The 288358-nt window shown below is 40.8% G+C and overlaps 2 protein-coding genes across 11 annotated transcripts; both read right to left on the reverse strand.

Annotated features, from left to right (window-relative positions):
* Nucleotides 1-288: 288 nt before the first annotated feature.
* On the reverse strand, nucleotides 289-36232 carry LOC140486298 (uncharacterized). 2 transcript variants are annotated; one of them, XM_072585245.1, is made up of 13 exons: nucleotides 35805-36232; nucleotides 34707-35113; nucleotides 33214-33447; nucleotides 29308-29379; nucleotides 25828-25887; nucleotides 21841-22107; nucleotides 19672-19775; nucleotides 14628-15609; nucleotides 13093-13362; nucleotides 9778-10155; nucleotides 7591-7758; nucleotides 4659-4906; nucleotides 289-3605 (listed from the first exon to the last, which is right to left on the reverse strand). In XM_072585245.1, exons 2-13 carry the CDS (start codon nucleotides 35044-35046, stop codon nucleotides 3456-3458), a joined length of 3273 nt encoding a protein of 1090 aa, XP_072441346.1. In that variant the 5' UTR covers nucleotides 35047-35113; nucleotides 35805-36232; the 3' UTR covers nucleotides 289-3455. The 2 variants fall into 2 exon arrangements, with proteins under 2 accessions (XP_072441346.1, XP_072441347.1); XM_072585246.1 differs by having other exon boundaries at nucleotides 33214-33444; nucleotides 35805-36231.
* Nucleotides 36233-65341: 29109 nt separating this feature from the next.
* Nucleotides 65342-226529, reverse strand: hao2 (hydroxyacid oxidase 2 (long chain)). 9 transcript variants are annotated; one of them, XM_072585251.1, is made up of 9 exons: nucleotides 101274-101370; nucleotides 93650-93728; nucleotides 90992-91144; nucleotides 88990-89141; nucleotides 87649-87932; nucleotides 85651-85869; nucleotides 83909-84067; nucleotides 71974-72043; nucleotides 65342-65562 (listed from the first exon to the last, which is right to left on the reverse strand). In XM_072585251.1, the coding sequence occupies exons 3-9, from the start codon at nucleotides 91120-91122 to the stop codon at nucleotides 65507-65509; spliced, it is 1071 nt and encodes a 356-aa protein (XP_072441352.1). In that variant the 5' UTR covers nucleotides 91123-91144; nucleotides 93650-93728; nucleotides 101274-101370; the 3' UTR covers nucleotides 65342-65506. The 9 variants fall into 9 exon arrangements, with proteins under 9 accessions (XP_072441352.1, XP_072441359.1, XP_072441354.1 ...); XM_072585258.1 differs by lacking the exons at nucleotides 93650-93728; nucleotides 101274-101370 and adding an exon at nucleotides 226510-226529; XM_072585253.1 differs by lacking the exons at nucleotides 93650-93728; nucleotides 101274-101370 and adding an exon at nucleotides 221545-221567.
* Nucleotides 226530-288358: the final 61829 nt, after the last annotated feature.

The following is a 288358-nucleotide window of genomic DNA, read 5'->3' on the forward strand; positions in this document are numbered from 1 at the left end:
CCTCCTTTAGCTTATCTCTCCACGCTTCAGGCTCACTGCCTTTATTCCTGATGAAGGGCTTTTGCCCGAAACGTCGATTTTATTGCTCTTCAGATGCTGCCTGAACTGCTGTGCTCTGCCAGCACCATTAATCCAGACCTAGGCTTGGTTGAATGTCATTTCAGCATTTTTCAATTATTTAGTTCGGAGAAGCTTATTTCCTGTCAATCAATTTTGCATGCTGATCCAAAATGAGTAACAGAGTGAACAATAATGAAACACATTATTGATAATTAGTCTTTACTGCAAAATTAAAAATGAAGTAGGAAGGAATTGTCAAAATAATCACAACATTAAATTAAAAAAAGTGTGCAAGTGTACATTGATATCAAACACAAATATATAAAGTTTCAGTATTACTGGATTTCACGAAATGCTGCTTGCCTGAAGTCATTTTAATAGAAGAATAAAACCTTCAGTAAATAGGTGCATCTTCATGTCTTTCATATTCTTGTACATCATTATGGAAATATATTTCATAAAAAAAGTTTAAAACCATCAGATTGATTTGGAAGGTGCTGTCGAAGACCCTTGGTGAATCACTGCAGTGCATCTTGTAGATAGTACACACTGCTGCGACTGAGTGCCAGTGGTGGAGGGAGTGCATGTTTGTAGATGTGGTGCCAATCAAGCGGGTTGCTTTGTCCTGGATGGTGTCACGTTTCTTGAGTGTTGTCGGAGCAGCACCCATCCAGGCAAGTGGGGAGTATTCCATCACAATGCTGGCTTTTGCCTTGTAGATAGTGGACAGACTTTGGGGTGTCAGGAGGCGAGTTACTTGCCGCAGTAGCCCTAGTCACTGACCTGCTCTTAGTAGCTACTGTGTTTATGTGGTGAGCCCAGCTGAGTTTCTGGTCAATGGTAACCCCAAAGATGTTGACAGTTGGGGATTCAGTGATAGTAATACAGTTGAATGTCAAGGGACGGTGGTTATTGGTGATGGTCATTATCTGGCATTTGTGCAGCATGAATGTTACTTGACAGTTGTTAACCCAAGCTTGGATATTGTCCAGATCTTGTTGCATTTGAGCAGGGACTACTTCAGTATCTGAGGAGTTGTGAATGGTGCTGAACACTCTGCAATCATTAGTGAACATCCCCACTTCTGATCTTCTAACAGAAGGTAGGTTATTGATAAAGCAGCTGAAGATTGTTGAGTGTAGGATACTACCCTGAGGGACTCCTGCAGAGTTGTCCTGAAGATGAGATGACTGACACTCCACAACCATAACCATCTTCCTTTATGCCAGACTCGAACCAGCGGAGAATTTCCTCCCAATACCCATTGATTCCAGTTAGCCAGGGCTCCTTAATGCCATACTCGATCAAATGCGGCCTTGATGTCAAGGGCTGTCACTCTCACCTCAATTTTGGAATTCAGCTCTTTTGTCCACGTTTGAACTAAGGCTGTAACAAGATCAGGAGCTGAGTGACCCTGGCAAAACCCAAACTGGCCATTACTGAGCAGTTTGTTGGTGGTGAACAGGTGCTGCTTGATAGCACTGTTGATGACCCCTTCCATCACTTTACTGATGGAGAGTAGACTGACTGGGCAGTAATTAGCCAGGTTGGATTTGGCCGGTTTTTTTGTACAGGACATACCTGGGCAATTTTTCACATCGTCGGGTAGAGGCCAGTGTTATAACTGCAATGCGGTTTGGCTAGGGGAGCGAGCGGTTCTGGAGCACACATACTGTTGCCAGAATGTTGGCAGGGCCCACTGCCTTTGCAATATCCAGTGCCTCCAGCCATTTCTTGATAGCACGTGGAGTGAAGCTGGAGACTGGTATCTGTGATGCTGGGGACCACTAGAGGAGCCTGAGATGGGTCATCCACTCTGCACTTCTAACTGAAGATTGTTGTGAATGCATTAGCCTTCCCTTTTGCATGGATATGCTGGGCTCCTCCATCATTGAGGATGGGTATATGTGTAGAGCCTCACCTTTCAGTGAGTTGTTTAATTGTCCACCACCATTCACGACTGGATGTGGAAGGACTGCAGAGCTTAGATCTGATCCGTTGGTTGTGGGATCGCTTAGCTCTGTCAATCACTTGCTGTTTATGCCGTTTGGCATGCAAGTAGTCCTGTTTTGGTAGCTTCACCAGGTTGACACCTCATTTTTAGGTATGCCTGATGCTGCTCCTGGCATGCACTCTCCATTGAACCAGGGTTGATTCCCTGGCTTGATGGTAATGGTGGAGTGGGACATATGCTAGGCCATGAGGTTGCAGATTGTGCTGGGGTACAGTTCCTGTTACTGTTGATGGCCCACAGTGCTTCATGGATGCCCAGTCTTGAGCTGCCAGATCAGTTCGAAGTCTGTCCCAGTTAGCACGCAACATGGAGGTTATTCTCAATGTGAAGGCGGGACTTCGCCTCCACAAGGACAGTGTAGTGGTTGCTTTTACTATAAAGTCATGGACAGATGCTCCTGCAGCCAGCAGATTAAGAAGGAGGAGGTCAAGTATGTTTTTTCCTCTTGTTGGTTCCTTCACCACCTGCCGCAGACCCAGTCTCACAGTTATATCCTTTAGGACCCGATCAGCTCGATCAGTAATGCTGCTGCTGAACCAGTCTTGGCGATGGACATTGAAATCTCCCAGAGAACATTTTGCACCCTTGCCACCCTCAGTGCTTCCTCCAAGTGTCGTTCAACCTGGAGGAGTACTGATTCATCAGCTGAAGGAGGACTGTACATGGTAATTAGTAAGAGGTTTCCTTGCCCATGTTTAACCTGAAGCCATGAGAGTTCATGGGGTCCAGAATCAATGTCAAGCACTCCCAGGGCAACTCCTTCCCAACTGTATTGCACTGTGCTGCCACCTCTGCTGGGTCTATTGCGCTGGTGGCTCAGGACATATCTAGGGATGATAATGGTGGTGTCTAGGGTGTTATCTGCAAGGTATGATTCCATAAGAATAACTATGTCAGGCTGTTTGACTAGTCTGCGAGACAGCTCTCCCAGTTTCGGCATTAGTCGCCAGATGTTGGTGAGGTTGATTTTGCATGATTGACAGGGCTATTTATGTTTTTGCCGTTGTCTTTTCCAGTTCCAAAGTCAATGCCAGGTGGTCTGTCCGGTTTCATTTCTTTGGTGTGACTTTCTAGCGATTGATACAACTGAGTGGCTTGCTAGGCCATTTCAGAGGGCAGTTCAGAGTCAACCACATTGCTGTGACTCTGGAGCCAAATGTAGGCCAGACCAGGTAAGGATGGCAAATTTTCTTCCCTAAAAGACATGAAAGTGATCCAGATGGGTTTTTCCGACAATTGGCAGTGGTTTCATGGGCATCAGTCAACTCTTAATTCCAGATTTTTAAAATTGAATTCAAATTCCACCACCTGCTGTGGCGTGATTCGAACCCAGGTCCCCAGAACATTTTTGTTGGTTTCTGGATGAATAGTCAGGCGATGATCAAACAGTATTATCGTCTCCCCCATAAGGGCTCCCAGGGCAACTCCCTCCCGCCTGTACATCACTGTGCTGCCACCTCTGTTGGGTCTGTCCTGCTGGTGGAAAATCCATTTCTTCTGTGGAAAATCTGAGATTTAATTCAGTTTGAATCTGCAATAGAGTGAAAAAATGATTTGACAATCTGCCACGTATATGAGGAGTGTTTGAAATTCTACAATGAGACCCAAGGGCATCCCCAGTTTTAACAATAGAATACAACAGTGCATTTGATCATTTTGGCTGTGCAGTTCTCCTGAAAGATTTTCAACACAAATTCATTGCCAGATGCAATCTTGCTGTTGATTATGTTCTATCAGCATTATTGGTTATTTTTATTCTCAACAGAACGTTTCAGGTAATTACCCTTAGATTTTTCTTAGCTCAGTTAAAACAATTCATTATTCTTTGATTGTTATTACTTGTGACAGATGTGAAACCAAGAGGTGTTGAGTGCAATTTATGATGCTCACGTGATTGAATCTGATCTTTTTAGTGGATGCTTGAGCATAGTAATGTTTCTGCAGCAGCTGTGACATGAAATGGTCTTTTATTTTGTTAGTTACGTGAAGAGAACACATTCTGAGAGAATTGTTACTTCAGCTTTAGATTGTGGTTTTATGTATAGCGAAGAAACGTTTAGTAACTGATAGGTCAATTTAGGTTTGGTCGTCAATGTAGACGATCCATGGAAATTGAATATAAGTAAAAGATTCATATCAAGTTGTATTATAACTAGAGCAAAACAGCAAATTCTAAGACTGTGTGAATGCAAAATGTCTATATTGAGGTATTTTTTCCACAGAAATAAAATAGTTGCGGCTTTACTGTTTTGAAGCATCACTTCACACTGCTTGGTTCAGCTTTGAATCAGAAATATAAAGAAATTGAAATAGAAACTGATTTGGAAAATTAGGATAATTGCTGAAGGCTATGTTCTGCTGGATCTGAACAATTGATCTGTACTTTTCTTAAGCAAAGAGTTGACTATTTGAAAATTTGTTTGCTTTGATCTTGACTCACTGAAGTCCTAATTCTGCAGTATACACTTGTCATGGTCAATACAACATTCAGTACCTGTCTTTCAAAGGATTTATGATAACAGTGCAGTAAATAACCACAGTTAGAAAACTGCTCAGTGAAGTTAACTTCTATTGCCTGACTTACCTTTCTAGTCATTTCACTGAAAGGATCCTTGTTGCAGAAAACGGCAAGGAACATTCTGCAGGTAACTTCACCTTTGTTAAGCAGTATTTTCAGCAATTCCCGGTTTCTTTCTTGGTAAGTTGTTTTCGATGCAATGTTATCTACTTCCTCTTTATTTAGATACTTCTCAAAAAGCTTATCTACTACAGGCTTGTGAACACCTTCTCCCATTTTCTGTACAAATTGACTGAAGTTCTTATGTATCCAATCTGTTGAGAAACAAATGAGAATATATATGACAAGTGAATATCAAATTCAAACAGAAAACATGAATACTTATGTGGAGACTGCTAAGTTCTGTGTTCAGTTCTTTGTTCAGAAGAAGGCACTGGTTAGGACATATTTCAGTTTACTTGCAACAGAATAAATATGTCACTCAATGAAGGGTAGGCAAGGAAAAGGGAATATTCAATTTTTGGTGTAAGCAAATAAAGAGAGAGTAATAATTGTTAAATTTTGCTGCAAGCCTGTTTCAAGGTTATTTTGGTGGAAAATAAAATCAAAACAATCTGGAAATCAGAGTGAAATCTTCCCATCCCCTGAACTACATGGGCAATGGTGGGGGGAGTCATCAAGTGAGATGAACAGCAAGAAGATCCCCAAGGTCTAGAGCAAAGAATGGCCATTGACACTAGTCATGATGTGGAGGTACTGGTGTTGGACTGGGGATGACAAAGTTCAAAAATCACACAACACCAAGTTATAGTCCAACAGGTTTATTTGGAAGTACAAGATTTCAGAGTGTTGCTCCTTCATCAGGTAGCTATTGGGGCAGGATCATAGGACACAGAATTTATTGTAAAAGATCAAAGTGTCATGCACCTGATGCGATGTATTGAATAAACCTAGATTGCTGTTAAGTCACTTAGAATGGGAATGTAGGTTTCGATTCATTAATATGTAAATCCCAGAACTTTTTTCAAGTCACATTCCTGAGATAACTTAAGTTTAGGAAAAAAAAAGTGACATCTCAGTTCAGACAATACATTAACAGTGGAAGGTTAGAGTCTGTCTGTATTCCAATCTTGAGTCAGACTAGTTCTATTTCCAAAGTAAATTTTTGAACAAAATTGAATGTATCTGCAAATACAAATCTGTGAAAGCAAATTCACCCCATAGACTCATATCTTTGTGTGCGTGTGTGTGAGGGAGAGAGGGAATGAGAGAGAGAGTGTGTGTGTGCGCGCACGCGTGTGACAGTATATGCCTGTGACAGGGTGTGTGTGAGTGGAGATATGTGTGTGTCTGAGAAAGAGAGTGTGTATAAGAGAGGGTCTTTTTGAGTGTGAGTGTAACCATGTTCAAGAGTGTGTGTTTTTGTGTGCTTGTGTGAGTGTATAAGAGTGAGAGTATATAGTGTAGTGGGGTCACCTGTAGTGTGACATGAATACAAGGTCCAAGTTGAGGCCATCCTCAAACGGTACTGGACTTGACAATCAGCCTCTGCTTGGCCACTCTGCATTGTTGCATATCCCAAAGTCCACCTTGGAGGATGGTCACCCAAAGATCGGAGGCTGAATGTCCCTGACTGCTGAAGTATTCCCTGCCTGGGAGGGAACATCCCTGTCTGGTGATTGTTGCACTGTGTCCATTCATCAACTTGACTTCAAAAGATGCCACCTATCCCAAGAATTGGGAAAAGGGTCTGGGAAAAATGCCCAGTCCTTCCACTGGCAGCAACCAGGAGAATATGCTGAGCAGTGGGGGCAATACAGGGACATGGTGCATGAGTAATTAGGTGAATTTGGAAAGATAACATGAGAAAACCTGCTCAGGCTCAGAGAGAGAGAACCACCCACCTCCTCATGAAACTCACCCAAAATGACACTTATAATTGCTGGTAAAGTAAGTTGTCATTTGATTTCTTTGTGCACTTGGAGCTTTGTTAGTAAATGGGTTGGATTTACTGCTGTTAGCTTGGCCGAAAGAATGAATGGAATATGTTCCAATCTGTGGAGATCTATCACACAGACCTTCACCAAAAGAGCAGGGACAGGTTTAAATTAAGAAATCAAAGCTAGGGAAAGTATTTCTGTTCCAAATAGACCCCTTCTGAAGAAAACAGGAGTACTCTGCTGAGATATTGCTTCATTTTTCTAAAGTATCTACCATTTCCCCACATCTCACCTGAACAGCCTTAGTTCTGCACAAGAAATCCTGTGTAAAGACGGTGTTCTTGCTTTATCACATTTTTTGCATTTTTCTACATCAACATATATTTTAATTTACAACTTTGAGGGGATTATAGGAGCAGAGTTCATGTGCATGATTCTCTGAAGGTGGCCAGGCAAGTTAAAACAGTTGATAAGTGGACTGATGGGATCTTTGGGTTTATAAATTGAAGCAGAGAGAGTATAAAAGCAAGGAAATGATCTGCACCTCTGCAAGTTATTGGAGTATTGTGTTCAGTTCTGGGCAGCTTGTTGAAGGCAGGATGTTAAAGCCTTAGAAGGTTCAAAGGAGATTTATTAGAATGATACCAGGAATTTAGATTACAAAGAAAGATGGGAAAGATTGGACTTATTCTCCTTACAGCAGAGTGGATGAACAGATGACTTTACTGAGATGATGAAAATTATGAACAATTTTGACAGGGTAAAGAAGGACGACCTGTTTCTAATAGTTGGTAAGTCAGTAACTGGGGGTCACAATTTCAAGACTGTCAACAAGAGAGCTAGGAATGATATGAGGAGAAACTTCTTTACTCAGAGTTGTTAGGATGTGGAATGCACTGTTTGGGTGGGTGGTGAAGGCAGATTGATTTCACCTGATTGAGGTCCTGTTGACTTCCTCCAATCACCAAAATTATGTCTGAGGCAGGAAGGATCGTAGATGGTCACTTGAAGTCAAATAATCAGATCAAATTTAATGCAGGAAACAGATCTTTTTTTACCTCTGCTGTGTTGGCCTTGCCGATTTGAAACTTTTGCTTTTCCTCGTTTACGTTGTTCGCTTCTTAATGCAAGAAGTTCCTTTTCACATTCTAAGTAGTGTTGATAGCTTTTAAAGTACAGCGTGCTCATGGACTCTTCCAACCTTAGCTCTTTTGCACTTTTCCAATCTGTGAAACAAAAATACCAACTGCATTTGGAACAGAAGTCTTCAGATTTGTTGTGTAGTATGAAATAGAAATGGTTTCAAAACATTATGCAATGTTGATGGAATATAGGAGCAAATTATAATTTGACAATATGACATGATAATCCTAGGCATTTGCTATCACACCCAAGCACTGAAAAATACTAATTGAAATTTGCTGCTTTTACATCTGCTATGATCCCAGAGCAGAGTAGCCAGTTTGATTACAATCTGGTTAGGACAAGCAACTTTCTTTTTTAAGTAGATGTAGTTCAGAAATTTCAACTTCTTCCTAACAGAATAAAGCCTTCAGACTCAACCATAAACAGTACTATGTCATGAAAAGTAAAAACACTGACAATATCAATCTCATACTTTAATATTCCAAATTCTCATGAAACAAACAAATTAACCAGCTATGGTAAACACAAATGACCTACACATTAAATTACTAGTATGACCAACGTTAGGAGCTCACCCAGCCATCTGTAATTACCATGAGTCACAAAAGTCTTGTTAACATTTGAACTTCCTCTAAAGGGATTTCACTTTTCACTCTCAAAGACTCTACTTCCTAACTCCCTCCAATGTCACTCTACATCAGAGTGCCTGAAAACTTGCCAGCTCCTCGTGGTTCAATCTTGTCTTCCACAGCATCTCAACACCCACTCCTTCCAGCTGCACCTCAACCTCACTAAGCCCTACTTACATGGAGCTTGTGTGCAGGACCAATTCACTGCCTGGAGCCTCTTCGTCAGTTCCTCTGCCAGAGGTTACCTTCTGCTGGTCTCACCTGAAGATATCTCTTGCTTCATGTTTTCGAAGTCTAGGAATATTTCCCCTGAGCATTACTGGTTATGGTCAATCTCCTGCCTATTTCCTGACAAATAAGTGGCAGAACAATAGTGGCACTCAAGTAAATCAAAGAGAAATGATGGCAGGACCTAACTGGAGGGAAAAGGTGGGGGAATGGCACATGGTGAATTGGTTATTTTGTGGGGCACTCCTCTTCCTGGTTGCAATAAGCAAGTGAAAAGGAACGTGAAAAATACCAATCCATTCTGGCTCCTCTTCCAGCTAGACTGATGCAACAGGCAGGTCACAATCACTGCTCAATTAGTAGTTGGGTCCATTGTTTTTATTGGTATTTCCTTCTCCACTGAACAGATTGTAGCAATAACCCTGCCTGTCACTGACGGATACGCCTATGCCCAGTGAAGACAATCTTCAAGAGAGAATCGAGGCATTGCCCCTTAAAAGTCAATAATTCTTCAAATCCTGTTCACCGTCTACAAGTGCACAAGTCAGGAGTGTGATGGAATGCTCTCCACATGCCTGGATGGGTTCCATTCAAGAGACAACTTGACAGCATCCAAGACCAGCCCATTTGTCTGGCACCTCATCCACCAACTTAAAACATTCACTCTCCCCACTACCAAAGCACAGTATCAGCGCAATGTACAATCTACAAGATGCACTCCAAGAACTCATGTTCCTGCAACAGTGCTTTGCAAGCTTGTGACCTCTAATGGCTAGAAAGACCAAAGGCAGCATATATATGGGAACATCAAACTTGCAAATTCCCCTCCAAGTACTTGCTATCCTGACTGTGAACTACCATTCCTTCACTGTTGCTGGGTCAAAGTCCACAAGCTCCCTTCTTAACACCCCAAGACTTAAGATATCACACCAGCATCTTCTCCAGGATGGGCAATAAATACTGGCCTAGCCAGTGGCACCCCCCGTCCATACATGAATAAATCAAGTTGACTTCTACGTTATTCAGCACCTCTTTTAAATGCTGCAGAGAATGGTTTTCTATCTCGTTCCTTTCTGCTATTGCCTACAGCTGATATATATTTTTTCTGTTAAACATGCGATTATTAATATTAACTGTAACAAGTTAATATATTCTGTTATTATTCATATATTAGAAAAAATCTCCCTGAAAGTGTACCTTTCACATTTCATAATCAGTGACTCAAATATACAAAAGACCTACCTTGACATTTCACAAAGACCAGTTTAATAATCCAGAACAGATGATGTATGCTTATTATAAGTTTCTCTACAAAATCCTCAGACATGGTGGTGTCATCTACTGCTGTTAAATCTTGAAGATGCTGGATATCCCTTATGGCACTTTCTGGAATTCCATGTTGAGCTTTTTCAAACATTTCACAAGCATCCAGCTTTGGGATTTCATTATAGTCCCTGGGCTGATTTTCTGTGTCCAGCATGCACTGGATAACACAGCACTGAAAGATCTCTCCTACATTATCAAAGACACAGCTCCTGCTCTCTGTGGAACTGTGTAGTTTTATCAGCAATTCACACAAGTTGTTTATCAACTCTCTTCCTTTGGAAAAGAAGTGAGCCGCTGTAATAGAACAGAATAGAAATATAGTCAGTTGGCAAGACAGGCTACTCAATTATTTCAAACCTATTTTCAATGGTAGTTAGACCATAAGACATAGGAGTGGAAGTAAGGCCATTCGGCCCATCAAGTCCACTCTGTCATTCAATCATGGCTGATGGGCATTTCAACGCCACTTACCTGAACTCTCCCGGAATCCCTTAATTCCTTGCGAGATTAAGAATTTATCAATCTCTGCCTTGAAGATATTTAATGTCCTGGCCTCCACTGCACTCCATGGCAATGAATTCCACAGGCCCACCACTCTCTGGCTGAAGAAATGTCTCCTCATTTCCATTTTAAATTGATCTCTAATTCTAAAGCTCTCCCCACAGGTTCTAGTATCCCCACGTGACAGAAACAACTTCCCAGCGTCCACCCTTTCCAAGCCATGCATTATTGTGTAAGCTTATATTACATCTCCCTTCAACCTTCTAAACTCTAAAGAATACAATCCCAGGATCCTCAGCCTTTCATCGTATGTTAGGCCTACCATTCCAAGGATCATCCATGTGAATCTCTGCTGGACACGCTCCAGTGCCAGTATGTCCTTCCTGAGGGGAGGGGCCCAAAACTGGACACAGTATTCTAAATGGGGCCTAACCAGAGCTTTATAAAGTTTCAGTAGCGCATCACTGCTTTTACATTCCAACCCTCTTGATATAAATGACAAAATTACATTTGCTTTCTTAACCATGGACTCAACCCGCAAATCAACCTTTACAGAATCCTGGTCTAGCACTCCCAGATCCCTTTGTACTTTGGCTTTAGGCATCTCCTCACCATTTAGAAAGTAGCCCGTCCCTGTATTCTTTTTTCCGAAGTGCAAGACCTCACATTTGCTTACATTGAATTTCATCAGTTCATTATAATGATCAGACTTACTTTTTAAAATGATACTAATGGACCTGGAAGACTATCCAGTCCTGCCCAGTTTGCAAAGGATTTAGGAATAGGAGTAGGCTGTGTGGCCACTCAAGTCTGGCCTACCAATCCATAGGATCATGGCTGATCTGATTCTGGTTTCAACTCCATTGTCCTGTCTACCACCTCGAACCCTTGACTCCCACGTGTATCAAAATACTAACTTGCTTCAAATAAACTGAGTGACCAAGTGTCCATTCCTTCTTTGGAAGGAAGTTCCACAGATCAACAACCCATATTGAAATAAAAACCCTTATCTTAAAAGGGAGACGTATTCTTTTCAACTGGTGTCTCCTCGTTCCAACCTTCTTGGAACTGCATGTAATCCAATTAGTTCCATTTGCAAATAAGGACACCAAAACAGATGTGTCTCACTAACTGCCTGCATAGATAAAGCAAAAGTTTCCTACCTTTATCTTCATTCCCCCTGCATGAACACAAATATTCCATTTGACTCCTTAGCCACTTGGGGTACCTGCACACCAATCTTTAGTAACTCATGTACTGGGATACTGAAATCACACATTGTGATCTTGATTTATTCAAACACCATTCTGCCCTTCTATTCTTTTTGCCAAAGTGGACTAATTCACATTTCCCCACACTAAACTCCATCTGCAACACCTCTGGCCACTTATTTAGCCTATCTATCTCTCTTTATAAACTCTTTTTACCTCCTCTTAACAACTTACTGTCCTAGCTATTTTGATGTCATCAGCAAATTTAACTACCATACATTCTGTTCCTTTAATCCAACAATCGAGCCTGTTTTAATACCTGAATCTAGAACATACCTGCACAATGTTGCTGCACTTTGTTGTTCATGTAACTGTTTCTTAACTAATTCCTCGCTTATAGCCCCACCTCTCTTCCTTGAAGTTCATTCCAAAAATGGGCAATTTTCTAAATATGGAAGAATTACCAGCTATCAGCCATAAGATCTTCACGGTTTGAAAACTTGTCCCCTTGTCCCTTCATTCCTGATGAAGGGCTCTTGCCCGGAACGTCGATTCTCCTGCTCCTTGGATGCTGCCTGACCTGCTGTGCTTTTCCAGCAACACACTCTCGACTCTGATCTCCATCATCTGCAGTACTCACTTTTCCCTTGTTTTACTCCCACAGTTAACATAGTATTCTGGATTAGCCTAGTTTCAAAACATTCAAAGTTTTGGTAGGAGTTTTTAAAACCATGTCTAGTCTGCACAGAGCAGACACTTGTGGGAGAGGAGAGGGCACAGATTTAAAACAAATAGCAAAAGAATGCAAAAGCAGTAAAAGAAAAAGAAACATTTTTACACAGCAAGTGTTGAAATTTGGAAACATTCCCCCTGACAGTGTGGTGAGGGGAGATTCAATCAAAGCATTCAGAAGAGAATTAGACTGTCGTTTGAAAGTAAGAATGTGCAGGGTTATAGGGAAACAGTGGGGGAATGGGACAAAAATGAATTGCTTATTTCAGGTAAACATGATGGGATGAATGATGTTCTTCTGTGCTATAACAGTTCGGTGAATTTTCTGTAGTGACAAGTCTCAAATGAAAGGACAATGAGGCAGGGGGGCTGAATTTATGTGGCTGTACTCTTTGCTCCCGTCACATCCCATTGCATGAACAAGCTCAATTATACATTAATTATCTTTTTTTAAAAAAGGTGGGGCTGATTTCATCGCCAGCCTCCTTACGGTTTTATAAGGAATTTTATAAGGGCTTAGTGGATTAACCACCTGCCATATTTTACGTGAACCCTTCCACAAAAATTGAAAACACAACCAGCTCAAGCAGGACGCAAAACCCAGCCCCAGTATGGATTTCTGGGATTTGAATCTCCATCTTCCTGACCATACAATCAATCCATTAGGCAACCAAGTTTTAATTCCTCCCCATGGGCCAGTGCCAATGATGATGATTCTTTAATAAGGTGGATAGACGTACTCCATTAGAAATTGTAATACTTGCACATTAAAATATCAAATATTTACTTGGTACAAGTTCAAGCTTTTGTCTGCATATCTCCTCTGCGTTAGTGCCATGGAATCGGTGGAGTTCTGCCAAAGCTTTTATCAGCATTCTTTCTTCAATCCTATCCACCATATTTTCCGGTGTTGTATCAAATCTGATGTCAATTAACTGCTCTCTGAAGAAAATGTCATTTTGTGTTTCTGGCTGATCTTCCATGAAGATCTTCACTGCATTCACCACCTCCATGTTTTCCCTTATCCTCTGCCTAACCTGAAGAAAAAGTTCAATTGCTAAAAACAGAAATAAACAAATGCAAATCAATCATAAGACAAATAGACAGAGTATGTGATTTATTTTGTAGGCTTTTTTGTTTCCCACATCCTATTTCTTTTCATTAAAGATTTTATTTTTATTTAAGAATAGCAACATTTCCAAGCTTCTGCCTTGTTTTTCTGACTCCAACCTGGACAATAAGAATTAAAAGGCAAAGTGACTTTCCTGTCACACCCAACATTCAAACATGGTGATGTGGCAGGCCGAGGGAGGGTGGGATTGTGGATCTTAACCTTATACGATAGGTGGATGGTGTTTGAACAGCCTGATTTATATCTCTCCTCATTTTTTCATTTCTGTCAACGTTTGTTTCGATCTGGGTATATACACAGAGATCACATAACAGAACCACAGAAAATCGCTGGAGAAACTCAGTTTCTGAGGAAGAGTGTCACCAGATTTGCAATAACTCCCAACAGATGCTGCCAGGCCTGCTGAGTTTCTCCAACAATTTCTGTTCTTGTTTCAGATCGCCAGCATTTGCAATTCTTTGTTTTGTTATATCAGATAAGGGAAGCTTGGTTAGTTTTGCTCCTCTCTGTCCAATCAGTGTTGCCTCACATCTTCATGCCAGAGATGATCTCATTTAGTACAAATCTCAAATCAAATACGGGATCAGTGCTGCTTCAGTACTGTATCAGATTATGCAGAAAAGACTGGTCTTCAACATGTAGCTCAATTCACTTTACTATCAAGGAATATGTCAGCATCAGTTCATCAGATATGCAACAGAGTCAATGCAGGGGATTGTTGAAAGTTAAGTCTGCTAATTGGAAGAGAAAACCAAAGGACAATTTAATATCAGTTGAAATGGAACCATTGGAAATTACTGGAGACATCATTGCATAGGATTGCAAACAATGGGGAGACAACGCAACAACGAGTGAGAAACTGAGGTAATAAGCTAGGGCTGATGTCTCTGCAAAGTAGAAGTTTGGATGGGATATTCTGCTAACAATATCATAGAGGGTAGTGACATTGTTTCTGGTTGGATGACGTGTGTGGGGATTAAATCAAAGTAAAAAGCAGATTCCATTCTTCCACTGACTTCCTTCGTCTGGATACATAATTTAATACTTTTTTAGAATGACAAATGTATTTGAGTGACCCTAAATTTAAGAAATGACTGAATGCATTCAAATAATACTTAATTCACAATTTCTCTGATGTCATTACTGATGAATGATGTGATACAGATTGCATTAATTTAAACTGTTCTCACCTTTGTACGGTTTACCATCCACAAACAGACACAGTGTAGGGTAGGACCTTTGCATATACTCCACGATAGTGCCAGCTTTATACAGAAAATCATCATGTTCAAACTCATTCCTATTCACCAGCAGTACTCTGTCATTTTTCAGTTCCAGATATATTTTGTATTCTGCATGCTTTTTCTTTTCAAGTTGAACAAAATTAACATCGAGGGATTCAATGTAGGGCCATTCCTTTTGAAACATGGGTATCAGTTCATTAAAAACATCTTTCCGGAAGTATGTCATAACTTGGTTCTCATAAAAACACAGAAATACCTCTCTCTGTTTACGCTTGAACCAAAGATGATAATCCTTGGATTCTGGATTGACCTGCACAACCAAATTTAGGCATTTCATAATGTCAATCAACTCATCCTTAAGCTTTAGTGCTTCTTCTGGCCAAATATATTGCAGGAGATTTTCTGAAAATTTTCCAGTGTTGACTAATTTCATCCACTCACGGTGAATTGGAAATGGTGCAGTTTGTATATTTGGTTGTGGGAGACAGTTGACTGGAATCATCGCTGCCATAAGGTCAATAAGCCATTGAGGATCCAAGACCAAGATTGGATCTGAATAGTAAGCAAATTTCATGCAGTTCAAGACCTGTAGTGCAGCCTGTACTTGATGCATTTTCTCAGCATTGTTCACCTCTATTCCTTGGGGACTGCCCATTATTTTGTACCATGGTAAATACAGATCTGAACACAGCAGATATTTCTCAGTACAGTGGAGAATATGGTAGTACAATTTTGCATAATATAAAACAATGTTGTCTTCAAACGCTACTTGTCTGGAAAGTTTGTCAATGGTTGAACGTAACTCACTGTATCCAGCTCCCTGGTCATGATCAACAGAATTGTCAACAATGAATTTCTGATCGTGAAGTACACCAACTGGGAAATGTTCATGAAGATAACTATAAATGGCATTCAAAGTCTCCTCAGCCTAAAGATAGAAATGAGAAAATCAGAATATTTAAATTATCTTAAATAAAATGAAAAACAACATAAGAATGAGGAATGAACAATGTTATGGTATTAATTGCAGTCAGATTCCATTTTTTAAAAAAGGACTGGATTTACTTAACTTTACAACCTGAAGAAGGGCTTATGCCCGAAACGTCGATTCTCCTGTTCCTTGGATGCTGCCTGACCTGCTGCGCTTTTCAAGCATCAAATTTTCAGCTGAGAAATAGGCCATGTACCCAATTTACTCAATTCCAGACCAACAGCAATGAAACTTACTCTTAACTGCTCGCGTTAATTATAACCACATCTCATGTGGTAAAGAATGAAAAAAAAAGTATTTTGGAAACTTGAGGTGAAATTACCTGTCCATTGTACTTAGTGAAGTCTAAGTTGACATACAAAGCTTACTCTCTAGGAAAAAGGAAGCAGACAAATCAGCTTCATTCCCTCACAGTTCATGTGAGCTAACAGTGAGTCTAAAAATGTATACAATGCACTCAATTGGGACTGGGAAAGCCATGGTGAGGTGCAATAGAAACTGAAAAGAGAATAAATGTCACAGTTGGGCGATACGATAATTCACAAAATAATTCAAAATGCCGCTCGGGGTTTTCATACCAGTTTCAAATTAGTGCAGTTAAGGAGCCCCAGAAATAGTATAGATTCTAACAAACTCACCAAAGTTGGATTTTAGGTTTATTTGAGAAGGAGATTCTTAGAATGACTGCAAAGGGTTCTGATCAAAAACGAGACACTTTCTTGAATATTGATTCGACTGCTCTATGTCTTGCATAACCAAGTGGAACATGCACAGGATGTACTCTGCCATTTCTGCTAGAATATTTAAAGACTTAAAGACCTGATTTGCCTTGTGTCATAACTGTTCTTATTCCAGCAATATTTCAGATGTTAACGGCTAGAATTTTCTATCTGCACAAAAGTAATTAACATTGCAAGCACAAATTAAATTATGTATTTTACATGGTTCTATGAATGACCAAGCCTTTATCAAAGCAATATTCAAGTCATTGGTAAAATATTCAATGTTGCAGTTTCACCCTTCTTTCTTTCCTCTAATCCTCATCTCCTTTATTAATCAAAATTCTGTCTAATTCAGCCTTGAAAACATTTCATAATCCAACCTTCATCCATTATAAGGAAGAGAACTCCAAAGGTTAAGATTTTCTGAGACACAGAAATCCTCCAAATTAAAATTTTGCTCCCAGCATTCTGTCAAGTCCAAATCAGAACCTTAAATCTTCATCTTTCCTAATAAGACAACACTTCTATCCCAGGTATCTATGAACCATGTCTGAACTGCTTCCATTGTAAGTATATTACTACTTAAAAATTGTACACAGTACTCCAGTTACAATTTTAGTAGCTTTGGGCAGCTATATTGAAACTTCCCTCTTTGACACTATTCCTCTTTTAATAAAGTCCAAAATTTCATTTCCCTTCCCAATCACTTGCTGTACCTACACGCTTTTTTCTTTGAGATTCAAGTACTAGGACAACATGATCACTTTGTACCACAGACTTCTGTAGTCTCTCTCTATTTAATAATATCTTGCATTTGCAATCTTCCTGCCAAAGTGAACAAGTTCAAATTCTCCCACACTTTAATCCAACTGCCAAAACATTTGCCTTTTTGACCTCTTCACAATTTCCATTCCTACTCATCTTTGTGCCTTGAGCAAAGTTAGTAACCATACACTTGGTTCCTCCATCAAACTCATTGCTACAGACTGAACATGGTTGAGAATAGAACACCACACCCTGCAGCATTCAACTTGTTACATTTTAGCAATCCAAAAATAGCTCATTAGTCCAAATCTCCGCATCCTGTTAGCTGACCAATGCATTATCCTTGCTAACGTGATAATCCCAACGACATGAGCTTTTATCTGTCAAATGAAATGTTAATACACACTTTGTTGAATGACTTTAGGAAATCCAAGTGTATCACATTTACAGGTGCTCCTTTATCAACCCCGTATCAAAGACAGAAGCATAATTTTCTTTTCACATCAATATATTTATTCTGTTAGACCGCATTAAGACTTCATAAGTATCCTGCCATTACCTCCCTAATAATGGACTGAAGTATTTTCCCTATGATAGATTTCAGGCAAAGTGACTTATAGATTCCTGGTTTGTCTCTCTTCATTCTTGAATAGAAGTGTTTAATTTTCCATATCAGCTTTTCAAAAATCCAGAATTTTCTGGAATTTTGAAAGATTACAGCCAATGCATCCACTTTTTTTTGTAGCCACTTCGGTTAAGATCATAACATTCAAGGCTAGGCTCTTGTGGTGCAGGGATAGTGTCCCTGCCAGAAGAGGGGGTGGAGGCTGGTACAATTTCAACATTTTAAAAGGTATCTGGATGGGTACATGACTAGGAAGGATTGAGGGATATGGGCCAAATATTGGCAAAACAGAATAGATAAGTTTGGGATATCTGATCAGTATGGATGAGTTGGACTGAAGGGTCTGTTTCTATGCTGCACAACTTGATGGTGAAGCATTTTGGCCAGGGTGGCTATAAACAAGACCAGGCAGCAGGCTGTGCATGGGGTCATCTCTACCACCTGCCTGACCCTCTTTCACAGTTACGTTTGAGGCTGCGTGTCATTGAAGAGGGAGCACATGGTGTCTGCCAATGTTCTTGATGTTTTTACAGACAGATGGACACCACAGGGGATGGAGAGCTTTACTTCCCCATCCAACTCCATTTTGATTTAGTCCCCTCCTTCTTTCCCTACTCTCCTCCTTCAATTTTCTGAGGTCAGCATTGCCCTTAACAGGCTCTGCTTGTTAATATACCATTGGCCACATAGATGTTGGTGGAAAGAAGATATATATACTGAAGTCTATTCACAACAATGTCTTTTTTTCCTGTCTCACTATATATAAAAATACAAAATCAAGAAAAAAAAACATACAAATATAAAAACCACAGGTGACTGAGAAACAACAAAAAGGGAGATTTACCTGCAAGAACAAAAAAGCAGACTCAGGAACAAAAAAAGATAACTAGGGAAGGAGGCCCTCTTGTGGCATAGAGGTAGAGCCCCTGGATTGAGAGACTCTGGTTCAATCCCACCTGCCCCAGAGGTGTATAATAACATCTCTGAACAAGTTGATCAGAACAATAGGTTAATAAAAGAAGAACATTCAAGGCTATGGGCCTAATGTCTAATGAAGGTGGCATTAACTTATTTTGCGAAGGTCTGCTATTTAAATTGCTCACTTAAGAGCTTCAATTGGTGGCAGGGGTTTAACTGGGGTAGAGGTAGGGTAGGAAGGTGCTGGGTCCCAAACCCAATTACATATCTTCACCATCAAACCAACCAGATTTAGAAAGGGTAGTAAATACTACCCGCTATCTCTCCTTCCACAATCAATTTCCTCTTCATCTCATGAATTGATATCAAAAGAAGAAAGCATGCAACATGAAGGGGCATTCAAGCTCATTCTTTACACAGACCATAAGCAGAATCTAATGATGCACTAACCAATCCGTCACCAATGACCAGGCCAATCTGGAGTTGGGGACTGTGTGATTGGACAGGAGGTTGTGGAAAGGAAACCTGGCTTCCCACCTATTAAATATGTGGCAGGAGGGCTTGTGGGCAGCCTTTCCTTCCAAAGGGCAATTGAGATCTTGATGTAGTTACGCAAGGGCCTCATGCCTCATTCAGCTCTCTCCAGAGATCCACGTGCAATTCCTGGTGAAGGCCCCACTGCAGTACTGTCAGTGGTCACTGCACCTGGTGACAGTACCAATGTTGCATTCTGATTGACCAAAATCTCACCCACAGAAGCTAGCAGTCAATCAGGGATGTAGTTGGATGAGAGGCCCAACAATGCTCAGGTAAAGAGCTGATTGATATTGAGTGACATTGGGCCTCCTGGAGAAAAACATCTAATCTATCTGATGGAGAAGGCCCCTGTCGCCATATTAAATCCAAGAGAATGCGTGTGTAAGGCCTAAGGAATTCAATTCAACATGGAACAGAAAAACGAACACTTACATTTTTGCAGGCATTGGCAAATGTCCCAACTAGAATAACTTGGTGGGTTGTCTTATTAGCTTTGCAGAGAGAGGAAATACAGCCGATCCAGTAGTCGAGGTATTCTAAAATTGGATGCATTGTACAGTTCAATTAATAAAAAGAGCAGTTTTCAGTGCAATAATGTTAATGTTAATGAAGCCATCCCATAATTTCTGATGATGATACAAGTGAGTACTTGAAGTTTGATAATCTTCTTCAGTTTTAATATTACCTTCAAATACAACATTATTTGGTATAATCTAACTCTTATTATTGGAAATTTTGGATTTAAATGATTAGGTTATAATCAGACCTTGGTATTATTAATAATGGAAATAATAATATTCTGATAGGAGATTCGTTTCTCTGCTAGTTTTAAACAAGGAACATGTACATTTTTCATTAGTTCACGCTCCTCTTAAAAATAGTGAAGGTTTTTCATCTCAATTCAGTAAACCATATGCTGACTGGCTGGTGTTTCTAGCTTGTCCCTGGTTGCCTTTGAACTGAGTGGCTTGCTAGGCCATTTCAGAGGGCAGTTGACAGTCACTCACATTGCTGTGGATCTGGAGTCACACGTAGGCCAGACTAGGTGAGGACAGCAGATTTCCTTCCCTGAAGGACGTTAGTGAGCCAGATGGGTTTTTTTGACAATTGACAATGGTTTCACGGTTAACAGTAAGCTCATAATTACAGATTAAATTCAAATTGCACCTTCTACCATGGCAGAATTTGAGCTCAGGTCCCCAGAATTTGGCTGAGTTTCTGGATCAATAGTTTAGTGATAATAACACTGTGCCATTGCCTCCCCACAACGTTCAAAACAAGTTCATAACAAAAATATTAATAAAATATTAATTATATGTTAACCCTGTGGTTTTGCTAACGGTTAGAAGTGGGAAATAAAACATCATTTGACGGTGTTCCTTGCAATGAGCTGAGGGATAATGGCAGCACCACCTCTGGAGAAAGCGAAGACAACAGTGCCTTTGCTATTATGGAGTTATTAATTTACTTTAATGGATTAGGGACATGAAGATTTTCCATTTTCCATTTATTTGCAGACATTGAGAAAAGATTGTTTCGTTCATGCCTTCGCCTGATTTGATTACACAAAGTAGAGCCAACTATTTACTGAACAGACGCATGGGCCATGGATTCCCCCTGACATCTCCTGATCTACTACTTTAACCTTTGGTGATAATCCCATTTACAAGCAGAACGGGGTTCCACTAAAACTAGGCGGACGTGGGTACTGCATACGCTGATGTGCTTTTTCAGAGTGGTGCTGGAAAAGCACATCAGGTCAGGCAGAAGCCAAGGAAAAGGAAAAAAAACCCAAAAAAAAACACCGATGTTTCGGGCAAAAGTCCTTCATCAGGAATGAGGTGGGAAGCGTCGGGGGTGGAGAAGCAAATGGGAGGGGAGTGGGGTTGGTGAGAAGGTAGCTGAGAGTGCAATAGGTGGTTGGAGGTGGGGGTAAAAGGGGAAAGGTTGGAGAGGAGGGTGGAGCGGATAGGTGGGAAGGAAGATGGACAGGTGGAACAGGTAGTGAGCATGGTGTTGAGCTGGAAGGTTGGAACGGCGGTAAGATGGGGGGAGGGGAAATGAGGAAACTGGTGAAGTCCACATTGATACTATGGGGTTGAAGGGTCCTGAGACAGAAGATGATACGCTCTTCCTCCAGGCGTCGGGTGGTGAGGGAGTGGCGGTGAGGGAGTGGCGGTGGGGGAGGCCCTGTCCCACCTGTCAATCTTCCTTCCCACCTATCACCTTCATCCCCCCGACCTCCATCCACCTATTTCACTCTCAGCTAACTTCTCCCCAGCCCCAAGATTCTCCCTCCACTAAAACTAGCTGACAAAATGAGAGGAGTGCCTTATGTCAGAAAATGTTTAACAACCACAAGAACCCATTTCTCATTCCAAATAAACAAACTCCTTGAAAAGGTTAATCCTCAGCGTTTAAAAGCAAATTACAGATTATTTGAAGAAGGGAAATAGTTAATTTCTGTTCTTCATCAAGATAATATTTTTGTAAAACGTGGAACGCAAACAATTGAAAACATTGCACATTGTCATTGGTAATGATCTAGTTTGTTAGATCAGATGTTCAAAACAATTACAGGCGTATGTCACTTTAATGTACCTTTCACAGTAAATCCACAGGTATCTGTTATTTTCTGTCCTCTAAGCAGCCTCTCTTTTGTTGGTACTGTGTCATTTAATCCCAGAGTTAGGTTGATGACCAACAAGTAGACAGCATTGTTAGGTAAAAAGGGCATGTGCATCTGTTGATACTCCACATGTCCTCCAAAGTCATAGTATCTAAATATTGAGAACTCTTCAGGCACTTGGGTGGGTTCTTTCACTTTCAGCAGTATCTGCTGGGCAAAGTTTTCATTCACAACAGCACCTACCACAAAGAAATGTCTGCAGTTATTTTTTTTTTTGAAACAGTCTTCCATGCTGGAGATCTTGGAAAATGAACTTAATGGGAAGCAAAAGCAAAATACTGTAGATGCCAGAAATCAAATCAATTTCAATAGAAACTAATGGAAAGTACTCACCCAGTCAGATAACAACTGTTCACATATCTATAATGTATGTTTTTATTAAAGGGTAATAGCACAGATTTTGTTAGAACTTAGGCTTGATTTGGCTTTTATACACCAGATTTCCTGTCATATTATGGTTGAAAACTTTGCCGAACCACCTATTTTAGTGAGTTAATTTTAAAATTAAAAAACTGCACCCTTGCAAATCTTCCAAATTGAGGAAACTTTTTAAAAGGCAATAACTCAACCAAATTTTGAAAGTCAGCTGTTACTGAAGAACAAAATAAGGCGCAAAAATCAGTTTGAAACCAAAATATGATAGATGCTGGAAACCTGAAATAAAAACCAGAAGATGCTGGAAATATTCAGAAAGTCAAGCAGACTCTGGACATTTAACAGGATCTTAAGGAAATTACAGGGGTCATGGCAACATGTCTTAGAACCATATGGCATGCCCCATGAAGTTGCTTTTCGAAAAGGCCTACTGCATCTTGTGGCACTCAGGCACTTGCCAAAATTTTCCCCAGAAACAAAGATATTAGTTGTGAAAGTCCTCTCCACCAGCAATCAGAGATCAGGCCCCATCTTACACTCAGCAGCGCCAGTGGGCCAGCAGTGGTTGCAGCTGGTATAGCATCTACCCATGGCCTTGGATGGAGCAGGAACCCTGGCTCAAACGGTGATGGCAGAAAAGGGTCGGAAATAACTCCACAGAGGCCACTATCGCATCACCCTTTACTTACACGTGCAAAGTACTTGACACTGGTCTGGCTTCCTCTGAGCCAGCTCTCCCAAATGAACAGAACCTCTGACACTCCTGTTTGTGTCTGTCAGCCAGGGCTCCCTGATTAGACCAGGTTAACAGCCCCAATCAGGGAACTCCTATTTTATGAGGTCCAAATGGCTGTCTTTGTCATGATCACAACAGGGTCCAAGGATAGAGGTTGAGGAGATTGATGGGAGGGGGCAGGAGTGGGGGTCAGCAGCAACAAACAAATTGTTCTTAGTGGCGATCTTTCTGATCCTGGGTCCTTATCTTTCATGGACCCTTCAAGAAAACATGACAGGGTTTACTTGCAGGGAGCAGGGCAAAGTGAGGTGCTGACTCTCTATTGGATGAATTCCTGTTCTCTGTCAGGTTAAGTGCACATCAGTTGCCCATTTAAATGCCTGAGTTAGCAGCGGATGAAGAAATATCATCTCTGGGTCTTTCCACCCACAGGCATGGAGGCAAAAAAGTGGTGGGGTCCTTACCCACCATCTTCCCACAAGTTAATTGCATGCAAGGTCCCCTAAACACCACAGGGGAAGTCACTAAAATCCACTCAAAGCTTCAGATTGTGATAGACTGACCTAGTGAAAAATTATTTCTATTTCTTATTATGGATATGTTTAATCATATTCAAATACATAATACAAACTTGTATTATAAACAAGATCAGCCTTTGTTTCCCATCTCTAATTACCCTTTAGATTGGCACTCCAGGCCAGTTCAGATCGCTGTAGGTATGGAAACACATGTAGGCCAGGCAGGTCCGGGTGGTAGATTTCTCTCCATAAAGGGCATTAGGAAACCTACAGAATGTTAAAGAACTTTCGAGATAGGATGCAATTTGCTAGGACCATGGGGTCAAGGATTGTTTTTTTTGAGGAAATTGCTCGTGACCACAGATTTGAAGTTGAAGTGAATTGCATGGACAGAGAGAAAGGAATATACACCTTGAAGTAAAGTATCTTACAAGGAGGATGCACGCACCGGGTAGCCCTGCCCTTCCCATCCCCACCGAAGAAGTAGTATAGCTGCCCTCAATTTCCACGACAAAAATTCATTCCAGGAGGCCAGAGGATTGTTAAAACATCACCTTTACCAATACAGAAACCATCAAAGAGATAGGGTCAAACTATTTGGGTTCATCAAATTCTCCAAAGTCCATGGAGCTCTCATTGCTTTAAGGGCTGACAGAACATCAACATCAGCAAGACAGCATTCTATCTCCTCAAAGGCCAGCTCGTGCTTGACAAGCATTTGAGCACTTTGCACATCAACACATGAGATGCACAAAGCTACCATGATGCATCCATCCTCCAATGTTTATCCCTTCCTGATTTCTTCACGGAAGAGAATCAGAAGATGGAAGATGGGGAAAAAAAAAATTGTAGCTGCAAGAGCTGCTCCTTTTTTGAGGTATTTTAGGTGTTGAAGGTGATTTCCTCAAATTCCAGGAGTAGCAATTGCTATTTTATATGCTGTTGCATTGTTTTGAAACTTTGGGAGAAAAAAAAAATCAAAACAATGGCGTTTTTAAAAGGGAGAAAGAAAGACAAAAGGCGCATGGTCAGTGAGGGAGAGAAAGAAACTAACCTACGCTGCTAACTGACACAGCAGTGAATATGCACAGTTACTGTCTTTGCTGTTTGAGTTCACATATCTCTGGACATTGGAGTGTGTCTAGGAAAAATTAGCAAACAGCGAAATTCACAGCTGACCTTGGATAAAATCATGAGGGGCATGGATACGATAAGTAGATAAGGTCTTTTCCCTGGATTGGGGGGGGGGGGGGGGGGGGGGGGAGTCCAGAACTAGATGGCATAGATTTAGGGTGGTGGGGGTGGAGATAAAAAAGGACTGAAGGGGCAACTTTATTGTGCAGAGGGTGGTGCATGTATGGAATGAGCTGCCAGAGGAAATGGTGAAGGCTGGTACAATTACAGCATTTAAAAGGCAAGTGGAAGAGTATATGAATAGGGAGGGTTGAGGGGGATATGGGCCAAATACTGGCAAATGGGACTAGATTAGGTTGGGATATCTGGTCAGCATAGACGAGTTGGACCGAAGGGTCTGTTTCCATGCTGTACATCTCTAAGACTCTATTACTATGACTCATGCATAGCTTATGGGTGATAAAGTACCACTGCTCCTGCTGCAAACCCCACACCCTTCCAAGGTTACCATAGCACTGATTCCAAGTAGTCCCAGTACAGTTTAAAAACCCTCCGGAGAATATGAATCGCATTTCTATATAGCTTGGTGGCACTTACCATTAGAAAAGTGTGCAATCTGCCTTTGGATTTCTTCCAGGCTGGCTTGGAGGCCTGAATCAGGGAGTTGTGGGTCTTTTCCCTCTCACTTAGTGCCATGCCAGCTGGTGTCATAGTTTAAATGTGAATTCATCATGAGGAATATTGGAGTAATACAGTGAAGTTATTGGAGAGTGAGATGAGAGCAGCGAATGTGATTGTTTCATTACAGAATATGTCCTCAGTCTATTGTTGAAGAATGCAGGCAGAATTGTATTTTGTTTTACAGGATGCACAATGTTTACCTGCTAATACAAGTGAATATGCAAATATACAGATGCAGGAAAATCACATGCAATTTCCACCACAGGCAATTGATGGGTGCACAAATCTTTAAAATAAAGTGATGTAACTAATTTTGAGAATATCAGCCTTTAGTTTTGATGAGTAAAGCATTTCAGGAGTGTATTTCAGGTAGTCCAGCTTGAGGTTTGCGATTTTACTCGTGTATTACAGAACATTGCACAGATTTTGTTTTAGAAACATGTCCGCTAACATACCTTCATCGAAACACTTTTGTTCTCCTCCTGAACAAGTATCACTCTGCTCGGTTTGTGTTCCTAGATGTTAAGAAATAGCCTGTGACTCAAAGCACATTCCACCTTTTTATTTTCATACAATATGCTACAGATGTTTTTAAATCTAAAAAGGCAACTAGAGCAAAGGAACACCATCCATTGCAAGCTCCCACAAAGTGCCCCTCCCCCCACCCAAATCAGAGTTGGATCAATATCATTGTTCCTGCAATGGTGTAGCGTTAAAACCCTCAAACTCCCTTCCTAATAGCACAGCACTGTGGGTGTACCTGCACTGTATGAACTGCAGTGGTTCCAGAGGCAGCTCATCACTTTCACAAGGCCAGTTAGAGATGGGCAATAAATGCTGGCCTTGAGAGTGAAGGTCACTTCTAAGGAACAAATACTGTCTCTTGTACACATGAGGACATATGGACAAAAGGCTCTTTTCTCTGACAATAGACCAGTGTTGGGTCTTTGCTCACTGAACATTTTGTGCTGAAGGTGCAATGCACATTATATTGCACAACTTACACAGCATAACAATATTAAAACTGCAGAAATCTACTTTTCTTCTCACATTTCTCCCCCTCAATTTATTTAATTATCACCATTTCCAATCCTTTTACCTTGCCATATCTGATTTTGTTGCTTTAGGGGATGTGAGCATTGCTAGCTGGGTCCATGCTTACTGCCCATCCCCAGCTGCACTTGAAAAGATGCTGGTGAGCTGCTTTCTTGAGCACTACAGTCCATTTTGTGGAGGCACACCCACCATGTCACGGGGAGTGAGTTCCAGCATTTTGACCCACTAACTATAAACAAATAGCAAAATATTTCTACTTCAGGATAGTTAGTAGCTTGGAGGGGAACTGCAGCTGGTGGTGTGGCCATTTATCTGTTGCCCTTGTCCTGGTAGATGATAATAGTCCTGGGTTTGGAAGGTCCTGCCTAAAGAGACTTGGTGAACTTCTGCACTACATTTTATAGACTGCACATACCGTTGCTGTTGTGCACTGGATTTGTTTCTAAAGGTTTGAGACCAATCAGAAATAACTGTTTGTTAATTTTTTTTTTTTGCACACTTCTTGCACATTCCTTTTCTTATTGGATTTAGTCGGATACAATGAAGATTTAAGTTGAAACATTAAGTAATGTGTAAAATTAACAAGATTGAAGGGATTCTCAGTCATAACAATTGCCTTTTTTCATTATGAGCACATCTGAATAGTTCAAAATCTTACAGAATATTAATAGTCTATGTTCAATAAACTAACCATGTGCAAGGCATAGCTTAGGATTTGTTCTGTGCTATTTTGTGCTTCGCAAGCTGTAATATAAACTGGAAAAGCTGGAAAGATTAGCATCTGTGGAGAAAGTAAGTTGGGTTCTGTGATTCTTTGTCTTGAACAAGATCCAGATTCTCAATTACATTGAGAATGATGTGGAGAATGCAAGGGTTAAAACAGCTCAAGCTGGTTTTCTCTGTATCTTCTATTGGCCTTCTTGGCTCTAAGATTGTATTTTGGAGAGATAGTGGGAAAATTCCCAAAGGCAAAGTTTGATGCAAACTGAGATTTAGTTTTTGAAGACAGTTTTTTGGTATAAATAGTCTTGCTCACTGTATCTCGACAGAGAGACACAGAGAGGGAGACAGAGAGACACAGAGAGGGAGACAGAGAGAGAGAGAGGGGGGGGGGGGGGGGGGAGAGAGAGACACAAGAGTTTGAATCATTTACCTGTTTAAGACATATTTTACTTCAGCAATCTGACTTTGAGTGTGACATTTGTCCCACAACAGGAAAGCTTGAGGTTTTAAATGAATTATGAGGCATCGATGAATTATGAGGCATAGCTGATGTACTGATGCATCAAATAATAGACTAAGGAGTCAAATATTATAGTACACTTAAAGTCTCTGGGATCCACCACCCAATACACTTCAGAATGTCAGGAAAAAGAAATACATGTGCATTACAAACTATGGACAACAACTGTAACCTCCATTTGCTGTCAATCTCTTGATTTGTTTAACTTCGGCAATAATGCTTCCTCAGTGATACTGATGTCAAAAACTGGACTGATCTGAATTGCCATTTGGGCAGTGAGTGTTGTATTACTTCAGTTTTATACTGAGTATGTTCTTTAGAACATAGAAATGTTTGTAACTTATCTCAATGGTCAAATAAGTCAGCTTTTTTCTACTGTTAACAGTTTATGTTTTATCATTGTATGTGTACATCATGTGGAAATGTCCTGTTTCAGTATGTTTTGTAAAGACAATTGGTGTCATATAAAAATGACATTTAAATTCTTATTCTACTAATCTCTTCAGTAAGAGGATGAAATAGACAGCTAGAAGATTTTTTAAAAAGTGCAAAAGTCACATCCTTTCCTTTCCTTATTTTTGCACAATGGATTAAAAGATACCAGAAGGTACTGGTTTAAACTAAGGAAAGAGTGCAAAGAGATAGCTGTAGTTTTTAAAATCATGTTTACTTGTGTGCATTATGAGCTGTACACAAACTTGCATTTTTCCGAGCATAGAAGGGCAAAAGCACATGTGATATAGGTTCTGAACTAAGGGGAACCATTGCTTGATGACAACATCTTGATTGGCTGCTGACAAGATGATTATGGTTTAGGTAGGAGTAGTGGAACCATTTAGTCTACAAGACAGCATCAGAAATCACTGTGTATTTCTTTCTTGTACTGAGGTACTAGAATGTCTCCATTAATAGTTAACTGCCTTGCAGTCTCCTCGCTGAAAATTCCCTGCTGGAGGAGGAATAAGTTTTAAAGACAGCGGAAGGTCAAATCTTCGAGCAGCAAATGAAAGATAGCATTGAAATCCAAACAAGTTTGTCTTGTTGGCAAAGTACTTAAAAGGAACAGAAGGAAAGCAACTCATCAACTCTGTAGCCCAGACTGGTGCTATTGAACTGTGTTTACCTGATTTTTTTTTTGACTCTTAATATCCATGTCGATCTGTCTGTTTGTGAAGGAAGAATTTAAGAAGGGCTAGAGTTTAAGTTTTAGAGAATTAAGTTAGCAATTCATATTTCCTAATTACCACAGGTTAAAGAAAATTCATTACAAACAAATTGTCATGTTAAGTACAGAAACCTGGTGAATGTTTTCTTTTAACCAGAGTTCATTAGTAAGATAAATTGGGATTTCAGATAGTTACCTAATTCTTTTTAGATTTGTAATGACTGAGAATAGAGCTTGATTTCCAGTGCACTGCCACAGTGAGCCACGGCGAGCCACGGCAAGACAATCAGTAAAAAGTTAGTTAGAAAGTCAGAACAGGGCTGCAAACAATTTAAATTTTATTTCAGGCTCAAACTGCTTTAGGGAAAGACCTTAAACAGCATAATCAGTAACAGAATGCATTTATTTCCCATTAAAAATCACTTTTTAAATAGTTTTTTAGTAAAAGACAATGCATATATGTTTACTTACCTTCAAGGGGCTGTTTGTCAGAATTTAAAACACAGGATGCAACTGCAGTCGTTAGGTCATCACTTGGATTATCTTTACATGTAAGAAAGGACATGTTTGGAAAATGATTAATGTTTAGAATGTCACATTGAATGTGTAATCTCTGAACAAACCAAATAATCTAAGTTCAGACATTGGCTGCATTGTTTATATCTGAAAGAAGCAACGTTACATGAAGTCATACTAAATTATGTGAAATTAGAACTCTTCATAAAAAAAAAGGAGAAAAAAAACTATAATGCTGGAAATCAAAATTTGGAACGGACAATGTTTGAAAATGCACAGCAGGTCAAGTACATCAGGAAAGAAAAAAAAAAGATGTGCTTATGTTTCAAATATAAGGCCATCTGGGATTACACACTGGTGTCCCTACTAGACAGCTTTCCATCATTATCTTCTTTTTTACTTCAAAATTGAATACCTATCAGTCAAATTTGGATGGCCAATGGTCAGTTCTCTACCACACTTGCTGACGATAAGCTCACTGGTGTGAGAGAAGCAATCTGTAAATGGATAGTTAGGAGAGTACATGAATGCAGTGATAGCATCACAAAGGGCTGCATTTAGGCAAGGCCAGGTTTGGGAGCTCTCTTTAGCCAAGGCCAGGATCAGGATATCTCTGCGGGGAGGTGCAGGTGGCAGGCGGCAGGCTGCAAGAATTATGGGTGAGAGGAGACTGCAAGATGGGTCTGGGGAGAATAAGAGGCTGCCCATTGCTTTGAGGAGGAAAAGGAGACTGCAGGAGGTTACAGAGTGTGGGAGTTGCAAGGTGTGGGAGCTCTTGAATGCTGGTGTGGTCTAGGGAAAACACACCTGTAAGAACCATCCTTGGGTGCAGTAATTTTGGCTTAGGTGTTATGAGCTGGAGTGGAAGTGGGTACTGCAGATGCTGGAGATTAGAGCCAAAATTAGAGTGGTGCTGGAAAAGCACAGCAGGTCAGGCAGCATCCGAGGAGCAGGAAAAATCAACATTTCAAGCAAAAGCCCTTCATTAGGAATGAAGCTGGACGTTGAGTCCTAGACACTGACACCTAAGGAAAGGGGAAAGTTACCTGGATATTTTGCACCAGGAAATGGTCAAGCCTCTTAGGATAGGGTCTTCTGATTTGATCCATGATTGGTGACAGGATAGTGCAGCTGCAGCTGAGATGAGTAAGGCTCCCCAATAGGCAGGAGCCTGAACCTTTACAGTCAACCTAGAGGTTTGAGGTTTTTTCAGCTTATTTGAATGAGTAGGTGCTGCAGGATGGATGAGCAAACTGACCTATGGCAAGATAGGCAGAGAAAAAAGCAATATAGCAATAGTAGGGGCCAGTAGGGTGAAGGGAATCGATACCTTTGACTGTAGCAAAGAGCAAAAATCCAGAGGGGGGTGTTGTTTTCCCCATACCGTGGTGGCTCAGTGGTTAGCACTGCTGCCTCAGTGTCAGGGACCCAGGTTCAATCCCTGCCTCGGGCAACAATCTGTGTTGAGTTTACATTTTCTCCCCGTGTCTGCGTGGGTTTCCTCTGGGTCCTCCGGTTTCCTCCCAAAATCCAAAGATGTGCAGGCCAAGTGAATTGGTCATGCTAATTTTCCTATAGTGTTAGGTGCATTAGTCAGGGGTAAATATAGGGTTGGGGAATGGGTTTGGGTGGGTTACTCTTCGGAGGGTCAGTGTGGACTTGTTGGGCTGAAGGGCCTGTTTCCACACTGTAGGGAATCTAATACCATACCAGGTCTGCTCAGACCTGAAGAAGAACTGTGATAGAGAAGGGGGGGATCCAGTCATTGTTGGCACCAATGACATTGATAGAACAAGGAAAGAGGTTCTGCAAAAATCACTGAGGAGATAGGTATGAAGCAGAATCTCAAACATAATTTCTGGATTATCACCCGAGCCATGTGAAAATTGGCATCGAGCAAATTAGATTAGAGAAATGAATATATGGCTCAAAGTCAAGTGTGGGAGAAGTGGCTTCCAGTTTGTGGGGTTCAAACAATAGAACAGGGGAAGGTCAGGACTATACCACTGGAATGGTCTACTCCTAAACTATGCTGGAGTCTTTGTTCCAGTGAGCCTTAGAACTAGACAAAGAATTTTAAATACAACAGCCGGGGCAGGAGATCCAAGTTGGACAAATGTGGAGAGCGAGAGCGAGAGAAATTAATATGGGTACTGAAAAACGAACATATCAACAGATAAGACTAGAGGTTACAAAAAAAAAGTGACAAAAGTAAACATTTGGTTGACTTCATCCTCGGGCAACAGCAGAAGTGGCTAGTGAGATATTTGATGTGTAACTTCCAGAGTTCTTTAGACTCAGGGAAGGTTGCATTATATGGGAAATCTAATTAGGATGGTGTCGTGGCTCAGTGGTTAGCACTGCTGCCTCACAGCACCAGGGATCTGTGTTTGATTTCACCTTTGGATGACTGTCTGTGTGGAGTTTGCACCGGGTTCTCTGGGCTCCTCCCATAGTCCAAAGATGTGCAGGTTAGGTGTTTTGGCCATGGGTATGCAGGGTTACAGGGATAAGGTAGGTTTGGGTGCAATGCTGTTTGGAGGGTCAGGATGGGCTGAAAGGCCTGCTTCCACAATGTAGAAATTCTATGATTCAGTGAATGTAGCTCTCTTACCCAAAAGGGCATCGGTAATGGTGAGATGGCACCAAGTAGAGAGGACTTTTGTTCTTGCGACAGCTCAGCGAAGGGGACTCATGACCATGGTCCATGATAGAGCCCTTAACAAGAAGGACTGTAAAGGTGAAGACTCCTTTACTTCTTCCTTTTTCTGCCTTTACATTCTATGTTTTGGTTTATTTTTCTGTGATTAAGATAGCGTCAGAGAACAGTGACACTATGCAACACATTTCACTATATTTTGCAGCAAGATACACGTGACAATAAATAAATCAAATCAGGAAAGACAGAAAGCAGGAAACTACATGTTTCCCCAGGGAAAATATTAGAAACCATGATTAAAGGTGTTATAGCAAGACACTTCAAAACATTCAAAATAATCAGGCAGAATTAACATGATTTGTGAAAGGGAATTCAAGCTTAAACAATTCATTAGAGTTCTGTGAAGAAGTAATATGTGCTTTGGATTAAGGGGTACCAGTGGATGAACTGTACTTAGATTTCCAGAAAGCATTTGATGAGGTGACATATCAAAAGGCTCTGGTGGAAAATAAAATCAGGGTTCACTGATGGTCTTTCTGCAGTTAGTAAGATGTCAGAGGTGGTAGGAATGCTAGATACATTCTGCCTCCCACATTTCCTCACTATTTCACAGACATAGCCCCTCTTCCTCCCAACCTGCCCATCTTGTGACAAGGTGTCAGCAAGTTAATATGGAAATGAAGAAGAATGCCTTCTCTCAAGGATTTTGGAATTAATTACTTCAAAGGCAGTGGAGCTTGAATCGCTGAATGTTTTAAATAGGTAGTTAACTATAGGGAAGCCAATGGTTCAGAGAAACAAGTGGGGAAGTAGATTTGAGGTCACGGTCAGATCAGCTATATGTTTACTGCATGATACAGCAGGATCAAGGAACCCCAGCTGGTTAACAGACCAATAACCAGGTTGAGCAAGTCATATTTCCCTATGCTTACAGTGATACTGTTGCCCAAGAGAAAGATCTCATCCATAGAGTTAACTCAAGAGGGGGAATAACACTGCATTGAATCACCACAAAAAGAAAACAGCATACAACTTTCACACATGTTCTTAACATAATAGTTTCTACCCACTTGTTATAGTGCTGTGTAGAAAACAACTAGATTATTTATCAAATTACCATGTTGCAATACCCAATATTTCACTTTGGTTCAGTCTGACTAGTGAGGGAATTCAAACCTGTGATAGACTGAATAATTACTTACCTAACTTTCTCTCCCAGTTTTTAATATCTATTTGTCCAATCCGTATTCCATCAGTTATGGGCTCATCCTCCTGAAATGATTCATTCAGTAATCTGCGCAGCAGAGTTGTTTTCCCAGCACTCCTGTAGCCACATACGGTCAATGTCCTGACATGAAACGGGACGTTTCCTTGCTGAAATACATCCTTAAGCTTTTTCTTGATTTCATCAGCTGCATCTTCATTTTGAATTTCTGCTGATGAATAAAGACATATATCAGGCTCAGTAATCAACAAACATGAGTTATTCGTAAAGTTGATGCTATTTAATACTCAAAACAGGGGGTTTACCAAGTGCTTTAATATGTCCCTGAAGAAGCAATGGTTCACATTGTGAACCATGCTTAAAAGAATATGAAGCAGTTAAAGATTTTGAGCTTACTGACCCACATACTTTTGTCATAACCATTAGGAACAATGATGTGGAGGTGCTAGTGTTGGACTGGGGTAGACAAGGTCAGAAGTCACCTGACATCAGGTTACAGTCCAGCAAGTTTATTTGAAATCACAAGCTTTCAGAACGCTGCTCCTACATCAGGTGGTGTGAGGAATAAGGCAAAACAAGGCTATTGAAGCAGGCAAGTTACATCAGGTATTATCCTGTGCTGCAGTTTCTATGGAACCATATTTGGGGCAGAACCTCAGTCCCACAGCAGGGGAGTTTCCCTCAGACCTTACATTGGATGGTTTGCCAGTGAAGTGGCATTGAGATACTGAGAGGTGCCTAGCACCACATTCAATGTGAATTAGCCAGCAATGCCAAAGTTCCAGGAGTGAATAAAGTAAGCCCTGTAGGATGCCGCATGGGCATCTACCTCGGAAATCTGAATTATCACATGGACCTTCAATAAATTGGGCAGCATTGTAGCTCAGTGGTTAGCACTGCTGCCTCACAGCACCAGGGGCCTGGGTTCGGTTCCTGCCTCAGGCAACTGTGTGTGGAATTTGCACATTATCCCTGTGTCTGCGTGGGATTCCTCCGGGTGTTCTGGTTTCCTCCCACAGTCCAAAGATGTGCAGGTCAGGTGAACTGGCCATGCTAAATTGCCCATAGTGTTAGGCACATTAGTCAGGGGCATATATAGGGCAGGGGAATGGGTCTGGGTGGGTTACTCTTTGAAGGGTCGGTGTGGACTTGTTGGGCCGAAGGGCCTGTTTCCATACTGTAGGGAATCTAAATTGTTGAGATTCAAGAATTTTTTATCTGTGCGTTCTCGGTTTCTAGAAAGACCCCTTCCTATAGCGGCTTTTGCCCGAAACATTGATTGCGAAGCTCCTTGGATGCTGCCTGAACTGCTGTGCTCTTCCAGCACCACTAATCCAGAATCCCTTCCTATAGCAGACCAACTTCAGAAAGCATTTCAAAAAAAATGTTTCAATCCTGGCTTTCTCAGCATTTTTATTGCAGAGTTTTAATTGATAGAAGTGTAACAAGGCATGAAGGCAAAATACTCACCGACTCCTGGCTCTGTTGCAGTAAGTTCACCCTGGCAGCTACTGTCAATGACATTGTCTGACACGTCATCATCACTTTCATGCCCACCATTGAACAATTCAGTGACATTTGCTTTTTGCACAAATTGTTTTGTTAACTCTTCCAGTCTATGCTTTCCAATTATTTCTAGTTTCCTTCCTAGAGGTTTTGACTGAAACTTGTCATCAACTTTGTATTCGCTGTCATTTGATGCATCATTCTCTGGTTGCATGGAGTGCTGCAAATCTTGAACTACCCTTTCGAAGCTTTGTTTCCCCAGTTTCTCCAGACTTTTTCCTGCACGTTTAAAAATCCTGTCCATTTTGTTTTAAAGTCAGTGGCAGTACAAAGTCAAGGATGATGTCTGTTTCGTTAAACAGATGGATAATCTGAAACAAATAGATAAATATACATCCATAAGGTTAGAAAATTATTAATGCCATCTGAACTGTCTGTACTAGTGATTGATTTTCAGTTTCATAAGCAAGGCCAACTAAACATTAAGGGGCTTTGGATACATCTTACATTTATAAGTGAATGTTAGTTGAAGGTTTCCTGGACAAAGTCCTGATAAATTTCATTTGAGCTAGCAGTGAGGAAGGCAGATGGTATGTTGGCTTTTATAGTGAGAAGATTTGAATACAAGAGCAGGGATGTCTTATTGCAATTTTACAGGGCCCTGGGAACACTACACTTGGAATACTGTGTGTAGTTTTGGTCTTATTATCTGAGGAAGGATGTTCTGGCAATGGGGGGGGGGGGGGGGCAACAACGCTTTATCCGACTGATTCAATGCATGGCTGACGTATGAAAACACACTAAAATTGGTTAAATTTCACACCCTTATGGGGGCAATCCGTCTCCAGCAGATAACTACAACTTGAACGTAGTTCAAGTATTCAGCTTCCCCCCCCATTCCCTTCTGATTGCTTTGTCTATCTCTGTCGCTCTGCTCGGTACAAATGCCTCGTAATCCACGCACATTAAAATAACAGTCGAATTACACACAAGCTTTAAGGAATAATATGCTGTGAACAGCCGAAACATTCAGGTTCAAGCCGAATAATGAACAACACTTACTGAGAATTCAGTAGTGAAAGTGCAACTCGGTCAGAATCCCCGACGCTTCTCTCACACACACCGATGATTGCAGAGACATTACTGGCAAAGAGGGAAAGCTTGCTCAATTTTATTTTGTGGGTACACTCCCAGCCGCAAGCATCTTATGTGCTTGGTCCTTTCGTTTCTCCTTTCCGTCCAACCAATGGTAAGGCTTGAGTTTTTTTTGGAGAGGGCGGGGTGCATTCTGAGGTCATTCGGGAAAAGCCGTAAAACGATGCAATCTGGAAATTTTCAGCGTCTGGGAATTTTGTTTCATCAAGATATGCATCGGTCCCGGGGAAATCCCGGAACTGGAGCTCACATTTCAGCACCTGCTGCTGTGCCGCCGTGGAGAGAGAGCTGAAAGATGTGCCCAAAGGGCGATCATTTTTTTTTTCACGATCTCTTTGACGAGTTCCAAAAGTATCGAAACTGGGGAGGGTGAGGCATTGGTGGGGGCTGGGGAAGTGCTTGATAGGCAAGCCCCAGCCAGTTTTGGAATCATTTCACTCCGGGAGTTGTGTGACTCTCAGGGATGGGATTGCCCGCCACTCATGTCTGGGAGCAAGCCTCCTGCAATAGGGCCAATCACAATGGATGTGACCGACACACTCAAATTTCCAATCCCCAGAAAGATTCCCACCCCTCATCATCTTTGACTCTTGCCCCTTCCCCTTCCTACCTCGTTCCTTTGCTTTTATCCTTCCTGTTCACTTCCTCCTTCTCTCCAGTTGAACAGAAACTTATAGATTTCTGTGTACAATGTTCTTTGGAAGGTGCAGTTTATTAATGGTGAGTTTTGACAATCTCATTATTCCTCTCATGCAAAACCAAGTGTTACAAGTATGGGCTGGGGATACTTCCCATTTGTTCACCATCTCAAGGGTAGTTCAGTATGGACAGCAAATGCTGGCCCAGACAGCTGTGAAAGAATTTGTAAGATCCTGTGATGTACCAGTTGAACCTCTCTCAGAGCCTGCAAGGACTCTCTTACCTGTTTTGTTTGGGTTCCAGAGACCAAGTTACTTCTTAAATCTCTAGTGGAACTCAAATATTCCTCAGCTTTCATTCCCAGGTCCTCCTGCTTCCCAATGTTCCAGGTGTCTGCCTGTGGCACACTTGTGGGCATTCTGCTGAATGGTGAAAGTGCCACGATGGTCTAGACCAGGTGGGATCCCAGTTGCAGAGACGGCTGAGTCAGGTTCCTCCCAGCATGCTGCTTTCAGTCTGGCTCGGACCAGAAGAAATTCAAAAAGATGCATTTTTGGTCAGGGTCGGGTGGGAGGGGGAGTGTGGGGGGTGGGGGGAGAGAGTGGGGGAACATCATAAGAAAGGAGATGAACAAATTACTCTTTAAAAACAAAATAAGATACTGGACTTCTTTATTTCCCTTCACAATCCTCTCTGAAGTCAGGCATGCTTGTACCAGGAATGGCAGTGGATGAGGCAGCAAGTCCACATTCCTTCTCCACTCTGACTGCCACTTATTGACCGAGTTGCTGCCCCAGCCCCAAGGTCTATATTTGTGGAATGACTCAAATCTTCACCAAAGTCTTAAGTGGGTTCACTTTTGAGCTTCATGGCGATGCGACCTCTTTAAACTGCACAGCCTCCTGACATTTTCTTCTCTCTTGAGCACCTCACCTTGTTGCAGCTCCATGCGTCTCATTCAAATCTTCATTCTGTACTATCCACCTAAATACCATACTTAGATTCTTCATTGCCTCCTTCCCTCAGTATCTACTATTTCTCATGCTTAGTAAGTCCAACCTCCAACTTCTTTAAGCCTACCTCCTCTGTTTGAGTTCACTTCTTTTCTATCCTTTAAGTAGTTCCTTTTCATAAGCCTCCCATCACAACCAACCCCTTGAACTTGCCATTTCACACGGCCTCTATATTTCAGTCACTTGAATCTTGGCAAAGACTTTCTCTGCACATTGTCATGTCCCTCTTCGCTCTTACTTTCATCTCCCTCCAAATCCCACTTCCTATTCTGTCAGTCCCGGAACAAAAACTCTCCCTCAACTCACTTTCAACTTGGCAATTATTTAGCCTTAGGCCCTCCTTTCATCATGATACTTCTACAGTTACGTATCTACTCAATCCCCACTCTCAGCCCTGCACTTGATGTCTTTCTTCCCATTAATACCATTACCCTGATGGGAGCCCCAGGTTCACTTCTTAAACTACAAGGAACCCAACCTTCTGTATTTATGGGCAGAATTGGTTCAGTCGTTCATCATCAGTCTTCACTGTTCATGTGGACCCCCATTAGGTCCTGCTGTCCTCTGTCAAAATTGTTCATTACACCAGGATTATTTTGGTGTGTGTGGATAACCCTGGCTTCTCTTTTTTTTAAATGTGGTACATGAAAATAGTTTGATTTAAAAATGGAATGATTTGGCAGCATGGTGGCTCAGTGGTTGGCACGGCTGCCTCACAGCATTAGCGGCCCAGATTCGATTCCACCCTCGAGTGATTGTCTCTTTAGAGTTCCTCTCACAGACCAAAGATATGCAGGTTAGGTGGATTGGCTATGATAAAATTGCCCGGAGTATCCAGGGATGTGCAGGCTAGGTGGATTAGCCATGGGAAATGTAAGTTACGGGGATAGGGTGGAAGGCTGGGTTTGGGTCTGTGGGATGCTCTTTGGAGGATCGGTGTGGACTTGATTGGCTGAATGGCCTCTTTCCATACTGTGAGGATTCTATGAAAATGGTGAAGGCATCTATTCTCATATACTGACATCAGAACCTGTGAGTCTGGCAACTTCCAAGCTTACAAAGGTATTTATCTAAATATTCCCCATTACAATGAAAGAAAAGGTGCAGCCAACATTTTTTGTCATCTAAACCAAAGCCATTAGTGTCACTTGATTTCAAAGTACATTTTGAAAATTCCTGTTCCTCAAAAGTGATATCCAATATCATTTTTTGTGAGCCAAAAACAAAAGGCTGGACTGTATTTATACTTTCCTTCAACAACAAAAAATTCTTTTTGTTCTCTACATCTTTGCCTTTAACAATGATGATACTTTTTGTATCCAACAAAAACGTACACCATATTGGAATGAAAAGACATAAATCCGTTGAGCCTTTTTTCGAGAATACAAGGATGCAAGTTATTTTTAGCGATCACATTTAATATATTTAAATTGCATTGCTCAACTTTGGCCCAAAGACAACTCTTCTCACTTTTCTCAGAATCTGGAATAAAAATAAACAGAAAGTGCTTGAGAACCTCAACAGACCTGGCATCATCTGTGGAGTCCTAAAGAAGAGTCATATAGGAGTTGAGACAATAACTCCATTTCTCCCTCCATGGATGCTGGCATTCCTGCTGAGTTTCTCCAGCTCTTTGTTTTTAGACTCAGTTCTAGGATTGCTTGTGTGAATGTGCTTCAGCATCTTCCTTCTAACCTCTTTAGGGCAATGATCCTAATCCCTTTGTGAAGAAATTATAGCACTTTTTTTTGTTTGCCAACTACAGTAACAGATGTGTGCTTTATACTTCCAGACCATGCTTTTGTCACAACTTCCTGTCGCTCTTGAAATTTGCATCTCATTGCATAATCCACATGATCTGAGCAAGGCACTTTCTTTTCAACTGTGATGTGGTGTTGGACTGGGGTGGACAAAGTTAAAAGTCAGCAGGTCAGGCAGCATCCGAGGAGCAGGAAAATTGACGTTTCGGGCAAAAGCCCTTTATCAGGAATGGCTTTTTGCCGGAAACATCAATTTTCCTGCTCCTCGGATGCTGCCTGACCTGATTTGCTTTTCCAGCACCAGTCTGATCTAAACTCTGGTTTCCAGCATCTGTAGTCCTTACTTTTGCCAAGTTAAAAATCATACAACGCAAGGTTATAGTCCAACAGGATTATTTAGAAGTACTAGTTTTCGGAATGCTGCTCCTTCATCAGCTACCTGGTATATATCCCTTTATCCGAGCTTCCAAAAACCAAAAAGCTCCGAAAACCAAAGGTTTTCATGGAGCATGCAGCATCAGTCATGTCTGCATAACATCACGGGGTTTTCTTGGCAGGCGAAGGCCACACCCACTCGACCCACGTGGTGGCATGGCCTAGCACTCGGAGGCGTCAGTTGTGTATTGTATTTACTGTGCTAAATTGTTTAATTTTAGAATGAAAATGTCAAAAAGAGGTGCAGGTACATCTACAAGCTAGAAAATATAAAGAACTGAACACTAAAGGCGAATGTAAATATTCAGAAGGTTGGTTGCAGAAATTCAAGATGTGTAATGGTGTGAAGTACCTGAAAATCTGTGGCGAAAAGGCTTCTGCTGACCATGAAGCAGCTGAAAATTATGTTGGTGAATTTGCTAAGCTGATATCTGACAAAAGCCTTCGTCCTGAACAAATGTACAATGCTGATGAAACAGCTCTCTACTGGCGCTATGTCCCGAGAAAAACATTAGCAACAGCTAATCAGAGAGCACCAACAGGTTTTGGCACCAACACACTCTTGGGTGTGTCAATGGTGCTGGCACACACAAAGTGAAATTGGCAGTGATTGGGAAAAGCAAACATGTGAGTTGTCTTAAAGGTGTACGCAATTTGCCTGTGCATTATTATGCAAACAAGAAAGCATGGGTAACCAGAGAATTTTTTTCTGATTGGTTCAGTAAACACTTCATAGCAGTGGCACGAGCTCATTGCAGACAAGCTGGACTGGAAGAAAAGTGTAAAATGTTATTGTTCCTGGACAACTGCTCCACACATCCCCTTACTGAACAGCTTGTGAAAAGTCATGTTTTTGGCATTTACTTGCCCCCGAATGTGACATTTTGGTATTACAGCCCTGTGAACAAGGAATTTCACACTCCATGAAGAGCAAGTATAAAGACTATTTTTTAAACAATATGCTCGCTGCAGTCAACAGAGAGGTAGGAATTCAAGACTTCCTGAAAGAGTTTAGTCTTAAGGATGCCATTTACACAGTTGCTAATGCTTGGAATTACATTGATAAAGCAACATTAACAAATGCTTGGCACAGACTCTGACCTATTTCTTATAAATGATTAGATTCCCTTCAGTGTAGAAACAGGCCCTTCGGCCCAACAAGTCCACACCGACCCTCCAAAGAGTAACCCACCCAGACGCATTTCCCCCTGAATGATGCACCTAACACTATGGGTAATTTAGCATGGCCAATTCATCTAGCCTGCACATCTTTGGACTGTGGGAGGAAGCCCACACAGACATGGGGAGAATGGGCAAACGCCACACAGACAGGTGCCTGAGGCTGGAATTGAACCTGGGCCCCTGGTGCTATGAGGCAGCAGTGCTAGCCACTGTGCCACACTGTAGGTGAAGAGTTTGAAGGATTTCATGTCACTGGAGAGAAAAAGATGATAGCAAGCCTTGTTACTTACGCACAAAACTTATCGAACGAAAGTGTAAATAAATTACATGAAGCTGACAGCGAAGAAATACTGAACATTGACAATGATGTACCTGTCGTGCATTCCTTGAGTGATGGATACATTGCTGAAATGATTTTAAATACGGGTTCCTGTACAGATAAGTGAGAGGATAGTAGTGATGATGATGATGATGACTTAGTGAACACAGTTGAAAAAGTCCCCTTTGACGATATGGTGAAAATGTGTGATCAGTTAATTGCTGGCCTTGAACAATGTTCATTTACAAGTGAGCAAGAGATTATGGCAATTTACTCAATTAAAGAGAGATAGCTTAGACAGAAACCTATGTTAATGAGACATATGACACTTGAAGAAGCCTTTAAACCCATCGCCTGCCATAGTACTGAAGCTGTGTGTGTTTAAGTTTTACCAAATGTTTTTATTGTAATGTTTTTTATGGAATTAAAATGTTTTGAATATTTTTTGGTCGATGTATTTCATTTATCAGTACACTACTCCATAAATAAAGTGTGGTAGTACTTCCAGTCTTCATTTATCCTACTTAGTGTGAGTATTCATACATTTTTGCTGCAGTACAATATTTATGTTTGATTATTGGCTGCTGCCCTGCCCCCTACAGGGGACATTACATTAGTTCCAAAAACCGTAAAATTCCGATTTTCGCAAAGCAGCTGGTCCTGAACATTTCAGATAAAGGGATACATACCTGTACTTCCAAATAAACCTGTTGGACTAGAACCTGGTGTTGTGTGATTTTTTAGCTTTTTTAAATGAAACAGTTTGACTATGATTCCTATGCCAAGTACTGGAAAGTGGCAGTAGTGTAGATTTAGTGTCATTTTGATGATACAGGCTTGATGTGCTGATGGACCTGTTCTGTGCTTTATGATTCTACAACATTCAAAACAGTGATGGAATCTGACAGTCAGATGAATTCCAGGCCCCAACCTGCTTGCTTCAGCTGTGTCATTCTTGTGCTATTTTTAAATGGAGGTGATCTGTCTGAGCAGGAAGCCTTCAGAAGGTGGGTGCTGCCTGTTGCTACAGACAAGTGCAGCCATGTTGAGGACTGCTGCTGTCTTACTGATTAAAGGAAATAACTCTTCAGATGGCTAGGAGGCTGAATGTGGCTGCATTAAGGAAATGGTTAGGAGCAGCGTTATTGCTGGTGTTAGTTGGTCTAGGTATTTGAAGAAATATCAATTGCAAAGAAAACCGCTTGGGCCCTGTGATGAATCAGGTTGCTGTGCAATGATGTGTACAAGACTGTTTGGGCTTGCTTTGCTTAACGTTGAGTACCAGGGTGCTGAATGAACAGACCACTTTAAGAAGCTACTTCCGAAATGGTGACTGCATTCCTCTGCCCACCAATTCAAACTGCCCCCCCCGACTATCCCTTTGAAAAAATGTAAGACCTTTTCAGAGGTGTCAGGATCCTCAGAGTACCTACCCCCAGGGCTGTGATTTCAAATTCGGACCTGAACCAAGTCTTGACCTCCCTGTCCTTTAAACATCCAGTTCAGTGTGTCTGTTGCATTGATGACTCTCAGAGTATGTTACATTGTTCCTCCTTGTTGAATCTACCTTATCGTCAACATCTTCCTTCAGTGGAGTGCACCTCCCAGTAGCGTGCTGGTGATGTCAAGTCTCTGCAAACAAAATAACATCCTAAGTGCAGCAGGTAGAAGCAATTTTAAAAAGATGTTTTGAAATGGCCTGTGGTAGGAATATATTGTCACTTTCTCTCTCTGAAACAGGTACTGGTTAAAATACTCACAAACAAAGACAATACTCAGGCATTCTTTCTCATTTGGTGCATGGTCTCAATCAGTTTGTATGAATGCATTGGATATAAGCTCAAACAGGCTGTTCTTGTTGAATGAGAGTTGCTCCAAGTCCTGTTTTACTCACTTATACAGCAAGACTACTTCATTGCTGACATCATATTCCTTCAGCACTGGCATTGTCCACATTAATTGCGATGATGCAAATGAAAGCTGCTTCTAGTTCCATGTCCTGATTCCATTGAAGTCCTTTCAAGTGAGCTTGGGTAGACATTCACATTCTGTTGACAGATAGGGCAAGAACTTGGCTAGATTGTTCATGAATCATTGAGCTGCTTTCACATGTGTTGGTTGCTGCATATCTACTACAGCTCACACCTTATCAGTATCACAGCAAAGTCCTGTCACTGTCTGTACACAATTTATAAACTTCAGTCATCTTCAACAGCAGCCTTTTCCATTTTCAGGCTCATTTGGCAAGTTTACCACTTTCCAATAATGATTTGTGATGTTTTTTTATCATGTCTCTGCATCCATTGACCAGCAGATTGTCCACAATCACTTCCACTCTTGGTAAAGCATGAGCTATCTCATACTGCTTTGATTGGCACTTTTCCTGAGTGCAGAAATGTCTTATTGCATGCTCACCTATCAGTAATATGGTCAGAAAACTACGAGCTACTCTCGCTAGTACCCTTCCTTAGCATCGAGGCAGTAAAGACTTTTGTCTTGCTATTGAGTCGGTATCTCTTCAATGATTAATGTGGTGTAGTGAGATCTCGTTAATTCTTAATTGAACTCCTTTTGGCGCATACACCCTCTCAGCTTTCCATGTATCTATCATAATTACCATGCTGATAGTTATTACTTTCTTGATATCTCATCTTTTCCAGCTCTGCTTTCACTCAGCCCTTTCAGGCTGGACCTGAGCAGTTGGAACTCTCCTTAAAAGATGGCAAGTTGGTCTCATACCCTCATCTACTTCCAAATGAAATTCACCAAAAAGGAATCCAAGACCTGCAAGAACATCTGTATGATTTGTTATGGACCAGGCCAGACCCCCTCAAAATATTTTGAGAAGGTATTCTGGACCATAACCTTTTCATACTTTAAAGGCAGATGCGAAGTGGGTGTCCCAGGTGTAATGTAGGTGGTCAAACCACTTGGCTTGAAGCAAAACAGACCTTATCTAAACATTACAGTTGAAACACAAACAAAAGAAAGCAGAATTTAGAGTAACTTGACGATTGGAAAACTTAACTGACCTGATACAGTACCTACGGGCCAACCACTGTATCCGAGGGTCTGGTTTCCATGGTTTCAGTTACCTTCAGTTTACTGTGGCCCAAAAATATTGCAGGAACGTTCCAGAACCAGGGACTGGGCCTGCCAGGGAGGTAAATTTCCCATTGAAATGAGTGGATTCATGACTATCCATGGTTTCGTGCTTCCGTGGTAGGTCTTGGAACATATCCCATGTGGGTGTGCAGGTTTACTGTATTACTAATTAACTGTTCCAATACAGTAACATCCCATTAACCCACCTTTGAGCTAAATTAAGGTAAGTTCAAACACAGATTCTTATGGCAGGAGGGAACAATGTCCAGAGAGAGATTTCAGAAGCAAGTCAGAGGAATTATTTTCTGGAGATTGCAACTTCCCCGAACTCTAACGTCTTGTGACTGCTCCAGAACTAGAAAAAATCTAAACTGAGAGAACTGGCCGCTCCCCTTCCATTATTAAACTAGACTGTTCACCACCTCTGCCTTTATGACCTGTCTTCAAAAAAACAAGGAAAAAATTGCCTTTTTAAAGTGACAGTATTTGTTTGCATTGGTTTGCATCTGTGACTTCGGATGTTATGCAAAACACTGTAAATCTCGCTTAGCGTTATCAGTCGAGGCTTTTGACTAGTTTCAGCACAGATGAGGGCACTTTACTTTGTGTCAAATCTCTGGAACTGAAGTTCAGCGGCATTCTTTAACCCTGACACCCCCACACCAAACCCCCAAGATCATCCAGAACACTGTACCTCATATCAGAACTCAAACCAAGTCCAGTTTACAGACATCATCCTTGTTTTCAAATATCTCCAAGGCCCTGCTGCTCCCTATCTCTGTAACCATCTACATCCCCGCAACACTCCAAGATCTCCGGACTCCTCAATTTCTGGCCTCTTTCCCATCTTCACTCCACCATTGGCAACTGTGCCTTCAACTCGCTGCATCCAAAATTCTGGAATTTCTTTCCTAAATCTTCCTGCTTCTCCACCTTTAAAATCCTCCTTCAAACCTATCCCTCTGACCATGCTTGTAGTCATCTGATCTAATATTCCCATAAGAGTCTCGGTGTGAAAAGTCTGATTGAGAATGCTTCTGAGAAGTGCCTTGGCTTTTTTTTTTGGCTCTGTTAAAGGTGTCATACAAACGTATGTTATTGTTATTCAAAGAAGCTGAAGGAACCAAGAATAGAATGTTGCTGACAGATGTATTTAGTTCACATGTTAGGAACTGAGTACTCTGCTGAATGGAAAATTGCTGAGTTCAGTGTCAGCTGATCTGAAAAATGGAAGCAGAGAGGAAATCTGAATGCAAACTTCAGGCAATGTGAAACATAGAAAGTCACTCATAGCATGTATCTGATTTAATATGTGATGGCTTTGGAAACATAGCTCTTCTGATGTCGAGGAGCTGAGAATTTGAATGACAGTCAAGAAAGGAATCAGAACAAGATAATTAGGATGTAACAGTTATTTATTTTTAATCCATTCAATTTAAATGCATTCATCTGCATGACATTTTATGAATAATAAGTTTAATTGTTTGTACATGATTTTGTCTGTAGAGCATATTCCATTACATTGAACATTAAGCAACCGATTTCAGTTATTTATCTACCAGGCCCCACATTCTTCTTTTTGTTTGCTTTTCAAGAATGAAGTATTTTGCAAGGAACATTTTATTATATCATCAATAGAAGTTGACTCTATCTCAGTTGAAATGTAGATCAGATTGACTGTGACTATATGGTAAATATAATCGGTCATGTTCATCAAATATTCCTTTGTCTACTCTACGAATACAGGTTTTAATCTGATTGTTTTAAATGACTGTGTATTTGTTTCATAAAATAAAACAAAATCAGCAAACAATCACGATAACACATTAGGTATTGCTGGCAATAGGTTTCAGGTTATAAATGAATCTGCAAAACAAGCAAACTTTATGTTAGTGGACTTACACTGCATGAGACATTACTATATTAATATCCTTTAAGTAAATATCTTATGAATTATTGCTTCGCCCTGCTTCATTGATCCAGCACAGCAGGTAATGAAGGATGAAAGAACTCTGGACACCCCCCTCTGGTGGTCTGTCCTGGAGCCTGCATGACTGTGTGAAGTAGTTTTATTCAACAATGAAGCAGCATTCAGTAGACAGGACAAAGCGATCCCCCAGTCAGTGCCACATCCAGTCATGAATGGAGATGGACAATTAAACAACCATTAAACCATCACTGTCAATGATGGGATGGTCCACACAAAAGACAAGGCTGAAACATTTGCATCCATCTTTAACTAGAAGTGCCAAGTAAATGATCAACCTCTTTCTGATGCTCCACTGTCATAGATGCCAGTTTTCTGTGATGGTTTATCAAGAAATGTCTGGAGGCAATGGATACCAGAAAGGCTATGAGCCTTCACAAAAGTTTGGCTGCAACACTGGAGACTTGTTCTTCAGAACTAGCCATACCCCTGGCCAAGTTACAACACTTGCATTACCTGAAAATGTGGAAACTTGCCCAGGTATGTCTCCTGTACACACACCTAGGACAAATCCATTTCAATCAATTACCACCCTGTCCTTCTGCTCTTAATCATCTTGCAAAAGAATGATGTTTAGTTTGGGTACTGCCAGGACTATTCGGCTCTTGACCTCTTTATAGCTAGAAATGAGCTCACTTCCAGAGGTGAGGTGGAAGTGATTGTCTTTAACATCATTAACAGCATTTGACTAAATGTAGTATCAAAGAGCCTTAGAAAAGCTAGAGTTAGAGGGAATGATGAGAAAATTCTCCACTGATTGGAGCCACACATACATTAAGGCAAATGGCTGTGTTGTTGGAGGCCAATCAAAGAACATCATTGTCGGTGTACCTCAGGGTAGTATCCTAGGCCCAACCATCTTCAGCGGCTTCATCAAAGACTTTCCCTCCATCATAAAGTCAGATTGGGAATATTCACTGATGACTGCACAAAGTTTAACACCATTTTCGACTCCAGTTACTGAAGTAGTGCATGCATATGCAGAAAGATTATGCAACATTCCTTGATGAAGTAATATTTACATCACAGAAGTTCCAGGCAAAAACCATCCTCAACAAGAAAGAATGTACCTTTGCCCCTTGATATTCAATGGCATTTCAATTGCTGAATCCTCTTCTATAAACACACTGGGAGTTACCATTGATCAGATTTGAACTGAAGCACTCACATAAATACAGTGGCTACCAGAACAGTCAGAGAGTAGGAATTCTGCTGTGAGCAATTCGCTTGCTCACTCCTCAAAGCAGTCCACAATCAACAAGACGTAAGTCAGGTGTGTTACAGAATACTCCCCACTTGCTTGGATGAGTCCACCTACAACAACATTCAGGATACTTGACACCATCCAGCACAAAGCAGTCTGCTTGATTGACACCACATCCAACAACATCAACATTCCATCCCTTCACCACTGAAGTATAGGGCCAGCAGTGATTGTAATGAGGTCAGCCATGTGGACATCAGAGAATCTGGGTTCCCTGATTGGGGTTGTTAATCAGGTACAAGCAGAGAGCCCTGGCTGACAGATATAAACAGGCACATCAGACATCCTCACACTCTGGGAGCTAGCTCTGAGGATGCTGGATCAGTGTCAAGAAATCTCCACATGTAAATAAAGGGTGACTTGGTGATGGGATATTGGACTCTGTGGAGCTATATTCGGTATACAAGATGCAGAGCAATAATTCTCCAAGCCTCCTTAATGAGCACTTTCTAAACCCACAGTTCCGACTGCTTAGAATGACAAAGTCAACAAATATAGGGGAACACCATCACCCCAAAGTCCCACTCCAAGCTAATCACCTCCTCATTTGGAAGTATATTGCTGTTCCTTCGCTGTTAATATCCTGGAACTTCTTTCCTAACAGCATTGTAGGTGGACCTGCCCTCTATGGACTGTAGTGGTTCAAAAGGAAGCCTACCAGCACCATCTTCTCCAGGGCAGTTAGGGTGGGGCAAGAAATACTGCTGAGCTAGCTTGCTGAATCTGTTTGCAAGTTTTAGAGGTAATTGCTTGCATGAGTGACTACTTACTTGTTGTCTTAGGTTGCAAGTTCATAACTCCCTAAAACTGGCAAACACATGTGGATAAGGTGGTAAAGAAGGCATATGACATGCTTGCCTTTATCGGTTGGGGCACTGAGTATAAAAGTCAGCAAGTCATGTTGCTGCTGCATAAAACTTTAATTTGGCCACAATTGGAGTATGGTGTGCACTTCTGGTTGTCACACTATAGGAAAGATGTGGAGACTTTGGAGAGTATATTAGCTATAAGGAGAGGTTGGACAAACTTGGTTGTTTCCACTAGAGCATTGAAAGCTGAGGGGATGACCTGATAGGGGTATATAAAATAGGAGAGGCGCGTATAAGGTGGATAGTCGGAGTCTCTCTCCCAGGGTAAAAATGTCAAATACTAGGGAGCAAAAGATTAAAGTTGGAGGGGAAAGTTTAAAGGCGGAGTGTGAAGAGTGGCACAGTGGTTAGCACTGCTCTCTTACAGCACCAGAGATCGGGGTTCAATTCCCGCCTCAGGTGACTCTCTGTGTGGAGTTTGCACATTCTTCCCGTGTCTGTGTGGGTTTCCTCCCACAGTCCAAAAATGTGCAGGTTAGGTGAATTGGCCATGCTAAATTGCCCGTAGTGTTAGGTGTAGGGGAATGGGTTGCTCTTTGGTGGGTCAGTGTGGATTTGTTGGGCCGAAGGGCCTGTTTCCACACTGAAAGTAATCTAATCTAGATGTTTTACACAGAGGGTGGGAAGTGCCTGCAATGTGCCATGCTGCCAATGGTGTTGATAGAAATAAATACAATAGCAATGTTGAAGAGACAGACAGACTTGTGAACAGGCAGAGAGTAGAGGGATAAGACTACGTGCAGGCAGATGGGAATCGTTCAAGTGGCATTATGGTTGGTGCAGCCATTGTCGGCTGAAGGACCTGTTCCTGTGCTCTACTGTTCTATGTTCTATGATACAGAAACTGGTTGTAGTACTCAGAATTTATAATGACAAGAGGAACACTTGTATTTGAACCGGGTGTGTTATTATGCCCACTTGTTGAAATACTGGACTCTATGACAGTATGGATGGCTCAGTGGTTAGACTGCTGCCTCACAGCGCCAGGAACCCAGGTTTGGTTCCAGCCTCGGGCTACTGTCTGTGTGGAGTTTGCACATTCTCCCTGTGTCTGTGTGGGTGTCGTCTGGATGCTCTGGTTTCCTCCCACAATCCAAAGTCGTGTAGGTCAGGTGAACTGGTCATGCTAAATTGCCCAGAGATTCCAAACTAAGTGGATTAGCCATAGGAAGTGCAGGGTTACAGGGATAGGGTGGAATGCTCTCCAGAAGGTTGGTTGTAAACTCTATGAGTCAAACGGCCTGCTTCCACAATGTAGGGGATCCTATGATTCTATTCAATCCTAGCATTCTGTACATAGCTGAAAACCTCCAGTGCCTTCATTGTGGTTCTGTTTAATTGCCTCAGATATACTTGCTTCAAAGAGTTAAAAGGAAAACAAGTGGCCAAAGGATTGGGAGAGCTAGAACTAGCATAAGAAATGATAAGGAATTATTTAAGTTCGAAAGAAGAGCGAATGCAATATTTACGAATGTGACCTATACAGGAATGTAGTTTTAAATACCCAGCATGCCCATATATTGTATGCTTACTAATGTCTGCTTTATATTGTCTTCTACTGTGATCTGCTGGTGTACAAATTGACTTGCAAATGTACTCAGCAATGGATCCCGTTCGCAATCTGGGGCTGCCTGTACATCATTGAGGTTTACAGAACATGCATGTGACCACAGAGTCTGACAAATGAAGTTGGTGAACTTCAGGCAGAGAGATCAAGAGAAATATGATGATGCAGGAATAACTGAGACCTGCTTCCAAACAGGGTAGAACCAAATGCTAAACATTCCTAAAACAAAGCACAGAACTGAGGATGTTGGGAAGCTGGAACAAAAAAACCAAATTCTTGGAGAAATTCAGTAGGTCCAGCAGCATCTGTGGAGAGAGAAATAGACCCTTCTTCGGAACAGATGCTGTGAGACCTACTGAGTCTCTCCAACAGTTGCCATTTTTGTTCTAAATGTTCCTATTTTCTGAAAGTCAGGGAAAAAAAGAAAGGAAAGAAAGAAAGGGCTGTATTGAATCTAAAGAATATTGGAGTTCTGGAGAGAACATAATCTCGAGAAGCCATGAACAAAATCCTTTTGGTTGCAGCTAAGGAAAATAACTGTATATTCTAACTGGCACCAACTAATGGGCATGGTGTTCAGGAACAGACCTTTAAGGAAATTAAAGAGACTTGTAAAAATAAAGTAGTTATAATGTGGACTTTAATTATGCTAATAAAAACTGGGTTAGCGTAACAAGCAAGTCCAGAGTGGTGAGTACATTCCTCTCTCTCTCACTGCTGGGGTTGTTAAAACAGAGTTTTGAATTTTTGAAAAGGTGCTATTTCTCCCAGTTCCCTCTGAACTGTAACATGAATTAAAACTGAAGGGTAAACCAGATGGATCTCCTACTGGTCATTAAAATTAAAGGTGTTAGTTTGTGGAAACTCACTCAAATGGAATATAATGCTTATTTCAAAGGCAGAATTCCATCCTGAATTCCATGACATTTACATGTATACTACACATGCAAGAAAACAAAATGACATAGTGTAAGGAGAGATAGGTTTGTTTAAACAAATCTATGTTCTTTGATGAAGAAATTATTTGTTAAACTGGTGATTCTGCTGGAGCTAGGTTCAGGAGATCTCCCTGTTTTTAAAAGATTATATAAGATAATCAGAGGGTTAGATAGGATGGACAGGGAGAGCCTTTTTCCGAGTATGGTGACGGCGAGCACGAGGGGGCATAGCTTTAAATTGAGGGGTGATAGATATAGGACAAATGTCAGAGGTAGTTTCTTTACTCAGAGTAGTAAGGGTATGGAATGCTTTGCCTGCAACAGTAGTAGATTCGCCAACTTTAAGTGCATTTAAGTCGTCATTGGACAAGCATATGGACGTACATGGAATAGTGTAGGTTAGATGGGCTTCAGACTGGTTTGGCTGGTCGGCGCAACATCGAGGGCCGACTGGCCTGTACTGCGCTGTAATGTTCTATGTTCTATGTTAGTTTACAGTTGGTTTCCTTTTAGAGCTCTTCACTTTTTATAGAACCAGGCACCACTTGCAGAATGAGTTTCAGAGTTAAGCCTTTTTTTCTAGCAAAATGTGAGATTGAGAGATATTGTCATGTGGGGCCATTTGAAGGCCTCATTGTGAGCTAAGTATTCCAGATGATGAATTTTGCTGTACAATAAATTATTGCTTGGGCAGCCTTTCCAAGTGTCACAGTCAGTCTCACTCATTAAATAGTCATTTTATATATTCCTGGGACTTTACCTACCTTTAGATAACTGTCATGGCCATTTTAATGTATCCCAGCTCATTTTTTAACTGCTTGTCTCTCAATTCCAAAGTCCAAGACATTTAAGTGAATTAATGAGGTAAAGATTAACTGTTCATATTTTCTACCATCATGATAATAGCAATATTAGAACCAGCAGAGAGGAACAAGAGTTTCTGAAGTTAATTCAGGAAAAATTTCCAGACCAAGCATTTCTTTCCAATGAAGAAGGAGGCATTGTCTGTTTTGGTTCTGGGATTTGTAGTGGGTCAAGCATACAAAGTGTCAGTGTGGGAACATTTGGGAGACAGCGATTATAATATCCAAGATTTAGTTTAGCTATAAAAAAGCAAAATGAGCAATCAAGAGTAAAAGTTCTCAAATGAGGGAAAGCTAATTTCAGTTGGATGAAAAGTGATTTGGTCCAAGTATATTGGAATCAAAGTATAACGACAGCTTTTAAATAAGAGATGGCTTGGTACAATCAAAGTAAATGTACACAAGGGAGAAAAGTAGGACTAAAAGTCACAAGATCAATTTGATGGGAGATAGACGGATGTGATAGCCTAGTAGTATCTTTGCTAGACTAAATCTAGAGACCTAGGTGATGTTCTGGGGACCTGGGTTCAAATCCTGCCATGGCAGCTGTGGAATTTAAATTCAATGAAAAAGTCTAATGATAACTATGAAATCATTGATGATTGTCAGGAAGAAAACATCTCATTCACTGATGTCCTTTAGGGAAGGAGACTGTCATCTTTACCTGACCTGGCTTACATGAGACTCTAGACCCACAGCATTATGGTTGACTCTTAACTGCCCTCTGGGTAATAAGGGATGAGCCTTGCCATAGATGCCCATATCCTGTGAATGAATAATTTTTAAAAAGCAGAAAAAGGGTGAATGTGATGAATATTATGTTGCCAAGAGAAGTGGCATCTCGGCTAATATAGAAAGTTCAGAGGGAAATTGAGAAAGAAGGAAAAGGTGTGAGAGAAGATTGACAGTGAACATAAAAAGTAACCCAAAAATATTGCAGTGACATGTAAGTAGTGAAAAGGTGGTAAAAGAAGGACAAAGCCAGTCAGAGCCCAATAAAAGGCATACATGAGTGCTGAGATATGCAAGATATATTAAATACATACCCTGCATTTGGTTCTCGTAAGTAAGAAGATGCTGCCAAACATGTTGAAAAAGAGATTTTTCAGAATCTAGATGGGATAAAACGTGACCAAGAGGTGGTTCAAAAAAGCTGGCTGTTTTTAAAATTATCTTAGATACAGGGTTGCTGCCTGAGGACCCAAAAATTGCAAAATAAATACCTTTGTTCAGACAATTAAATGATGCAAGGATAAACCAGAAACTATAGGCAGTCAGTTTAACTCCAGTGTTGGGAAGGCTTTCAGAAACAATAATCCAGGGCAAAATTAACAGTTAGAAAGAACAACCCAATTTTGTTAAAGGCAAACTCACCTGAACCTTCTAAAAGACAGCCTGACGACTGACTTAAGTTGCTAATACACTTGCCAAACTGAGGAAAATCTGACAGGTGCATACATGTAATACTAGGGTGGGATGTTTAAACTGCTGGATTGCTGCATGATTCTCTAGCATAGTGGGATCAGATGGCCAGAACCAGGGTGACTGGGCTCTTTGCACTTGTGCTTGGTTTTATACATGAGCAGCTGGAAAGCCAACTGAGGAGCCCAGCTTAAAGTAAATCAGCTAATGTGTCAAGGCACTGAAGCACCCACAGTGACCTTTGTACACAGCGGTCACCCCTGAAAACATTCACAAACACCTAACAATTTCCATAATGCCCTGACAATATTCACCACCCCCGGCAATATTTAACTTCTCTCCTAACAATATCCATCACCTCCTGACAATATCTACCACCTCCTGACAATTTCCACTATTCCTGGTAATATCCATCACTTCCTGACAATATCCACGACTTCTGACAATTTCCATTATTCCTGGTAATATCCATCACTTCCTGACAAGATCCACCACCTCCTGATAATATGCACCAGGCCCTGACAATATTCATCCTTCTCCTGACAATGCTCCTATATCTTATGAGATAGTGAACAGAATTAGGCCATTTATTCCATCAAGTCTGATCCACCATTCAATCATGGCTGATATATATTTCTCAACCCCATTCTCCTGCCTTCCCCCCCATAACCGTTGGTCCCCTTAATCAAGAAAGTATCTAGCTCTGTTTTAAATATACTCAGTGACTTGACCTCCACAGCCTTCTTTGGCAATGAGTTCTACAGATTCACCACCCTCTGGCTGAAAAAAATCCTCTTCATCTCAGTTCTAAAGGGTTGTCCCATCACTCCGAGGCTGTGCCTCAGGTCTCCTTCTCATGGAAACATTTTCTCCATTCTATCTAAGCCTCTCAGTATACTGTAATTTCAATCAGATTCTACCTTCATCCATTTAAACTCAATTAAATATAGATACAGAGCCCTTAACCACTCCTATAATGATACTTTTTTTTTCAGAATCTCTGCAGTGTGGAAACAGGCCCTTCGGCCCAACATACGTCCACACAGACCCTCTGAAGAGTAACCCTCCCAGACCCATTTCCCCTACCCTACAATCCAGAACACTATGGGCAATTTAGCATGGCCAATTCACCTAACCTTCACATCTTTAGACTGTGGGAGGAAGTTGGAGCATCCAGAGAAAACCCATGCAGGCATGGGAGAATGTGCAAACTCCACGCAGTCACCCGAGGCTGGAATCGGACCCGGATCCCTAGCACTGTGAGGCAGCAGTGCAAACCACTGAGCCATCACTGAGCTGCCCTTACTCTTTTGTCCCTGGGATCATTCTTGTAAACCTCTTCTGGACACCCATCAATGGAAGGTGATTATTATCAGGGAATGAGTATTGTCGGGGGTGAGGATTGTCAGGAAGTGATTATTGTCAGGGAGTGAGTATTGTTAGTGTGTGAGTATTGTTGGGGGATGAGTATTGTCAGGGAGTGACTATTGTCGGGAATGAGTATTGTTAGTGTGTGAGTATTATCAGGGAATGAGTATTGTCAGGGAGTGAGTATTGTCAGGGGCTGAGTATTGTTGGGGACTGAGTACTTTCGGGGAGTGAGAATTGTCGAGGGGTGAGTATTGTCGGGGTCAGTATTGTCAGGGGTGAGTATTGTCGGGGGGAGAGTATTGTCGGGGAGTGAGTATTGTCGGGGAGTGAGTATTGTCGGGGAGTGAGTATTGTCGGGGAGTGAGTATTGTCGGGGAGTGAGTATTGTCAGAGAGTGAGTATTGTCGGGGAGTGAGTATTGTCGGGGAGTGAGTATTGTCAGAGAGTGAGTATTGTCGGGGAGTGAGTATTGTCGGGGAGTGAGTATTATCAGGGTGTGAGTATTGTCAGGGAGTGAGTATTGTCAGGGAATGAGTATTGTCAGGGAATGAGTATTGTCAGGGAGTGAGTATTGTCAGGGGATGAGTGTTGTTGGGGACTGAGTACTTTCGGGGAGTGAGTATTGTCAGGGGGTATGCATTGTCAGGGAGCATGTATTGTTGAGGACTGAGTATTGTCTGGGACTAAATATTTTCAGGGACTGAGTACTGTTGGGGTGTGAGTACTGTCGGGGGGCGAGTACTGTTGAGGGTGAGTATTGTCAAGGTGAGTATTGTCAGGGTGTGAGTATTGTCGGATAGTGAGTATTGTCGGGTTGTGAGCATTGTCGTGGAATGAGTATTGTCAGAGGATGAGTATTGTTGGGGGTGAGGATTGTAAGGGAGTGAGTATTGTCGGGGTGTGGGTATTGTCTGAGGGTGAGTATTGTCAGGGAGTGAGAATTGTTGGGGAGTGAGTATTGTCGGGGGGTGAGTATTATCGGGGAGGTGAATATTGTCAGGGGGTGAGTATTGTCAGGGAGTGAATATTGTCACTTGTGAGTAATGTCGGGGCAGGAGTATTGTCGGTTGTGAGTATTGTCCGGGGTGAGTATTGTTAGGGGATGAGTATTGTCAGTGTATGAGTATTGTCAGGGGGTGTGTATTGTCAGGGAGTGAGTATTGTCGGGATGTGTGTATTGTCAGGGAGTGAGTATTGTCGCTTGAGAGTATTGTCGGGGCAGGAGTATTGTCAGTTGTGAGTATTGTCGGGGGTGAGTATTGTCAGGGGATGAGCATTGTAAGTGTGTGAGTATTGTCGGTTGTGAGTATTGTCAGGGGGTGTATATTGTCAGGGAGTGAATATTGTCGGGTACTGCGTATTGTCAGGGACTAAGTATTGTCGAGGACTGAGTACTGTCGGGGAGTGAGTACTGTCGGGGGTGAGTATTGTCAGGGGTGAGTATTGTCAGGGGTGAGTATTGTCAGAGTGTGAGTATTGTCGGGTCGTGAGTATTGTCGGGTTGTGCGCATTATCGGGGAATGAGTATTGTCAGAGGGTGAGTATTGTCGGGGAGTGAGTATTTTCAGGGAGTGAGTATTATCGGGGGGGGGGGTGAGTACAGGATACTGATTAAGAATGATCAGCCATGATCATATTGAATGGTGGTGCAGGCTCAAAGGGCAGAATGGCCTACTCCTGCACCTATTGTCTATTGTCTATTCTCAGGGTGAGTATTGTTGGGGTGTGGGTATTGTCAGAGAGTGAGTATTGTCGGTGGTTGAGTATTGTCTGGGAGTGAGTATTGCCAGATGGTGAGTATTGTCGGTGAGGTGAATATTGTTGGGGAGTGAGTATTGTCGGGGTGTGGGTATTGTCAGAGGGTGAGTATTGGCGGGGGTTAAGTATTGTCGGGGGGTGAGTATTGTCGGAGAGTGAGTATTGTCGGGGAGGTGAATGTTGTTGAGGAGGTGAATATTGTCAGAAGATTAGTATTGTTGAAAGGGTGAGTATTGTCAGGAGGTGAATATTGTCGGGGAGTGAGTATTGTCGGGGGGTGAGCATTGTCTGGGAGTGAATATTGTCAGGAGTGAGTATTCTCAGGGTGTGAATATTGTCGGGGGGTGAAGATTGTCAGGGTGTGAGTATTGTTGGGAGGTGAGGATTGTCAGGGTGTGAGTATTGTTGGGAGGTGAGGATTGTCAGGGTGTGAGTATTGTTGGGAGGTGAGGATTGTCAGGGTGTGAGTATTGTTGGGAGGTGAGGATTGTCAGGGTGTGAGTATTGTTGGGAGGTGAGTATTGTTAGGTGGTGAGTATTGTCGGGGAGTGAGTATTGTTGGGGTGTGAGTATTGTTGGGGTGTAGAAGAGTGAATATTATTGGTGGGTATGAGTATTGTTGAGGGGGGTGAGTACTGTCAGGTGTATGTATTGTTGGGGGGTGACTTTTGTTGGGGGTGAGTATTGTTACGAAGTGAATATTGTTGGAGGTGAGTATTGTCGGGAAGTTGTACTGTCGGGGAGTGACTATAGTCGGGGCGGTGAGTATTGTCGGGAAGTGAGTATTATCGGGGGGTTAGTATTTATTGTCGGAGGGTGAGTATTGTCAGGGTGATGAATATTGTCGGGGAGTGAGTATTGTCAAAGGGTGAGTATTGTTGAGTGGTGAGTATTATCAGGGGTGTGAATGTTGTCAGGTGTGACTATTGGTGAGGGTGACTATTGTCTGGGAGTGAGTATTATATGGGGTGTGTATTGTCGGGGAGTAAGTATTGTCAGGGTGTGAGTATTGTCAGTGCGAGTATTGTCGGGGGAGTGAGTATTGTTGGGGTTGATTATTATCAGGGTGCATGCATTGTTGGGGGGGTGACTTGTTGGGGGTAAGTATTGTTAGGAGGTGAGTATTGTCAGGGAGTGAGTACTGTCGAGGAGTGAGTATTGTTGGGGAGTGAGTTTGTCGGGGACTGAGTATTGTCAGGGAGTGAGCTTGTCAGGGAGGTGAATATAGTCGGGGGCTGAATATTGTCAGGGGTTGAGTATTGTCGGGGGGTGAGCATTGTCGGGGAATGAGTATTGCCAGGGGGTGAGTATTGTCGGGGACTGAATATTGTTGAGGGTGAGTATTGTCAGGGAGTGTGTATTGTTGGGGGTGAGTATTGTCGGGGGTGAGAATTGTTGGCGAGTTAGCATTGTCAGGTTTGAGTATCGTCAGGGAGTGAGTATTGTTAGGATGATGAAGGGAGTGAGCACTGTCAAGGGTTCATGGAGCATTAGCATTATTAGGGATAGTTGAGATGCAGGAGGCTGTGCTGTTTTACATGTTGACTGACTTATTTAAAAACTGTGTAAGCCAGTGAATTGATGACAGTTCTTGTGTCTTCAGTTCATGATGAATAAGGGACCTGGCTTTCTCCAGACTTGATTCTTGCCATTTGGTTTTCTGAATCCTGACTTGGAACAATACCACTGCGTCGAAATCCTGAAACTGTCTTTCTGTCAGCATTGTGGGGTTTACCTACACCGCAAAAAATTGCAATGGGTCAAGACAGCAGATCAAGGGCAATTAGGGATGGGCATAGTGATGCTAACATCTTGTCAATGAATAAAAGAATTTATGGTGAAATCTAGGTGCTAGCTCTTAGGAAGGTCACAAAGACTTCAGGGAAGGTCCGAAAAAGATTCCTTCAAAAGATTTCAGGAGTTGAGGGATGGCAAAGAATGTTGAAACTGGTGTTCTACTTACAGCAGAGGAGACTTGACAAAGACATTTAAAGTCATGAAGGATTTAAATAGAGTAAATACAGAGGTGTTTTCAATGACTGAAAAGTTAATACCAGAGGGCATTTCTTTCAACCATTTAACATATAGGGAGCTCTGATGTTTATTATTAATTTTGCAAACTTTAGTTTTCATTGTAACAATACATTAGAGAGATGGAGTTCTCGCAATCCCTTTATTTACATTCTTTGATAACTGTTTTTCAATGAAGCAGCAAATTCCACTTGAAGTTATGATTTAATAAAAATAACCAGAGGGCATAGATTTAAACATGACTGGCAGAAGAACCATATGTTCTGGATTAGTGGTGCTGGAAGAGCACAGCAGTTCAGGCAGCATCCGTGGAGCAGCAAAATCGACGTTTCGGGCAAAAGCCCTTTTTTAAATTCCTGATGAAGGGCTTTTGCCCTTTTATTTATTCCTGATGAAGGGCTTTTGCCCGAAATGTCGATTTTACTGCTCCTCGGATGCTGCCTGAACTGCTGTGCTCTTCTAGCACCACTAATCCAGAATCTGGTTTCCAGCGTGTGCAGTCATTGTTTTTAGCTAGAAGAACCATATGTGACAGGAGAAAAAAAGACATTTATTTTGCAACAAAGTTGTTAGGATTTGGGAATGCAATCATATGGATATAGATTCACTGGTAGCCTTGAAAAGAGAATTGCATAATGACTTGACGGACAAAAATAATGCAGGAATCCAGTGGGACAGCAGGTAAATGGGACGAAGAGGATTGTTTTTCATTAAAAGCTGGTGCAGACTGAATAGACAGAATGGGCTCCTTCTTTGCTATCCCATGGTGTCAAGATATAAGTTTTCCACAATGTATACATTGTGGTGGTGGGTTCTTGTAGTGCACTGGTAGTATCTACACCTCAGAGTTCTGAAGAAGATATCTGAAGAGGCAGTGGAGGTGTTAGTAGTGATCTTTCAGGTATCACTGGAGTCAGGGACGGTCCTGGAGGACTGGAAAATCACTAATGTAACCCCCCTGTTTAAAAAGGGAGTAAGGCAGAAGGTGGCAAATTATAGGATGATTAGCCTGACCTTAGTCATTGGTAAGATTTTGGAGTCCATTGTGAAGGATGAGATTTTTGAATACTTGGAAGTGCATGGCAAAATAGGGCAAAGTCAAAATGGTTTCATTAAGGGGAGGTCATGCCTGATAAATCTATTATAATTCTTTGTAGAGGTAATGAGCAGGTTAGACCAAGCGGAGCCATGTATGTTGGCTACTTCAACTTCCAGAAGGCCTTTGACAAGATGCCGCACAGGAGGCTACTGAGTAAGGTAAGGGCCCATGGTGTTAGAGTTAAGGTACTAGCATGGATAAAAGTTTGTCTGTCTGGCAAAAAGCAGGAAGTAGGGATAAAAAGTTTCTTCTCAGGATGGCAGCCGGTGACACCTGGTGTTCTGCAAGGCTCAGTGTTGGGACCACAACTTTCCATTTTATACATTAATGATCCGGATGAAGGAATTGAGGGCATTCTGGCTACATTTGTAGATGATACAAAGATAGGTGGAGGGACAGGTAATATTGAGGAGGTGGGGAAGTTGCAGAAGGATTTAGATAGGTTGGGAGAATGGGCAAACAAATGGCAGATGGAGTACAATGTGGGAAAGTGTGAGGTCATGCACTTGGGTAGGAAGATTAGTAGATGGACTATTTACTAACTGGGGAGAAAAATTCAGAAATCTGAATTGCAAAGGGTCTTGGGAATTCTAGTCCAGGATTCCCTCAAGATAAAGTCGCAGGTTGAGTTGGTAGTTAGGAAGGCAAATACAATGATGGCATTTATTTTGAGAGGACTTGAATATAAAAGCAAGGATGTACTTCTCACGCTCTGTAAGGCTCTGGTCAGGCCACACTTAGAATATCGTGAGCAATTTTAGGCGCCATATCTCAGCAAGGACATACTGGCCCTGGAGCGGGTCCAGACGAGTTTCACAAAAATGATACCAGAAATGAAAGGCTTAATGTATGAGGAACGTTTGAGGACTCTGGGTCTATACGTGATAGAGTTTAGAAGGATGAGGGGGGGATTTAATTGAAACTTACAGAATACTGAACGTCCTGGACAGAGTGGATGTTGGGAAGATGTTTCCATTAGCAGGAGAGACTAGGACCCAATGGCACAGCCTTAGAGTAAAGGGAAGACCCTTTAGAACAGAGATGAGGAGAAACTACTTCAGCCAGAGAGTGGTGAGCCTATGGAATTCGCTGCCAAAGAAGGCTGTGGAGGTCAGGTCATTGAGGAGATTGAGGACAGAGATAGATAAGTTATTGATTGTCAAGGGGATTAGACGTTACAGGGAGAAAGTGGGAGAATAGAGTTGAGAAACCTATTGGCCACGATTGAATGGTGGAGTAGATTTGGTGGGCTGAATGGATTTCTGCTCCTATGGTCTTCTGAAGTCTATTTCTGCCCCAGGAGGCTTGCATTCAAATCCATCTGCTCCAGTGGTGTGTCATGACAACTCTGATCATTTTAAAAATATTTGTGATCAGCAGGGTGATTGGCTATTTAACTGGAACGATCAAAATATCTGATTCTTTAAGGGGAATGTTTTAGTGCCTTTGAGATGGTAGTTCCTATTTAGGCGAACAACTTGCAAAAGGTACTGGAGGACTGATCTGTAAAACTGTTTGCATTCTTCTTCCTCATTTGTTGAATAGATATGGTTTACAGTTGAACCCCCAGAGCTAAGAATAAAGGTGAGACAAACAAGCAATATTATGGAACAAATCAGATGGCAACCTCAGTCTGAATCTCTGCAATTAAATACTGAAATCAGAAGCTGTTGCTCCCCCAACCCCACCCCCACCCCTGGCTGCATAATGACAAAACTTCAAGGATGTACTCGATATTAAAATCCATGGTAAGGGACATGAAGTTGCAGCATTTACCCACTTACTGCACTATTAAACACAACAGAAGGATAATTTGATGTAATTGTCACATCAAGAGTAAGTATTTTCACGTGCCATATCTTCTACCTCACTGAAAACAACTGAAAAATCACCCAAATACCGCATGCTATTGTAGTGGAGTCATTTACAATTCCATCCACCACTCCACCCCCACCCCACCCCACCCCACCCCACCCCAGGTGTAGAGCCCACAGGCTTAGAGCAAGCTGCAGATCCATTGAGAGGGAACCGATAACCTGGCTGGGAGATTTGCTGGTTCTACTCGGGAGTCTTTAAATTGATTGGGGGATCCTAAGTACGAGTGAGAATAGAAAGACAGACGAAGATGATTCTGAAGTTAAAGAGAAGTTAATTAGACAAGGGAGGCAAGAGCATATCTGATAACAAGGTAACTGTGACAAATTAAGCTCCATTTATTTCAATGTAAAGGGTACAAAATTGGCTTGATGGTGGGAGACAGCGAGTGGTGGTGGAAGGTGGATTATCGGTCTGGAGGCCTGTGACGAGCGGTGTTCCACAGAGATCGGTGCTGGGCCCACTATTGTTTGAGATTTATATAAACTGTTTGGATGAGTATTTAGGAGGCACGATTAGTCAGTTTGCCAATGACACCAAAATTGTTGGTAGTTGACAGTGAAGAAGGTTATCTAAGATAACAGAGGGATCTTGAAACTTTAGCCCATGGGCTGAGATAGAAGAAGTTGATTTGGATACATGTGAGGTACTGCCTTTTGGTAAAACAACAAGGGCAGGACTTATACAGTTAATGGTTGGGCCCTAGGAAGTGTTTTAGAACAGACACACCTAGGGGTGCGGATACATAGTTCTTTGAAAGCTGCATCACAGGTAGACAGGATCATTAAAAAGGCATTTAGCACACTTGCTTTCATTGCTCAGACCATTGAGTATAGGAGTAGGGACGTTATGCAGGACTTTGGTGAGACCTCTTCTGGAGTTCTCTGTGCAGTTATGGTTGCCCTGCTATAGGAATAATATTATTAAACTGGAGAGTGTTCAGAAAAGATTTACCAGGATGTTGCCTGGCTGGAGGATTTGAGTTATAAGGAGAAGCTGGATAGACTGGGGCATCTTTCACTGGAGCATTGGAGGTTGAGGGGTGAACATATAAAGGTTTATAAAATCATGAGGGGCATAGATAAGGTGACTAGCAAAGGTCTTTTCCATAGAGTGGGGGAATTCAAAACTTGAGGGCATATTTTTAAGGTGAGAGGAGAAAGATTTATAAGGACCTGAGGAGCAACTTTTTCACACACAGGGTGCTGTGTATGTGGAATGAACTGCCAGAGGAAGTGGTAAATGGAGGTACAGTTACAACATTTAAAGACATTTGGATAGGGAACATGAATAGGAAAGGTTTAGAGTGATATGAGCCAAATGCAGGCAAGAGGATCTGGCTTAGTTAGGGAAACTTGGTTGGCATGGATGAGATTTCTGTACTGTATGACTATATGGCTCTATATATGCGATATTATGGGAATATTTAATTTTGCGCTACTGTTTGTCACCAGCATATGGCGCTAATGTTCTTTACAAATGTGTCTTGTCCCACAGTACATCAAGTTTGCATCTCAAGTATACCATTAAACTGATTTTTTTTATCGATTGATTAATTACAGAATATTACAAAATGAAAAAATACTGCTCCAGTGACAAAGCAGACTCATTGCAAACACATCATTTCAGCTGACCAGCAACTGCTGCTTCAGTAAACATAATTTGAAGATAACCTTGAATAAACTTCAGATGTAGAAATTTTTAAAATGAATCTATGGATAATGGTAATTCAAAAAGCAACATGATTCTTTATCTTAAGTAAAATGTTTGAAAATTTAGCATCCATAGCTTATTAAAGTCGGACTTCTCTAAATGACAGTTTGTTTCTTTAATGCTAGATCTGGCTTTCTCCATTTAATAGAATTGAGAAAAGTGTAGGCTGTATTTTTCCTTCTCAAAATCCTGCAGTCCTATAAACTCTGTCCTCCCCAAATGGCACTGGTTCCATTTGCCCTATTGATCTGATTCATAAAATCCCTCAGTTCAACTGCTCCCAGCTTTTCACATACTTCAGTGATCCTTCACTTTGAGCTCCTCCATCCTCAGTCCCCTCTCAGGCTCCTCTTTATAACTCAGCCTCTCCATGTAATATCTGTGCACAATGCTTCGGCAACATTGGTCTTTCCTCAGCAACTCCCTACATAAATGATTCTACTTTGTCACCTTATCCTGCTTTCAAAAGCCTTTGCTAATAACCTAGTCTGTGTCTACTTGGTTAACTTCATTTGAACGAGCTTCTATTTCCTTTATTACTTTCTGGCAGTGACCACATTTCTTCTATTCAGTTAACTGCTCAGAGACATTTTCCTTACATAAACCATGCTATAGAAATGCAATTTGTCTTAAAGCTATTTTTGACATTACTATACTTAGCCAGGTAAGAAGTTGCACAGAATTTATTTAACATTCTGAGCTAAAGTTAATGTCATATTAAACCACTTAGCAACTGCATAAGTGGCTGAGTCTTAAGAACTTAACTAAAGTTGCATAGTGAGGTTCAATATGCTCAAATATATTTAACCCAAAAAACAGTTTATTATAACATTCAGAAATTCTAATTACCTTTATTCCTTACTTGTGTTGTGTTCTGTAAATGTAACTTCCAAAAATTGGAAGGAGATCTATCTGAATTACTGTCTGAGAAGTTTTAATTTCCAATATTATTGTGATTTTAAAAACAAGTATTAACAGTTTTGAAATAGATATAGCATTGTAAATATCAGGATAGCTTTTCCTAGTAAATTATTTCCTTCTGATCACACATTTTGTTATTCAGTCCAAACCATTTGGCAAAATACATAATAATTGTAATGACTGCTATGGTTACAAACTCAACTGATAAAGCTCACCAATGTGTTTACGCATTTAATTACAGTTTTGAGTGCATTACAAGATGTAATGCAAATTGGGGATGTTAATTATATTAAACATTCAACCTTTTCCTTTCAAGTTCATGATCTTGTCAGAACCTCTAGATCATATTTTTCTCAGTCTCAATTATCAGGGGAATTATTTCATTGCTTGCTCCCAAGATGCATTGAAAATATAGCGTATTCCTTGTCATTTTATATTTTAAGTCATAATCTTTGGAAATTTGAAGAAATCACATTAAAAGGTGAATACTGGATTCCAGAGTTGAAAATATATTATTCTGAAAGACACTGCTACCTAATCTTCCACTAAAGGAACTTTACATCTCCCCTAGCTGGGCTGAAATCAAACTCAAGTAATAAAGCTGAAAAGGTAATGAGAAGTAACTCCCATATGCATCACCAAACAACTGGTTCCATCATTCAGCTTTGGGCTTTGAGCAGAATATAACTGACAAAACGTATCTAAGCTTCACACAGTGGCTGTGCTCCAGTAAAAACAATAACTCACATTTGTAATACACTCATGACACAAAATAAAGTCCCAAATCACTTAATAGTCATATTAAGTACTGGTAGGAAAAAGGATATTGTGCCAAAGAAGGCGAGGTTTGAAGCGATGACCAAAGATTCGCTTAAACATATGATTTTTTTTTAAAGGGAGAGGTAGAAGGGTTTGCGAAAAGAACATTTACCAATGCAAAGCTTAAAAATGTGTTGCTGGAAAAGCACAGCAGGTCAGGCAGCATCAAAGGAGCAGGAGAATCGACGTTTCAGGCATAAGCCCTTCTTCAGGAAAGGCCTTCTTCCTGAAGAAGGGCTTATGCCCGAAACGTCGATTCTCCTGTTCCTTTGATGCTGCCTGACCTGCTGCGCTTTTCCAGCAACACATTTTCAGCTCTGATCTCCAGCATCTGCAGTCCTCACTTTCTCCTAGTTGATTTACCAATGCAAGGCTAACAGCAGTGTCAATGCTGCAGTTTAAGTGATCAAGTAAAGAACATTTATACATGTCAAAAAGAAGAGAATTAATTCATCCAACAGGCATACTTCAAGACTTATATTACGAAATAGAAGTTATTCACAATATTCTGATTTGTTTATTTGCCTTGGTTACAGTGTTTTTCAACTAGGTCCAAATTTGTCCACAATGATCTGTTCTTTTGAGATATATTGATCTTCCAGCAAATGTGTCCCAAGCTCAGATGTGCAGTACCATTTCATTTCTCTTAAGGAATCATTCTAAAGCTTGGAAAATTGAACGAGGTTCCTGTTGATCTCAGAAATATTTCTGCAACCTGAATTGGAGACAAGACATTGATGATGTTAAATAAAACTCATGTGAATTAAACTGCTGCTATCACATGCTATGCAATAATTTTAAAAACGCTTCTGTCTTACACAACATCAAACAATTCCTGGCTGATTTGAGAACAGAACTTTGAATGGAAAATGTCCTACAAGTGGCACTATTCAGTGTTGGCCCACAGCATGAAAGATGTTCCTCTGTTTCACAGAATCTACAACCCAGGGAGCAGTCTCAGAATAAGGGGTAGACCACTTAGGCCTGAGATGAAAAGGAATTTCATCACCCAAAGGCTGGTGAAACTTTGGAATTCTGAATCCCAGAGGGCAGTATAGGCCCTGTTATGTTCAATCCAGACAGTGAAACATTTCTAGATCGTTTCTTTTTATTCACTCACGGGACAAGGGCATCTCTGGTTTGGCCAGCATTTACTGCCTATCCCTAACGGCTCGAGAGCAGTTATGAGTCAACCACTTTGCTGGAGGTCTGTAGTCACATGTAGGCCATACCAGGTAAGAATGACAGATTTCCTTCCCTAAAGGACATTAATCACCCAGATGGATTTTTCCAACAATCAACATTTGACCCTTAATTCCAGATTTTGTTTTATTGAATACAAATTGTACCATGTGCCAGGGCAGGATTTGGACCCAGGTCCCCAGATCATGAGCTGTGCTTCTGGATTAATAGTCTAGCGGTAATACCACTAGGCCATTGCTTCCCCACATAGCAAAGGTATTTAAGGGGTATGAGGATAGTACAGGCTACTGGCCTTGAGATTGAAGATCAGCCATGACCTAATTGAACAACAGAGCAGCTATAGATGCTAAATTGTCTAGTCCTGCTCCTATCTTTCTAACTAGTGTTGGAAAGTGCACTTCAGAATGCAATCATCTGAAGACATGTTATGCAGATCATTTCAAATTTTATGCATGATAGTTTATTGCAAATGACAAACTTGCAAGCTTTATTGGGCAACACATAGAAGATTTGAAAAATTGTTATGCAATATATTACTATCCAAGGTGTTAATAAAGTTCATGTGCAGCTTTATCTTTAATAAATCTGGATATATGCATGATTGAAGCAAATATACCATCATTCATAAGGATTTTTTGCTGTCAATTTATTAAGAAATAATCATGAAATCACTCAGCAGAAATTGGAGAATTTTTGTCAATAAGTTAGAAAAACTGATTAACCAACGTATTGCAAAACATGGGGTTATATTGATGCCTGGCAATTTAGATTGCATTGTGTTAAAACTGCATGAATTCTGCTTTCATATGCTATTTAACTTCTTGCTTCTATTGAGTTTGTACCCAAAATGATTATGGTTTAAGTTTGTACACAGACTTTATAAAAGTTCAGGAGACTAAATATACTCACAATACTACTTTTGTTAAGAGCAAAACACCCACCATTTAGTTGCATGGAATCAAAGATGCATGTGCACCTGTACTTTATTATTTTCTGTCTAAGGTGCAAGTGAGGATTAAATATCATCTGTTTTGTTCAGACCTCATCAATATATTTTGTGTATTTATGCAAGTTCATTTTTTTTCCTCTATCATGCCTTTGTCTCCAAGCAACCAGAACAAGTGTCAGCAAGATTATGAGTATTGATTCAATCTCTCATCAACTCTGTATGTTTTGCCTGCTGTTTGATTATATTCTTCACTAACATTTGACATTTCACTGCTTATTTTGACTTCTATTTCTTTTGTCACCCAGGTAGCTCCTGAATACATTATAGCCGAGAATGTTTAGTGTCTATTCTTACCGACATTTAAGCCAGATCTCCATTATGGCCATTTTGTCATCACCCTATGTGACATCTTGTGCCTGAGGCCATCAACCGTATTCGTCTCTGTCCTCAGGTTATCATACATGTATTCCAACAGCATATCTGCTTTGCTTGTTTCCTCTAATTTAAGTATTATGATTGCGATGGACAAGATGGGCCAAATATTGTGCTGTACCATTTCTGTGGTTCTATCTACACAATTCTTCATTCTATTGCCTGTAGTACTTCATTTTTTGAGTTTTCTCCCCTCATTGCTGCAACATCCTGGTTCCCAGTCAAATTAGTCATTAGCCTCTGCATTATTTGACAGTCACAAGAGAACGACATACAGCTTTTATGACACTACAGCTGGTCACCTCAATTCAAAACCCCCTTATAGCAGAACACAGATTCCGAGAGACACACAATATTGTCCAGTCAACTGATGGTTGCTGAGGTAATGGTTCCATTTTTTGGACTGTTTAGAAAAAAATTGTTCTCTTCATTTCAGGAAAATCTTCAATATTATCATCATTTACTGAATGCAATCCAGAATGATAGTGTAGTCTTTATAATATTGGACCAGCAATCTATAAAACTGGAGTTTTTATAGATTAATTCAATTCAAATACCATCACTGGGGAATTTAAAAACAGTTAATTAAATATAATCACAGAATCCCTACAGTGTGGAAGCAGGCCATTCAGCTCATTGAGTTCACACTGAGTATCCGAAGATTATCCTACTCAGATCCAACACCTACCCTATCCTATCTCTGTAAACATGCATATCCCATGGCTAATCCACCTAGCCTGGACAACCCTGGACACTTTATGGGCAATTTAACATGGCCAATCCACCTAACCTGCCCATCTTTGGACTGTGGGAGGAAACCCATGCAGACACAAGGAGACACCGCACCACCCAAACTAACACAGTTGGTGGAGATTGTGAAATGAGCTGTATGGCGTTCTCTTGTGACTATCAGCAATGAGCTTCACTTTCCAAGAACGTTGGGAGAGGACCTAGCAACTTCCTCAAATGTACAAAAATGCTACAAGATAGTTTAGTAAGAATAAAACTGTACTAACCACCTAGCATCAACCAAGGTATCAGATTCAACTCTGCAAAGTCCACCTCATCAACATCTGGGGCTTCTGCTAAGATTGGCAGAAGTGTCTAATAAACTAGTCAAGCAACAGCCTGACTAAGTAACAATCACTGAGTCATAGCTCTCACCCAATATCTTGGACTCCTCAGTCACCAGTCCTCTAGCTAGATTCTGTCACAGATGTGGCGGGACAATGGTTTAGAGTCAGGAGGGAGAGGCCCTGGAAGTCCCCAACATCAGCTCCAAAATGCTCATGACAGCAGCTCAAACATCGTCAAGGAAACCACCGACTGATAGCCACTTAACACCCTTCTCAGCTGACGAATCATGCATTTCATGTTGCACATTGTTTAGAGATTGATGGTACAGACACGAAATGCACTCTGGTAGAAAACATTAAATCTCCACCAATTAGAATGACTTGGCATCACTATCAATAAACAAGCTGACCAAATCCTGAGGGCCATATCTGTCAGGCTGACTCCACAGCAATTGGTGACTGAATCAAGATAAGGCAAAAGTGTACTTCACCACAATACCTATCATAGAAGCATTTGTCCATGATAGTATTGGGTGGAGTGACCACCACACAATCCTTATGAGACTGGGCCCTCAACTTTTTATAATTAGTATCAAGGATTTATATGAGGGCTGTGTAGACAAAGTAAATAAATTCACATATGACACAAAGATAGGTAGGGAGGTACTTTGTGAAGAAGATGTTAGAAGTTTGCAGAAGGATGTTGATAGGTTATGTGAGTGGCCAAAATCTGGCCTTGATGGAGTATAATGTGGTAAAATGTGAAGCTGCTCATTTTTTGCAGGGAGAATGAAAAAGTGGAGTACTACTTAAATAGAGAGCAGCTGCAGAATTCCAAGGTGCAGAGGTATCCAAGCGTTCTGGTGCAGGAGCTGCAAGAAGTTACTATGCTGGTACAATGCATCAGCAAGATGGGTAAATGGGACAAACTATTCTTTGTTGTGAGGGGAACTGAACATAAAAGTAAGGATGTTATGCTTCAGATATACAGGGCAAAGGCATATTGATTATAGAGTGCACTGTTTAATAGGTCTCCCTATTAAAAGAAGGACATAAATACATTGTAGGTGGCCCAGAGGAGGTTTACTAAGTTAACATCCAGATGAGTGGGTTTTCCTAACAGGTAGGATAGGCTGGACTGCCTCGCACAGAAGACTGAGAGTTGCTTAATTTAAGTTTATAAGATCCTGAATGGACTTGGCAAGATGGATATGGAAAGGATGTGCGTGTTAATCCAGAAGTAGAAGGCAGTGCTTCAAACATTGGAGCTCATTCTTTTAGCACCGAGATGGGAAACATGTTTATCTGAAGGTTTTATGACTTTGGAACTCCATGTTTCAGGAAATGGTGAAAGTGGGATCATTTTTTAAAGGCAGAGATAGATAAATCCTGTCAGGCAATGGAATCAAAGGTTTTCTGGGGTAAGTGGGATCACGGAATTCAGAACTCCAACAAATGTTATTGAATGGTCGAGCAGGTTCAAGAGGCCACCTGGTCTACTCCTCATATTTTGTCTTTTGTATGACTTGCATCTTCACATTGAGGACCTCCACAATTGTCTTGGGTGATACAACACTGTGCTAATTGAGATAGATCCAAGACAGAGCTAGCAGATTAAAACTGGACATACATGAGGATATGTGGGACCATCAGTAGCAACAAGGTTATATTTCAATGCAACGTTTGAACTCACAGCTCAACATATTTCTCCCTCGAACATTACCTTCACGCTAGAGGACCAACCCCAGTTTAATGAGGCAGAGTGAATCAAAACATCTGACATATATGAAAATGATGTGTTAACATGGTGAAGTTATGACACAAACCAGCTTGCATATTAAACAGCAGAAGCAACATGCTATAAAATGCCAAGGGACTCTTTCTCCCCACCAACACAACCAACATATTAGCTCCACATTCTGATATCTGGCCATATCCAGGATAATTAAATGCTTTAGAGGAATTGAACACTTCAGAAACTTCCCAACCTCAAGTCTGGGTAAACTCTACATGTGAATGCAAAAATAAGGCAGAATCTTCAGTCAGAATTGACAAATGGATGATCTATTTCAGCATACTTCTAAAGTTCTCACTATCACAGAGGCTAGTCAATTCATAAAATTTGGCCAAGACATGAGGAGAACCATCATTTCATTTGCATGTATTGATAGCATAGACGTGATTAGGTCCAACTGATCCATTCTCATGCTAATGTGCTGAAAGAGCTCCTGCCACCTTTCTTTATCGAACCCTGTCAACATATCCTTCTATTCCTTTCTTATGGACTTACAGAGCTTAGCCGTAATTATACCTTTGCTTTCTCCTCAACTATTCCATATGTTCTACATTCTCACTACTGTCTGAGTAAAGAGACTTCGCCTGATCTTTATTTTTATTTTATTGGCAAATCTATATTTATTAGGCCCTGGGTTTGGAGTCTCCACAGGAATAATTTAAGTATATTTCACACTGGTGAAGAATGAATTGAAACTGCAATGTGCAGTAATACTACAGCATGTTCAGAAAAATGCAACATAAATGAATGTTAACCAATGCACATATATTAAAGTCAGTTGCACTTTTTACTTGAGCTTCCCAGAGTGTAATCCATCCCTAATTCAACTTCAGTAATGCATAAAAGACAACCTTCTACATAGAGCAATGACCTTGCAAAGTAGATAACCTTCATATGTTTGAATGAACTGACATCCTAATGGGCCAGAATTTCATTTAGACGGGCAGACTCCTGCCTGAGCAAACTTGGGAAAACTCCCCAGTTCTGTGCACTGGTAAACTGCAGGATTTCAACCTGTTAAACTGTAGAATGATCCCTGTGCGTCATCACAGCCTAGGTTCTGTGCCTCAACTCTTTAGATTCATGTAGGTATGGTACAACTCCACAGGAAGAGAAAATACACCAAATCAGACAAACTGACTCACTACCTGTAAAATTATTAGTAGTGTGGTTTGGAGTCCATGTTTGTATGCATGTCAAGAGAGTGCCTCAGGATATTCCATATGTTATCTGAAAGATAGTACATCACTCATTCTGTAGTTCACTGAATCTCAAGTCTACATCATGAACTCAAGTCTTTGGGGTAGGAACTGAGTTTCTAACTCAGCAGTGACACCAGCCAAACTCACATCTTTGTGAGGATGGGAAGATATTTATAGTATTGGATAGCAATTTTTTAAAGCAACTTATTTGGACACCTTATGATAAACCTCCAGGACAGGTGGAACTTGAACCCAGACCTCCTGTCTAGACTATAACTACAGACAGTACAACAGTGCCACAAGAGTCCTCGTAGGATGGGATACACTAAGGTTATGTGTCCTATTGATCTTTAACAGTCACTCAAGAGAGCAAAAGCGATGTATTCTTCAGCCTGAGCTATATTTCAAGCCACGTTCCACAATGTGTAAACTTGCACTGCTGCAGTCAGCAAAGACTAAATGTACTTACCAGCCAAGGCCATTGATAAACGAAATTCATCATTCAAAATCTGCAAAATTTCTTTGACTCCCTCTTCTCCCTAAAAGTAAAGTAATACATTAATGTTTACAAATTGATTTCCATCAAAATTCTGTAATTCAAGAATATTAAATCTCCCAGCTGTGTAAGTAAATAATGTTGGGTGTACAACAAAAGACTTAATGCATAGACACTATATTATTTGCCTGTTTCAATATATTTAAAGAAATCCTGATGTTGAACAGCACAATATTAGAGTCACCCAAGTAATCCTCGACTCTTTGTAACATCAGTGCTGGTCAAAACAAGCAACAAGATAAATTCAATAGAAATTTTGTGTGCTGCACAATAACACAACAACTTGCTGAAATTCTGCAGCATATTTGGGATTGGCATAGCATTCATATATTATGGCAGTCTACTCCTTCAGTTCCAAGAGATTACTTCAGTCCCCTCAGTTTGTTATTATCTAGGTTAGCACAATTTGAGTCATAGAGTTATACAGCCAGTTCACGCCAACCATGTTCCCATACTGAACGAGTCTCACCTGCTGCATTTGGTCCATACCCCTCCAAACCTTTCCTTGTCATGAATCAGGGGGAATGATATTCAGTGACGGGAAGTTATGGCAGGGCAACTGAAAGTTTATGATCTCAGTTCTCTGAGGTTTTGGCATGGGCAAGAAATCCATTGAAGACAGGATCACTGAAAAGATCAGCTTTCTTGTCAATGAGCGTCATAAGGGTTAGTGCTTGGTGGGCCATGAAAAACTGAGATTAATTGTTCCCTCTAAATTGACACCGACACAAAAGATTTTTACTTCAGTACAAGATCCCAACACCAACTTTAGATCAAGAGAATGTTCCAGGGCAGCATCCACACATTAATGCTGCTGCTGCTGTGAGGATTCAGGTCTATGCTTCCCCTCAATTCAACTTGGTCCTGCCTGGTCAGCAGAGATCATATGCGGAGCAAGTCTGCTTGAAGGGTTCACCACAAGAGTCCTCTGGCCACGTTTTTGACATCGCCTCCACGTGTTGGCGACAAACATTCTTGCATATGTGGCAGTGATGTGGGTGTTGAGGTACCTAGACTTCCTGAGCTACGGTGATGGTAAGGCTCCCAGGTCTGTCATGGTGGGGTGGCCTGATGGGGCCCCTCAAGTTCCAGGTGCCAATACAACTTGAAGATGAGTGGAAAGCATCCTTGTGGGATTTCTTATTTTACTTTAAAATGCGGGCTGGTCAGTTCACACCGATTGCCGAAAGGAGACAGAAGGGCATGACACTGGTGCAGCGGCAAGGGAGTTTGAAGGTAATTTGAGTCCAGACTCTGGTGTGTAGGCACAGACGTGACATGGTCTGTGTCTGGTTGTCTGCTCCTGCACAAAGCTTACTGAATTACTTCCATTCCTTCAGTGTGGACGGTAGTTGATAAAAGTTAGGTGTGATGGTTCATTAACAGCCAATCTCACGCTCTTCCCAACTCTCGGGTCAATTTAGGGATTTGTTTGTTAAAACCAGTGGTCCATTTCACCTCTAAGATCTGTTTGTTCCTCCTCTTCTTGGTGTGACATAACTGACAGGTAAAGTCACTGTAATCCCTCTCTCTCACTAAGAAGACATAACTAGTGCTTGACTTTAGCTTTAAACATGCCCCAGGTGAGGGGTTGAAAAGGTGGGACCTTTATAGCAACTGCAGTATGAGAATTCAGAAAATGATATTTTTTCAAAAATTTATGCATGGGAGTTGGCGTTGCTGACTCCCAGCAACATTTTGCCCGTGTCTAGTTGCCTCTTCAGAAGGAGATGGTGAGCTGTCTAGGTTGAACCACTGCAGTCCAAATGCTGTAAGTGACCCACAATGTCCTGATGGAGGGAATTTCAGGAGTTTGATTCAGTGATGCTAAACAGCGATACATTTCCAAGTGAGGATGGTGAGTGGCTTGGAGGGGAATTTGCAGGTGGTGATGTTCCCATGTATCTGCTGCCCTTGACCTTCTAGATGGAAGTGGTCAAGGATTTGTAAGGTGCTTTCAAGGGTTATTTGGTGAATTTTTGGAGTGCATCTTGTAGCTTGGTTGCCTCACAGCACCAGGGACGTGGGTTTGATTCCAGTCTCGGTTGACTGTGTGGAGTTTGCATGTTGCCCAGTGTCTGCGTGGGTTTCCTCCAGGTGCTCCAGTTTCCTGCCACAGTCCAAAGATGTGTAGGTTAGATGAATTAGCCAAGGTTAATTGCCCATAGTGTTCAGGAATGTGTAGGTGAGGTGTATTAGTCAGAGGAAATATAGAGTAGGGGAATGGGTCTGGATGAGATACTCTTCAGAGGGTTGGTGTGGAGTTGTTGGGCCAAATGGTCTGTTTCCATACAGTAGGGATTCCATGATTCCAATTTATCCCAAATGTCGTTTAAAGATAACTGTACCTGCATCCACTATTTTCTCTGGCAGTTTATTCCACATACAAACCACTATCTGTAAAAACATTGCCCCTCATGTCCTTTTTAAACCTCTCTCCTCTCACCTTAAAAATATGCTCTCTAGGTTTGAATTCCCTGACCTTAAGGGAAAGACCTTTGTTGTTCACCTTATCTATGCCTCTCATGATTTTATAAACCTATAAGGTCACCCCTCAACGCCCTACACTCCAGTGAAAAATGTCCCAGCCTATCTAGACTCTCCTTATAACTCAAACCCTCCAGTTCGAGCAACATCCTGATAAATCTTTTCTGAACCCACTCCAGTTTAAAAAAGATCATTTCTCTAGCAGGGCAACTAGAACTGCACACAGGACCCCAGAAGCAGCCTCAACGACATCCTGTACAACATGACGTTCCAGCTCCTACACTTGAAGGTCTGAGCAATGAAGGCAAGCATGCTAAATGCCCTCTTACGCACCCTGTCTACCTGTGATGCAAATTTCAAAGAATTATGTATCTGAGTCCCTAGGTCTCTGTTCTACAACACTATCCAGGGAGAAAATTATGACTGTAGACACTAGAGATCAGAGTCGAAAAGTGTGGCGCTGAAAAAGCATAACAGGTCAGCTAGCATCGGAGGAGCAGGAGAATTGATGGGCATAAGCCCTTCATCAGGAATGCGGTGGGGACCGGGGGCAGGGGCTGAGAGGTAAATAGAAGGGGACTGGGGCTGGGGGGAAGGTAGCTGGGAAAGCAATAGGTAGATGCAGGTGGGGTGTGATGGTGATAGGTCAGAGTGAAGGATGGGAAGGAAGATGGACAGGGGAACAGTTCAAGAGAGTGATGCCAAGTTTGAGGATTGTTTCTTGGGTGAGATGGGGGGGAAGGGAGATAAAGAAACTGGTGAAATCGACATTGTGCTGTTTGGGGGTTGGAGGGTCCCAAGGCAGAAGATAAGACATTCTTCCTTCAGATGTCAGGAGGCCCAGGACTGACATGTCCTGGGCGGAGTGGGAGGGGAAGTTGAAGTGGTCGGCCACGCGGTGGCGGGGTTGTTTAGCATGTGTGTTCTCTGAAATGTTCCGCAAGTTGGCATCCTGTCTCCCCAGTGTAGAGGAGACCACATCGAGAGTGACATACACAGCAGATGAGGTGTTTGGATGTGCATCAACATTGATTTCACCAGTTTCCTCATCTCCCCTCCCCCCACCTTATTCCAGATGGAACCCTCTTGAATTGTCCTACCTGTCCATCTTCCTTCCCATCTATCTTCTCCACCGCCCACTCCGACCTATCACCCTTACCCCCCACCTGCATATACCTATTGCATTCCCAGCTACATTCCCCCTAGCCCCACACCCCCCACCTATTTATCTCTCAGCCCCCTTCCCCTCCCCACATTCCTGATGAAGGGCTTATGCCCAAAACTTCAATTCTCCTGCTCCTCGGATGCTGCCTGACCTGCTGTGCTTTTCCAGCACCACACTTTCCAACAGTACCCAGGGGACCTACTTTTAATTGTTTAAGTCCTGTTCTTGTTTGTATGACCAAATGCAATACCTTGCATTATCCAAATTAAAATCCATCTGCCATTCCTTAGCCCATTGACCCAATTTATTTAATGCAGATTGGTAAAATCTTATTTTTTTCAATATACAAATAAAACTGCTGGCTGATATCTTATTTTTTTCAATATACAAATAAAACTGCTGGTTGATATTTGACGCCATCAAAGAATCATCCTGTCTTACATTCAATAGATTATGTTTCTACAGTTCTGTTTATTCACAAATCTGTAACATACTCATCTTGTCTCTAGGTGTTTTCATATAGACATGCTGATCGCTGACTCAGAATCCCAGACAATTGGACTTCAACCTGTCTGCACTGTATGATCTTTTTCAGGACCCAATTTTCCTATTATTGTAGCTCTCAAGGTTATAGGTGTATGGAAACCTCCCAACATATCAAGGAGAAGTCACAGGGAAGGCTATTTATCTAAGGAAGGGGATTTCTACCAATTTACTGCAGAAGGAGGTCAGGAGAAACACTGCAGAAATATCAGGAATTTTAATTAGCTAGAAAATTCCATGGGCAAAACAATAGCCAACAGAGTTCATGAGATACATTTCTGCCCAGACATTATCTGTTTCACCTCAGAGGAAGAACAGTCAAAGGTTGACCATCATTTGTCTAATCACTTTGAAAATATCCATTGTCTCTTTTGTCTAATTACTTTCATAGAAGCTTGGAATTATCCAACAAGGCTGGGCCCTAAATTATTATGGTATTTTAGCAGGAAGGTTGTGCTGGCTCCTCGGCCTGTATTGAGTACTGCAGTTCCTATAGTGACTGCTAGGTGTGTCCTCACCAGCAGGTGGCAGTGGCTTTGGAGAGCCTAAGATTCACTGGGATTTCTTTGGGGGATGTTTGGAAGGTTTATGGATGTGGAATGAGGAGATATGTGAATGAAAGTCCCAAAGGGTCAAAGGCTGCTCTCTCACTAAAGAGAGATGACTGATGGTGAATTTAGCCTGAGGGTAACTAAAAGTGAGGTTGAGAAAGTGAAGTTTTCAGCTCTAGTTAGTTGTGTTGACTGGTTTGTGAGACCAAAGTGAGCTTTTACTCTGAGATTCTGCCTTCTGGACCTAGACTCTCCCACAAGGAGAAACAATCTCCCTGGACCTACCCTGTCAAGTATCTTAATCATCTTGTATGTTTAACAAGGTCTCATCTTAATCATCTAAACTCGAACAAATATGAGCCTAACCTACTCAATCTCTCCTCAAGAGATCAATCTTTTGGACCCTCTCTGTACTGCCTCCAACGCAAGTATTTCTTTCCTTAAATGAGGAGACTGTTCACAGTATTCACAGTAAGTGTAATCTAAGTAGCATCTTGTGTAGTTTTACCCCTCCATTTTGATACACCATTCTCTTTGAAATAAAGGCAAACAATCCATTCACCTTCCCTATTACCAACTGAACTTGGACACTAGCTTTTTGTGATTCATGCACAAGCTCCCCAAATCCCATTGTGCTGCAACTTTGTGCAGTTTTCCCCCATTTAAATAACTTTCAGTTCTTCTATTCTTTCTGCAAAGTGCGTAACTTCACATTTTGCTACGTTGTAATTCATCTGCTAAGTCTGTGCCCAGTTTCTGTATCTCTCTGCAGACTCACTGCCAATGTTCCCTTTAAGCTATACGGCTGTTTGCCAATTGGTATATAGACACATTGCCTTCTGGTTCTGGAAGCCATTGCTGCACATGGACTCACAGTGTGGCAGGAAAAAATTCAGATGGAAAAAAGCTCACTACGTGCCTTGCCACCTATTCATGTGTCATCAGCAAAGTTGATGATAGGACATTCACTCTCATCCAAGATTTGGAGATGCCGATGTTGGACTGGGATGTACAAAGTTAAAAATCTCACAACACCAGATTATAGTCCAACAGGTTTATTTGGAAGCACTAGCTTTTGGAACACTGCTCCTTCATCAGGTGGTTGTGGAATGTAAGGTCGTAGGACACAGAATTTTTAGCGAAAGTATGATGTAACTGAAATTATATATTGAAAAAGACGTGGATTATTTGGTAAGTCTCTCATATTTTAAAATTGGGCATGTTGGTTTCAGTTCCTTCATATGTATATTCCAGAACTTTCTTAAAATTATATTCTCAAGTGAACTTCAACAATAGGAGCCAAGTTGGCCCAGATAATGCCCTGTTTGAGACACTCTGTGCCACAATGGTCAGATTGATTCTAATCTAAAAAAGGGATTTACAGAATTTTACAAGGATTTAAGCAGTTTTTGAGCAAAATAAAAGGTAATTCTGCAAGTACAAATTCACTCTGCAAACGTATATGTGTGTGTGTGTGTGCATGTGGGTATGTGTGCACGGGGTGGGGGGGTATGCGTGCCGGTGAGAGTGAGTGTGTATGTGTGAGTATAAAGGGGTATAAGTCTGTGAGAGGATGCTTGTGTGAGTGTGGGAGAATATATGTGAGCATATGAGAAAGAGCTTGTGTATGAGAGAGGGTCTGTGTGACTGTATGGATCTGTAGGAGTGTGTATGTGTCAATAAGAGTGTCTGTTTTTGTCTGTGTGTGTGTGTAGAGCAGTGGGGTCACCTGTAGTGTGACATGAACCCAAGGTCCCAGTTGAGGCCATCCCCATGGACATTGAACTTGGCTGTCAGCCTCTGCTCAGCCACTTTGCCTGTCCCAAAGTCCACCTTGGAGGATGGTCACCCGAAGGTCTGAGGTTAAATGTCCTGGAACGCTGTAATGTTCTCCAACTGGGAGGGAACACTCCTGTCTGTTGATTGTTGTGCAGTGTTCATTGATCCATTGCCATAGCCTCTGCTCAGTCCTCACCAATGCACCATGCCTCAGGGCATCCTTGCCTACAGCATATGATATGGACTACACTGGCCGAGTCACACGGGTACCTGCCACTTGCATGATATGTGGGCACCATGCACGTGGCAGATACTCATGTGACTCCACCAACATTATCTGTATCATATGCTGTTGGCAAGGATGCCCTGAGGCATGGTGCATTGGTGAGGACCGAGCAGAGGCTATGGCAATGGATCAATGAACACTGCACAACAATCAACAGACAGGAGTGCTCCCTCCCAGTCTGAGAACATTACAGCATTCCAGGACATTCAACCTTGGACCTTTGGGTGACCGTCCTCCAAGGTGAACTTCAGGATAGGCAACAACGCAATGTGGCCAAGCAGAGGCTGATAGCTAAGTTCAGTACCCATGGGGATCGCCTCAACCAGGACCTTGGGTTCATGTCACACTACAGGTGACTCCACTGCTCTACACACACACACAGACCCTCTCTCATACGCTCATATACACTCCCACATTCACACAAGCATCTTCTCACAGACTTATACCCCTTTAGACTCACACTCATACACATACAAACACACTCTCAGACACTCATACCCCCCCTACACACACAACACACAGCCACATACACGCACACACATGTATAAGTTTGTGGGATGAATTTGTACTTGCAGGATTACATTTTATTTTGCTCAAAAACTGCATGAATCCATGTAAGATTCTGTAAATCCCTTTTTTAGATTCGAATCAGTTGGAACGTTGGGCACAGACAGCCTCACACAGGGCACCTCACACCTTTTCAGTGGATTATCTGGGCCAACAAGGCACCTATTGTTAAAGTTCACTTGAGAATCTAACTTTTGAAAAAGTTTTGCGACTTACATATGAAAGAACTGAAACCAACATGCCTATTCTAAATGATGAGAGACTTAACAAAAAATCCAGGTATTTTTCAATATATAATTTCAGTTACATCCCACTATATAGTTTTGCTATAAATTCTGTGTCGTACGACCTTATATTCCACAACCACCTGATGAAGGAGCAGTGTTCCAAAAGCTAGTGCTTCCAAATAAACCTGTTGGACTATAACCTGGTTGTTGTGTGATTTTTAACACTGTCATCCAAGTCATGAATATATATTGTAAATAGTTGTGGACACAGCATTGATCCTTGTGGCACTCCATTAATTGCAGGTTGCCGTCTTAAAAATGTCCTTTTCTTTATATTCTAATGGTTAGCCAAGCCTTTATCTATGTTAATATACTACCCCAACACAATGGGTTCTTAGCTTTTTAAGTACATTTATGTGCAGTACCTTATCAAGCACTTTCTGGAAATCTACATCGACTGGTTCCCCTTTATATATCCTGCCTCGTACCTCCCGAATGAACTGTAATACATTTTTCAGGCAACATTTACCCATCCTGAAGTCATGTTGACACTGTTATATTTTGCTACGTATTTCTAAAGTCTTGCTGTCTGATCCTGTCTAATATATGCTAGCATTTTCTCAATGACAAATGTTAAACTAACTTGCCTACGGTTGCCTGATTTATTTTGTCTCCTTCACTTTTTGAATAATGGTGTTAGTTTGTCAGCTTTCCAATCCTCTAGAGCTATACAGGTGGCACAGTGGCTCAGTGGTTAGCACTGCTGCCTCACAGCACCAGGGACCTGGGTTTTATTCCCACCTTGGGTGACTGTCTGCCTGTCTGTGTGGAGTTTGCAAATTCTCCCTGTGTCTGCGTGGGTTTCCTCTGGGTGGTCTGGTTTCCTCCCACAATCCAAAGATGTGCAGGTCAGATGAATTGGCCATGCTAAATTGCCCACAGTGTTAGGTGCATTAGTCAAGGGTAAATATAGGGTAGGGGAATAGGTCTGGGTGGGTTAGTCTTCAAAGGGTCGTTGTGGACTTGTTGGACTCGTGGGCCTGTTTCCACACTGTAAGACATCTAATCTAACCTTTTCCCAAATCTAAGGATTCCGGAAGTTTACTTCCAGTGCATCCTATAGCTACTTCTTTTAAAATTCTTCGATGCAACCCATCAAGTCCAGGGGACCTATCAAGATTCTGGCCTGTACAAAAACTGAAAGAACTGTGGATGCTGTAAATCAGAAACAAAGACAGAAGTCTCTGGAAAAGCTCAACAGTTCTGGCAGCATCTGTGAAGAGAAATCAGTGTTAGTGTTTTGGGTTCAGTGACCCTTCCGCAGAACAGATGGTAGCTGGGAATATGTCAGTTTATCTGCAGAAGATAGGGTCAGAGGAAGGAGTAAGGAGTAAGTGATAGGTGGGGATAGAGCCCAAAGAGAAAAAAAACAATTGGACGGACAAAGGAGTGGTATTGATCTGGCTGCGAGTGAATGGCTGTTAATGGAGACTGTTAGTAGCTAACAATAGGTACTGTATAATGCCAGACTACCCGAATCTGATGCTCTATGCCAGTTTTGGAATTTCCAATTTGCAGGCTCTAGCCCCCTCCTCTTTACCATGGACATGCAATCCCCCACCAGGATGGGCTCAGGGCTCTCTGTTTCTTCCCGGAACAAGGGCGTGAACTGTCCCCATCCATCACCACCCTCCTCCATTTGGCCGAGCTCGTCTTCACCCTCAACAACTTCTCTTTTAACTCCTCTCATTTTCTTCAGGTCAAAGGGATGGCCATGGGTACCTGAATGGGCCCCAGTTATGCCTGTCTCTTTGTGGGGTATGTGCGACATTCCTTGCTCCGGTCCTATTCTGGCCCCCACCCACAACTTTTTCCCAGATATATGAGTGATATCATTGGTGCTGCTTCCCTCTCTCGTCTGGAATTGGGAAGGTTTATCGATTTCACTTTCAATTTCCGATCCACCCTCACTTTCACCTGGTCCATCTCTGACTCCTCCCTTCCTCGACATCTCTGTTTCCATTTCTGGGGATAGACTGAGCACTAATATCCAATATAAACGCACCCACTCCCACAGTTATCTGGACTATACATCCTCGCATCCTGCTTCCTGTGAAGACTCCGTTCCATTCTCCTAGTTCCTCCATCTCTGTTGCATATGTTCCGAAGAAGCCAACTTCAACAAGGGAGCCTCCAAAATGTCCACCTTCTTCTTCAATTGAGGACTCCCCCAGCACCATTGTTGACAGGGGTCTCAACCGGGTTTGATCCATCTCCCGAAATTCTGCCCTCTTCCCCTCTCCCACAACAGTGATAGGGTTCCCCTTGTCCTTACCTACTATCCCACCAGCATCCACATTCAGAACATCATCAGCTGCCATTTCCACCACCTTCATCTAGATGCAACCATCAGACACACATTTCCCTCCCCTCACTTGTCCACCTTTCGCAGGGACTGTTCCCTCCGGGACACCCAGGTTCACTCTTCCTTTACTCCCAAAATCCCCCCACAACCCCACGGCATCTTCTCCTGGAATCGCCAAATGTGTAACGTCTGCCCATTTACCGCCTTCATCCTCAGTATCCAAGAGCCCAAACACATACCTTCCAGGTGAAGCAGTGCTTTACCTGCACATCACACAATCACCGTCACAATGGGGTCTCTTCTACATTGGAGAAACAAAGTGTAGACTGGTTGATGCCTTCGCTGAACACCTACATTCTGCCCACAAAAAAGACCCTGTGCTTCCAGTTGCCTGCCACTTTAACACATCACCCTGTTCTCTGGCCAACATCTCTGTCTCAGGCTTGCTGCAGTGCTCCAGCCAAGCTCAGCACAAGCTGGAAGAACAACGTGTCATTTTCCACTAGGGGACCCTGCAGCTCTCTGGACTCAATATTGAGTTCAATAATTTTAAGGACTGAACCCTCCCACGCCCTGGACCCCAACCCCACAACCAGGCCTTGTTACCACATAGGTAAAAACAAGGACTGCAGATGCTGGAAACCAGTGTCTAGATTAGAGTGGTGCTGGAAAAGCACTGCAGGTCAGGCAGCATCCAAAGAGCAAGGAAATTGATGTTTCGGGCATTAGCAGCTATTCACCCTCCCAGCAAGATTGTTATCCACTCCATTGTCCAACTGTCTTCTCTCTCTTTGGGCTCTATCCCCACCCTTCATTTACTCCTTACCCCCTTCCCCCAACCTATCTTCTGCATATAAACCAACATTTTCTGAGCTATCATCTGTTGTGAGGAATGGTCAAAGAACCCGAAATATTAACACTGATTTCTCTCCACAGATGCTGCCAAACCTGCTGAGGTTTTTGCAGCAATTTCTGTTTTTCTTTCCAAACTGTATAATTCCTCTCATAATTATTTCAAACAATAGTTATTGTGTTTACTTCACCCCCAATTCCCCTCCACCTCTCTTCCCCCAACCCTAGCCCCTTGATTACTTGGTATTTTTGGAAAGATACTAATGTTGTGTACCATGACGACTGATGTCACGATATTTATTCAACTCCTCTGCCATTTCCTGGTTCCCATTATTTCTCCCATTATTGCTCTCTAAGGGGCCTCTCTTTTCCTGTTACTATTTCAAAAAGTGCTCACTATCCATTTTTATATAACTTGTTAGTTTGCCCTCACAGGTTATTTTCCCACTTAGTTTTTTTCTGGTCATCTTTTGCTGGCTTTAAAAATTCCCAATCATCAGATTTACCACTAATCTTTGCCTCATTTAATGCCTTTTTGCTTTAATTTGATGCTATCTTCAGCTATCCTTAATTTTGCTATGATCTCATTGAAAGGCAGAACAGAATTGATGGGCAGATGGTGTACTTCTATGCCTATGTTTTATGATCTTATACCAATCTCTGAGGAATTAATGTTAAATTTCATTCTTATCTCACAGTCACTGCCTTCCCCATGTTGCTCAACACTATTCATTTTATTTTAAGTAAGTAGTATCTTCTAAATACAAGTTGCTGTAATTGAATAGGGTACACTGAGGAAAGGGTGTATTCATTAAAAAGGATGCTGTTAATCATTTTATAATTGAAACATAAGTTTGATTACATATTTATATGGGGTTTTGGCTAAGGAAGAAGAAAATTCTCCTCCATCCTATTAGTTCCTCAGTGCTAAAACCCACTTTATTTCCAACAGACAACTGATACTTCTCTCTGGCGAGAAGCAATGGAAACAGAAGTTGATAATTGGCAAATGCATCAATTAGTTACCTTGTAGACAAGACCCCAAACCACAGGCCGACCAATGAAAACACACTTGGCTCCAATAGCTAAAGCCTTGAGCACATCACTTCCTGTACGGATTCCGCCATCCAAATAAACCTCAATTCTTCCTTGGACTGTATCCACAATTTCTGATAGGGCATCTATCTGCAAATGTTAAACAGGTGTTACTCACTGTCTTTCATTATGTCGTTTGGAAGTAACAGCAATAACTGAGAACCTAACAGAGAAATTTGCTGATTATTAGTTACGATGTGATGAATTTTCAGTTGGATTGAATAATTTCAATATCTCATCCAGCATGATATAATCACAGCTTGATTGTGGAGAACTCAGTCTTTCTTGAAAGGATTACATATTTTCATTGTTTGGCCCAAGAAATCTTGATTAAAAGTTTTCCACACATCCACCAATTTTACCTTAAGCAATTCCCTACAGTGCATCCCTGTAACAAAGTGTCCAGTGCATAGAATAATTTGACAAAATTCCATTTCTTTTTAATTATTCATTCATGGGATGAAAGGATAAGTGAGCTGCTTTCTTGAACGATTGTAATCAACACTGTGTAGAAATATCTACAGTGATTTCAGTTAAGGAGTTCTAGGATTTTGACTTAACAGCAGTGAAGGAATAATGGTATAGTTCCAAGTCAGAATTGTGTATGACCTGGAGGAGAACTTGCAAGTGATGGTTTTTCCATATATCTATTCAAGTGGCAGAGATTGTGGATCCGGCCTCTGTAAGTTGCTGCAGTGTATCTCATAGACAGTACACACTGAAGCTACTGTGTGCCAGTAATGGAGGGGGTGAATGTTCAAGGCGGTCGGGATGTCAATCAAATGGACTGCTTTGTAATGGTTGGCAAAAAGTTTCTTCAGCATTGTTGCAATTGCATTAATTCAGGAGCATGGAGAATATTCCATCAACTGTAGATGTAGATGCTGGACTTTGTTTAGGGAGTCAGGAGATGAGTTACCCTGTGTGCAACCCTGTGGTCTACTTAAGTTTGTGGTCAATAGTAAATACCAGGGGCATTCAGTGATAATAATGCTTTTGGATGTCAAAGATGAAATGTTAGAATCTTTCATTGGAAATGGTCATTTCCTAGCACCTAAGTGTTAGAAATGATATTTGCCATTCATCAGCCCTAGCCTGAATGTGGTCCAGGTCTTTTTGCATGTGGTTATAGATTCTTTGGTTGTGAATGGTACTGATACTGTGTAATCGTCAGCAAGAATTCCCACTTCTGACCCTATGATATGCTGAAGGTCGTTAATAAAGCAGATTAAGGTGGTTGAGTCCAAGGTAAAACTCTAAGAAATGTATGCAGTGATGGCTTAGTTAAGAAATCTGACTACCGACTACTACAGTCATCTTACTTAATCTAACCTGACACATCAGTTTCCAAAGAAAGTTTTGGAGTTTTTTTCACTCAACATTCTTTGCATAAAACATGAATTTAATGTACTGCCTGATGAAAAATGGCATTGTTTGAAGAAGAATTATGAATTATATTTGGTATCCTGGCCAAAATTACTGCCTCAATTAACACTACCAGTGGCAGATTAACAAGTCATTCATCTTATTTACTGTTCGTAGGGACATCTGTGAAAATTGGCAGCTGTGTTTGCCATGCAATAACAGTAACACTGCTTCAAGGTGAATATTTAGTCATGGGTTAACGAAGGAAAGTAAGATAAAATGTTTCTGAGAGAGATAAATGGACTGACCGTAGCTGGGCCTCCATCAAGCTGCCTGCCTCCATGGTTTGACACTATGATACCTTGGACACCATGTTCCACTGCCAGTTCTGCATCTTCCTTGGTTAGAATGCCCTTAATAATTATAGGCAGGCGAGTTAATGACTGAAGCCAGCAGATATCTTTCCAACAGATTGACGGATCCAGAGAATTGGCTGGTACTCCATACAGCTCTACTTCACTATGATCCTGTTTGTACATAAGAATAGTTATATTTCAGTAGTGAGAATCAGTGAGAAACACAACTTAAAGATTGTAAGAGCAGTGTAATTCACCCAGATACTTTCAATCCTTTTGGCTCAATTTTATCTCAATTGGGATTGATGACCTAGGTGTCTATCAATGGTTTCTTAACTCGATGCACAGATAACTTTTCAGTATCAGCTACGTGGCAAAAAGCAAATAGTTTATACCCATGCAAATAACTGAGTTTAAGATTATTGGTTTGAAGCAAGAATTTTGCCTAACCAAAACTTAAATAGAAATAATTATCTAATAATTTTTGTGACTTAGTAAGCAAACATAGAACATAAGAATATAAGAAATAGGAGCAGAAATAAGCCATCTGACTTTTTAACATGCTCCACCATTCAATGGCTGATCTGTTCATGGACTCAGCTTCACTTACCCGCCCACACATCATAATTTAATTCCTTTGCTGTTCAAAAATTTATCTTTGCCTCAAGAACATTCAGTGGGGTAATCTCAACTTCTTCACTGGGCAGGGAATTCCATAGATTCACAACCCTTTGGGTGAAGAAATTCCTCCTCAACTCAGTCCTAAATCGGCTCCCTCTTATTTTGAGGCAATGCCCCTAGTTCTAGTTTCACCTGCCATTGGAAACAACCTCCCTGCTTCTATTTTATATGTTTCTATAAGATTGCCTTTCATTTTCTAAATTCTAAAGAGTTTACACCCAGTCTACCCAATTTCTCCTCATAAGCCAACCCTCTCAACTCCAGAATCAACCTAGTGACCCTAGTTCTTCTCTAACATGGTGGTTGCGTTCTTGTATAACCCCACATTATGGAAAGATCGCACTTTAGAAACAGTGTTTAAAGTTTTGGTAATGTTATCACATTACAGCCAACACATTTGAATGTCTGTGCTTTAGAAACAGTGTCCTCAATCCGTCAATCGTATAACAGCTAATTCGTTAATGAAACAAGTGTTATAGCAGAACAACTTTAACTTGCACGATAACAATGGTATATGTCATGTTACTAAAGAGCAATCAGTGGAAGCTTGTAGTTCACTCAGTGCTTTGTGCCTGTCAATATTGGGTCTAGAAACTGGTTCATGGCTGAACGGAAGAGGTTTGAAATGGATGATGTAAATGCCTAACGAGTCTGGTAAGAGGACACTGCCAAATTATTTGCAAATTTTAATGATCTGTGAGAACCAGTTGCAGCCCAGAAGCAGTTTTCTGGTTAAATATTCTTGGTGGAGTGGGGTAAAGAAAATACAGAGAGGCTAACCAATTTAGTATGCAATCCCCTTCTGGTATGGACTGATAGTGTGCTTTGGTGCTCTCCTAAAAAGTGAATGCCACGCAATCAAACTTTAACCTTTTGATTTTCAAGTATTCCAGTATATGTAATTTGGAGCAAAGGTGAGATGATGTGGAAACAACATAGCTGTGGAACACAGGAAGAACATTTCTTTTCACTTCTATTAACAGGTTTATTCATAATTTATCGCTCCTCTCCTGGAAGTGTCTTTTGTCAAGATATGCTTCGTATGGATCATGTCGTATCTAAACACAAGTTCTAACGTTATCATTCATTTCAACCAGCCCTGGTCTTGCCTTCAACAAGATTTACCTATGGGTTTTACCTGACAGCAGTGTAGAGGGGTGAACCCAGTCATCTTGCCATTCTATACCCAGCAACACTGAAGTCAATAGGCATAACCTGGCCGGGATCACTTAACTTCATAGTGCACCTTTAAAATGAGAAATGTCATACCTCAAAAATGCCATCAAAGTTTTTTACTTTGAGGTGAGGTGGTAGCTTAAAGTTGTTCCTGATATCATTTCTCCGTTTGCCAGTATAAGGGACATCCACAGTTAGAACAATGGCCTTGTACCCGTGTGCTTCCACGCGATGGACTAGCTGCTCTGAGAGTTTACGGTTGCGATAGACATAAAGCTGAAACCATCGAAATCCATTAGGTGCTGCGGCTGAAATCTCTTCCACAGAACAGGTGGAGTATGTGCTTGCAATGTAACATGTGTTCATGGCTTCAGCAGCTACAAGACAACACATAGACTGATCAAAATCCACATTGTTAATTGTTGAGCTTGTAAACTATAAGATTTTCATGTTCTTTGACTTTGAAGGAGTTTCATTAGATTTCTGTCATTTAAATTCTTGGATCTAGGTTCAGTTTAGGAGCTTCTGGCTCTGAGGCAAGGATCATCACTGCCTCCGACCCAAAAGCTCCCAGTTTGAATCCTGCACTGGGATTTGATGGTCCTAGAGATGAGGTCACAACCTGAGCAAACTGGGGATTGCCAACCTGTAAATGCTTCTAGTATGTCTACAGTAGACGTTAAGAGCAGCAGTTTCCTGTTATCTAGAACCATTTGTTAGCTTGCAGTGAAATAACCTCTTGAAGGTAAAAGATTCTAAGACCAGCTTTTTTACCATAGGCTGACATGACAAGTATCTTCCTCACTTTGAGGATCTGCTGATGATGGTGAGATTCATTTTCAGCCCAAGGGGAAAAATGTAAAATTTTTCCTTCCTTGAATTTTCAAAGTATTTTTCATTAGATGTTAATTTAGCCATTTTGTCTCAACAATTGTGCCCACATGACTGCATCAGGCTTAAATATGCTAAATATTTACATTTTTCTACTTTATCTTATTATCACAGGACGTAATGATTTTACTTACATCTGCTAGACATTTGCATTGGTCTAATATTATGTATCATCAAAATAGGACACAGTTATAATAGCATACCTCCATTAATAACAATGGTGATTGCATTATTCTTACATTTACTCCTGTCTTCACACTCCTTCAGCTTAGACATTAAAATAATGGTACTGGAAAATGGTCTCCAAAAAGTTTGGTTATAAAATTTCCTGCTCTGGGATCAGAAAGCCACAAACATTGGAAATATTTTGATCTTGGTTATGTATTTGTTCATTAATACTTGCAAGTCGTTAAAGGGACTCGTGTTCAAAACTCATATTGATTGCATTTCATCACAAGGCTGTGTTAACATGTCTTTATGTACATCACTGCAACCATATGAATACAGTTATGTTTTGAAAAGAAAATGTCTCTTATGAAGTACCACGGGCTGTACTCATCTCCCCATCATGCCATGCCATGCAGTGGAAAGCAGTAGGTGCGATTCCTATGGGAAAACTGATCTCCATTCCCTGGATGGTTACCCTTGTATCTGTTACGGAGACATCCCTTAGCATTCGCGGACGCAGGCGGATCCTGCAAAATTAGCAGAAAACCTGAAATTACGTTAAACTCTAATGGCTATGTAATCTATGTCATATAACATCTGCCTTAGCATAAATGGTGTTACTGTGCGACCTGAATGTGAGGTATTGTTGGGGGAGAAGGCAGAAAGGAAAAGGGAGAGGAAGAATGAAAACTCACAACAGCGCCATCACAATTTCTGTTCCATTTAAAACAGACTCTATTACAAGCCCCGGTGGGATTTTCCAAACAGGCTTTTGCTCAGGCAATAGAGATGAACCTCCACTCTAACTAAATTTATCTTTGCTATAATACTATGAGTGAATAAACAACTCAAAGAAGAAAAATGGCAGAACAGCCACTTGATATTTATGTAGCGTCTTTAAAGTAATGAAATGTTTCACAGGAGACTATGAAGTAAAAACTGAACACTGAGCCACAAATGGTGTTGTTAGTGCAAGGTTATCAAAGAGGGAGGAAAGAATAGTAGTGAAGCAGAGAGCTCTTTGGAAGCTCCAGGACCCAGCAGCTGATGACAAGGCCACCAATAACAGAGCCATTAAAATGAGAGGTGAGAATGAGATGAATAGAGCTATGCTGTAGAGTTGTATGGCTGTGGGTGACCTCAGTAATAGGGAGGTGAGAGGCCAGGGACAGGCTTAAAAATGGAGATTAGAATCTGAATATTGTTGTGTTGCTTTACTGGGACCCAATATGTATCAGCGAGTACAGGGTAATGGGTGAACTACACTTGCTGCAGAAATATGTAATTTTAGTGCTGTCATGGAAGAGGGCCAGAATTGTGGTATTAGTTTTTAGAGCTACAGAGCAAGGGACAAGTGCAGATTTAATTTCTCAGAATTTAGTTCCCATTCTAAAAGGACTAAATGGTAAAGAATCATGTAGAGGATGCAGGGTGTTTGTACATGCATCTGTATTGTGCCTGCGTATGTGTGTGCATGGAGACACCTACTGGTCAGTTGTGTCTTTGTTATTATCTGTGAACAAACTAACTGGGTAGACTAAAGATAATGCATAAATGAACAAATTACATAGGAGTAGTACACCTTGGATTCTTTCTTATATGACACAATTGCCAATCTAACTTATAATAACTAGACTGGTTACCCTTGATAGTACAAGAATAAAGACTTAAAGAAATAGTTTTAGATTCACTGGGACAGAGAAGGTTAATGGGCATTTATTATAAGTTTTCAAAATAAGTTGTAATCTATGAAGACACTGGTGTCATCTCACTCTTGATGACAGATCAGAGGCTAATTTAGGGAGGAGAACAAAGAAGTGCAACAGTTTTTGGATGATCCTCCATAACATAATGGTCAGAGAAAAAAAGTAATCAATTTTGTTTTCCCTGGATTGATCACCTTCAGAAGTATCTTTACTATGCTCAGCTGAGCTTAACTGGGTATGAGGGATCTATAGCATGGGAACTCCTACAGACCTGGCCCCTTAAGTTTGATTGGCATAGAGAGTTGTCTGTCTTCTCAAATTGGTTCTTTCCAGGAGCTTGACTTCATTTGAATTGGTTTTTGTCCAAATTCCTCACCCACACAGAAAGTAAAACTGCTACAATGCAGCCTCCTTGACTCTAAAAAGTTCATATCCTAAGATTTCAAACTCTTTCAGAAATATAACAGGACTTGCATTATATTCTACAGTTAAATATTCTTTGCTGAATGGAAATTCAGAAGCAACTAATCAACATAATGCATATTTAACAAGACGGAGAATATATAACTGGGTCTCATAAACCATCTGGAACTTTCTTTCTTATCATGTTTCAACAATATGTGACTCTGCAATTCAGCTGATTTGGGTCTTATTTAGTATTTGACACAAACCTTTTATAAGCCATCAGATTGTCATCTCTAGTACAGCATTCATCTGCCCCAGCAGCGTAGTAATCCCAGGTGGTTTTGGGTAAATGTTCCTTAGCATACACCTCAAAGTCAGACAGACATACCAAAGACATCTCTGGGTCACACAAAGAAGATCTGAAACAATAATGGGTGCATGGAAATTTTAACAGGAATTTCAATCTCAAACATTATCACAGCAAGAAAAGACAACAAAGGGACCAAAAGATTATGTGTACACCAGGCAGTGAGGAAATGTAGTCCTAACTTAAAAGTGCCAAGAGTCCTGAATGGATTAAGAAGGTATTGCTTTTAAGTCAAAAATCACAAACCAAGTATTCCTATTATCCAGTCAGTTCTGTAAAATGTCATACTCGACTCAAAACATCAACTCTGTTTCCCTTTCCACAGATGCTGCTAGATCTGCCGAGTTTCTCAAGCATTTCTGTGTTGCTTTTAGATTTCCAGCATCCACAGTGTTTTGCTTTTATTCCTATAATTTGTTCTGTTTGTATTATGAGGAAGATTCTGACATTTTTTATAGCAATTAAAAAGTTTACCCTTTTTAGAGCACTATAAAATGCTAATGTCTTTAAAACTGTTTGATATTCCAAACAATCTGTGAGCTCTTGATTGATCCATTTCTTTTCAGGTTATGCATCAATAAATGTATTTTAATTAGTAGTTACTCTCTCTCTCAGCTCTTCCCAACCCAATTGTGGCTAACAGGGAGATCTGAAACTGTAACATTAGAGGGAAACCATCACTTCTCAGTCTCTCTTCAAGTCCCACATCATCCTGATATAGACTGGTATCAGCATTTCTTCATAGGTGCTATGTCACAAATCTGGAACTTCCTTTGTAAAACGTGACTAATGGCTTGATACCATTCCAGTTGACCTACAACTAAGGATAGTGAAGACAACTAGAGATGGGCAATAAATGAGATCATGTCAATGTTGAACAAACTATAAAAGTTCAAAATCTTGTAGATCCAACACATTGAGGAATTGTTCAGAGCTTTGAGTAATATATTAAAACAATTGTGCTAGTTCTAGAACCTTGGATGAGAAAGGACACTGCAACTGAAAAATTGGTACATGTCTGACTGATGTCATTTACCACAGCTAAATGACCTGGATATTGTGGACAGTAGTGATAGAATGGCACTTACTGTTCACCTCAATCATCAATTAGGATGGGCAAGCTCAATGAAGACATGTATCAGTCTCTTTCAACTCCACTATTTACAGGGGTGCTGAGATAATGAGACTTGAATAATGGCAGAGGCTTGTTGAAGCCAAAACCTCCACAGCAGAGGATCAGCAGGGTAGGGATGCACTTTTTAAATGTTGCGTCATTGGTCGTTTCGCAGCAGGCAGAAAGGACACTGGAGAATGCTGCTCCTCCAGGTGCAAGGAAGAAGGTAGCCATTGAAAACAAGTCTACATGTGTCAAAGTAACAATGAATGTCAACAGAGAAATATGTTGCCATTCTTCTAGATACAGGGGAGAGACAGCAGCATTGGTCATTCAAGTAGAAACTCCTCACTCTGCTTTCCCAAGCCTGTTGGCTATCACTCCTCATACCAGCACACTTTGCAGATGCATACATCTCCATGCCTCACATCCCCATTTGGCCAGTTACATATTGTCACTTATCCTCACCTCATTGCAAAGGCCTACTCATCCTTTACAGTGATCCTCTCACACTTCTAAACTCCAGCAGAAGTAAGGCCAGTCTGTCCAAGCTTTCCTCATAGGGCAACCCACTCACTCCAAGTATCAACCTAGTAAACCTCCTCTGAACTGTCCTCCACCCAAATAAAGGGATCAGAACTGCACATTGTAAACTTCCTGCCAAACTACAATGTCACATTTTCCCACATTATATTCATACCTCAGACTTTTGCCGACTAAGTCCACTCACCTGTCTATATCTATCTGCATCATTCTTATGTCCTCCTCACAACATACTCTCCTAAATTTCTTTACACTATCTTTATATTTAGCCACCGCGCTTTCACTCCCCCCCCCTCCCAGTCCAAGTCATTATTCTTTATTCATTCATGGGATTTGGGCCATCAATGGCTCGGCCAGCAGTTATTGCCCATTTCTAGTTGTCTTGAGAAGGTGGAGACTTGCAGGTGGTGGTATTCCAATATATCTGCTGTCCTTGTCCTTCTTTAGACATAGCCATGGGTTTGGAAGGGGCTGTCTAAGGAGCCTTGGTGAATTTCTGTAGTGTATCTTGTAGTTGATACACACTGCTGGTACTGATGCGACGGTGGTGGAGGGAGTGAGTGTTTATTATAAGTGTGATGCCAATCAAGTGTGCTACTTTGTCTTTAATTGTGTCAAGTTTTTTGAGTTTTGTTGGAGCTGCACAGATCCAAGCAAATAAGTATTCCATCAGACTGCTGACTTGGGCCTTGAGATAGCAGACAGGCTTTGGAGAGTCAGGAGGTGAGTCACTTGCTGCAAAATCTCTGCCCTCTGACCTGCTCTTATAAGTACTGTATTTATATGGCTAGTCCAGTTCAATTTCTGATCACTGTTGATAGTGATGGATTCAGTGATGTCAATGCCATTAAATGTCAACAAGTGATGATTAGATTTTGTCTTGTTTGAGCTGGTCATTACCTGTTACTTGACTATTGATATAAAGTGTAAAATGTTCAGGCTCCAACATAGATCCCTGTAGAATCCTTCTTGTCACATCCTGCCAAAATGAAAGTCCCAATTATACATATCTATTTTCTGCTAGCCAACCAATTTTCTATCCATGCTGGTATATTGTTGCCTAACATCAACACCTTCTATTTTATGCAATGACCTTATATGTGGCACCTTGTCAAAGGTCTTCTGGAAATCCAAGCACAGATGTAAGGGTTCCCTTCTATAAACAGTTTCTGTCACTCCTTTGGAGTACTTCAGTAAATAGGTTAAATGTGATTTCCTTTCCGGATAACCATGCTAATTCTTCCCGACTGCCTTGACTTTTTTGAAGTGCTCAACTATAAACCCTTAATGATCAAATCTAACTCCTTCCTGATGGCAGACGTCAAGCTAACTGACCTATAGTTTCCAGTTTTCTGCTTTCGACCATTCTTAAAGAGCAGTGCTATGTATGCTATTTTCCAGTTTGATGGAGCCTTTCTGGAATCTAGCAAATTTTGGGAAATTAGCACTAATGCATTTACTACCTTATTAACTATCTCCTTTAAGACCTAGGATGAATTCCATCAAATTGTGGGGACTTGTCAGATCATAGACTTATTTAGCACTGTTTTCTAATGATTATAACCAATTACTCTCTCCTTTCCAGCTCCTGATTTACAGCTATTACTAGAATAATGTTTTAACCATCTAGAGTGAAGATAGAGGCGATTTTTTTAATTTATTCATTTCATGCACCATTTCCTTATTATTTGCTAATAACTTTCCACTCTCATTCACTAGAGAAACCAACACTCCCTCAATTATTATTTTCCTTTATAAATACCTGTTGTTGGATAAGGCTGAACATAACAGGAACTGCTCAGAGACTTTACAATAGTTGTTAAGTGAGTGGATTTACACTGAGTCATTTAGATCTGCTAAGAGCTAAGATTGCAGGAACTCCGTAACTGCTATCTCTAAATCTGATGAAGGAGTGGTGCTCTGAAAGCTAGTATTTTCAAATTAACTCATTGGACTATAACCTGGTGTGGAGTGACTTTTGACCTCTACCAAATAAGGCATGCATTTGGACAAAATATTCATGTTTTGCCCTTTCAAATTTATGAAAGCTATGTGCACTCACATATCAAGACTTTAGTTTGTTTTTTTTTGTTAACCTTGGAACATTTAGTTTTGACTGTTGGTACATTTTTAGGCTCATTTGTTCTGTTTGTTCCAGCATCCCCATACCCTCATTTCCCATACTATTGTTCCCACCACTAATGCTTAGGTCAAAGTCGTCCCTACTTCCCTAATTACATGGCTTCCTGGAATGCAGGTTCCAGCACAGTACAACTGCAGCCTATCCCAATGTAAAGAGTCATAGAGATGTACAGCATGGAAACAGACCCTTCAGTCCAACCTGTCCATGCCGACCAGATATCCCAACCCAATCTAGTCCCACCTGCCAGCACCTGGCCCATATCCCTCCAAACCCTTTATTCAGACACCCATCCAAATGCCTCTTAAATGTTGCAATTGTACCAGCCTCCACCACTTCCTCTGGCAGGTCGTTCCATCCACATACCACTTGCTGTGTGAAAAGGTTGCCCCTTAGGTCTCTTTTATATCTTTCCCCTCTCATCCTAAACCTATGCCCTCTAGTTCTGGACTCCCCCAACCCCAGGGAAAAGACTTTGCCTCTTTACCCTATCCATGCCCCTCATCATTTTGTAAACCTCTATGAGGTCACCCCTCAACTTCCGACGCTCCAGGGAAAACAGCCCCAGCCTATTCAGCCTCTCCCTAAAGCTCAAATCCTCCAACCATGGCAACATCCTTGTAAATCTTTTCTGAACTCTTTCAAGTTTCACAACATCTTTCCGATAGGAAGGAGACCAGAATTGCACGCAATATTCTAACAGTGGCCTAACCAATGTCTTGTATAGCCACAACATGACCTCCCAACTCCTGTACTCAATACTCTGACCAATAAAGGAAAGGATACCAAATGCCTTCTTCACTAACCTATCTACCTGCAACTCCACTTTCAAGGAGCTATGAACCTGAACTCCAAGGTCTCTTTGTTCAGTAACACTCCCCAGGACTTTACCATTAAGTGTATAAGTCCTGCTAAGATTTGCTTTCCCAAAATGCAGCACCTCGCAGTTGTCTGAATTAAATTCCATCTGCCACTTCTCAGCCCATTGGCCCATCTGGTCAAGATCCTGTTGTAATCTGAGGTAACCCCCTTCGCTGTCCATTACACCTCCAATTTTGGTGTCATCTGCAAACTTACTAACTGTACCTCTTATGCTCGCATCCAAATCATTTATGTAAATGCCAAAAAGTAGAGGACCCAGCACCGATCCTTGTGGCACTCCACTGGTCACAGGCCTCCAGTCTGAAAAACAACCCTCCACCACCACCCTCTGTCTTCTACCTTTGAGACAGTTCTGTATCCACATGGCTTGTTCCCCCTGTGTTCCGTGAGATATAACCTTGCTCACTGTTCTCCCACGGGGAACCTTATTGAACGCCTTACTGAAGTCCATATAGATCACATCTACTGCTCTGCCCTCATCAATCCTCTCTGTTACTTCTTCAAAAAACTCAATCAAGTTTGTGAGACATGATTTCCCATGCACAAAGCCATGTTGACTATCCCTAATCAGTCCTTGCCTTTCCAAATACATGTACATCCTGTCCTTCAGGATTCCCTCCAATAACTTGCCCACCACTGACGTCAGGCTCACTGGTCTATAGTTCCCTGGCTTGTCCTTACCAACCTTCTTAAACAGTGGCACCACGTTAGCCAACCTCCAGTCTTCCGGCACCTCACCTGTGACAATCGATGATACAAATATCTCAGCAAGGGGCCCAGCAATCATTTCCCTAGCTTCCCACAGAGTCCTAGGGTACACCTGATCAGGTCCTGGGGATTTATCCACCTTTATGCATTTCAAGACATCCAGCACTTCCTCCTCTGTAATATGGACACTTTGCAAGGTGTCACCATCTATTTCCCTACAGTTTATATCTTCCATATCATTCTCTTATGGTTCCCACTTTCCACATACTAATGTCAATGCCTCATGCACCAGAGTCCACTTCACTCACATTGGTCTTTGTGGCTCGCATTCATTTTGCTAATCTTCTGTGCCATCTGCCAGTTGGCATATGGCTCAACGTTTATTACCCCTAAGGTTTCGTTTTTCAATTTCGTGCCCTGCAACTCAGTCCTTTTCTTACCTATGTTGTTGCTATGTACATTCCTCCCATTCCCACTCCATGTTTCTGTCCAACCCTGAGCAGATGTCCTGAATCCTGGCACTGTATAGGCTTTCTAGACTTGCACTCTGACTGCACAGAACAGTGTCAATTCCATCTCTACCCTTATGAATACCATCTTCTGTTATTTGTTAAAAATAATACCAGCCAAGAGGATCAGAGCAGTCAGAGCTAAGATCGAATTAATCCAAGTCCATCTTCACAGGGCTTTCATTTTGTAGGAGTCACAGAAAAAGGAAGATAAAAGATCTGTTTTTTAAAATCCTTTCATGAGATGTGGGCATCACTGGTAGGTCCAGCATGTATTACCCATCCTGAAATTTCTCTTGATCTGACTGGCTTGCTCAACCATTTCAGGGGTCAGTAAAGAGTTAACTATGTTGCTGTGGATCTGGAGTCATAGGTAGACCAGACCAGGTAAATACAGTAGATTTCCCTCTCTACAGGACATTGATGGATTTCCACAATGCCAGTATTTCCCGATCAATTACACAATGACATTCACTTGGATGTTTAACATAGTGTTACATTATCCGTTTAGTTAACTGGACAGTTCACTTTACCACTTCATTGTCCAAATGTACCATCTTTTGCTTGCCATCTACCAAGTGGTCTATGCCTTGTAAGGGATGGTAAGAATTAAAGCTTCTGGTTTGGGCCAGTGGCTGAGCTATATGAAGAGGGAGAGATGAGGCCAGTGGGTACATAACTGGTGTGACAGATTAACTGGCTACATTGGACATCCTGACAGCTTAGTGTATGGCCATAAGGTGTCCATGTCACGTTAGGTTCATCCTCCTGTCAAAGGCAATATTAAAATCTGGCCATGTCTACACTCACTTGCAAGTGGAAAAGATTCCATGGAACAATTTTGCAATAAAAGTTGAGGAGATTCACCTGGTGTCCTCACCGACATTGATTCCTCAATGAACATCATCAAAAAAGACATGTTTTCTGGTCATTATAACTGTTTTTAGGATATTGCTGTGCACAATCTGGCTCTAGACTGCTATTTACTTAATTGATTTTGAAGCACGTTTGGACATCCTGAAGTTATGAAAGGCCCAATATAAATACACTGCATTGTTTTTGCAAAGGAATACTTTCTTCCACCCAGACTCCAGTCCTCGATACTGTTAGAAAAGATGGAGCTGACCACGAGCATTCTGGAAACATTGGCTGATGAATAATGAAGAGCTGCCCCTGACTCCCCTCCTCTCAAAATACCTGAATCACATTTTCAACATCCCAATGATCTATTCTATTACAATTCTGGTGCTTAAGGGCTTCTGTTGTACTCTTCTGTCAGTATTTGGGTTCCACACAAGTATCATCAGCCATATCTTCAGAGAGCATCCTTTATCTCCAAGGAGACTGGCTCTGCTTTCAGGTGTGAATATCTCTGGGAGTTCTGACGAGAGCAGGGTGAAAACATTCCAAAAGCTCCTGGGAATTATGCACTGATGCATGATGGTCATTTACTGGTCGCACCTTCTGCTGAACATCGATATGATAGAATCTCTTTTTGATAATGACTGGAGGTGTCTTGATTGTTTTATGTGTGTAGTCAGTAACTCCCGAGATCTGTGGGAGAGTAACAAATCTGAGCACTAGTCATTCACACTGGATTCATAGGTATGTGATGCGCAGATTTATTGGCTCTGGCAAATGTGGCATCAGTCTCCACTGAGAGGTACCGATGGGCATTAAACTGCTACATTCTACAAATATCACCAGCAGGTCTATGGAAGGAACTAGGGACAAAGAAATCACAGGCTCTGGTGAGCTTAACCACCATTGGCAATGCATGCCCACCTGGTTCACTTGGAAAGAGGCCACCTTCCAGGACGTTGCAAATCTCTGTATCCATCTGACAGGAAGTTCTGAGCCTCATGTGGCTTTGGTGCTCAGTTATGTCCAAGAAACTGAAAATCTGTAAATCCCGAGTTGGGGTTTTGGTCTCTTGCAGTTTAGAGCTCCAATGTCATTACCTCTGTCCTCTGAATAGCAACCTGACTGTTTTCTGGACAGCAAATCATGTCTCAAGTATTCTTATGCAGTTTGACAATATTTAGATCATACAATTTATATTATCATAAGGCTCCAGCAAACACTGAAAGTCTCTCTGTCGCAAACATAGTGGGTGACACGGTGGCTCAGTTGTTAGCATTGTTGCCTCATAGCGCCAGAGACACGGGTTCAGTTCCAGCCTTGGGTGACTGTGTGGAGTTTGCAGTGGGAGAATGTGTGCACTTCCTCCGGGTGATTAGATTAGATTAGACAGTATGGAAACAGTCCCTTCAGCCCAACTCCGAAGAGTAACCCAGTCTGACCCATTTCCCCTATATTTACCCCGACTAATGCACCTAACACTATGGGCAATTTAGCATGGCCAATTCACCTGACCAGCACATCTTTGGATTGTGGGAGGAAACCGGAGCACTCGGAGGAAACTCACGCAGACACAGGGAGAACGTGCAAACTCCACACAGACAATTGCCCAAGGTGGGAATTGAACCCAGGTCCCTGGCGCTGTGAGGCAGCAGTGATAACAACTGAGCCACCGTGTCGCCCCAGGTGGTCCGGTTTCCTCCCACAATTCAAAAAGATGTGCAGGTTAGGTGAATTGGTCATGCTAAATTTCCCATAGTATAGGTTATTAGTCAGAGTTAAATATAGGGTAGAGGGATGGGTTACTCTTCGGAGGGTTAGTGTGGACTTGTTGTGCCAAAGGGCCTGTTTCCACACTGTAGGGATTCTAATTCTAATGATCCGACAAAAGTTATGAAGTTCTCCAAAGTCCAGATTGCCAGCCAACTACATTAACTCAATCGATAATTCAATGGATTTTTGCAAACCAAAACCACTTCAGCTAACTGGCTATTTAATTAACAACAAGGGTCACATTTTCAAGTTAATACATAAATTGTGCCACTTGTGATCCTCTTATGCAAATTCCAACTTTATCTTTAGTCACACAAAACTGTGTTCAAGGCACACTAGTTAATAAAATATAATCCTGTTGGTAAATTGATAACTACTTATGAGATCTCTAGTATCCACTGATTAACTGTTACACCAGCAATTAAGCAATGATACTGTTAACACTTTACTCCACTCAATTTGGTAGAATTTTTTAATATATTTGACCATTTCGTCTGTGGTTTGATGGTCAACAGTGTGTGAAAAAGAGCTAATTCTCTTTTTGGTCTAATATTGGCCACCGATCGAAATAACAGGCATTCACAATTTTAAATTGACTAATTTATTCCAACATAAACTTGAAAACACAAGTGAAAGAAAAATAGAAAACCACAATGTACTTACAATAAAGTTCACTTCACATATCTCTGATCACTCAGTTGACACGTGATCTGCAGTTGCTAAGGGAATGCAATCATGTGTCATCTTAAGGTCAAAATTCCTCAGCTACAAAAATGTTGCTGTGGTGAATTTCCAGTTTGACAAAGCTGCAATTTCTGATATAATCGAGGAGAAAGAACCATCATTCTTTGTTCCGACTCTTAACTGCCACCTGAGGAGTGTTAAGTGGAAAGTCCTCCCAGCCAAACTCATACAGAAATGTTTAGGTGACAGGACTATAGGAAGAGAAACTCCATACATAGCATCCCTTCTATCGGTTGAGCATCATGTAAGATTGAACCTCGCTTGGATCAAAATTATATTTAAGATCCATCAGAGGGTTTTGGCTTGATTCATTAATTTCGCACGTCATGATTCTAATTGGCCTTCTTACAATTGAGGTTAGGCAGGTCTTTGTCAATAACATTTCCTGGCCATTGGCACTGTCTTGGAGGAAGAACCTGTTCCCCTCTGGTACAAATGTAATAAAAATACTGCTAAAATGTGCAGCGAAATTGTTGGACCGTGAAGTGGATAAATTTCTTTCTCTCGATATCTGATTAGTATGTTTAAATGATGAGAAAGAAAAACTTTCTTAGCTCTTCAAACAGCCTGACACATGCTACATTCTGTGCGAAAATCCTATTTTAAACAGGAATGAGTGTCACTTCAAGTGACTCATACTTAGTAGGTCTGTTAATGTTATTATGACTACTTTTGAGGAAAAAAAGCGAAATGCAAACACAATGAATAAAATAAAACAAAAGTGAACAATCCTTTTCTCATTGCAAATGCAGCGAGTTTCTTTCCTGTAAAAATGTATATTTGTAAATAATCATGTATCATTGATTCTGACTGTTAACAAAGAAGTTTCTGCACCCATTGAACATTTATTCACTCTCCAAAATGCAATAAATTTGGTTTCAAATGAGAACTTTAGCCACAATCTGACCTGATGGCGAAAATTCCAATCTCTGTTGCTCTTCTTGCCTGTTCATGAGATTTCCACTGTACAGATGGAGGAAGTGGCAGAATTCAGCAAGCTAAGCACTATCCTCTTATCATTTGCAAATCTTTCTGTAAAACAGGAAGAATAGAGAGCACAGGACATTCCTTAGGTCCTAGTGCCAGTCTGGGACTGAAACTGCTTTGTTTGCATTTATGCTGAATTTACTGAGTCTGTTCTCAACAGCAAAACATAACAATTGAATAGTAACACTTTAAACATGTAATGAAAACATTAATGGTGTGCAATTAGAATTTCTTGAACAAGTTAATCGTCTAGTTAAGATGATTTTAAGTGACACTTGGATCAGCAAGCTTTATTTGCATGTTCCTTCCCACTTGCAGTGTGGCTGCATTATTTTAGAATACAGTGAATCAATTAAAAATCAGTTTGCATTTCTGAGTGTGTTCCATAAGATTTAAGGGGTTGAACCATAATTCCCGAAAGGATCGAGATCGTGACCTTCAGTTTCCTACTGCCTCTCACATCCCACTCTTCCTATCATTACACAGCCTGCTCTCCTTGTGTCACTTAGATTCTAGGCGATGTCCCCTCACATGTCTCATTCAATCTCTCCTGGTCTCATTATCCAACTCTGCCCCTCTCCGTTCAGTCAGTATTGACCAACTACATTGGGGAATGTTTCCCAGTATCTCTGATTCCCATAACCATTGAACTAAAGGACAAGAAGGGCTTTCACGCCTGAAGCCAAGTCTCTTCTGGAGCTCAGAGACCTTATATGGCACTTTGTCCCCAGGCTATGTGCTGCTCACCTTTAGATATTGCGCCCACTCCAATCTGCTGGAACCCATTGTTTCTCCAATCACAGATTCTCTCTCTCTCCCACATTCTTGACTCTGCCTTTCATACACACTCCCTCTTCCCTGCTCTGTCTTCTTCCATCATATTTCCTCTCTCCCAAACAGAGGTGCACGTTCTCCTGCTCTTTTTTTTTGCACTAGAGTTTGATGCTTATCTCCAATTCTGCTTGCGTTCATAGCTGTGATCAACCAGTTTACTTCAATCCTTATACAAGATTGCTATGGAGCAGAAGGGAATAGTAACAAAGAATAGAAAAGCAAAATAAAGAATGAAGTTCTTCTTGGATAGTCATGTGCAACAGGAAGTATAAACCTGATCAAGCAGGCTATATCCAGACAGGTAGAATTAGAACCAATCAACAGCATTGATTAAGATCGATGATGAGACACTGGAAAATGTGGACAGTTCAGAGTCACAGATTTGTTACACACAGAGGGAAGCCATTCTCTCTGTTGTGTCTGCAGTGGCTCTCTGAAGGAGCAGTTAGAGTAAGTCTCCACCTTCTTTCTGTATTCTGTGATCTGCACCTCAAAGATGGTGAAATTCATCATCACCTCGAATGTGCCAGCTCAGCTTCAACAAAGAGAATATTCAAGGACCCAGATCTCAAAGCCAAGATTAAAGTCATGTTTTAGCAGGCATTTATGATTCTTGTGCTCCTACATACTACAGGGATTTGGATGACCCATACATAGCACAGAAACATCACACGTGGTGCCTTCACAAAATCTCCAAATCCAATGCAAAAATCTAGTCTAACAGCAGCATCCTCTTGCAAGCCAGCTTTCCAGTATTGAGGCACTAATCACTCACACCTAGTTCCTCCAGGGACAACCTTGTTGTTTGCACACTTGACACCATACTCTCAAATAAACTGTTCTGATGAAGAGTGACTGAACTCAACGAGGAGAAAGTGAGGACTGCAGATGCTGGAGATCAGAGCTGAAAATGTGTTGCTGGAAAAGCACAGCAGGTCAGGCAGCATCCAAGGAACAGGACATCAGAGCTGAAAATGTGTTGCTGGAAAAGCGCAGCAGGTCAGGCAGCATCCAAGGAACAGGACAATCGACGTTTCAGGCATAAGTCCTTCTTCAGGAATGAGGAAAGTGTGTCCAGCAGGCTAAGATAAAAGGTAGGGAGGAGGGACTTGGGGGAGGGGCATTGGAAATGCGATAGGTGGAAGGAGGTCAAGGTGAGGGTGATAGGCCGGAGTGGGGTGGGGGCGGAGAGGTCAGGAAGAAGATTGCAGGTTAGGAAGGCGGTGCTGAATTCGAGGGATTTGACTGAGACAAGGTGGGGGGAGGGGAAATGAGGAAACTGGAGAAATCTGAGTTCATCCCTTGTGGCTGGAGGGTTCCTAGGCGGAAGATGAGGCGCTCTTCCTCCAACCGTCGTGTTGCTATGGTCTGGCGATGGAGGAGTCCAAGGACCTGCATGTCCTTGGTGGAGTGGGAGGGGGAGTTGAAGTGTTGAGCTACGGGGTGGTTGGGTTGGTTGGTCCAGGTGTCCCAGAGGTGTTCTCTGAAACGTTCCGCAAGTAGGCGGCCACATCGGGTGCAGCGGATGCAATAGATGATGTGTGTGGAGGTGCAGGTGAATTTGTGGTGGTAATGGAAGTATCCCTTTGGGCCTTGGAGGGAAGTAAGGGGGGGGAGGTGTGGGCGCAAGTTGCTTTCTCCCCACAGATGTTGTGAGACCTCCTGAGTTTTCCAGCCATCTCTTTGTCACAAACAAACTATTCTGCTTGGAACTCAATCATGGAAGGCATTTCCCAGGAAGGTAACAGAAATGTTATTTGCAAAAAAAAAACTTCTTTTTGCCTTTACAAAAATATAAAGTTACTAAAAAGAACCAGTATGATTAAAAAAACGCAAATTACAATATAACTACTGTCTACTAACTACTAACCTACCCTATAAAACAAAACCACACACTATGCAAAACAACACCAATAAATAAGTAAATAACTGAAAAAAAAACAAAAGAACACACAAGAACACAAAGTAACAATGTTCGACGCAAAGCTCCCAAACAGTAGCGTTGTATATATCCCCGTATTCGCTCAGGAGACCCCCTTCCAGGGCCCAGAGCTCAGCAAACTTAACCATCCTGGTTAAACGAATGCCATAGTTAAAGTAACAGACAAATCTGTATCCAAATAACTCAAAAGGGGCTGTCATGTCTTGTAAGAAAAAGGTCTATTGTGTGGTACACCATATTTGTGAAAAAATCTAAAGGAATCTGCTCCATAATTAATTTCCGCCACCCCAGTAAGCCCAGTGGGTTCTCAGACACCCATTCATCAGAATATTCTTCCACGCACAGTAAGTAAGAATATTGAATAGTTTCTTCCCATGCCCGTCTAAAGATGATAAAATCGGTAGATCTAGAAGGAGAGATGTCGGGTCCACTTCAATTTCAGTCCTCAATACCCTCTCTATCTCTCCCGCCACAGCGTTCCAATAAATACAGAAGCATGTCCAGAAGCAATGGGTAACAGTAGCTACACTTACTTTACATTTGGGGCACATTGAAGATGCCCCTTTTTTAAGCTTTGCCAGATGGTCCGGTGCCAAATGAACCCTATGCAGAACTTTTAACTGCATAGCGTATGTCCTATTACAGATTGAGATCATTCGCACATTCTCCCATATGTCCTCCCATGTTTCAGAAGAGGTCTCCACTCCCAACTGATCAAAAATTTGAAGGGATGCAACAGGTAACAGTAGACATTTAAGATGTCATATTCCTCCCCAAGTATCAGGGCCTTAAGTATCACAAACTGTCCTTGCTCATCTTTCACCTGCTCCAATAATGTGAACGGAAGATTTTTCTGGATAAGTATTGCCACTCCCCTACTTTTGGAAGTAAAGGATGAAAAGAATACCCGGTCATAACCCCTCTGTTGTAACTTTAGGTGTTCCCCATCATCAAGATGGGTTTCCTGCAACAGGGCAATATCAACTTCTTCCATCTTAAGGCTAGAAAGCACTTTTTTCTTTTGACAAGCGAATGACTTCCCTTGATGTTCTATGTGCACCATTTAACAAGACAATTAGCCATATCCCCTTTCAGAGACTCTTGAACCCCCAGGAGGGAGAACTCTACTTGCAATGCGCCAAGCACAAGTAAATGAAGACTCATAAAGTTGTAAAACTGTGTTTACAAAAACTACTCTAACGTAACTACAATGACTATTGCTACCAAAAAGCTACAAAGAAAACCAACTGTAAATCCTTGAACATGAGACTCTCACCCCCTGCCCATAGGGGGCACTCATTCGACCCATTTCCCCCCCTTCACAGTTCCTTCAAGCCCAGATTGGGCCCCAGCCTTAAGCAAAAATAAATAAGTAAACAAGGAGATGATACTTAAATCAACAAAAGAAGACAAAGTCAGGATAAGCACTCTGCCTATCCCGGCTCTATGTCACCCCCAATTATGACTGAAAGACAGAAAGAACAAACGAAAAAGGGAAAGCAACAAAGAGCACCCATTAAATTTCCCATGATCAAATCCAGTTATAAAAAATATAATAGGAACAACATATTCCAAGGTTCTTTTCCCCTTAAAAAAATTACTAGGGAGAGAGGGAAATAAAAGGGAAAATACAGGGAAAGAAGGAAAGAGAACAAACATTGACCATATTCTTCAGATCAGTCAGTCTATTTTAGATAATCCACAAAATTCTTGGCTTTATCCGCCGAGTCAAGCACCGAATCCTCATGGCTGAAACAGAGCACCACTGGGTACCTCATGGAGTACTGGATGCCCAGGTTCCTCACCCTCTTCTTAACTTCACCAAAAGACTTCATCTTTTGGACTACAGCTGCTGAGAAATCTTGGAAGAACATCATTTTGACCCTTTGTGCAGCAGCTCCTGTGGATTTTTCCCCAGTGATCTGGAGGCTTCTATCGCACTTTGCTTTTCTTTGTATGTGTGGAAGTGTATTAGGACTGGGCAGGAGCGCTGTACCAGCCTGGAACAGCGCACCACCACCCAATAGGCTCTTGCAATGTGCAGCCGGCTGAACTCGATTTGAAGGCCCAGGAACTGTGGCAGCCAGTTTTCAAAGAAGCTGACTGGCTGCCCACCTTCCTGACCCTCCATGAGCCTGACAATCTGCAGATTCATCCTCCGACCTTGATTTTTGAGGTCGTCAACCTGATCTCACAAGGCCCGCACTTGCGGCTCCAAGGCCTGAATTTGCTTGGATGAGGACTCAGTCGCTTCCGAGGCCGTGGTTCGACCCTCCACCTCCTCCATACACGCCCAGAGGTCCTAGAGTTCCCATTCATGCTTTTGCAGCATGAACGTGAATCTGGGCACGAATCTCCTCAAATGCAGCCTCAGCCTTCGCGGTAAGTCTCGCCATTGCCACCACCAATTCCTGCGGACACGCAAAGTCCCTGGGGTTTCAGGAGAGGCCGCTGCTCCAGCCTCTGGTGTCCCCAGTGCTGTAGGGGAGTGTTTTCCCTGCTGCTGTTTGCTCACTCCCTTTCCCTTTGGCATCCTTCCCACTCCAAAATGTGAACAACTATGTGTTCTCAAAGTTTTAAATGACCAATTCTCTCATAGAAGTTAGCCAGGGATGGCAAAAAACACCAATATGTCTTGGCTGTTAGGCAGAGCTGCCCATGGCAGTTCTAATGAATTGCCCATCATCTTGCTGAGTCCAACAGAAATGTTTTTGGGATTTCCTCAAAACATTTGAGAAGGAATCAAAAATAAGCACCAACTCATTAGAGACTCTGGCTTGTGACTGACCAAAACGAAGAAGGCTAAGTCAGGAAGGGAGTGAACAGTTTGAGAAAGTTGATCAGGAATGTGCAGAGGTTAAGTTCAGTTGCTGGTGGGAGCACACAAACCTTCAACCAACCCCATTTACCCAACCTCCTCCAATTGACCAACATTTAGCAGACTCTCAATGTTGCATTATGGATTGCACAGCCATCTAAAAACCATCTGAATCAGAGTGGAAGCAAGTCAGTTCCAGGCACTGTCTAAGATGGATAGTTGGAATTCAAGAAAATAAGGAAAAGGTTGAAGAATAGGTTCTCTGTTGCGCCTATATGGAGTTCAATTTGGGACCACTCTTGTCTTTTTGGTACCGATTATTTGCACTTTAGGCTTTGAGATAACAATGTTAACCTTACTGTGGCAGAGCAATTGGAATCACGGTTCCAAAAACCTGCAATGAGGCATAGATAAAAAGGGAGGATAGGTGATAGCTGAACTTCAAGGTAGGAAAAGAGGAAGCAATACATTTTAATTCAAGAATGAGTAAAGGCAATAAACCTTAAACAGTGAGATTTTAATTGAAATGGAAGAGTAGAAGGACTTTGCCCAACTACACAAGACATTTAATTATTCTTAAATAGGCTGTGATAAACTGGATCAAATCTTCCGTGCCCACCTGGAGCTATTCGAAAACTGGATGGAGGAAATGTATTGAGTGGGGGCCAGAAGATCAGGTTGTTGACGGCGAGTTAAAGTTTTCCTTTAGTTCTCAGAAAATTTCAGGCAGTCTGGGTTTCCCAATTGTTATGGTCTGGAACCTCCTTGCATTCATTAGGAGATACGTTCATGACCGTAATCTTATTAGGCAAAAGTGGGAAACGTGGTCACAAACCTGACGATATGAGGTATGTACCTGACAGCACAAGCTTTCTCCTCCAAGTACCGGCAAATACAACATCCTCCCTGACTTGGTTCCTTCATTTCATTTTTGAAATCCACCTATTCACAAATCTTATGACACACATATTTGGAGTTGTGTAGGTGTACCATATTTGGAGTACTCTGTGCACTTCTGGTCGCCTTGCTATAGAAAGGGTGTTATTAAACTAGAAAGAGTGCAGAAAAGATTTACTAGGAAGCTACCTATATTGGAAGGTTTGAGTTAACAGGAAAGGCTGGATAGGCTCTGACATGTTTCCCTGGAGTGTAGGAGACTGAGGCGTAACTTTATAAAATCAACAGAGGCATATATAAGGTAGATAGTCAACAGTTTTTCCTGATTGTAGGGGAATCTAAAACTAAAGGGCATAGGTTTAATGTGAGAGGTGAGAGATACAAAATGGTCCAGAGGGTGGTGACTGTCTGGATTAGGCTGCTAGAGGTAGTGGTGGAGGTAATATAATTTTTCATTTAAGAAACATTTGGACAGGTACATGGACGGGATCAATATAGAGGGATATGGACCAAACACAGACAAATGGGACTAGATTAATCATGAAAACTGGACAGCATGAACAATTTGGGCCGAAGGTCCTGTTTCCATGCTGTAAACTTCTATGACTCAGTGATTCTAGGTGGGATTTCAATGCATAACATCTGACCCTGAGATAGGGACACTATCACAACCAATTGCTTGGCTCCTTTGTAATCAAGCAATTTGTTTCTACAAATTCTTCCAGTGTAAGACGTCAGCATATTAACCCGCTCTTAGCCGCAGGTGGTCTTGCTTGTAGTTGTTAAACGCTCACAATATAAGGGGCAAAGCTTTCCCATGTCAACCAGATCATGGATGTCTCAATTATACGCCGTCTTGTTTGTTGCAGCTCTCAGCATAAAAGGTGAAGGCTGACCACGGGAGGCAGCCAGACTGACTGATGCCGGTAAACTTGACCACGGCATGCAAGCAGGGCTCAACTGCAATGCAGCCAAAAATGAAAAGATGTTCCACTTCAAAAAAAAAAGATCTACTTAAAGGGAGGCTCAGTCAAAGAGAGAGCTCAGCAGGCAATGTTCACAAAGAAAAGTTGCACTGGGTGAAAAGGAAGGAAAGGGAATGGGACTGAAAGACTGTGTTTGATCGGGTAATGGAAAGATACTGGGAAATGATGGAAGGAAACTGGGAAGCAGAAAGAAGTCATAATGATAGGGTCAAGGGGGAGAAGGAAGGATAGAAACTAGGGTGGACATCATAGGATGGTAATTCTGATGAAGAGTCACCTAGACTCAAAACATTAGCTTGCTGCCTCTCCCTGAATGCTGCCTAACCCTCTGTGATTTCCAACATTTTTAGTTTTCAATACAGATTCCAGCATCTCCAGTAATTTGTTCCCACAGGATAATTGTTCAATACGCAGTGGAGGGAGAATGAGTAAGTGACTGAATAAGGATGATAGAATATAAGGGAGAAGCCAGTCATGGGAATCAGTAAGACTGAAGGACTATCAATGGAGAGGAGGTAGTGGCAGTGTCTGCAGGGTATTTCCGTCACTTTACCAGGCTGTTCATGAAAAAAATGGCTACAAAATTAAACGCATGTGCAAGTCAGTACGTCTGTCTTTCTGAGGTAAGAGAGCACTTATTTCTTGTATTCAAGAAATATCTGAAAGTAGGAGTCTAATGATGACCATGAAATTGTTGCTGATTGTCCGAAAAATCTACCTAGTTCACTAATGTCCTTTAGGGTAGGAAGCTGCCATCCTTACTTCATCTGGCCTACATATGACTCCAGACCCACAGCAATGTAGTTGACACTTAATGGCCCCCTGAGCAATTAGGGATGGATAATAAATGCTCACGAAGTCAATAGTACCCAGATTCCATGAACAAATTTTAAAAAATCTCAAATTCAGAAATGGCACAGCCTTAAACAATTACAAATGTTAAGTCAGTAAAATTCAAAACAAGGAATATGCAAACCTGATTAGCTAAATTTTCAAATTAATGACACAGTAGTTTAAGGATAGCATTATTAGATTTATGTTTAAAAAGAAAATCAAATGTTCACAAAAAATCAAGAGAATTTTAAACAGTTCTCATTGCCAGGTAAAGTTTAGTATAATGCTTACATTTATACTTACAATACAATTAAATCATAATTGATTTCTGAAATCGGTCTAGCAAACAGCCAGAAAACTGAGCATTGATCTAGGTACTGGAAAAAAGCAAGTGCACACCCTTCCCAATTGATCTACAAACTTGTCCCTAATAGCGTCGGGAAATTTGTACTAAAATAATCCAAGCTGTTCCAAAGACTAGATAAGCCATATTGTCATGCCTACTGAATCCTATCTCACCAACCAATATCAAGCCTCCTCCATTATCATCCTCTTGTATATGTGCTGTCCCACCAGCAGGTCAGACACACTGGAGCCATCAGCCAATTGGTATATACTCAGGTGGGAGGGGCCCTGAAAGTCCTCAACATTAACTCTGGAATTTGTGGACAAGGAAATCTGCTGAGTACGATCTATTGCCCTCCTCCAGCTGATGAATCAATGGTCTCCCATGTTAAACACCACTTGGAAGAAGCACCACTAGTAGCAAGGACATAGCATGTACTGAGAGTGGAACTTCAATCTTTTGACAGTTGGTTTTCACATACGGCATTAAAGTGCCATGACTGACGGGGCTGCCTGACTCCTGAAGGATATATCTGCAAGGCTGGGTCTATTGCACGCAGTGAGAGAATCATAACATGGAAACACTTGGTGTCACTTGTCTTCACTAATCATCTAACAGATACATCTATTCATGAAAGTATTTGTAGGAGTGACGACTCTATAATCCTTTCTGAAACCATGTCTTGACTTCCATGGAGGACATTCTTCATTGTATTGTGTTGCACTCTCACTGTGTCAAGGGGATCGATTTAGGATAGTACTAAAGCTCCACATCCTTGAGGTGTGTGGGCTATCAGCAACAGCAGCTTTGTATTCAATCACCAATTTGTAATCACATGGCCAGAATATCCTTCACTCAGCTACTGTCATAAATTCAGGGATCAACACTGGGTCAAACAGGACAGCATGGCAGGAGCACCTGAAAATGAGGTACCAAACTGGTGATGTTACAATACAGGACTATATGTTGTCATATGGTAGAAGTGGCATTCTACAGACAGGGTTATGAAGTTGCATACCAATGAATCAGATCAAAGTTTTGCTGTTATGCCATATCCAGTCATTTAATAGTTGTGGCTAATTAAATAACGGATGATAAATCTCCAGAAATATCATGATCCTTAACAATGGGTGGAGCCCAGCACCTAAGTGCTAAATACAAGGCTAAAGCATTTATACACATTTTCAGTGAATTGTTTGAAGTGTATGATTTATCTTGGCCTCCTCCACTTTCATAAATGCCAGTCTTCCAATAATTTAATGCATTTTATGTTATATTAAGAATTGGCGCAAGGTGCTGGATACAGAAAGGTAACAGGGAACAACCTTATGCCGGCAGCAGCATTTTAGTCTTGTGTTCCAGAAAGAGTTGCATCCCTATCCAAGTTACACATGGACATTGATCAGACAATGTAGAAAGTATTCTGAGTATATCCTGCCCACTAAAAGCAGCACAAATCAAATCTGGCCAATTACCTATCACTTAATTAGTCTGCATACAGTCATCAGCCAAGGTTGACAGTGCTATGAAGCAGTACTTAATTGGAAACAACCTGCTCATTTATGTTCAGTATGGCTTCAGCCAGTGCCCTTCAACTTAACTGGTGCAGACAAGGATACATTACTCTATTTTTGGGTGAGGTGTGAATGACCTAAAGGCAGATTTGCCTAAATGTGGGAGCAAGGAATGCCAGCTTAATTGAAGTCAACAGAAAACTCTCTGCTGGCTTGAGGCAAACCTATCACAAAGGAAGATGTTCTCTCCAAAATGGGCTTTGGGGAGGGAATCTGTAATTGGATCAGACACCAACATTGTCAGTGCAGTCTCCATCAATGGGTGGGAATCAGATAGCTTCCCTGGAGTCAGGCAGGGCTGCCCTCTCTCTTCTGCCTTGTTTGTGTGCTGCATAGAGCCATTTGCAGAGTCCGTCAGGAAGGATGCGAGCCGGGGTGGGGGGGGTGACTATTCCTGGCAGCGGGGGCCTGCAGGTTAAGGCCTCCCTGTACATGGGTGATGTCGCTGTTTTCTGCTCGGATCTGCTGTCCGTGCACAGACTCTTGTGCATATGTGACCAGTTCGAACGGACCTTGGAGCCAAGGTCGACCGAGGCAAGAGCGAGGCCATGCTCTTCGGGAACTGGGTCGCCCAATCCTTCATCCCCTCACCATCAGGACTGACCACCAGAAGGTGCTGGGTATTTGGTTCAGAAGAGCTGGGGCGTGCGCCAAATCTTGGGGAGAGTGTGTCAAAAAAGTGAGGCAGAAACTGGGCAGAATGAAGCTACGGTCACTCTCCATAGCGGGTAAAAACCTGGTCACCAAGTGTGAGGCACTTTCAGTGTTGTTATATGTGGCACAGGTCTGGCCTATTCCCAGAACCTGTGCCGGCGCAGTCACCCGGGCCATCTTCCATTTTATATGGATATCAAAGATGGGCCGCGTCCAAAGGGACACAATGTATAAAGATCTGGGCAACGGGGGAGAAAACATACCCAATGCCACCCTCACCCTGATGGCCACCTTTGTGTGTGGCTGCATCAAGCTGTGCGTGGATCCCCGGTACGCAAACACAAAGTGTCACTATTTACTGAGGTTCTACCCGTCCCTGGTGTTGCGAAGGATAAGCCTGGCCTCGCTGCCGCGGAACGCTCCGAGTAGTTGGACCGTTCCGTATCACCTGTCCTTCGTGGAGAAATTTATGAAGAAAAACACCTTTGACCACAAGTCCATCAGGATGTGGTTAGCACGTAGTGTCCTTGAGACCCTTCGGGAAAAGGAGAGGGCGGATCCTGTCGAGCGGTTCCCTGAGCAGACTGTCAAAACCATTTGGTAGAACGCCTCATCGCTAGAACTTTCCAACAAGCACCAAGACATGGCTTGGCTGGTGGTGAGAAAGGCTCTGCCTGTGAGATCCTTTATGCACACCCGGACTCTCAGCCACACCGCCCGCTGCCCTCGAAGCGGCTGTGGGGGGGACAAGACTGTCACACACCTCCTTCTGGAAAGGATGTTTGGAAACGAATGCAGTGGTGTTTGCTGAGGTTTGTCCCAAGCAGCTCCGTGACGTGGGACTCCGTGCTCTACGGTCTGTTCCCCGGACGCACACCGAGACAAACATCAACTATGCCTGGAGGATCATCAACTCGGTGAAAGACGCTCTTTGGTCTGTCCAAAACCTGTTGATCTTCCAGCTGAAGGAGCTGACCCCGACTGAGTGTTGCAGACTGGCACATTCCAAGTCCAGGACTATGTGTTGAGGGACGCGCTGAAGTTTGGGGCAGCGGCCTCCAAAGCGTGGTGGGGAAAGACCACCGTGTAACATCTGCCTGCCTAAGAACAGGGGGCCCATGCAGTAAGTGGGCTTTGCTGACGCCTCAGCCAAATATATGAATGGTAAACATAGACTTATATATATGAATAATTACTCGATCTCTGTATGCAAAGATGTTGACGTATGTATGGCATGACCAATTGTACAGATCATCAAAATATTTTTTATGAATAAAGTATATTTTTGAAATTAAAAAAAAATCACAAAGGAAGATGGCTGTGATTGTTGGAGGCCAATCATCTCAGCCTATTTACATTGTCGCGGGTTTAGCCCCATTTCCAACCCCTTCAATGTTGAAACAGTCCATCTTGCAAACAACAAAATCTGGACAACAATCGGACTTGAGCTGATAAGTCTCAAATGGCATTTGAGGCACACATGTGCCAAGCAATGACCATTCCAAGAAGAGAGAATCTAACAATTATCCCTTGACATTCAGTGGTGTTACCATCACTAAATCTGCCACCAACAATATCCTAGGGTTACTATTGATCAGAAACTGAACTGGATCAATCATATTACTCTGTGATTAAAGAGCAGGTAAGATGCTCAGATATCGGAAGTGTTAACTCTCCTCTTGACTCCCCAGTGTATGTTCACCATCTATAAGGCACAAGCGTGGAGTGTATTACAATGCTCCCCATTTGCCTGGATGCATGCAGCTCCAACAACAGTCAAGAAATTCAATATCATCTGGAACAAAGCAGCCCACTTGGTCAGCATCCCATCTACCACCTGAAATATTTATGCCCTGGATCAGCCGTATAGAGCGGTAACAGTGTATCCCACTCGCCATGCGTCCTTCAGCAAAGCCTTTAACATTTGCAACCTTTATCACTTAGATGGGTTCTACCTGCAAGTCCCCCTCCATGTGACAAGTCGTTCTGACTTAGAATTATATTGCTGTCGCTTGGTCAAAATCTTGGAACTCGTATCAAAACAGAACTGTTGGTGGACCTACACCAAATAGATTCCAGCAGGTCAAGAAGGCAGTTCACTGCTACCTTATCAAGGGCATTTAGAGGTTAGCATTGAATGCTGGTCTTATCAGCAATGCTTGCATGCCAAGTATGAATAATAAAACACAGTGTTTTCTCATATCTCTCTGGACATGATTATAAACAGAAAATTGCAATATCGCCAAAGCCACAGCTGCTGCTGAGAGCCCACAGCACATCGATGAAGACAGATGTGACAGTCACTACATTCACAGCATGGTCTCGCCACAATCATCAAATGAATGGTCAATTAATCTGTTTTTGGATGGTTAAAGTGATGAATGTTGGCCAGAACACTGGGACAACACTATTGAAAGGAGGTGGTGCACAGTTCTAAGTGTCACCTTCAGGATGACATTGTGAACTATATCTGTCAGGCAGAGGTAAAACATCCAGTGAAGCTTTTTGAAGAAGTGCAGTGAAGTGCTTTTAATGAACTGGCATCATTTATCTCACAACCATATCAACAAAATGCATTAGCTGTAAGAATTGATTCGAAAAAATAGCAACAAGATACAGAAGACGATTGTCCTGCAGAACTGACTAGTCCTACCAGCTGCCTCTATTAAAGCATGGCACACTAGCCTCTTTTAAAGCTGTGAGTAGTACTTTCAACCTGGGTTGCGATAGTCACTGAAACGTTCCTTCAAAACAGAGAGAAGTAAGTGGAAAAACCTAGCCAATGGACTACCATAGTGTTCAGTGCTAGCTTTGATGCTGTCCAACATATATATAATGAATTGTCAACAATAATGTCTCACAAGTTCAGCTGTACCATTGTGCTACCCATGCTCCAATCTCCCTGGGCCAAATCTTTAATGAAGATATTTTGAAGTTGACAGGCTACTGCAGTACATGGCATCTCACACTGAATCCCTCGAAAACCATATCCATCGTATTCCAGCTTCACAGTACTAAAACATAATTGCAGATCCACATAGATGGTCAGAAATTAAAGTGTGATACCAACCCACCATTGACTCTAAAAGCACTTTGTCCTTTCAGGACATATGAAGATAACAGCAACAAAAGTCAAAGATTGAAACACCGTATTACACAAGTTTGCTGAATCCATATGGAGCAATGCCTCCACAACACTCCAGACCTCAATACTAGTTCCATCTTACCTCAATGCTCTACTGAACACCCTTTTCTTGGCTTCCTGTTCTTGTAAGCATCGCACCTCCACACCTTATGGGTGGCACATTGGTTCAGTGGTTAGCACTTCTGCCTCACTGCACCAGGGGCCAGAGTTCAATGCCAGCCTTGGGAGATTGTGTGGAGTTTGCACATTCTACCTGTCACTACGTGGGTTTTCTCTGGGTGCTCCAGTTTCCTCCCATAGTCAAAAAATGCACAGGTTCGATGGATTAGCCATACTAAATTGTCCAAAGAGTCCAGGGATGTGCAGGCTAAATCACGGGAAATGCAGAGTTATAGGTATGTCTGGAACTGGGTGGGATGCTCTTTGGAGGGTTGGGTGGATCCAATGGGCCAAATGGCTTGCTCCCATTCTATATTGTCCTGTGATTAAAAAGCAGTTCAGATGCTTGAAAATCTGCGATGTGTAAGACTTGGATTTAAGAGCAATACCTGAGCAATGCCTCCAACAATATCATTTGGCTAAGTTGATTGGGCTCCGACAATCATAGCTATCTTACTTTGTGTTAGGTATGACTCCGACCAGCACAGAGTTTTCTGTGACTTATGGAGATTTAGAACAACACAAAAATACTGAACGTCCCCACTACGCACTGTGTAGTGGATCAGTTACCTTAAATGCAGCAAATGATTGCTTGGCTTCAGAGCTTGCATTTGAATTAAAATTAAAATCTGGTGATTTATTTTATTTACTTTTTGTGGCACCTATAGTTTGTAAATTGATTGCAGCTAAATGCTGCTAGAACTGATGAGTAATTCAAATATTCTTGTTTTTACTTAAAAGCCACTTAATTGGTTACAAATTACTTTGCACATCCTTTCTTTGAATCCATTAACTGGAAATAGTACCAGAATCATTTTCAAAATTGTTTAGACTTAAGTTTGTGAAATATGCAAATATAGCTCATGATGCATACTTCAGCTCAACATAAATATAGAGAATGGTGGAGAAATTCAACATGTCTGGTAGCCTCTGTGGAGTTAGAAACAGAGCTAACATTGACTCTTGCGGCCACTTTGAATCTCATATTGAACTTGGAATATTAACTCTATTTCTTGATCCAAAATTCCTGTCAGACCTGCTGAGTTTCTCCAGCGTTTTATTTTAGATCTCCACATTTGCAATATGTTTGAGAACTTCAATACAAGCAGTTTATTGAAATTTTGTCTACAGAGATGATTTGGCCTTCAATACAATTGCATCACCAAGAGCTCACAACAGTAATGTCTACATACTCCAGAGCATTAAGTTAACACAGAGAGGTTTATAGCAAGGTTATTTGCAAGGTTTAATTTCATTGAAATCAAAGTCCAAAATATGAGCGAAAATATAAAGCTTAAAATTGACGAGCACTTATAAGATTTGGTGGCATAATGGCAGATGAAATTTAAGATACAACACCATAAATGTAATAATAAAAATTAGCTTTAACTTGATGTGCTATAAAACATTACCAAAACAAAAGCGAGCTAGATTTATCTTTGTTGAATATCTTTCCAACCTGCTGAGTGCTACACACTGTACCATGATCAGTCAAGTGATGTCAGAAATATTTTCGCTCACAAGATGTCTACCATGCTGTGGAGATATTATACAGGTTATATCATTCTGACAAATTTTTAACTTTCACTTTATATTGGGTTGTTATGAATTAGATATTCTGACATTTGCTTGCTTATCAAATGCACATTACTTTGTGAAATGTCCCAGATTTATTAACAATGTAATTCGATTAATTCTAATTTTACGGATATTCCATTCCATTCAATCATAACTCCATTTAAAATAAGGATAAGATAAATTTTGTCATTGGTTTGAATCAAGAGGTTAAAAATGCATACATTTCACTGCTGAATTCAAACAGTGACTCTAATCCCAAAGTGACTACAACATTTGAACTCAAACACAATCAAAACTATCAATGTTTGAATCTTCAACACACACCAGAAATAAATAACAAGCAAGGAATAAAATGATCCAAACATTACGTGACATCTGTTTGCGTGAGTAGCAATTGTTGCTGCATGGTGACCCAACCTTGGCTTTCAACATACAAGCCGTCCACATCAGGACATGAAGCTACTGTGAAACTAAAAAAAGGGGGCGGAGGCATACCTATCAATTCATTTGTGCTGTTGTTGCCAAGGGTGGAGGTGAATCTATAGGGATATAAATCAATCCTACCTTCAATCTCCAAGTCCTAATTTTCTGGTGTTTTGAAGCTGTTCTGTTTTCCTTTATTTCTTTGTTAAGAATAGCATAAATCAGCAGCATCATTCTATTCCACTGTACTAAAAAGCGAAAAGGATGCAAACACACAGACTGTCACCTAACCAGCTTAGGGTTCATGTAATACAAAAAAAAAACGATCAGGGATTAACTCTCTGTGCAAAGCAAAACAGTGCGAACCTTTGTGTTCCAGAGGCATTGGTTGCCAGAATAGTGCTGAGCCTGTGCCATCAAGGGAAGTAATCCCATCCTTTTGATTACTGACTATTGTTGAATCTTGCTGGACAGCTAACCACTGCTGTTCTGTCATGCAACTGTGTTGTGTGGAATGATTAGCACTATTATCTGTCACAGGATTTCTTTCTTTGTTTCTTTCCTATGGATTTTTAAAAAAATTTCTTACAATCCATCTCCCTTCCCTGTTCTCCCATAACCCAACATCCCTCCACACGCATGTTATCATTTTAGATCAAGCTAAAAAAATTGGTTCATGGATATCACGAGGGAAGCAGTAAACTATCCACAAACCATAAAACCCACTTTATAAGGTCAAAAGGGATCCCGTTCCTGACAGATTTTCCTTCTTTTGTGCGGGTTCTGTTTCACATGATGAACCTGTTATTTTTTAAAATATACACTTGTATGCCAGTGCAAGTCTAGTTGAAATGTAAGGACATCACAATAAAAGGGAATTTGTGTTGCAGACGTTTCGTCCCCTGTCTAGGTGACATCCTCAGTGCTTGGGAGCCTCCTGTGAAGCGCTTCTGTGAACCACCAATCAGGAATGGACCCGAACCATAGAACAGGCCGTCACCATAGGACAGAACAGGACCACACACTGCAAAAAAAAATGGCACTCAAAGAAAAAATGGTCAAACTAACACATAACAGAGAGGACACCACAACACATTCCTGGGTTAGAAACCGCTCACAGACACGGAAGGAACAATACTGGTCAAGGGACTCAACTACAACCACAGGGACGCCAAGACAGCAGACCTCCTAGCAGCACTAGAATGCACACTCAGGAACAATGAACTAACAGAAGAGACACAACAGTGAGACAAAGTATCGTACCTCTGATAACAAGGAAAAGACATAACCTCAACACCAAGGAGAGGGAAGCACTAAAATCACTAAGAAACGATCAGAACATAATCATACTACCAGCAGACAAAGGCAGAATGACGGTCATCCTGGACAAAGCAGACTACATCAAAAAAGCGCAACAACTACTTGCAGATACCAACACCTACCAAAAGAGGGAGTTTGACCCCACCCCACAGCTCACCAATAGGATAAACAACAGACTGAGGAACCTATAAAAAAATGGACAGATAACCAGGTTTGACCTACAAAGAATGAAACCTGAAAGCAACAACACCCCCAGATTCTATGGACTACCTAAAGTGCACAAACCAGACATCCCACTCAGACCCATTGTATAATACCAGGGACACCATCACACAAACTGGCTAAAGAACTACAGCAGAAACTGAAATACCTGATCAGCGGATCCAGACACTCTATACAATCAACACAGGAATTCTTGGACATCATCAGAAATATACACATAGATAACGAAGAAACCATGGTCTCATTCGATGTAATGGCACTGTTCATCGCTATCGACAAAACCCTAGCCAGAGAAACAATAGCCAACCTGTTGGACATACAGAACAGACGACAGGACGTTGAACTTATGAACGAAGACGGCATACTCAAACTACTGGACTTGTGCCTCACAACACACTTCACATTCAACTACCAAATATATGAACAAATCAACGGCACACCCATGGGCTCACCCATCTCTGGACTTGTAGCAGAAGCGGTAATGCAAAGATTAGAACAAACAGTCTTACCGCAAATTCAACCCAAACTCTGGGTCAGATATGTGGATGACACCTTTGTAATCATTAAAATGCAGAAATAGAGAACACACACCAGATCATCAACGCCACACTCACAGGAATCCTATTCACTAGAGAGGAAGAAAAGGACAACCAACTTCCATTCCTCGACGTGATGGTACAGAGAACACCAAACAGAGAATTCACCACAAAGGTTTACAGGAAAGCCACTCACACAGACCAAGTCCTGAACTACGAAAGCAACCACCCCAACACACACAAAAGAAGTTGCATCAAGACACTATTCAAAAGGGCCACAACACACTGCAGTACACCAGAAATGCAAAAAGAGGAAGAAGAACACCTATACAATGTATTCGCCAAAAACAGATACCCCCGCAATTTCATCAACAGATGCCTAAGGGAAAGACAACGGAACGAGAACACACCACAACCCAGAGGACTAGCCACACTACCATACATCAAGAACATTTCCGAACTGACAGCCAGACTACTGCGACCACTTGGACTCATAACAGCACACAAACCAACAGCCACGCTCAGACAACAACTCACCAGAACAAAGGACCCGATACCCAGCATGAGCAAAACCAATGTAGTGTACAAAATCACATGCAAGGACTGTACAAAACACTACATAGGACAAACAGGAAGACAGCTAACGATCCGCATCCATGAACACCAACTAACCATGAAACAACACGACCAGCTATCCTTAGTAGCCACACATGCAGATGACAAGCAACATGAATTCGACTGGGACAACACTACTATTATAGGACAAGCCAAACAGAGAACAGCCAGGGAATTCCTAGAGGCATGGCACTCATCCACAGATTCAATCAATAAGCACATCGATCTGGACCCAATATACTGACCACTGCAACGGACAGCTGGAACTAACAACCGGAAGTGACAGATTCAAATCACTACAAATGGTGGAGGAAAGATCACAGAAGCGCTTCACAGGAGTCTCCCAAGCACTGAGGATGTCACCTAGACAGGGGACGAAACGTCTGCAACACAAATTCCCAGCTCGGTGAACAGAACCACAACAACGAGCACCCGAGCTACAAATCTTCTCACAAACTTTGAACAATAAAAGGGAGTTAAAAAGCTGTGCATACCCACTTTCATTGGCAGGCTTCATGTGTTTATGTCTTTGACATTTTTTTTATATTCAGTAATGGGACATGAGTGTCACTGGCTGGCCAGCATTTATTACCCAGCTCTGGCTGTCCTTGAGAAAATGGCGGTGAGCTACTTTCTTGAACTGCTGTGGGTTGACCAACAAGGCCATTAGGGAGGGAATTCCAGGATGTTGACCCAGCAACAGTGCAGGAACAGTCATATATTCCAAGTCAGGACGGTGAGTGGCTTGTAGTGAAACTTGCAGGTGGTGGTGTTCCCATGTATCTGCTGTTCTTGACCTTCTAGATCGAAATGGTCGTGGGTTCGGAAGACACTGTCTCAGGCTCTTTGGTGAATATCTGCTGTGCATCTCGTGTATCAGTAGTGGATGTGGTGCCAATCAAGCTGCTGCTTTGTCCTGAATGGTGTTAAGCTTCTTGAGTGTTGTTGGAGCTGCACCCCTCCAGATAAGTGGGAAGTATTCCATCACACTCCTGACATGTGCCTTGTAGATAGTGGACAGGCTTTAGGGAGTCAGGAGGTGAATAACTTTCACATTATTCCTAGCCTCTGACCTGCTCTTTTAGCTTCTATATTCACAGGACACAAAGGAGTATAGCACAGGATCAGGCCCTTCAGCCCATCATGTCTGTGCCGACCATAATGCCATTCTAAATAATCCCATCTGCCTACACATGATCCATATCCCTCTACTCCCCGCCTGTTCATGCGTCTGTCTAAATGTCTCTACAATGTTGTGATTGGATCTGCTTCCACCAGCTCCGTTCATATTTCCTTTCTTTAAGACTGTATCTCATGTATGTGGGACCTTGAGTGAGTTTTAATATCTAAAAATCTGACCAAATCAGTGCAATTTCCAAATGGCTAACAGTTTTATTTTAGCTCATCTGGAAGGTGGAGACTGAGGTGGATCATCTATTTAGCACTCCTGGCTGAAAATTGCTGTGAGTGCTTTAGCTTTATCTTTTGCGCCGATGTGTTGGGCTCTTCCATCATTGAGGATTGAGATATTTGTAGAGCCTCCTTTTTCAGTGAGTTGTTTAATTGTCCACCACCATTCATGACTGGTGGGACTGCAAAGCTTAGATCTAATTGATCAGTTATGAGATTGCTTACCTCTGTGTTTGCTGTTTGGCATGCAAGTGTCCTGTTTGGTAACTTCACCAGGCTGACACCTCATTTTCAGGTATGCCTGGTGCTGCTCCTGGCATACCCTCCTGCACTCTCTTTTGATCTAGGCTGAATCACCTGATGAAGGAACAGCGCGCTGCAAGCTTGTGATTTCAAATAAACCTGTTGAATTATAACTTGGTGTCATGTGACTTCTGACCTTGCTCAATTTAAAACGAGCTGAAACAGAACTGATCTGACAAAGAGTTGAACTTGGCTTCATTCTAACTCCTGAAATGCATTTGAGTACAATTGTGTAAACATTAATGAATAGAAGTACATATGTAGTATGACTGTTCTAATGCTGCGTTGTGCACATCCCAAATAGAGCAACCTACTGTGATTTAATACAGCATCAAGCTTCTGTGGCTGTGAGCACCTTGCAAGGGAACGATCACACAGGACCTCGAGTTCAAAATCAAACAACTGTGCGGTAGCAGGAAGCATGCTCTGCACCCTTGTGCTCTACCCGCCCCTTGATCTTGCTCTTCTCCAGCTTCCATCTCCCTGTTCTCCTGTTCACCCCTTGCTTTTTTAAAAAATGTCTTCATGGGATGTGGCCATCACTGACAAGGCCAGTATTTATTTCCCATCATTAATTGCCCTTGACCTATTGGACTTCCTGGTGCCAGTTCAGAGGATATTTAAGAGTCTGTGTGCCTGGGGTCAAATGGAGGCCAGACCAGGTTAGAATGACAGGTTTCCTTCCTTACAGGGTATTTGTGAGCAAGGTGGGCTTTTACAACAATCGACAGTAGTTGCAAAGTCACCATTAGGCTGGCTTTCACTTCCAGTTAATTTTTTTTAAAATCGAATCTTGGGCGAGGTTCAATCTCATGTTCTGAGAGCATTAACCTAGTTTCTGGACTATTAGTCTCATGACATTACTACAAGGCCAGAGCGTCTCCTGTTGATCCTAACTTCTCCATGTTCCTATTCTATCCATGTCACTGCTCCCCCAAGTCTGTGTTCCTACTCCCCCAGTTACCCTTCCCATGGTGGTCTTCTCCTCCACGCTCCTGCTGTCACTGTGTTCCTGCTATCCCCAGACTTCTGATCTCCCCATGCTCCGCTCACCCCCTACTTTGCTGTGCCATGGTTTTGCTGTGCCATGGTCATACTCCTAATCTCTCCAGATATCAGCCCACTCCAGGTTCTTGTTGTCCTGAAGCCCTGCTCTCTTAAGACTTCCATTTATCAAGTCTCAAAACCCTCCTTGATGTGGTTTCTCCTTGCTCCTGCTCTCCACTTGATTGATTGTTCTTTCTTCTTGCTGACTCTACCTCTCTCTGTCTCTGGACACCTATATGCTTTGTGCTCCTCTTATTACCATACCTGCGCCAAGGATAGATGATTATACAGTGGGAAGACTCCATTCCACTGATATCTTTAAGGAAGTATCTCTATTCTTATAATATTATTGCAATACTTTGCATATAGCACCTACATATCATGAGTATTACATAGTCTTATTATGTACACGGTGTGACCCATAATTATTCATTGACTTTCGATAAAAGTGTTTGAGAACAATTGATCCCATAACTTTCCAACACCAGGTGCTAAGCAGGTGAAGGTTGAGTTGGGGAGCACCGTGGATGCATAGCAGCTCAATCTCTCAAATGCTTACTGACCCCAGCTATGACCCAGTTTGATAACTGGAACATTTCTGAAATCTGCTGATTCAGGGAGATATTGTGCTGACACCTAAACTTACTCAACAGGGAACAAGTTTCTGTTCATTTTCTAGATTACAAGCCTGTATGGTAGATTAGAGAAAATTTCTGTTTTAAAAATTAGTACTAATTGTTGGCTCATTTTAAATACATTGCAAATATTGATTGATGCAGAAAATATTTTGAACATTTGATACATAAACATTCATGTCCTATCCGTATAGAAATGATATAAAACGTAAGGGGTGTTACTTAATAAATTAGTTTATTTTTTTCTTTGATGATTAGAATTTTGAGAGTCAGTAAAGGACACAGAAAGTAAGGTTTGTGCAGGGACATGAGCAATTTCAGTTGCTGTAACTAATCAGTCCTGAAGTTTCAGACACCATGGAGTGCCTTGCTGTCTGAAATACACATGTATATTGGACATTTATTAACATTACACAAATATAGTGCTTCCTGACCCTTTGGAGAAAGGTTGCCTATCTTTGAGATTCCAGGATGATTTATACATAATGGCTAACTGATGAACCATTATGAACCTTTGTGACTACATGTCAAAGTTCATTACAACATGAGCATCAAGTAAAAATAAAATTGCTTTAGCTCTCAAAGCAAACAAAGTTTAACACAAAGGTATTTCATTGTCTAATCCTTTTCCATTTTCAGTAAATCCACTTGTCCATGAAATAATCTAAGCGTGGAAGTTACACTGTATAACATTAAGCTTGACATCTTTGTATCACTATTTCAATGGGGAAAAAAAATGTGTTTTGTCTGAAAAGTCTGCATTCTTAGCTAGCAATGTAATTTCCATGAAAGAAAGTTTGAAATAGGTTGATTTGAGACATGGCCTTTGGCAGCAATACTCCAGAGCACACTGTTTTATTATCAATTCTAGAATTCCGTATTCTCCCATGGGATGTGGGCATCACCAATGCAACCTTCATTTGTTGTCCATTTCAAATTGTCCTTGAGCTGAGTGGCTTGCTAGGTCATTTCAGAGGATAATTAAGTGTAATTAAAAGGAGAAATGTTGATGTGGAGTCCCACATAGGCCTATCTGGATATGTATCGCAGATTTCCTTCCCAAAAGGGTGTTAATGAACCAGTTAAATTTTTGCAACAATTGCTTTATGATCAAGGCTAACTTTAGGTTCCCCATTTATTATTTGAATTCAGATTTCTCCAGTTACTGTGGTGGGATTTGCATTCATTACTGTAGCATTCTAGGGTCTCTGAACTACAACGTCAAGGACATTACCACTATACTACCACAGAACAAGTGGACAATAAACAGCGTTGCTAGGAGCTGTAAACATGACTGTCAACCTCTGTGAGTTTTGCTTATTTCGAGCAGTTCACTAGCCACTATTCTATAAGAGAGGTCACTGAGAGAAGCAGGCAGAATCAGCATGTGGTCTGACCAGGACATGGTGCTGAGTATCATTGACTACATGCATCTCATTGGCAGGTTCTATGTGGAAATTCAGAGATGTACTCTAAAGGGCTTTCACTCTCTAAATCTGCTCTGCACCCATACCCAGTGCACTATGCATGTCAATGTCCATTGTCCTAATAGCAGTCCATTAATCCAAATCACTTCATCCTTTGGGGTGCCATGACAAGCCAGGTGCTTCATTTGGGTGACAAGGCTGTCCACTGCCCATGTAGCTCATGACTCATGTACATAGCCCAAACACCCATAGACAGCATTCATGCAATTAGAGTTTTATGCTACCACACAAAATATCATTATTTGAACCACTGGATACTTAGACAATGTATTCATGACCTGGACCATGATGGAAGAACCCTACAATTCTCTTCAGAGTACATGTAATGATTCATGAGGTGTCCTGCACTTTGCACAACTTCACCTTCCTGAGGGTTCAGGCTTTGCGTACATGATTTGCAGCTGAGGGTGAGGAGGTAGATCAAGTCTCCTGAGTAGGAAGAAAAACTGAATAGAAATAGCTGTAGAAATGGAAGGGACAAAGCAACAGACACACCCTTCTCCTCTATAGCTGTCGCTGTGTAGTGGTGATGCCGCTTGTTATCCAGAGTCCTTGACTAATGTTTTGAATAACTACATGCCTGGGTTGTTTGTTCCAATGATTTGTTTTTAATCAAACCTAGGAAGAACTTTTATGCCATTTAACTGAACTGTATGATCACCACAAACAGACAATTTGATTACAAATCTGGCTAGGAATGAATCTACCAAATCAAAAGTGATTTATCTGGGCACACTGTGGGACAAGGCCATTTAGAGAAATGAAAGTAGGAGTTACTTGGATTTTCCTGCATTTAAGTCAAAATGTGAAGTTTTGTGTTATGCTAGCATGAATGGAACCCAATACATGTTTTTTTTCCAAACTTCAGCACTGTTATTGAATGAAGACAGAAAATTTGAATAGATGTATAAGTGTCAGAGTGCCTTTGAAAACCTGATGACTTGTGCTAACTGCACTAATTTTAACAGTGCTGAATTATGAAAAGTTGTTTAAATTGGCTGTTGATGTCAATGACATTGGTTTGGAGGAGTATGTTACTGCAAAGTTAGAACTCACACAACACAAGGTTATAGTCCAACAGGTTTATTTGGAAGCACTAGCTTTTGAAGCGCTGCTCCTTCATCAGGTGATTGTGGTTATGTTACTGCAAGGCTGGGATCAAACAGCTGTTTGCAAAGGAACTGCCCACATGTCTGTAAAAATGCTCAGCCATTGAAAAAGAGATATTAAATCTTCTGGGAGCTGTAGCTCATTTTTAAATCAGATTGTCAACAATTGAGAGAAACTGATATTTACGTGAAAGCAATATTTTGATTTTGTTGGATACATTTTGGAACCATGTGTCTTGAAAAAAGAATGTTACTGTAGAAACTTTATTGAAATCACTTATGAATGAGATTAAATTCTGTGGTGCCCACTGGCATTAGCTAAGATCTGATTGCAATGTAATCCATTATATGTTTAATGTCAACATGTTACTACAATTAATGTGACATATGAATGGAGCTAACTTTTTTTTAATTAGGTAATAGAAATGACTCTTAAAGATACATTTCCATTCTTCTTTCGGAGAGGTGTGATGTAAGGTGATTTTTGCATATATTCTAATACCAGCCATTTTAGAAATTGGACTTGGAACTAGTGGCATGTGGTTTTGGCAGTTTAAGATTAACTTGAGGGTATTTTTGGAGCCATGACATTTACATACAAATTGTATGTGAGGGGGATTTCCTGGTGTGGTAATGGAAATTTTCTTTGGGAGAGTTTTACAAGGTAAAAAATTAAACAAATAAGACCATTCATTTACTTTAAATGAGAAGGATCAGAAATTTATTCTTACGTGGACAAACAACCATAGATGGAAGATCTTTTGGTTTCACTTCACCAAGGTCTTGGTGAAACTTGCATGTGTGAAACAGTTCCTAATGAAGAATGGAAATGGTTTAGAACTGCTACAAAATAATTTACCTGAGCACAAGGAGTTTAATTTGAAAGATCCAGATTAGCAATTATCTAAAGGCTTATTTGAAGCTGAGAAAATCTAACCTCAGTTACATGAATAATCAAGGTAGAGGCTATTGAACTCTCAAGACAGGGAAGTGAACACAACTGTTGTCAAATCTATAGATGTTATAGACAATAATTCAACAATCATTTGATCACACATTTATTATCTAGGAAAGAATTCCATATTTGTTTTAACAGCCAAGGAAGTAATTTGAAAATACCAATAACGTTTTCATTATGTTCATGTAACACAAAATGTAATATTTAATTTATTAGATTCAGAAAAAAATATAGTTAGTCAGTAGATGTTAACATTTCCTTTTCACGCGAGACAATCTTTTCCCTACTTTCTCCCTATTTTCTTCTTGCTTCCCCTTTCGTTTTGCCTTCATATTTTAACTCAGACCATTTTTAGAGGCTTGCACATTACACTCAGCTTTCAGGTTGGAAACAAAGCTAGACAATTTACTCTAGTTTTTTAGCTAGTGTATAATACCTACAGAAGTCGTTTATAGAGCCTTCTGGCAGCAAGGAACCAGCAGTTAGCCTGGAAAGCTGTGGAAGCAACTGAGGATCTGCCATAACCAATACAAAGAGCTGAAACAACACGGATCCATTAAGAAAGGTGGATAGTCATGTAAGCAAAAGATTCTCAGCCCCAAGAATAGCTGGACCACTGAGAAAAATAATTGTGGAGGACTGTAATATGTATTTGTTTTAGTCTCTAGAGTAGTTACTGCAACTTCAATATTTTGTAAGAAAAAGGAATTCTCATGAAGAAGATAAAAAAACTGAGTTTATAACAAGTATTTATCAGCTAAAGCTGTAATTTAGTGGTGCTTGTTTTGTTTATTGCTCTTTATATACAATTAAGTTTGTTTTGCTTAAAAATGTGAAATCTTCTGGGATGGTTTTGCTGAATCCTCAGATTTCTTCTGAATATTAATAGTTCCCAGTAGCATTGTAATATCACTATAAAAGGCATATAGCATTCGTAAATAGAGGTATGGAGTGTAAAAACTAGGGCATTATGCTGAGCTCTATGTAAAGCATTCTATATGCTTTAACTGCAAATCAAATTATGTTCAGATCTCGGTGCCAAACTTTAGAATAGATGTCAAAATATTCTTTGAATAGAATATCATAGAATCTCTACAGTAGGGAAATAGGCCATTTGGCCCAACAAGTCCAAACCAACCCTCTGAAGATTAACCCATCCAGACCCATTGCCCTACCACTCTACATTTACTCCTGACTAATGCACCTCACCCACACATCCCAGAACAATTTCGGCAATTTAGCATGACCAATCACTAAACCTGCACATCTTTGGATTGTGGGAGGAAACTGGAGCACCTGGAGGAAACCCACTCAGTCACGGGGAGAATGTGCAAACTGCACACAGACAGTCACCTGAAGGTGGAATCTTAGAGAGGATTGTCATGAAATTATAATATAAGGACTTTTAAACTTTAATCCCATCAATTGATGTAATAGCTGTTTTTTTCATTTGAATGAAAACACCTTTAAGTAAGTCAGAACAGTCTATTCTAAAACGATTGCAGAAGTCACCTACCCACTAATATGGCCAAGCTCAAGAGAATTCCAAAGTGATTTGTATTAATGAGTTGAAACCGGCAACAGATATTTTGCCTGCAGGTTTGGCTAGAGGAAAAAGAAATCTGATTGAAACCCATTATGAGAAAAAGGTGCTGAAATACCCCTACCTGCTTTGATAGCATCTTAATAACTTTCACAATAGGTGACTGAAACATCTCCATTAACATGGACAATTCCAGCAGTGTGGTCTTTAGTCAGCTATCAGATGGCTGAAACCTCCCACTTGTGATAAGTTATGGTTGTAAGCTTGTCAATTTGTTAAAGAAGGGATTAATATCAAAAAGGCCTGCAGGTTGGGATAATAATACAGCAGCTCTCTCTCTCTCAATAGTTTTTTTTTCAAGCTCAGATTCTATCTCTTTTACAAGTTGGAATACATTACGGAGAAAGTGAATTTAAAAATAAATGGAACATTCCCACCCTGGAAGATGGCAGAATGCAGTTTAAAGCAGTCCAGAAGGATAATTAGTTTGTACTGTTGCAATCTGACTGGAAACTCAAAACTACCCAAAGGAACCTCAGAACATATAATTACATTCTTCTGAATTTTATTTTTTCCCAATTCCACCCCCACCCCCAATCTGTTTGCTTGCATGCTAATGTGTATGTGTTTGCCACAGGATCTTAGACAGGTCAAACCTTTTAGTAATGTTTAGACTTGTAACTGAATTTTTTTTAAATAATAAAATCAATTCTTTACTTGCTAACTCTGGTTACCTGGCTGGCTTACTTCTTTATTGCGTTACACATGGTCAAGTACAAATTGAATCTAAAGAGCACATATTTTTAAAAATTCACTTTTGAATGGAATTGAATTAACTTTATTGTCACGTGTATTCAAATGAACTACAGTGAAACATTTATAAGTCGTCACTTACAGCGCCATCTTCTGTACAAACATACTAGGTACAGCTTGTTCAGTTACAGATTAGTTACAGCATAACACATCTTAGGTATAGAGTACCACAATACAATCCTTAGTTACAAGATAGAGAAAAGAAGAAAAAAAAGTTACATTACAACTATATACAGTACAACCATAGGTCAGAAAGACAAGAAGCAAGTTAAATAGACAAATATCACAGTCTCTCATTAAGGTCATTTATCTCAAGAGGGTTGGAATATAAAAGCACCGTTGTGCTACTGAGACTTTATAAAGCTCTGGTTAGGCCCCATTTGGAGTACTGTGTCCAGTTTTGGTCCCCACACCTCAGGAAGGACATACTGGCACTGGAGCGTGTCCAGCAGAGATTCACACGGATGATCCCTGGAACGGTAGGTCTAACATACGAGGAACGGCTGAGGATCCTGGGATTGTATTCATTGGAGTTTAGAAGGTTAAGGGGAGATCTAATAGAAACTTACAAGATAATACATGGCTTGGAAAGGGTGGACGCTAGGAAATTGTTTCCGTTAGGTGAGGAGACTAGGACCCGTGGACACAGCCTTAGAATTAGAGGGGGTAAATTCAGAACAGAAATGCGGAGACATTTCTTCAGCCAGAGAGTGGTGGGCCTGTGGAATTCATTGCCGCGGAGTGCAGTGGAGGCCGGGACGCTAAATGTCTTCAAGGCAGAGATTGATAAATTCTTGATGTCACAAGGAATTAAGGGCTACGGGGAGAATGCGGGTAAGTGGAGTTGAAATGCCCATCAGCCATGATTGAATGGCAGAATGGACTCGATGGGCCGAATGGCCTTACTTCTACTCCTAGGTCTTATGGTCTTATAGGTCTCCCTGCAGCAGACCAGAGCAGGGATCTGACCACTGGCTGCTGCCACGCTACACACTAGGACACTCCCACCACTACTTTACCAACTTCACGACTGATAAGAAAAAAATATTCACCTCACTGGACTTAGCTAGGTTGAAGATTGAAACTAATCAAATGGCACAGGGTATGACTTCGGTCACTTGGAGAAGGGATGATTAGGGGGAATTTAATAGAGGAGTTCAAAATCTTGAAGGGTTTTATAAAGTGGTTAAGGAGCAATTGATTGAATATGACAGAAGGAATGATAATGACAGGGAACAGATTGAAGGTAATTGTCAAAAGAAATTGAAGCACCATGAGGAAACAAATATGATGTGGAATGCACTGTCTCTGAAAGGATGGTACTAGCAGATTCAATAACAAATTTTAAAAGGAAATTGATAAATGTATGAAAAAAAAAGTTGTAGATCTATGGGGAAAAGACAGGGCAATGAAACTAAATGGTTAGCCATTCCAATGGCAGGCATACAGTGATGACTGACCTCCATCTGTACTGTATCATATATGGTTCCAGAATAAACAGAGGTTCAGCGCTTCTTGAAAAGGAAGGAACATCTTGAAGTAAAGTTGAGTGAGAAACCAGTAAAATTCTCTTCCCAGTTCAGGAAGATCAAAAATGAGCAAAGTTGATTTAAGTTAAGAAAATCCTATTTGTTTTGCTACAAATCAGAAGGTAATGGGTTTTGTGTTCCCTTTCAAACTTGAAGCTGGTATTTAAGTGCTACATTGAGGAAGTGCTGGACAATCAGAGATAGTACCTTTCAAAAGAGACATGATCTGCCCTTTCAGGTGTCTTGGCCTATGGTAACCCGTCCAAGCAACATTTTACAAAAATACCTAAATTGCTTTATTTCTGTTTTCTGATCTTGCTATGCATTTCTTATATCACAGCATTTCTGCTTCAAAAATAGGACAATCTTTGGCTGTTAAATACTTTGGACCATTGTAAGATCATGGAAGGTTCATATATATGGCAAGTTGGTCTGTTTATCAGTTTATCAACTGTTCTTTGTCTGTCTATTCTGTGCTTGTATCTATAATTGGACTATTAGCATTGAATAGAAAACAAACTCAATATTCTGCACATCCTAAACCAGCATTACATTTTCCAAGTCAGATTACAAACTGGCATTAAAAATTTCTCTGCAAAGAAATATTCTAAACCATACAATTAAAATAAATTGTTGCAATTCTGCATACTAATAAAAGCAAATCAAAATCAGCATCTTTAGGAACACTCATTCCTACAACACCCATCAAGCCAAATGGAGGGATAATAATGCTATTAAACATTAAGGATGATGGTTAGATTCTCTCCTGTTTGATTAGATGTTTGCTAAGATTGCTTATTTCACCATGCAAATAAATTTAAATATTTGTTATTCTCCATCCACATATTCAGCAAAAATCACTCCATCAAGTATGAACTTGGGACTAGGTTATTAATTTCAGAGAAAACAACATCTATAAACCTGAATATAGTTGAGTCTTATGATAATATTCCACACTGATGTACACTGTACACAGGACTGTGCCTTTGGAAGACCATTTCAGCTATTACAATTAATTTAAAAACATTTATTTCGTTATGTACAGTAGCACCTCGACTTACGAACTTAATCCGTTCCGGGACCCAGTTCACGAACTGAATCACTTTTCCCATTGTTCGGATATTTCCGGCGTCTTTTCTCTTTGTTGTCTCTTGGAGGTTGGTGATGTCACAAGAAGACGATCCAGAGAAACTTGTTTTTTCTTTGTTGCAGAATTTTCCAAAAATGAGACATCACATTGTCATTTAAAATGTTCACTGCCCTGTTGGTCACAGTTTTGTTAGGGTGATGCCTCTCAACAAAAGCCTGCACTTCACTCCATTTGCTACAAATGTCTTTGATTTGAACACTTGATACATCTTCCCTCTCTTCTTCCTCCTCTCCAGAATGCTCCTGCTGCATAATCTTCACCTGCTCCTGTTGCAATTCAACAAGATCTTCTATGCTGAGTTTTTGTTTGTGGTCCTCCACCAGCTCCACCACATCATCCTCATTGACCTCCAAGCCGATATTTTGGCCTAGGGTCATAATCTCGTTCACTACATTTACTGATGTCTCCTCCTCAAAACCCTCGAAGTCTCTCTCAGGTTCACAATCTGGCCAAAGTTTCCTCCAGGCCGACTGCAACGTACAGAAAGAGACCTCATTCCATGCCTTATCAATAAGGCTTATGCAGTGGAGGATATTGAAGTGGTCCTTCCATCACTGACCAAGGGTCAAATCTGTGGCGTTGGTGACCTGGAAACACCTGGCGAGTACAGCCTTCGAATATAATTTTTTGAAATTTGCAATGACATTCTGGTCCATGGATTGGATGAGAGGAGTGGCGTTGGGAGGAAGGAACTTTACTTTTATGAAGTTGTATTCAATGTCAAAGTCTTCTTCCAAATTTGGAGGATGGGCAGGAGCATTGTCCATTTCTAGAAGACGCTTAAGCGGCAAATTATTTGTTTCAAAATATTTCTTGACAGCTGGTGCAAAAACTTCCGTCAACCATTCCATAAAAATCATTCGCGTGACCCAAGCCTTGCTATTCACCCTCCACATTACCGGGAGTTTAGCCTTCAACACATTATTGCGTTTAAAAATGCGAGGATTTTCAGAGTGGTAAACTAATAGAGGCTTAATCTTGCAATCCCCACTTGCATTCGTGCACAATAAAAGCATTAACCTTCATTGGTTTGTGGCCTAATAGTGCCTTCTCCTCTTTGGTTATGTAGGTCTTTTGGGCACTTTTTTCCAGAAAAGTCCAGTTTCATCACAGTTAAAAACTTGATATGAGACATGACCTTCATCTTCGACAAACTTATTGAATTCCTTCACAAAGTCCTCCGCTGCCTTTTTGTCCGAACTAGCCGCTTCTCCATGCCTTATTACACTATGGATTCCAGTTCGTCGACGAAATTTATCAAACCAGCCTCTGCTGGCTTTAAATTCTTCAACCCTAGCAGTACTTGTACTCGGCGGTGTCGCCAACAAATCACGGTGTCGCCAACAAATCTCGTCAACACTATCTCCAGCAAGCTCTTTTTGATTTATCCAAACTAATAATAATTTTTCAACATCGTCTAACAATTTAGGCCTTTGCTTCATTAAAATAGTCACTCCTTTAGCCACATCAGCTGCCTTTAGTGTCTGTTTGTTCTTTAGGATAGTACAGATAGTCGATTTTGCCATGTCATACTGCATAGCGAGATCAGATACGCGAGCACCATTCTCGTGTTTAGCTATTATTTCCTTCTTTGTTTCTACAGTAATATGTTTAGGCTTCTTAACACCACTATCACTACCACTTTTCACTTTCTTGGGAGCCATAATGAGGTCTAATTTAATGCAAAAAACAAAAAAAAGTGTAAGAATGCTTGGACGTTGGATGTTCACAGCGCGCACGCCAAAGACAAACTGAATGAGATCACGTGAGGCCCGAGAGCTTTTGCATTCAAAGCGCGTGTAGAAAAGCAGAACAATGACAATGAAACCACGGGCTTTTTGCGATCGTACCTTCGTTCGTACCTTGAACTTCGTACGCACTTTGAAGCAAAATTTTACTTACAATCCTGTTCGTAAACCGATTTGTTCGTGAACGGGGTCGTTCGTATGTCGAGGCGCTACTGTACATAGAAACTGTCTCTCCACCTCTGGACAAAAGTCACAGTATGCAAGTGCTTTCTGTATGTAGGAACTATAATCAGAATTGTTTTAACATTCTGCACATTCTAAATAGCCTGACATATTCCCAGTATCTCCTGTCTAAATGTTGGGAAGATGGGGTTAGTCACCTTAAGGAAAACAATGTAGATGGTACATTATTGTATGCAGCAATACAGATCATATGCAAGCATGTTAATAACATGGCAGAAACAGAAATCTGGTGATAAATGTATTGAAATGTAATGGTCCCAATAAAACATCTAACTTTATTGATTTCCTTATATCATTTCATCTAGTAGGTTATTCCACATGTTGATTTTAAGACCCTGCCTCCCCCAACCCCTCACCTACATACCTGGAGTGTCAGGGGACAGAATGTTCCTTCCTTTACTTATTGGCACATTCCCAGCTGCATTTGTGCACTCCTACAGTGATCATTACCCTTCAAAGTAGTTATAAGGGAAATAGAACCAATTAGAAACCTTAACCAATAGAAAGACACCTTATTAGTGTAGTGCAAAATGCTATATTTGTGTACAGTTCTTGATCCTGAATGACATTGGCATGCGCACACCTATACTGATTTCAGGATTCTTTGATCTTACTTTTCCTAACGCTACATCTAGGTTTGCGATTTTTGAGAAGATTTGTAGCTCAGGTTGAGGTTCAGGTTGTAAGTTTGCTCGCTAAGCTGGCAGGTTTGTTTGCAGATGTTTCATCACCATGCTAGGCAACATCATCAGTGAGCCTCTGGTGCTGGTGTTCTGTCCCGCTTTCTATCTGTGTGTCTTGAGGCCAAAGAAACACTGACCACACTACTAAATGAACCAAGGACATGAACACCAGACAGCACCAACTCCATCAGCAAGGACAACATCCTCAAACTAGTAGACCTGTGCCTCACTACCTAATTCAGCTTCAATAACAAGGCCTACAAACAAATCAATGGAACACCCATGGGATCACTAATATCAGGCCTTTTAGCAAGAAGCAGTATTGCAGAGACTTGAATGAATAGTCCTCCCCATGGTCCAACCAAAAATTTGGGTCCACTATGTGCATGGCACCTTTGTCATCACAAAACAGAGCAAATTAGATGTACAACCTCGCCAACAACATCCATACCGGCAGAAATTTCTTAATGAGGAGGAGACCAACAACAGACTCCCCTTCCTAGATGTCACAGTGGAACAAACAGCTAATGGAGAACTTCAGACCAGCATCTACAGGAAAGCAACACACACAGAACAGATACTTAACTACAGGAGCAATAATCCCAACACCCACAAATGGAGCTGCATCAGGATATTGTTTAAATCGGCCACAACACACTGCAGCACCCATGAATTATGAGCGGCAGAAGAAAAATACCTATACAGCATATTCAAGAAGAACAGGTATCCAATAAACACAGTCTGCCGATTCTTAAACAACAAGCCCAAAAGAGTAGACACAATATGCCCAGAAACTCTAGCCACATTACCATACATCAAAGACATCTTGGAGATGACTACCAGACTACTCCAACCCCTGGGCATCATGGTAAAAACCTACCAACATACTGAAACAGCTGCTGATGAACCTAAAGGACCCTGTAAGCAACAAGCAGCAAAACGAATGTCATTTATAAACTACAATGCATGAACTGTAACAAACACTACATTGGACAGACAGGCTGAAAACTAGCCACCAAGATATACAAATGCTAACTAGCCACCAAAAGACATGACTCACTGTCACTAGTATCCTTACACACAGACAAAGAAGGACACCACTTCGACTGAGACAACATATCCATCCTAGGGCAGGCTAAACAGAGACATGCACAGGAATTCCTAGAGGTCTGGCATTCAAACCGAAACTCCATCAATAAACACATTGATTTGGACCCTATTTATCAACCTCTGAGAAACATAACTAGAAATTATATCACTCACCTTAAGATACCAAGACACGTAAATAGAAAGAGGGACAGAGCACCAGTGCATTACCGGAGGCTCACTGATGATATCACCAGCATGGTAACGAAAGATCCGAAAACAAACCTGCCACCTCAGCGAGCAAACTTACAACCTGAACTACTACCTCGCTGCCACATCAACAATCTGTGCTGTGTACGAGGAAGTTAGCTAACAACTTTGCCTCAGATGACTTTGATGGATGTATGTTAGTGGATGAGGGCTGACAGGGCTTCAGACTGCTGGGGGTCTCCTGCAGTGATCCCGCTCATTTTGTTTTCATCTGCACAGACCTCTGAGATACATCAATGGCAGCATCTCTGGGAACAGTCAATGCTGATCATTGTGCATGGAGCAGCTGTGTAGGCACACAGCTGGATAGGGAATGGGATCGGCAGTCTGCAGAAAAATGTAAAAGATTTATTAATGTTGCGAACTACCTCTCCTACTCAAGATCTTTTTCGGACATTTCTGCTTCATGTGCAGCTGGAAGTGGCAGGGTGGAAGCTGTCTCACTACAGTGGGTAAACACCTCCATTCTCCTGTCTGCTCTTCATCTAGCTCCACTGCCTGCACCTTCTAGTGGGCCAGGAGCCTTACTTCAGGCAAACCCACCTTTGCCTGGGCACATTCATGCTTATTGTGCACATTATTCCCCTGCAGACACAGACAGGCATTTCAAGACATTAGCATGGGTTGGTGATACGTGGTCATTTTCCCTGCATTCATAGATGCATATCCCCAGAGCTGTAAATGTTTCTTTTTATGTTACTACCAATCAGAATGTGGTATGTGGAATCGGAGCAGCTAAGGATTCTGAATCAAGAATGTTTCTGTTTGGTCAGAGTTCAAATAGGTGAAAGACAATAAGGCATTGTATGCACCGTATGACAAAGTGATCTCTTCTGACTGAAGCTACCCACTCAGGTCGTGTTTGACCCATGCAACTCTTTAGCGATCTACCAGATCTCTAGGTTCCTCGAGGTGAGATGAAGAGTCGGTGTGTGACTGCTGCGTGTGTGATCACTGAGGGTTGGAATTCCACTTTTGTTTTACCTGTGAACCCTGTCATATGGATGATTGCCAGTAGCACAACATTGGTAGCACCAGTTAACTGGGAATAATTGAGTCAATACAAGGCATCAGTTGGAGATGCCAGGCACTTAGTCTTGTACGTGTCAGTTCACTGCAAATGGCAACCGTACAATGCTTCATGTTGCTGTGAGTGTGAGTTGACATTCAGTAGACAGTGGCGCATGTCCTGCACCAGATCACTCATTCTGCTGCAGCATTGGAGCCACTCATAGGTACCGACTTCTGCACAGAACTCAGTTCCGGCTGCTTTTCTCAGTTCAGATGGCCTCCTGTTGCCATCTCTCAGACACCTGAGTCTGCTGGAGCATGTTTAGGAATGTGTGACAAGATCATGGAGCCACTTTCTGTCAGGTTTCAGTTCACCGCCTGGGACAGGCGGGTTGCATGCTGCTGCCAGCTTGCACACTGTGACATCTGAGCACTTTGGAAATACGGTACCTGGAAATTGGGATCCAGGAGCTAGAGGCAGGTTTCAGAGTTTCCTCTGCCCATAAGATTTTGTGTTCTCCTCAGGCACGTATATCCAAGGAAAGGAGAGGAATGTATTTGCATGAGATAGCCCAATCTACATCTGAGCAGAAGCGCTTCCCTCTTTTCAGTCTCCTGTCAGGCTTAGTCTCCAGAGCACAATGTTCCCCTAGAGTATCCAGACAGCCAGATTCAAGTGACTGCTAAATGGAAACCGTTTCTAGAATCATGAAGCTCTAACTATAGCATCACCAATTGATCATCAACTTTCTGAGATCTTCCTCATAAAAAAAAACAACATTTCGGGCAAAAGCCCTTCATCAGGAATATTCCTGAAGGGCTTTTGCCCAAAACATTGATTTTCCTGCTCCTCGGATGCTGCCTGACCTGCTGTGCTTTTCCAGCACCACTCTAATCTAGACTCTGGTTTCCAGCATCTGCAGTCCTTGTTTTTATCTAGTTGTTCAGGTGCCACTGACAGTATTGTGTACCACACTTACTGGTGAAGAAATGCTGGCAAATAAGAGCAGTTCCGAGGAATTTTCTGATCTACTTTCTCACATTTAATGAGAGAATGCAGATCAGATTATTCTTCCACTGACCAATTACCTGCAATATTACCTCTTTCGCAGTACATCATTAAGACATTGGAATTGGATATTAGCACTCCAATGTATTTTTTGTCATGTGTATTGCAGCAAAAATGCAGTGGAAAAATTTGACTGGCCACCAGAAAGAGCAGACGTGCTCTTCCCAAGCCTTTATGTTTATTGGTTTTAGTAAATATTTACAACCCTCCCCACATGCAATTATGCTGTGCACCTTTCTTGTCTACGTGTCTTAGGCTTTAAATCTTGCCCAGTTTCAGGCAGGAAACAACGCAATTATTTTCAATGAGAATATATTGTAAGATTGGTGGGACCAGTATTTTCCAGCTTGCTGGGTTTTTATCTCTCACACCCTTCCCGTCTCCCAATTAAAATAGTGGCCATTGTCTCAGTGGATGAATACTAAATGGGCGTACGAAAAGTTAATTCCATGATTGCAACTGTCTGAATTCCTACTTGGGAGTATTCTTGATTTCCAAGTTGAGTATTGCAGGAAAGTTTAGTTTTGAATGAATGCTGGCTTTATAAAAATGGTTTAAGGAAACTGCTGAGTTCTGTTTAAATGGTTCCATCTTTTCTAAATGGGCAAATCATGTAGACAGCGATGCACCAACAGAGTCCACATCAGAGTAGACAAAGTGCCAAATCTCAGTCTCCAATTACTTAGATCATTTTGGCAGCTGGAACCAATGATGTGTTCTGTTACTAATTCATTTTTGCAGCTCCTTTGGGATTTCAGAGAAATCAATTAATATAATACTATAAACATGTATTACAAGAGCGTTTGCAGAGATGCATTTCACAATACTTTTATTTATTTTCTTTCCAATAAATGTCGTGTGACAAAAAAGCCTCTTCAACTCAAGTAATTGAGACACAATATTATATTAGTATCAATAGACATTCCAGAGGTATAGCTTTTTATAATCCTTCAAAGCAATGAGAAATTTCATCATTCTCTATTATTCCAATCTACCTATCTCATCCAGAAAGTCAAGCTTTTTTTTTGAAAAGTCAGAGCCTTTATCCTTTTTTTTGTTGTTGTTTTTGTTTTTACTTCTTGCTGGGAAACATTAAGCAAAGATGAATGGAGTTTGGCCTGTGACATATTCAGCAATGTTTCAAATTGGCTGAGTGATAGGTAAACAAAGAGAAATGGTCAATGGATATTTTTTGGGCTGGAGGAAGGTTCGTAGTATTGGGATCAGTTTCAGGATCCTTACTTTTCATTAATGATCTAGACCATGATGCACTGGGGACAACTTCAAGGTTTTCAGATAACACTAAACTTGCCAGAATTGAAAACTGTGAGAAGGAAGTATGGAACTCCAAAAGGACATTGACAAATTGGTGGAGTGGGCAGATGGATGACAGATCTAAGAAGAAAGGGCATAAGCTTAAAATGGTTTAGAGAGGATCTGACCTTCAGAGAATCATTGCAGAGAATGAGGTGATGCACTTTGGTCAGAAGAACGTTTAAGTAAAATATTAAAGGGGTACAGTTCTAAAGGGGGTACAGAGGAGACAGACCTGGATGCATATGTAAATATATCATTGAAGGTGGCAGGAGAACAGTTAGTAAGGCAGACAGTGTTCTCAGCTTTATTAATAGAGGCACAGAGAACAAGAGCAAACAAGTGATGTTGAACTTGTACAATACACTTGTTGGACCTCAGCTGGATTATTGTGCACAGTCATGGTCTGACATTATAGAAAAGATGTGAAAGTGTTGGATAGAATGTAGAAATGATTTACAAGAATGGTCCCAGGAATGAGGAACTTTAGCTGTGAGGATTGAAGGAGTTGGGCTGTTCTCCTTGGAGAGAAGAAGGCTGAGAGGAGATCTGATTGTGGTTTTCAAAATCATGAGTGGACTGGGCAAAATAGATAAGGAGAAGCAGTTCCTTCTCATAAAAGGAAAGAAAATCAATGGGCATAGATTTGAAGTGATATGCAAATGTAGTAAGTATGAAGCAACCTTTTACACATAATACATATGTAGAACACAAAATGCACTGCCTGGAAATGTACTGGAGGCAGGTTTAATTGAGGCATTCAAGAGGGCATTGCAAGATGATTTGGATAGAAATGGGATCTGGGTAAAGGCAGCAGATTGACATGAGATAATAGAGCCCAAATAGGAATGATGGGCTGAATGGTCTCTTTCTGCATTGCAGTAGTTCTGTGATTATCTGATCCCTGAATCTATTGGATTTGTAATATTTCCTACAGTTCATTTTTAGCCCATTACTTGTTTGATAATGAAAAACCATTAAATATGGCCCCAAAGCCAAATTTGGTGCTGTTAGATTTTCTTAGACCTAACTATTCCTTTATTTTTAAAAAACTGCATCAGATTGATGATAAATTTTCTGTTTGAAGCCAAAGACTTGTATAATAATTTACCATATTGGGAGATGGAAAGCTCACCTGCTAGCTAGACAGCTTGGAACTAGACTCAGAAACACAGACTGAACTATATTGCAACAGCTGCTTTTGAACATAAGGGTAGAGAGTAGGAAAAATTCATTTGTGGTAACAAGAGATGGAACTGTCTGTCACTCATGGAAGACAACATTCACTAAAAAAAAGCCATTTGGGGAAATAGCCATTCATACAAAACTCAAAGATATATATGCATTCTGCTTTTGCTAAGAATACCAACTCAACTATTAATACTGTTGGATGGAGTTTAAAATTCAACATCTCAAAGACTTTAAAACATTTTTAACTGTAGAAACTTATGCTTCCCTACGTATATGAGACACTGTCCCTTTAAACTTATTACCTGTGTTTATGTGGTATTTAAAGTTGCACTTCTGTTAATTTTGTTTCTCAGGATTGGCAACAAGATAATTCCTCTTTCTTTTACTCAAGTAATTGACTCATTCATTTTCTAGTGAATTATGTGATAGCTGTGTACTGAAAAGAAGTAAAAACTTTTGTTGCAACTGACTGAAAGTGGTTTAAAAAGAGAAGAGTTAATATCCCCTCTTCATCTGGTTGCACCAAGAAGTTAAACTGAAACCTTTATTATTGATATTTAAATGGTGTATCAGAGTGATACTCTTACAGGGTTGTACGAGCAGCAATTTTTATTTCAAGAGATGATTTGCAGTTTACTTTCCCTGAGCAGTTTCTCCCATGCCAATGTTACCATGTAGCTTATTGATTCTGTACAGTGCTATGCAGGTGAATGGCCATAGAAGGACCATTCATTGGCCCAAAGATCAAGAATGGGCCATTGGGAAGGGTAGGTGACATGAATGTGCATGTGGACTATAAGGAGTCATGGCGTTCAGTGGAGACACATGAGTTGGCACTGAGTTAAAATGGCAGAGGCATGGCAGCATGAACCTTTCAAAAGGCTCCCAAATCTTGATTATACTTTACAAATGCTCTAAGGGACTGTGAGCCTTGGGTCATCCAGCAGTTGGCTCAATTCCATGGAATTTGCAAGGGCCAGGAGATGTCTAATTTCACAATAAAGCCACCAGACTGGGGGCACAGAGGGCCCGCATGTGCCCTGTTTCCTTTGCCCATGTTAGGCAAAAATAGAGATACTGGGAAGAGTGCTGGAGGGGGTAGGCATTTCAAGAATTGGATCCCACTCAGCATTTTTAAATGGTGCCTGAGTCATTCTGACTCATCAAATATCTGGGATCCTTCTTTCAAGTGAAGAGAAAAGATCCTCTGGTTTATATTAGATTAGATTACTTACAGTGTGGAAACAGGCCCTTCAGCCCAACAAGTCCACAGCGACCCGCCGAAGCGCAACCCATCCATACCCCTACATTTACCCCTTAGCTAACACTATGGGCAATTTAGCATGGCCAATTCACCTGACCTGCACATTTTTGGACTGTGGGAGGAAACCGGAGCACCCGGAGGAAACCCACACAGACACAGGGAGAATGTGGAAACTCCACACAGTCAGGCGCCTGAGGCAGGAATTGAACCCAGGTCTCTGGCGCTGTGAGGCAGCAGTGCTAACCACTGTGCCACTGTGCCGCCCATCAAGGGTTTAATTTTGAAGAAGAACAGAATGTTATCCCTGGTATGCCAGCCAACATTTAACTATGAACCAGCATGGTGGCTCAGTGGTTAGCAGTGCTGTCTCACAGCACCAGGGTCTCAGGCTCGATTCTAGCCTCAGGCAACTGTCCGTGTGGAGTTTTCACATTCTCCCTGTGTCTGCATGGGTTTCTTCCGGATGCTCCGGTTTCCTCCCACAGTCCAAAGATTTGCAGGTCAGGTGAATTGGCCATGCTAAATTGCCCAGAGTGCTAGGTGCATTAGTCAGAGGGAGATGGATCTGGTTGGGTTATTCTTCAAAGGGTCAGTGTGGACTGGTTGGGCTGAAGGGCCTGTTTCCACACTGTAGGGAATCTAAAAAAAACTGATCCTCTGGCCATTATCTCAGTGCTGCTTGTTGGAGCTTGTCAAATCTGCTGCTGAGTTTCTGCATTACAAAAGTCGCTTCACTCCACAAGTACTGTCGTGGCTGTAAGGTGCTTTGGGACTTCCTGATACCATAAAGGGTGCTGTATAAATGCAAGTCTTTCTTTTGCTTTTAACGGACTGTAACATATTAGAGAAAGAAATATTTGGTTCTGAATCCAGTCCTATGTCTGGCAAAGCATTCTCCATGTGAATTATATGGGTCTGCAAACTTTGGCATTCCTCCAATGTGCACAACCAGAAAAGAGACATTTTCTTCAATTAATAAATAATGTACATGAGGCAGTGTTACCTTTACATTCATAAAGAGAAAGGAGTTCCTTTCACTAAATTAATAGAAGCTCTGTTTAATTTATCCATAATTGCCCTGTTGTTCCATTTATTGCATGGAAATATTTTATAGCACATCATATAAAGCCTGCATCCATTAGAATAGTTTAAGATTTAAGGTAGGTTCTGATCAATGATCATGCTCAAGATGAGAATTTATTTTTTGTTTTTAGATACAAATTAATCCAAGTACCCTCAAAAAGGGTACCTAGTGGATATTACAGCATAACAGTTGTGTTGCTGGATCCACAGATCTGAACAAGTAACCTGGAGATATGACTATCAATTGTCCCATGGTGTTAGGGAGATGAATTCAATTAATTAAGTAAATCTGGAATTAAAAGCTAGTCTCATCTGGTTCATTCATGTTCTTTAGAGAAGGAAATTGGTCATCCTTTCTCAGTCTGGCCTACATTGTATCTCCACACCAACAGCAATATAATTGGCTCTTAATTTCTCTCTAAAAGGCCTAGAACGTGCATACAGTCATAAGACCATGAGAAATACAAATAGGATTAGGCTGTTTGACCCCTGAAGCCTACTCTGCCATTCAGCAGGATTATGACTGATCTCACATTCCTTCTGTCCACTTTCCTGCCCTTTCCCCATAACTCTTGATTCACATCCTGATCAAGAATGTACCTCAGCTTTAAATCCACACAAGGACTCTGCTTCCACAGAGTTCCAAAGACTCAAACCCTGAGAAAAGAAATTCCTCCTCATCCCAGTCTTATATTGGTGCCCCTTTAATTCTGTGACTATACCTTCTGGTCCTAGACTCTCCCATGAGGGGAAACATCCTCTTCGCATTTGCCCTGTCATACCCCTTAAGAATCATACTTCAATGAAATGACCTCTCATTCTTCCTAATTCCAATGAGTAGAGTCCAAATCTGTTTAATCTTTGCTCATAAAATAATCTTTTCATACCAGGGATTATCCTAATCAACGTTCTCTGAACCCCTTTCAATGAAATATATCTTTCCTTAAATAAGGCGATACAACCTGCTCATAGCACTTTAGGTCTGGTCTCACCAGTACTTTTTACACTTGTAGCAAGACTTCCCTACTTATATACTCCAACCTCCTTGAAATAAGGGCCAACATTCCATTAGCTTTCCTGATTACCTGCTACAGGTGTGTGCCAGCTTTCTGTATTTTATGCACAAGTACCCCCCAAGTCTCTTTGTGTTGAGGCTTTCTGCAATATTTCTACATTAAAATACTATTCTGTCTTTTGGTTCTCCCTTCCAAAATGAAAAACTTCGCATTTTCCCACAATATACTCCATTTGCCAACATCTGCCCTTAATTCCCTTACTTCAATTAAATCATTTAATTATATTCAAGACAGCTTACAATTATCTTCTCATGGACAATTTGCAATGGCAATAAATATTGGCCTTGTCAGTGAAGTTCATATTCTGCTAATGAATAAAAAGGAATTATCGCTTTACAAATGTACAAAGCATCAGAATTTTCTGTCAAAATAGTAGTGAGGCCAATAGCTTTCAACATTATTTTTGCATAAGTGGTAGAGCAATTCAGGCTAGAAAAAGATTTGCAGCTAAGTATTAACATCTAAAAGTTGTAGCCTGACTACTTATGCTCTCCTGTTAACTTTGAAAAAAATAATATTCCCCTACCTCTTCACAAATGACATGGATTGCAAGTCATGAAGTTGTTGGGTTAGAATTTTCTGAACCTAATTCTTGCAGCAAGAAGAGGGCCATTTACAGGTTGGAAATCCGAGTCGTGAAGGAACAGGCTTTACTAAGGGTCTTTCTAAAACAATGGAATGAGTATGCTAGTGAATCAGTGATGGGAGACAGGATAATGCATCCATTCCATCAAAGAAAGGATTTCTTATTTAATAGACCCTTGTTTGGTGACATAGACTTACTTGTACTTGGATATTTGAGACTGCAGTAACAAGGGCAATGGAAGGAAACCAGGGAAGTCTATAATGATGCCCACGCTCTAAGGATGAAGGAAAAAAAAGGTTTCCTCCGAAAAATTGAATTGAATTGAATTGAACTGAATTTATTGTCACATGTACCAAGGCACAGTGAAAAGCTTTGTCTTGCAAGCAATACAGGCAGATCACAGAGTAAATAATAGGTAAACAGTGGCAAAAACAAAAACACAGGTACAGGAGAATCTTAAGGCTTGTGAGTCCTTTCAGTATTCTAACAATAGTAGCGTAGAAACTGTTGTGAAACCAGCTGATGTGTGTGTTCAGGCTTCTGTACCTTCTCCCCAATGATAGAGGTTGTAGAAAAAACATTGCCAAGGTGGGATGGATCTTTAAGAATGTTGGCGGTCTTTCCTTGACAGTGGATGGATACTATAGATGGAAGGTTGCCCTTTATGATTGTCTGGGCCGAGTTCACCACTCTCTATAACTGTCTCCGATCTTGAATGGTACAGTTGCCATACCAGGTTGTGATATATCCAGATAGAATGCTATCGGTGGTGTACCTATAAAAGTTGGCAAGGGTATTTGCCGTCTTTCCAAATTTCCTCAGCTGCCTGAGGAAGAAGAGACGTTGTTGGGCCTTTGTAACCAGTGCGTCCACATGAAGAGTCCAAGAAAGTTCGTTGTGGATGACCACTCCCAGGAGCTTGACACTCTCCACTCGTTCCACCTCTGTGCTGTTAATATGTAGGGGGCATGAGTAACATCCCGCCGAAAGTTAATAATGAGTTCCTTGGTTTTGCTGGCATTGAGAGCTAGGTTGCTGTCAGTGCATCATTTTTCCAGGTCTTCCAACTTCAATCCGTAGTCTGTTTTGTCGCCATCTTAGATTCAACTGACTATGGTGGTGTCATCAGCAAACTTGTAAATGGCATTAGTCTGGAATTTGGTGATACAGTCATGGGTATACAGTGAGGACAGTAGGGGACTGAAAATGCACCCCTGGGGGGGAGTTCAGTGTTGAGTGTTAGTGAGGATGAAATATTGTCCCCAGTCTTCACTGATTGTGACCTGTGGGTCAGGAAACTGAGGATCCAGTTGCAGAGAGTGGGGCTTAGTCCGAGATCACTAAGTTTGGTAATCAGTCTCAAGGGGATAATAGTATTGAAAGCTGAACTGTAGTCAATGAATAGGATTCTTACGTAGCTGTTCTTGGTGTCAAGATGTTCTAGGGAGGAGTGAAAGGCAAATTATATAGCAGCTGATGTGGATCTTGTTGGCCAGATAGGCAAATTGGAGTGGGTCAAGAGTAATGGGGAGGCTGAAGTTGATTAATGTCATGACCAGCCTTTCAAAGCACTTCATGACCATCGAAGATAGGGCTGCTGGGCGGTAGTCTTTAAGACATGCTGCATGAGTCTTCTTAGGCACAGGGATGATGTTGGCCTTTTTGAAACAGGGAGGGACAGTGGCCTGCTGCAGAGAGAGGTTGAAGATGTCCGAGAAGACCTCTGCCAGTTGATCTGCGCATGCTCTGAGTGCACAGCCTGGTACTCCATCTGGACCCATCGCTTTCCTTGGATTAACACAAAGGATAACTGACCTGACCTCTGATGCAGTGACTGTTGGGATAGGTTCATCAGAACTTGTCAGGACAGGTGCTATCTCTCCTTCAAAATTCTGCCCAAAGCAAGCATAGAAGGCGTTGGGACGATCTGGGAGGGAGACATCATCATCTGCTACCTTGCACTGTCTCTTTTTAGAACCTGTGATGTCATTCAGTCCTTGCCATAGTCGCTGTAAAATGTGTTCTTCCTCCTCCTCTCTATACAAACAGTTGTGGAGACTCTGAGCTCTTTTGTTTCCCACCTTACAGAAAAACCCCACACAAACTGGAGAGGCAAAGATCCAGTGGTCATGCAAAACAATCAAATTTATACAAGCGTGATATTTCATATACAGTGCACTGTCACCTGTCCCATCAAAGTGCCTTCAGTCGGGTCTTTTCTTTCTCTCCTTACCACTACATCTGTCCCAGATTCTGTAGCTGGGGTGGATGGAGCTTGCTGTCCTGAGTCTACAGGATCCAGCTCTCCATGGCATAAGCCAACCTGTCCACAGAGGGAGCCAGACCGTCGGGATACCTGATTCCCACTCTTGCAGCCTCTGGGCAGCGAGGGACATTGCATCCCATATATCCATTTGTTTTTCCTGCTCCTCCCTGTGTATATGGACTAAATCAGAAGGCAGCTCACCATCACCTTTTAAAAGGCAATTAAGGATGTGCAATGAATGCTGGCCCAGCCGGAAAATACCGACAGCCTGAAAAATAATTCCTTTTCCTAAAACAAAACTGAATTATTGTGTCAATGTACCACCTATGAACAACTTAATTTTAAATGACTGAAAATAAAATAAACTGCTGCTAGCTATTTTGGGGTATAGTAGTCAGTTTATTTGCCAATTAAAAAATAAACTTATATTCAAAATCTTTTTACTGCACCTATCCTTGCACACAAAAGATTGAGCTTATTTTTTCAGCCCTCCTTGAGGGCCTGCAAATGAGTACAATTAACAGAACCTGCCAATGGTGATTAATTCACCCTGGGAGAGTAGCCAATTTTGTGGAGCCTGATTTGAGCCTGATATTTTTAAAACTGGTGCAAGTAGTGACAGGAACTTAATGTGCTCCAAATATAATTTGTGATTATAATTTAATTATTTCAAACTCTATCCCGACTTTTCTAATTATTGTAACTTTTCTAATTATTGTAACTGAGAGTGTATACAATTATTTGCACTGTGAAGTCTTTATAAGGGGTGCTGTAGGATTTATTTAATTTTTCTTAAAGGACAGTTGATCTGATCTAAACCAGTTTTGTCCTATTGTCAGAAATTAAAAGTACCATCTCTTCATATTTGTAATGCCCAACAAATAATTACTGAAAAGAAACATTTTCAACAGCAAAGACTGAAGATTGCCTTGACTTTTATAGTGCCTTTTTTTCAACTGTTCCCTTCGCATTAAGTACACACAATCTCCATTATTTTCACCATATTGTAAGGTGTTAGCCTTGAAAAAACGGGTCACTGAAAACGGACAGGGAGGGTGATTTGCTTCAAACTTAATTCAAGGCAAACATTTTGGGCTAAGTTTTGCTATAGAAGACACATTTAAGCCCAATGTTTCAGCATGGAAATCCTACATTCACTTCATTTTCCCTTTTACGATCCATTACATTCTTAAATCACTTAGCTAGTTTAATTGTTGCCAAAAGATGAAAGTCAGACTGTCTTTTTGCCAGATGCTTTGCTTCTTATTGTTTTGGAAAAATAGAGTAACTGCAACATTGTCTGATTGGCTGACCAATTTAGAAGTTTTTGCATCATTGCTGTTCCTCAATATCCATGCATATTATTAATATATTGAGAGCATAAGTGCCATCTGTTGGTTCCATATGCTATTACAGTGATTATTTCAGAAATTCCCCAACAATTTTAAATTGACTGACCCAGTAAAAATGGGGCAGTAGAGATCCTAAAGGGATTGATGCCCCCAATTTCATTCAGATTCCAACAACTATCATATTTCCTGGAGTTTTCTACTGAGTCTGAGTAGATTAGATTAGATTACTTACAGTGTGGAAACAGGCCCTTCGGCCCAACAAGTCCACACCGCCCCACCGAAGCGCAACCCACCCAGACCCATTCCCCTACATTTACCCCTTCACCTAACACTAAGGGCAATTTAGCGCGGCCAATTCACCTAACCTGCACATTTTTGGATTGTGGGAGGAAACTGGAGCACCCGGAGGAAACCCACGCAGACACGGGGAGAATGTGCAAACTCCACACAGAGAGTCGGCTGAGGCGGGAGTCATCCAGGCGATGCTTGAAAGGGGCAGGAACCTCATTGTTGTAGCATTAATCTCTGGAGTGATGCAGCTTTCAGGGACCTTTGGTCAGACTGTACCAATGCATACACTGCTGAGATTGAATAAAAGGTGAAGTAGCAATTGCCTCAGAAGGACAGTATGAAATTTCTGGTAATTTGGAACGGGGGGCTCAATTGAAACCAACAAGAATACTGTGAATGGAACAGTTACAGAGTGGTCAAATGGTGATTGTCATGCTGCTATTACCCTGCCTCAACTAGTCCAAACCTCACAGTTTTTAATGGTTTCTGACTTGAATTCCTCTTGCCAAAATGTTACTGTGATATTGCAATGTATTAGCGGAGCTGCCAGTAATGGCATCTTGGTGAAAAGTTCTTGGGTTTGATTTTAAATTTTGCGACAGTGTGCTGGTGATTGATAATTCTGACTGCAAGGCAACTCCACTCTCTTCTAACTGTGTAGATAAGCTGCAGGGGGACAACAGAGAACACAAAAGAATGAAAATGCAGGATGGACCCAGGGAAACGTGGTAAGATGTAACTTTGGACAAGGGATTTAAGTGTTGTGATTTCTAGATGGCAATGTCCAGGACAAAACAATCTCTTTGACTGGCATCTTATCCACAAATATTCACTCTGTCCAACATTATTCAGTTGTAGCAGTGTGTACCATCTACATGATACACTGCAGAAATTCACCAAAGCTCTTTAGATAGTGCCTTCCAAATCCCCAATGATAACCACCTAGGAGGACAAAAGCAGCAATTACCCACCATCTGCAAGTTCCTTTCCAAGCCATTTACCATTGAGACCTGAAAATTTATTGCTGTTCCTACAGTATTCTTGGGTCAAAATCTTGGAACTCCCTCCCTCAGGGTATCATGTGTCTACTTACATCTATTGGACTGCAGCAGTACAAGAAGGCAGCTCACCATCTCAAGGGTGAGCAGAAAAGGGAAATAAATACTGGCCCAGCCAGTGATGCCCACAGCCTGTGAGCAAATAGGACAAAAGTCAAAGGTTATATTTGTGAAACCCAATGGAGTAATTCTGCTCGACTGAAGAAATCGATAGAAGCTTACCTTTGTTGGACTTAGATCTCATCAGTGCTGCATGGAAAGGATCAGAATGTGGACGGTGTGAACTCCAAGCAATTCTCATTCAAAATGGCAACTGAGGTCCTCTTTACTCAGAAGACCGTTATTCCCAGATGAAAAGTGGCTTGTTGGCTGGAACAGTGAGGTGTTCCAGGAGTAGGCCTGTTTCCAAAGTAGAACCAATCACATTGTCAGTGTTAGCAGAACATCAAAGCTGTCCATCCCATTTGAGGTCTTTAGTAATCTGCTTACAGCTGAAGAATGTGCAAGTTGAACCCTTGTGCTGTCTTGGCCATATATTTCCAAGAACAATATATGTGGACAGCCAGATAACATGCTAGCTTGGAACCTAAATGGCTTTAAATGATTGTGCATCTACCAAAAATTAAAATAATCTAATAAAGGGAATGACACATTATCTTTTTGTCAATTAAATGAGGAATCATCTCACTCAGTAAGATATGAATTTCAAGAAGGGAAATCAGGTCCCACCAAATGTAACAGGCATCATCCACACTCCAGTATGTGACAAAACAAGAGTGGTCCTTCTCATAGGAAGATAGGCTAAAGTATTGCCTGTTCGGCTGCGAGCACATGTGATGATTAGTAAAACTGAACTATTTGTATCTGCTTAAGCCAGAATTTACACAGTTTCTATGTTCAAAGATGTTTTTTATTACACAGCTAGTTTTGATTATCCAGTTCAAAGAAGCCTGGCCTGGCAGTAAGCATTTTAACTGTCCCTGATTAGATGACATTTTTTTTCCATAGTTTAAGAAAGAAAACTGTATGCATATATGCATGAAATTAAAAGGGCGATCTGATTTTAGGCAAATTAGGGAACATAAGGACTGTTTTTTGCAAATTGCTAAAAGTATAGAATTTTTTGTTGTTGAGAAATCTAAGATTCCTTTGTACAGAGACAGCATATGCTTTTGCCAAAATCTGATCTGAGTGGCTATGCTGTGAGGAGGTATAAAGATGTGTTGACAGATTTATTAGGTAAAGCAGGACTTTTTTGACAGCCAATACAGTTATCGGAGATGGGCATCAAGTTTACCTGCCTGTTTATAATTCAGTGTGGAATGGGGCTCAAGGCAAGTGATTATTAATTCCTCGATACATCATTACTTTGGAGAAAAATCTACACTCAGCAAGAAAAGTGTGTAATTGGCATTTAAGGTTTAACAAGCTGTCACGTGCAATCTAGAGCAGGGATCTGAGATGTGGTGTGGTGCACAGAGAATTTATTGGCAGGTTGCGGGTAAAATTATTGGAGTCAGATTGCATTGCTGCTGAAAGAAGCAACAACATTAAAACATGTCTTTGTTTTTGCCATGCAGTCAGTCATTAATGTATTTTTTTTCACTCTGTAGGAAGATATTTATTTGGAATTGTTTTACAAAATAATTTCCATGTGGGCAAGTGCTTGTGTTTTTCTTTCCTATTCTATGTACAGTATTATCTTTGAGCCAAAAGCTAAGGCAGTCTGGCCTTTGGTCTTCTTCATTAGCCTCTCAATGCTGTTACATAACCAAGCCACATGAGTTAAATATATGACAACGTTTCTGCAATAAAATGGATTGTGCACTGTCTGTTGAGGGAGCAGACTGGGTGAGCTAACTGGAACTGTTTGGTATATACAGTTTGTTTGTCATCCAATGAAGATACAATGTCATAGAGTCATAGAGATGGACAGCACAGAAGCAGACCCTTTGGTCCAGCTCATCCATGCCGATCAGATATCCTAAATTAATCCAGTATTTGGACCATCTCCCTCTCAACCCTTCCTATTCATATACCCCAGCCAGATGACTTTTAAATGTTGTAATTGTACCAGCCTCCACCATTTCCTCTGGAAGCTCCATACATGCCCCTTAGGTCCCTTTTTCCCCCCTCTACCCTACACCTATGCCCTCCAAATCTGGACTCCACTCCACCTCTGGGAAAAGACATTATTCTTTTACCCTATCCATGCCCCTCATGATTTTATAAATCTCTATAAGGTCACCCCTCAGCCAACAATGCTCCAGGGAAAACAGCCCCAGCCTATTTAGCCTCATTCCATTGCTTAAATCCTCCAACCCTGGCAACATCCTTGTAAATCTTTTCTGAATCCTTTCAAGTTTCACCACATCTTTCTGTAAGGAGGGGGAGCAGAATTGCACACAGTATTCCAAAAATGGCTTAACCAATGTCCTATACAGCTGCAACTGACCTCCCAAATCTTATATTCAGTGCTCTGACCAATAAAGGAAAACATACCAAATGCCTTCTTCATTAGCCTATCTACCTGCTACTCCACTTCCAAGGAACTATGAGCCTGTACTCCAAGACACCATTTCCTATGCACAAAGCCATGTTGACTAACCTTAATCAGTCCTTGCCTTTCCAAATACAAGTACATCCTGTCCCTCAGGATTCCCTCCAACAACTTGCCCAGGACTAATGTCAGGCTCACCAGTCTATAGTTCCTTGGCTTTTCCTCACCACCTTTCTTAAACAGTGGTACCACATTAGCCAACCTCCAGTCTTCTAACAGGGTAAAAATAATGACTGCAGATGCTGGAAACCAGATTCTGGATTAGTGGTGTGGAAGAGCACAGCAGTTCAGGCAGCATCCAAGGAGCAGTAAAATCGATGTTTTGGGCAAAAGCCCTTCATCAGGAATCTCCAGTCTTCCAACACCTCTATGACTACTGATGATACAAATATCTCAGCAAGGGGCCCAGCAGAGACTTCTCTAGCTTCCCACAGAGTTCTAGGGTACACCTGATCAGGTCCTGGGGATTTATCCACTTTTATGCATTTCAAGACATCCAGCACCTCCTCCTCTAAAATATGGACATTTTTCAAGATGTCAACATCTATTTCCCCACATTCTATATCTTCCATGTCCTTCTCCATGTGTGGGATCAACGTGAGCAATGTCAATAAATCTTGAATGAATGATTTTCTTGTCACATATTTTTTGCAGTGAGAAAAAGGGTAAAATACAGTGCAAAACTTTTCCATTTATGCCAGGATCCAGTGCCATTTTGAATAATTTAAGAAGAAGCAAATAAAAGAAAAGGAGAACTTAAAGAGAGTCCATCAGTTCGGAGCCAGCTCATCACTATCAACGACATCTGCACTTCCATCCCGCCTCCACTGCCTCACCATTGTCTACACCAGAGCCAACCAATGTCAAAGCCACCAATCCTTCGGTGCCAGATTTCACCACTAGGCCAATTCTCCTCTCACACCACCATGCCACTGCCAGTGCCAGACTCACCAATGCCAAAGTCACATCTCTCACCACTGGGCCCACCTTGATGACAATATGGTGCTCTTTCGCCACCACCAGACCCAACCAACAACAAAGTCACCAATCCTCAGGCACCATCTTTTGTCACTGGGCCAATCTTGCTGATATCACCTCCACCAAAGTAGCAGCTGCCAAATTTGATGCCAGATCCAGTGGTCACCTGGAAATTAAGTAAGAGCTCACTCTCATCTGCACTAGGCCCACTCTCCTCTTCACTGGGCCCACTCTCGTCTTCGCTGGGCCCAATGTCCTCCACAATGGGCCCACTCTTCCATGCTGTACCCATTGTCTTCTTCACTAGGCCCGCTCTCCCCCACATTGGGCCCACTCTCTCCTTCGCTGGGTCCACTGTCCTCCATGCTGGGCCCACTCAAGGTCCACGCTGGGCTCTCTCTGCCATCGATGCCACTTGAGCTCATAAAGTAAAGAAAAATAGAAAAAAAAGAACAGGAAAAGAGAAAAGGAGAAAAGAAAAGTGATCGGAGCAGACGAGCTCTGACTCCGGCACCCTACTCCGCCACCATGCTGTCTTTTGAGACTCTTGGCTTTAAAACTCCTCCAGCCATAAAGCTTGAACTCAGCCTTTCCTTAAAGTTAAAGCACTCAACCACATGTCCTTGAGCACAATTTTTGTTCATCCTCTTTTATTTGTTCTTTTATATTTGGGCTTTTTTTATTTTCTTTCACTTTCTCTTCATTAACTGCTTCAATAGCTCTTGATGCAAACTTTTAAATAATCCAGTCATTGAGACATATTGTCGGCCTTGGGATTTTTAAAAAAAGGCTATGCATGTATCAATTGAAGAAAAATAAAGTAAAACAGACTCTAGTGTTGTTGTAAGTGGATCGGGGGATAATGTATTCTTCTTTTAAGGAAATCGATTGTTCAGCCTAAGTCAGGCTGTACCATAATAATTATAGTAGACTTGATTAGTTAACTCCTTTGCTGATGATTTACAATTGGGTTCTTTTGCAATAAAACTTCATACATCAAAACAAGAATTCAAATATACTAATTATTTGGCAGCTGATTTTACCGAAAGAAAATGATTTCCTTGAATCTTCTTTTATTCCATGAATCATAAACACTGGTCATCTGAAATATTAATTCTGAACAAATGCTGTGAGAAAACGTGGCAGTAAAGGTTTTCATTGTATTGAAGAATGAATTGTTAGATGATAAGTTTATGTTTCTGTATCCCCACATGATGAACTATCATTTTCAACTGCACTATAAGTTAGGTAGTACAAGAGACTACAAAAAGAAAAGGGAGGGTAAGACTCTGGTATAGCTCAATCTCATTAGATTCCTATCTTCCAACTTTGACCATGTCACCCACACAGATGGCAATGAGAATAATGAAGACGGGAGAAAAATTGGATCAATGTATTAAAAGTCTTTAAGCAATCTCTAGTCTCGGTAATCATTTAATTAAAAACTACTTTCTAATGCAGAATGTGGCATAAATCTACCATATGTAGCTATCAACTGACTTCATGTCACATTACATGATCTCCTGGTTGTGTTGGGCAAGGGCATGAAGTGAGAATCTTGATTCTATTTTCCAGTTTAATGAAAATCATCTCTAATATGCGTATGGTGAACTGAGAGACAAAACCAAGCAACATTCTTGTTGCTGAACATCATTGAGACATGTATAATCAAGGGAAAGACCTGCAATGAGTCAAATTACTTTACAGTAATGGGTGTGATATTATTATGTATCAGATTGACAAAGAAACGCTCTGCCAAATAATTGTTTTTTTAATAAATACACTTAGTTTCAAAATGTTTCAAAACAGAGATGATCAGGCAATCTCATGGGGCAGGGCAGATTATTGGAGACTTGGCGAATGAGTTGCTTTTTCTACAGATCTGTTTGGAAAAGTGAAGAAAATACTGCCCATATGTGATTCTCAATGATGATCAAATCCCAACCTATGTCACAATGCTGCAAATATTGTGCTATTTGTAACTGAAGGGGCAACACTTTAACTCGCTGTTGTCATCCAAACATGTATAAATGTTCTTCAATTTTCGAAGTTCCTGACAGGCCACCTCTTTCTACTTCCTCATTCACTTTCTCCTTTCAAGATTAGAATGACAATGTGTCTCTTTTGTCATGAGTCTTGGTTCAGTAGTTCCTCCGAACTAAAATTTTATAAGCTGAATGTGATTTTCAGTCACCTTTTGGATTTTAAATGTTACAAATGTTAGAAATGCACTTTGGTACCTTTACATTGCAAAAAGAAACAGAATAGTTAATGTTATAGGTACGGGCTTTTCAGAACTGCTCAGAATAAAGGTCTTTAACATGAAAAGTTAACATAACAAGTTTGAATGTCTTTCTGGCATTTTCTGGGTCTACCTAAGTTAATATTTTCCAAATGTGGTACAGTTCCATACATCTTGCTGAAATATAGCATGTTTTGAGGACTTGAAAAAACAAATAACTGCACCACTTTATGCCTGTATATTAGATAACAAGACAACGTGGTGTAAAAGGGAATAACTTGTACTAAGAATAATTGTTCGTGAGTTAGACTGTGCTGATGACTAGTGATTACAAAATCTTGGAGAATTTGAACTGGGGTGATAATGCGTGAACTATAGATTTCCCTTAGTGTAATGAATACTGCAACAAACCTGGTTCAGCAAGCAGTAATTAAAGAATCATTATAGTTTCCCCTGTGAAGTTGTTGAGACAGTTTTTGAACCCGGTTTATCAATTATCACAATTGTTACACCAGAGATCTTTCGTGGACTAAAACAGATTTTAAATAATCACAAGTACTGGCCTACAATGATGAATTGACAACCTGACCACAGATTGACGTAAGTCCATAATTACAATTTTATGTAAGAACTTTAAAACCATGCAATTAAGTCAGAGTGAGAAAACTCACATCTCCTGTTTTAATTTACATCTGTGTGATAATTTTATGTAATGGGAGATGAAAGACGTATCTGCCACTTAACCAGCTTGGAAAGAAAATGCATCCAGACTTGGGAAGATAGTCACAAACCACACTTCAATTGCTACCTTTGAACAGCAAAATAGAGAGAAGGAATTATGAATTCATCACCACAGCACCTGGAAGCCTCTTTGCCTCTGTCTCTTTCTCTCCTCATTGTCTCTGGAGAAAGTAACCAGTTAAAAGCACTACATTGGGAGAAAATGGAAGAATATAAAATATTTAAATTGCATGACCTTTATTCTCCTTCTCTGTGCTGGTCAAGCCATAAGCCATAAGCCATAAATAGCAGAGCAGACTCAATGGGTTGAATGGCCTACTCCTGCTCCTATCTGTTGTGGTCTCGTGATCAATGCCAGGAATTTTTATTTTATTAGGGAATGATTTGGTTAGTAGCAAATTATACCCCTAAAACAGAAAAGGGCAGCACAGCAAGGGCTTTAGCAGCAAACAACACAGAGGCCAGACACTGGAAGGTGTCAGAAGCATCCCCAAGTGCAGTAATATTTATGACATTTAGAATGACTCAGGCAGAGTCACTTGACTTAAACTAGCAGAAAGCAACAGAAAGGTTAGGAATCAATAGAAGTTTGGAAACTCTATAGGGGGCAGTAAAACCAATGAGGTTTGATGTACCTCAGGACAGGGCATTTTACTTAAACAGAGAAGAGTTTCTTACTTAGTTGGTTACATAATAAGGGCTGTCAATTTTAATTTAGGGGTTGCTTAATATGTATTTTTTTCTACTAAAGCATTTTGATAGGTCACATGAAATGAGAGAGGTCAAAAAAACAAGGTTTACAATTAGGTGGAGCATAAGAGTGATGACAAAGGAGGTGGTAAGAGAAAAGTTATACGAACAAGTGCATCTTAAGGTTGTGTGAATTGTTTCAGCCAAATAGCAGAGAAAGAAAGAACTATGGAATATTTAGTCAACATAACTAAAAACGTCCCAAGGCAGTTCTTACAAATGTTATTAAAAAAGACACATTGAGCAGAATCTCCCAACCCCTGACTAGCATGGGCAAAGGCTAATCAGATGGGAAGGTATTGTGAGATTGGCAGAAATTATATTTGTGATATTGAGAAAAAGAAGTCTGAATCTTATGGCTTTTGGCTCAAAAAAGTCCAACAATGTATTGAATTCGTTGGAGGAATTCTCACTGTGAGGCCAAATGAGTTATCTTACCAACTCATTGCATTAATTGACATTCCTGCCCCTATTTATCACATCAATTTCTGCCCTATCTTATCTTGTGCTTCTCCTGGAACCAACTCACCACCTGCCACATATCCTGGGCACCCAATAATACCTGAGATGTCTGCTTCAGGTGCTCTGGAGGTCTTCATGGTGCCTGCTGTCTTGATGACTCACAAGTTGCTGCCTCATTTCAATGTCAGGAATGAGACAAGGAGCACCCTCCAACCGTGGTTGATGACTCCTTTATGGAACCCACTGACTGAAGTGGAATACAGTCACAATGCAGCCTACTTTTCCAACAGAACAATGGCAACAGTTGATAGAACTCCTCAAGGTGAGGTTCGGATGCTTGAGTCACTCTGGCAGAGTCTTGCAATTCACTGGCAGGACTGACCTGGTAAAGCTAGCAGTCAGTGAAGAGCTGGAATGGTGAATGAGTACTGGAGTACAGTCTTGGAATCCAGGGGAGCAAGAGGGTGATCAATTAGAGCACGAGCAGTTGTCGAGGTAGTCCAGGATGGATCTATTTTTGAGAGGGAGTTTCAAGGCCAGATTGGCAAAAGTGAAGAATTGTGTTATTAAATTCAGGGGTGTAGTTACTGAGAAATTTTATTAGATCAGTCTTTGGTATTCGATGTGAACTGTGGGGTATTCAATCTTAATTACCATGTTTACCACATATTAATTGTGGGTGTTAAAAGTATGTTGTCCATGAATTCCAAATTGTATTATTGTTCCAACCAGCAAAATAAAGTCCTTTTATTTGTAAGTGCCCTGGATCTCACACTTTGTCTACTCAAAATGCAGAAGGTTTCTGGTCCCTAGCCAAAGCATAATATAAATTTGGCAGTTTGATCTGGGATCATAATACAATATTCAGGACTTCAACAGTGCACCCTGCAGAGAAGTATAGAATCACTGACAGACACCTTTTGAATTTCAGAACACTTACAGTTTGATATGATTACTACTGCAAATTCTGGATATATATGCATTCTGCATATGGATATAATTAACCATCCAGGTGTGGCCGGAAACCACATAAATTACTGCTGGAATTCAATTTAGAGGTATATATTAAATTTTTCCATGAATTTCAGTTGATAAATAAAATAGCACGTAACTTGTACATCACACTACTGGTGATGTGGCGCTACAGATTCCAAATATTTGAAATGCTGTAAATGACTGTAAGGCTGAAATTGATCATCCTTAATCAAAAATACAAACCATTGGAAAATACACAGTACCCAGACAAATAACCCAATGGCTTCATGAAATGGATTTGCCTTCTATAGTTACATATATGATGATAGTTACATATATGATGACGGATGTAAAGTAGCAGAAAAAGTGGCGGAGACCTAATGTGATTGACACACATTTGCATTGCCTGAGCCTTCCCTTGAAGGGGGACACATTAGAGTCAACTTTTGACTATAAATTTTACCTCTGCTACACTATTGTATAGAAATGAAGTATATGGATTCATTGGCACTTCCTCCCAATGTTTCCTGTAGAAATGCTGATTGACTGCATATTGGGAATGGTGTCCACAAATAGGAGACTTGAGATCACAAACACTTCTACAGTCCTTTACTGAACCTTACAGGATGAAGCAGAGAGTGGAATCTCGAGACTGTAATGAATTTCCTTTAGATGGTTTGGCTCCTGAAGTCAACAATAATTCCTCCCACAGCAAAACTTGAATTAAAGCTTATCATAGAGTAAGCTTAATGCTGGATTACTCCTTCCCATTCCATGTTCCTGTTTACTTACATTTCACAAAGTGAAAACCTCAGGGTCAACCTACAGAAAGTGTTCATCACCGTATACAAGAAACCCAGAGCAATACCATACCATTATGACCTCTTTTCATCCTATCTTAAACATTGTTGTTAGCACATGTTCTGTCATTTACTTATGTTACTACAAAAGGCAAATTTATTTCACGTAGCCATCGGGTTACTTGTCACTAGATTTCTTGAACAGTTTTGTTCTTGCAGCAAAGAAATATCTGCTGTAGATCAGATAAATGAACCTTGAATGTTTGCTCAAAATAACAATTATGAGCAGTTTACTTACTTTTGACACATCAAGGGCTCTCTGACTGCATCGTAAATCTTGTTATTTAATGACTTTTATTGTCATGTTGCAGAAATATTCTATCCCTCTCTGTCATTTATCTACTGTGTGTGAACAGAAGATAACACTTTATTTGCAATTAACAGCCTGTAATGATAATTTTTTAATGACAATAATTATAACAATTGCAATCTAAGGTCAAAAAACCAAGTGTCAAAAATAGAAACAAAAAGGTGCACTGAAAAGTCAGACATACCACTGATAAACAAAATGTAAATGCAAAACACATGGAAATTTAGCAGTCTCAAGAACAATCTGTGCAGTAATGAATAAATCCTGAGTGGCTTAATGTTAGTATAAGAAAAGCTTGTGAAACAGAAGGTTGTAAAAGAAGATTTTAAGGAACCATGTGAATTTATTTTTCACTCTGGGATCTGACCTGCTTGGTATTATTATCACCTGGGATCACAATATAGTATCACTTAATTCCAAACTTAATGTTAGGTCAAGGTAACAAGATCATAAGGAGTAGGCCATTCAGCCTATTAATCTGCTCTGCCATTCAATAACGTCATTGCTGATCTGATAATCCTTAAGTCCATTTTCCTGCCTATCTCCATAAACCTTGATAGCCTTAATGAATAGAAATCAATTGCTCTAAGTCTTGAATATAGTTAAGATTCAGCCTGAACAGCTCTCTGCAATAAAGAATTCCACAGATTCCCTACTCTCTGAGACAAAAAAGATCCTCCTCCGCTCTGTCACAAATGGACAACACTACTCAGAGATTATGTCGCCTGGTCCAAGGCTCCCCTGCAAAGTGAAACAACCCTCTGCATCAAGCCCCCTTAGAATGTTATATGTTTCTCTAACATCTTCTGTTGTTCCCTAAACTCCAACAAGTGCAAGCCCAATCTCCTCAACCTCTCCTCATAAGAAAATCCCTCCTTACTCAGGATCAGTTAAGTGAACTTTTTCTAGAATGCCTCCAATGCAATGTATCTTTCCTTAGATAAAGGGATCAAAATTGTTACAGCATTCCAGTTGTGGTATCTCTAGTGCCTTGATTAATTTGAACAAGGTTTTCCTATTTTTATACTCCATTCCCATTGAAGTAAAGGTAAGAATTCCATTTGTCTTCTCTATAATCCGCTGAACTTGGATGTTAGTTCTTTGTGATTCATGCATTAGGAACCCCCACATCCTCTGTCCTGCAGCTGTCTGCAGTCTTTCCTTGTTTAAATAATGTTCAACTCTTCAATTCTTCCTGCCAAAGTGCATAACCTTACATTTTTCCACATTATTCCTATCTGCAAGTTTTTACCAACTCACTTAACTTATCTTTATCCCTTTTGTAGACTCCTTCTGTCATATCCACCACTTGCCTTCTCGCCTATTTTGGTGACATCTACAAACTTGCCGAGAATGTATTCAATTCTGTCATCGCTTCCAGCTTCAATGTAATAGGACTCATTTTCATGTTAATCTGAAATTTCTTTTCTGTTCCCAGATCCTCACTTTATGTAAAATAAAACAAAAGCATTTCATCTTTGGGTGGTACCATTACTGAATCCAAACCAGAAAAAAAAAACAAGGTACGCAGCACAAGACATTTATCTATGCTTTTTGTTTTGGATTTTGTGAGAATTGCTGCCATCTGTACAACTCAGTTATGTGATTTGTCATGGGTGCTAGTGGCATAGGTATTCCATGGATAGGGAAAGCAATCTCAGCCAGATATGTGTCATCACATACTGATATGTAACAGTACATGGCTTAGCTGTTAGCAGAACAGATGAGTATATGAAGAAATAAAATGTTAATAGATGTCGATAGTATATATGGGGTGTCAAATGTTTTGAAAATTGAAGTAAAAATGGTAGAGATTCGTAGATGAAAATTAACAAGAATAATGAATGGTAGTAAAAGAAAGTTTGGGGAGAAAGAATTAGGGCAGCAATAGCGTGAAATAGTCAAAAGAAAAATAAATGAATGCAGTAATGATATCTAACTGCTCATCTATCATACTTGAAATTATGATTTCATATAATATCTATTGCATGTTCTAATTCATTGCACAAAATGCAACAAAGATTTTGAAGGTGGAAAATGAAAATGGCAGGTAATTGTGTTGCTTCATTAAAACCAGTAACAATGTTTTCAGCCAAAATCCTGGAATTCCTCCCCTCATGGCATTGTGGGTCAACCCACAGCAGGTCGACTACAGCGGTTCAAGGAGGCAGTTCACCGCCACCTCCTCAAAGACAATAAATGCTGACCAGCAGCAACACCCACATCCCACAGATGAATTAAAAAAAGTGGATAACGAAGGGGCAGTTACTAGGTCAAGCGAAAACAGCTACGCTAATGTAAAGTAACAGAAATCAAATGCAATTTGAAGGAGGTGGAGCTGCAGATCGTGTGAAGGGTGTCTGGAACATTAACAGGGAAATGTGGTGTGAAGAATGATTCACAGTCATAAATGCTACAGAGAGAAATTGGTTTCTGTCAGTAACTCCTGCAATTTATTGTAAGGTTCAAATCAAATTTCAGTGAGTTCACCAGTGCAATGGAGTGTATCGAGTGGTATAGACATAAAACAGATAAATTGTCTGAGCAGGTGCTGGTTGCAGTAAACCCAATCTCAGTAATTTTAACTGTAAAACTGTGGATGAGACACCTAAACATGGATTTGAAAATTGCTACTGTCTGACTGTGTATAAACAGTATAAAGAATGGAGCAATTAATAATTACAAAGAACCGCTGTTTGAATGTGCACAATAATCTTATTGTTTGTACAACTTCACTTTAAGGTAGTAAGATCTGTAAGTGATTGGAGTTAACCTGTTAGGAAAGATCACAAAAAAAAGATAAATCTGATCTGGCCAGTTCCAGCCTGACCAATCTACCTTCATTTATCAGCAGAATTACTAATGTCAGCAACAGTGTTATCACACAACACTTACTCACTGATACATTGTTCACTGATGTTCAGCTTGAATTGCATCAGTAATTTGTGGCTGCAGACCAAATTACAGTTTTGACTAAACATAGATAACAGAATTTCATAAGTGGGATGAAAGTGTTTGTCATCAAGGCAGCATTTGACCAATTCCAACATCAAGGAGCCAAATCCCCTAAAAGTCAGATGGAATTTGTGGAAAATTCACCATTGGATGGAATCATATTTAGTGCAAATGAAGACAGATGACACTTTTGGGCATCTGTTTATACCAGCCTTGGGCAGTGCAACAGGAATTCCTCAAGGCAGTGTCCTGGACCCACATAAACCAAAGTCTTCAGTTACCTCCTCAATAACCTTTGCTCCATCATTCCATCAAACTGTGAGATGATCACTGGTGATTGTGCACTATGTTCTATTCAGTTCCTCAGTTATGAAATTGTCCGTGCACATGTAGAGCAAGTCATGGCCAGCATTAATGCTTGGGTTAATAAATAGCAAGTCACTTTGACTCTACACATGTGCCAGGCAGTGACTATCTCTGACAAGAGATTATTCATTCCCTTGACATTCAATGATATTCCATCATTGCATACACTGATGGTGAGCATTGGCTGGAAACTTCATTGGACCAGATGTAATTATTGAAGCTACAAGAACAGGTAAGAGGATGGGGATCCTATGGTGAATGAGTCACCTCCTGATGCTCCAATACTTTCCACCAACAATAAGACACAAATCGGTCATGTGATTGAACACGTTTCACTTGCTGGGATGCATATAACTTCAACAACACTCAAGAAGCTTGGTATCATTCAGAACAAAACATTCAGTGTGATAGATCCTTCCATTCATTACCTTACCTATTGGTATCCTCTACCATTGTGTAATGTGGCTGCAGTGAGCATCAGCTGTAAGCTGTACTGCAGAAACTTACCAAGGCTTCTTTGATAGCAACTGCTCAACTTGCAACCTGTATATTCTGGAAGGACAACGACAGTAAGCATTTGTCAAAATCCCATCACCTGCAAGTATCCTTCCGAACCAAGCACCATCCTAACTTAGAACTTTATTGCCATTCTTTCATTGTCACTGGATAAAAATTCTGGAATAGCCCTACCTAACAACATCATTAAGTTACCTTCATCATATTGACTAGTTATCCAAGAAGACAGCTCACCAGCATCTTCGAAATGATAATTAGGAAGGGACAAGAAATGCTGTCAATGCCAGCAATGTCGACATCCCATTACATAGAACATAGAACAGTACAGCACATGATGTTGTGTCAAGCATTTACCTTAATCTAAGATCAACCTAACCTACACACCCCTCAATTTACTGCCATCCATGTGCTTGGCCAGCAGTCGCTTAAGTGTCCGTAATGTCTCTGACTCTACTACCACCGCTGGCAGTGCATTCCATGCACCCACCACTCTGCGTAAAGAACCAACCTCTGACATCTCCTCTATACCTTCCTCCAATCACCTTAAAATTATGACCCCTTGTGACAGCCATTTCTGCCCTGGAGAAAAGTCTCTATCTACTCTATCTATGCCTCTCATTACCTTGTACACCTCAATCAAATCACTTCCCTTCCTTCTCTCCGTGTGAAAAGCCCCAGCACACTGAACGTCTCTTCATAAGCCATGCCCTCCAATCCAGGCAACATCCTGGTAAATCTCCTCTGCACCCACTCTAAAGCATCTACATCTTCTCTAAAATGAGGCGACCAGAACTGGACACAATATTCCATGTGTGGTTTAACCAGGGTTTTATAGAGCTGCAGCAAAACCTCGCAGCTGGTGAGCTGCCTTCTTAAACTCAATTCCCCTGTTAATGAAAGCCAAAACTCCATATGCCTTCTTAATAACCCTATTAATTTGGGTGGCAACTTTGAAGGATCTATGTACATGGACCCCAAGATCCTGCTGTTACTCCACATTGCCAAGAATCCTGCCTTTAACCCTGTATTCAGCATTCAAATTCGACCTTCCAAAATGAATCATATTGCATTTATCCAGGTTGACCTACATTTGCCACTTCTCAGCCTAGTTCTGCATCCTGTCAATGCTTTGTTGTAGCCTGCAACAGCCCTCGACATGATCTGCAACACCACCAACCTTTGCGTCATAGGCAAACTTACTAACCCACCCTTCCACTTCTTCATCCAGGTCATTTATAAAAACTACAAAGACCAGAGCCCAAGAATAGATCCCTGCAGGACACCACTGGTTACCGATCTCCAGGCAGAATACTTGCCATCCACTACCACTCTCTGTCTTCTTTCTGCCAGCTAATTCTGTATCCAGACAGCCAAATTTCCCTGTATCCCATACCAACTAACTTTCTGAATGAGCCTAATTGCAACATGAAGGTTATGTAAAAGATTGATATAGGGTTGAGTGAAAAGTGCTAATGTATGTATTAGATTGAGGACAGGAAAGACAACAATTCAGTTATTTAACTATGTTGAAAGAAGTAGGAAAAATCAATGCAAAGAAATCAAATAATCTACAATTAATTTGACAGAAAAAAGCAAGAAGAGAAGAATAGCTTTCAAATTGAATCTATTGAATAGTCCTAAGAATATATTTAACTGCCAGATGGAGTAGGTTGCTAACCAGGACTCATTCCAGATTAGGTTTATTTGAGGTTATATATCATATTAGGTTAGATACTAAAAAATATCAGTGACTAACCTAATTATGCTTTTTCTTGAATTTTACATTAAACTATATTGTTTCCTATGACTTTCCATATATTTAATAGCTTACAAAAGTGTTAGAAGGTTTTAAGAATGGTAGATGTAACCTTGATGTATGGGAAAGGTAGTAACAATCCTGAATAACTCAGTGTACTCAGGGCCAAGAATGAAGATGTGTTTAAATCGCAGATGGTATCTAATTGCACACAATGACATTAAGGTAACTGGAGAGGGCGACTGATGCACAGTTTAGAAAGTATATTAAGTGTTTGCAATTGCATAAGCCGGAACATTTTGAATTCCTTTGCATGCTCCTTTCTGGTTAGCATATGTGACTGTTTTAGTCCTATTTGCCTGTTGGTACCTCAGTTTCAGCAGAGCTTTTAGTGCTCCCACCAACCACTGAGGCCAAATTTGTGAGCTGTCTGCAGCTGCACCTTGTTATGTCACCTAATATATACAGAGGAAAAACTCCAGAAACTGCATGCTATCTGAAGAAATGGCATTTGGCACTCTTGAAAGCACCAGATTGAGAAGTGCTCGATATGTGCCTTGTTAATAACTAACAAAATGTAAGAGTAAAGCATGACAGTAACTAGGTGAAGTGTTTTAATAACCTTAAAATCCACCTGTCCATAAATTTCAATAACTTTAAAAATTCCATATTAATGGATTCCTGAAGATTGCTTGTTAAAAGTAAAACCATTACGTTGGACATTGCTTAACACCTATCATTCATTAATCCTTGTGGGTGAATACATTACAATATTACATAATTAGAAATCATTAAGGTGATTTGATCTGTGCTCGGGTACAATTTAGCACATACTCAGGTGTCATTTTTGCAAACAATATGTGCATATTCCAGTTCCTATATTGAGAAGAGCCTGTCTTTAATTTAGCTTGACACATGTCTATTATTGCTTAATTAAACCTTAACCTTTTGCAGATGTGTCGATCACATTGGTGCATTCAGTCTGAACAGATGTTTCACTTACTGATTATGATAACTAGTTTCATCTAGCAGTGGATTCTTAGAGGCAGTCAACTTTTTCATCTGACAAGCATCATCATCGAGTGGCCCTCCTGAAACCGGATGGAGATCAATTCCTAATGATATGAAACATGTCATAATTCTGTTTTGTGCTGCAACTTCAGCATTAATGGTTAAATTGTGAGAGGTATGTGTAAAAATGTTTTTATTAAAAACATATATAAGAAAGCAATTTGTTAAATATGCACCGAGTAACTAATAGCAGGAATCCACTTGTGGAATCAATTGCTTCTAAGCAATTGGGAAAAAAACAAAATTGTCATCAAATGAGATTTGGCGTGCTTTGTGTGTGTGTACAATTTATGAAAAATCACAGAACTGTTCAGAAGCAGGACAGGCCTGTTAACTCCGTCAAGTCTATTTCTTTCATGTGTTCCCAACTGCCCACGTAGGTTCCTACCAGAAGCCAATCTAATTAGCTTTTTAATCCATTTATATTGTCTGACTTAATTGTTTTATCTATAACATTAACCTCAAAGCTGTTTTGTGAAAAAAATCAACCTTTTCAAAGTGGGTATCACACACCTCTGGAGCATGTGGGAATTGAAACTAGACCTCTCAGTCTAGAGGCAGGGACATCATCACTGCACCACAATGCTATTGCTTTTATTTAACCCATTTTACTAATCAACCCGTTCAGAGATATTATTACACATTTCTGCAGCAGGTGGGACTTGAATCCTAGCCTCCTGGTCTAAGGGTAAGGACATTACCACTGCACCACAAGTGCCCTTCTACAATGCTATTCTGGTGAGGTTGAAAAACGGTTCCACCTGATTTCCTTTCTTACACCCCAATTTTTGATTTGTGTATCTTAATGTATGAAATCCTTCACCATTTTGAATAATGGACAATTCTCTTCATGATCTTGAAAAGTATTGTAGGTGAGCAAGAGCAGAAAAGCATTTTTTTTGCATGTCAGTTTTCTAATGATATTCATCAAATTGCATCATTGGATTTCTTCTGTGATCAGTCATTGCTTGTAGGTAATGTTCACAGCTGCCCCTTGCTCTGTTCAGATCTCCTTTTGGATAGGAATGCTGCCAGCAAATTCTTTTGTCATATTGGTCTGAGGGCCTTGCTAATGTTAAGTGACAAAGGATGAGCACAAATGTGTTCTATTAGAAAAGGCATAAGTCATTTTGGCTGCTCCAACAGTTTGGACAATTTTTTTTTAATATAGCATTGACGTTAAGAAAACAAGTTAAGTCAGACAGACAAGTAGGCTAGTGGATCGGTTTGGGTGTTGACATGGAAATGAAGCAGAGCTTGGCAGTCTCCTTGACAAAATGTGAATTAGTTCTTTTGTGGACATCATTGTTAACAGTAGATGTAGGACTAACAGGCTAAATCAAGTACAATAGATGATTGGAACTGACTACCTTGTTTCTGAGACAGACGTATATTTTTCATTCGGCAGAGCTATACAAAGGCTTCAGGGTTAATCCATTCCAGGTCAACTACCTTATACAGGAGTTCCTATTTCTGTTATTAATAAGCCCAAAATATGAAGTGGCTATATTGAGATGTGTGCGATAGGGCTCACTGATTCAGTTCACATGAAACAAATGGTGTAGGACACATGCACCTTTTAGCACACACAAATGCATCACACTGTGTTAAGGACTGATTATCCTAAATTGGATTTTGGGTTTACTTCTTAGCACGGTCTGGATTATTTAATGAATGATTTCCTGTAGAGAGTGATATCTAATGATGGATATATTATTCTAGGGCTTATAAGCACAGGCCAGTTGAGCACTATTGGTGAGCCAACCACTGCAAATGGTCAGCAGAATGTGTTGTTTGATACAGTATGCCAGACATTCAGACAAAAGGCTTACAGACCTGGCACCACACTGGCAAACTGAAACTCCTATATCACTTTTTATTAACTCTGGCACAAGAATGCAAGAAACACACAATGAGTCTGACACAAAAAGCATCAGCTAATGTAGAATGTGTATTCAAAGGGAAAGGTTTAATGGAGTTCACATCTTTTTATTGACTTGTCAAACAATGTGAAAAGATATTTCTTCAAAGTGGTCTGTGAGCCAAAAATTAACGTATGTGCATACAATCCTCTTTTAATTTGTAAGTGAATCAACTTTAAAAATTATTAAACAGGATAAAGGTTAGTTCATTACAAATGCTGTTGTAAGTTACTTATGTGAAAATCTTATTGATAAACATATAGCAGAATTAAATGCAGGTAAGATAAAATATTTTTAAACATGAAATTTGCTTATTCTTTTGAAGATATCATTGCAGGGCCATAGATTGCAGTTGAAGTGTTAGTTGCTGCCAGGTCCAGGAGGGTTGAATTTAAAGAGTTATGTTCAGCATTTTCTACGTTTAGTTGAATAGCCAGAATTTTATACTTGTAAGTGGAGTCACTAGGTGGCGCACCATTGGGGAGTGAGTGAAGTTTCCTTTCTTTTACTGGTTCTGCCAGCAAAACACTTGAAGAAAGCCTGGATGGCTTTTCAGTAGAATGGTGATAACATCTGTGCACCTTCTCCTGTGACTCTTGGTGACAAAGAGAAAAAATCTAGATTACACCTGCTGTTTCCAGTTAGTTCAGTTGAGAGCTATAGCCTGGGACGATATTCCTAGGTTCTCATGAGCTCTTGGCATTAATGATTATTTCCAAGCAGCCACTTTCACATTTAAATGTCTGCCATGTTAGATTAGATTCCCTACAGTGTGGAAACAGGCCCTTCGGCCCAACAAGTCCACACCGACCTTCTGAAGAGTAACCCACACAGACCCAGTCCCCTATTCTATTTTTCAATGTTATTTTTCAATGAGTCATTGTTTCAAACAAAGCTGTGAAGGTAATTAGATTCTTCCTACATTTCAAAGATGAAATTTAAAAGAGAACACAATGGCAAAAATCTTTTGTGATTCCTTCTAGAATTAAGTAAAAGCAAGTTTCTTCATCCGTTGAATCCAGAAGATGAGTCAGGTGGCTTTTGGCAGCCATTTCTTTTTCGGCTAATTTTGTCCATTTAAAAGAAGATTAAGCTTTTATAAAATCTGTAATATTATATCTATCCTGTTTATGGAAACATTTGAGTTAAAACTTGAGAGAAAGGACAGTCAAGTTTCAAAAGGAATTGCTTCAGGTTGCTTGCTAATTGGAAATATGAACATCTTCAGAAGAGATTTTGCCCAGCTTGTATTAGTTTAATCTGGGTTTCTGTTCAGCATCCGAGGTGTTGCCATACTTCTTTGTTTGGAGAAATGATATGGCATGATCTCAATAAAAAGAGCCAAAAGTCATTTGTCACAAAGATGAGTCCACCGCTGCGAGAAAGTCAACACAGAATCTTAAGAAACTTTCTCTTCATAATAATGTGATTGTCAGCTCATGATTTGATTGATTTAAAGATTTTTTTTTGTACATCATGTCACTTGGCGTGGTTCATTTAGCTCAATAATTGAGCTGGTGCGAGGCCAGGGCTGGAAAGATGGATGATACAAAATTGAAAAGCTACAGCACAGTTTATTAATCCATATATGCACGTCAGTTGGAAAACATGCTTGGACTTGGTGTGCTATTCAAGAATATTTACAGAATTTGCTGAGGTAAGTGACATTAACTTCGAAGAAACGTCTTATATCTTGTTTCAACTTGAAATGTGGCGACAAGAGAGAGTGAGATCATGTGACTTTGTAGTATTTCCTGTGATGATACACAGTGTCTCATGAGCATATCACATAGTCTGAGTTAATCCCTTCCATTACAGGCTCAATCAGTCTGAAATCCAGAACGGATTTGTTGAGAAAACAAAAAATACTACATTTTTAAAATTCTAGATTTGACATTAATTTGAAATGTGTCAGAAATACAGAGTGCATTCTCCAGTATGTTCTGTAAATTTCAGGAAAAAGCAGCAAAATTGGTACAAAATAAAATATCGGAATTCTTTCAATAACCATGCAGTGCACAGCTCATGTGTATCACACTGCTATTTATATTACCATTTATACACTGCCACTTCTACCAGAGGATTGTTTATGTAGTGATTGTAATGAGGTCAGCCAGGGGGATCTCAAAGAATGAGTTCCCTGACTAGGGTTGTTAATCTGGTCACATCAGGAGTCCCAGGTTGATAGATTAAAAATAGGAGTGTCGGACATCCTGTTCACTCTAGCGCTAGCTCTGAGGGAGCTAGATCAGTGTCAAGAACTCTCCAATTAGAAACAAAGGCTGACTTGGTGACAGAATACTGGCCTCTGTGGAGTTATTTCTGTGGCAATGAGGGAAAAGCATCGTCCTGAAGAAACTCACTCATAACAGTTAACTTTGAGTTGGGGTAAGTATCTCTGACATAGTGCCTTTATTTGGGAAGCTTGACTTGTTTAATCCTGCTGTCAAAGAATGAGGCTAGCATGTAGAAAGGATGTTATTTTTTCTGAGCAAATTACATTGGGACAGATGAAAAGCCATGAGTGACTCTCCTGACAGCTTGTGGACCCACAGCCTTTTTGGTTATTAGGTGCCCCACTTTCCCTGAGGCACCAGATACTAAAACCTTTCCAGAGTTGACAGATTCAGTTATGGAATACAGTCGGTTCTGCTATAATGCATGTTTTTCCAACACGAATTGGCTTTAACGTGATTGAAGAATTTAGACTCTTACTTGCAGAACGTGATCTTTCCTTTCTTATGTTGGAAATGACGTGATTCTGGCTGCATTAGTTTAAATGGCATGACTACTGCATGATTTTCTTATAACGCATAAAAACAAAACTATCACATAATATCAGAGTCAACTTTAATGGGCGGCACAGTGGCCCAGTGGTTAGCACTGCTGCCTCACAGTGCCAGAGACCCGGGTTCAATTCCCGGCTCAGGCAACTGTCTGTGTGGAGTTTGCACATTCTCCCCGTGTCTGCATGGGTTTCCTTCGGTTTCCTCCCACAGTCCAAAGATGTGCAGGTTGTATGAATTGGCCATGCTAAACTGCCCGTAGTGTTAGGTGAAGGGGTAAATGTGGGGGAGTGGTTCTGGATAGGTTGCTCTTCGGAGGGTCGGTGTGGACTTGTTGGGCTGAAGGACCTGTTTCCACAGTGTTAAGTAATCTAATCTAAGTGCATTATGACTCCAAGCCTCCTCTAATTCTGAGATACAATTGTTTTATTTGGCAATTCAAATTCTGGGTGAATTCATGTCAGTATTTTTAATTAGGTTAAGATGACTGGCAGAGGGATGTGACTTTGGTTTAACTCTTAATGAGATGCTGCAAGGCTATTTGCTACTTGGGATTAATGATGTAACCACACAAAAGTGCTTACTAGCTGAAGCCCAACTGGAATTTAAACAGGCACCACACCTGGCTTTAACATTGGAAAATGCAACAAATGGAGCATATGAATTACAGGGTATGCCAATGGAAATGCACACATTTCTAATCTCACTGAGCTCAGTGAACTCTAGATCAGCCCACAGCAAAACCCCAAAATAAAGCCAAGCCTTGGCCAAATGGTTAAAATTTTCTTCAGGAGGAATCCAAGATGGCGGCGATCTAGGAGGATCACGTTGCAGAGCTCAGCACTGCAGCACAAGCGGGACGAATTTCTAACCCGCCCAACCCAGACCATTGCACTATCATGGGACTCTGGAAAGGTTGTGGAGTCCCAGGAAACTGTGCAAAATCAACTTACCTGTGTTTTTGCCATCCAGAGATGCTGGAGAAGGGAGGAGGAGCATCCGAGGCTGGGCCTGCGGCCCAGGCTGCAGGATTCTTGGACTCGATTACTTACCAGGCCCTGGCGAAGGAGTTTGTGAAATCTTGCGAGATATTGGGTAAGCAGATAGAGGAGAATCTGGCCCCGATCTCTATCATGCTGCAGAAGCATGTACAGCTGCTGGGAGAACTGGAAAAACGGACAGATGAGGTTGAACACAGAGTCACAGTGGTAGAAGCTGATGCCAGTTCCTCCAAGGATAGAAGCCAAGCCCTGGAGATGCAGGTCTGTAATTTGCGTGACCAAGTGGATGATCTTGAATGGGACAGGAGAAAAGATATTTGGATCGTCGGTTGGCCGGAGGCTAAGGAAGGGGAGCAGCCAGCAAAATTCATTGAGGACTGTTTGCCAAAATTCCTATACTTGAAGGCTGGAATGAGAGACTTGAAGATTGAGAGGGCTAACTGGATCACGGTGCAGAGATCAGGTCTAGGTCAACATCCTCGTTCTCTCTTAGTACGGTTTCATCATTATGTAGGTAAGGAGAGAATCACGGAAGCTTCCAGAATCCAGGGGAAGGGTCCCAAGGCCCTAATTTACAAGGGCTGTAAGATCATGTTCTTCCAGGACCTCTCAGCAGCGGTGATCCAGAAAAGAAAATCCTAACATTGCCCTTTGATGTGAAGGGCACTGCTTTTCACTGACCACTTGGGAGTTTCCTTTCTTCCAAGTGGTGGAAATGAATAAAGATTCGTGCCCCTTGTATCTTTCACTGCGTCTCACACCTGCACACACACAACATGGGTACGGGGGTGGAAAATAAGCACTACCGCAGTTAGGCGGGAGTGTGGGAGTAATAAAAGAAAAAATAAATAAACAGGGAAAAAAGTGTCAGAGGTTCTGTTCACTCTGAGAGCTGGCTATGCGGAAGCTGAACCAGTGCCAAGGACTCTCCTTTCTTTGTATTAAGAGGAGGGGACTGATCTGAGCTAGCTGGCCCACAGCCAAAAAAAAAGAGAAAATCTTATGATGGTGTCAAGAGAAGGCTGAGGGAGCTTGGGATCCAGTACTGAGGTATCCGGCGGTGTTTTGGTTCATATTAGGTGGATCCATACATGTCTTTGACACATCAGAGAAGGCAAGAGACTTCGTGGGCAAATTAACCTAATCTGAACAATTTAGTATGTACAAATAGTAGTGCTGTTTGGGTATGTCTTTGTTTTCTTTTGTCTTTATAAACAGAGCAAGTCTGGTTGGGGCTTTCTTTTCTTTTTTATTATTGGTAATAATCTGTCTTAAACTATGTTGTAGATTAGAGTGGTGCTGTAAAAGCACAGCAGTTCAGGCAGCATCGAGGAGCAGGAAAATCGACATTTTGGGCAAAAGCTCTTCATCAGGAATAGAGGCAGAGAGCCTGTTAAACTATGTTGGGCAACTTTCAATTTCTAAGTTAAATTCTACCAAAGGATGGGTGGGGTATTTGCCCCTTTTTAAAAAAAATTTCTTTATTCACATTGCTATTTCATGGTGCATTTTCCTTTCTGCTTGTGTTTGCGGTGCGGCTCTAGCTAGGAGGAGGAAAAATAGTTGGGATGGCTAGATGCCTACTCATGGGCAGTTTATACCTGGTTCAGGTATTAAAATGCCTGGGCTGCAGTCTTAGCAGTGGGATGGGAAGTTGGGTTTTGGGATGAGTAGGGGATGAGTTCCCCTATTCAGCAACGTTGGCACTTTATATGTTGGTTTTCTTTTTGGTTTTTGTTGTACATAATCCTTGATCGCTTTGTAGGTTTGTTAAATGTAGTGGTTTATGTTGTTATTAAGTTTGATGGATTGTGTGACACTAAGGCTTGGTAACTTGTGGTTCGAGTTCCTCCTCTCTGGAATTTAAATGTTACTGCAGAAGGTTATGGGTAATGACTTGATCAAATGGTGTACCTGGAATATTAAAGGGAGTCACTCACCAATTAAGAGGAAGAAGGTACTTTTGAGTCTTGGGAAGGACAAGGTGGATATTCCTTTGTTAGAGGAGACATACTTGGATTTTAGGGAGCATTTGAAATACAGCAGAATGGCTTTGATCAGAATTAGTTTTCATCTTTTAATACCAGAACTAGAGGAGTGGCCATATTGGTTAGGAGGAATCTCCCATTTAAGTTACTAGAGTGTGTTAAAGACACACGGGAGGTTTAATTGGAAGCACACTAGCTTTCGGAGCATTGCTCCTTCATCAGGTGGTAGTGACTACCACCTGATGAAGAAGCAACATTCCGAAAGCTAGTGTTCTTCCAATTAAACCTGTTGGACTATAACCTGGTGTTGTGTGATTTTTAACTTTTACACCCCAGTGCAAAATCAGCATCTCCAAATCATGACGGGAGGTTTGTAATTCTCAAAGTCCTGATAAATGGGGAAGAATGTGGTGTTTTAAATGTTTATTGCCCTTTGGCCCATCCCCTCAAACTTTTGGTAGATGCGTTCTCTGAACTGGTCAGTTTCAAGTCCCAGCATATCATTATAGGGGGAGATTTTAACCGTCTCATGGATCCCACAGCAGACAGGTTGCCCAATGGCCCCCCAATACCCTCTGTACAAACTAAACAATTAGTGGATCTGTGTGTAGAGTTAAGGTTGGTGGATGTCTGGAAGCGTCTCCACCCTACAGGTAGGGATTTTACGTTTTTTTTCCAATCCGCACAGATGTCACACTGGGATTGAATTTTTTTTTTCCCGAACCCCCTCCCACACCAACACCACCACCGCCACCACCACCGTGGCAAACCTGAACTTTGGTGGCATCTTGTACAATTGCTAATTTGACCATCTCTGATCACGCTCCAGTGGATCTGTTGGTTATGTTACAGTGGGTCCCTTTATCCACAAGGATAAGAAGTTTGTGGAGTACTTCTCTAGGGAATATCGGGCATTCCTAAACATTAACTTGGGCTCAGTTGGTAGCCCATTTGTCCTTTGGGAAACTGCCAAAGCCTATGCTGGGGGTTAGTTATTTCCTATTCCTCGACTAGGAAGCGGCAGAAGGGTGAGCAGCAGAGTCTACTCGAAGCATGGTTGAAAGCAGCCGAGAAGGCCTATTTGACAGACCTTTGGTGGCCAAGCTACAGAGGATTATGGCGCTGCAGTCTGCATTAAATTCCGTGCCCACGTGGACAGCAAAGAAGGAGCTTAAGTTTGCAAAGCAAAGGTTATATGAGCATGGTGACAGGCCAGGCACAAACTTGGCATAACTCACCAGGAAAAGGAGTGCCCCACAAGCCATTACAGCAATTAGGGAAGGGTCTAGGAACCTAGCATGTGATTCAAAAGATTAATGTGGCATTCCAGCGATTTTACTCTAAGTTGTACCTATCCAATGGTTGTGAGGAGTGGCAGGCCAAAACGGAGTCTTTTTTTTAAGGATCTGGAATTCCCGGGCGTGACCTCCAAACAAGAGTCCTTTCTCAATGCCCCCTTATCAGAACAAGAGGTGCACGAAGCTGTAAAGCAGCTTCAGAGTGGAAAGGCGCCTGCTCCTGATGGACTTCCCAGCACATTCTATAAGGAATTTATAAACATACTGTCAGGCCCGATGCTCAATATGTTTAATGACTCACACAGCCATGATTTGTCTCCCACCATCTCTGAGAGAGGCCAATGTTTCGCTTATTCTTAAAAAAGGGAAGGTCCCTGAGGACTGCTTCATACAGGACCATTTCACTCTGAAATGTGGACTTTAAAATCTTCTCTAAGACTCTTGTGTTAAGGCTATAGACTGATTTATTTTACCATCTATTGTTAAAGAGGATCAGACAGGCTACATAAAGGGCTGCAGATCCTCCAATAATGTTAGGCTGCTTAATGTAATTCAAGCGTGTCAACAACAGTCAATACAGGGATTGGTGATTTCTCTAGATGCAGAGAAGGCATTTGACTGAGTTGAGTGGCCGTGCCTTTTGTATATTTTAGAGCGGTTTAGCTTGGGTGAAGTCTTTTATAAGGAGGTTAAAGGTTGTCTACAATGACCCTCTCACTGCGGTTGTCACCAGTGGGGTACAATCAAGCAATGTTACCATTTTTAGGGACAGCTGTCAGGGCTATCCCCTTTTGCCACTGTTTTTTTTACATTAGTGATTGAACCATTGGTGGACGCCATTCGTGGGGAACCTAATATATCAGCTCCAGAAATGGGGTCAAAATTACATAAGATTTCATCGTCCACGTACAATGTCCTAATTTGTTTTGACAAATCCAGCAGTTTCAGTGCCTCACCTGATACAATGCATCAGTGCATTTGGCGCCTTTTCAGATATGAGATTAATCTTGCAAAATCAGAGGCAAGGCCTATGGGTGGTCTTATGAAGGAGCTAGGTCTTGAGGGCGAAAATCGATTCCCATTTAAGTGGTCACAGGGGGGTTTTGGAGTGATGAATATACAAAACAGTTCTGGATCGGTTGTTCAAAGCTTATTTTGTTCAATTATTTGACAAAATCAAACCAGACCATCAAAGATGGGAGGCACTTCTAGTCTCGTGATTGGGTTGGGTAGTGCTTATTAAGATGAATATTATCCCCTGTTTGTTGCACCCTATATGGATGCTCCTCCTGATTTTCAAAAACAAACACTCAGGAGAACGGCTGGTTCAGCTCCTTTTTATTTGGCATCATAAGCAGCCCATCATTAAATTAGCTAAACTGCACTTGCCTCACAGATGGGGGAGTGGACCTTCCAGACATTAAAAGCTACTAACTTAGCTCGCTGTTATCCTACGGGCGTGATTGGGCCTGTGGGGACCCTCTTTCAATATGGTTAGATATTGAAGCCTTCCAGGCAAGGTGCCCCCTTACTAGCTTGCTGTTTCTGGTCAAAATGAGGACAGTTAGGGGATATTGCCATAATCCAATAGTTATCAATACTGTTAAAGCATGGAGGGCAATTCGGCAGAGGGAAGGCAATATTGGCAAAACATCTTCTCTTAACATAGTGGGTATGCTGGATTTTCAACCGTGGATGATTGATTCAGTATTCAAACATCGGTCAGCTAGGGGTGTGTCTTACATGGGTGATTTATTTGAGGGAGACACAGTGATGACCTTTGATCAGTTAGCACGGAAATACGAGCTATCTAACAGTGAGGTCTTTCGTTTATTTTTCAAATTCGGGATTTTATTTTAAAAAAACTACACTTTGACTGATCCCTACAAATCTGACATAGAGAGGAGGGTGCTCAGTGCTAAGAGTACACTTTCTCAGCACTTGACATCATCAATTGGGGGGGGGGGCGATCCCTCAGATGAGTTCAATCGACTCTGCAGGGTGTGGGAAAGAGAACTCGGTGTTGAGGTCTCTGCAGTGGCATGGGAAGATATTTGGGAAAACGCAAGAAAGATATCAATTTGCAATAGGTCCCATGCTTTGCAATTGAAGATTCTCCACAGGGTCCACTTGGCTCCGAACTATTTGTCAAAATTTAAACCAGTGGTATCTTCAACATGTCCCAAGTGCAAGGTTAGTACAGGCACTCTCACCTATTGTCTCTGGTCCCATGGTAGGCTTCAAACATACTGGAGCGCTAGGGCAGGTACAATGGAGAGGACTTTGGGTGTAAAGGTGGTGACGGACCCAATCTCTCCTCTTCTTGGCCTGCCCAGTGTGTTCCCTGCAGATGCGCATAAGAAAAACCTTTTCAGTATCCTCACTTTCTGCGCAAGAAAGAATATCTTGCGAGGTTGGGTATCGGAAAGACCCCTGAGCCTGTCAGGTTGGCGGAAGATTGTTATGGAGCATATGCCTTGGATTTTCTTACAAGTACGGTTTATTACAAACTGAGAATATTTATAAGACATGGCATCCCTTTTTGGAATACCTGCCACACTAATAAGGGCTTTCATATAACCATAATGATTGTGTTTTACAAATCCAATATCCAGGGAGGAGGAACTGTGAACGTATCAGTGTCTTGTTTGGCTGAGTTGAGTTATTACTATCTATTAGTTTTGTTGTTGGTTATTATTTATTTAGTTTTTTTTTACTATATAATTTTCTGTATATATTTATACATTTGTACATGAGGGCAAAGTGGGTGTTTTGTTTTAGTTTTTGTGTTCTTCCTGGTATTGTTTTGAATTGTATTGTAATATTTTTAAAAATCTCTTTTTTCAATAAAATATATATTTTTTTAAATTCTTCAGGATTGAGGCCAGCAAGCCATTGTTGTGGAAATTATTATTATAAATTATTATGGAAAGTTCATACATAACCTGGACTCTATTCTGGTATCTTTGCATCAACTCCTATGACAGGGTCCATCTTGGAAATGGTCACATAGCCAAGCCATAAATTTCAGGAAAAGCCAAGAAACAGCTATCATCCTTGAAGGTGTTGCCACACTATGATTCCAAAAGAGAACTGATATTGACATGCCATATCCTGCTGTACAGCATCAGGGTAGCATTAGCTCGCAGGTGGCCCAATGGAGATGAACGTCCAATAGCATATGTATCCAAGACTTTGGCTAATGCAGAGTGTAAACATGCCCAGATAGAGAAGGAAGGTTTGGCTGTCATACTTGGAATCAGGAAGTTGCACCAATATCTTTACAAATATTAAATTTGTAACAATAATGCACCACAAAACCCTGCTAGGCCTATTTAAAGAGCAAAAAGCAGTGCTGCCCATTGCTTCAGGCCAAATTCAGTAGTGGACTCTAATATTAAAGTATAATTAATTACAAGGTAGAACACTGTCTGGGAGGCCAAACAGCGAATGCAGAGGCATTGAGCTACGTCCTACTGGCAGATACACCACTAGTGACGCTACAACCGGAAAAGTCCATAATGGTTTTAAGTTTTCTGGACACACTTCAGTCATAGCTGACAATATCAGGCTTTGGACGTAGAAAAATCTGGTCCTGTCAAAACTGAGACAGCTGGTGGTCATGTGGGAAACCAAAGAGTCATCACAACCAGAATTCAAACCTTTTTGGACCAGGAGCGACCAGATCACAGTGGAAGGGAGCACATTATGAGGAGCAAGAGTGATTGTCCTGAGCAAAGGTTGCCACCAGATACTGGCTGAACTCTATCAAAGTGATCCAGAGGTTTCCAAAATTAAGATTATGTTTGGTAGTCAGATCTGGATGTAGACATAGTCGCGTAGGTGGGGAGGCACCCAGGGTGCCTACAAGGACAAAAACTCCTGCCAGCAGCTCCCCCACATTCATGGGAATGGCTGGGTAAACCCTGGACTCAGTTACATGTTGACTGTGCAGGTCCTTTCATGGTTAAATATACTTGGGCATTATGGTGCCCACTCAAAGTGGCTGGATGTCCATAGAGTTCGTGCGTCAAATGCAGAAATGACAATAGAAAAATTGTGCACATCTTTTGCAATACACAGACTTCTGGTATTTTGGTCACAGATAATGGGCCATTGTTAACAGCAGGAAATGTAAGTATTTCCTAAAGTCAAATGGTATTCGACATATAAGGACATCTCCATACTATCCATCGTCCAGTGATCTTGCAGAAAGAGCAGAACAAATTTTGAAGGTAGGCTTCAAGAAACAGCCTGCAGTTTCACGAGATACCAAACCATTCTGGTTCCTTTTTTGGTTATAGGTCCGTTCCTCATGCAACTACAGCTCCAGGAGATTTGCTCATGGGGAGATGACTGCACCAGGTTAAATCTGATTTTCCTGGACCTGGGAGCTAAAGTGAAACAGCATCAGGAACGCCAATGTGGGGACATGACTCTGCTAAACAAGAGAGACAGTTTACTTCAGGGTACGAAGTTTGGTGTAGGAACCACATGATTGGTCCTGCATGGGTAAGAGGCATGGTTGTCACAAGGTCAGGTCCGGTGAGGTATAAAGTTTTTTTTTTGTTCAGGTCTGTCACACCCACCAATCATGAGGACCGTATAAAACTGAAAACTTGCAAACCGTGCAAGAGCAAAACAGGCCCAGCTCCTCAACAGCCTTTCTGACTGTTCCAGAACATGTGATATCTCCCCCTCTGTCTAGCTTTGAAGATGACACAGTGGATGTCGCCACCTGAAGAAGAGAATGAATTTCTTTCGAGAAGCTCTGGGTGCAAGAGGCAAGCTACTGTGTGCTACATACTGCCCATATCAAGGGCAGAATTAGAGGAATTTGACCCGATGCTAAAACACCCCAGGCGAAGATACATAAGAAAGAATTGGTCTATGTCCTCTGACTCAGAGGGGATACAGATGTAGTGATTGTAACAAGGTCAGCCAGGTAGACCTCATAGAACATGAGTTCCCCAATTAGAGCTGTTAATGTTGTCCAATAGGGTGCCCTGGCTGACAGATAAGAACAGGAGTGCCACAGATTGTGTTCACTGAGAGCCGGATTAGTGTCAAGGGCTTCCCGTGTGTAAAATAAAGGATGACTTGGTGATGGGATATTGGCCTCTGTGGAGTTATTTCAGTTTGGAGTAGTAAGTAGGAGAAATTCAGCTGTTACTGAAGATAAGACAAAATTGGTGGTGTAGACTGGTGTGTTCTGCCGAAATAAATTTGGTCCAACTGTTTTTGGGAAGGCCACAGTTGTTAAGACGCAGGGGAACAGTATTCTGTTGCTAGGCCTCACAGTGCTATGCCTACAAAACCTAGTTCAAATGGCCAGTAAAAGGAAAACAAAACTTAGTCAATGTCCCTCCTTTCCATGATATCTTGGATCAAGTAAGCTTGACTGTCCTTACTATGCAGCACTCTATTTCTAAAGTAACAATTTCAATAACTTCTGAAAAGCTCTTGCAGATGTTTAAGTGACATAGTTTCAGTTCACAACAAAATTATTTACCCAGTGCTGCTTCATTGCTCATGCAACCACAAAAATGTGAAAGCAAAAATTCTAATCGCTTGAGAGAACAAAGGGGACAGGGAATTTTGTATACTGAATCACTGTGAAAAATCTCAGATGACACCCAATCAACACCCACAAGAGCTACTGGATGTATCCAAAAACAATAAGCATCCCTGCATAGGCTATAATCTTAACTTTCCTCAGATATCCACATAAATGCATCATTTTTTTTGTAAGCTACTGCATCTTCAAAAGAAAAAAAGCACGTACCAATTTAATTTATTTACACTGATTAAATTACAACCTTACATATACAGAGCCCAATTTATTACACAAAATGTTCAGCAGAAATCATTGCAGTCGTGTAGTAGTTTACAGGGTAACGGAGAATGAAGGTAACCTGACTTGTTGAGCTGTTGTTAATAAGTCAGCACTTCATCCCAGGAAAAAACAAAGAACTTTGGATGCTGGAAATTTGAAACATGCAAAAATAGAAATTGCTGGAGAAACTCCGGTCTGGCAGCACCTGTGGAGAGAGAAGCAGAGTTAGTGTTTCAAGTTCATTCGAGAATATTCTGAAGAAGAGTCATTGGATCAGAAATATTAAAGCTACTTTCTCTCCACGGATGCTGCCAGACCTGCTGAGCTGCTTCAGCAATTTTTGTTCTTGGTCATTCCTTCATCCCTGAAATCCACCATTGCCAATGCCAGTATGCCATTTCTTAAATGCTGCACACAGTATTCCGGTTCTAGCCTCAGTAGTAACCCTTAAGGTTGTATCAAGACTCATGTATTTTTAAACTCCAACCCCATTATTAATAATTTAATCATGTCCATTATCAAAGACGAGATTGCAGAATGCTTGGAAATACATGGTGAAATAGGGCTTTGTGAAAGGGAGGTCATGCTTGACAAATCTGTTAGAATTCTTTTGAGGAGGTAACGAATGTGTTAAGCAAAAGAGAACCAGATTTCCAGAACTCTTTGACAAGGTGCTGCACAGGAGGCTGCTAAATAAAATAAGAGCACATTGTTCGGGGCAAGGTACTGGAATGAAGAGAGGATCGGCTGACTGGCAGAAGGCAGGGAGTGGGGAGAAAGGGCTGTTTTTCAGGATGGCAGCCAGGACTAGTGGAACTCTAGGAATCAGTGTTGGTAGCACAACTAGTCACATTATACATTAAAAATCAGGACAAAGGAACCAAGGGCATTGTTGCTATGTTTGCAGATGGCATAAAGATGGTAGAGCAGGTGGGGTAGAGGAGGCAGGGAGGCTGCATAAGACCTTGGACAGGCGAGGAGAGTAGGGAAAGAAGGGAAGACAGTGTGGGAAAGTGTGAGGTTATGCACTTTGTTATGAAGAATAGAAGGACAGTCTATTTTCTAAATGGGGGAAGGCTTCAGAAATCAGAAGCACAACAGGACTTAACAAATTCCTGCACAAGGACTCTTCAGGTTAACGTGCAAGTTCAGTTGACAGTTAGGAAGGCAATTGCAATGCGAGCAATCATTTAGAGAGGGCTGGAATACAATAGCTGAAGCTGTAAAAGGATCTGGTCAGACTGCATTTGTAATATTGTGACAGTTTTGGGCCCCATATCTAAGAAAGGATGTGCTGATATCTGAGAGGGCTCAGAGGAGGTTTGCAAGAATGATCCCAGGATGAAGGGCTTGCCATGTGAGGACTCTGGATCTGTATTTTCGGGATGAGAGGGGAATCTGATTGAAACTTGCAGAATACTGAGAGTCTTGGATCGAGTGGATGTGGCAAAGATGTTACCACTAGCAGGAGAGACTAGGACTAGAGGGCAAAGCCCCAAACTGATGGGTCAGCCCTTTCAAACGGAGATGAGACGAATTTTCTTCAGCTAGAGGCTGGTTAATCTGTGGAACTCATTGCTGCAGAAGGCTGTGGACACCAAATCAATGAGTGTATTTAAGACTGAGATAGAAAGGTTCTTGATTGGGAAGGGGATTGAATAGCAGAACAGATTTGATTCTCTACATTGTGGAAACAGGCCCTTTGGCCCAACCAGTCCACACTGACCCTCTAAAGAGTATCCCACCCAGACCCATTTCCCTCTGACTAATGCACGTAACAACATGGGCAATCTGGCATGGCCAATTCACCTGGCCTGCACATCTTTGGACTGTGGGAGGAAACCCACGCAGACACAGGGAGAATGTGTAAACTCCACACAGTCACCTGAGACTGGAATCGAACCTGGGACCCTGGTGCTGTGAGGCAGCAGTGCTAACCACTGAGCCACCGTGCCACCCATCAAGTGGGCTAATTCTGTTGTTATATTTTATGGTCTTATGAATACATTGGCTAGGTCAGTTCAATGGGCTGAATGGTCTACTGCTGGTCCATTGTAAAGATTTGTTGATCACTTTTGGCTTGCAGTTTTCCTGGTTACAATAAATTTTCCTTCACGTTTTATAAAATGGCTTTGTCAAGCTGGCCCAAATCTTTCACACCCAAATCTTCCAGTCTCTGGATAGTCAGAGGCTGGCCATACTCTGAAAGTCACAGGTGGCATGGCTCAGTGTTAGCACTGCTGCCTCACAGCCCCAGAGTCCCAGGTTCAATTCCAACCTCTGGTATCTGTGTGGCTGTTCTGCATGGGTTTCCTCTCACAGTCCAAAGATGTGCAGGTTAGGTGGATTAGCCATGCTAAATTGTTCTTGGTGTTCAGGCATGTGTAGGTTAGGTGCATTGACCCTACACTTGCCCCTGACTATAGGTTAAGGGGATGGATCTGGGAGGGATACTCATCTTCGGAGGGTCACTGTGGAGTTGTTGGGCCAAATGGCCTGTTTCTACACTGTAGGAAACCTATGTATGTCATGAATCAGGACCTCTTATAGTCCTGATATATTGACAATGCAGTAATTGCCTGGAAAGTTGTAACTTTTCATGAGCAATTACCTAGCATCTGGAACCCTTCCAAAAAAATCTTTCATTCTGAATTAGCAAAGACATTGGATAGCTCCATCTCACTTCATTCTAGCCAGTAAATGTTAGAGGAACTAACCCCTACCCTAACACCTGGCTGGCAATAAAATTGAATCTCCAACTCACCACTGGACCCTCTGTATCACTCACACTGACCCATTCCCAGATGCCCAGCCTTTATCTCCACTTGGGCACACAAATGATACTTACTTTTCTTAATGGACAAAACGATCAACCATGCTCCCAGTGGACATCTAGCTGTTGCTACCCTTCCCACAGACATTCAAACAACACCCCTATCACCCTGCTGAGCCAGCCGCACTCAATCCTCAAGAACATTAACTCTCCTCCTTGGATGACTTGCATCCACAAACATCTGCTCCCCAGCTATGTACCCCCAACCCAGCACAGTCACCCAAGCAAGGCCCTGAATACTCAATGTGATGCCTTTACCCACTTGCGCTCCCCCCCTCAATCTACCTGTCTAACCACATAGCCCCCAATAGCTCCAACCACTTGGTAATCTATCCTGCACCCCATTGCCGACCCACTAACTACCCTACCTGCCACCCATTTAACAACTGTAACTGTTATCCCTCACCATCGGTACCCCTTCACCAGCTCATACTCTACCCTTGCCCACCTGCCACCTACCTTTACACCAAAAGTTTCTCAGCAGCTTTATAATGTGGCTTTGGACCCATTAAACATGGAACACAACAGTTCCTGCAATGAGAAGGGAGTGTGCTTTCTGACAATCCATTCTGCATCTGTCTGCCCAGTTTGTTGGGCAGCTTCAGTCAGGAAAACTCTTGCCTCAAAAGTTCAGCCAGAAAATTCCTGCAAAGGTAGACAAGCAACCTTTGTCTGAGTTAGGTCAAAAGTAGCGATTTTGAAGCAGATTGGGAGATTTGGGCCTTAGTGAGGATTTTCAATGTGCCTCAGTTTGGCCTTGTCTGTAACATAGGCAGTTTCCATTGTTCAACAGAATGGTAAATGCCCAAATAATTTAATTTCCACATGATGGAATTAGATCAAATTACAAATTCTGTTAAAGGATTGACCTTATTATCCTTCATCGCAAGTTTATTTGTTTTGATTTCCTTTTTTTTTAGCATGCTACTTCATTCCATGTTTCATCACTATATTGTTCCTTTCAGAGACTCAACTATAGTTGCTTCTTTTGGAGGGTGAAGAGATTAGATGGAGATGAGTTGGTTTGTCCTATTTGTAGCTTATGGTTATCCATTTATATCCAGCCAATGGCATTCAGAGACCTTGACCAACACCTTACTCATAAACAGATTACATTCTGAATTTGCTCTCAGTGAATTACCTGCGCGCTGAATCTGTATCTGTAGACCAACCTAGCACATCTATTGCACTGGTAGTGGCTGCAAGAGTAACTGCTCGACTGAATTTTTATGCTTCCAATTCATTCCAAATGTTTGAGGATATTTATAACATTTCTCAGCTCGCTGTGGGAAAACTGCACCTGAAAGGTCACAAATTCTTTGGGAACTCCCAACACCAAACTGGAAAACTATGGCCATGGATTGGCTGCCTGATGTACTGTGGTACTTTTTATTTTTAAGCGGAAAATTAATTACTGGTTGTATCCGAGATGTTAATGGATACCCTCTGCTCCCTTGGCCAGTGACCCCTCTGCACCTTCTCAACATAGAAGCAGAATACCAATCAATCAATCAACATGCCATCAGAGTTGTCTCCTTTGCATAATTAGAATTTTGAAAGCACAATTACAGTGGCTGGGTGAATTGGAGGATGGGACAATAATGAAGCTATAATACAGAGCAATTCGATTCTAAGGCATTGTAAATATGTGCTACATATTGCACATTATTTGCAAATCCCTCAATAACAAGAACTTTGTTTATATGTTACCTTTTTAATAGGGGAAAATGCATTTCAATGTGGGTCACAGAGGTTTAACCAAAAATAGATCACAAAAAGGAAGATATAAGTGAAAGGAGAAAGGCTTGGAAACAGTTCAGCATTGAGCAGGATGACACATTATGAACCATCAGAACCAACTTGGATGGTAGCTGTGATAGTAGGTGGAATTAGTTTAACCACTCATTCTTAAAGAATGTAAAATGGGGGTGCAGGAGGACAAGTATTAGTCAGTATGTTTTCTTTTCTACACAGTCACTTTGGGTCCAATTTTAACAGTGGGCAGATTCTGAGCAATAGGATAGTGAGGTTAATTGGACACTCACCCAATACTCCAGAAATTCCTGCAATTGTAAATGTGAAAGGGCAGAAAACTATGTATCCCAATGGGCTCATCATTCAAACTAGATAGTGGGACTGATTTTTCATATGGTCTTGCAGAAGTCTCATGTTTAGACAAGTTTGTGGTGGTTTGTATGGGCATATGCAAGGTCTAAGAATGTTGTTAGGACCTACATTGATGCTGATCACATAATAAGTAATTTGTACAATTTCCTGAAGGTTAGTCTTTTCCAGCTGCTCTTCACCTACAGACTGCACTACTTAAAGTTGTGTGTTGTGTTTTATTTTGTAGTAAGTATTTCTGTGTGCCTTTTAAGAGACCTGCTCAAGATATCATTGTTGCTTTATGGCATGACACTTGTATGTAAAGTTTGCATATTCCATCTTAACTTAGATCATTTGAAGGATGATACTCTACCAGAAGCATGCTGCTCTGCTGTAAACTACTGGCTTAATTATATTATCCCTGACATACATGTGCCTGAGGAACAGAATGGTTGTACAGAATAGTTAGTTACAATAAATATTGCTTGGATTCTTCAACACCACACTATGCATACCCAGTTCTTTGTATTTTTGGAGATAACATATACATTGGAAGTGGAGTGGACAGCAAAGAGGGTTACCTCAGATTACAATGGGATCTGGACCAAATGGGCCATTGGGCTGAGAAGTGGCAGATGGAGTTTAATTCAGATAAGTACGAGGTTCTGCATTTTGGGAAAGCAAATCTTAGCAGGACTTATACACTTAATGGTAAGGTCCTAGGGAGTGTTGCTGAATAAAGAGACCTTGGAGTTCAGGTTCATAGCTCTTTGAAAGTGGAGTCGCAGGGAGATAGGATAGTGAAGGTGTTTGGTATGCTTTCCTTTATTGGTCAGAGTATTGAGTACAGGAGTTGGGAGGTCATGATGTGGCTGTACAGGACATTGGTTAGGCCACTATTGGAATATTGCATGCAATTCTGGTCTCCTTCCTATCGGAAAGATGTTGTGAAACTTGAAAGGGTTCAGAAAAGATTTACAAGGATGTTGCCAGGGTTGGAGGATCTGTGCTACAGGGAGAGGCTGAACAGGCTGGGATTATTTTCCCTGGAGCGTCAGAGGCTGAGGGGTGACCTTATAGAGGTTTACAAAATTATGAGGGGCAGGGATAGGATAAATTGACAAAGTCTTTTCCCTGGGGTCAGGGAGTCCAGAACTAGAAGGCATAGGTTTAGGGTGAGAGGGGAAAGATATAAAAGAGACCTAACGGGCAACGTTTTTATGCAGAGGGTGGTACGTGTATGGAATGAGCTGCCAGATGATGTGGTGGAGGCTGGTACAATTGCAACATTTAAGAGGCATTTGAATGGGTATATGAATAGAAGGGGTTTGGAAGGATATGGGCCAGGTGCTGGCAGGTGGGACTAGATTGAGTTGGGATATCTGGTCGGCATGGACGGGTTGGACCAAAGGGTCTGTTTCCATGCTGTACTCTATGACTCTATCAGGTAATACATACTGCTGGAGGCAAAACCCACACCATGATTCACAGTGGTGGCTATCTATAGAAAAACATGTCAATATCACTTGGGCATGAATGCGAATTTTCCAAAGTGGAGCAATCAGAGAGGCTCACTGAGTTAGTCATCACCTCTGCACCAATTAAAGCCTTTAGGAAAGATCATTTGATAAATTACTTGAAGAATATAAATATGAAGCAATAATGGCAGACCAATAACTTTACAGGTGCAACTAATGTTTTTGTTATGGTCAGTAAAACATGCTAAACCTATAAAATCTATAACTGATATGGTTTGTTGCACAGAGCCAAAGCTGTCTAGCTTTTTTTGGTATCTAAACGGATATCTATGAATGTTGATATTTAAAGCCTGTGACTCCAGGAATATTGAGCACTTATGCAGGAAATCTGATTCCAAAAGTCAAGCCAGACCCCAGAACAAAACATGGGTGATCAAAAGAAAGTACGACGCAACAATACGATACAGCAAGGCAAATATGAAGAAGATGCACAAATGCAAACACGTCCATGAAGTTCAAATCAGCAAAAAGCAAATTTCAGAAGTCCAATCACCACCCCCCCCCCCCCCCACCAGACTTTTCATCTTGTTAACCTCATACACAATATCAATGCTATAAGACAATCAGAAGATTTTATAACTTTTAATTTCATAAAACCTGAAAATCCAGGGTGACCTACACTAACAGTTAAAATCTACATAGGACCTAATGTCAATTATCATCATGGATCCTGAAAGACAAGTATCCAGCAAGTGTGCTCCATGGTACAGACTGAAAGACCTGTATATAAGCAGATCACCAATTTCTTGCTTTGGCAAGATCATCCTGTCAATACACAAGTTCATCTTGGATTACCAAAACTTTCTACCTGGTAGATACCAAAGGTTCAGCAGTGGCAGGATCCTCGGTATAATCACAATTCTGAGATTCAAGCTGTATTTACAGTGAGAGAATTGACCTCACATGATACAATTATATCAGGCAACCATTTTGAACACCTGTACCCAGATCATTTCAACACAGTCAGCAGTTTTAAAGGTGATATGGATGATGCAATACTGCCTCTTAAGGATGTTGCAACCCAATTAATGATTCTCCAAGGAAGTGCAATATGAATATGCAGAAGAAGCTTTGAGCTGAACTGAATGAGGTGGAGCAAAATGGTGTAATGCAAAAGGTCAATCATCACACACGTTGGTGTGGCTCCAGTTAGTATGCTTCAAACAAAGATGGTACCATAAGAGTATGCCAAAATCCATGGCACCTCAACATTTCAATTAAAAGGGACCCACTGATAATACTGATACTGGAAGAATTGGATCCTAAATTTTCAGGTGCAAGATTCTTTTCTGAGATATAAGTGAAGCATGGAACCTGGTCTGTCTGTTCAACAGATGAATACCAAGAGCTCACAGCATTTAGGATACCATTAAAACAGTACTGTTCCTTACAGGTCCAATCTGAGCTATCACTTATCTAAGACATTTTCCAGTTGCACATGGATAAGATTATTGAGAATGTACCCTGGTTGCATTTGTATTGCTGACAAAATCCTGCTCATGAGTAAGACAGGCAGAGCATGACTGTAAACCTCATCTACTGATGGCAGCAGTACAACAGTAAAGATGAATATTTCTGAGTTTGAAGTGCCAGGTCACTGTCAGACAAACTAACACAAAGAGGATCAGTGGCATCACTTTGGTGTTAGATTTTCTCTTGCTGTATATTCCAAACAAGTTATCTCTTCTGATAGATTTGCTCAAGAAGGCCAGACTTTATGTACAGCAAAACCAAACATCCAACATCTGCAGTTCTCCAGTAGATGTCGTCAGCAAGATCTCACCTGCCACAATACTATGAGCCCAGGAAGATTTCACTTAATACATACCTTTTGCAGGATGAAAAGCCTATTGCACTTGTGTCAAAATCTTGTCATCTACCTATGTCCAATACTCCAAATGTAGACTGTAAGGCTACAACCCTGGTATTTAGCATGATGTGTTTTCACACATACTTACTTTGCAAGAAAATCACCATTAAAACAGACCAAAATTCACTTGATTATATGCCACAAACTGCTAATGGGTGTACCACTATGGATGCAGCATCTACTTGTCAAGGTCCAAGAAAATAACTTAGAAGTGAGATACAAACCAGCTTTCAGGATGATTACATGTTACACTCTGAGCTGTTTCCCATGCCACCAATTCCATTGGACTAGAAAGTCGCAAATGTATTCAAGAAATTCATGAAGGAAGAACAAACAGAAAACAGGAAACGAGGTAAAAATAATGACTGCAGATGCTGGAAACCAGATTCTGGATTAGTGGTGCTGGAAGAGCACAGCAGTTCAGGCAGCATCCAAGTAGCTGAAACAACAAGCCAGTTAGCATAATGTGTGGTACGATGAAGGTACTAGAATTGTTCATTGTCAGTTATAGGGGAGCATTTGGAAGTATTCAAGATAATCAGGAGGAGTCAGCATGGCTGCATAAATGAGTTTCATAAATCATGTTTATTCCATTTATTCGATTTCTTTTAAGTATGTTTTCTGTGGATTAAAGAGAGTTTGTAGACATTACTTGGATTTCCAGAGGTCATTTGATAAGGTGCTACATCAAAGGTTATTGTGGAGATAAAAGCATCTGGTGTAAGTGTAGTATCAACATGGATAGCCGATTGGCTGGCTGGCACAAAAAAAACACAGCATGCAGTAATGGGCGCTTGTCTGATTGGCAGGATGTAATGACTGGATCCCTTCACGGGTCTGTGCTGGACCCTCATCTCAATCCCTCAATTTACATCAGATGAGAGAAGCAAAAGCGTAAGATCTAAATTTGCTAATGACACAAAGGATAGGATATTATGAAAAAGACAAAAGGAATTTGCAGACAAATATTGATAGGTTGATGACTGGGCAAAAATCTGTGGGAAAATGTGAAATTTTCATTTTGACAGGAAGAATGATAAAGCAGATTATTACCTAAACAGAGAGTGGCTCGGGACCTCCAAGGTTCACAGGTATCCAGCTTTTCTAGTGCATGGTTCAAATGGTCAAATGGCTTTTTTCAGCTCTTATTTCATATGTTTGTACATTTGTATGAGAGCTATTTTCAGTTTATTTGGTGTCCTTGGTCAGATACTGTTTGGCCATGGATCACCACTTCCAGCAAACCATTTCATGGCACATGTAGTAAATGGGAAGTGATCCATTTGACCCCTTTATCCATATTCAGGAGGTATAGGAAAATATATGTATTATCAAATCAATAATCATTGTGTTGAGCTAAAAAACAAGACTTTTGCATTGAATTGCTTCATTTTCATGCAAAGTCATTTGAGATGAGATTACCATGCCCAGCAAATAATTCTGTACCCATTCTGGGATACAACAATCCTTCTTCAAAGGAGGAGGAGTGGAAAGAAAGTACACAATGAATGAGTAGATAGAAAATTACTAAAACTGTACTGAGGGTAAAGAGTACAAGTTGGAAAAAACAAATAAAAATACTTGGACACCAGCAATGGTTTTAAGAATATGTATCCAGCCTAGATCGTATAAAATTATTACAGGTCACAGTGCTACGTTACAAATGAACAGAAACTGGCTCAGGACAATAAATGGCACACTAATCATGCATGTGGAGTGTGAAGAAGAACATTCTGAAATGATTGTGTGGTGATGTTGGGTGGCAGCTACCAGCAGCAAGACACTGAAGTTGTCAAACAAATGCAACAGTGAGCAATGCATACCTTTTCCAGGCAGCATACTATCACCACATTGAATTGAAGTCTGAAACTTTTATTTTTTTTAATCTCTGTTTTGTCTATTTGTATATTTAACAAATTGACGACTGTGTGTATCTGTTTGGGATAAGTTTTAATTGCTCATTAACATAAAAACTTTCAAATATGTGATAATAGCAGTCCACAATGAATACCTTTTTAGGGTTTAAGTTTCCCTATGGAGCCCATAAGAACAATGATGGGAATTCTTCGGTATTAAAATAAATGTAACAGTCTGATACTAAGAGAAGAGTTTCTTCTCATGCAGGAAAATAAAAACATTAAAAACGCAAACAAAAAAAAAGCTGAAAAGATGATACATAACAGCTAACTAGGCTAAACTTAACAGTTAGGAGAAAGTGAGGACTGCAGATGCTGGAGATCAGAGCTTAAAAATGTGTTGCTGGAAAAGCGCAGCAGGTCAGGCAGCATCAAAGGAGAAGGAGAATCGATGTTTCGGACATAAGCCCTTCTTCAGGATTCCTGAAGAAGGGCTTATGCCCGAAACGTCGATGCTCCTGTTCCTTTGATGCTGCCTGACCTGCTGCGCTTTTCCAGCAACACATTTTTAAGCTCTAAACTTAACAGTTGTTCAGCTAATACTGAAAAGGATGAGGATTTGATAGGGCCTACACCTAGAACTGTATTGTGCTAAAATCAAAACGACAAAGAAAATGTTCTTTTATTCAATTTTTCAAACAGATTGAAAAGTACATTGCAGTATGGTCTCTAGAGTTTCAACAAGATATTCATTATGTTCTTCCTCCTGGATAACAACTATTCATAATGACAGTAGTCTGGATAGTTCCATATGATGAGTTTGGAGGAAGGAAACAAAACTGCAGTAGGCAACTTGTGCAGCTGATGCTTTTGCAGTGACCTGGAATATAAGTGAAATCCATCATCCAGGAGTATTTTGTCGGCAACTTGAAGAGAACTATTAGAAACATCATAGCAATAGGAACCATTCCTTTAGTGAAACTAACTATTTTTAAAAAAAAATTCATCATTCAGGCCAGCTCAAATATTCAGTATGTGATACTTCCATTTAACTTTGTCCAAATTACCTCCAGACTTCTTTGCACAGACTGTTACGACTGACAACTACTGACAATTGCTTTAAATATATGTTGAATAAATTGCATCAGATACAGGTTTAACCAATTAAATGCAGAATATTTTGATTACAAATATTACTGTTTGATACAAGCTCCGTGAACTTATTATTTCTATCTCAAGGCCATATATTCCATAGCTGATCATACTCATTATCAACATTCATAATCTTAAATAAGGGAACTGAAATACCCTTTGAACTAGCCCTGTCAATAGCTCAATGTCACAAATGCACTCATTAAGTGAGCATGATTACCTTGTGCCAATCTTCTGCTTTTTCCCATACTCTTGCACATTATTTTCAACTACATAATCATCCAAGCCCCTCTTGAATGCCCTAACTGAGCCAACCACGACTGCAGAGCCAGGTAATACATTCCATACCTTAATTGCTCACTGAGTGAAAAGGGATTTTCCTCACTTCACCCTTGCTTCATTTGCAGATCACTTTAAATTTATGCCCCTTCATTCTTATTACCAGGAACAGCAGCATTTCCCCATTACTCGATCCAGTTCGCTCATGATCTTGAAACATATAAAAAATAAGCGGTTACAACTTCTGTAATATTAACTGGGGTCAGACAAAATTTGAAAGGATAAAAGTGGGCAGAATTCTCAAAATGTATCCAGGAGACCTTTTATAGTGATATACTTGAATAAATTAATTCTCATCCTTCACCCCGAGATCCATCCTTTTTAGTCTAATCATGTCTATCATCATGACGCACATTCCCCAACCCCTTTAAGATCACAGTCATGAAGACACCCCACTTGCAGCATCCCATATCCGCCTATGCACTTCCTGCTCCCCCCTTGTAGGTTAGGTTTCTCCTCTTCACCATCCTTGTCCCACCTACCCCTAATCCCCAGCAGAGATCCCCAATGTCCCTATCTCAGCTGTGTACCCTTATCATCCCAGCCCCTTGGCTATCATTCTGTTGACCATCAGGACTGATCGTTGTCCAGTCATGTTTCAGGAATGATGAATCACCTCGTTGCTCACACTTGATTCTGCAGGATTAATTATGGCCCTTTACCGACTGTCATGAGACACACCCTCTGAACTTAAAAATCGCAATGCGGAGATTCAAGATGGCAGTGACCCAGCAAGTCTGAGTCTGTAGTGCTCTGCCTAAGACTCTGGCAAAGTGGGGCACCCACCTTCACCACACCTTTTTAATTTATTTAAAATAGCTTTTGCCCAGCATACTTAATCATTTTGCATCAAACTTGAACAGTTTGGTGCTGTTCTTAAAATGACTAAGGGCAAAAATTCCCAAAGTTCGCAACATGCAGGGACCCCTCCTCCACCCTCTCCAGCAGCAGTGGAGACGTCCGCGGCCGGCTCGGGGGATTTACCTGCAGAGACGAGCCTGATCTCAGTGATCAACAAGCTGCAGGAGAAGATTGATGCTTTTATCGAAGAATTCAGGACCAGGTGAGAGTCACACTCGGTTGTGCTTTTGCAGCACGACCAAGAAATTGAAAAACTCTAACAACGCATCAGAGGGGTGGAGCAAAAGGCCGCTACCTCAGAGACTGCTGCTGAATCGGCCATGGGCCGGGTCCGGGCTCTCGAGCAGCGAGTCCGGACCTTGGAGGAGCACATCGACAACCTCGATAATCGGGGTCGTCGAAAATATATTCGGCTGCTGGGCCTTCTCGAACGGGAAGAGGAGGGCCAGCTTGCAGTTTTTTTTTGGAGCAATGGCTCCCTGACATATTACAGTTGGAGTCCGGATCAGGCCAGGACATGATGCACAAGAGTTCCAGAATTATGTTATTCCAGAATCTTTCTCCAGCCGTGGTCTACAAGAAGAGGACATTAGATGAGGTGAAGAAGTGCCTAAGAGACCTAAATATCCAATATTCCTTGCGTTACCCAGCAACGCTGTGCTTCAGCCACGAAGGATCCGTATACAACTTTGGATCACCAGAGAAGGCTAAAGAATTTCCGTTTTTTTTTTTGTTTATTATCTTTTCCGGGGCTGGGAAGGGGGACTTATTTGTTATTCACTGTGATTTCTCCTTTTACAGGCCGTGCAGCTTATTTGTTTTATATGGGAGGGTGGTTTGTTTTGTCCTTTCTTTTTTTTAGAGCCGTGTTCTCTACTTCTGTCTTCTGACTTAGTTTTCTAATAATTGCCAGGATTGTAACTTTGTAATTTTATATATTCATATTTTATATTATGTTTGCTAAACACACCTAGGTATTGGTGGGGGTGGGTCACTCACTTTTAACTTTGGTTTTATAGAACACTTGAATTTGTCTACTCCATTTTATAATGCCTGGGTCGAGGGCGGGCACTAGTTAGGAGGGGTTATGGTGGGGTTATTGATAGGTAGTTACGCCTCCTGGGAGCAAGGGGGAAAATCTTCTTTCAAATGTGTTTTGTTTTTTTTAACTTAGGAATAGTTTTTAATTGTATTGGTGTAAATGTCTTAAAGAATTTTGCTTTTGTGAATTCTTCATGGTCTTTACTCAGGGAGGTTTGGGTGGGGTTCTTCCTCCTGGGGGGCCTTGGGCTTGCCTGGACAATCATGGCTTGTTATTCGCTTAGGTGGTGCACCTGGAATGTCAAGGGGAGTAATTCACCAATCAAATGGAAGAAGATGCTATCAAACCTTAAAAAAAGAAAGGGTTGCTCTCGCTCTTTTACAGGAGACACATCTACTTGACAAAACGCACTTAAAATTACAAAGGTTGGATATGACCAGGCCTTTATTTCATCTTTTAGCTCAAAAAGTAGGGGAGTAGTCATCCTCATTCGGAAGAATCTTCCTTTTAAAATCTTAAGCCAGATAAAAGATGCATCTGGATGGTATATACTGATCAAAGCCTTAATAAATGGAGAGGAGTATGGGATTTTGAATCTTTATTGCCCCCTGGCACACCCCTTCAAATTTGTAACAGAAGCGTTCTCCAAGTTGATGGCTTTTGGGGCCTGCCATACAATTATAGGAGGAGATTTTAATTGTATTATGGACTCCGAGACAGATAGGATACCCAAGAGTACTATGGGTATATCTATTAGATCCAGACAATTGGCGGATCTGAATAAGGAGCTAGAGCTAATAGATGTGTGGAGGTGTCTTCACCCCGAGGGCAGAGACTTTACTTTCTACTCTAACCCACACAAGAATTGATATGATTTTTGCTCCCTCGACCTTTCTGAATTCCATATTGTCCTGCAAAATAGATAACATAGCAATTTCTGATCATGCCGCAGTATATATGGAAGTTAAGATGAGGGACGATGGGACAGACCCCTGACATTGGCATATGGATTCCTTTTTAATGAAGGATAGCAAATTTATAAAATATTTCTCTCATGAACTCAAAACTTTTTTGGAAATTAATTCAGGTATGGCCAGTAACCCATTGACAATGTAGGAGACCATTAAGGCTTATGCACGAGGTTTGATCATCTCATATTCTGTGACCCAGAAAAGACAAAAGGGAGAACAACAGCGCCTGCTCAAGGCTCGCTTGAAGGCAGCTGAGACAGCGTATGTTGATCGGCCCTCTATTACTCAGCTACAAAGGATCACAGCCCTTAGGGCAGCCTTGAATATCACACTTATCCAAACAGCAGAGAGGGAAATATTATGTGCAAAGCAAAGACTATATGAATATGGTGACAAGCCTGGCAGATACCTAGAGTGTCTTGCTAGGAGAAAAAAAGGCTCCTCAAGCTATTACGTCCATGAGGGCAAGTGCTGTACTCTGACTTGTGATCATAAAAGGATTAATACAGCCTTTAGAAAGTTCTATTTTGAACTGTATAGATCACAGGATTGTGAGGATAGAATTAAGAAGATGGAGTCCTTCTTTAAAAACTTGGCCTTTCTGGAGTTAACCTTGGAACAGGTGTCAATCCTGAATGCACCCCTGGTAACCCAGGAAGTACTCGACGCAATTAGACAGCTTCAGATTGGCAAAGCACCTGGACCAGACGGATTCCAGGTTGAATTTTATAAAGAATTCCTAGGGGAACTGGCTGGTCCACTTATAAACATGTATAATTACTCACACAGTCAGGGCTGCCTCCTGCCTTCATTGAGAGAAGCAAATATTTCTCTCATTCTTAAAAAAAGGAAAGGCCCTAGAAGATTACTCATCATATAGACAAATATCCTTGCTAAATGTGGATTTTAAAATCCTTTCTAAAACATTAGCATTAAGATTGGAGAGGCTCTTACCATTTATCATAAAAGAGGAGCAGACTGGGTTTATCAAGGGCTGTAGGTCATCTAACAACATTAGAAGGGTCTTAAATATGATACAAGCATGTCAACAGGAAAGAATACTGGGGATAGTTGTCTCCTTGGATGCAGAAAAGGCATTTGACCGGGTTGAGTGGTCAATCTTTTTTACACGCTGGAAAGGTTTGGTGTTGGAGAGGTATTTTCTAAATGGGTCTCAATACTCTACAGTGACCCCAAAGCAGCCATGATTACCAATGGTTTAGGTTTGGATAGCTTCAGCATGGGTAGGGGCTGTCTTCAGGGATGTCCTCTCTCACTGTTATTATTCATGCTAATAATCAAACCTCTCGCGGAAGCTATACGATCCGACTCTAACATAGTGGCTCCGAGGGTTGGTTCGGGTAGGCATAAAATCACTCTCTATGCAGATGATGTCCTCCTGTTATTAAGTAATCCTCTGATATCCATACCCCGCTTAATTCAAGTAATTAATCTATTTAGTATGTTCTCAGGCTACAAAATCAATTTTACGAAATCGGAGGCCATGCCATTAGGTGGTCTCACTAGTATATCCAATTTATCGGACGGATCTTGCTTTCCCTTTTGGTGGTCACTGTAGGGTTTTCAATAATTAGGTATTTTTATCACCCCAGTATTTGGTCAGCTGTATAAAGACAATTTTATACACCTACTGGAGAAAATAAGGCAGTATCTTCAACGCTGGGGAGATCGCCCAATATCCTGGTTAGGCAGAGTAGCTCTAGTTAAAATGAATATTCTGCCTCGTCTCTTATATCCTATGAGAATGCTCCCTTTGATGTTGCCAAGACTGATGTTATGTAAACAACATGGCTGGCTTGGTTCCTTTATTTGGAATCATAGACTGCCCCTTATCAAATTAGAGAAGTTGCAGCTTCCACAAGCGAGGGGAGGATTGGATTTTCCAGACTTTAGGAGTTATCAGTTGAGCTCTCTATTAGGCAATGTAGCTAATTGGGTCTCTTGTGACCCACAATCAATCTGGTTAGACATCGAGACCTCCCAAGCAAAGTATCCCATCGTCAATCTTTTATTTTTAGATAAGATGAGAGCTATTATGGACTATTGTAAAAACCCTATTGTACTAAATACAATTAAAGCCTGGAGGATAACGTGGCAAGATGAGGGTAACTTACAAAAAACCTCTCCTTATACTCCTATAGTGGGAGCATGGGGTTTCCAGCCAGGGCAGACAGATGCTACATTTAAAACCTGGAGGTCCAAAGGTGTCTCTTGCTTAGGGGACCTGTTTGATGGGGAGGTTATGATGTCTTTTGAGCAGCTGCACCAGAACTTTGGACTGCCTAATGGAGAACTTTTTCAGTATTTCCAGATTATATACAGAAGAAGATCACATGATTAGACAGTCCCTACAAGTCAGATAGGGAGAGAAGAGTACTATGGCCAATGGGTCCACCCTCGGTCAGTACTCTTTATCACTCATTACATATTGAGGTATCAAAAGACATGGAATGACTGCTTAAAAGATGGAACCAGGAATTGGGGTTAGAAATCCCTTCAGAAATGTGGGAGGATAGCTGGGAAAATGCCAGAAAGATCTCGATTTGTAATAGAACTCAAGCTATTCAATTAAAGCTACTCCACAGGGCTCATATAGCACCGGAACAACTAGCAAAATTTAGGGCAGGAACATCCCCAATGTGTCCGAAATGTAAAATCGAAGTGGGCACACTCACACACTGTTTATGGACATGTCACAAGATCCGCAAATACTGGGACAGAGTAGCGAATGCTGACAGAAATCTTGGGAACGGAGATTGGATTGGATCCAGTATTTCTTCTCCTGGGCTTTTCAAATCTGCCCTCCCTGGATGTGCACGGGAGGAAACTAACCTCCATTCTCTCTTTCTGTGCAAGGAAAAATATCTTAGTTAATTGGGTAGCTGAGGGCCCTCCAGTACTTTTGAATTGGCATAGGTTAATTATGGAATATACCTCCCTTGACTTCCTCACAAATATGGTGCACCAAAAAACGGAATTATTCTATAAAATATGGCAGCCCTTTTTGAACTATGTAGAGACAGATATTTTGGTCATATTGTCAAGGGCTTTTGTCTAGCTGTGGTAGTAGTTCTGGCTGGTCCGGGGGCCCCCCCAGGGAGGAATCCCATATAAATAAGGGTTTTATTATGATTTGATGTTAATCCATTTTGAGTACATATTTAATTATTTAATTATTACGTTATTTCTTACTAGTAATATAACATATTTTATGCTTTGGTTGTTTGTAGGATAGATTAGTAGTTAGCTGAGTTTTTTTTCTCTTTTTTTGTGTTTTGGCTATTTTTATTTCTTTTATATATATTTAATTGTATATTAGTGTTTATATTTGTTTGTATTACTTTGTAATTTTGGAAAAAATGTTTAAAAATCTCTTTTTTTTTCTCTTTCAATAAAAATACCTATATCAAAAAAAATCACACAACACTAGGTTATAGTCCAACAGGTTCAATTGGAAGCACCAGCTTTCAGAGCGCTGTTCCTTCATCAGGTGGTTGACAGTGCTCTGAAAGCTAGTGATTCCAATTAAACCTGTTGGACTATAACCTGGTGTTGTGTGATTTTTAACTTTGTACACCCCAGTCCAACATCGGCATCTCCAAATCATGACTACCATTTGAACTTGACTGTCCCAAGCAGATACCTGAACAATCCAAACTCCTGGACTGATCATGGATAAGGTCTTTGACTGATTATACTAAGTCCCCTGAATGACTGCAGCTCCTTGACTTGAGAGAGGTTTACCCCTTTGATTTTGAGACACTGCTGTTTGCTAGAAGCACACGCAATGTGGTTGTCGTATGCAATGCCATCATTGTGAGATTGACATAATATCAGTGCCTTTCAGCAACACGTCCATCTCCCTAACTGATGACTGCTGACAACTGTGACAAGTTGCCTGGTTTTGTGTCAGTGCTCAGCAGAACAGTAAGACAGAAGTGATTTTTGTCTTTAAGGTGTGACCAAGTGGGAAAGCATTAGAAGGCAAACAAATGCAATTCCACACAAGGCAGGGATGCTGTAAGCATCAAAGTAGGCACTAAATGAGTGAGTGTGAAGAAATTAAGTGAGCAGCCCTGAATTACACCCGAGTCCAAATCATGAACTGAATGCTCTTTCTCTTTGTGCAAAACGTCCTACCAGCCACAATGCACTGTGAGTGGCCAATGTGCTCCAATGTGCAGCATTGAAATGCAGAAACGTACTCTAAGTGGATCAAAGATGAGCCATGATGATGCAGTGAGTCTGCCATGTCTGTTGAACAAAAACAGTTGAGAACAATGGCTGCATGCAGTTGCTGTCTATGTAGTGTGTTCTGAGATGTCGGTCCCATGTGTCTATGATGGAGGACTGAAGGCGAAAGTTAGTGAACTGCAATTGACACCTACCTGCTCTGACTTTCACGTAGGGAATTCTTGATGTTTAATTTTGTATGCAATGGGAATGGAAAACTGCATATTATTGAGGTGAGATTAGGTAATAATGAAGGAAAGAATGTTAATTCATGCAAGTAGTTCTCTTGCCTCTCACCAGCGAGAAAAACCTCTCATCTTCAAAGTTTGGGAGAAGATTTGTAGCTCGGGTGCTCGTTGTTGTGGTTCTGTTCGCCGAGCTGGGAATTTGTCTTGCAAACGTTTCGTCCCCTGTCTAGGTGACATCCTCAGTGCTTGGGAGCCTCCTGTGAAGCGCTTCTGTGCTGTTTCCTCCGGCATTTATAGTGGCCTGTCTCTGCCGCTTCCGGTTGTCAGTTCGAGCTGTCCGCTGTAGTGGCCGGTATATTGGGTCCAGGTCGATGTGTTTGTTGATTGAATCTGTGGATGAGTGCCATGCCTCTAGGAATTCCCTGGCTGTTCTCTGTTTGGCTTGCCCTATAATGGTAGTGTTGTCCCAGTTGAATTCATGTTGCTTGCCGTCTGTGTGTGTGGCTACTAAGAAGAGCTGGTCGTGTCGTTTCGTGGTTAGTTGGTGTTCGTGTATACGGATCGTTAACTGTCTTCCTGTTTGTCCGATGTAGTGTTTTGTGCAGCCCTTGCATGGGATTTTGTACACTACATTAGTTTTGCTCATGTTGGGTATCGGGTCCTTCGTTCTGGTGAGTTGTTGTCTGAGCGTGGCTGTTGGTTTGTGTGCTGTTATGAGGCCTAGTGGTCGCAGTAGTCTGGCTGTCAGTTCAGAAATGCTCCTGATGTATGGTAGTGTGGCTAGTCCTTTGGGTTGCGGCATGTCCTCGTTCCATTGTCTCTCCCTTAGGCATCTGTTGATGAAATTGCAAGGGTATCCGTTTTTGGCGAATACCTTGTATAGGTGTTCCTCTTCCTCTTTTTGCAGTTCTGGTGTGCTGCAGTGTGTTGTGGCCCTTTTGAATAGTGTCCTGATGCAACTTCGTTTGTGTGTGTTGGGGTGGTTGCTTTCATAGTTGAGGACTTGGTCTGTGTGAGTGGCTTTCCTGTAAACCTTTGTGGTGAATTCTCCATTTGGTGTTCTCTGTACCATCACGTCTAGGAATGGGAGTTGGTTGTCCTTTTCTTCCTCTCTAGTGAATCGGATTCCTGTGAGTGTGGCGTTGATGATCTGGTGTGTGTTCTCTATTTCTGTGTTTTTAATTATTACAAAGATGTCATCCATGTATCTGACCCAGAGTTTGGGTTGAATTTACGGTAAGACTGTTTGTTCTAACTTTTGCATTACCGCTTCTGCTATGAGTCCAGAGATCGGTGAGCCCATGGGTGTTCCGTTGATTTGTTCATATATTTGGTTGTTGAATGTGAAGTGTGTTGTGAGGCACAAGTCCAGTAGTTTAAGTATGCCGTCTTTGTTGATAGGTTCAACGTCCTGTTGTCTGTTATGTCTGTCCAGCAGGTTGGCTATTGTTTCTTTGGCTAGGGTCTTGTCGATTTGAGGTGAACAATGCCATTACATCAAATGAGACAACAACTCACCAGAACGAAGGACCCGATACCCAACATGAGCAAAACTAATGTAGTGTACAAAATCCCATGCAAGGACTGCACAAAACACTACATCGGACAAACAGGAAGACAGTTAACGATCCGTATACATGAACACCAACTAGCCACGAAATGACACGACCAGCTATCCTTAGTAGCCACACTCACAGACGATAAGCAACATGAATTCGACTGGGACAACACTACCATTATAGGGCAAGCCAAACAGAGAACAACCAGGGAATTCCTAGAGGCATGGCACTCATCCACAGACTCTATCAACAAACACACCGACCTGGACCCAATATACCGGCCACTACAGCGGACAGCTCGAACTGACAACCGGAAGCGGCAGAGACAGGCCACTATAAATGCCGGAGGAAACAGCACAGAAGCGCTTCACAGGAGGCTCCCAAGCACTGAGGCTGTCACCTAGACAGGGGATGAAACGTTTGCAAGACAAATTCCCAGCTTGGCGAACAGAACCACAACAACACCTCTCATCTCCCAGCAACTGGTTGGAAAATTTTAACTTTTTGATTTTGACATCAGGAAGGTTCTCATTAGACCTCTCACTTAATTTTCTCAAATTTCTCACTATGGCCCATGTTATTCAGGGGCTGGGAAGACTCCCTTCACTGTGGCTTTGCACCTTCCACTTACTATATTTCTGGGTTTTTAAGGGCCATTTAGGACTTCACTGGGAATGACATAGTTTGAAATTCAGCGAAGGGTCAGGTAAGGCAAAATACCTTAGTATCTCCGTGAAAATGGTGAGCGGTGGTTTTGATTCCTTCATTTCTAATTGGGATAGTGATTCATTTCTAATGTTTACTATGAATGTTCTCACATTGTTTCTGTTAATGATTGTGACTACAAATTAACAACAGAGATTTCATCCACAGCTTGATGCTTATTTGGGTATGTGGACACAGTAGGGAATTTGAGTTCCCAGATGAAAACAGCAAGACCGCACATTAACCTGCTCCATCAGGAGTCCTTCCCAGGACTCGCTTTCCCTTACAATGTACTTATATTTGTTGCTTCTTCTCACCTCTTTTTGTGGTCTTACTTGCATTGATATATCCCAGAGTATTGAGGGGAAGGGAGAGGGATGCTCGGTGGGTGTGGCACCAAGCTAAAGGGTCACCTTGGGCAGTAAATACCTTTGCACTGACTCTGTGGGCTGGCAAGGCTTACTGACATATCTACAAATGAATTTCTGAACCAGGAGGAAGTTAATGTCATAACCCTTCCCTTAGCTGGAAATAGGGGAAAAATAAGAAACATTTGAGCAGTGAATTAAGGTTTAAATAAGAGTTTTCATGCCTGAAGCTACAATGCAGAATATCAGTTTATATAAGAAACAATTAAGGGACTGGAGAAACAGTTTATTATTTTACTTCCATTGTTTGAGGAAAGGAGTAAGATTGAGTAAAATCATGGAATTTGCTTTGTATCTGCTGGTTTAGGTATAAAATGTAAACTTACACAATGTAAATATCTGCATCTGACTTCACCACGTATGTCCACCATCAAAACATCTGACAAGGGCAGAACATACAAAACAAGAAGATCCTTTTTACTTTACATCTTTGGGCTACACTATTGTATAAATGAGAGAATGGACTGTGGGCAGTAAATGCATAGTTCTGAATATAAGACACTTGAGTAAATTCCAGGTGTGGCCAGTTTTAATGTAGCCAAACAATATCGAAGACCCAAGATTTGTTACATATCCAAACCCTCTCAAAAGCAAAAAAAACTTATGACATACTGTTTTCATTTTTATTCTGAATCAACAGAATAGGGATTTAGCTGTCTAGATAATTTGGAATGCCAAACACTGAGAGGTTTTCATCCTCTTTAGATTAAACAAACCATCAATCTCTTTAAAGACTATTTCTTTTTCCAAGTGCGAAGGACTAACACTGAACATTAAAAAATGCTCATCACTCTCACAAAGCTGCATCCTTTGTCTTCTTTACCAGAGCATTTGAGGAATAGATAGTTTCAATGGCAAGATTTATTAGAATTTTTAATATGTCCAAACTATTATATGAGCTGTTGATCTGACAAGGTAAGGTAGTTAATTAGGTGTGTATCCAGATTACAGACAAAATGATTACATTTTTAACCAGACTTCCTCATCTGATGCCTCATATCTTTTATTAGATTTTGCCCACAGAGAGAAAAACACCAAATAAATTGCAGTACAGTTTGTTAATTGTTTAAATGTTAAACTGAGCTTCACGTCAGCAAAGAGTTGGGTTTCCTCAATTATGTAGCTTATTCTCTAATGCTGTTGGTGAACACATTTTTAGTTTAAAATTTTTTGTTTTAATAGAAAGGAAACAAGTCATTGCCAAGTTGGCTTCACATATGTTGTGGTGTTCACCTGAATTGTGAAGGGGACATATGCCTTTGGAGTGGTGGTTTAGATTAAAATGATTAATGTAAAATTTCTCTCTGTATGGAAAATGTTGAATCATGTTTTTAAAGAATATTTTCACAATTCCTATGGAGAGAAGCTTTCCCCAACAATTTGAAATTACTCAATTTTGAGCAAAAAGTTGGAACTTTAGGTCTTTGTATGGAGAAATCTGAATATTGAAGATGTTGTTTCATTGAAAAGTATGTCATGCAAACAAAAATTTCAAATGTCCAGCCAAACAAAAACTGGACATACCAGAGCTGTTGAAAGTGAAATGCATTTTTAAAAAAATGAAATTTAATTTGTGCCATTCTGAATCTGTAAGAATGGCCATTCCTTGGAAGGTCCTTGAGAAGTTGCATTCCAGGAGGGGTAGTTCTTTCTTTTTGCTTTGGTTTTCCTGTTAAGTTAAAAAATCTTTGAAGATGAATGTTGAGGATCTTCCGTTAACTTCCTTGAGGATTCCACACAAATTTCCAAGTGTCCATAATGTTCTAATGCTCCAAGCTTAAAACAATGGTAATGACGACCATAGGAGTACACAAAACTGTTTTTAAGCCTATTCCTCCACGTAAGCATGTTGAAATGGGAACATTGATGGACTTGACGATGAAACCTGTCTGTACAATTGTGGACAACAAATTCCTGATGAATGGCTTATGCCAGAAACGTTGATTCTCTTGCTCCTCGGATGCTGCCTGACCTGCTGTGCTTTTCCAACACTATACTCTCTATAACAAATCACAGACAAACATAAGACCTATATTTCTCAATAAAAGTGAGTCCTTTAGATTAGACTGTTATGATTAGAGTACTTTGATTAAAATATAAGACTACGATTAAGGTTAGTTTAAGAAATAAGAACTTATCAACTGATGGAATAGTAATTCTGAGTTCAGTTCTTTTTCCACATTTCAAGATTCATAGTGACACTTGGAGAAGCTATTACTTCCTACTCAAGGAAACTCACGTTAATAAAAAAATCTTGTCCATAACATATGCTCCTGAAAACCATGAGAGATTTATATCAGCCTCAATAGGAAAATAAAAAGCATTGTAAAACATTTCCACCCAGCCCTTTCACACATGTAGTGTGAAGAAAATTATATGATCAGGAGAAAAGCTTTAGGGATGAGGCAGATTAAATGAAGAAGTTTAATTTTAACTCTTTTACTTGAGCAATGGATGTGGCTCCAACAAGGATTCCAGTGGAAGGCAATAAGGATCCAAACCTTTTGCTGCAAGTGTCTTTCTCTCCAACCGTGAGATATTTGTAATATTCAATGGTCTGAAAATGTACATGTATTTAAACAGCTGAAGAATAATTCTATATTTAAATAACTATAAGTGAAGGAAATCTCAATATTAGAATAAATTATTTCTTCTTATTCATTGGATGTGGGTGTCACTGGCTAGGCCAGTATTTATTATCCATCCTTAGTTGCCCAGAGGGCAGTCAGAGTCAACTACATTGCTGTGGGTCTGGAGTTTCATGTAGGCTAGGCCAGACCAGGAAATGATTTACTTCATTAGTGAATCAGATAATTTTGTTTTAATGACAATGTTTGCATGGTTGTCATCAAGCCAGTTTCTTTAAGTATTAAATTCAAATCTCACCATCTGCCATGGTGCGATTCCAATCTCTATCTCCAGAACATTAATCTGTGTTGACTTGACCACTAACCCAGTGACATTACCAAAACACCACCATCTCCTCTAGCTTTCCTTTTAACCAAATTGTTTGAGCAAGGTCTTATAAGCTGATAATTTTAGCCCCTGAGAAAGTTGCAGTTGTTTTCAAAAGACATTGACTATGACATTCCAGCATTATACTGATGGAATAAACACGTACTGCAGTTCAAATACAAGGGACTGAGTTCAATTGGTTAATTTCAAAATCAATAACCATAAATATTATATCTGAAATTAATAATGATGAAGAACTTCATTATTTAATTTCATACAGAATCATACATTTATCATGGACAGTTGGATAGCCACCCCTCTCTATTTGAAAAACAAGTCCTCAATTCCTCAGTACACCTCTTGATCCTCACCATGAAATGGTGACCCCTAGCTATTCACTGTTCTGCTAAGGGAAAATGTTTTTCCCTATCTACCCTGCCTATTCTCATTAGAACTTTATGCACCTCAATTTTGTCAGCTCTAACAAAAGTAACCTCAGCTTAAATCATCTCTCTTCATAGCTGAATAGTTCCAGCCCAGGCAACTTCCTGGTGACTCTCTTCTACACTATCTGTAGTGCAATCTTATCCTTTCTATGGTATGGTGACGAGAACTGCATGCCATTCTAGAGCTTTGGACTAACCAATGTTATATGAAGCTCCATGAAAATCTCCTTGCTCTTGTATTCAATGTCTTGACTAACAAAGGCAAATATCCCAAATGCCTTCTTAACCATCTTATCCTGCTGAGTTCAAATATCTATGGATTTGCGCACCAAAGTCCCTCAGATTCTGTGTACTTCCAATGATTCTCCCATTCAACATGTAATCCCTTGCCTTGATAGGCCTCCCAAATGCATCAGCTCATACTGTTCAGGATCAAATTCCATTTGTCACTATTTAACCCATCTGACGAGCTTTGTTTCTATCATCCTACAGTGTCAGGCTTTTCTCCTCACTCTTAACCACACCATTTTTGTGTCACCTGAGAACTCACAGATCAACCTCCTTCGTCATGTCTAGATCAATATCGTGCACAATAAACAGCGAAGGACACAGGAGCAATCTCTGCGACACCCGACTAGAGTCAAGCTTGTGTCATAAAAACACCCTTACACCATCAGCTTCTGCTTCCTGCCACCATGCAGATTTTGGGTCTAATCTGAGAAATTGTCCTGAATCCTCTTCACTCTTATGTTCCTAAACTGTCTGCCATGTGAAACCTTGTCAAAAGCTTGATTGAAGTCCTTATGTTGGACTACGCCAAATGTATTGCCCTCATCTATAAATCTAGTTACGTCCTCAAAAAATTCAACCAAAATTGTTAAACAGCATTTCCCCATTATAAAGCCATCTTGTCTATCCTTAATTAATCCTTGTCTCTCCAAGTGGTGATTAAATCTATCCCTCAGAACATTTTCCAACAGTTTCCCTACCACTGAAGTCAGACTCAGTGGCCTGTAGTTCTCTGGTTTATCTGTACTTGGGACAAATACAACTTGGGACACCTGTAGTGCTGATAGGGAGGGCGTCTCATGGTTTTGATCCCATGATGAGAAGAAACTGTGATATTAAAGAAAAGCCTCTTGAAATGCAGTCACTACTATTGTGTAAATAAATAATGATTTTCTTTATCTAATCCAGATATTGATTGCCGAAAGACCCTTGATGCTTACTGATGAGGTACAAACGTGAAAATTATCCTTATACAGCACTAAATATCTTTGTGTTCTTGTACCCACACAAAGACATTTTTAACAAAACTGCCCTTTAGATTACTCTGTTTTGCATTCCAGTACATTATTCTTCTCTTTTCACATTAAGCAGCTATGTGTCATGGATAACATGAATGAAAATTCTGCTCTCCCAACAGTTCAGACTGAGAACATTATGAAGTACAAGATGGGAACAGATGTAGGCCATTTAGCCACGAGAGCCTGTTCCACAATTCAGTTAGATCATGGCTGAACTGTATCCTAACTCATATACTTGTCCTTGCTGTAAATCTGTTAACACTCTCAGCTATCAAAAGTCATGCTTTTTTTAAATTCTGGGTTTTTTACTTGACCAAGCCTAGTCTTCGCAATCTGTTCTCACCAGTTAACCTTTTCATTCCTCATCACCGCTCGTGTTCTGGTAGATCTGTGCGATGTATCCTCCATCCTGTGGCTGGTTTATTCAGAAGTGATCACACTGCTCCAGATGTGATCCAACCAGAGTGATGTGCCGCAGAAATTCCATCACTTTGCTTTTTCATACACTTGAGAGAAAGAATAACATCCCAAGAGTCTTTTTAATTATTTTTTACATCAAGCTACTAATTTCTGGTAGTTTCTGTACATGGACTGTAAAATCTCTGTTACTCTACTTTTATGAGCTTCTTTTCATTTAAAATAAATACTCTTTCTTAGGGCAAAAATCAATGACCTCATACTTCACGACATCTGTGACAGTTTTGCCCACTCATTCAAAGTATCAACATCACTTTGCAACTTTCTGTTCTTATCTGGATTATTTATGTGCCCAACTACCTGTTGGCATCAGCCAACTTGGATATACAGTTCTCCATTCCTTAACCACATGACCACTTCTTGACATCCTAGTCTTTGAGTTTCTGAATGAGATTATACCAAGTTCAAGCACATTTAACTCATAGTTTCCCCAAGGTTGTATGGGAGGTTTTTGCATCACAAAAGTATACTTCAGAATGATAAATATATTTTAAAGTAAACCACCCAATGATACTTGTAGACCTGAATGAGTTTATGACTTCAGTACAACCTATAAGGTACATATCATATTTATAATAAAAATCTATCATAGAAAAATTCTCAATATATTAACATATGATCTGCATTTTTTATTGGGCAGGATTTGTATCAGCAAACATTTCTCAACTTCAGCTATAAGAGTTATAAAATAGGAGAAAAACTTCGCACAGAAAAAACTCTTCATTCACATCAGTTTACTAAGAATGCTTATCAAGGTAGCAACATAGAACATAGAACATAAAACAATACAGTGCAGTACAGGCCCTTTGGCCCTCGATGTTGCGCCGATCCAAGCCCACCTAACCTACACTAGCCCACTATCCTCCAAATGCCTATCCAATGCCCGGATAAAGAGGGAGAGTCCACTACTGCTACTGGCAGGGCATTCCATGAACTCACGACTCGCTGAGTAAAGAATCTACCCCTAACATCTGTCCTATACCTACCACCCCTTAATTTAAAGCTATGCCCCCTCGTAATAGCTGACTCCATACGTGGAAAAAGGTTCTCATGGTCAACCCTATCAAAACCCCTAATCATCTTGTACACCTCTATCAAGTCACCCTTAAACCTTCTTTTCTCCAATGAAAACAGCCCCAAGTGCCTCAGCCTTTCCTCATACGATCTTCCTACCATACCAGGCAACATCCTGGTAAACCTCCTCTGCACCCGTTCCAATGCCTCCACATCCTTCCTATAGTATGGCGACCAGAACTGCACACAATACTTCAGATGCGGCCACACCAGAGTCTTATACAACTGCAACATGACCTCAGGACTCCGGAACTCAATTCCTCTCCAATAAAAGCCAGCACGCCATATGCCTCCTTTACCACACTATTTACCTGGGTGGCAACTTTCAGAGATCTGTGTACATGGACACCAAGATCCCTCTGCTCATCCTCACCACCAAGTATCCGACCATTAGCCCAGTACCCCATCTTTTTGTTACTCATACCAAAGTGAATCACCTCACACTTACCCACATTGAACTCCATTTGCCACCTTTCTGCCCAGCTCTGCAGCTTATCTATATCCCGCTGCAACCTGACACATCCTTCCTCACTGTCAACAACTCCACCGACTTTCGTATCATCCGCAAACTTGCTCACCCAACCTTCTAGCCCCTCCTCCAGGTCATTTATAAAAATGACAAACAGCAATGGTCCCAAAACAGATCCTTGCGGAACACCGCTAGTAACTGCACTCCAAGATGAACCTTTACCATAAACCACTACCCTCTGTCTTCTTCCAGCCAGCCAATTCCTAATCCAAACCTCCAACTCACCCTCAATGCCATACCTCTGTATTTTTTGCAGTAGCCTACCATGGGGAACCTTATCAAATGCCTTACTAAAATCCAATAGTAACTTTAAGCTTTAAATAAATAATGTTGGTCTGATCACAGAAATAAAAGCAAACAAATTTAAAACAGAAAAGTTAATTCTGTAAAAGGGTCTTTGTTATTTGAATTGCACTTCATTAAGCTGTTAACCTTTTCAGGGAATTGTGTCGTACATTTCGGAGAAATGGGCTATTAATCTTTATATAATCATGCAGATATATATTAATCTGTGCTTTCGTACATTAGATGTGGTGGGCACAGCTTAGACATCAAGCTCAAAAAATGACCTGAATCCAATCTCCCAAACCACAAACACCCCAATTGAAGCTGGCCTGAGGTGTGGATCGCAGATCCGTGAATTGTGGGAGAAAGTCCTGGCATTCTCACTTCCTCCAGCGATCAGGTTTTAATTAAACTACAGCACTGTGTGGATGCACTCCAGTACTGAAAGACTGGAAAAGGGAAATGGAAAACAGATGTAAGTGAGAGGTGTCTTTAGGGTTTTATGATTTTTTTTTCACAGTTGAAAGCTCATCATTAGTTTTGCAGCTGCTCTGTCATCCTGCCTTTCATTCATCAGCTCACAGGGGCTTTAGATCTCATTAAAACACCAAATGGCCGCTCCACAGCTGCTGTTGTGTATCTGGATTTTACAGATATCTCTGTAGGTACAACCTAAAGCAATCCTACCTGTTTTATAATAATTAGACTTGCAGTGGCTGCTCCCAGTTACAAAAAAATTAAGTTTCACAAGGTTGCAAAGCTCCCCTCATAATAAACAATTTGCTGCAACCAAAAAAGGTCTTCAATACATGTTGCACATTCTTCTTTTACATAGTTGTTGTGAAACAAAAAGAATGTATAACAGATTGACAATTCAATTTATTCCTACAAGAGGCATCATTTAGCAATAATGAGAAAGTATGGACTTAATGTGCACAATTGAAAGGAACATGCTGAGAGTTTTGTTTTCCTCTGCTTTTTGATGCTTGGAAGTATTAATTTTATAAACCTAGCACCAGCCTCTGTATTTTGTTACCTGTAAAATCCATCAATTAAAGAAATATTCCTGAGAATATTTCTCAAAGTTTTTTTTTTAGTTGGTCCAGAATTTTGTAAGACGCAGACAACTTAATCTAACTGTATTCGTAGTTCATGGAAAATTAATTGACTCCTAGGATGCAGAGGTTTGCCTTATGAGGAAAGGATGAGCAGTTTCTGACAGCACTCATTTAAGTTTAGAAGAATGAGGCATGATCTTAGTGAATTATATAAAGTTCTGAGAGGACTTGACCAGGTAGATGTTGCAAGCATTTTTGATGGATAAGAGAGTCAAGGACAATGGGAGATGAGTAGGAAGCAGAGTTAAGGCCACAACTAGATTATCCATGATGGCAGCAGAGGATTTCTGAGTCCAGGGTCTGCCTACTCCCACCTGCTTTCTTTTTTTCCCCTTGTTAATTTTGCTCTTTTCTTGTCATCTTTTCTTTAATGCCTGTTGCAGCGTGGTCATTGGCATTGGCAGGGCAGTGAGAGCAGGCTGTTCGTGCAATGGCTACATTCATGCCTTTATTTCAAACTCTAAAGTCAATTCTGGATTGTAATCTTTTACAGCTTGGTTATCATTGGAAGTTGTCAGTTGTAACTGGTCATACTGGTTTGGCCAAAATGTAACAGATCAACCTTTAGAGTGTCTTCAACTTCTTTGTCAATGGGTAGATCAAGAGGGATAACTTTCTCTTTGTGTATGTTGGCTAATCTGCTCAGAATGTCAGATATAATCATCTTGGTACTTGGCTTGTGGTTCACTTTTTAAAGCCATATTTTTGCAGGTTAATGACAGATTTAATGTCATCTCATGTCCAAGTGTATATGGTTTAAATCTCATGAATCGTGACTACATTGAGATTTGTGCTTACTGGTAAACTTGCCACTGCTGGACCAGTGGTATTTACCTGATTGAAGAATTTGTAAAGCTGGGGTGAGCTTGCATATTGGCACTGCAATGTTGGCACAGCCATTGCACAGAATTGGAGATTCAGGTAAGATGGGTCTTTTGAAAGCTGTACCATGGAGTGCCACTTGCTGAGATGTACATCTTTCAGAATGGTTAGTGGTAATCTGTTGACACTAACTCCTTTGCTGATTCAAGGTTTTAGTGTGTGCTGTTCTATATTTTCTGGTCTAATGATAATCATGGTTCTCATCAACAAGGTGTGTGAGGTTAACAACATGGAAACTGAACTTCTATTGTTTGAACTGTCGTAATTCACTGGATCTCAATTCGTAATTATGCATATACCTTCCATTTCTCTTTGCGGGTCCTTGGAGTTTTTTAGAATAGAATGTTTGTTGATTTATTTGACTGGTTTTGCTTCTCACTCCTTTTTATGTCCCTTCACTGTGTAGCCTATAATTTTGCTTGTATTTGTAATTTCAGGCCCTTTTTTTTTAAGTATGGGCCCTCTGAGTAATTTCTTGAACCTTAAAAGAACTTTGATTTTAATGAAAAAGTTATTATTCTGTCTTCTGCCTGGTTGATGCCTTCTCTACATGTCTAAGTGGCTTTTTGTACTCACACAGTAGACACTGCTGATTGTCTAAATTCTCTGATGTCAACAATTATGGTCTTCAACTGGTTTTCCAAATGTCTTCTACGAAGTGGTCTTTGAAGTCTTTTTAATAGATGGTCACAGTCACTAACCACCATGTGAGATTTGCCTCTAGCAGAATATTTTACCTGATGCAGCAAAGCTTATGATATTTCCTGCAGCATAAGCAATTGGATGTGGATATTATGGCTTTGAAGAACCTAAACCAATAGCTGGCCATTATATCTAAATAATACATTCATTGACAGGTATGTATGTGAGCTAACATGAAGCCTCTATGTTACGCTGAGCAGCATGCTTCTTGCAGTCTGTCATGTTTCTTTTGCTTAATAAACTGCTGGTTTATAGCTAAAACCAAATCTATATCAATGCACACTTGTGCTTCAGTGGAAGATTACCTCATTAAATAAAAAAAAGCTATCAAACCTGATTTCTGTCTGACTTGTCCAGTAATAAAATCAACTGGGATCAGATCAACTTTAAGAACTTTAAACTACAATTACTTATACCTTCCCATCTATATAGATACCCTCCCCCTCCTCTTTTTAAGCTTACCACCTGTGTTTGTGCATGTCTGTTTGTTTGGTGAGCTATATCTTTTTCTCATAATCGTCGATTAGCAAATTCCTGTTTCTTTCAGGCAAGAAAACCTCACAAGGTGTATCTCCTTCTGTTTGATCCAGTTAATTACATTTTACTTGAAGCTATGTTCTACCATGAAATGAACATTCCAAATCATACTTCTAGATCAACATCACACATTACATGCAAAGATCATCGAATTGTTCTTGTGTGTTTTCTTGCTGCCTGTTTTATGTGCCTTTACCTGGTTTGGTGTGCCTTCAAAGTGGTGCAGTGACTGTAACATGGTAGGGTGAAAGCTGCTTGTTTTCAATAGGGACACCACAAGTGGATTTGAAGGATGACTTTGAGCAGCTGTAGCCCTGGATACTTGGCTTCACATGACACCATCCTGGCATTATGCAGCAGTCTAGGCTGGATGGTTGACTGGCTGGCTGACAGGCAACAGCATACTCCCAAGCAGACTGGTGGGAGTGGCAGCATAAATGCTGCCACCCAGCTTCATGTGGCATGATGCACTCCTGCTCCCATGAGATATTGCCTCAGCACAACATATTGTGATGGCTGCAGATTGTTGGGCTGTTAGGATAATCTGCAAGGCCCTTTGCACACAGCTATCTATAGGTACGATCACAGCAGTATGCCCTCATTACCTCAACCTGAGCTTTCAGTGCAGCAATGAGACATTGAGTCGTTACTGTTCATGCTGCAATGGACACTGAGTCATCAACCATCAGACACTACATCACCCTTCAGTCCATAAGTGTTTTCACAGAATTGACAATCACTTCCTGACTGGGAAGAAGAAGATTGGTCACTGCACCCAAAACATTAACTCTGCTGTCTCTCCACAGATATGCCTGACCTGCTGAGATTCTCCAGCAATTTCTGTTTTGGTTTCAACCTTTGTCTGTAGTCTACCTCAGGAAAATGGTCATACGAATCCAATGTAGTAAAACCTGTGTCCAGCTTTGCCTTTTAAAATATGGCATTGACACTACATTTGGCCCATCCCTCTTTACTGGCCGGGTACCAAACGCAGCATCTTATCACATGCAGAAACACTTCACTAACCTTTTTAAATCGTGCACAGTTATTATCTTCCTTATCACTATCTTCTTGGTGTTTATTCACAGCTTGGCCACACTGCATCCCATTGATTTTCAAAAGGAAAAAGGCAGAAGAGAAGCTGATACCTGCTATAGCTCATAAATCTGAGGAGACTGCAAGAGGTGCAGCTGAGATATGAGATGGAGGGTTAGGTAAGAAGATAGCTTTATCTTCAATGGTTTCAGGTCTGCTATTCGCAAGCACTACAGTAGGTGGTATCACCCCAGCACCTATATGGTAGGATGTATAGCTATGCTTGTCACCAGCCTGTTGTCTTTGTCTTTGTTTATACCTTGCACTGGAAGAGACCAAGAAATGTCCTTGTAGTCCTAATTCCATGCCTTCATGGCAGCATAGCTATCAGTTCGGATGGCCATCTGTGAGTTTGTCCAGAGGGTTTTCTTGCCTCCTGCGGATGCAGAACACTCCTTCCCACTTCTTCGATCAAGGCCTCTGGTGCACCATCTGAAATCCTTGGAACCCGGTCTTAAGTTGTGCCACTTTTCAGTTTCCCAGGACTGAATCCATTCCAGCATAACTCTCAGCACCTGCTCCAGCCACAATACAACACCACTTTAAGAGATGCAGACTGGCTTTAAGTGAAGCTAGCCACTCACAGCGTTAGGCCTTTCTGCTGTGTCCAGCTAATCAACTGTGTCGTTAGTCCTAGCTGGGCAGAGATTAGTGAAATGGAATAGCAGTATGATGTTGGCATGCTGCCTGCATGGCAGTGAATGGGTATGGGTTAATCATGCATTGAAATCCCCATACTAGTTTTCAGGGGCTATCAAATTTGGCCCCCCTAGAGGTCTGAAATAATAAAAACATCAAGCTTAAATCTGAAACTTGAAAGATCTTTTCGGTGGATTTACTCCAATTCAGTTCTGTCTACGTTCCTGGCAAATTGTGACAAAGTTGGAGGACACATGGGATTAATCTGTAATCTTCTCCTCCAGTTATTCATCTTAATTTTAGCTCAAAAAGGCATTATAGGGAAAGAATGTCTTTGTCTGCTATGTGCTGCTAAACCATAACTATTTTTCTAAAGAAGGTGCTGAGGGTATTGCTACACAGAGAAGTAGTCCTCTGAAGCGAGGACTCTTTGCACTGCAAGTACAAGCCTGTTAATATTATAGTCAATTTTGGAAAATCACAGCAATATTTTAGTTTCTTCTGTAATGTTTGAAAACCTTACATTTTACATTTATTATATCCATTCAAGGAGCAGCATTAGCTAGTTTTGGTGTGATTAATAAGAGGACTAGATGGTGGTGGAATGCATTGGGCCTCCTGTAGGTGTGATTTCAACATTGTGAACAAGTGGAGTGTTGTTCAGCTTAAGCAGCTGTGCAGTCAGCAGGGAGTAGCCTGTCAAACCAAAGTGAGAAGAACTATGACACTTCTGATTAAGACACTATTTTGAATAATAATTCTGTCAGTGAAATACCCTCCAATGACCAATTGCTTTAAAAAGGGAGTGTTCCTACACACGAAGCATGATTTTACACAATCAAATTACAAATGACTTCTTTGCAATCTTGTTTAAAATTGCTATTATTATTCTGGAAACTTTCCCTGGATGGATTACTATCAGTAATTCTATTTTTTTTAAAAACACCATTAAAAGAGACACTATCCCTTTGTATGTTCTCTGGGCTGAAAGCAACTTATGAAAATAAATGATGTCCACATATGAAAGTAATCTAATTAAATTGTCATTTTTGTATAAGCAATATTAAATAAGTACATCAATTCATTTGTTGTATCAATGCCAATATCCTATATGAAACAAATTACATAAAACTATATCATGACATAAAATTCCATAATATTTGACATTAACTAATTAAATGTCAGCCTTGGCTCAGTGATAGTATTCATGCCACTGGCTCAGAGGCTGCTGAGTCCAAGCTTCAGCTTGAGTTTATGATCTAGACTGACACTTCAGTGCGACGCTGAGGGGAGTTCAACACTATCAAATGTTAAACTGAGAGCTCATTTGCCCTCTGGGTGGCTGTAAGAGATACGATAGCGCGTTTCACAGAAGAATCATGAAATTTTCCGGCCAGCATTTATTCTTCATCCAACGTCATTAAAACAGATGCATTGCTTATCTCGTTGAGATAATCATGAGTTTCTTAAATCGACTTTCACATTTGAAGCTAAATCAATCGAGTTATTTATTTAACTCAACAATCTACCTGGGAAAAATTTTCTGTACTGTAGAAGCGAGGACTGAGAAGGAGAATAAAGGATGATGGAAAAGCAGGGAAGGATAGAATGTAGGAGAAGGGCTAAAGGTAAAAGGAGAGAAAGAAGACAAAGGAAAGAGAAGGGAAGGGAGGGAGAATGGAAAAGGAGGGAGAATGAAAGGAAAATGGTCAGGAATGAATGTATCCATTGCCTTCCTTTACTTCATGATGGCCCATGGTACTTGGCTGCCAACATCCTCCTTTAATTTCATAGGATGAGCTTCCTTGACATGTCCAAAAGCCAATTCTTCAGGAGACTCAGAATCGTATATCAGTTCATCATGGACATTTGCAGAAGGCATCCAGCCAAGGTGACCTGGTGGATTAGTAGTGCCATTGGGTTTAAAAATCACCATCTTAATTTCTTCATCTCTGACTCCTACCGGAATCTACAGGAGATATTCACAGAATCTTATAGTCTGCTCTCTATCAATGCATTCAGAGATGCTAAGTGCTTGGTTTGCTAATTAAGGAATTTTGCAGGCTTTGCAAATGATGAGGCCATTTTGAATGAGCAGTTTTGAGACTCTGGCTGGCATCCCACAGGCCGAGGGAGTCACTGACTGCAAATATGGTAACCAAGGCTAGAGGTCAGGTCAGGCTGGAGTCTATGGCCCTTGCTAGGGCTTCTACTCAGTCAATGTGCAAAATGTGCACAAATACTAACAGATCATCTTATATCAGTGTCCACAATTTGCAGGGAGCTGATATGATAGTACTATCCTACACCAGCCAAGATTCCCTGAACTCTTCATACCGCCAAGAGTCAGTGATTATGTCAAGATTAGAGTGGTGCTGGAAGAGCACAGCAGGTTAGGCAGCATCCGAGGAGCAGGAAAATCAATGTTTTGGGCAAAAGCCCTTCATCAGGAAACATTTTGCCCGAAACGTCAATTTTCCTGTTCCTCAGCTGCTGCCTAACCTGCTGTGCTTTTCCAGCACCACTCTGATCTTGACTCTAATCTCCAGCATCTGCATCAGTGATTGTGTGTTTGGAGACATGGTACTCACTGAATACCTGGCTGCCAAGACCACTAAGAAGCCCAGTCAGTAATGTCCAGGAGAGATACAATCAAAGCTGCTGACCACAAGCATTGCTACTGAACAATCAGTAGGTATACTGGGGTTGCGCTAGGAATGTCTTTCAGTAAGTGCCATCAAAGGAGCCCAGAGTGAGTGTCGTCTGTAGGTCAAGTAGCAATGAGGACTTGAACTCCAGGGGGAAGAAGATGTTGAGCATGATAGCTCTTTACAAATAGAGGAGGAGCAACATCAGCTGTAGGATGAAGAGAGACTGGAAATGGCATGGACATAATCAGAGACATACAGGGCTGTCTGCGATCCATGGCATGTTTGATTTCTAGCTTAGTTCAGTTCAGCTAAAGCAGTGAATCCAATTGGCAGTCAAATTCTGAACCCATTTAGCAGCCCATCTCCAATGTGAAAGCAGACATACAATCAACATGGCATCTTTTTTATGGATACCTTATTGCTCAAATTTAATTGTTGCCCCACCAGTAATCACAAGGGAGATTTCCCAGGAAGGAGGGGAAATGGATAAAACAGGGAAGTGAGCAAACAAAAAAGTTTAATTTTGTTCAGGAGACACTTAACAGAATGGCACTATGTTAAATACCCATGTTCATATTATTGTGCTAATACTATTCTTTGCCCTTCCATTTTATGGTTTTCATCCATGATGCTTTACCTGTTTCTGCAAGAGAAGTAGACAGACCTTGATGTTGTGCTGGCTTTCTATCCTCCTCTAAGGTCAAATTAACCCACATACCCTTCAGTGTACCATCATCCATGTGCCTATCCAAGAGTCACTTACATGTCCTTAATGTATCTGACTCTACTACAACTGCTGGCAGTGCATTCCACGTGTTGTGTATTTTGTTCCACAAACCTTGATGACACAAGTTTCAGTACAACGGTAGATGCTTTATTATTGGCCAGCCTGCGAGAGATTCAAAATATCCTCAAAATAACAGTGTGTCTACTTGTGGTGACACTTCTCCACAAATCTCTGCCCTACACACAGTATATTTATAGGAATTAAACAAAAGGTTTATCAGTTGCATGGGCAATTGTCATCACATAGTTTAAAGCAGGTAGTTATGAATTTACAAAGTCCGATGAATGTCGATGTCCTGTGATATCGCATGAATGGATTACAGAAACTGATTATCGATTTCTTCATGATTATGTGTTGATGGGAAGAGATTAAGGCAGAAGGGTTGCTTGTTCGAAATGGGCGATTCACATACCTACGCTAATATTGAGGGGAAGTAAGACAATGGGAGCGGGAGGCTGTATAACAGGGTTGTGGCCAAGGCTATCAGTCCTATCTGGAAAGGGCAAATCCCTCTGTCTGGAGCTACAGGGGAATCCACATGTGTGGCTCCACTAGGCTCTATTTCTGAGATACAGTCAGCCTACTGAGGTGACTACTACTGAGATGTTCTGCCTGTATTGTAAGAATACAGGCTTAGAGTTGATACTGCAATTAGTCCTTTGGTAGTGGAATGTTTAACTCTCGAGTCTCCAATGTGTCCTGAAAGAGAAGCAAAGCATGGAACTGACCCTTCTGTGACATTTTAACTTCCTCACACGCACCCACCACTCTTGTGTAAAGAACGTCTTTCTGACATATGCCCTAAACCTTCATCCTATTACCTTAAAATTATGCCCCCTCATGATAGCCATTTCTGCCCTAGGAGAAGGTCTCTGGCTATCCACTCTATCTATGCCTTTCAACATCTTGTACACCTCTATCAAGTCACCCCTCATCGTTCTTCGTTCCAATGAGAATAGCCCTAGCTCTCTCAACCTTTCTTTATAAGACATGCCCTCCAGTCCAGGCAGCATACTAGTAAATCTCCTTTTCACCCTGTCTAAAGCTTCCACATCCTTTCTATACTGAGTTGACCAAAACTGAATACAATATTCCAAGTGTGATTTAATCAGGCCTCTGTAGAGCTGCAGCATAACCTCACGGCTCTTAAACTCAATCCTCCTGCTAATGAAGCCAATGCACTATATGCCTTCTTAACATCCCTATCAACTTGGGTGGCAACTTTTGAGGGATCTATGAACATGGACCCTAAGATTCCTCTGTTCCTCCACACTGCCAAGAATCCTGTCCTTAACTTGCATTCAAACTTGACCTTCCAAAGTGAATCCCTTCACATTTTTCCAGGTTGAATTCCATCTACCACTTCTCAGCCCAGGTCAGCATCCTGCCAATGTCCCTTTGCAACCTTTAACAGCCCTCCACACTATCCATAACTCTACCAACCTTTGTCATCAGCAAACTTACTGACCCTCCCTTCCACTTCCTTATCCAAGTCATTTATCAAAATCACAAGGAGCAGAGATCCCAGAACCAATCCCTGTGGAACACCACTGGTCAGCAAGCTCCAAGCTAAATACTTTCCATCTACTACCACCCTCTGCTTTCTAAGGGCCAGCCAATTCTGTATCCAGACAGCCAGATTTCCCTGTATCCCTTGCCTCCTTACTTTCTGAATGAGCCTACCATGGGGAACCTTATCAAACGAAATGCTAAAATACACATATACCACATCCACTGCTCTATCTTCATCTATGTATTTTGTCACATCCTTAGAAAATTCAATAAGTTTTTTGTGCGGCATGACCTGCCCCTCTCAAAGCTATGCTGACTATCTCTAATCAAATTATTATTTGTCAAATAATAAATTCAGTCTCTTAGAATCCTCTCCAATACTTTGCCCACCACTGATGTGAGACTGACTGTTCTGTAATTCCCAGGGTTATCCCTATTTCCTTTCTTGAACAAGGGAATAACATTTGTCACCCTCCAATCATCTAGTGGGCAGTGAGGATGCAAAGATTATCGCCAATGGCGCAGCAATCCCTTCCCTCTCTTTTCATTTGAACCTTGGGTATGTCCTATCTGGCCCAGGTGATGTATCTATCCTCCTGCTTTTCAAACTTTCCAGCAAACCCTCCTTCTTAACATTAACCTGTTTGAGTACATCAGCCTGTTTCATGCTGTCCTCACAAATGACAAGGTCCCTCTCATTAGTGAATATTGAAGCAAAGTATTCATTAAGGACCTCCCCTAACACCTCCGACTCCAGGCACAAGTTCCCTCCACCCTGATTGGCCCTACCCTCACTTTGGCCAACCTCTTGTTCCTTACAAGTATAGAATGCCTTGGGGTTTTCCTTTTATCCTACCCACCAAAGCTTTTTTATGCCCCTGCTAGTTCTTCTAAGTCCAGTCTTCAGTTCCTTCCTGGCTACCTTGTAACCCTCTGGAGACCTGTCTGGTCCTTGCTTCCTCAACCTCAAATAAGCTTCCTTCTTCCTCTAAAGTAGGTGTTCCACATCTCTTATCATCCAAGGTTCCTTCACCATACTAATATAGGACAAACCTATCCAGCACTAAGGCAAATGCTCCATAAACAACCTCCACATTTCTGTTGTGCATTTCCCTAAGAATATCTGTTCTAATTTATGCTCCACAGTTCCTACCTAATAGCATTGTAATTCCCCCTCTCCAAATTAAATAATTTCCTATACACTCTGCTCCTTGTTGAGGAGGGTGTTGAGGGGGGGGATTCAGGTGGTTAGTGGGATAGTCAGGTGATCGTAGGAAGTTGCAGCAAGTCAATTGTTACTTGTATCATTAGTTAGGAGTTGTATTTCAGTTTTATTCATATAACATTATTCAAGTAAGTAAGTTGGAATCCTTAGAAATCTCCAACTGTAAATCAGTATTAAATTATTTCTGATGCAAGGATAATTGCCTATCAGAACTCTAAACTTCCCATGTAATTCCAGCAGTCATTGCATTGGAGCCTTCAAGGGGTTCTGTCCATGTCTTGTCTGGTTTTTAATGTCAAAAATACACTTTATTCATTAAAAATACTTTTTCATACATACATAGTCACTAAAGTTGTTTGTTTCTGTAGAGTAGTATATGGAGAAACAAACATTGGAATTTGACTCTATCCAACAAACCCAAGGCATTTCTTACTTACACAAACTATATTTGCATACGTTTGAAGATACGAGAGGATCTGATAATTGGATGGACCTTCATTGCGCTTCATCAAAATGACATCAGAGTAGTCTTTCCCTGTTGTCCATTGGCAAACAGCTGCATCTGCATGTAATCCTGGACCTTGGAATGTGCCAGTCTGCAATACTTGGTCAGGGTCAACTCTTTGCTCTGGAAGACCAACAAAGCCAAAGAGCATCTTTCACAGAGTTAATGGTCCTCCAAGCATAGTTAATGTTTGACTCAGTGTGCATTCTGGGGAACAGCCCACAGAGCACAGAGTCCTGCGTCATGGAGATGCTTGGGATGAACCTCAAGAAAAACTATTGCGTCACTCTCCAGACTTTCTTTGCAAAGGCACATTCCAGAAAGAGATGTGTGACAGTCTCTGCCCACACCCCCACCCTGCGTCAAGAGCAGAGTGAGGTGGCACACAGAGTCCATGGGTATATGAAGGTTCTCTCAGGTGGTGCCCTTCTCACCACCAGCTAAGTGATACCTTGGTGCTTGTTAAAAAGACAAGGCTTAATACTAGAACTTGGTAAAAACAATGACTGCAGATGCTGGAAACCAGATTCTGGATTAGTGGTGCTGGAAGAGCACAGTAGTTCAGGCAGCATTTGAGGAGCAGTAAAATCAACGTTTCGGGCATGAGGAATAAAGGCACAGAGCCTGAAGAGTGAAGAGATAAGCTAGAGGAGGGTGGGGGTGGGTAGAAAGTAGCATAGAGTACAATAGGTGAGTGGGGGAGGGGATGAAGGTGATAGGTCAGGGAGGAGGGTGGAGTGGATAGGTGGAAAAGAAGATAGGCAGGTAGGACAAGTCATGGGGACAGTGCTGAGCTGGAAGTTTGGAACTAGGGTGAGGTAGGGGAAGGAGAAATGAGGAAACTGTTGAAGTCCACATTGATGCCCTGGGGTTGAAGTTTTCCGAGGCGGAAGATGAGGCGTTCTTCCTCCAGGTGTCTGGTGGTGAGGGAGCGGCGGTGAAGGAGGCCCAGGACCTCCATGTCCTCGGCAGAGTGGGAGGGGGAGTTGAAATGTTGGGCCACAGGACTGTGTAGTTGATTGGTGCGGATGTCCCGGAGATGTTCCCTAAAGCACTCTGCTAGGAGGCGTCCAGTCTCCCCAATGTAGAGGAGACCGCATCGGGAGCAACGGATACAATAAATGATATTGGTGGATGTGCAGGAAAAACTTTGATGGATGTGGAAGGCTCCTTTAGGGCCTTGGATGGACGTGAGGGAGGAGGTGTGGGCGCAGGTTTTACAATTCCTACGGTGGCAGGGGAAGGTGCCAGGATGGGAGGGTGGGTTGTGGGGGGGGGGGGCATGGACCTGACCATGTAGTCACGGAGGGAACGTTCTTTGCGGAAGGCGGAAAGGGGTGGGGAGGGAAATATATCCCTGGTGGTGGGGTCTTTTTGGAGGTGGTGAACATGTCGGCGGATGATTTGGTTGATGTGTAGGTTGGTAGGGTGGAAGGACAGAACACCCCTGGGTGCTCACCTTCCACCCTACCAACCTTCGCATAAACCAAATCATCCGCTGACATTTCCGACACCTCCAAAAAGACCCCACCACTAGGGATATATTTCCCTCCCCACCCCTTTCCACCTTCCGCAAAGACCGTTCCCTCCGTGACGACCTGGTCAGGTCCACGCAACCAAACAACCCACCCTCCCATCCTGGCACCTTCTCCTGCCACCGTAGGAATTGTAAAACCTGTGCCCACACCTCCTCCCTCACCTCCATCCAAGGCCCTAAAGGAGCCTTCCACATCCATCAAAGTTTTTCCTGCACATCCACCAATATCATTTATTGTATCCGTTGCTCCCGATGTGGTCTCCTCTACACTGGGGAGACTGGACGCCTCCTAGCAGAGTGCTTTAGGGAACATCTCTGGGACATCCGCACCAATCAACTACACCACCCTGTGGCCCAACATTTCAACTCCCCCTCCCACTCTGCCAAGGACATGGAGGTCTGGGCCTCCTTCACTGCCGCTCCCTCACCACCAGACGTCTGGAGGAAGAACGCCTCATCTTCTGCCTCGGAACACTTCAACCCCAGGGCATCAATGTGGACTTCAACAGTTTCCTCATTTCCCCTTCCCCCACCTCACTCTAGTTCCAAACTTCCAGCTCAGCACTGTCCCCATGACTTGTCCTACCTGCCTATCTTCTTTTCCACCTATCCACTCCACCCTCCCCTCTGACCTATCACCTTCACCCCCTCCCCCACTCACCTATTGTACTCTATGCTACTTTCTCCCCACCCCCACCCTCATCTAGCTTATCTCTCCACGCTTCAGGCTCACTGCCTTTATTCCTCATGAAGGGCTTTTGCCCGAAACGTTAATTTTACTGCTCCTCGGATGCTGCCTGAACTGCTGTGCTCTTCCAGCACCACTAATCCAGAATCAATACTAGAACTTGCCTGGTCCCTAACTGTTCAGATACTGGAGGACCTGTGTCACTGTCGCATCTGAATCATGCCTTCTACAAGGCAGCACTCCCTCAGCACTGCACAGAAATGTCAACTGTTGTGGTTTGCTGTACATTGGGGGCAATCCACCTCATTGATCTAGTAGTGAGTTTGAGAGTTTGTTAAAGTGAACAGTTAGATGTGCATAGCTTCAAACTATATACAGACATATTTCATTCACTCAATGCCTGCCATGTTTCTCCACTGATTGACTCTCTATGTTCAACTGACATCAACATAGTGGGCAGTGCTATTTACACCATTCCAGATATTAACTTTCCATACACAATATCAGCCTAAGTTACATTTAGTGCCAATGTCTCTGAAACTCTGTATCATGGCCAGAGAAGTATTTGATGTGTGTTTAACTATTTTACTCAATCCAGCTAAAATAAAACTTTACTCAGTGAAAGGTGGTTTAAGGAAGGATGAGGATATGCTCCTCAGGCATGGGGGTGATTATCCAATTTGCTACGAGGAATAGAGGTTGCAAATGATTTCTTAAATGGTGAGGGATTGGAAAGCATTGCTGTCCAAAGGGACCTTGGTGTCCTTGTTGATATGTTAATAAAAGCTAGCATGCAGTTACAACAAGCAACTTGGAAAGCAGATGGTTGATTAGCTTTTATTGCAAGAGGATTTGAGTACAGGAACCAAGAAGTCTTACTTTAACAGAACAATACTGAGATTGCACCTGGTGTACTGTGTGCAGTCTGATTCCCTTGCCTAAGGAAGTGCAGTTAGTTTCCTCATCAACATGTTCAAAGATGTTATTGCACACATCTGGAGCAGGTGGGACTTGAACCCAGGCCTCCGACATAGGGACACTATCACTGTGCCCCAAGACCCCCTTCGAATAAAGGATATACTTGTCATAGAGGGAGTGCAGTTGAAATTCACTAAACTGATACCTGAGATGATATGTCTGTCTTATGAGGAGAGATTGAGGAGACTTGGCCTGTGTTCACTGGTACTTAAAAGAATGAGAGGTGATCATGGAGAAATTTACAAAATTCTTTAAGAGCTAGTGAGGGAGATGCTTCCTTTGGCTGTGAGGTCAAAATTCAGGGGACATAACCTCATAATTAAAAAGCAAGCCGTTTGGGAGTGAGATGAGAAGGAGTTTCTTCACTCAGTGGGTGGTGAAACTTTGGAAGTGCCGACCCCAAAGGACTGTGGAAGCTCAGTCATTACATAATTTCAAGACAGAAATTAATAGATTACTACTCACTAATGACATCAGGGGATAAGGAGATAGTGTGGGAAGAAAGCATTGAGGTGGATGATCAGCCATGATCTAGAATGAGGGAGCAGACTTGAGGGACTGAATGGCCTCTTCCTGATACTACAATATTTAGCATTATTCAGCTTTCTCTCTCCGTGGTTCTATGTCTTCATGTACCTTAAAGACAATCCTAAACTGCTTCTTGTTGGAGACTTCCAAACTGTTGGAAGTTTGCAGGAATGAGTTGCAAGTATTTTTATTACTTCTAGTGTTAGACACTGGATTGACTTAATTCTTCACCCTTAACATTGTGCTCCCTCTGAGCTTCACTTGAGGTTTCCTCTGTCACTTGTCATACCACTTCCCATGGTTCCATGGGTCTGACCACCATCTGCCACGTGTAGAAAGATGAGGTCCACATTTCTTTTTAATGAACCCTTGCAGGTTTTATTAAACAATCTATTTACAAGGATGATAAAGGAAGATAACTCCTGGGATCCTACAGGCTCAAACCCTACTCCATGTGTTCTGAAGTCACTTTGACTAAATGTTTGTGTATTAGACCGTGGCTGATATGGCATTGGAGACCCCGCAAAAATACTTGTTAATTCTTTCTCAACAAATTGCCACAAGAGTAGTTAATTGAAGAGCTACTTATCAACAGATTATGCAATATTTATTTGTCCATGAATGCAGGAGGTTTAATTGTAATCAACGCCATAACAATCAGTGGGATGACTATTCTGAGTGTAAACCTCTATACCTTTACTGTTGAACATCTTGTGCTATTTACAGGCTAAGCGTATGGTGCTGGAAAAGAACAGCAGGTCAGGCAGCATCCAGGGAGCAGGAGATTTGATGTTTTGGGCATAAGCGTTTTGGGACGCTGATCTCCAGCATATGCAGTCCTCATTTTATCCTAATTGATTTCAACCTGACTGTAAAGCGTTACAGATGAAGGCTTATGCCCGAAACATCGATTCTCCTGTTCCTCAAATGTTGCCTGACCTGCTGTGCTTTTCCAGCACCATATCCTTGACTCTGATCTCCAGCATCTGCAGTCCTCCCTTTCTCCTATTTTACAGGCTAAACCAGCATTTGCTCACAACAGCACCAGGTCAATCAGGACAGTTGTGATAATACAGGAAGGGGTACATAAGATCAAGTCTGAGATATTTTTGCAAGATATTAACTTATTCTTTTGGCTGATATGTAAAAGCTGGAAATTGACTTACCCAAGCAATTTGGTGAGCGCAGAGTTGGAAATTGATTGACCTGTTGATTAAAACCATGTGTTATTAAGAAAAGAATGTGCAGACCATGGAGGATGAAAAACACAACTTTATAACACCATTAGTTTCCATGCAATGAATGACTTTAGAGAAACATGGCACTTTTACTGTTCCTGACCACTTGCAGCAAGGGCACTGACGAGAGCAATATCGTGTACATGCGGCACATGCAGAATAGGCGAATTACAATGCCAATTACATGCTTGATACATCAATAATCTTTAAAGAATGATCCTCATTTATAGGAGCACTGCATCATAGCACATGACCTTGACGGTATAAAGATTTGATATTCCATCTGACCCCAGATCACCTGATGCACGACACTCTACTGGAAGCATGCTTCTCCATTGTAACAAATAACTTCATATTCGCCCAGACACCTATGTATCTGAAGAATATAATATTTGCACATAATAGTTGTAATATATATATCTGTTGAATATTTAAATACTATAATATCTGGACCCAATTTCTTATGTTAGAACAGAAAACATGAATATTGCCACACCAGGCAAAACCTCCTCTTGGAGGCAATCTATCACAGTACCAATAGTAGCTAGCTAGCAAAGAATCCAATATGCTGTTGTGTGATATTTTGACAACTAATTGAAGATGACTAGGCAACAGTGTTGAACAGCAAAACATTCAGACTGAGTGAATTTCTCACTCTTTGGTGCCATTAGTTTCTGAGTGTAAAGAACTGTATAGATCGAGCATTAATTATCAAGAAAATTGAGTTTATTTCTTTTGCATTAGAAAATAAGTTATTTTAAGACAAAATAAATTTCTAAGATTATTTCCATTAAAAGAATGGATAAAAATGAAAAAGGCTGCAGTGCATTTTTGAGCTGGAATACAAAGCCAGTGCAATGCAATACAGAAGGTGGAGACTCTAATGCTCCAGCCCTCCAGACTCAAAACGTTAGCTTGCTCTCTCTCTATGGATGCTATCTGACCTGTTGTGATCTCCAGCATTGGTTGTTTTCAGCTCTAATGCTCTGTTGCTAGAAACTGATACACAGATTACAATGTCTCAGAAAAGCAGCTGCAAAGTCTGAATTCTTAAAGAAGAAGCAGTGTTAAATTTACACTGACAAAAAGTCCAGGGTACACTGTTAAATGGAATACCGTTCAGAGTCTCTTTTTCTTTCTATTTCAGCCAGCAGTTGAAAAGCTGCACAAGAGCATTGAGTTTAAACAAGAATCAAAGAGTCTCGGGAGTATTGGAAATTCAATAATATCCAATCTTCAATTTATTGTAACTTATACAAAAGTATGGCAGGGCAGCTCAGTCATGTGGTGTGCTTATCCTGTGACATGTAGGAAATTTTGGAAAATAAAGTGCAAGATGTATCAAATTGGAGGCTCTGGGTTTTGAAACTTGAGCAACAACTGGAGTCATTATGTTGCATCCACAATGTTGAGAGGTTTATGGATGAAAAATTGGTTAGACCACAACTGGAGTATGTGTGCAGTTCAGGAGTTCATATTATAGGAGGGATGTGATAGCACTGGAGACAGTACAGAGATGGTTTACCAGGGTATAATCTGGGCTGGAGAGAAAGATTGTTTTCCATAGAGCAGAGGAGATTGAGAGGGGATATGATTGGGATGTATAGGGTAGACAACAAGAAACTTTTGTGCTTTGTGGAGATATCAATGACCAGAAGGCATAGATTTACAGTAATCACCAAAAGGGTTAGCGGAGATGTAAGGAGAAATCTTTTCATCCAGAGGTGTTGAGTATCTGAAACTCATTTTCTGTCAGGGTGGGAGAGGCAGAAGCCTAATAGCATTTAAGAAGTATTTAGATGTGCATTTTGCCATGCCAAGGCATTCAAGGCCATGGGCCAAATGCTGGCAAATGAGATTTGAATAGTTAGTGGTCGTTTTTGACAGGCACGGACATGTTGGGCCTCGGGCCGTTTTTCTGTGCTGTAGATCTATATAACCCTAACTCCATTATGTAAATTGGCCAGTGAAGGTGATTTTTTGATACTTTGGAGTAGAGGACCCCCTGGCCAATTTCTAGGCAAGAACATTAAGGAGAAAGAGCTTATTTGACTGGTTTTATTTCAAATGTGAACTTAAGTGCAGAATCAAATACAATCAGTTCTGATATCACATGATAGTTCCATTCTCGCGCAATAGCCGCACCATGTAAACTAATGGAGCCAGAATCATGTTATAGCCAATAAGAGTAAGGAAAGTTCGCATTCTCCAAATAACGGTCTAAATTCTTCAATTGCGCTAAATGTAATTCGTATTAAAGAAACCAGATGTATGTCAAAACATGAGGAAATTTTCACATGCAGCTGTGAATTCAAATGAAAAGCAAAACACTTCAAAGAAAGAAAGAAAGAAACAAGATCTACATTTTACTTCAATTAAAAAAAGCAACAGACCTTCAATAAGAAATGGAAGGCAAACAGTGACTCATGATCAGGCAGCCACCAATATCATTACTGAATTACAGCTATTCAAGGAACATATGCAGCCTTGTTTTGCAGATCAAGTGATCAATTGAGAAGAGATTTCTGAAAATCTTTCTTGCCATTAGCAAGGACAGGCTTCATAGAATTAAGGCCCTTCCAAACAAGAAGGGCCATACCACTGACACTTTGCTTGAAGCTAGATGCAATTCTATAGCCATATTGGCAGGTTAACAGCAATGGGTGCAGCTTTGGGTGCAGCCAATGACTGTTGCCATGGTGAGCAAAGTACACAAAACCAACAAAATGTATAATACCAAAAGCACAATGCCAAGATATCATATCCATGTTTCACCAGGGATAGATACATGGGTTTTGAATGTACAAGAGAACTAGCATGTCAATCTATGTACTCATCTGGGATAGATCAGCATATTCAATAACTCTTGAATGCATGTAACACATGCCAAAGGTATCAATCCAAGCAGCAGAGGAAGTGTCTAAGTATAAGAAGTGTTCTATCCACTCCATAGATGAAAATGGTAACATACCTATTCACAATGCAAAGGGAAGAGTGCATCCTTGTGACAGGTTACTTCATCAAATTTCCATTGTTTGCTGACTTAGCAATACAATGTTTGCAACATTGCTGACGTAATGAGTGCTTCTTTCAATTATTCAGTGTACCATATAGTATCTGACAACAGACAACAACAATACAATGGTAAATTGTTTCAAGACATAAGTCAGAAGTGGGGAGTGATCAATACCACATCCATTATCCATACTTCAATGGCCCAGTGGGACAAATGGTGTGCACTATCAAATTGATGATCAATCAAATGTCAAGCAACTTTGCAAGATTTTTACATTGCATTGTTGAATTTTCACAACAACAATGGAGAAAAGATTACAACCCCCAGCACAACTTCTTCTCAGAAGACAAGTGCGAACAGCCTTGCCTCGCAACCAATTGTTTAACCATTCGGAGGTACAAGTAATTTTTCCTCACCAACAGAGGATAATGAAATATGTACACAACTAGTGAGCAGATAGAGAATTACGAGCACTGGGCATTTGGGCAAAGAGTGCAAGTCAGAAATCCAATTACAAATACTTGGGGGTCAGCAAAGGTTTCTAAAATATAAAATCAGCCCAGATCATGGGATGTCATTCCTGATCATGGTGCTTCATTTTGAAGGAACAGAAACCAGTTCAGTCCAGTGTATGACACCCTAGTCATGCTCAAAATGAATCAGGAAGAAAACTCCAATGATGAGCAACTGGAATCAGCACATGACAACCAAGTTGTGAACCTCAAGCAACCGAACACAATATGTATCTCTCCAGATAAGTATTTTATTTCCAGATCAGGATGAGTTGCCAGAAATTCAAAGAATTACATTGGAATTTGAATTGCTATCCTTGTTGAATCTGCTTTCATCTGTCTGTGTAATGATCAAATATTTGACTACACTTGTCGATGGATAAATATGAATATCTGGGATTTATTTTTTTCTTTGGAAAGAGGGGGATGTTGTGTTATGTTTCATGGCTAGTAAGCAATGTACTCATAATGTTTATGATATCATTGCCTTATCATGGCATATGACCTGATGGCATAAAGATTTCAAATTTAACCTTAGATGGGGCCACTTGAAACATGCTTCACTGAAGGAAGTATGTTACTGTTTGTAATCAAATAGCTTAGTTTAGTCTAGACTGCAAAGTATGCCTGAAATGTCAATTTTCCTGCTCCTTAGATGCTGCCTGATTGGCTGTGCTTTTCCAATACCACACTCTTCGACTCTGATCTCCAGCTTCTGCAGTCCTCACTTTCTCCTCGACAGTAAAGTGTCTGGGACAGTAATATTTGCCGATACTTGGAACTGATGAACATTTGTTAAATTTTTCAGGGCTTTGTTACCCAAGTCCAAATCTTGTGCAATAGGAGCTAACATAAGTATTGCCCAATCAAGCATAACTTCACAACACAGTGGCACATCAAAAAGGTACTGCTCTACATGTTGAGTAGAAGCAAAGACTGGATATATATGTACATAAATCACTGAAGGTGGCTGACAGTTGAAAGGCAGCTAATAAAGTCTAGTGTATTCTCAACTTTATTAATAGGGACATGGAATACAACAGCAGGGAAGGTATGCTAAATCTATATAAGTCAATAGCTAGACCTCAGCTGCAGTATTGTGTACATTCAAGGTTACCACACTTTAAGAGGGCTGTCAATACTTTATAAAGAGTGTAGAAGATGTTTATGTGAGTGGTTCCAAATATGAGAAAGTTCAGTTGTGAAGAGAGATTGGAGTGATTGGACTGTTTTTCTTGGAAAGGAGAGGGCTAAGAGGATATTTGACTTGTTTTCAAAATCATAGAAGGCCTGGACAGAGGAGCAAGGAAAAAAATGTTTCCACTCATAAACAGATCGTGATTTGGAGAGTGCAGATTTAAAGTGATTTGTAAAAGAAGTCAACATGTGAAAAACATTTTTTCATACTGCAAGTAGTTAGAGTCTAATTTTCACTGCCTGGAAGTGTGGTGGAGACTGATCTAATTCTGGTACTTAAGTGGGTATCGATGATTATTTAGATAGAAATAATAGCAAGAGTTACAGGGAAAGGGCAGGAGAATGGCATTAATTCAAGATGCTCATGAGGCGACCCAGTGAAGACACAATGTACCAAACAGCCTCCTTCTCCACTGAATATCACATTCATCCTTTGAGCAGGTATAACAATGACTGCTGGATGCCTGCATCATTTTGACCTGTTATAGAGTCATAGAGATGTACAGCATGGAAACAGACCCTTCAGTCCAACCCTTCCATACCAACCAGATATCCCAACCCAATCTAGTCCCACCTGCCAGCACCCAGCCCATATCCCTCCAAATCCTTCCTATTCATATACCCAACCAAATGCCTCTTAAATGTTGCAATTATACCAGCCTCCACTCATTCCATACAAGTCCCATCCTCTGCAAGAAAAAGTTGCCCCGTAGGTCTCTTTTATATCTTTCCCCTCCCACCCTAAACCTATGCTGTCTAGTCTTGGACTCCCCAACCCCAGGGAAAAAACTTTGCCTATTTACCCTATCCATTCCCCTCATGCTTTTGTCAACCTCTATAAGGTCACCCCTTAGCCTTCGCTCCAGGGAAAACAGCCACCGCCTGTTCAGTCACTCCCTATAGCTCAAATCCTCCAATCCTGGCAACATGCTTGTAAATTTTTTTCTGAACCCTCTCAAGTTTCACAACATCTTTCCAAGAGGAAGGAGACCAGAATTGCACACAATATTCCAATAGTGGCCTGACCAATGTCCTGTACAGCCGCAACATGACCTCCCAACTCCTGTACTCAATACTCTGACCAATAAAGGAAAGCATACCAAACGCCTTCTTCACTATCCTATCTACCTGCGACTCCACTTTCAAGGAGCTATGAACCTGCACTCCAAGGTCTCTTTGTTCAGCAACACTCCCTAGGACCTTACCATTAAGTGTATAAGTCCTGCTAAGATTTGCTTTCCCAAAATGCATCACCTGGCATTTATCTGAATTAACTCCAGCTGCCACTTCTCAGCCCATTGGCCCATCTGGTCAAGATCCTGTTGTAATCTGAGGTAACCCTCTTCGCTGTCCACCCCTATGGGTAATTGTGCATCTCAATCCTTGTGCCCATTTTTAAGCACTATATAGTTCAGCCCCTTTAAGTTTCCATGTTAATATTGCAAACTAGAACTTCTAATACAATATTTTAAACGTCCCATTCTGCTTTACAATTTTTTTTATTTTTCCAGTGAATGTGCACTATTTGCTGCCTGAGAGAAATGAAGTGTAAGTCACTATAGTCCCAGAGATGTCTCACTCATTAGAGAGAGACAAATTTTTGTGTTTGTGTGGGGGTCACCACACCTTGGGCGTGGAGCATGGTTGAGAAGGTGACCACAGCTAATACACAAATTTAACTCATGTTATTGACATCACCCTCCAACACAAACCAGCCATCCAGCCAACTGGACAAAAGTGAGGACTGCAGATGCTGGAAACCAGAATTTAGATCACCGTGGTGCTGGAAAAGCACAGCAGGTCAGGCAGCATCCTGATGAAGAGCTTTTGCCCGAAACATCAATTTTCTTGCTCCTCAGATGCTGACTGACCTGCTGTTCTTTTCCAGCAACACTCTGATCCAGCCAACTGATCTAATCAACTCCAAGAACTAACATACTGCACCAAGCCATTGTCAGGGCTGTGTTATGAAGCAGTCTTTATGAAGCAGCAATCTGCAAAAAGGATCCAGCGATAGTTTTTTCTTTGTTTTTGTTGTGAAAAAAATCCATCTGTCAATGCTTAACATTCAACCTAATACACTCTTGCCAAGATCAGGAATCATGTGTAATGAATGGCATCCCACCATTGCTGACTAATTTTCCTTTTACAATTTACCTTGAAAGAGACAAATTAAGTAAACATGTTTGTTAATGCCATGTCCAATGTTATGTTTTCATCTTTCTTGATTATTTTTGCAGCACTAATTGCATCTTATGAAGCCATGAATTTTGTTTGCTGTAAGGTGGCAGTAATGAGCTTTAGAGAGATGGGCCTGTTTTGTTGGGCTAGTGCCAATAATTGTAATATTCACACTTCTATAAACTTCCAGATAATTACAAGGCAGGTTTCAAACTAGCAGTCGCCTTTATTGAACAGATTGTCACCGAATCATGTGCATGTCACTCTCAGGACTTCATCCTTTGACATCAAAGCACTGTAAGTGACGCATTTCAGTCAAAGATCAAATTCAACATTACATATTAAAAGTGCCAGCCTCAAAAATATGACTGCTAGTTCTCCTGCTTTATTACTACATTGGCACTCTATTTTAATGTTTATTTCCATTAAACAAAAATATACAAACACAATTAAAGATTATTGTAAAGCTGGCATAATTTTGGGAGGCTTGCATCTCCACGTCAGATCAATATGTGTGACCTTGTATTACCAGTTGCAATACATCTGGTATATGTTATGCCATTAAGCATTTGGTATTTCTGACTGTAAAATATTATTCATAATCTGACATTTGGTGACACATCTTTGATGGAGAGGGAATAAGGAAGTGCAAAAGGAGTTGTTTTAAGAACATATTAGCAGTCTTGGCCAACAACGCAATGTGCAATGGTTTTATTTTAAACTGATGTGCAACAGAACTGTAATTTGTTTAATTTGACTTTCCTCTGGGGAAAACAGTGTTGAGTCCAATTCCTGTTTTGCAACTAAGGAAATGTCATTTGGCATTTAATGAATATTTACATCGAGTCATACAGCACCAAAACTGACCCTTCAGTCCAACTCGTCCACATCGACCAGACATCCCAATCTGACCTAGTCTCATTTATCGGAATTTGGCCCATATCCCTCTAAACCCTTCCTATTCATATACACATCCGAATGCCTTTTAAGTGTTGTAATTGTATCAGCCTCCACCACTTCCTCTGGCAGCACACTCGATACACACCTTTTGTGTGAAACAGTTACCACTCAGGTCCTTATTGAAATCTTTTCTCTCTCACCTTAAACCTATGCCCTCAAGTTTTGGACTCCCCATCTTAGGACAGTAACATAAAACATGCCACAAAATGCTGTGGGAGAATACAGAATATTAATTACAAAGTGTTCAGAAGTGGGATACCATCATAACTTTCTGCTTTTTCTTTGAAACTTAGAATCATTTCACAGCATTCATTGGACATAAATTTGCCAAGTTACAATAAAGGTGAAAAAGGGCAAAAAAAAAAGCTAAGGCTCTAACATTACTAACTGTAAGACTGAAACAGTATGAAAAGGTACTTTAAATACCAAAGTGTCAAATCTTACAAGATTGCAAACTTGCACTTTAATCTTTTAAACCCTGTCATCCACTTACACGTACTTGAACATTTTCTGTCAAACCACTGTTTTGAAGAATATGAATTCTGAAGAGAAGAAAGTAAAACAATTCAGGAAGTGGCAGCATTTTCCTCTTGCACTTCCAGTTTATGGTGTTTTCTGTATTGCTGATCAAGATTGTCCAAGTTAGCAAGAACATTCAACCAAACCACTCTACAAAAAAAATGTAAATAAATTATCAATGATCATATGCAGGATAAACTATCCAGCACTGTGAATGCATTATTTGATAATATAGCTATATTTACAGATAAAGAATTTGTCCACATTTATATAGCATTTTTTATAAATCGTGGCATCCTCAATCACCAATGAACCATTGTGAAGTTTAGTCACTGATGTACAGAAAAAGGGCAGTGTACCAATCCAAAAAGCAGCATAATGAAAATATGGCTAAATAACCTGTCATTCTAATTTTGTTTTAGGGTTAAATATTAGTCAGAGAATTTCTCTGTTCTTCTTCAAATAGTGCCAATGGACACTCTGCTGACCTGAGAGGGTAGATGGGCCTTAGAAGAATGCTTCATCCAAAAAAAAAACACTTCTGGCAATGCAGCACTCCCTCAGCAGTGCACTAAAGCATTGTTCTGGATTGGCTGCTCAGGCATCTGGTGTGGACCTTGAAACTATGAATTTTTGACTCTAAACCAGAAGTCTATATTTGAGTTGGCGTCTGTAACATCAGAACTCAGAGTGAAGTAGAATAGGTGATGGTAAGGGATGGTAACAAAAGAGTTCACTGCTTCCCACCCCATCCCCCACCACCCCAGGACATTGTGACTTGGACATCAACAATAAGAATGTATAGAAACTATGAAAATGTGCAGATTTCCTTTGGGGCTTTAGAAGTTTTTCAAGTAAAAGGTGAAGTACTCAAAACTAATTATCCTCAAGCAGTTTAGCATTTAAAAAGCTGTAAAATCTCAAAGTACAAAGTGTATACTCCAAATTCTCTAGAACTAGGTACTTCTAAAATAAAAATTCCCTGTCATTTTAATGGGATAGAGCTATAGTACTTTAAAGTAAAATACATATAAAGGCATAGAGATATTTTAGATTAGAAAAATAATTTCATTAGCTTGCTAAGAAAGATTAGTTTCTATAAATATAATGTACCATACAACTCAACATAAGAATGCACTGAAGAAATTCTGACAGTGGGTCACCAATCTGAAATGTTAATTCTGTATCTTGTTTCACTGATCTTGCCTGACCTGCCAAAGACATCCAGCATTTTCCATTTCTTGCTTCAGATTTTCAATTGCATTGTTCATACAAGAAAGTACTCATTGTGCTTTTCCTTCAAAGATGGCCGACCTTTTTGAACCATGCCCTATTTTACACCAGGCAACATGCACATAATAATTCTCCAGAGTGTGCTCCACTTTGTCAAATTACATCAGAGACAATGCTTAAACTGTGGACACGTACCGCTCACAATTTATCTATTACCATGGCGTCAGCTCTATGCAATAAACTTGCAAAACAATTCCAAAATCGTTGAAGATGTTACACTTAACAGGGAATTAAAACTGCATTTTTCATAATTGTATTCAGGCACTCAGTGGACATGAACAGTGGTTTCCACCAGTACCCTCACTGATACAACATGGAACAGACATGTAGAATGGTATCTTATAGGGACCTGTATAGTGTGGGCTTTGTTAGGAAAGTTGTGAAAATTACACAAGAAGTCTACTAATCGTGAAGAAACTAGAAGCCAGGAATTCTCAACATAAAGGCCTGGGCAACTTTGGTATCCTACCAGTGATCTTGGCTCTTTCTGCCTGACTGTGGGTTATTTTCTTCTGGAATGAGAGATAATGAGAGACTGAGTGAGATGTAAGTGGATCACACAGCAGGTAGTGGTAGTGCTGGTGGGAATGGTGATGAGGCCATGCAGGGTTAGCTGTGTTGGGGCTTGGTGAAGAAGGAAGCAAGAGTGAGAACATTTGGGGAAGATGTTACATGCAAGCGTGAAAGTGGAAGAGAATGAGTTTCAGTGGAAGATAGGTGCAGTAGCAGAGTGGAGGAAGTCAGTAACTAGCTTCCTAAATTGCTGTGCATTGCTCCAGATGGCAACGACTCCAAGATGTAGGTGGCAACCTTGAACCAGGCTGGTATGGTCGTGTGTCGTGGCTCTTTTGTCAGCCCTGTGGAACAAGGCAGCTATCTTCTGCACCACCCCATCCACCAGGAACTTTCGGTTCCTATCCACAAAGTGGATCAACAAATTCCCCTTTTTTGCCATGTCCTAGCAAATGTGATAAACCAGCTCTGGATGGTCAGCTTGTCCAGGTATACAATACTGCTTTAAAGTTTGCCCTGGTTCCAGGGATACCAGTAGAGTCTGAGATAAATGGACACTGGTATGTTCTTCCACTGCAGTGAATGTTAGAATTGGGCTAGTCTTGGAACAATAGGTATCCATGGAAGCGGTTCATATACTTTGTGAACTGAGTTTGAAACAATGTTATGTGAAAACACAATTGCTCTCGCAGAGAGAAACCCTCAATAAAATTTCGTGAAATTGACACTTAACCAAAACAGTAAGATTCAACACCCGATGTAACAGGGTGAATTCAATAAATAATGATCAAAAATGTTCCACTTAGCTCAATTAAAATGTAGGAACACTACTTAACATAGCAACAAGATTGATTCCCAAAGTCGGTGAGAAGAGACACAAAATTTTCAACGAGAGATCTTCAGCTTCTACATGAGGCTTCTCCCAGATATGCTAGTATTCTGGTGAAAGGAGAAGGTAAACCCAAAAGAATATTTCTAGATACATTGAAGCTAAAGGGACAAAAGATATTTGTCTTGAGTTAAGGACAGAAAATGCTGGAAATCCTCATTTGATCTGTTGGGCCTTTGGAGAAATGTAGTATTTCAAAGTCAATGGAACCTTTAATGGTTGTTGACATGAAATGTTACCTCTCCCTCAGTCTCCACAGATGCTGCTGGACATGTTGAATATTTTGAGCATTGTTTACTTTTATCTCTGATTTCCATCATCTGCAGTATTTTGCTTTTGATATATGGTTATAGGTTTGCTCACTGAGCTGTGAGGTTTATTTCCAGATTTTTTGTCACCCTACTAGGTAACATCTTCAGTGGGCCTCAGGCAAAGCAGAATACATGATTCCTGCTTTCTATTTATATGTTTGGGTTTCTTTGGGCTGGTGATATCATTTCCTGTGGTGAAGTCACTTCCTGCTCTTTTTCTCAGGGGGTGGTAGATGGGGTCTAACTTGATGTGTTTATTGATAGAGTTCCGTTTGGAATGTGATGCTTCTAGCCAAACAGAGACACGCACGAGAATTCCTAGAATAACACCATTATTTTTAAAAACACAAGGAGAAGCATTCTGAATGCTTAGGATCAAATAACTTGATAAGTTTTTTGCCTTGTGAGCAAGTTTGCGTCCCTAGTCGGGTAGACATCAGTCCTGCAACAGTTTTGTCAACACCTTTTTATTCATTTTTGGGATGTTTATTTTATTGGCAAGGTCATCATTTACTATACTTAATGGTTTTGTACTGATGTATTTTTTTCAAGATTGTTCTGGTTGTTGTGTACCTGACTTTTTTTACTCGATTTGGTTTGGATATGTACCTGGGTACTTGGCTCATTCACTGGTCAAGATGTGACTGACTCTCTCTTGTGGACTCAATGTAGATGTGCAATGTTTTGGCTGATTGAAGAATAGTTTCAGAATCCCTGGTGGTCCAATACAGACTTTGTTACATGGAGTTTTATTTTAGATTTAATGATTGCGATCTTTTAGAAAAGCTAATCACATTTATTCAAATGCTATAAAGGGATAACTAACTGAACTGCTAAGGAAATGGGGATTTAGAAACAGCAATTAAACTTCTCCAGAGCTAGGAAAAAATGATGTTTTATACAGGAAGCAGCAAACTAGTAATATTTTCAATGCAAATAACACATAAATTTCAAATCCAGTTTTGAGACAGGAAACAAATGTATTTACTGTGAGTACCTGGAAAAATGACATTGTCAGTGACAGGCAGGATGAGAAAGTAGCATTCATGATATCAGCACTTACAATGGAAGAGCATCATGTGATGAGAGGAGAAAGTGGGATAGATTTTGTTTCTAATGTGCTACAAGGAAACACTGCATGTTTTAAAGAATAACACAATACAATCTGATAGTATAGTTTCCTGCTCCACATCTCTCTCAAGGTTCATAAATTGATGAAGACAGATTTCCTGTTATTGGTGCCATTTGGTTATTGTCAACTCTTTGGTGAGGAAATTAGAGAAGAAATTAATGTGTTTTGGACTGCACTTACATTTTTCACTGATTTTTGTTTTTCAAAAAGTACTAAAGGTTATTACATTTAGCTTCTTCCCATGGCCAAGTAATAAATACAAACATAATAATTTTGGTTCATTCAGAACTTCTCCATTTTGTGCTTGATGTGCATTTAAGCTTGGAATTGTCAGCAAAGTCAACTTAACCAAATTAAGTTGTGTAATTAAATTACAGCTTTGAAAGATATGACGAAGTATTGTATTTTATGTTTGTTTTAACGATTATATTCTAGGCTCTGGAAAATAACATAAACTTTTGAATGTTAAGTTGTTTTGATGCCTCTAATACCAAAATTTGAAGTTCAAGCCCCACATTGTCAGGAGTAGGAAGGAATATGGAATTGAGGCGACAATAAGATCAGTCATGAGATTATTCAATGGCAAAGTGGTGTGGGGATGATTTGAATTTGTAAATGTTATGGATGCATGTGCATGCTTATTCTAGAGTACTTTGTTCAAAAACTGAAACTTAGAAAGTTGTAAGAGGAATAGGCCATTTTGCCCTTCAAGTCTGCTCCACTATTTAACATGATTATGATTGGTCATAATGTATTGGAATCACCAATATTACTTTCTGACAGAACTGTGAAGTCTGGAAGTCAAGTCAGACAGCAGATATACGGAAACCAGCAACTGAACGAAAGCAGTGAGTTGCTCTGGCCTCATTTATTTTAGGATTGTTTAGAAACAAAATATAATTAGTATTTTGCTAAGTGAAATTGGAGTTCAGATAATTTACTTTCTGATTTTCTTTCATGATTTTAATATAATTTTAGCATAAATAGGCGACGGGTAGCTTTTGTCATTCCTGCCTGTCAATTACACAATTTACAGAAGGTGAGTCACACAGGATTTGGATGATGACAGTGCTAGGATAGTCTGGGTTATTAGATTGTGGATATGACAGCTGTGTAAGCACATTGATTGTTGATGGAACAGAAATTTGGCTTAAAGAGGGGCAAGGATAGCAACTCAACATCCCTGGATGTAGAGTTTTTAAGTCTGTTAGAGAAAGGAATGAAAACGTTGTCGGTGCAACATGGATAAATTTCCTGACCAACCTGTTCAGAAATGCTATGACACAATTCTGGAGGAGGTGGGACTTGGCTCAGGGGTAGGGACACTATCATTGTTCCAGAGCACCTGAAGATGGTATTACTAATTAAAGAATCAATCACAGCTGGGCAGTAGGATGATATACTAAATGAATGATCAAATTACTCCGTGACTTGAACTCAGAACAAAAATGAGCAGCCATACCCCAGGTGTGTACTGTAGACTGCCAAGTAGAGGTATAGAGTTAGAGGGGCAAATATGCAAACAAATTTGTGTGCAAAATCAATCGGGCAATGATAGTGGATATTTTAGTAATTGAAATTACCATCTGTGATATCCAGACACAGAGGGCAGAAAGTATTTCAACAGCATTGAACAGAAAGTTTTTTTAGCTGGCATGTAACATTACCAAGGAGATAGGGTGGAATTCTAGATGTAGGCTTCAGAAATGAAGCTGAGCAGATAGATGAAGAAGCAGTGGGTGAACATTTTGGTGATGGTTATTATAGCTAGGTTTAATAAGAATCTAGAAAGGGACAAAAATAAAACAGGAGTACAAGTTCAAAAGTGGCGGAAGACAAAATGTACAAAGCTGAAAGACGTTCTTACAAAAATAAACTGGCCACAGCCCAATTTAAGAAAATTTAGTGGCAAATTCAGCAGATGGTATTCAAAAACAAAATTCTAAGAGCAGAATGTAAATATGACTCCACAAAGAAAAAGGGTGGTACTGCCAAATCTAGAGTTCCCTGCTCATCTAGGGTAAAATAAAGCAGAAAATTTGAATGTATGACAATCTCAATAAATGGAATACTTGAGGAAGTTTCAAAGTGTTTGCAAAGTACAAAATGAAGTAAAAAATAAAACCAGAAAGCAAACAAAGGGTATGAAAATATATTGGCCAGTAAAATTAAGGGAAATTCAAAGATATTTTTATCAGTACATTAAGAGCTGGAGGATGACTAAAGAAATGATAAGGTGCATCAGAGAATTACATCATTAGCATCTGCAAGGATACAGAAGATGTGGGCTGTTTTCCAAATTAGTATTTTGTCTCTGTCTTCACAGAGGAAAGGGATGATGCAGACATTCTAGTTAAAGAAGGGGAGTGTGAAATATTAGATTAGCTAAGCATAATGAGAAGGGACCGACCATTGTGAAGGTGGATGAATTGAACCTTAGGCTGTCAAAGGAACCGAGAAAGGAAAGTGGTTGCTCTGATGATCATTTTCTACTCCTTACTAGATACAGGTGAGGTACCAGGGGATTGGAGGTCTTCAGACATTGTATCATTATTCAAAAGTAGCATGATGAATAGGCAAAATAATCATAGTTTGTCAATTTGAACTCCGTGATGGGCAAATCACTAGCATTAATATTGAGAGAAAGCTTTGACTGTTAATTGGAGAGGCACAGATTAAACAGAGCTAGGCAGTATAACCTTATCAAGAGAGGTCATGTCTTACTAATTTAATTGAATATATTTGAGGAATTAACAAGAAGGGTTGATGAGGGTTAGAACAGTGGATTTTGTCTATATGGATTTTAGTGTGACAGGGTCCCATGTGACAGATTGTTCAGAAAAAATAAAGTCCAAAATACAAAGGGAAATGTGGTAATTTGGATAAAAGATTGCCTCGTTAATAGAAAATAAAGGGCAAGAGATAATCAATATTTTTATGAATGAAAACCATTCCTGTGATGCTTTACAAAGCTCAGTTCTGTGTCCCTTGCTCTTTGTGGTATTTTATTGACTAAAATGTCAGCGTCACTTGTGCTATACTTGGTCCTAGGTAGCATCCTCTGACAGCCTATGGTTGAGATTGTTTGTTGCCACCAATCTTCTATCCCATGCTAACTCTAAGAGCTTGCCTAATTATGAATGATAGAAGATAAACAACACAAAAGTCTTAACAAGAATAGCACTTCTCTTATACACCAAGGTATATTTTATTTCATGACAGCTTTAGGCATAATTAACATCAAAAGTAAGGCACAATTACAATTAAAAGGAACCAGAGATGACACATCTATTCCTTTTGGGATGTTTTGGAAGACTATTTGATTCTCCACCCAAGTACTTTGTAACACCATCAGACTGGGTAGATGTAATGTAATGTCAATAGACAATAGACAATAGGTGGAGGAGTAGGCCATTCTGCTCTTCGAGCCTGCACCACCATTCAATATGATCATGGCTGGTCATCCTTAATCGGTATCCTGTTCCTGCCTTATCTCCATAACCCTTGATTCCACTATCCTTGAGAGCTCTATTCAACTCTTTCTTAAATGAATCCAGAGACTGGGCCTCCACTGCCCTCTGGGGCAGAGCATTCCACACAGCCACCACTCTCTGGGTGAAGAAGTTTCTCCTCATCTCTGTCCTAAATGGTCTATCCCGTATTTTTAAGCTGTGTCCTCTGGTTCAGCACTCACCCATCAGCGGAAACATGTTTCCTGCCTCCAGAGTATCCAATCCTTTAATAGGTCAACATTAACTCTTTCAGAGCTATTACATTGTACAAAGTTGTTATCTAATAATAGTAGTACACATATTAATTTCAGATTCCATACATTATAATTAAAAAGTGGCAAGAAGAATCCTGGCATAAAGAATAATATAATGCTCTGTGCACACACGTCATAACTAATGTATATGACTTTTATTAGATATTGATCACTATGACAAGATAATATCCTACAGCACGTGTGACGAGTGATATTTTGCATTTGAAATTTTGTAAACCTTGTTTATTTTAACTGTTCTGAGTGGTTAACAGTTGAATGTTGTTCATTCATGTGATTTGAGAAAGTTAACAAAATAGGAATATTAAGTCAGGGAGGAATTGAGGTTCAAATTAATGGTCTAACATTTACATGTGTTAATATTTATAGCACCTATTTCCACCTTTGCATTATCTCCTGTTTCTACCCCACCTCAGTCTGAAACACATTTAGTTTTGTTTGCTCCAAACTTGACTATTCCAAATCCTTCCTGGCTGGGTGCCTGTTTCAATGCTTCATATGTAATTTGTCCAAAATTCTGCTTCCCATAACCTCACTTGTACCAAATCTACTTCACCCATCACCATGGAGATCATTGGCTCATTCAAGTTGAATATCAGCTTAAATCTTTGCCTCTGTAAATTATTAAATCTGAACTGAACTCTGTCAGGAGCTTTAGTTTGAATGAGCCAACTGTTTGATATTTTCTGACTTTTTAATTGACAGAAAATTCCAGCAATCAATTTATCATGATCAGGACTAATTGAATGATTACAGTACAGTGAGTAAATTGGAGAGTAAAAGATGTAAAGTTCAGATTAGAAAATAAGTGTTACATTTCCAAAACCTTTACCAGGCTGTTTGCATGAAGCATTTTTTTTTGGATAAACCTCAAACTGTAACTGAAACAGTATGCAAGAAGTAAAAATGATGGACAACAAGCTTGGTATGGGAGGAAATTTGGGAGGAAACTGCAAAGGTACAGTCAAAAGGATTTTTAATATGGTCCTGTGAGATCTGAAGTTTGACCAACTTAAGGCAGTTTCTTCTGGGACTAGACCACAGTATAAAACTCTCCACAATTTATATATTTTGGCAATCTCACTCAGAGGCCATAAGGAATGCCAGTGTGGAAAAATTTGTGCTGGTACTCTTTTGTGATTGTAGTAAAGGCACTTTATTCCACTGGAGTAGAGGTATTTACTCTGCATTTAACCATGCCATACTTGTTCTAAGAATATTTGATCTTGATGCTACTTGACAAAGGTGGAAAAGTGTTCCATTCTACTGTACAAATGCATTATTTCTTGAGGATAAAAACAAAACTTTAAATTAACAAATAAATCTTGTTGCATGTGGAACCAATCATCAATCTTTCCATATTTTACAATAAGTAATTCATTATGCAGCAGAAACCCATTTTAAAATATTGAGCGATAAAGGAACATTTCAGACATTAGGAATCTTATAGTGATTAACTTACCTCCTGACTCCACAAAGTCTGTCCACCATGTACAAGACACAATTCAGGGGTGTGATGGAATACTCCCCATTTTCTAGGATGAGTGCAGCTCCAAGAACATTCAAGAACCTTGACACCATCCAGGACAAAGCACTCCACCAGATTGACACCCCATCCAAAACTGTCAACATTAATTCACTTAACCATAGTTGCAACAGTAGACATGCTCTACAAGACACACTGCACTGATTCACCAAGGGCAGCACCTTCCATGGACAGCACCTTGCAAACGTATGACCTCTATTGCTTAAAAGAATAAGTCACAGGTTCCCACCTATTGACAGTATGAAACAAATGTTCATGCCAACAAATGTACTTTGTGGGTTATGCTTTCTGTTTGAGTTCCACTTTTTGTCTAGACAGCCACATGACATCTTCTACAGATTATTTTCATGGACAGGCTGATCTTTGACCTTGACTTTAATTTCTGTTATTTGAGGTAGATTGAGATTGAGCGACACATTCTTTCTCAACAGTGAGAATTTTTGATTTTGAATTATGTATAGATTTTCTACTGACTTGTATTCTTCTGCTGGAGAGTTGTACATCTTCAATTTTAAGTGCTATGCCTCCTTTGCTGCATTGTTGTTGGCTGTAAATGGACAGCTTTGCTTGTCAATGACTGCTAACTATCTGAGAAAATAATAAGACTCATTCAGTGTCAAACTTGAAATTAGTGTAATGCCCATTCACATAAATATCAGCTTGACAAAATGTTGCATCTAGTTCAAAGATTTCCACTAGGACCACTTCAGATGTTCTTCCACTGTAGTCTGTTCTGCCTTATTAACTTCTTTGTGTGCATAAGCTATTTGATTTCCTGCCTTGCTGAGATTGTGTCCTATTTCAGCATATTTTCTGAAAGTGGCCTATTATGTGACAGATAAAGAATTCACTTGTAATAAATGCAGAAAGTGTTGGAGGAACTGAGCTGTTTTGTGCTGGTACTCTTTTGAGATTGTATTAAAGGCACGTTATTCCACTGGAGCTATTTACTCTGCATTTAACCATGCTATACATAAAAAAACAGTGCTAATTTTTTAAGTGCAATATGACACTTCCGAAAAAACAAAGCAAAAGGGGAAAAAGTGACTGGTTTTATGCTGTAGATAAAAGCAAGGATGAGAAAGTAGAACAAAAGGGAAGGTTGAGAATGTGTAAGATTAGAGATCAAAAGTGTCATAGAACAAAATACAAGGAAAATGATAATGAAAGTAAAGAAATGAGAGAGGTCCAGAGGAGATATCAATAGAAGATGTTAATAGCAGAATCTAGGTCAGCTCTGCTGAAATCAAAACCACAAAAACCAGCACTGGAGATTGGGGCTGGAGGTGGAATCAAAGTAGAGGGTAGAGTTGAAGGTCTGAAGTTTTTGAACTCCTTGTTGAAACAGAAAGCTGTAAAGTGCCTAAATGGAAAATGAGGAGCTGTTCCTCCAATATGTGTTAGGCTTAATTGGAGTATTGCAGTAGACCTAGAACAAAGACTACCAGCATGAGACTCATCCACGATGGAGGAACAATGTCTCATTTTCCACACTTTCGCATATTTACACCCCTGTGTCAGAACAACACAGTCATCATCATCTCTTTGGCAGGAACTGTCCTCCTCTTGTTCTGAGGCTTCAGGACTTGTTCTGATAGGTGGCACAGCTATGCAAAAATCTAGTTGATGAGTTGCAATGATAAAGTACATGACTTCTGGTTTTACCACAGGTAGAAATCCTCCACCAAGATCCTGATGGAACAGGCCTCTTGCTGAAAGCCCTCCTCCATCCATGAACAGTGTTTTTCTCTGTTATCACTGTTCCATTTCTCACTGAGACTGCAGTCCTTGGGGAGTGGTAAGAATAGAGCCCACAGAGTGAGTGAGTTGTAATTCAGATGCTTTCAGAAACAGTGCAATGTCTTCCCAAACAGAACTACTCCTCAAAGCCTTCAACAATTTTTCAAAACTCTTGCAACAATTCAGTGCTTTGCGAAATTCAGCGAGAGCCAATAGATAGTAAAAAGTGACTAATTTGCAAGTTAGCTTGTTGTAAGATTATGTAACACTAGCCTGGGTCTCTTCAACTGTGTATTTTTTACAGAGTGTTAAATGGAGCAGTTCCGGCAGTCACACATAATGCCCACACTAATGTTCTCAACAACAGCGTGTTGAGTGAAGAACATGCTAGAAGTTGTCAAAAGTAGCATGAAGGTCATTTTGAACCTGGCATTATGCAGTCAAATTTCACAGCCAATGATTCCAGCAAATTGTTTTATCTCTGGCAATAATAAAGCCTCACTGTGCAGCATCAATGGATGCACTGAAGCTTTGAAAAAGCAAGGCAATTCCAAAATTTAATGCTTCCTTCTTTTAAATTCAACTTAAACATTATGGACAAAAATAAGGAGTGCATAAAATGACAAAGTTCCTATATAGTTAACTTGTTCAAATAGACTGCAGGTTATGTTTGGATGCAAAACAAAAAAATTCTTAAAGCCCACAAGGATTTCCCAAGGTGTAAAACTTATGATTTATGTGACAGCTGCATAAGAAGTGAAACTCTTTTGATGCTGAAAATGTGGAAATTAAATTAGGGAAAGGAGATGCAGGTCTTAGTAGCTCGGGGCTGTCTGCTTTGTTTCCTTTTAGGAGGATCATTGATGATATGGAGAAAATTTGTCGGAGTGAAATAGCATTACAAAGAAAAAAGATCAAAAGGCTAGGAAATAAATTATAACCTGTACAGAAGGTTGATAGAATAAGACAAAGATAGTTGGGCAGTGATAGAAAGATGAAGAAAAATAAATTAGTTGGAAGAAGAGCAGGGTAATTAAAAAAAGGAAAATAGAGAATGAGAGAGACATAAGGTTGAAAAGCAAAATAGTTGCCAAGTCTAGTTTTACTCAGAGTAGGATAATCCCTAGACACTGCTGGGTTGAATTTCATTCTGAAAGATATATTTACACCGTATGTAAAAAGTGACATTTAAATTTGATGCAAATTCAGCAGTTTGGGACAATCAAAGTCTCCCTCTTCCATTTCTTAATTTAGTTCTCACATTAATCAAAATCATGAAATACTGTCAACTGTAAAAACATGGAGAGAAATACCAGGCACAGAAATCAAGGACTGGCCACTCAATTTCACATCCGCATACCTTGAGAATGACAATTTCAATTCCGCAAGTTTAAGCCACAGACAGTGTATTGATGCTTTTAATCTTTTGCGAAGTCTGTGTCTATACTACCACATTATCATGTGTAATCCATATTGATTCATTCACAGATCTGCTTTCTACAGTAGTCCAGGCCATAGCAACAGATTAAGCTTTGTCCTCGAGTCAGATCACAGCTGGTCTACACAACAATTCCATTTTCTCACATTTGTTTCATATTTTTTAACATCTACCGCTCGAAATCCATCAATCTTTGTCTTGATACGTGCCACCTACTTCTGTGCTTAGAAATAGTGTCACTGCAACCTTTATATGATAGTGGGATTCATGTGCAGCCTCTGAGTGGATAATAGTCTAACTCTTTCAACATCAGTCTTTACAGAGAATTCTTCCGCTGATTGCTTACTTTGAAATTCAACCAAATAGACTTTATTCTTTCTTAAAATATAATGGATAATTTGCTGAAAAGGATAGTAATCTGCATTTTCCTGTCACCTATGGCCTGGGTGCCAGCCATGCCTCAGTTGGTAGCAATATTATCTCTGAATCACAAGGTAGTGTTCAAGTCCCACTCCAAAACTTTAGCACAAAAATCAAAGCTGACAGTACAGTGCTGTTCTAAGGGAAGGGCTGTACTGTCAAGATGCTGTCATAAGGATAAGATATTAAATCAACACTCCATTTGCCTGGTAACTGAAGGTAAGAGGTCATGAGGAAGGAGAATTATTGTTACTATTCCAGCCACTATTTACCTTTCAAACAAAATCACAAAAATTAGATTATCTATTTATTAACATATTGTTGTTTGCTGTATGCAAATTGACCTGGTGAACTAAACCTGCTCCGTTGAAGGTGATTTTGAGGAACATACAAGAGCAGGAAACATGGTTTGTAGGATGATGTAATTTAGCAGGTACGAAGTTTCAATATCCTGAAGGTGGTTTAAGGTGCCGGATAAAGGGAGTGGCATGTTTTCAGTGTGTTGAGTATTATGCCAGCCTGTGGTGGATTCAGATTAGTAAAGTATTTGCATTTCATGAATATTCATTAGCATGAAACAGTTCTTAAAAAGTCCTGTGCTGAATAAAGTCGGCAGTGCACAAGGATCTTGTGCCACCTGGTTCACAATCAGTTAAAGTGTCCGGTTGTGTGTTAGGGTCATTCAGTTTTGAGGAAGGGTCACTGGACCTGAAACATTAATTTCTCTTCGCAGATACTGCTAGACCTGCTGAGCTTTTCCAGCAATTTCTGTTTTTTTGTTTCTGATTTACAGCATCTACACTTCTTTCAGTTTTTATTAAGGATGGCAGGTTTCCTTCCCCGAAGGACATTAGTGAGCCAGATGGGGTTTTTCCTAACAATTGACAATGCCTAATTCCAGACTTTTTTGCAAATTCAAATTTCACCACCTGCTGTGGCAGGATTCAAACCGCAAACCCCAGAATATTCGCTGAGTTTCTGGATTAATAGTCTCGCGATACTAACACTAGGTCATCACCTCCCAATGAAACTAAACTAGTCTCAACAAATACTGATGACATGCATACATGGATGAAATGAAGCCAATATAAAGTGAAAGATGTGCAAAAGAAGTTTAATGTTGAAAACTTTTGCGCTCTCGTGACCAAGTTATTGTCATTAGGCAGAGCTTTGCTGTTTGAACAGAAGACTTCTTCATAGCCCACCAAACTGCTGCTGTCAGCTGACATTCAGTTTCACTAATAAAAAGCTTCCCGTGTCACTGAATGATATTCATTTTCCAAGGATGTCACTGGTACTTTAGATTTTAATCGTCATCATGTGGGAAGATGGGGAATAAAGAGAGAGGGTGAACATGTTTCAGTTGCAACACTGGGAAAAGCACACTGCTGACAAAATCCAGGTCAATTTATCTCCATAATCATTCTGATTGAAAGATTGTTAATTTAGTATCATAGGTTTGATAGGGAAGTGCCAATTCACGAATGAACTTACTATTAAGTAAGGTACAAGTACACAAGAGGAAAAGGAAGGCTGGATTAAGAGAAAGAGAATGAGTTAAAGGATAGAAAGGGAACTTCATCAAAAAATGAATGTCACTTTCTTACAATTTTCAATAGCAATTAAAGCGTGAAAATTTGTGAATGAACTGTAAGGGATTAATGCAAAAAATGTAAACACGTCACTCTATATCATGAATGACAAACGAGAATACGTGACAACAGATTGTGGAGTGAGATGATTTTATGTTAAGCCTCATGCTAAATCTTACCTTATAAAAACTTTGAAAAATATTTAATACAGATTAATATTAGTAACAACTTTATCATTCAGCAGTCTCTGTTGATCCTGTTCAAGGGCACAAAATGTTTTATTTCAGAGAGTTCTTCTCATGAGTGACTTTTTTGCATTTTGGGAGCTACTTTTTCACTCTCACTAACACCTTTATTAGATGATGCAGTCACGCAGTAACATAACTTTCTGTATTTGTGTTGATATTTTGAACATATGGACTCTCAAAGGCAGAATTAAAAGAATTCATCAATATCCTCCAAAGGTTATCAGCTTCCCATTAAACTTCAAGCCATAACACAACTGTAGCACTAATTTCTTGGACACCACAATATTTAAATTAACAATAAAGGGTCCTTTCAAAATAACACACATGTCTACCCATTCCCCATCCCAGACACCACCACCCCCTCCCCCAACAATTCCCAACTGTTTGCCCAGGTCATCCCACTCCTCATTCACCCACACCCCACACTCGCTGCAATGCCCACCCCAGGTCTTCATGTCCCAACCAAACCCATCCCCTCCCACTCCCACCCTAGGCTGTTCCCTCAAGTCTTCACCCCACCCCAGGCCCTGTGCTCCTGCATGTCTCCATGGCCCAACTCCTCACCCTCCACCCACACTGTTAGTAAGTTTACACTTTATTACATATTCTTCCAAAAATTTAAAAGGCTTAACATTAGGCTTAACACAGAGCCTGCTGTAATGTGGTATCTTACATCACTGATAAAGTATACTGACTAGTTATATATTTAATGTTAATTAATCTCTGTCTCTTACACTGCTCTTTCACTTTATCTTCTGCATATTTCTAACTCTATGCATCATCTACATCACTTTACCTCTTATTAGCCCTCCAATCTCTGCTTTCATCACTGAGATAATCACTGGATTGGAATCTCCTTGATCTTCTCCTCAGCTTTTTCTGGGGAGCTAGAGGACCTCTGCTACTCAAGCAAACTGTCCCTAGACTAGGGGTGAGCTGGACTGACTGCCGTATGCCCAGGGATTTGGGAGAATACAGGCTGGGATAATAGATAATTGAAAGGAACTGGAATACAGAATGGTAAGAGGAATATGTAAGAGAAAGGGTGAATGGTGATCACAGCAAACATAAACATGCAAAGTCAGAGAGCTATACTCAGAAGATGGAAGCAATGGGGCAGGGGTTAGGTGTCTGCACAGAGTGATTTGTCCTATGGCCACACAGCCTGATTTGCCCAGGGGAGAGGGCCAAATGGTATGATTTGCCCCAAAGTTGGGCATGTCATATGGTGTGATTTGCCCCAGAGAAGGAGGGTCCCACATGGTGAGATTTGTCCCGGGGTGGGGTCCCCACATGATGCGATTTGCCCCAGGGTAGGGAATTCCCACATGTTGAGATTTGCCCCACAAGAGGGGGGCACACAGTCTGATTTTCCACAGGGAAAGGGTGTCCCAGGCAATGTAATTTGCCCCAAGCCCTCACTGGGGACAGCTATTACTGTATGCAGTGAATGCTATTGTAATGACCACTGTGCCAACCAGTAAATTCAATTCTGAGATTGAGACGTAAGATGCAACAAAATGCTAAGTATCTGCATTTTTAACATATTCCAGTTTTGTGAATATACATTGGAAATGCATTAGCTGTGACCTCACCAATTTGAAAAGGGTTTAGAGTGATCTCATTTTGTGTCTCGGTATAAGTGGCAATTACTTTGAAAGAAACTTTAGTTGCTGACTTGCATCTGTCATCTCGTGCCTTTTTAAATATTGTGATGTCCAGGAAATTAGCACTTCAATTGTGCGTTATGACTTTAAATTTAACAGAAGGCTTACGATTATTGACAATATTGGTGAATTCTTCTAATTTTGCTTCTCTGAGTCTAAATGCCCCATATTGAACACAGATACAGAAAATAATGTTCCAACATGACTTCATCACATAATAAAGACATTAGCAAAATGGAAAAGTAGCCCCTGTAGACCAAAAAATAGCCTTCAGGAGGAACCTTAGGTGAAAAGAAAGGGCCTGTGTTCAGACCATTCAATGAATTTCAATGGTGTGGTAGACTGTGAGATGCAATTTTAATAATAATAGTGGAGTACTGCTTCTCAGTCTACAACATCTGGATTGCTGCATTTAACCACCCATGTGCCCTTGCCTGAAATAGTAACAGTTATGCATAAATAATAGAGTATAGTTAATCTTACTGTTATTTTGATAGCAACTTATGACCCAATTACTTTGGAGTAAATACTCTGACTCTCTTTAGATTGTGTCTCGCTTTATGAAGCATTTCTGGATATTGTTATTTCAAATACATATTGAAAGCAGTCGTGCTATTTCTTTAAGTAAACCTATGTTCTAAATCATCACTTTGTGGAATGTAAATGTTCACAAATCTCTGATATCCCTACTTCCTTCAAACATTTTATGGAAGATGGATAGCCTGTAGCTTTATAGGAAAGAAAACTCTATTTCCATTTCTGCTTAATTTAAATTTAAAGCATTGTTTCACTTAAATTGTGAAATTATACATTAATTATAAATCTTAAGAATTTTCCATGATTGCATTATAGCCATTATACATACCATATATATTAGGTGCTGCTAACAAAGCATTTCCTGAACATATTCACTGGCATTTCCCTGCCAAAAATTGGCATACAGCAGCAGGAGTAATAGCTGATAAAAGAAACAGAACAAGAAAAGGTGTCCCCTTTTGATAGATTTGTAAAGTTCACAATTCTGCCTCAATTTTTAATAAATGCAACTATAGTCCACGAATTATAACACTGTAGAGGTAAATGATGCACTGAAAATGGCATCCTACAGAGATGTAGATTAAAGCCTGCAAAATTGTTCCAAGGTAGATGGATACTCTCTCTTTTTAAAAGGGTTAAGCAACATCAAACATCTAGTTAGGTCAAAATTCTGATTGACAAAGGCATGTCTATATTGGTTCATTCCAGTTCAAATTAAATTTGGAATGTGATGTTAAGCCTGTAATATAAGTGCACGTGAGCATTTTACCAAGAGATTTTCCAGTTGTTGCTCCTCCAAAAGTTAATCTAGAGAAGCAAAGTTGTAGAAACAACTTATTGCTGACTGAGTTTGTACATAAACAGGTCAGCAGAAATATAAGTGTTTTAGATCCTTTACATTAAAAAATGATTTTTAAGCTGCGGTTGTGAAAACCTACTTTCAACTCTCCTGTGGTTATTGAATTTTTAATAGATCACATTGTTAAATGTTACGGTGTAAAGTGTCTTAATGTCAGGATTTGAAAGTTCTAAACTTTTTAACAGGTTGCAAAGCCAGCATTGTGTGATTGTGTTTTGAAGAAAATAGCTCTTTGGTTACTGGTTAAGAGACTATTCCAAATTCTATTTTCCTTGAAAACTGATGCTTTATAAATATGAACATTCGATGTGTGTTCTTTCTCATGATGTTGTGAATAAAATAAACTATGGAATCCCTACTAAAATCATAGTTTTACACTTGCTCAGAATGGTGTTGCTGTTCAAATGTAGCAAACTTGGATTGGTAGTCCTGCTGTGAAACCAATGTATGTGTAATCTGAATAAATATATTTGTTTTCTAAACTAGGGATTCTTGACAAGAGCTCTTTGAGACATAAAGCTTCATTAATGACATTGAGAAAATAGTAGTAGAATTGTACATCAACAAGACTCTTGGTTGCTGCAAACAAATTCAATTTGCAAATTGTGTATGAGAAACAGAAGTCACTTCCTTCAGCTGTCATCATTGGGATGGCAGGGTTTGAAGCCAATATGTTCTTTGTTAAGAAGCTGTTTGTTGTCAGACTAACGGGAAGAGCTTGGCTCTTGTAGTTTCAACCTTATTGCAATGATTTGTCAACAGCTCAGCAGTCCTCCCTGTGGAGGAGATTGAAAGGATACCACTGGACACTAGAGTGCCAACTATAACTTGGCTCTTCAGCTAAACTCCATTTCAATAATTTAATTTCTTTTTCAATGATCCATATATTCCTAAGTAACACAAAAATGCATATGTTTCTAGATTAAAACAAGTCATGTATAATCTTAGTTGCAAGCTGAAGCTATTTACAATCTCCATTAGTCTATATAGTCCTGAAGTCAAACAATTGCTAGTTTTGGCATCAAGATGGACAATACTGCTCTATTTGAAGTTATCAAATTTATCTCTTAATGCCAAAGCACTGCTGAAGGTTTACGGCCTCTTAATTGCAATAAATGGAGCCCAAACCTGATGGAAGTCTGAATGGTGCATGTTAGTATTTATTCAGATCAGTATTGCTTGCTGACAGTTTATGTCATCACTATGGAGTTTAGGGAAGAGATAACAGTTGCATCAGCATCAAGTTACTGACAATCTTGACTTTGCCCATAATGACAATCTGGTTATAAGATAGGAAGGAAATCTCACTCAACTTCCACTTTTTCCACATTTAGTTGTCAAGATCACATATATTCATTAAATAATGAGGTGGGTAAACTAATTTGCAATTTAAATGTAATATGTTCTGAAGCTCAAACCAGTTGAAGCTTCTTGAGATTTTTTAACAAATATTTTGAAGCTAAAGACATTGCCAAAATGAGTCTTTAAGCCTTAGTGCTGGTTTAGCCCAAGTTTAAAATAACACAGCATCTTGCTTATGGATTTGAATCCAGTGCTAGGAACTGTTGCCTGGAGGTTTTGTTGCTACTTAAAATGACTGCAAGTTCTCATTAAAGATGCTACACAACATTTTGGTGGTTAGCACTTCAACTAGCACCCTCTCCTAACAAAGACCATCTGTTTGGGACTATACACATCATTGATGTTGTTTTCAAGTGTTACTTAATGGGATACTCACCATTTCATTCTCATTACTTGTGCAGCTGTGAAGAGGATCTCTGAAACACTTTATCAAGATTTCAACAATGCTCAAGTAAAATCTATTGCAGAAGCGCTCTCTGAGAATTTTGCCAAGAAGACTAAGCAGAATAAAAATTGGATAAGCCAAACTTAATGTTGCGTGCTAATTTAAAAGATCGGCCTAGTGCAACCTAACACAAAATACACTGTTTAGTGGTTGCATGCCTGTTTGACCTAAAACATTTCAAGAATGCCACATTATGGACTATTTGTAGAAGACTTTGAGAGGAGGAACAAGAGTGACAATGACACCACAAGGTGAAAAGTTTGAGGAACTGAACAAAAAGTAAACGTGATGTGCTTCAGTCATAGAGGGAATTGGTGGGATCACATTCTGACTGCTTATTTAAGGAAGAATGTAAATGCAAAAGGATATAGTTCAGAGGGGGTTTGCTAGAACATCTGGAATAAGCCGGGTTTTCTTATGAGTAAAAATTGAACAGACTGGGCTTATTTTCACTGGAGATTAGAAGCGCAAAGGGTGATTTGTTTGAAGTTTTTAAGTTCCTGAAAAGTCTTGACATGTTTTCTGTTGTGGATGAGTCCAGAACTAGAGGGACACAGTTTTGAAATTAGGAGTCATCTTTTAGGATTTTCAAAACAGCCACAGCTGGGGGTCTGTAACGGTTATTATCAGTCATGTGATTTACAGGAAGCTATGTCAAAACAAAATTTAATGTCCACAGTAAATGTTCAATTACCTCTTTAAAGAAACCACTTCAGACACACCTCCATGCTTCCAAACCCAAGTCCTCCAAGTAATGTAACTATAAAATGCCTTCAAAATACCACCACCCTTGGAAAAGGTGAAACACAATTTTAAAAGTATTTAATTGTAAAGTGTGGGCAAATAAAAGTATTATAAAAATTAAAACATTCACACACTCATGTTCATTCACATTTTTATAACCTTTATAATTATCTCTGGCACCTTCCTTGAACTTAGGCAATTCATACAAGGTTATATTTTGTGTGGGATGGTGACTCGGTGGTGAGCACTACTACCTCACAGCATCAGGGGTTCAATACCAGCCATGGGTGACTGCATCAAGTTTGTGTGTTCTCCCTGTGTCTGTGCATTTTTCCTCTGGGTGCTCTAGTTTCCTCCCACAGTCTAAAGATGTGCAGGTTAAGTGGACTAACCACGCTAAATGTTGTAATTGTACTAGTCTCCACCACTTCCTCTGGCCTACATGCACCACCCTCTGCACAATAAAATCGCCCCTATTAATTTTTTCCCTCTCATCTTAAACCTATGGCCTCAAATTTTGGATTCTCCCACCCCTTGTCTGTTCACCCTATCCATGACCCTCGTGAATTTATAAACCTCTGTAAGATCACCCCTCGGCCCCCAACATTCCAGGGAAAATAACCCCGGTCTATTCAGCCTCTCCCTTCCCCAAACCCTCCAACCCTGACAACATCCTTGTAAATCTTTTCTGAACCCTTTCAGGTTTCACAATATCCTTCCTATAGCAGGGAGACCAGAATTGCACACAATATTCCAAATGTGGCTGAACCAATGTCCTGTACAGCCCCAACATGACCTCCCAACCCCTATACACAATGCACTGACCAATCAAGGCAAGCATATCAAACGCCTTCTTCACTACCCTATCTACCTGCGACTCCACTTTCAAGGAATTATGAACCTGCACTCCAAGGTCTCTTTGTTCAGCAACGTACCCCAAGACCTTACCATTAAATGTATAAGTCCTGTCCGATTTGACTTTCCAAATTGCAGTACTTCACTCCATCTGCCACTCATTGGCTCATTCTCTAAAATAAAGTGAAGATAGCACAGTAGTTACAGGAAAATCTACCAGGACCTTTTCCTCTATGTTTAGTGACATAGATAAAGCTAAGTGAAGTCCACAATTGGAAGTTGATTTGGAACCATGGACAGATGCTTGGATATTTGAAGCGTCCTTTAGCGATTTCAATAATATATAAGAAGTGTTCAATAAGTCTTCTCTGGTTGAGGATCAGCAGGCTTATCCGGATTTCAGTAAAATAGCTCAAACAACTCAAATTAGAGTTGAGGCTGAGGGAGGTTTCGAATGTTACCACATGAAAAATGAGGGTCAAAATCAAAAAGATCTAACCACATAAAGTCAATATTTCTAGTGGCCAAGTCTTGTCATGCATGTCAGGTTGTGGAAAAGTCACAATATGCAATTGAAATGACACTTTCAATTTCTATACCACTTTTCAAGGAACCATTTTATTGGGTATTGGTGGATTATGTGGGAAAGCAGGATATTAATATGCACTTATTATTATGGATGTGACTCTTCTATTTCCATTAGCCATACACACAACACCCAAGAGGAGAAGAATTTCATTGACACCCAGCTCCAAATATTGTGATCTGAGAGCTGTGATCATTCATGAAGCCTCATTTTCTGCATCTTTTCTGATTTTCTGTTATTGAATAACAGTTAATCTATTTAACTATTTGAAACCTTTCCTGCATGTGAGCTCCACATTGAACAATGACAAGATGCTTTGCTATACTAGGCACAAAGGACAGAGTAGCTCTCTTCAGCATCACCACAGCAGAGGGAAGGGAGGCAGCGAGAGGATATTGAGAGGGGAGGTACCGAAAGGATCCTGAATTCATTGAGTGACAGAAAACAGAGGATGATGGCCAAGGGGGTTTTTGTGACCGCAGTTCCGCAAGGTTCAGTGTTGGAGCCCTTGACGGTACATATAAACAGTATCGACTTACATGTAGGAAGGTTGGTCAGGAAGTTCATGGATGATATGAAAATTACAAGGGTGGTAAACAGTCAGGAGGATCATCTTAAATTAGAAGGATAGACTGGCTGGTCAGATGGGCTGATCAGTGGCAAATAGAATCCAATCCAGATAAAAATAAGGTGGTACACTTGGGCAGGACAAACAAAGCAAGGGAATACATGATGAATGGTAGCACCCTGGGAAGGACCAAGGATCAGAGGAACTTTGGTGTGAATTGTATACCAGTCCCTTATCTACTGCACAGGTATGTAAAGTGGTTAAGAAGGCATTAGGGATGCTTACCTTTATTAACCAAGGCATAGAGTTTTAGAGCAGGGAGGCTAGACTACAATTGTTTTGAATGCTGATCAGGCCATAGCTGGTATTGTGCACAGTTCTGGGATCCATTTAAAAGCAAGAATGTGATTGCACTGGAGAGAATGCAGAGGATATTTGCCAGGATGTTCCCTGGCTGGAGAGTTTTAGTTATGAAGAGAGATTGGACTGACTGGGATTGTTCACCTTGGAGCAGAAGAGACTGAGGGGGGACATGGTTGTACAAATTTACAAAGGGAATAGATATGGTAAATGAAAAGGACCTTTTCCCTTGGAAGGATCAATGACCGAGGGCATAAATTTTAAGGTAAGGGGTGGGAGGTTTAGAAGGGATGTGAGGAAACATTTTGTCATTGGAGGGTGGCAGCAATCTTCCACTCACTGCCTGTAAGAGTGGTTGAGACAGAGATCCTCAAAACATTTCAGACTTACTTAGATGTGCACTTGCAATGCCAAGACATATACAAGGCTGTTGATCAACTGCTGGAAATGGGATTCGATTAGTTAGGTTGTTGGTTTTGATCAGTGCAGACAAATTGGGCCAGAGTTCCTTTTTCTACTCTGTAGACCTCTATGACTCAATGGCTGTTGGGAAACTGAACACTTGGAATCAATGAAGGCAATGTGCATTCCAACCTATTTTGACGGAGTTTGCTATAATAGCCTTATCTTTTTAAAGAATGTTTTGCTCACAACATGAACAATGTAAGCAGCAATATTTCATTAATAATTCATTGAATAGAATCCCGACAGTGCAGAAAGAGGCCATTCAGCCCTTCAAACCTCTGAAAAACATCCCACCCAGACCCACTCCAATAACACCACATGGGGTTATAATCATGGCTAACCCACTTATTATCAAACTTCTTTTGTACAAATTTTAATAGCTCCCCCATTAGATTTTAGATTAAACTCAAATCATTCTTCATCAGAACATCCTCCAGAATTAGAAACCTCTATTTGAGTTCCAAGCTCTTAACCTGATAATCTTTTTCACTTTCCTTTGCTCTGAGGTGAAATGCTATTTTCTTTTCTTTTTCCTCCGTCTGAAGTCCTCCCTTTTTCCCTATTGTTCCTCTTATAGAGTCATTGAGTCATACACCACAGAAACAGACCCTTCAGTCCAAATCATCCATGCCGACCAGACATCCAAATCTGATTTTGTCCCATTTGTCAGCATTTCCTATATTCCTCTAAACCCTTCCTATTCATATACCCATCCAGATGCCTTTTAAATGTTGTAATTGTACCCACCTCACCACTTCCTTTGGCAGCTCATTCCATGCACACACCACCCTCTGCATGAAGAAGTTACTTCTCAGGTTCTTTTCAAATCTTTCCCCTCTCACTGTAAACCTGTGCTCTCTAGTTTCGGGCTCCCACACCATCAGAAAAAAGACCTTGGCTGTTCATATATCCATGCCCCTCAAGATTTTACAAACCTCTATAATGTCATCCCTCAGTCTCCAGGGGAAAAAAAGCCCCAGCCTTTTCAGCCTCTCTTAACTGCTATTTTTCTTTGCTCTATTTAAATGTTTTTAAATTTCCATTTCCGTTTTTTTCTGAATTTCTTCATCTACAACTGAACTCAGTCGGCTCACCATCTGGTTTATGTTGTTATCTTACTAACCATTACCTCACTTAGGTCTCTCTTCTTAGTCCTAAATTTTAGTCCTAGCCCTAACTTCACAACCAATTCAATTAGCCTAACCTTAGGTACCTTTGTGCATATTCAGGGATAAATCTTCCCACCCCAGAAGTCTCAACAGCTGACAAAGTCATTTGGATATATGAGTGCACAAGAAACCAGGTGTATTTTCTCTTATTCTTTTCTAATTATTAGTATCCACTTCCAATTAATTAATGTCCTCTTTGATAATCCTACTGTGAGACCCCATATTTATGTTTCAGCTGAGGTGGGAGGAATGTGCTGTCACTCTAGTTGCACTACTCAATCGGCCACAACATAAAACAAAGCTACTTTTTCTAGTTACCAAGATGACAAATTAAATACCTTACCAATATAAGGTCTTAAACAGCAAAACTTATTGGTCAGGTTTCTTATTAATCATAATTATACGTTTCTTCTCAAAACAAAACTTATTCAATAAATTTGTAGTTGTTGGTTAACATACTCAGTCAGTAACATGAAATAGTAAATGCTGATTCCTCAAAATATTCACAAAGCATATACAAAAACACACACGTTTTTGAGGGAAAGGGATTTTCTTTCAGCTTAAAAAAAGTTAGTAAATGGTTTATTTTTGAAGGCCAAAGAGTAATGCACATGATATTCCAAAATCGAGGGCTCTGATCTTCTGGCACATGCAGTCAAGTCAGTAATTTTACACACCTTTATCTCTGAAATATTTGAAGACACAGTTTGCTCAGGAAATAAAATCTGGAGCTGTTTCGTCAAACATTCCCAAAAGAACAAATATGTTTCACCCCCAACTCAACAAAAAGCATTCTCTTTCCAGAAATGAGAGAGATTGGTTTGGCATCCTGTCCTTAGTAATAGCTGGTCACTCGGTCAGAAGCCTTTAGTGTGATACAAACGCTCAAAAACAGAGGATACAAATTACTGGAACAAAATGAACGCGTTATGATTGCTGTGATGGTAGTGTTCATAAACTGCATGAAAGACATGGAACCCCTTATGGTACCTCAGTGTGTAATGTGATGTTTGGACAGCCATGTGTGTGTAGTCAATGGCACCCCACACTGTGGGGAAATCCAATATCCTGGCAAAACCCAAACACTTGTTTTGCCTGCTTCTCTCTGGTCACAAACAAGACAATGAACTCTCCTTTGTTGGTATAAAGAGTGTAGTCTTCCCTATGTGGCAGTGAAAGGCAAACTTTGACATTTTGGGATGTCTCGGTGGAAATTGCATTGAAGCCTGGTTCAATCATCACTATTCTCTATGCCAGGACTTTAAACAAGTCAGGACTCCTTTTCTTCAGCAAAGAGAAGACTTAGTGGAGACCTAATAGAGGTCTTTAAAATTATGAATGGCTGTACCAGAAAGCTCTGGAAAGAATGCTTCTTTTCATGAGGGAATCCAAACCTAGCGCCTGGAATACAACATTGGATTAATAAATCCAATTGGGAAATAAGGATAAATGTTTTTATTCAGTAAGTGGTGAGAAAGTGAAACTCACTACCACAGCATGTGGTTAAGTAAATAGCTTAAATACTTTCAAAAGAAATCTACCTGAGTACAAGGGAGAAAAAGGAATAGAATGACCTCCTGAAAGGCTGAGATATTTTTGATGGAATAGGAAGAGGCTCACATGGCTCATAAACAAAAGAATGGACTGGATGGTCTGTTTCTTTACTTGATTTCTGTGCCTTGTTTGGCAAGGGAACCAAGGGTTATTGTAGGTAGATAGGAATTTTGAAATTCAAAACACAAACAAATCAGCTTAATCTTACTGAATAACAGAGCTGGCTTGAGGGGCTGAATGGTGTTCTTCCATTCCTATTCCCTACATTTGCACATTTGTATTTTTTATACAGTTCTGTTACTGAAGTCGGCTGCTTCATACAGCTGGGCAAGATTCTATGTAGAGAAATATAGTATCAGCCACCATTACAGCCTCCAAGGTAGCAGGTTTCTGTGAACACTTCTTCCATTAAAGGAAGTTGGCACAGACCTTGCTTCTGGTTTGCGTGGAGGAAGAGACATTCACCTGGAAGACATGAGGTGGATAAGTCTCTCCATCACTTTGCCTTCAATCTGCCAGCCATCTGTCTTACTCTTTGCTGCTTACAAATCTGGTCATGATAAAATCCATGCCAGGGAGCACATGGCCTGGAAGTCAATAGAAGACCTGATGCACATGCAGCAATACTCCCTGTTAACTTCACCAACTTTTCTTAACTCCAGAACTGTCCAGTGGAAACAGAGCCAGTGAAAATAAATTTCACTACTAACCGGAGAATGGTTGATGACTCCATCGAAAAGCCTGGTGGAGGATAGTGTCATGCTGTGTGTGTTTAAAAGGGAGCTGGGGTCAGATCAGCTTTAGATGCTGGCTGACATTATGCTTGACCTACTCTGCATGTTTCCAGCTGGGACCTCTCGAAAAGCCACCATCACACACCATATAGCTGGCTTTGGCATATGTTTTGGAACTAAAACGGCCTGCATTAACTCAAAACTACCGGTGCTAACAAGACAAACTTTGCAAGCTAAATAGTCTTCTGCAGCTTTTACTGGGACTCGCCTGGAGAAAGGATCTGCTTACTAATTTCTTGCTGAAGGTCTTCCTTGGCAAGGAAACCAGCCTATTGCTCTTAAACAGATATTGTTTTCCTGTTGAAGAAACTCATTCAACGTGAAAAGATAGGATCAGGAATATAACCAACAAAATGGAGCAGCAGGCCAGGGAGAGAGAATCTTTCCACAGGCTTGAGGAAGTCCTCCAAACAGAAAGGAAGTGAAAGGGAATGGATGCTGGTAGCTATGAAGGTCACACTAGGAGTCAAGTCCTGAAGAACTGGAGGCAGTACCACAAGAAATTTATTGACCTCATCTGAGTGGTCATGTTAATAGAGTCAAATGCTAGCTCACAAATTGCAATCCCAATCTCACACATTGGTTAACGCACCCGTCCCATCACTCATCCAGCAATGATCTCAGTCAGGATGCATGTCTAAAATTGATATACAGTCTTTGCCTTCTCACACTTACCACTGCAGCAAGTCTTATACCCATCCCTTGCAGAGTCCACTGGCTATCAGTTCTTCAGCTGCAATGTATTTCCAGACACACTGTTTTCTCTCCACCCTCTCTTCCAGAGCAAGGCTGTGCATTACATGGAGCAGCAACAGAGACCCAACAGGGGATCAGCAGACCTATGTCTCCTGAACTTCTTGGAACAGACAGTACTTGGTGTCATTAGTGCAGCCTCTACTGATACGGTGGCAGCTGGCATTGTTGAAACTATCCACAGTGGTAGGATGTTCCTGCATTATTCGACTTCTGAAATCTCACTGCACCCTCATGCACAAGTCTCTTGCTTTCTTTTCATCCACCGACCTCCACCCATAAGACCATAAGACCATAAGACATAGGAGTGGAGGTAAGGCCATTCGGCCCATCGAGTCCACTCCGCCATTCAATCATGGCTGATGCGCATTTCAGCTCCACTTGCCAGCGTTCTCCCCGTAGCCCTTAATTCCTCTAGACAACAAGAACCTATCAATCTCGGCCTTGAAGACATTTAGCGTCCCGGCTTCCACTGCACTCCGTGGCAATGAATTCCACAGGCCCACCACTCTCTGGCTGAAGAAATGTCTCCGCATTTCCGTTCTGAAATGACCCCCTCTAATTCTAAGGCTGTGTCCACGGGTCCTAGTCTCCTCGCCTAACGGAAACAATTTTCTAGCATCCACCTTTTCAAAGCCATGTATTATTTTGTACGTCTCTATTAGATCTCCCCTTAGTCTTCTAAACTCCAACGAATACAATCCCAGTATCCTCAGCCGTTCCTCATATGCTAGACCTGTCATTCCAGGGATCATCCGTGTGAATCTCCGCTGGACACGTTCCAGTGCCAGTATGTCCTTCCTGAGGTGTGGGGACCAAAACTGGACACAGTACTCCAAATGGGGCCTAACCAGAGCTTTATAAAGTCTTAGTAGTACATCTCTGCTTTTATATTCCAACCCTCTTGAGATAAGAGACAACATTGCATTCGCTTTCTTAATCACAGACTCAACCTGCATGTTTACCTTTAGAGAATCCTCGACTAGCACTCCCAGATCCCTTTGTGCTTTGGCTTTATTAAGTTTCTCACCATTTAGAAAGTAGTCCATTCCTATATTCTTTTTGCCAAAGTGCAAGACCTCGCACTTGCTCACGTTAAATTCCATCAGCCATTTCCTGGACCACTCTCCCAACCTGTCTAGATCCTTCTGTAGCCTCCCCACTTCCTCAGTACTACCTGCCTGTCTACCCAACTTTGTATCATCGGCAAACTTCGCTAGAATGCCCCCGGTTCCCTCATCCAAATCATTAATATATAATGCGAACAGCTGTGGCCCCAGCACCGAACCCTGCGGGACACCACTCGTCACCGGCTGCCATTCTGAAAAAGAACCTTTTATCCCAACTCTCTGCCTTCTGTTAGATAGCCAATCCTCAATCCATCCCAGCAGCTCACCTCGAACACCATGGGCCCTCACCTTGCTCAGCAGTCTCCCGTGTGGCACCTTATCAAAGGCCTTTTGAAAGTCCAGATAGACCACATCCACTGGGTTCCCCTGGTCTAACCTACTTGTTACCTCTTCAAAAAATTCCAACAGCTTTGTCAGGCATGACCTCCCTTTACTAAATCCATGTTGACTTGTTCTAATCAGACTCTGCTCTTCCAAGAATTTAGAAACCTCATCCTTAATGATGGATTCTAGAATTTTACCAACAACCGAGGTTAAGCTGATTGGCCTATAATTTTCCATCTTTTGCCTTGATCCTTTCTTGAACAAGGGGGTTACTACAGCCATCTTCCAATCATCCGGGACCTTTCCTGACTCCAGTGACTCTTGAAAGATCTCAACCAATGCCTCTGCTATTTCTTCAGCAACCTCTCTCAGAACTCTAGGGTGTATCCCATCGGGGCCAGGAGATTTATCAATTTTAAGACTTTTTAACTTTTCTAGCACTATCTCTTTCGTAATGGCAACCATACTCAACTCAGCCCCGTGACACCCTTTAATTTTTGGGATATTACTCCTGTCTTCCACTGTGAAAACTGACGCAAAGTACTTGTTAAGTTCTCCTGCTATTTCCTTATCTCCCATCACTAGGCTCCCTGCATCAGTTTGAAGTGGCCCAATGTCTACTTTTGCCTGTCGTTTGTTTCTTATGTACTGAAAGAAACTTTTACTATTATTTCTAATATTACTGGCTAGCCTACCTTCATATTTGATCCTCTCATTTCTTATTACACTCTTTGTTATCCTCTGTTTGCTTTTGTATCCTTCCCAATCTTCTGATTTCCCACTGTTCTTAGCCACTTTATAGGATCTCTCTTTTTCTTTAATACATTTCCTGACTTCCTTTGTCAGCCAAGGTTGTCTAATCCCTCCCCGGTTAATCTTTCTTTTCTTGGGAATGAACCTCTGTACAGTGTCCTCAATTATACCTACAAACTCCTGCCATTTTTGCTCTAGTGTCTTCCCGGTTAGCCTCTGCTTCCAGTCTATTTTAGTCAGTTCCTCTCTCATGCCCTCATAATTACCTTTATTCAACTGTAACACCATTACATCAGATTTCGCCTTCTCCCTTTCAAACTCCAGACTGAACTCTACCATATTATGGTCGCTACTTCCTAAGGGTTCCCTTACTTTAAGATCTTTTTCACTCAACCCTCCTCTCATCCATTTCACAAGTTGCCAGACTGCACAGAAATACATGACTAGGTCTAGAGAAAGAATTACCATCACGTTTTCTGACATTGCAGGTACCTGCTCAGACACTGGCTCTTCATCTAATATAGAGAGTGGTATCAACATTGCAGTGCAAGAGGAAACTGCCTAACATCTGAACCCTGCAGTGAAATCTCAGATTGAAGTTATACATTTCCATCTTACTACCATAACTGTGGAAGCCAATTTTGAAACAGAATTTGCAGAATCTCACAATCAACTGGAAATCCATTCTCCAACAAACTACAGGGATAATTGAGATGCCATCTACTGGGAGTGGCAGTGGTGCCATGAAACTTGAGCTTGCTCTCCTCTCGTACGGGGATGGCAGTCCTCTTCCCATGACCTTGGCATGATGATGCCACTCTGAGTTGGCTGGCAAGAACAAGGGTGTTGGCATGTGACAGCAGTGGGGAATGAATGCTGTCACCTTCACAGAGGATAATAAGCTCAAGTGTCATGGCACCACTGCATTTGCCAGCACCCTTTTGCCCACAGTGCTGTCCCTCAACTCAGGCTGCTGTCATCCATGCCAAGGTGGTGCAGTCTATGTCTGGGCCTATCTCAAGTACCCCCCAACTACATCCATCTATCGCCTTCCCATCTACCTTCCACCCCAGCCCCAGCCCCAACCCCATCCCGCTATTTATCTCTCATTCCCCCTTCCACATTTCTGATGTCTGTCATTTTTATAAATGATCTGGATGAGGGCGTAGAAGGATGAGTTAGTAAATTTGCAGATGACTTTAAGGTCGGTGGAGTTGTAGATAGTGCAGAAGGAAGCTGTGGGTTACAGAGGGACATAGGTAAGCTGCATAGCTGGGCTGAGAGGTAGCAAATAGAGTTTAATATGGAAAAGTGGGAGGTGATTGACTTTGGAAGGAGCAATAGGAATAAAGAGTACTGGGCCAATAGTAAGATTCTTGGCAGTGTAGATGAGCAGAGGGATCTTGGTGTCCATGTCCATAGATTCCTGAAAGTTGCCACCTAGGTTGATAGGGTTGTTAAGAAGACATATGGTGTGTTAGCTTTTATTGGTAGAGGGATTGAGTTTCAGAGTCACAAGGTCATGTTGCAGCTGTACAAAACTCTGGTGTGGCCGCACTTGGAGGACTGCGTACAGTTCTGGTCACCACATTATAGGACGGATGTGGAAGTTTTGGAAAGGATTCAGAGGTGATTTACTAGGATGTTGCCTGGTATGGTGGGTAAGTCTTATGAGGAAAGGCTGAAGGACTTGAGGCTGTTTTTGTGAGAGAGAAGAAGGTTGAGAGGTGATTAACTGAGACAAGTAAGATAATCAGAAGATTAGATAGGGTGAACAGTGAAAATCATTTTCCTCGGATGGTGATGGCGAGCACGAGGGGACATAGCTTTAAATTGAGGGGTGATAGATATAAGATAGATGTCAGAGGTAGTTTCTTCACTCAGTGTAGTAGGGGCGTGGAACGTCCTGCCTGCAACAGTAGTAGACTCACCAAAGGACATTTAAATGGTCATTGGATAAACATATGGATGAAAATGGAATAGTATAGGATAGATAGGCTTCAGATTGATTCCACAGGTCGGCGCAACATCGAGGGCCGAAGGGCTTATACTGCACTGTCATCATCTCTGTTCTATATCCGAACATTGACTCTCCTGTTCCTTGGATGATGCCTGACCTGCTGTGCTTTTCCAGCATCACCCTTTTCAATTCTGATCTGTGAGGCCATCCGGAGACTCCCCCATCAATTCCATGGTAGTGCTGTGCAGGATGAACAGGCCAGGCAAAGACCCACAGATGACCAGCATTCAGCGAAAGCACTGGAAGTGGCACCACTGGAGTCAAATCAACATCACCCATTGATCAGTGTCACAATATACCCAATACCAATGCACACTTCAAGCAGTCACTCCTTCCAACTCGTGCTCATGCTAATAACCTACCTAAAATATCAACTGCATGGTGTGAACAGCCCCAGAACAGTGTGCTTGTGAGCCAGGTACCATCTCAGACCTGAAACAATACCTTCAGTATCTGGCAGGGCTGAAATATAGCACTATGTAACCTGGTTTTGCATCCAAAATCCTCTACTTCATCTTTTGTTCTTATCCTTATGTTATTGGGAATAGCCCCGTGGTGTAATTGCAATATCTTTATCCTGTCCGTTTTATTTTTCCGTACATCTCTGTAAAGGCCTTTGGGTTATTTTCATACTCTAAGGTTGTTTTACAATGTACTATTTTTGATGATGTTATTGATGATAACGAAGAGAAGAATGTCTATTTTAATACACGGTCACCTTGATACTTCAACCCTGAAATTCCAAACAAATTCTGTCAGCTTTCCTCCATTACTTCAATAAGAAATTAGTGTAACCCTTGAGAAATGGTAAAGCTAGCTGTTTTCAATCATTTACATGTTTTCTATTGAAGTTCCACTGATCTCCCAACAAAGTTAATGTGGGAGACCAGCAGAATCCCTATGCAATTTGCAGATATTTGGGAAAACGTCCAATGTGGTTTAGCAATGATGAACAGGCTGACATATATTAATAAGCAGTGGAGTACAGATTTCACAGAATCACAGAATTATTAGGCTGCAGAAGTAGGCCATTTAGCCCATTGTGCCAGCAGCAGTTCTATTGCCTAGTGCCAATTTCCTGCCTTTTTCTCAATATCCCTGCACAACATTTCCATCCAAATAACCATCCAACGCTCTCTTGAATACCTCAGCTGAACCAGCCTTCACCATATTTCTAGGCTGTACATTCTAGCCTCTAACTACTCGCTGTGTGAAAACAGTTCTTTTCTTATCACCCATGCTTTGTTTACACGTCACTTTAAATCCATGCCCACTTCTACTGTTTTATTTTGTTAAAAATCACATAACACGAGGTTATAGTCCAACAGGTTTAATTGGAAGCACTAGCTTTCAGAGCACTACTCCTTCATCAGGTGGTTTCCATAACCACCTGATGAAGGAGCAACGCTCTGAAAGCTAGTGCTTCCAATTAAACCTGTTGGACTATAACCTGGTGTAATGTGATTTTTAACTTTGTGCACCTCAGTCCAACACCGGCAGACAACACTGGCATCTCCAAAGCATGTTTTATTTTGAGTGGTAACAGCATCACTCTATCTAATCTGCTCTCTAAGAGTTGATATTGCAAGATTAATTATTGATATTAATTAAAATATACAGGTACAGTAAACTGGATACCTGTCATTCATAATTTCCTGGATCATGTTTAAATTGTAATTTCTCCAAAATTTACATCCATTTCATATTGATGTCACTAATGAGAATCCTATTGTTATTCAACCATATGTAGAAAGAAGCTTAAGAAATCAGGCCTCAAAGAAAATGTGGAACATATGTCATCCGTCTTTCTTAAGGATCTCATTGATATAATACAAATTCCAAAATGAAGCCATGAAATCATCCTTTGTTTACAATTGGCAGTTTATAGCATGCTCTATCTGCTGGTCTTCCAGTTGTGAACATAAATCAACAGTTTTCGGAACAGTAATTTGAATTTGCTTAAGTGAATACAGGTTAAATTAGAGACCCCAAACTTGTAGCAGTTAATGATCAGCAAAGATCCTTCTGCTGTTGTGAACACATTAAGAGAGGTAAAAGTCCTGAAGATTTTGCTTCTAACACTCAAAGAACTCTGGTTTACAAAACTGGAGATCTTAGGAGCAAAGAAGTCGGAAAAAAATCTTTGAGATCAATTCTAGATTCCAAGAATGAGGCTTCAAAGCTCTAGTGGTTGTCGCAGGCTGAAAATCATACAAGAGTCATAAATCATTTGGTCAGGTGACCAAACAGTGCCATGGTTTCTTAGTGTAACTGAATATGAGTGGTGCAAAAGTTCTGAGAAATTATGGTGCAATGTGAAAACTAACATAACTTTCTGAAACCATATTTTCCTGGACTACCCTGCAATGTTCCTTTTGGGCTGTCCATTCCCTTGGGATTTTCCCTGTGTTAGATGTGAAGGAAATTTGAATGGCAGAAAAAGGATGAGCCAAAAGGTCAAAGAGTTTATCTGGAGGATGTCTTGCACACCAGAAGGAAGAACATATTAGCTGAGAACTGGTATGAGTTCCATTCAGGTCCTGGAAAGGGCTGAGAACTTACAAAGGCTAATGCAATTAATTTCAGAGGGAAAGAATGACCATTAAAAGAAGTCAGTTTTCACTTCCTTAGGAGCTGAAGACTTTGAAGCTATCTTTTCTTTCTCTTCATGTTGGTTCTTCTGTCAGAATAGTGGTATTTATAATTGATTTCAGCAGATGTCTATTGGGGCTCAGTTGGCAGTATTCTGGCTTCTGAATCACAAGGTTCTGGTTTTGCAAAAGTAAAGGAGTGCTCCACTGTCAGAGATGCTATCTTTGGGATGAGGCATTAAATTGAGGTCCCATATATTTGTTCCAGTAGATGTAAAAGAGCCGGTGGCACTATTATGAAGAAATATTGCAGAACTATTAAAACAGAATAATTGGTCATTATCACCTTTCTGATAATGGGAGTTTATTGCTTGTGTATCGGTTGCTACGTTTTCTACATTACAACAGTGACCACATATTGAAATTGCTTAATTTCTTGTAAAACAACTTAAGGCAATTAGAGATCATGAAGAATTTTACAGACAAAGGTTTACCATGAGATTGGAGTTTTGCTCCATGGGGTGATTCAACCTTGAAGTTCGGCTGTTTGGTCACACAAATATGAGGCAAAGACCATTTCCAATAAGAGACCATCTAACTATCACCCTTTGATATTCAGTGGTTTTACCATTACTGAATCCCTCACTATCAACATCCTGGGAGTTACAATTGTCCAGAAAGTGAACTGAATTCATCATATGAACACTGTGGCTACAATAGCAGGACACAGGCTAGGAATACTGCCGTGAATAACTCATCTCCTGATCTCCTAAACCCTGTCCACCATCTCGAAGGTATAAGTCAGGAGTGTGATGTAATACTCCTCACTTGCCCAGGTGAGTGCAGTTTCAACAACACTCAAGAAGCTTGACAACATCCACGACAAAGCAATCCACTTGACTGGCACCGCATTCACAAATACTCAGTCACTTCACCACTGACACTCAATAGCAACCATGTATACTGCCTACATGCCAGAACTTCACCATCTTTGACAGTATCTTTGACAGTACATTCCAAACTACTGCCATTTAGAAGGGCATGAACAGTAGAGACATGGATACACCACCATCTGCACATTCCCTCCAAGCTACACACTGTCCAGACTTGAAAATATATCAATGTTTTGTCACTATCACTGGGTCAAAATCCTGGAACTCCCTCCTTAGTAACATTGTGGGTCAACCCACAGCAGGTGGTTCAAGAGGACAGTTCCCCACCACCTTCCCAAGGACAACTAGGGATGTGATTAATGCTGACCCAGCCATTAACACACATTTCCCATGAGTAAATAAAATTTTAAAAATTAGACATCAGGAAAACTTGACAAGGTAACCAGAGAGGATGCTTGGTGGATCCAACTCACTGCTTGCTCCAAATGACCTCCAATGTGAAGCCAGACACTAACTTCTCAGGACAAATTCTTTTTGCACCAGCCACGCAGTCCACAGCCATGGGCACTTTGGGTGCCAGACAAAGAACCACTCTTGGCTACATTCCAAACCACTTACAGGTCATTTCCACACTCACTGCTACATCACAGGCTGCACTGGCAATTCTCATTGTAATGCTGCAACAAGGGTACTGTGTGCCAAGGGGCACAGAACCAGCTCATGATGGGGACCAGACTGCACCTCCAGGCCCTTCGCTCGCTGTAATATTACTCTTTCACTCTTGAGATTACCTCAAACCTCGCAACTGCCTTCCATTGTTTAGCATTGCTTTATTGTGCATTGCTCCCTCAGCCAGGCTTATATTTCTAGTGTTTTTCCATGCTATTTAGCGCAGATACAAAGCTAGGAAGCTTGTCATGGTTAGCAGCAGGCCTCAGTCAAGTCAATAAGGAGAGCACAGCTATAACCTACGTTGCCTTTGTTAGGATTACAGTTGGTTTATCTTTTGGTGGTGGTTACTGTTATTATCCCCTGTAGGTATTTGTAAAAGTTATGTAACTATGGGAACAATGGAGTGACCAATCACAGGTCAACACAACTTAAAATGAAGTTAAGTGGTATCAAAAACATGATTTAATTTGTCATGTATCAGAAATATTTCACATTGTTGTCTGTGACTAACCGTCAAATAAGTATCAGACAAAGGCCACAGAACAACATTTTATGTATGTGTAATAATACAGTGGGGGATTCGGAGCAAGCAGGAAATTGGAGGTGAAGTTGAGAATGAACTGTGATTGCTTTGAATGATCAGGATCAAAGGGTCATATGCGTTTTGTTGTGTAAAAGTGTAAGGGTCCAAAGGGATTAATATTGAGAAGTTCATTAAGCATACCTCTATGAGGATGTCATGTGAACTTGGTGAAAGAACAACAAGGAATAAGATCTACCATCTGGATCTTCCTCATAGCCTCTGTAACGTACTTGTGCATTATCAGGAATGTTGAATAAATGTCAACTTGTTTAAGAAAAGTTTAGAAGCTTTATAAATTGACATCTCTGATGGACAAGGGGAAACTTCAAAAACTACTGCAATTTGCAGGTTTGGAATTCTAGAAGTAAGCAAAGATTGAGCATCACTCCTTCATGATGCACAGGGAGAAAGTGAAACCGCAGATGTTGGAGAGTCAAAATCGAAAAGTGTAGCGCTAGAAAAACATAGCAGGTCAGGCAGCATGCGAGAAGCAGGAGACTTGATGTGACACTTACATTTTAATACATCAATCCTGATGAAGGGTCACATTGACTTTCCTGCTGCTCGGATACTGCCTGACCTGCTGTGCTTTTTCAGTGCCAAACTTTTTGACTCAATCATGAGGCACAGCTATAATAAAGGAAATCAAGGGCCACATATACAGTTAAAACCAGGTCACAGAGCTGGGAGCATTACAGGACCAAAATTAAAGAGATGGTGCAATTTAAAAGCCCAAGCAGACAAAGTTTCACAGAAGAAGAAAATTAGGAGACATGGAGGCTGCGGGAGATCTGTTATTTAAACCACAACAAAGGCAGAAATATTTATTCAAACTGTACACAGCAGGACTCTTTCAGGGAACAAAGAACTGTGAAACAAAGGGGATATGATTTAGAGATGCAGACAGTGGGAGCCATGTCGGAAAAATCTTTAAAGGAATGGGGTTCCTCTTATAGAATTGTGGAAGTGGGATTGTTTGGGTAAGTCTTTAAGAAAACAAGAATCATTATTAAAGCCACAAGCAGTGGTATTCATTCAGTAAAAACTGTTGAGGAAATGTAAATCATTCATTAAATCTACTGTAATTAGTAGATTTCATTGAGAAAGGGTGTGCAAAAAGTGAGACTCATCCATTTTATTTGCAAAAGACAGAAATCCTCCATTTTGACCACAGACCCATAGGAAATGCTCGCAGTACAGTAATACTGTGGCAGCTTCATTACTAAAGAATTAAACAACTCTAATGCAAGGAAGACATAGCAGCAAAAATAATATTGCCAGGAAGGTTTATTTGTAAAGATGGACCAAATAGAACACAAGTTCAGACATCTTGGAGATAACAATTCTTAAGATGCAAAATTTCTTCAAAATTAGGCACTCTATCTAAAGCTTGACATGTTAATACACTTTACAGCACTATTAGGATTATAGCTGATGACATTTCAGCTCAGCAAAGTCAAAAAGGAACAACCTATACTTTTGATAAAGTTCTGATTGCCTTTGGACAATTATTGGAACCTCAAAACAAATTGAATTCTTGAAAGAACAAGTTTAATAGACAAGTTACATATTCAGGTAAATCCCAGATAGTTTCATTAATGTGCTTGAGAGATTAATGTAAAAATGCAATTGTGGCATTTTAAAATCAGATTTCTTAAGAGATAGAGTTGTTATTGAAATCACAAATGTGTCTTCCTCCCATTTATTTGTCAAACTAGGATCTGACTTGAATGAAAGCTGTTCAGATAGTTTGGAAGCAGCATAGATCAATCCTAAAAAGAGAGGATCAATCCTATCTTGGGAGATCAGCAGATTAAATTCAGTTTTTAAGATTAAAAACTAAGAAGACTCTTGGGAGATACTGATATAGCATAAAGTACAATGAACATCGGATACTGACAGTCATTGTCAACACGTGGAACAAGGAAGCCTCATTGACACAAACAGTGGCCAACTACTATCTGTAAACAGTAGATCACTTTCAGAAAATTACTGATATAGGACAACAGCAATATGAAGTCAAATAGTTACACAAAGAAGTTCATATGGTAGAACAGACAACAAAAGAAAAACTAAGGGAAATAAATTAGCCAGACCATGCTTTTAGGCAGGAGGATATTACTCTGTTTTAAACTTGATATGGGACAAAGTGGTACTAGATGATCAGATAGCATATCATGGTTGAATAAGCACTGTCTACGGTTTACAACATTGCATCTATATGGCCCAGAAGGTACAGCACTTAAGATTAACTATATGGTCAGGCAATTCTGCAATACAAGGGGTGTCACATAATAGAGAACATATACATACTCCACAAAAAGATTTACTAGGGTGTTGCTGGGACTGGAGGGCTTGAGTTGTAAGAGGAGGCTGGATAGGCTGGGACTTTTTCACTGGAGTATAGGAGGTTGAGGTTAATCCATTATAAAAGTTTATAAAATCATGATATAAAATCATAGATAAGGTGAATAGCAAAGGGTGGGGGGGGGGGGGGGGGATGTGGGTGAGTTCAAAACTAGGGGGCATATTTTTAAAATGAGAAGAGAAAGATTTAAAAGGGACCTGGGGACAACCTTTTCACACAGAGTGGTTCGTATATAGAATCAATTGGCAGAGGAAGTGGTAGTTGCAGGCACAGTTACAACATTTAAAAGACATTTGGATAGGAAAGGTTTAGTGGGATAAGGGCCAAATGCAGGCTAGTGAGACTAGTTTAGTTTGAGAAACTTGGTCAACATGGACGAGTTGAACTGAAGGGTCTGTTTCCATGCTGTATGACTCTGTAACTGTAATCAAGAATTCTCAATCTTCAGCATGAATGTATGGTTTGACTTGAATATTCTTCAAATGGTGATAGGAGTTAAATTTCTTGAAGTCAAGAAGCCACTAGCTAAGGAATAGCCAGTCATGGAACAATAGGTCAAAGGAAATTCAGTAACTGATAGCTCAGTCATGGAATAACCATGCAAAGGATAACCTATTGGAAATTTCATAGAGTTCCTGGACTCATTGGCAGCACCTAAACAAAAGACAGAAATCAATGAGATTAGTACTATTGGTGTAAGAAATTTGTTTCATACTGTCAGCAAACTGAAAATTTGTGACTATTGTGCTGAAATGTGTGTTGATAAAATGAATAGATATTATTTTTGCAAGAGTTTGGACTTTAAATTAGTGGCATATGGTTGCTGGTTTGTGAAAGAGTTTAAAAATTAACTAGGTCAGTTTTTTGGAACAGTGATTTTAAGCCAGTATGTGTCAGGGAGACGATGGCAGAAGGCCTCCTGGAGTGTTAATGGGCATTTGTCTATATTGTGGGATTTTACGAGAGGATAAAAAAAATCCATTTGTTTAGCTGAAGTTAAGATGAGCGAGTTGACTTTATTTAGTTAAAAGTTCCTCAATTCAATGTGAAGTCAGATGTAAGAACAATTTCCCCTAGAAAAAGGTAATTGGTCAGAGCAGCTAAAGGAATGCATTATCTTAATGTAAAGGTTCCAAGTTGAAAAAACTTCTAGACCAGGCATATTTAGCTCAAAATCTGCATTGGTTATTCAAAGCTGAGAAAGATTAAGTTCTCAGGTATGTGAGGATACAAGGGAAACACTTCACAACTCGCAGAACAGGAACTGAAGGGGAGAAAAACAGTTAAGCCAAATCTACAGATTGTACAGAAAAAGTCTCTCTATTTTTGAATAACTGTAAAGTGATGGTGTTAGACAATACATGGGACTCTACTTTACTGTGTGTTTGAAATCTTTTAAAATGTTAGATGTTGATATTCATTTTGCTTCATATTACTTTTCTTTCTTTAGTGTAATAATCTCCCTTTTATTGTTAACACCAGCTGTCTTTATGTTTCAGTGAAAAACTGCTACACTTAATCAGTAAAGGCAAAATATAATCTATCAAACCAGATTTCAGTCTGACACCTGACTTTTTTTATTAGTTCAGTAGCTAAGATCACAGCACCATACTAGATTGGGATAAACATTTTCCATTGCTATCAACACTGAAGTGAACTCACATTGCAAGGATCAGCAGGGTGTGCTACCAGACGCTGGAAATTGGATAATGAACAAGCAGTACACCTGCCTTAAGTTCATTGAAGAATGTTAGATGCTGAGGTGCATCAGCAGATGCAACTTCAAACAGAGAATTTCATTTCCATATCTTCCCAAGAAGACTCCTCTGAGCCAGTGATACACTGCATACAAACAAGAAGTAACCTTTAAATAGTATGACTCAGGATCTGAGTATACACCAGTTATGCAATCACTGCAATCTCATCAATAAATTGACGTAAAAAGATTACACACATCACAGATTTACTGATAGATAGACATCAAAACTCTGCTAACAAGGGTTTAAAGCTTTGATGTATACAACTCCACTTCCACATTGGATAGCCAACTTCCACATATTTATGACACATTCAAAATAAATTGCCTAGTTTGGAGATCTAGGATATCATCAAAAAGAGAATTTTCCTGGTCCAGAGATTCAGGATAATCTGAAGAAAAGGTGTCAGTTTCAACAGAGTGATTGTCCTCTGTGAAGGACAAGAGAATAGTGAAACATCCAGACCACCAGATTTTGTGGAGTCAGAGGCTTGTGGTAAATTAATTGTATACAAATGTGTATCATGAATAATAAAGTAATCTTAAAGGGAGATGTTGTTTAAGGGTGTCAGAGTTGGAAGGAGTTAATATTGAGGCATGCCTTAAGCATCACCCACAATGATGTTGGACTTGAATGGAGAACAGCTGAGGATTCCAAGTGAGTAAGACTAACGATCTGTCTCTTAGTCTTAGTTGTAGTTTCTATTACAATGTTTATTGTAACTTGTGCAAGAAGTTGCTGTTATGCAAACAACTACATCTAGTTTAAGACAAGAGAATACCAAGTGGCTTTTGTTTACTGCACCAGACCAACTACGCCCTCCAAATCCCTCCCACGGGACAGGATATTGGTAGCAAATCTACCAGATACCTTATACGACATGGTAAGGATTCATCTTATGACAGTCTTCTCCATATCCTACATCTTATGTTTTTTACATTTACAACCTCTCCAATGGTGGTGAGGTCAGACCACATAGCTGCACTCATCCCCTCTGGCTAGCTGCTGCTGCTACCAGTTGGGTACCATCTTGTCAGACAAGAAACAGGGAAGTGTGTCAGCGAGTATGATGCTATGTGTTCGGAGATATGCTTGCTATGATTGAAGAGCAGATAATATGGCCAAGCTTTGAAGTTCGGGTGAGAAGCTTGTAGCAATATTAAATCTTTGAGGGTGGGGTTGGATTGTGTAAAATAAGCCAAGACTTATATAGGTTAATGGTAGGTGCAAATGAGGACTGCAGATGCTGGAGATGAGAGTTGAGAGTGTGGTGCTGGAAAAGCACATCAGGTCAGGCTGCATCCGAGGAGCAGGAAAATCAACATTTCAGGCAAACGCCTTTCATCAGGATGGTAGTTGAGAGGTGGTGGAAGGATGGATGGTGCATTGAATAGTGTGTGAGGCTACTGATTCATTTATAAGAATGTGGCATTTGAAGATGCATTCACTAACTTTGACGACTCTTGTGAAATTGTTTAAACTTCTTTCTGCACTGGACCTGGCTCCACAGGTCTGTATTACTGGCATAGATTGTAACAGCTATTTGCTCCAACTGCCTTTGTGGGATCTATTTGAGAACCTCTTGGTCATGTGCGGATGGAGGTGCTCTCTCTCATCCTGTCCACCAACTGCATCAGTGACACTTCAGAACTCTCTACTATGCTGTGGAATTCTCCCTTTCTCTTTGCAAAATAGCTTCAAATACTTGTTCTTAAACAAATGAATCTACCCTGTAGGATCCACTGCTTTAAGTAATGCAGGCTAGATTGATTTTGTGTGCCAGTCTATGTTGTGCAGCCATATGGTAATGCAATTAGTTCTGGTTGCATATTGCAATTATATAAAAGAGGAGACAACACGACATTTACAACCTCAAAAGAAACGGATCCAAGTTAATTGCACATCATGTTCCCTGCATCTGTTTTCCTGCCTTAATGAATTTCACAGCCATTATCTTTCTAATCCCTGAACATTTGTTTGTACAGGGTACAAAGTGACATAAGTAAATGCAATGCACTCCAAAGCAACCATAATAACAGCACAAGTCAGAACTTTCCAAGTATCATATTTACTCATGTAAAAGACTATCTTTGTAAAAGTCAATCTCGTGACTTTCAGTCTAAAAGAAAAGCAACTTTTCATAAACTGCATTCAAATGTTCACATGAATTTTTCAGGGATCAAACAATGTGGTGATTACTAATAACCTCCATTAACTTGTATCATTCATTAACTTAAAGGAAGGCACAGGATTTTCCCTTGATGAATTATGCTAGCAGCAATTTCTCAGCCAATCAATAAGAATAATTTATATGACATGGCCTATCACTTAACAAGGATGCAGCTCAAATTTGAAGAAAAACTTGGCAGAATCAGTTCATGAGCAGGAGCAAAATAGTCTTCTTCTCACGTATGGAGCCATTACCTCCGCACTCTCAAGAAGTAAAGGAAGATAGGACTTCAGAAATCACGTCAGTGCCAGCATGCACGCAAGATTCATTAGAAGGCCCAATGTAGCACTTCATCTGGAAACAAAAATGTCACATCTGAAATCAACAATAACATTGTCAAATTTGTTTTGTCATCTGATAGTGAGCAAAGAATTCACACTGATTAACCTACACTGGAAATATGGACAAAATTTTGACTGGTCAAAACACTATTCTTGATCAGATAAATGGCCACAAGAAGATGTGAGCCACTGTAGTTTTGTCTTGTATGATGGATGGTACAAAATAAATATATTATATAACCCTCAAAAACAGCAACCAAAAGATTTAGAACAATTAGATGTTGAAAGGTGAGAAAACATTCACTGAAGCTGGAAGTGCGCAAGCATCCATACCAACAGCATTATACGAGTGTTTACATTGTATGTAGATAATCAGAGATGTGTCAAATTAATTGGATCCTAAAACCATTTCTAAAATGTGGAATATGGAATGTACTTGATGGTACCGAAGACGATTGCATGTGGAATAATGTTGGTAAAGTTGCCAATTGTACCAATGATGATGAAGAAAAGAAAGATTTTATGATGCCTAGAAACTAGAATCAATTACTTGCTAATTTGTATAGTGAGCAAGGATTTCATTGTGAGATATTGTAATTCATCTGTTTTTGCATGTATTCACTGCATTGGATGAAGTACATATCATTTGTAATATTGTGAAATAAATGGTTGTTATACAATTTATATGTATTCTTTGCCCTTTTTTGGACCCAAATCAAATATGTATGTCAATCACTCAAAAACATGACCAATGTCACCCCTATGTCTTTTGGCCTAAACAGCTAGCCTCAGAAAACTGACCTTTATGACAGTACAGATGGTAGGCTATTTCAAAGAAGGCCTGCAATAAATGTGAGGCCATCTTCTTCTACAGAACACACTGACTTTCCTTGAAGTCACGACATCTTTGCAGCAGGACAGCCAATTAGGAGGGCGCTTCAGGATATGCTTAAATTAGTTGATCAAAGGAAGTCTTCCTAATCAGAAAGTGAGAGTGAGCAGGTACTCTATATATACTGCCTGTAGCACAAATGTTTTCATGTTTTACAGATGTCATCACAAATTATTTTACTTCAGTATTCAGGTAATTGGAGTAAAATATTGCCTGGAAAGTTTGCCATTAGCATGTTTACATGGATTCAGCCTTCAAACAATATAAATGAGAACTGTATCAACATGGTCTGTGGATATAAATACCAAGTGATTTGTTAATATAAAGCTCTATGGTTCAAAACATGAAGATTTACTAATTACGTCGCCTTAGCGGTTTAGTTGAAGCATGTGAACCGAGTTCTTTTCCCCTATGTTCCAGATACCACGTCTTTAAAATGTAACTGGAGAGCTTTAAGATTGAGACTGGTTAATGTGCTTCCAAATATGAAATGACAGCTTTTGGCATTGGGCACGAGCTGTGGTATGATACAACGATGAAAAGAAACGGCAGGGATTTTCTCACATCAAAAAATTGGAATCGCCCTGCAGGGAGGGCCACACTTCCGTTACAATGAGGAAGAAAGAGGAGAATCAAACACAGACAAAAACGTCAAAGTTATAATGCAGTTACAACCAGAAAACCCACAATAGCTGGAATTGAGATAAAATTACACTCATTTAAAAGGATTGAAAGACTATTATAATTCAATTGCTTCCAAATTCCATATCTTAATGGAAATCCAACCATTCTGAGCTCATTTTAATTCCAACATGGATTAAATTTACAATAAGTAAGTGTTGGCTGCAGCTGGACAAAAATGGATACAGAGTTACACCATTGATAATAATTACATAAATAGATTCCTCAAGTGTTCCCATAAAATATCTGTTCTGGCCCTTTGTCACATGTCGATGTTGGATTGTATCATTAATAGTTATTACGGTTCCATGGTAATCAATGCAATTTTTTGGCTTTTTTATTATGTTGCTTTTAATCAAATTACACTGCTGAGATTTGGCTGAATTAACAATAATTCTAATGTTGATTTATATATTGTTTCAGTTGGTATCTATTGTTAAGGAAAAGTGATCAGTGAGTTGAATGGGACACTCCAGCCCCCATTAGAATATAATTCAGCGAGCCAAACTCGGACTAGGTTTCTTATGCCAATGCTCACATTGAGTTGGAGAATAAATTGCCTTATCATCTTACTATTAGGGTGTTATTAAAACTTTAGTTCTGAAGTGTATTAATTTAGATGCTGAGGATCATAAGATGCACAGACACAGTTCCATATGCATCTTATGATCAACCAGCAATGTACTACTACAAAATAGGTTTGTTTTCTTTGACTATGCAACTCATGTATGACTGTAACAGAGAAATCATGTAAAGGTCTGTGGCCAGTTTCCTGGCTTTAGTCATCAGGCTTTCATCTGATGACAGACCACAATTCCTTCGTGATTCTCATCCATGAAAATGGGCAGTAGACTGATGAACACTACAGTGAGAGCCATGTCTGAACCAGACCCCCAATAGAGCACATCATTGGAGTTTTAAAACAAATGTACTACTGCCCAGACAGCTCTGGAGGCACCCCACAAAACAGGTATGGCACATGGCCCTTGAAATCCCAGAGTGAGATGATTATGAGAGCAGCATGAAAATGGCCAGGATATGGAAGTTGGACTGGATGTCTAAGGTATGTCAAAGGAACACTATAGAATCAGGCAATTGATGAGAGTTTAATTGAAGAATCCCTTCCTTTTCCAAAGCATCAGCAATCTCCCCTACCATCTCAGCCAGTCCTTACACTCATGATCAGAAAGTCATCAAATAGTGCACCTCCACAAAGATGCGAAATGTATGTTGCCAGAATTATATTGCTGTTTCTAAATTGTCGCTGGGTCAACAATAAGGAACTCCCTTCCAGACACCCCTGTGGGAGTATTTACATATTGAAGCAGTTCACAAAGGTGGCTAACTAGCCTCAAGGGCAGTTAAGAATGACCAACAAGTTCTAACTATCCCATAACGGCATTAAAATATGGAAACATTGAGGTCTATAGAAAAGCAAAGTTCACAACAACAAGATACTTCATCAATATTGATCTAAAAATTCATTATATGAGCATAGCAAACTAGAAATAACCCTAGTGCAAATGCCTGGAGCCTGTTTCCCATGTTTATTCAGCTGCCCTGCTGCTTCATAGAAATGGTTTTGTCAATGGTTACAGCACAAGAAATAGAAAACTGCTAATCAGCTCCAAAAGACATTTGAGTTGGCCATGCTCATGATCTTGAAGACCAGTTGGTCTAAAGGTCTTGATTTTCAACTGTATTTTCTTGGGCTCACCTGGGTTAATCTGGCCAAGTATCTGTCTAACACCAACAGGGCACTGATGAGAGGCTGGCTTGGAAGCAGGCATGGTGTCGTTCTGCATGTGATATGTATTTCCCTCTTTTGTAGAGTCCAGACCCAAACTTGAATGGATCTGCACTTCACCACTCAGTTGCACTCTGTGTAACAGATTGTAGGAGTGGTTGCACACTCAAAAGCCTATCCAAATTTGCATTGATATATTGAAAGCTAGAGAAGGTGCTGGACCTCATATCCAAAGTGGCAGCAGCCTAATCTCCCACTGATGTTTGCTGAATTGTCACCAGAGGTTTTATCACTATGGACACCCTGCATTCCATACCACCATTGCACTTCTCTCTCTGAGGTCTCCCTGACTGACCCTGGGATGGTCATCCAATTGGCTGAATTTCAGGATCTTGATGGTTGCCAGTTGTCCCAGACCTGCAATCCCAGCAGTGCTGATAGTTTACAAGTTCATAAGACATGGCAACAGAATTAGGCCATTCAGCCCATTGAGTCTGCTTCGCTATTTGATCATAGCTAATACGCTTGTCACCACCATTAGATTAGATTACTTACAGTGTGGAAACAGGCCCTTCGGCCCAACAAGTCCACATTGACCCGCCGAAGCGCAACCCACCCATACCCCTACATTTACCCCTTAGCTAACACTATGGGCAATTTAGCATGGCCAATTTACCTGACCTGCACATTTCTGGACTGTGGGAGGAAACCAGAGCACCTGGAGGAAACCCACGCAGACACAGAGAGAATATGCAAACTTCACACAGTCAGTCGCCTGAGGTGGGAATTGAACCCAGGTCTCTGGCGCTGTGAGGCAGCAGTGCTAACCACTGTGCCACCGTGCCGCCCACATTCTCCTCCCTTCTCTCCATATCCCTTCAACCCATTACTGATTAAAAATCTGTCTAACTCCCTGTCCCAGCATCCACCACACTGATGCTCTTGGTGATGGTGATAGCACTGAATACTTATCCTGAAGGCTCCAATGGGAGGCAGGTACATGTTGGAGTGAGATTTGATCCCAGTGGAACACTCAGAAATAGTTGCGGCAGGGTTGTCACTGGCTTTGTGACGGGTGCACAGGGCTGCTAAAACAGCAATTAAATTCACTCCATGCTGTCAGTCTCTGAGCTAGCGCTGGCAGGTTAGTATCAAGAGATAAACAGGGAAACTAAATACGAGGAATGGGACTAGACAACAGGTACTGCAGGGCCTGCTCCACCATTCAGTATGATGCCGGTGCCAGTGGTATTTGAAAGTTATGAGATAGTGAGAGAAATAATATGAGAGCAGAATCAGATGAAGAGTATTGCAGTCCCAGCTGAAAGAAGTGGAGTGAAATACACTGCAGTGATTTGAGGAGAGTGAAAGGAATTGAAGGAGAGAGGTATTGTAGATGCAGGAGGTACAGGTGATCCAGGGATCAATGGACTGTAAAGAAAAATAGGAAATGGGCATTTTGCCATTGTAACTCTTGTCAGATCATTGAGCATCTTTCTGCACTACAACTAAACTCTGGCTGCAAAGCTTCTTGCATTAATCCAATCTGCCATTGGGCTTTAGCAGATCCCTGGAGACTGGATTATTAAAGATAAGGAGTTGCCCATTTAAGACAGAGGTGAAGAGAATGATTTTTCTCACATGTGGTCACGACTCTTTGAAACTCTTCCTCAAATGGCAATGGAAACAGTCTTTGAATATTTTTAAGGCCAATGTAGAAAGATTCTTGATAGGAAATAATATGAAAGGTAGGTGGGAAAGTGGAGTAATCTGATCAGTCATGATTTGACTGAATGGCAGAGCAGGCAGGTGGAGCTGAGCGGTTTACTTCTAATCCTTTGTTAAATGTTTGTATGTTGACTGGAAAGAGAACGTCCCTTCTCCACAAGATTTACCAGCACAAAGTGGAGGTACTGTCCTACCTTAACACTGACTTTTATTTTCACTATCCAATTGCAATTCTCTCAAATTTAGCTGAAGTGCATCTCCCTTTAAGAAGTACAGGCTGCCATTAAATTGTGTTAGTGATACCCTTTTTCTTCCTCTCTCCTTTAGGCAAACTGCCAATGAATAGTGTGTGGAGAGTTGGCTGCTTACCAATTTTAATCAACTAAGGCACAAGCACCAATTTTTGTCAGTTGTAAAGACAATCAGCAACAGTGACACAAACTGCAAGACCCTTTGAACAAATTTATATTGCTTGTTTATTCTTCAGAATGATGTATATTGAAAAAGCTCACTTCAAATCAGAGATTTGCCATCCTGGGTGAGGGATAGAGTCTGCAAGTTCTCACAAAAGCTGGTAGTCATTATCTAGTGGGAACATCTTCTCTTCATGTTCCCAAATTATTAAACACACTCAATGTGTGCATAGAACTTATTTTATGTGACTTGCTTTAAAATTCCACAAGAGTGTTCCATAAAATAGCTCACCCTGTGCTAAGCCACAATTACTCACCACATTAGCCAGATCAGTTGGTTGAGAGCTGTAAGAGACACCAAGCTCAGTACCCCTCAAAAGCCATGATTCTGGACCTTATCTACATCACAATTTTAGTGGCACAGGCACTTACAGACAGGAGAAGGAAGATGATTGTGCCATTAACACTTTTAACTTATAATTGAAGTTTAAAGAACTTTGGTCTTTAAACAATGGCCGAAATAGATATTTCTCAGCTGGAGAACAGTAGACTGGGGCATTGCAGAGAGTGCATTTGGAATTAGAGGTAGCAAAAGGCAGCCAGAGGAAAACAGGAGCTGCATTGCAAACCTACCTATCAGATGGAGCTCAGCCTATTCAAACAGGGATAAGTCTCATAAAAATAAGTTTCAGGTATGATTGAGCCAGAAGAAATGACTTGATGGGAGGGTACTATGAGAGTTCTATACCACATAAAGGTGGTTACTAATGTGCAAAAGGATTGTCTGTGTCATTGCCAATGATGAATGACCGGAAATGCTGTTTCAGAAGAAATTGAATTCAAAGGAATAGAATCTGACATTTGTTCTTGAAAGAGTGCCAAAGCCCTGATTTTAACCCACAACTGGAAAAGGCATATATGACCTCAAATGACAGGTCACATGACTTTTTTCCATAGCACAAGAGGCCCAGGTAGGTTTAACCCCACATTTCATATAATAAGATTAGTAAACTATTGTCCATATTGAATTGAACTCACCCATGGCACTCACAATTTCCAGTGTGATATGACTTTTCAATTGGAAAAAAGTTGTATTCCCTGGATACATTACTCATTGTTTAATTATTAAGGACCTTCTCAAAATATTGTTGAATTATAGGACTACGCTATGTTTTTCAGATGCCTCTTGGAATCAGTGAGAATGAGGAAGGAGTAGCCGCTGTCAACAATTTGCACGAGCAACCCAAGGATAGAGTGAGACAGGCCTCAATAGAGATGTTGGAAAGGATCAAGATGACTTTATAAGTTCTGCCAGGGTCAGCACAACCTCACTCCCTTGACAACTCCTTTGAAAGTTTGTTCTTCAAAATAAAGCTGTTGGACTGTAACCTGGTGTTGTGTGATTTTTAACTTGGTCTGATTACAGCATCCAGGATTTACCAGCCATGAGTATATCAAGCACCTTAAAATAAAGAACTACTCGAAACCTTCTACCCTCTTTGCTGAGGCCCCAAAGAAGATTCTTGTACAATTAGTGAAGTTAGTAAACTGTCTTTGAAGAAGGGTAAGAAATTATTACATTTATTGTTTGATGAGTTATCTATCACTTTTGACAGTCTTCATCTGCAGTGTGGTGTAGCAGCAGTTTCTGATTTTGGGTTTTCAGGAAACCATTACTTTAGATGTTGGCTAACAAGTTTAAATATTCTTTGATGCAAGTTGAAAGGAATGATGGAAAAGGTATTAAGGACACTGCTTCAGCATGTTTATGAAAATATTTTGAGAAAATTTTCAATGCCTTTTTGCTTCCACGACATAAGACTTCTGAAGTGAGATTCTAAACAGAATTAAAAGTATGTGGTTCAAATTTAAATCATCTGTGCTCTTTAATATTTCAGTTTGGATTTTACTTCTAGACATCAGTCCATCCAAAAAGCTTGTATTTTCAGACTTAGTTGTAATGGCCAACTCACTTCCTTATGGGTAAGATGGCAATTAATTATGTAATAATGTCCAAGTTTGTAGAATATGTACCTTCTGAGTTCAAGCAGACATTCCAAATGCCTGAAATATGGGTCTTTTATGATAAGAACTAGTACGTATTTTAATTAACCCTCTTTAGGTGCTTACCCACCCCTTTTTTTGTAAAGGGAAAAGATAAAATTCCCAGCTGGCTTTATAAAATTATCATTCTGTTATTACAGTAAGTGTCAGCCATGGCAAAGAAGCAAATTTCAGGGAGCAAATGTGCATCATTCATGTCAATCATGTCTGTACAGCTGACTTTCTCCACAATTCACCTTTTCTAATCCAGTTCTCCTGTTGATTCACCACAATCTTTAGTAATCTACATTTTAAGAAAAACTGGATAATTCCATTTCAGAAGTTTCAGATCCAGATTTTCTCTTGATCAATTCTGTGCCACTAAAATGAATGAAACAAAATAAGTTTGGTTGACTGTCACAATTTTTCTCTGAAGAATGGCTACTTAATATTTGCTTTGAATACCAAAGCAAGACAAATGCTTCTTTAGCACCCTCCACCAGTTGCTACAATATACATGACTACAAATAGCCTCGAGATAGATTATCCTGAGGCCTTGTTCTTCATAGCCAGTGACTTCAACCTGACCAGCCTCAAACATGTGATACCAAGATACCATAAATATATCTCCTGTCCCACCAAATGCTCAAACATCCTTGACCATTGTGACACAACCATCAAAGCCTGAATAAAGGAGTAGTTATGGTCACCCGCATGGGTCCCAGTAATGTCTGCCTCTTCATGGGGTATATGGAATGATCCTGGTTCCAGTCTTACATTGGCCCCCTCCATAACTCTTCTCTTGCCTTCAGTGCTACTTCATGCTCCCACCAGAGCCTTGAAAACGTCATTCACTTTGCCTCCAATTTCCATCCCTCTATAACTTTCGCATCATCCATTTCTGACACTTCCTTTCCTTTCCTTGACTTCTCCGTCTCCACTTTGGGGAATAAGCTGTCCACTGCCATCCACTGCAAAGCCTCTAACTCCTACTACTATCTTGACTACAGCTTGACACATCCCATGTCTGGCATGGACTGCATCCCATTCTCCCAGTTCCTTCGCCTACATCGCATCTGTTCAGATGGTGTCACCATCCATGATAACACTGCTGAAATGGCTTACTTCTTCCATGACGATGGTTTCCCACCCCCTGTGGTTGACAGAGCCCTCAACTGCATCCAACCTTTCACCTGTGCTTCCATCCTTGCCCCTTCCCAACAGCGTGTTTGGGTTCCCCTTGTGCTCACTTTTCATCCATTCAGCCTTTGCATTTAAAGGATCATTCTTCACTATTTCAGACAACTCCAGCAGAAGGCCACCATCAAACACATCTTCTCACTCCCCCTGTCTGCATTTCATAGGGATCGTTCTCTCTGGGACACCCTTCCACAACCTCCCATGCCCCATCCATGGTATCTTCCCATGTAACTACAGAAGGTACAATTCCTGCCCTATCACCTCCTCCTTGCTCACCATCGAAGAGCCTAAACAGTCTTTCCAGGTGAAGCAGCATTTCACCTGTATCTCCTCAAATCTTATGTATTGTATTCACTGCACCCAATATGGCCTATCTACATTGAAGAAACCAAACGCAGACGGGGTGACCACTTTGCAGAACACCTCCGATCTGTGCACAAGCATGACCCTAGCCTTCCCATAACCGGTCATTTTAACACAGCATCCTACTAGCCCACGTGTCTGTCCTTGGCATGCTGTGGTGTGCCAGCAAATCACAGCACAAACTGGAAGAACAACATCTCATTTTGAGACTAGGCACTTTACATCCTTCTGGACTTAATATTGAGGTCAACACTTTCAAATTGTGAACTTAGTCCCACTTCTTCCCTTTCTTTTAGCTTAATATCATGTCCTTCCCTCTCCCCATTACACTTCCTGTCCTTTCCAGTCTGGCGGGAGACACACTGTTGTTCTGCAATTCTCACATTCTGATCACTTAAACTGAACTACCAACATCTTGTTCAGCACCCTAATTCCACGAGCCCCATCTCCCCTCCTCCCAAACTATACCTTAAAGGCTGTCCCCTCCACACTTCACTTCAGCTCTGATGAACAGTCATCTAGACTCAAAACATTAGCTTGCTCTCTCTCTGTGGATGCTGTCTAACCCACTGATCTCCAGCATCTGATGTACTCATCAAAGATGCCTATTGTTCCATTCCCCATCCATGTTTTGGAAAATCAAGAGCTCAAGGCAGTGCTCCTTCTCCTAGTTTACAAGCATAAACTGAAGCAGGAAGTCATACCGCGCTGGCCTGAAGTAACGGATGAGCTTCTACGCAACTGCTTGGAGTTGGGGGGTGGTTTTGTCCATATTTAAGAACTCAGCGGCCAACCTAGTTAAGTTTGTTATCACCATCACAGACTTCATCTGTAAGTGTGTGAAGGATTGCGTGCCAAAGAAAGTAATCCGAGTGTTCCCTAAATCAAGTCCACATCTGAGGCACTCAAGTTAGATGACCCTGAGAAATCCAGGTATGACCTTTTCAAAGCCATTAGGGATGCCAAGAGACAGTAACAAACTAAGTTCGAGTCCCAGACTAACCACATGAACAGACTGTGGCAAGGCTTACACAGTATAACAGGCTGCAATGCAAAGTTGGGTAGAATTGCTGACAGTAATGCATCCTTCTCTGATGAG

Source organism: Chiloscyllium punctatum, chromosome 15 (assembly GCF_047496795.1).
Source record: "Chiloscyllium punctatum isolate Juve2018m chromosome 15, sChiPun1.3, whole genome shotgun sequence".
Classification (NCBI taxonomy): Eukaryota; Metazoa; Chordata; class Chondrichthyes; order Orectolobiformes; family Hemiscylliidae; genus Chiloscyllium; species Chiloscyllium punctatum.

What these genes read in the sequence shown, in the direction of transcription:
- LOC140486298 (XM_072585245.1), bottom strand. Translation starts at nt 35,046, where the DNA reads ATGGACAGGATTTTTAAACGTGCAGGAAAAAGTCTGGAGAAACTGGGG. An exon ending in TGCAACAGAGCCAGGAGTCG is followed by an intron (nt 33,448 to 34,706) that starts GTGAGTATTTTG and finishes TTTATTCATCAG; the next exon opens with CAGAAATTCAAAATGAAGAT. An exon ending in AAAGCTTGAACTTGTACCAA is followed by an intron (nt 10,156 to 13,092) that starts GTAAATATTTGA and finishes GTTCTATTACAG; the next exon opens with CGGCTCACTTCTTTTCCAAA.
- hao2 (XM_072585249.1), bottom strand. Translation starts at nt 117,526, where the DNA reads ATGCAGCAACAATTGCTACTCACGCAAACAGATGTCAC. An exon ending in AATCTGATGGCTTATAAAAG is followed by an intron (nt 89,142 to 90,991) that starts GTTTGTGTCAAA and finishes CTAATTTTGCAG; the next exon opens with GATCCGCCTGCGTCCGCGAA. An exon ending in ACTTTGATGGCATTTTTGAG is followed by an intron (nt 85,870 to 87,648) that starts GTATGACATTTC and finishes ATGTACAAACAG; the next exon opens with GATCATAGTGAAGTAGAGCT.